Source organism: Podarcis gaigeae (assembly GCF_964106915.1).
Source record: "Podarcis gaigeae genome assembly, chromosome: 3".
NCBI lineage: Eukaryota > Metazoa > Chordata > Lepidosauria > Squamata > Lacertidae > Podarcis > Podarcis gaigeae.
Window position 1 is genome coordinate 92946143 of NC_139680.1, and position 288358 is coordinate 93234500.

Genomic DNA, 288358 nt, shown 5'->3' on the forward strand with positions numbered 1-288358 from the left:
AATTCATGTTACTTCAGAGGAAAACTGAAAATGTAAATTGCACTGAATAAAAAACTTTTAGAGGAAAATTCTCAACCATTTATGGCAAAGTCCTGCTAAGCCACAGGGTGCTCTTAGTTCAGGGATGGGGAACCTCAGGCCTATCTTGACACTCCACAGCCACACTCCTCAGCTGCCCTACTTGGTACCTCAAGTGTTTTTTGCCAGTCTGGAATGCCCTTGAACTCTGGGATGATGTTTATTGTTTGCCTAGATTGATAGAGAGGGGTGCACGAGTGTGTGTAGAACCTGGCCTACAGTAACATTTGTTACTTTGCCCACTATTGCCTCTAGTCTCAACCACCACTGCCATGTGGCCCCCAAATGGTTGCCCAGGAGGGAATGTGGCCCTCAACCTTAAAATGCTTCCCAGTTCCTGCTCTAGACCCTTTGTTGTTGTTGTTTAGTTGTTTAGTCTTGACCGACTCTTCATGACTCCATGGACCAGAGCACGCCAGGCACTCCTGTCTTCCACTGCCTCCCGCAGTTTGGTCAAACTCATGCTGGTAGCTTCGAGAACCCTGTCCAACCACCTCGTCCTCTGTCATCCCCTTCTCCTTGTGCCCTCCATCTTTCCCAACATCAGGGTCTTTTCCAGGGAGCTGTAGACCCTAGCCCAGCCCTATTTCACAACCCTTTGGCGGAAGATGCACATAATAAAAATTCTTTGGCAAGGCTGACATTAAATGGTATGGCTAAACTGCTTGTGAGTGATTAAGATAATTTGTTTAGTGTCTTGTGAATTCATCAATTTTACTTGATTTTTAGATGATTAAAAAGTTTACATTCTTAAGTTTCATACCCTATCCAGGGACTTAGGAATTAGGCATACTAAGGAAAATCTCGACAACAACAAAAAACAGTCCCAAGTTCATATCTGGGATGAATTCACGCAAGGACCTGGGGTCCTCTAAAACTGAACCATGCCCCCTCAAAAAAAAAAGAAGAAAAAAAAGAAACAGGGCCAAGGTTGGGGAGGGTTGGTTTTAAGAAACTATTTGGAAATAAAAGAAACACACAAATCTAAAAGCTTTCATAAACCTGCAAGCACCAACTCAGCACCACCTCCCCTTGCAACCCTTCCTCAATGGAGCCTCAAACCATCCAACCAGCACAGTTAGCGACAAAGAGCAAAAGACAAGGGAGGGTAGTATGAGAACCGTTCAAGTAAGTTTTTAATAGAGTGCACCAGTGAATGTGAATTAGGATGACTTGCATCAAAAAAAATATTATTATTATTTTAAAAAGGAACACCAGATAAAAAGGGGTACAGTTCTTTCTTGCCAAAACACCATCCTTTTTTCTTCTTCTAAGGCAACAATACACGTTCATTTCAGAACAGAACTGTTACAGGAGAGCTACATCACAGTACAGTACAGTACAGCATGTCAAGTCCATCTGTCAGAAATCCATTCTCAAATGGCACATTTAGCTACACTTACAGCCTTCTAACTTCGGGTTACAGAGTTTACCACAGCTTCTTTTTTTCATTTTTGTTTTTTAAATAAAGTGACAATTTTGAATGACTTTTCTAATCTTTACAGGGGTGTGCGGATGGGGCCCGTATGTTGAAATTACAGTAATTACGACATTAAATAACATTGCACAACCAACCGCTATGATTAATTCAGTACAAAATAACAAATATTAAAATGTACCAAGTACTAGTGGTTTTACATAGTTTATATATCACCAATTATGAAGGAGTTTTCTTTACTTCCGTAGGCAAATGCCTACTCACAGCTGCACATTACAGGCATAATGATGTGGAATAAATACAAGAAAGTGGGCAAAATATTAGAAACACAAACAAGATATATGAGAACAAAATTTGTACAATCATGTAAGTAATAATCTATTGTTATAAACTAGGTTTGCTCAGCTGTAAAGTATATGAAACTGCACATACTGGAGCGTGGGGTGGGGTGGGGAATATTCCAAAAACTAGTTAATTCCTGAGGTGTCATTTATTAGCTCTTACAATTGGGCAACATTTCAGAATACCTTGTGCTATGAAACAACGTATTTTCATAAAGTGGGATTTGTGAAGGCAGAGAACAATAGTATTTCACTCCATGATGAATGAATATGAACTGTACTTCTATTCTGTTGCTACATTTGACTATATGTCACAAGAGCAATAGTTCAGTCTTCCTAAAAACTTTTTTTAAAAAAAATGTTATCAAGACATGATTTCTGTTCCCCAACAAATTTCAAGGGGCCAGAGGCCAACATACTCAGAACCCCCTTTTCTTCACTGTAAGTGCCAACACTGTAAACATGGTTGCATTTTTATTTTTTATTCTGCCAAATAAACACTGTTCTATAAAGGAGGCTAAGAGTGAAAGGGAAGCAGGAAAAATCTTGTATACAACAAAAGCCAATCTGTCCTTGACTAATTCAATTTTTATATGCAATTTGTTTTAACGTAACTAAAATTGTTCATGCTACAGTTGTGAAAACATTTTTTTTTTGTGCATTTCTACTATGGATGTAGTTTTTAAAAAACGCATGGTAAGAGGTAAGAATTATAAAAACCACAAAAAATGTAAATAATGACCAGGAAGAACTTCTTAACTCAAAGCAAACACACTTCTGTGCTGATATCTAGACAACTATACAAGATCTGCATTTAAGCCTTCTTTTTTATTATACAACTCTATGAACATAAAATGAACAAAATGCTCTATATACTTACCTGTACATGTGAACATAACTTCTTCAGCTACAGTTTTTTTCCTTTTAATATAGGTCATACTGAATTTAATTTTACAATTCAGAATAACTATGTATAACCTTATTGCAATGGGGCAATTTCTACATGGGGAGTTTCACAAGCCAATCATGTTAGGCATAACCAGTACATTCAGAATGTAAGCTAGACTCTTCCCTGATCCCAGAAACGTTGTTGCTCTTTACAGCTTAAGCTCATTCGCTATTTTGGAAGCAATGTTTTTAAAGGCAATAGAAGTCCCGGATATTCGCTTGAAGCGGACTCCATTGAGTGACAGGCGTGGCAATTTACAAACTTCCATCTCCCACTGGACGAGGCTGTCTTGTCGTGCATCGCCATGGACACAGAAGAGCAGGAACCTCTCTTTTTGTTCATAATCACAATTGTTAGCGTCTAACACTTTTCGAATCTCTCTCATCATATCATTTGGGTCCATGGAGCTTGTGGTCTTCATGCTCCACGTGAACCTCAAAGACCGTGGCTTAGAATCTTTACCATCTTCTTTTTCTCTGTCTTTTGGTTCTCCAGAAGTGCTCCTGAAAAGGGAAACATCATTTATATACCAATGACAAATTAGGGAATTGCACTTAAGCACCAGACAATTAAAAAATGCTCTTGATCAAAATTATCCTCGCTTAGTAGAGCAACGAAAAGAGGTTTCTCAACTATCAACTTGGTTAGGCTCTCTTTAGGTCTCATCTTTAGGGAGATCACCGAAACATTGAAAGGCCACACAAAACAGAAGGCAAGGAATGCTGACAAAAGCAGGGGGAAAAGGAAGCCACCTTTCATTCATTAGTAATTAAAAAATGTTACCTTCCTTTACAATAACAGCTTATTTTGCAAATTTCAAGTTGGAAGTTGAGGAAGTAAGGGAAATAATTTTGGGTGATTTTTGCCTAGAATGCCTCCTCCAAGCAATAATATCTCAACCTACAGAATTAATAATATGAGCATCTCTTAAACAACTGGGTTGGTTGCTTCCTTCTACTGTCCAATTTTATAAATAATTATAACTAGTTTATCTTTAAAAGTTGGCACTCAAGGGACACAAATTCATAAAGAATGTTTCCTCTCCATTCAACCCCAAAGATGCACAATGATAGGATGGCAGTGGCAGAAATGCGCTGTCATATGCAACAAGGCTCTCCGTCATATCTGCCATTACCTTCTGTGCAATACAGAACATTTATGAACTCAAACCAATCATTGACAGGGAATACACTGCTTCCTATTATAAAGTATTTCATAATGTTTTGGCAGCATCTTCTGCAAAATGTTTTGTGATGTAATGGGGAAGAAAACAATTGGGCAGTGCTATCATATGAATGTTTACTAAGTACTAAGGTCAACTGAGTTCAACAGGACTGATTTCCAAATAAGAGTGCACAGAATAATAGCCCTAGCGAAGTATGTTTTTTAAAAAATTATTATTATTATTAGTTATTCTTTCAGCTAAAACTTCATCACACACTGTCTGCCTTCAAGAGTCCCATGCTTGCTGAGAATTATTCAATGTCTGTTTAGACATCATTTAGTATCTTAAAGTCCTATGATCTTTCCAACATCATGTGAGGAAATAAGCTGTGGAGCAAGGAGCAGTGCGGTGGCTTCAGCCTATCAACTGGAATGTGACAGGAGAAATATTTTATCACCGCAAAATGTACTGCTTATGCACAATACATCATGTCTACGTGGTCCATAGTTAGTTACCCTCTGCAGAGCTTCTAAGTCCACTGGCCAGCCTGCATCTGAAAAGTCACTCCCTAACCACTCCCTTTCAGGGAAGGATATTTGGCTAGGAGCTGCCGTAAGAAGAAAAATCAGAAACAAATTCCAATTCTTGTGTGCATTCCAGAAGAATTTCGTAGCCTGCAATGCATGACTAAAGGGCAGCAAACTGATCAACCATTGGAACTTAACTTTAGTTTTCTTTCAAATAGATTTTTCAGCATCTAAGATGTTAGGAACTCTCTTGCCAGTGATAGCGGGTGGTGGTGGTGCACACACATGAGCTGTGTGTGCTCACACACATACGCCCTGGGGACTAGGCAATGCTATTTTAATCTTTAACACTTGCAAAAGTTAAGCAGGATGACACATTCATTTTCATTCAGAGCCCACAATTTCACCAGCAAGTGGAAAACGTGACTGCTAGCGAGCACTAACACCACGAGCAGCACTTTCAACAACGATACATACATGTGCATAATGAAAATGTAATGTGGTCTTCCAGTAACAACATCTTTTAGGGAAGCTTACTACACAAGTTGATAGGATGGAGGGATCAGTTACTAAAAGTATAGGAATGAGGGTTCATGGTCTTTCCAGCATGTAATACTGGGAAGAATATGGACCATGGCATCTCAAAGGAGTGGTCAGCAAAATGAGATTTACGTATTCAATGTATAAAATGCCAATTGAATACTAGGCACAATAGCATTCATGTAGATCATCCCTTCCTGATATGTAAACCACTTTCAAGAGGAACACCCCCCTCCCACCACTAAGTTTGCTCAGATTGTTAAAGAGAAGCTTCACACACAAGCTCTGTGCTGAGGAGCAGGCTTTGGGTTTGCATGCCAGGCAGCACATTGCCCATGGAACAAAAGCCAACACACACAACCATTCCTAGGATACACCCCTTCTTGTGAAGCAGATGAATGGGGGCAACTTATTTATGACTCTGGGTGTGTGTTTGTGTGTAGTGTCCTTGGTTCAAACTAAGCAGCCTGCAAGCAGGATTCGAGTAAGGCACCAGTCCAAGGCTAACTCCCACATCTCCAGAGTGTGTTATAAAGCAATCTTTAAAAATAACATCCATCTGTTTTCGTTTTATATATACCATGAGTGGGCAAGCTTTATCAGCCCAAAGGCTACATTCCCTTCTGAGCAACCTTCCAAGGGCCACACGACAGTCGTGAGCAGGGCCAGAGGCCAAAGTGGGCAGCGATAGGAAAGTAAATTTCACTTTTTGTAAAGTGGGCTATGTTTCTGCCGCTCTATCCTCCATTTAGGGAAGCAAGAGGTGTCATCAGAGTTCAAGGAATTCGAGAACACACTGCAGCCAAGCAAACACACTCAAAAAGAGTGTGAAGCAGGGCCAGGAGGAGGTGTAGCCTGGGAAGAGTTTAGAGGGCCAAATAATTAGTTATTGAGGGCCGCATTCAGTCCCTGGGCCTGAGGTTCTCTGATGCATATACTCTTATTAACCCCAAAGGATTTGCCAGCATATTTTTTTATTTTAGTATTTGTAAAAAGCAGAGGCGTATGGCAGAAGTGAATATTAGGCAGTTGGCAAAGTTCTCAGAATGGCAATGTAGGATTTTACTACGCAATGAAAGATAATGCTTGAATATACATAGTTGTGGTTTTTTTTAAGCTGTGACCTTGCAAACACTTAGAAGGGAGCTGTTTCCCAAAGTGGACTTGCTGAAGTCTAAGAACTTGCAGAATCATAGCTTTTCTTTTCTTTTTTTAAGTTATTTAAACTTAATAGTATTTAAAAGAGAAATGGGGAATTTAACTCATACATAGTATTTTTTAAAAGACAAGTTATTTAGAGACTCCTCTGTTTTACATATTAGTTTAAAGGCTTTCAGAATCATAAAGCTTTGAACACAAAGGGACCTAGCAGCGAAGTATTAATCGTGGCTCCTCACCTTGAGGTGTCAGTTCTGCCACTGGCTTCGCCTTCACTTGGATCCCTCAAAACAAAGTTAAGGTCAATATTTTAATAAATGGTTAAAAAAAATAAGTCAAGAAAACCGGTTATCCAGAACAAAGTTAAAATTACTTTTGAGCAAATAGCACGAAACCATCATTTACTACTATTTTTTTAAAATAGTGTTTTTCCAAAGCTGCAGTTTACTTTCTCCCTATGAAACTTCAGTTTATTTTTACCCTGGCTGGGTAACTTCAGATTGCCCTCCCCCCCCCTTACACCGTGAGCTTAAAATAGCCACGCTCAAAAGCCAGAAGCCATACGGCGACTATGCTCCATTCTTTCCTTTCCCCATCCCACCGTGTATTAATGGCGAGAGACCACCACTGCAGTCAGCAAGGAACTTATCCAGACAGGGGTTCTTACTCACGAAGATGCCTCAAACAGTTTGCTATTAGCATTTAGCCGTGTGCTTTGCCATGCCCTTAAGTCATAACACAGCAGCACATTTGCCAATTGTGTTAGTTATTTGCAAATTAAGGCCTATTGGATACCACCTTAAAAACATACTAAAATTTTCTACCTCCCAACTTTAACAGCTCTTATTTAAGGGCTCAAAGACACCACTTCTTGCAACATCTGCAGAGTGTTGTATAGCCCGTCCCACACAATAGCCCATCATTATATTTTAAATGACATTAAATATATAAGTATATCAGACCTGTGTAGCATGTGACCCACCTAACCAATATGCAGCCCATCTGCTATGTACTAGGCCACCAATAACAGGTGAGCTGTTCACAATGGATCAGCATGCTCATCTCTAAGCCAATTTGAATTTAGACTTTACAAAACCCCATGAGCTTTCACACCATTCTCCTCCCCACTGCAAAGTCAACAGGCCTATTGGAAAACTGCACATCCCACAGGCTATTTGTGCTTGGCTCACTGTACACCAGCTTGCCAGGCTTCCTTCTGCTTGCTGCTGCTGACCACCACAGAAAAACAGCCAGTTTAAGGAAGACAGTTCTTCTCCAGCGCCGCTTAAAATCCAAGCTGGAGAAGAACTAGTATATGTGCATCATAATTCTCACCTTGAATTCGACAGGACCATTCTGAACCAGTAAACCCTGTATTTCTAAGTCAGGAAATAGAAGTCTTGGCACATCATTTTTGACAACTATCATCTTTTGCAATCCCAGGCAGGCACTAAAAAGAGGGTTTTATCATGCTTCTTGTGGGCTGCTTTCAGCTTGGTGGGTCACAAATTGTGCAGGGCTGATCTACACAGAACATTCCATAAACTCACCAGAACACTTTGAGAACAAGCAGCAAATAATTCTTTCTAAGGTATCAATCATATGCTAGATTGCACGTTTATAAAATATGCTTTATTACAGCATTTTTTAAAAAACGGACTTCTGATTCCAGCACATATTTGTACACTACTGAACACTTTAAGTTGTAAGTGAAATGTATTTCTAAATATATTCAATTAAAAAGGGACAATATTAATGCAAGCTGTGAACATAACTTAAAATTAGATGCAGCTGTTAAAGAACACAAAGATGACATGACTTTTCCCAAGTATCTGCACATGTGGCGCCACAATGTGTGAAATCTGATGAGCTGTCAAGTGAGTTCTCTATTTAACAGAATCATGGAAAGAATTTCAGAACTGGAAACTGCCTTATTCTCAAATGCCACTGATAAGGTTCACAGGGCAACAAAGTGACTAGCAAAACTCCTACTGATTTTAGTGAACCTCACTATTACCATACACAATTTTGAAGCAAGTTATGGGGCTCTGGATCCAGAAAATGCCATTTCAAAATGACAATTAAACTTAAGATGCTAGCTAATTGTTTTAAGTTAACATTATGGGCCCCAATGTACCCCCAACAGGTTACACGTTAGGCTGTGTTTTTGGATTATAATATCAATAAATGTTTAACTGTTAAACTAGAGTCCTTTTGAAATCAGTAATATATTTAGTTCTAACAGCAGATGGATACCGTCAAAACAAACGGTGTTGAATGGGTCAAGATGAATGGGGTAATTAGTTTTTTTAAAAAAAAATAAAAATACTTGGGGCTGCTCCAGGCAATATGAATTTCCTACACCCTTTCCCTGTAGGAAATTGTCACATTAAAGAGAGAGTACTTGTGCATTTTGCTACATTTGTGCATAGTGAGAAATCCAGAATTGCAGCATGTTCTCAGAATTCAGTCACAGCATGTCATGAAGGATATTCACCCATTCATTCATGTTCAGGGAAGTTTTTAATGTATGACATATTAGTGTATTTTTGGTCTTTGTGGAAGCCGCCCAGAGTGGCTGGGGAAACCCAGTCAGATGGGCGGGGTACAAATAATAAATTATTATTATTATTATTATTATTATTATTATTATTATTATATTGCAGAGTTGCAAAAGGTTCAGAAAAAGGCAATCAAATTTATGACGAGGCTGTAAAACATCCCAAGAGAAAGGTTGCAACTTTTGCAACTTTCTAGTTTAGAAAAGAAGTTGAGTGAGGCGGGACATGATAGATAGGGAAAGAGGTTTTTTTTCTCTCTCTCTCTTATAATACTGGAACCCAGAGTCAGTCAATGTAGTGGAATGTTGGAAGACCCAGGAGAGACAAAAGAAAGCACGTCCTCACATAGCACATAAGCAAACGTAGGAGTTTGCAAGTTGAAGATGCAGTAAACAGCCATCAACTTGGACAATTTTTAAAGGGAATTAGACAGATTTGTGGAGGGAAAAGCTATCAAGAGCCACTAGTCATGAGAGCATTAGAGGTGGTATGTTTCTAAATACTAGTTGTGAGGGAACCCAAATGGAGAGTGTGCTGTTGACGTTGTGTCCTACTTGTGGGCTGTGAGACTAGGTGGGTCTTTGGTCTGATCAAATAGGGCTCTTCTTATGTTAAAGTGTCCAAATGCCAAAAATGATGCTCACTGCACATGATGGTGCACATACCATTTTTTCCACACAAATGAAAACCCACGTATGAAATTAGTCACATTAGAACCAGCCTTTAAGCGCTAGGATGCTTATCAATGCTTTCAGGAACACTAGCCAAAGAACCAAGTTTTTCATACCTATTGGATTTGAACAGTATAATTTATTCGGGAAGTTTTTGATTTTTTTTTTAAAAATGACATGAATACAGAAAGCTGTCATCATTACTGTATCCTATAATTTGATTTTACACTGGCTTAAATGAGGGGGTTCCAAGCTGTTGCTCATCCAGGCGCTTACAAGGCTTGCTTCTAACAATGTAACGTCCCATTGCACCTTTCATGTTACCTGGAAATGGAAATGACGGAGGGTACTAACCTGCGGACAAATTTGGAAGTTATTTTGCTTATAATGCCGGTTGACGTCCCCCTTCTAGTTTGAGCAAACGTGCCTGTTTCGTGTGACGGTGAGGCAGGTGGTCCATTGTAAGTGGCGTTGCGCCGCTCCCGTAGCTGCTCCCCATGGAAAGTGCTTCGGCTCGAACTCCCTCGAGGAAAACGGGTTCGGTCTGGAGTGCTAGTACTAATACTGTGAGCGGATGGGGAAGCAGCAGGTGCCCTTTGAGTTGCACTGCTGGAAAGCCAGAAGTACGTTTGAAAAGCAAGGAAGATAGAAAGAGCCAAGTCATGAGAAACCTTCAATATGACTAGCACATTCTCAACATGCACTATCTTGGGATAACATGAGCCGTATGTTTTTATGTACAAAAAGTCTCTAAAGAGATGAAGAACAGTAGAATATTTTAATTCAGAATAGTGTGTAGAAAGAGTAAAAGCTTGGGGAAGAGAAAATGCATCCTCTACAACAGATATACCAGGTCTTGCTGCTATTTCAGAGGTTACATGGGATTTTTCATTCCAATGGGAAGAGCCCAAATGGAAGTAGAAGAAAAAGCAAGAAAGAGAAAAGGGTTTAGTGGTATTTGATATTGGTGAGTAAAATTTTTGTCATGATAAAGTGGTGCACTTAAATACAAACACACACACACACACACACACACACACACACACACACACACACAGTGTTGGTTTTATATGCATGAGATGGATAGGATTTGGGGCTAGAACTAGAAAATACAATTCCTACCTCCAAAGTCTTATTTAGTGGTTAGAGCAGGCTTCCCCAAACTTGCCCCTCCATATGTTTTTGGCCTACAACTCCCATGGTCCCTAGCTAGCAGGACCAGTGGTCAGGGATGATGGGAATTGTAGTCTCAAAAAATCTGGAGGGCTGAGTTTGAGGAAGCCTGGGTTAGAGCTTAGACAAAGACTTGGGAGACCCAAGTTCAAGTTCCCACTCAGCCTTTAAGAGGATCTAGGACCGGTCACTATCTCACAGCTTGATCTATCTCAAGGGACCGTTGGAAGGATAAAATGTGGAAAGAACTCAATGTATTGCTGTTGTCCTAAAACTGGGAGTGGGGGACTCCTGAGCTCCTTGCAGAAAGGATGAGACAAAATGCAACAAGCACCTTTCTTTCGCCTACCCATTCCTTAGCTTCTTGTTTCTCAAGGGCTCTTTTGCATCCTTACTTCAGCTGCCTTGCCTCTGACTTCCTGCTTCTTCACTTACCGTATTTTTCGCTCTATAACACGCACCCGACCATAACACGCACATAATTTTTAGAGGAGGAAAACAGGGGAAAAAATATTCTAAACGAAACAGTGGATGTATGATTTTTGTGATTCATGCTGTGGCCATAGACATGTGATCTGACGGTGAGTTTGGGGTAGCCCCAATGCAAAAATCCTGAGGATCCATGTGGATCCATGCTTTGTAACCATGTTTTTGCACCACTGCGGCCCCAGGCAACAGTGGGTGCATGATTTTTTTGGTGCAGGCTGTAGCCATGGACATGCTATGTGATCAGATGGTGAATTTGGGGTGACCCAGTGCAAAAATCCTGAGGATCCATGTGGATCCGTGCTTTGTAACCATGTTTTAAGTGAGGAGGGAAGGAAAAGCACTCAAGGGACAAGGAACACGCATGGGGTGGGTGGAGAAGGGTGCTGTTAATAATGCAGAAGAGGGGTTTAAGGGGAGAAGGAACACGTGTGGGGTGTGTGGAGAAGGATGCTGCTAATAATGCAGGAGAGGGGTATAAGAGGAGAAGGCTCCTTTCCTCTCCCGCTTTGCTCCTTTAAAGGCTCTGCTTCTCTCCCTCCTCCCTGGCTCGCTGAAAAACTTTGCTGCTATTTAGCCAGCTGAGTGGGGAGGAGAGAGGGACAGAGAGCCTGCTTGTAAAAAACTTTGCTGCTATTTAGTGAGCTGTTCTCTCCCTCCTCCCCGGCTCGCTGAAAAAAACAGCTCCGGACTCGTGTAAGTGGCTCCTCTCCTCTCCCGCTTCGCTCCTTTAAAGAAGCAGGCTCTCTGTCCCTCTCTCCTCCCCACTCAGCGGCTCTTCTCCCGCTTTGCTGTTTCAAAACGAGCCACGGAGGAGGGAAGGAAGGGGAACCATGGATCCTCTGCTCACGACTGCAGCAGATCCCCCCGCCATCCGTAGGCATTCGCTCCATAACACGCACAGACATTTCCCCTTACTTTCTAGGAGGAAAAAAGTGAGTGTTATGGTGCAAAAAGTACGGTACCTGCCTCACAGGGCCATTTTTCAGTCTGATTTTAGAAAGTTACTCCTGTCTCTTGGGCAACTATGAACCATCAACCCCAGACAAACTGTCGATTTGCCCTTCGCCCACACCGACAGCCAGATGTTGTAGGCTACAACTCATATCGACCTAAGTCAGGCATGATCATTTGTCAAGGAACATGAGTAGCAGTCCACATGAGGTGGGGAGGGCACAATGCTGGCTTCTGGTGAGCTAGAACGATTTTCGTTCACCAAAGCAGTCAGAATGTTTGTGAATATTCCAACACCATCACGTAAGCTCAACTGATTGATGCTAAAGGCTTCAATATCACAATATACAGTAGATTGGCAGAGCCTAGCACTACTGATGTTGTGCCTAAACACCTATGTTATGCACATTTGTAGAACATCTGACCATGCAAAGTACCACACAAATGCTACATATTGAAAAATACCTTGGTCGATAAGCTTCAGTGCCATCTTTGATAGTTGGGAGTGTAACTTTTATAGGGTGGCCAGAGGCAGACATGGACTTCTGGTGTCGAGGTCGTGCTGATATTGCCGAAGAGACAGTGGAGCCAGTAGAGGAGGTACTGCTTGCAGACATTTCTGTTAGGCTTTCATCATAAAAACGAAAGCAGGAAAAGGAATATCTTGAGATAAAATGGTCTAGTAAAGTAGTTGCGTGTGGAACCTTTGAACTACTGTTGGATACTGATTTAGCCAAGACATGGTCAACAACAGCTTCTACTGAAAAATGTCTTAAGATTGCTTTTCCTTGGCTCCATTCAGGTAACGGACAGACACTTTTAGGATTCCTAACCCAAATTAAAACATATGAAAGGAACTTGCTCACTGGTGCTACCCTTTCTGTACTTGCTGGGAACAAATGCAGAAGAAAATAGAAATTAATAGTATTTATCGATATTCAAGGGAAAATAGGTGGCAGCAAAAGAATTTTGAACTTTTGGCCACTCATCAAAATAGCACAGAATGCCTCAATAAAAAGTAATTAATCTCTCACCAAGTCCTATCAATTTGCATAAATAAAGAAAAGCAACTGCAACTGGCTTTCCTGATCCTCTTTTGTACTCATCTGCATAGCTAGTCTTGATGAATTATCTCTACCATTGTATCCGATTAAAAGGCTACTGGTAGCACTTTAAATGAATCCTCTAGTAATTTCAAAGTGCAGAGAGAAGAACAAGCCACAGCATGTATTTCAATACAAATATAATCAACTTGGGAAGAGCACAGAAAGCAACTATTTAACAAGAGGGACAATACGGTCAAATGGAATTATATAATTTCAGTATTCAATCATTTTTCTCATTGCTGCTTCCCAGCATCTCCTTCATGATACCAATGTAGATTTTTAGGTATGTGCAAAATTAACAAGTCTAAAAACCTCAAAAACAGTTTTGCCTGAGTTCCATGCAATTGCCATAAAACTTAGGGATCAAGCTGTGCCATCATAATGATTAAGGTTTTAAATGATAATTTTAGGTTATATGTTAGTGACTAAGCTTTAATTTATATATTTTTAAACTGTTGCTATATCTGTATTGTCCCTGTTATAAAAGGTAAAGGTAAAGGTACCCCTGCCCGTACGGGCCAGTCTTGCCAGACTCTGGGGTTGTGCGCCCATCTCACTTAAGAGGCCAGGGGCCAGCGCTGTCCGGAGACACTTCCGGGTCACGTGGCCAGCGTGACATCGCTGCTCTGGCGAGCCAGAGCCGCACACGGAAACGCCGTTTACCTTCCCGCTGGTAAGCGGTCCCTATTTATCTACTTGCACCCGGAGGTGCTTTCGAACTGCTAGGTTGGCAGGTGCTGGGACCGAGCAGCGGGAGCGCACCCCGCCGCAGGGATTCGAACCGCCGACCTTTCGATCGGCAAGTCCTAGGCGCTGAGGCTTTAACCCACAGCGCCACCTGCGTCCCCTATTGTCCCTGTTATACCTAATTGCAAATTCAAATGTATCCCTATCGTGCTTTATGACTTCTTTGATATTGTATGTGAGCTGGAACTGGTCTGTGACCGAAATAATAAAATTCATTCAGTTTTGCCTGAGGCAGGAGAAAGGGGCACAATGACAGCTGACACTCAGGGAAGAATGAAACAGGCTACAACTCTACTGAATTTCGCTTGACATCTTATCATTCTGGCCAATCCAGGTCAGGGACCAGAACACAGCAGCCTAAACAAGATAGATGCCTGCACAAGTCTAAACATATCCAACTTTTCTGAAGGCATTTAATAGCAGAAGACTGTTATAGGCTGGTAAGCGATACCCTAAACTCTGGGGGCTTCCTTTTCCCTCTCTAGCTGCAAGGCCTACTTAGGCTGACTTTCTGTTTCAGAGGCTTGCGAAACTATGTTAAACGTGTACATGAAATGTTCCTTTAAGTACCAGAGCAACATGAAATCTTAATTTTCACATAAAACAGGTTCAGTACCTGTTGTCTTTCCCATTCTGAATGGCAGAATAGCGATCTGTAGAGCGTTCACAGACATAAGTATTTCTTCGTGTCATGCCAGTCCCAGAAAACACATTATTCTAGAAAAGACAGGGAAATACAATTATTATTAAAAATACATGACAGAGTAAGAATGCCTAAATATATAGCACATTAGCGTATGTATACATTCTTTGGGTATCCCATGTTATTTAGCCATGCATTTTCTAATTTACGTTGATGGGTAAAAATGTTGCTTTATTTTCTGTTCTAATAGACAGGCTAAGAGACACAATATAAAAACACAGAATATTCTGATGTGCCACAATTTTAGCAAACAATAGGCTAGAGACACAATCCATTTTTCTGAAGAAGAAAACATAGCAGCTGTCACACACAGATGAGCCCTGAAATTGCTATTCTACTGCCCCGTTAATTCAAAAACAGTTTGAAGATTTGTTAAAACAGCATTTTAAATGAAAAGTAGTACTTCCCCCCCCACCTTTAGCAGCTCTCTCGGGGTGGTGGGGGGCAGGTGTGGAGACAAAACAAGAAAGTATAAGCAACCCAGAGCTTCTCCTTTTAAAATGGTCTTGTGCAAAATCCTCAAAGTGTATTTTCAGTTCATGGGAATCTGGAGAGCATCTTGGTGATTTTGAGCTGGTATTGCCTTCTAAAAATAATCAAGGTGCACTTTGAACTGTGACCTTAAGCCACAAAGCACAAACCTGGTGTGTGACCCCTGACCACTGGTCCTGTTAGCTAGGGATCATGGGAGTTGTAGTCCCTGACTTATATAAACAGATGGGCAAGTGTGAAAGAGGAAGCACTTCTACCATGCCTACAATGTAGTGTGCAATGTGACTTTTTGCACAGACAACTTGCACAATTCTCTCCCTCATTTAAAAAAAGGGGATGGGAGGAAGCTGTGCATCATCTATGCATACAACTGTATCACACACAGTGCACTGTAACTGTGGTGGTAGCAAGAACCATTCTTGTTTTCTCACCTCTACTACAAAGAGGCTGCTTAACAGAGTGTATGAACTATGAGATTGTTTCTGTTCTCATCCATCCTATTTCCCTGACCATAGAGAACTATGCACAAGAGCAATATCATCTAGTGATACTGAGTCAAGCATATGTGAGCAAGGCCAAGAGAAGAGATCTCTGATACAGACTCAAATGCTTAGGTATTATTTGAGAAGAACAGGTTTTCAAGTATTGGGAATTTTCAGAGCCGAACTAGCAGCTACAGTGAATATAGTGTCCTGAAGGGAAATGCAAATTTGTATAGCCCCTGGCAAACAGCTTGTAGTATTATTTCCCAATTGCCTTGGATCAACTTTCCTCACAGGGAAGAACACCAATTTCGATAGTCAAACATTCACATATTAAACAGTTAAGCTGCTGTTTCTTTATATAAGTGGGTGGTTTTTAAAAAAAAATAATGAAGAAGCAGGCCTGCAGCGGTGACAATGAGTTCAGAAAGTGAAGCAACCAGGGCAGTGAGAGGCAATGAGCACAGTGAAGGAACAACCCACAGGGCACTCCAGCTGAAAAATGCCAGGATGCAACATTACCTGCAAGTGCCTTCCTTCAGCAACCCAGGAGCCAATTGTCACACTCAAATATTCACCCCCACTCCTGTTTTTTAAAAAAGTATTTAAATGCTGGACTGGATTTCTGAGCCCATTTCTATTAGTGTATGCCAGCATTTAATCCATTTGCAGAAGAGAATCATGTAGTTAATACAATAGCAACAACTGTTATCGTGGTACAGAAAACATTTGACCCTGTCAGTGAGCAAAGATCTTTCTTACACTTGGAATAGTAGTCGCTTTTTTCCTTTCAGGGCCCACCAGTGGACTTGCGGCCATTTCACCTTTGGACCCCACTGTAGTGCTGCTCAGTTTACGTGACACATCTTTGTCCCATTCCTCTTTGTGTTCACTCTCCACACTGTTTGCCTGAGCTCTTTTTGAATACGAGACAGCAGGAGGAATCGATGGGCCAACTGTCAAACAAAGGTAACATCAATGAGATGGTGCTCTCTGTATCACCTTCAATCAGTCTGCGCTGGTACTAAAAATAACATCCAAGGAACTAATTCAAATAAGATGCTGGTGCCACTTTACGAAACTGAGATATTGTGCAAAGAATATGCCTGAACACAAATGAGTCATCAGTGCCTTCATTGCATAATTTCACACACCTTTAAGTTTAATATTTACTATTTGTTCCCCGTTAATTTGCTAATATGCCATCCACACTGAAAACAACACAGAGGCATACTTTAAGGTTACTCAGCTGGCTTCCGTTCAGAAGCCTTCAATGATACAGTGGGCTGCCACCTCATTTGTGGATCCATAATACAATAATTTGTCAATTACAACCAACCAATTTCCCAGCGAAAGTGGAATCATTACCATCAAATACAGTTGCAAAATCAAGGCAGATGGAGGCAGAGTTTTGCATAACCATCTGGCAATGAATGACATCACTTTCTAATCATATCTAACCCATTTTCAGAAATTGCTAAATTATTTGCCACACAGTTTTCCTTGTGGCAAAGAGTTCCATAGCTCAGCCTTTCCTTAAACAAAAGACACACATTTGCACCTTCACTCAGATTGCAAGGTGTTGCTGGTTCTGGCATTGGTGCAAACCAAAGGTTATGACATGGCTGGGAAGTCTTAGCTGCTAAAGCAGAGGATGCCCGGATTCCATTCAAACATATCTCCTTCCACTGGGCAGATGATCGGTGTGTGATACACTTCACTAAGGAATTCCTTTTAGCATCAGTCAGCTATGGTGTCAGTCAGTGAAGAGAGAAGGGGTTTCTGGCTGCTCCCAGTTCACCTGTTCCCAAGTTCACCAGTTTCTGGCTCCCTACATCATTCATGGTTCTCTATACTGGGACACTGTCTCCATCGTTTAAAGCAGTTGAGACTGCAGTACATAAGTCACAACCCAGAATATCAGAAGCAAATAGTCATCTCCATTACCAATAAGCAACGTTCGACAAGCGCAAAGGATTAAGAGATTGTTTGCTTTCCATACAAAAAGCAGGAAAGCCTCAAGTTGCCCACAGGGAACCAGTCTTCTGGGCTGTGGACAACGGTTTGCAATTTTATTCAGGCATATGGCTGTTCTCTCTATGGAAATAAACCCATCCATATCTTCTAATTAACCTTTCTTGAAAAAATTACTGCACTGCAGATATCCAAGCTCACGTTTTAGATTCAAAGCAATGATGACAAATACAGAGCAGTTTCCATTATGCAAACAGTTAAAATAGCTACAGACACCAGAATAAATGCAAATGATAATTAACACATCTGTCAACTAACCCAAACTATATTTACCATGGAAGGGTCACATGATAAAAGCACCATGGGGTGATATGAAGCAGCGCACAACTAATGCACAAAGAGGTGGCACTGCTAAGCCCAGAAAACATGGCACACAGCTTAAAATGGTATTTTGCTACTTTACTTGGTTGAATGCCATCCCCACCATGTTCACTGAAGCGACGTTGCTTCTGATTGGCTGATATGCTCCGCTGGACCTTCAGGTGAGCAGGAGATTGCATAGAACTGTTGTTGAGGTCACTGCTGGGTCGAGATCTTTGACTCAGGTTACTGCTGGACAGGGACTCGCTCCCCTCAAACTACAAGGATAAGTGACAATTTAGAAAGCAAAGCCATTTGCATCTCTATTTTTGAGACAAGAGTTATTTCCAATGTCACAAAACTCAATACAACATTTGCTATCACAGGGATGCAGACTGGGCACTCTCTGCAGTCACTTTGGCACCAATCCTTTTTTTCGTTTTCCTTTTTTACACTGAGAAGCAAACCCAGAGCTTGCCATTAGCAGCAGGAATGCAGTTGGCAGAGAGGAAGAAGACACTTTCCTCATTATGGACAGAAGAATTTTAAGTGGGTAAATGCCAGAGAGGCAGCCTCTCCTTCCACTTTTTATGGTATCCTCCTCTGTTACTTTTTCGTAACAGAAGGAGGGGGAAAAGCATCAAGGGAAAGAAAGATGCAGCTACATTTCCTCAAACTACATGCTAACAGATGTAAGGATACACAATCACTTATCATGATTTTATGTCGTGAACCCCCCTGAAATCTACAGGTAGAGGGTGGTATACAATTATTATTATTATTAAAATAAAAATCCTTATTTATGCATCATACAGATATAACCAGTCCCAGAATTAACTGACATTTGTGAAAGATTCGACCCAGTTGACAATTATTGCTGTAATTCGCAGGTTGTCAATCTATGCCACCGTGGCAGGCCACACCCAAGTGTTTGGTGGAACCTCAAGCTCACTGGCAGAGATGGAGTGTAGGGGTGGGTGGGGAGAAAGCACAGATTGGAACAGGAAGACAAGCGACAAAACCAGCACCGCAGACAAATGCTGTCACTACCATCTTAATCATGCTCCCCACCTCAATTATTATTACTAACGTTTAGTAGGATTTATGAACCACTTAATCAAAGAATTCCAAAGCAAAACAATGATTTGTTTTTGGATGGAATGGCTTTGCTGGTTTATTTGGTTTTATAATTAACTGTTTGTCTCATTTTTATAGGCATACAGAATTGCTGCAAACATATAGATTAACTCAGCAAAATATACAAATGGATATACACAACTTGTTCATGTGTCTGGGTAGGCTTGTCAAAACGGAAATGTATTTAGCTGGCATCTGTAACAGCACAAGGATGATGCCAGCCCAGAGCACAGGGGCTTCCACACTGGCCCTATGTTGGCATGCATACAGTGGGAGAGGCACCAGCATAAGTAACACAGTGGAGTCATGTTTCTCTGTGTGCCCAATGTCTTGGATCAACCTTGCTCTACCCAGTCCCTGCTGACCACTGCCCACAGGCATGGAAGAATCAGTGGTCGGCCCTACCTGGGCCCCCCCCCCCCACTTTTCTTAGTTCAGGTGACTTTCAACATAGGTGGGGATCACGTTCCAGGGACCCCCCACATACGTGAAATGCATGCTTATGAGTCCATGCCAGCAAAAATGATTGATGTATAAACTCCATAGATTCAGCAACCTAAAGAGTACAAAGGCTTGCCAATAAGCATGTCTCAGCATTGTGTTCAATCCCTATAGAAAACAACTTCAAAACTAGCAGATAAATAAATAAATATAAGCAACTATAAATTACCTCAGGTGGTTTTCTGCCTAGGAGCAGATAAGTAGCCATGACTTCATCATATTTTTGGTTTACTAAAGAGTCGTGAATTTCATCTCTTGCAAAACCCATAGTGACCATTATATCTATCAAAAACAAGACAGCTCAATTTTATTATTGACAAGACATATTTAAAATGTGTCATTAGACAACTTCTGATTTTTTTTCATCCACAAAACTTCTACTTAAGTAATCAAAGTAGAATAAAGTAGGAACCTAGAATACTGTTCACAAATTTTCTCTAAAATATAAAAATTCACCTGACAGCCCAGTTTCACAATGCTTGCCATGTTCCATTACCCTCTACTAGTTAGCATTTATGTAATGGCAACAGAGTCTCTACCCTAAACATATACAGTCAAACCTTGGTTCTTGAACTGCTTAGTTGCTGAACAAACCAGCTCCCAAACACCGCAAAGTAAGCGTTCCAGTTTGGCAACGTTTTTTGGAAGCCGAACGTCCAACGCGGCTTCCGCTTGAGTGCAGGAAGCTCCTGCAGGCAATTGGAAGCCACGCCTTGGTTTTCGAACGGTTTCAGGAGTCGAACGGAGTCCTGGAACGGATTAAGTTCGAGAACCAAGGTACCACTATACAGAATTGAGATCTACATAAGATAGGAAATAAAAGATTTAGGGGAGAGGGATTGGATTACATATAACATTCCAATCCTCCAAGAATGGTCCAGATAATTAGGAATGTGATATGGGCTAGCAGATTCAGGTTCAATTCATTTTCCTTTTAGCACCAAACATAGTTTGTCATTACCAATGGATTAAATAACCTACCAAACCATGACTGAAAATTATTATAAAGTGTGTTTTATCCCCAATTCTGGTTAGGAGGGCAAATGCAAACCATTGTTTCCTACTGGAAGTGAGAGGAAGAGGAGGATAAGACTATGAGTTTCCTGGATGTTGTTGATCCTCCATACCACAGCATGTGAACTGGAACTAATGACGTGGCAGTGAAAAAAACAGGTAAACTGAGACTAGGCTAATTCAGGAAGATATATCGGAACTGTTCAACATTCACTATATAAAAAAACCTGGGTACATGGCAAACTAATCCACAGAATTAGCAAAACATTGACAAGCATTTTTCCCTACTGTTAACCATGAATCTGCAGCGCACAGTGAAACAGATGAAGAACTGGACTAGGGAGGATACAATACAGCTATAGATTGGAACAATTGGGGTAACCTATTCTTACCTATTCTTTTGGTGTCATTAAAATCTGGTTCAGGCTCAGTGTATGGCTTTAATTCTTCCTCTTCATGACCAACATTCATCCATCGGTCCTTCATTATTTGCTAGAAAACAGAGCAAAACTGAATCATTGGGTTGTTGTCTTTTTAAATCGCCTCCCAAATCAATAGCCACTTAGTGGGGAAATTGGCATGTTTATTTCTTTAAAATATAAAAACTGCTTTGAAGCATAAGTGAAAAAATGATCAGTGGGGACCAATCAGTGTGCAAAAGACATCTTCAACTGCTGGTTAAATAAAAATGGGTGCTGGACAAATGGACAGGGAGTTACATAAAGGAGGCCCTATTAACAAGAAGGCTCTATACTTTGATGCTTCCCATCTCACCCATCTTACTCTTGAGCAGCAACCCTGCAGAAGATTTTAATAGTTGGACAGGATAATACAGGACCCAGTTACTTGTTGAAGCACATTCTTCCATACCAACCACCCTATCTATACCCTGTGATCAGCTGGTGAGAGGAAGGAACTTCTCACTTCCCTGCTGGTAAGCACAGATGGTGGAAGCTCTGCAGCGTTTTGCTGTCAAGTGAACACTTTCTTATTTTCCCAGGCATTTGGGGTAAATCAGCGATTTCCACTTGTTGAGTTTTTTATTTTCTTGCACTGCTGTATTTTACTGTTCATTTTTTTTAACAATTATTTTTAATGAACATATATTCCCATGGTTGTCTGTATATTTTGTTAACATGTTGGAAACTGCTTTTGGATCAGTATGATGTGATGAAGGGTGATCTTTAAATTTTGCAAATAAAACAAAACATGGGGAAAGTTCTCCTGACCCTAAGTGGTTTAGGATTTTATAGGTTAAAGCACTTGAAAATGTGCCTAGAAATAAAATGGTAGCCGGGTTAAGATCTTGGAATACTGAAAAAACATTTTCCCTACTATCAGTACAAATCTGTCCCTGGGTTCTGAAGTAACAACGTTTCCAAACAGTCTTTAGAAAGGCTCTCTTAAAAACACAATATAGTACTTCAATCTGGATGTTGGGGGAGCACAGATAACCATGGCCAAATCTTGTTTTCCAAGAATAGCCACAGTTGGAGTACCATCCAAATGTGGTTGAAGGCATATGACTTCTACTGCCAAAATTAAATTGGACCCTTCAACCCCAATGCACAAAACAAAGAACAACTCAGGTCAAAGGGTTAGCGTTAGCCATGTATTATGAACAGAAATAAATTTGGGGAAGACCAGTAGTTCAGTGATAGTGTGGATGCTTTGCAAGCAGAAGAACCCCAGTTCATTCTCCAGCATCTTTACACAGAAAGTAGCCAGTTCTAAATGAGATGGACCCAGTTTGACTTGGAACAAAACAGCTTTCTATACTCATGATTAATTCACCACAAAGAAGTCAATAGTACCATTTTTGCAGCCTACAGACTATTTTAGGTTGTCCATTCTCTCAACTGAAAATATATTTTAAAATTATCCATAAAAATATTAACAATATGGAAGACAAACTACCACCTAAAGTACGTTGAACTACTTTATTAGCTTCTATCTGTATCTACAAATGTTGAATTAATAATAAACGTATGTGTCAGGACTGCCGCTAGGTCCCAGCTCACAGAGGACCAACGCCCAGTGGATGTTATATATAAAAGTCTTTATTAAAGTTTAGTTTCCATTTCCAAGCTCTGGGCGCGCAGACCCACGTCTCGACGCTAGACCGGCTAAGTCCCCTCTGACTCACTGCTCCACCCACACCAGTTTAAGATTCTAGCCCGGCTCCACCTCTTGCGCTGTTCTTTCCTTCGCTGGGTCCTTCTGCCCTCTGGGGTTCCCTCCTTCCTGGACTCCTCTGACGCTGAGCCTCCTGAGTCTTGCCCCTCCCTCCGGCGGGCTTTAGGACCTGGCTCCCTTCCCGGGCTCCCCGCTGTGCCCCGCTCCTGTACATTTGAACTTGGCGCGCGCGCCCAGCCTGTGACTTTCCTTCTGACCGTTTCCCCGCTTCCTGATGTGGGCGTTGCCAAACCTGACTCCTCTCCTCCCTCTGGTGGTGAGGACACTGGTCCCGACTCCTGGGACTCCCCCTCCCCACTGCGCTCTGGTGGAGACGCTGGTCCTGATCTCCAACTGCTGCTCAGGGACTCCCCGCTGGCCCCTTCCTCCTGGGGCTTCCCCCCTGGAGCCCCCTTCGCTCTGGCCACCGGCGCTCCCTTCTGTGAGTCCTCCGATTCACTAGAGAGGCTTGTGGAATAACTCTGGCCACTGTCACTGCCTGCGCCCCCCTCGTACTCCTCCTCCTCACTCTCCATTTGCTCCCCCTCCTGTGTCTCTCCTTCTGAACCCCTGACAGTATGTTTTTGGGCTTTCATGCTGAATCCATAAAAGGACCAAACATATATAACAGCTGAATTTTCCTTAAAGGAGAATTGTCCCCTGCAATTTACCTTTCCTTCACATTCAAATGAATGAGCGAAAGCTGCTCATATTTCGGCTACAGGAAAGAAAGACTTATTTTGGGAACTGCTTCACTTCTCAGGAGACAGCTCCTATTTTGAAAGGATTTTTACAACAAGCCATTGTTCTTTCATACCCAAGCAAAAAGCAGAAGTGCTGCGACACCTTACGGATGAGCTGTTCAGAGGTTTTGCAGACTGTGACCTTTGAGTGCACACACCCGCTCCCCCATGACCAATTTCCCTTTGAAGCACTGAAGCACTTTTTGTTCTCCTGCTTTTGGCTAATGTCTATGCTTCAGGATTTTGTTTTAGTGGGTCGCACAGAAGGCATCAGCTTGCAATGCTTGAGTGCTTTAAAACATATGCTTTCCTTGCTCAAGTTTCTGAGGAAGCATTATTGAAAATTCTATGTACGTAAAAGATTCTCTACAACAGCAAAAAAGGGTGCCCTTATCAAACTTCATGTTCAAGATTATGGGTGAAATTCAATGCTTATCTTATTATTTGAATGCTGCTGTTCTACTTCTGGAATGGCTTTTAATCCAGTGGTGGTTAAACAAGACAGCATAAGAACAGCCTGCTGGAACAGGCCAAGGGTACAGCATCCTCTTCTCACAGTGGCAAAATGGGATTCCTCTGAGTAGCCCGCAACCAAGGCCAGAGTGTAAGCACGCTCTTCCCAGCAACCAGTATTCAAAGGCATGCTGCCTCTCAGATTGGAGGGACAAGATAGCCACAAATTTGTCAGATCCTATTTTAAAGCCATCAAAGTTTTTGGCCATCACTACTTCATTTGGGAAGACCCTGACGTTGGGAAAGATGGAGGGCACAAGGAGAAGGGGACGACAGAGGACGAGATGGTTGGATAGTGTTCTCGAAGCTACCAGCATGAGTTTGACCGAACTGCGGGAGGAAGTGGAAGACAGGAGTGCCTGGCCTGCTCTGGTCCATGGGGTCACAAAGAGTCGGACACGCCTAAACAACTAAACAACAACAACTTCATTTGGGAGCGAGTTTCATAGCTTAAGAAAAGGAATTGATCTTTTCCATTTTCCCCTTTCCTCTGTGGTCCCCTGTTCAAGAGGGTTGAGAGACCCTCCAAAACAGCATGGATACTAGTGCAGGAGGAACCAGAGAAACTAACTTCTCCTCTTACATTGGAGTACAAATCAGACAGATCAAAAGGATTTCACCCTTTGCTATTAGTTTTGAGTTTTGAGTTTTGGAACACAAGGAAGCCAGACATATTTTTTGCCTTTTTAAAGAAGAATGACATCTGGACAATTTAAATATAATGAACCCATGTTCTGTCTGACCACATATGTAGCAGTATTCCAAACTCCATCTGAAAAAGTGCACAGCTGAAGAATTCAGACCTAACTGAAAGCAAAGTGTGAAATCTTTTCAAATATTATGCTCTCAAAAATCCCTCAGGAGTATTTTAATTCTCCTCTTAAAATGTATAAAGTAAAATGCATATGAAGTGCATGGTAACTTAATGCTCATTAGGCAACATATGAATTAAGCATACAGTGCTGTCTCTTCAACTTTGGTTTGGCAAAGGTTGCTAGTGAAAGACATACTGCAGAAACTGCATATTGCTACAAAATGGTCCTAAATAGTTTCACTGTGCAAACATCAAAACACGGATAAAGCCTATAACTAAATGTATTAAATTTCATTCGGACACAAAACTTAACATTCTAGTGCTATTCTAGATGAGCAGATGCCAGTCAAAATCACATCTTAAGATGATCAGACAAAGGCTCAGATAGAATCGTTTATCTGACACAATACCCATATATAACACAGCACTTCACACAATTACTGAACAGTGATTCTGCAATGGCCTTTTACCCCCGAGACAATTGCCCTGTGTTTCACAGGAAGACAGAGACAGTCCCTCTCTTCTATAGCATTCATGCACTCTGCTTTGAACACAATGTCCTGGCAAGAACCCATTTTTGAACCAGCAACATAAAATTCTTTTAAGGCTGTTAATAGTGCGACAGTATTAACCCGGGCAGGAGGGACCTAACACAGCATTACTGGACATAACAGGGCCAAGTTCCCAAAACTGTATCTAGGAGGATTATCAGTAGAAAACACTATTTAAACATGAAAATGAACACAACCTATTTATAAATACTGGTGAAAAGTCAGTATAGTGCATTGAGATCTCACCACACACTGGCCACACAATTTAAACCTATAAAAGTAAGAAACTTGTTGAAATCTGAACACCCTTAAATCTGGCATTCTCAGATTCTGTCAAGTTTTGTGCCTGTGCTAGGCTGTTACAAAATACAGCAAAACTACAGAGACCTGAACATTAGTATTACATTTTTAGTCAGCAGTATCCTTTGGACTCAACCATTTTGAAGTTTGTTAAGTGAATATTAACATCCTTGAGCTGACCTCCTGTGATCCTAATTACACCATCCTATATAGACAGGAGCCTAACAATGACTGCTACACATCAGTGAAGCAGAAATTACTCATACCCACATTCCACTGGCAAGCTACCAGACACAGAATTATTCAGTACAGAGTCACAGCTGATCAGGGGTATATCTCCCAGCTTGTGCTCAAGTGATCTATGTCAGAAAGTGATTATATGAGATTAATTTGGTGGAACACCATCTTCAGCTGCAAACGCAAACCTATGAAGATGAAAGAAAGGTCAACCGATGACTAATACACATTGTACTTCTCAAGCCATTTTATCATCTGCTGTACTTTTATTGGGCATTAACAAGCAGTAAATCTTCCATGGATGCAAAGCCCAGAGGCCTAGGTGACTGGCTGCTTCAACTTGCTGGAATTAATACATAACCAAAATATTTTTTTCTCAAATGCAGCTCATCAACTATCATAGCAAATGGGAACCAGGTACTCATATGGAAACCGCTTCTTTTAAAACTCAGCTGTTTTTACTATAAAAACAAGATTACTTATGAATCATTGGTTTTTGAAGAACAATTAACCTTTCTTACACTAAATGCACTAGCTTTATCTGTTAAATTAGTACAACGGACAAGTACACTTTTTTCAAGCAGAAGCACAATTAACTTAGCATTCATTTCATTTTTTGTGGAAAGGAGTGATACAACTACATGGCTACAGAAAAAACACCAGCATTTCATAGTTTGAGACACTAAACAGGATATTGTATCTTTGTATGCATAACAATAAATATCTGAGAATATTTTATAATTCACATTTCAGGCAGTTTAACATGATCTTTGTTATTTGTGCTTTGCTCCAATCCCGAATTTAGCTACTTAATCATATGCTGTTCATTTTGTTGGACCATTATTATGTCACGTTACTGAAATTCTAAGCCTAAGTATATTATGAGAGCTTTCACCGGATCAGAGAAATCTTAGTCAAACAATTACACAAATTTGTAGTTAATCGCAACCTCCCAAATTTGCATGTGTAAAAAGGATTACTACAGAAAACAGCTCTTTTTTAAAGATAATGCACACACTTTCTTGTGTGGAAAATTTTTCACATTTGGGGCTCCTTAGTTTTCAAAAAGGCAGGCAAGAGGGGACATGCCAGAGGTATCTAGGATTGTGAAATAATATACAGAAACAGTGGATAGACAGAAGTTTCTCTCTCTCTCCTACTCTCCGACACATATCACTAGAATCCAGGGTCATCCGATGATGAATTTCATGAACCTCACCTGACAAGTCTACTGCACATGTTATAAAATTCCCACACAGAAGACTGTTAATTGGTAGAACCAACCAACCAACCAACCAACCAACCAACCAACCAACCTGCATTTAGACTGGTACTATTTGCAAAAACTGGCTACTACGTCCCATAAGCTCAGGATGAAACCTTACATGTTTAATCATCACACATGATATACACCAACTTGTATTTATTTCCTCCAGAAAAAAACAGCTTTCAATGGGGAGTTGTTGTTTTTTTAAAATAAAGGCTTTAATTTAACAACGTACTAGGATCCATAAAAAAGCCATTTTACCAAGAAAAAAGATACTAAAAAAACCAAAACAGTGAAGCAGCCTGTGGTAACATATTTGGAGAAATGTAGGGATAGTCTATTCCTTATAGGTTTTGAGTTATTCCAATGAAATATAAAAGAGAGGGGAATGGGGGAAGATCACAATACTTACTTCCAAGCTCCCTCTCTTGATTGGATTCAATACAAGTAGTTTTTTCAGTAGATTTTCACAGTCTGTGGACATATAGAATGGTATCCGGTACTTCCCCCGTAATACCCGTTCTCTCAGTTCCTTTAGAAAAACCAGACAAAGAAGAACATCTACTATTGAGACAGAAAAATTGAAGACTAGACTTAGCCACTTCAAATCTCAACTGTACCTTTAAATTCTGACCATCAAATGGCAATGATCCACTGACTAGAGTGTAAAGAATGACTCCGAGACTCCAGACATCCACTTCTGGCCCATCATATTTCTTTCCTTGGAAAAGTTCAGGGGCAGCATATGGGGGGCTCCCACAAAAAGTGTCCAGTTTGTTGCCTATAGTAAATTCATTGCTAAAACCAAAATCTGCAATTTTAATGTTCATATCTCCATCGAGAAGAAGGTTTTCTGCCTGAAAAAAAAAATGAAAATAGAATTTTAAAGGTAAGTATCAACATAACAGTTCGCCATAACTTCATTATGAGAAGAACTAGTCATTCTACAGAGCTTTGTGTTTTGCTATATGTTACAGCATAACAGGCAATCACCAGTACTGAGAATGCAGAATGTTCTGGAATGACAATTGTTTATAAAATGGGATCTAATATATATCCTTTCGTGCTGAGAAGAGGGCAGGAATTTTTTAAATCTTGTATAGATTTTGTATGATTTAGCCGACAGTACACCTGCTGCCATCAATGGGACATGCGTACACATATCAGACACAGTGCAATCCTAGGCATGTCTGCTCAAAATAAGTTTCATTGAGCTTAATGAGCCTCACTCCCAAATACGTGTGTATAGGATTGTAACCTAAACAGCTACAGAGATAATGTTGCCCTGGATCTTTGGAGAATGGAAAAATCTAAAAGAGAAAATAAAATAATGACTGGACTGTTTAGGAATTAAAAGGCACAGGCAAAACAAATGAAAACTCATATAGTGATTCCTATATGAAACAGAACCAGGTTTTTCTTTTGTCTTTCCCTCTTTCCTGCCCCTTAGCCAGTTGACTCCATAAAATCAATCAGGTCTAATGCCATCTTCTTTAACAACTATACCTTAAGATTGCTGTCGGCTCCAAAAGTTTGCTTCTTTAGTGTTAAAAATGTGCACTCCTCTAGATTCAGATTTTCTCACTTAACACTTTTTCAGTGAATCTCACTGTTCCTTAATCATTAAAAGCATTTGCGCCCAGGGTAACTCACAGTGCCTTCTATCTCTAAAGGATCACATAGATGGGCCTATAGTCAAAGGCAGAGTGATGAGCAGCTTTCAAAGCACTGAGAGCTTGAAGCAGACGCTGAACACGACACAGAGCCTGTGCATAAGGTTCACTTTGAGGGAAGAGAAAAATGAATTTGGCAGTGACTTTCTGGGATAAACTGAAGAAGGGGAGATATAGCAGAACAGAGGGCCAAGAAGCCAGATGCTCTATGATGGTACAATGAGAGATGAAAACAGCCAAGACAGTGGTTTTCGAATTGGAAATAAAGATTGTGGAGAGTTAAAAAGCAGAAGACTCTTCATTGCTGAACTTTTTACAAAGAAACACATACAGATGTGCCTTCACATGCATGCAAGCTTGGTCATCAAGATAGGGCTCTCAATGGAGCTTCTATTTTATAGCTGCAAACCATTATCCACAATCATGAGTAGAATCAGATTTGCTGACATGGTTAGCAAAAATGTGTGCAAATGTAATACTAGTGAAAATTAGCTCTAAAATTTAAAAGGAGGTGGGGACTTATATCCAGAGGGAAGGACTGCATGGTAATTCTAAAGCAGGCATGGCCAAACTTGGCCTTCCATCTGTTTTGGCACTACAACTCCCATCATCCCTAGCTAACAGGACCAGTGGTCAGGGGTGATGGGAATTGTAGTCCCAAAACAGCTGAAGGGCCAAGTTTGGCCAGGCCTGCTCTAAAGGAATTGTTATGGCTTAGAATAAGAGAAGGGAACAGCATAAAGCTGCAAGGCAGCATTCCCAATCTCCTAGGCAGTCAGGAGAAGAGGCAGTATGATGACTGCACTGAATCATAACAGGGTGGGATTAAAGTTTCCCTGGACTAGGGACTAGGAAGATTTGGGCAGTGAGTCCCACTTTTCTTCAGGGGAAGAAAGGACTCATGACTTACATGCCTGACAAAGATGGGGAGAGACTAAGCAGCTATTTATTATATATTTTACAAACTTACAAAGTGGGCAGAAAGAGCACATAAATTGTTCTGCTTCCATGCAGTTTGAGTTCTTAAAGGATGGGAAAAGGGGCATACCTTGAGATCACGATGAACGATGCACTTTTGATGACAGTACTGCACAGCAGACACAATCTGAAATAAGAAATCTGGTTAATAAGCGAACATTTAAGAACGACTCCAAGAAGAATGCTTAACATTTATATAGTGAAGCAGATCAAACCCTACACTTCTATTATCTTCTTGTAACTGCTGCAGGAATCTTATGAGGTTGGTACACTATTGTCTCTTATTGCAAGTGGAACACTGACATGGAGAAAGAATGGCTTGCCTAAAGCCACCAAATGAGTTATATGCAAAGGAAAGATTCCAGCCAGCAAATCCGTGCATCATAGTGGTTCAGCCTCTTCATCGCTACACCACAATAGCCCCTACCAGATCCAGAAAATGTATTGGAAACATGGCATCAGGTCAGAATACATGCAACATTTATTCCTTTGTAAGCCCTTGAGCGCAAGCTTACTTTCCACACAGTGGTAACTACGCAAAAAGTCAAAACCCTGAAAGCCATTATTAGTTAATTTTTTTTTGGGGGGGGGGCAACTGCCTTGTGCTAGAACAGTTCTGCAAGTTCTCCCCTAAATTTTGCAAGCAAGTGGACTGGGGTGAATATGTCAATCAAAATGAAGGAGTCTTTTGTTTACGACAACAAAAGTCCAACTTAATCACATTTTTAAGATTCCTATTTACTGTAAGCGATATTAACAAAATATACTGCGTTGCTGCAGTCTTTGAACTCATTATGTGCTTCTGAATGCTCTCCTTGGTGCTGAACAAGTTTCCCAGGTTCCCCAAGAGTAAATTATGGCACACACACAAGCATTAAAAGGCATTTTGTTTTCAAAGATCTGAAAAAAACTTGCAATACAATCAAACTTGCCTGAAAGTCAAAAGAATGACCTTTGGATCCAACCCACTGAAAATATTCCTAAAGCATGCTCTAATACTTTAAATACTTAGGAACTAAAGCAATGCGCCTTTCCGCACTAGAGCTCTTTAACACCGCTGAAGTGCTGCTGTTGCACAATAAAGTGGACTTTGAAGATTGGTTCCATACAGCACATAAAACAGTATTATTTCCCCATTTAAACCATCCACATGGCAAAGGGAGAACTGTAGAAGGTAGGGAAAAGAGAAGAGACTAATTATTTAAGTATTTAATTTTTATTTTTAAATGCACCCGCATACCCGCATATTTTTAGGTATGCACCCGCACAAAATAATTAAAATGAATAAAACAGATGGAGGCAGGCAGAATAAGGCACCAGTGATAGGTAAAAGGTAAGGTAAAGGGCCCCTGGACAATTAAGTCCAGATGACTATGGGGTGCAGCACTCATCTCGCTTCAGGCAGAGGGAGCTGGCGTTTGTCCACATGACTAAACCACTACTGGCGCACGAATACCAGTGCACACGGAAACGCCATTTACCTTCCCGCCGCAGCGGTACCTATTTATCTACATCTACTTGTACTGGTATGCTTTCAAACTGCTAGGTTGGCGGAAGTTGTGACAGCACAGCAGGAGCTCACCCCGTTGCATGGATTCGAACTGCCAACCTTCTGATTGGCAAGCCCAAGAGGCTTAGTGGTTCAGACCACAGCACCATTCGCACCCTGCACCAGAGATACAGATCTTCCTTGTTCTACTTCTTGGAGGCTCAACTCTTTCCTGCCAGTGGCTGAATATCCTTCCTTGTCATTTTTCTACATTGCAAGTTGTGCTGCTTCTGTTGCTGTCTTTTTCTTCTCTCCTCTCAGGCAAACTGTCCTTCGTTCCAGGAAGAGCAGAGGACTTGGTGCTAGTCAGTCTCTCTTGATCAGGGGTTAGCAAACATTTTCAGCAGGGGGCCGGTCCACTGTCCCTCAGACCTTGTGTGGGGCCGGACTATCGGGGGGGGGGGATGAATGAATTCCTATGCCCCACAAATAACCCAGAGATGCATTTTTAATAAAAGAACACATTCTACTCATGTAAAAACACGCTTATTCCTGGACTGTCTGCAGGCCTGATTTAGAAGGCGATTGGTACGGATCCGGCCCCCGGGCCTTAGTTTGCCTAGCCATGCTCTTGATAATCAGTGGTGTGCTAGTAGAAGTATCTCCATCAGTGACCCGGTCTAATTTTCAGTAGCATTCCCCTTCCTATCCCAATATAGCCTTTACAATATACTGTAACTTTCTCTGTCCCTCATGGTTGGTTATATCTCTAATGGCCAGTGTTGTGACTGACTTGGTCTGCCTCCCTTCTCCTTCAAGACTACTGCATATTTGCTCAGAGTCTTACTCCCACATAACTGTGTGCTGAGGAGGGCGACCAAGTTGATAATGGATCTGTAAAACAAGCCTTATGAGGAACGGTTGAGGGAGTTGGGTCTAGTTGTTAACCAAAAGGTTGGTAGCCAGGGATGGCTGTGGGCAGGATTCCTGCATTAGAAAGGGTTGGACTCCAACTCTATAATTCTATGACTGCAACCTTCCTTAAAGCAATTTCAACTTGTCCTAGCCTTCCTACCATCAAGCTCTTTTTTATGACTTAATGTTTTTGAAGATTTGGTAAAGAAGAATTATGGGGAGAGGAGAGTTCCCTAAGCAAAATTCCACAGAAAAGTACAGAAGTCGGGAGGGTTGATGCAGGACTGCAGCATCCCTGTACATGTCAAAGAGCAGGCCTCTGCAAAAAGATAAAAGAGCTGTACTAAAGAGATCTACATCTGTAGGCACTGTGTTCCTGTTCTGTTCCTTTGTAAAAAAAATAAATGATTTTTTTGATGTCCCCAAATAGATGAAAGAAGCACAGGGAAAATATTAGAGGGCCACTGCTGGATAATAAGATATTATGCCTAGTAAAAATATGAGCGAACCAAGTCAGCCATTTCACACTTAATACCTAGTGTGAACGGGATCTACATTTCCTGCGCTTAGTTCACAAGACTAAAACGTATCTTTTATTGAAGCCAGCATTTCAGGTTCACTTTATAAGACCTTTTTTCTTACCTGTCTAAATTTTGCACGTGCCTCTTTCTCTTTCATTCTTCCATGTGCCACCAAGTAGTCAAACACTTCTCCTAAAGCAGAATGGAACAGAATTATATTGCACAGGTTTCCCTGGTGACAAATCAAAGTGCTTGTCAGTCAACTAACTCGTTCCTTTAGCAGAAGCCAGCACAAGGACTCTGACTAATGAAAGACGGCTTTCCCCCTTCGGCTTCCCCGCACCCTCCCAAGCTGCTTTCTGACTTATACTACCACTGAAACTATAAGTGAAGCTTTAGGCTTCCCAACAACACCAAATTTATGGACATGGATGTGTTTCCTGAGATGTGTTCAAGAAATATCTTAAGCAACTCATAAAAATAGTATTTAGATTATTCCTTGTTGGAAGGAAAGGCCCGGCACATAGGTTCTTATTGATAAGCAGTACAATAACCAAAGCAAATTAAAATGGTCAAATCTTAACACAAACTGGATTTATCTTAATCAAATTCATAGTTTTATTATAAAAGAACATGTAAAAACACAAGCTCTGAAACTTTAACACAATTTGAAAATTTATTAAGCACAATGGATAGAGAGAAAAAGGATTAGTTTCTAAATTGTACTCTATATTGCTTAATGTAACTTACAGCTCTATGGAACCGGTTAAAAAGATATGGGAACTAATAGAAGTTTTTACAACCATATAATCAGGAAATCACTAATGAGAGTATGGGAGAGGTACAAAGACTTATTGGAACAAAAGACCCCATGGTGGATTTCACCACATGAAGCATTATTGCTCAAACCACTTGGAAAGAAAGGAAAATGGCTCACATATGTTGATTTATTAAAGGACCATGATGGAAAATGGAAATTAAGAGATTACGATGAGATCAAAGACCACTTTCAGAGTTGGTTGTATTATCGACAACTTTATGAAACACATAAAGAAGACAGCAAGAAAGGATTCAGTTGTACAAGATCTAGGTTTCAAACGGAAGTGATTGAAGGGAAAGTGAAATTACTGAAGGCCGCATACAGCATACTATTAGAATGGGAGACGAAAGATGAAGAGGTAAAATCAGTTATGATTAAATGGGCACAAGATGTAGGTCACAACATTATGGTGGAAGATTGGAAAAAATTATGGAAAACTGATTTAAAATTTACAGATTGTTCCCTATTGAAGGAGAATTACATGAAGATGATGTACAGATGGTACACAACATCAGTGCAGTTAGGGAAAATGTACAAAACTAGTTCAAATATATATTGGAAGTGTAAGGAAAAGAGGGGACATTTTATCATATGTGGTGGGATTGTAATGTAATTTTAAAAAATTGGGACATGATATACAACGAATTGAAGAAAATGTTCCATTTAACATTTGCTAAAAAGCCTGAAGCATTTTTGTTAGGGATTGTAGGGAAAGATGTGCCAAAAAAGCTGAAAAACACCTTCATGTATGCGACAACAGCCGTGAGAGTTCTAATAGCACAAGGATGGAAGACTGAAGAAAACCCAACTAGAGAATCATGGCAAGAAAAATTGATGGACTATGCAGAACTGGCAAAACTGACATATAAGCTATGGGACAAGGATAACTGTGACTTTAAAGATGAACGGGAACTATTTTAACTAGACTGACCACCCACAAATAAATAAACAAAGTGCTCCTCATCCAAAACTCTGATTATTGGAGAAACACAATCCAAACTGTGTGCAGATTAATAACTCAGTTTCTCATCCAGTGTAGGATATCAGCCTCATCTTTCCTGAGCATGAAGAAGTCATTCTTAGCAGAACTTCTACCACTCGAACTTCAGAATATGGGCTCCTTGGAAGAGTTTCTTTTCTATCAGCACCAAAGTTTGACACAAAACCTATTAAGCTTAACTGCTTTATTTAAACTTTATTTTATTTATAAATAAAAATTATTATTATTATTATTATTATTATTATTATTAAACTGAGCTGGTGTGCTGCTTATGCATGCTGACTTCTCACACAACAGAAAATTAGGCAGTAAACCTGTGTGGACTATACTACTTCACACTGCAGAAAATAAGTCACATGCTGAAATATTCCTCAATGAAAAACTTTCCTATACATAGAAATCCAACATGTCAGGGAGGTTAGGCTAGAACTCTTCTGCATTACATGCTAGGAATACTTTCTGGTTGTTGTTTTTTTTTGGGGGGGGAGGGGTCGTGTAAGTCGCCAGATGCACTCTGAAGTATTTTAGTCCAGTCAAAGACCTACCAACTCATCTGCTGTAGGTGAGAACTAGGCTGTCCTTTTCAAGGACACAGACTATAAAGCAGCCTACATCAACGAAAGAGATAAGTATGTCCTATGGAAACTATGGCTCTTATGCAGCGGAGTGTCATGCAATAGATACCAAAAGTATATCACAGCTCTGAGGTGTTATGCCAGCCCCACTTCCATCTTCAAATTCCTACATTTCAAATCGGCCCATAAAAGTAGAATGGAATGTTTGCTTACCTCCACTGGCATATTCCATAACTAAGTATAATGTTTTCTCTGTTTCAATAACTTCAAATAATTTAACTGCAAGATAAAAGGTGATAACAAATTGCCTTAGCACAAACAGTAAAGAACATTTAAAAACAGGCAAATGTTATTTCTTATCTACGTCACAATTTAATGGAAATCCAAGTCAAAGTTTGGCTCTACAGATGAAATTTGCAGAAGTAAAACCACCCACTTCTCTAGAACCAGTTAGAAATTGGCCATATTTTGTTTTCGCTGAAGACAAGAGGTTAAATGCTAGATGCGAAAGTAGAACAACAAAGAACCAGGACACTGCCTATGAAATATATTAACTAAATTATTGTTGTTCAATAGTTTAAGAATAAGTGAACGAAAGCCAAGCATGTCGGAAAGGCAGCACACTCAGCTGGAAGGAGTAAAAAAGGGCATACCCTGTATGCAGCAATGTGTATACCTTGTATGCAACAAGCCCTCTGGCCGATTCAGCAACAATAACTGTCTCTGGAACAAAACTGTTCTGCCTTCCTCAGCCAGAAGAATTGTCATCACAAAGTGGGGCTCTAAAGGTGGGGAAAACTAAAGCAGAAAGGGAAAGTTACACACTTTGCAAACCTGCTCTTATTCACAGGCCTCAATTTTTCTTATCAAAGTGGTATCGATTTAACAAAGAGCAATGTTAAAAATCCATATTGATAAAAATCAGTGCTCCATTTTCACAAAACACTACAACCAAATTAAGTCAGACCATAGCTTGAAAACACAGGATAAACAATCACTTAAGGGCATCCCTAAGAGCGTGTTAACAGGACTTCATGAAAGGCTAAAGAACTAATCTGATGAGTCACTGGCCCTGCAGAAAGTTATCAGAGAATGATGCAAGCCACAGGCCCTACTTGGTGAGAATTTACATAGTTCCAATAAACTAGCTTATTTCCTAGAAGTAAAACAATGTGAGTCAACAGTGTGATGCAGCAGCAAAAAAAAGGTAATGCTATTCTAGGCTGCATCAACAGAAGTATATTGTCCCAGTTAAGCGAAGCAATAGTCCCACTTGATTCTGCCTTGAGCAGACCACACTGGGAGACGGTGTCCAGTTCTGGGCACCACAATTTAAGGAGGATACTGATAAGCTGGAATGGGTGCAGAGGAGGGTGACCAAGATAATCAAGGGTCTGGAAACCAAGCCTTATGAGAAACCCTTGAGGGAGTTGGATATGTTTAGCCTGGAAAAGAGGAGACTGAGAGGCGATAGGATGAGGGTTTTTTAAGCAGAGGCTGGAAAATTCTATGCAGTTTTGGGACAAGTCCACTAGACTACAGACAATCTGCTTTGTTTTGGAGAATGTCTAAATACCTCTGAAGCAGCCCACTTCATTTCAGTATTGATGTGTATTGAAGTGGGGGCATATAGGGTCCTGAAAGCAAGTGAACCCAATACCTCTGAAGCGACCTGCTTGGTATTTAGGCTTCCTCTAATGTGGATGTCTTTTTAATATGCATTAGGGCCTTGATCACAAATCTAAAAGTCACCTAGTGAGAGTCTTCAAAGTTAGAAGAAAAGGCAAACACAGGAAAAAAATAATATGATTCAGCAAAACAAATGTCAAATCCCTACCAATATTAGGATGGTTCAAAATCTTCATTATTCGTACTTCTCGGAATAACTGTAAAAAATAGAGAACTATTTTACTTAAGGTGTTTTTTACACTTTCTAAGGATAACTGCAGAATGCAAAATTCAAAAATGTTTTAAGATGTAGTTTCACACTTAGATAAGTGTCTATGAAATACCAGTGGTAAGTTGCTTGCATAGAGATACTGGGTTAGAACCGGACTAGGTTAATTGCACTAAGTTCCCATTGAAATAAAGGGGGTCTGCTTCGGGTGATGACTAACGTTTCACTGAAAACTAAGTTCAACTAATTTAGTCAGGATCTAGCCCGTTGTATGTAATCTTTAGACTCTCTCGGCTTTAACTAATTTGAACCTGCCCAAACTTAAAAAAAAAAAAACTACACCCAAAACCTTACTGCAAATTCTACCACTATTTGAAGTCTGGCAGGGAATTGTTCTTAACCAGTTTCTCAAACCAGTGACTGAATGTTCAAAATTGCAGCAAGGAGATCCAGAGAAAGAGATCTGAAGAACTGCTGTATTTCTCAGTAAAGGTTAAAACAAATATACTTCACAAAATGCTTAAACATATAACATACTTTTCTTCAACCTACAGTACACTTTTCTTCAAGAAAGTGACATCACTCCAAATCTACACAAGTATAACTACCAATATTTTAGAGCTCTAGTTCTCAGTGGGACTTAATTCTCCTTTTCAACATACAATACTGCCCAAATCCATTATGAGATCTTGGTTGGCTAAAGAAGTAAGAAATGTAACTTATTTATTTTAGGAATTTCAGTTCACTTATGCACCAGCATCACCTCAGGCAGTTCCTACATGGGACTAGAGGTGAGTGACTTGATTAAACCTGAACCTGGACTAATATGGGAGCTACTTTGGAGGCTACTTAAAATTGTATGTGTTTTATGTCTGCTCCACACAGAAAGCTTTTGGGTGCACCAACTGAACATATGGATCAGCTCCATTGCATAGGACATCAAATATTTCAGAAGGAAGGTCATGTTAGTATGGCCCCCTCCTCACATCTGGAACGGAAGGCATCTCTCTATCTCAATGTAACTGACCAAGGATTCAGGGCATAAAAACTTCAGAGCAATTCAATTGCCCTGTAAAGGCAAGAACATTATCAACATGGAAGAATAAAAATATTTTTATTTTTAAATCACATGGGCCAAAATTATTGAAGTGACAACATATTTAACCTTTTCAAAGAAACATCTTACCTTTTGTAGGCTGGTAGGATTTAGTTGGGTTTTGTCTATTATTTTCACAGCAACCTAGGGATATAAAGAAACCACTATTTTGAAGGTACCAACAGGTGAGCGTTTTTAGGCAGACATTGACTTTATTTGGACACAGCACTACACATTTACTTTCTGTTCCCCTCTTGTGCTGTTTCAAGGAGATGAGAAATTTTAGCTTCTGTTTTTAGCTAACTGCAGCTTAGTGTTACTTCTGAACCAAGACAAACTGTGATTAATCTTAACTATGGTTTACTGAAATAAGCCAATGGCCTGGCTTGCAGGTCATAAGTAGGCAAACTACTGTGACTGCATGAATGCATTGGCTACTACAGAGGAGTCTGCATCCACTTTGATCCTGCCTGGTCCTTAAGCAGGTGGGAACTTAACCCACAAGTTCTGCATTCAAGGAGCACACTAAATTCTAAAAGGACCAAGAAGCATAAGAGTGGCTACAACCTCTTCTCTGAGAGTTCAGCTGTTTTCACTAAGTTATAGTTTGGCTTAGTGTTACGTGCAAACGCAGCAAACCTCAAACTGTGGCTTAGAAAGCTGGCTTGTTTAAAGAAACCAGTTAAATACAATTTAGGGTTCAGATGCTGCTCTAAACTGTGGTTAACTGATCATATGCAACTGTGGATGATTGCAAATGTGGATAATTGCAAAAGCAATTGAAACAGAGGAGGGGTGAGTGTAAGCTTGAATCTTGTTCACATAACTCTAAATCACAGCTTAGCATTACAAACAAATGAAGTCAATGTAGAGGTTTACAGTTTTAAAAGTTTAAAATATAAGCAGTATTTTACATAGAACACTAGCAAATAGTCAGACAAAAACAATGGAATTAAGCTCCTTGAAACACTGACAATTCCAAGAAAATAGTGGGCCCTATGAACATGTTTTCTTGGAATTGTCAGTGTTTCAAGGAGCTTAATTCCAAGAAAATAGTGGGCTCTATGAACATGTTAGGGACGCAGGTGGCGCTGTGGGTTAAAGCCTCAGTGCCTAGGACTTGCCGATCGAAAGGTCGGCGGTTCGAATCCCTGCGGCGGGGTGCGCTCCCGCTGCTCGGTCCCAGCGCCTGCCAACCTAGCAGTTCGAAAGCACCCTCGGGTGCAAGTAGATAAATAGGGACCGCTTACCAGCGGAAAGGTAAACGGCGTTTCCGTGTGCGGCTCTGGCTCGCCAGAGCAGCGATGTCACGCTGGCCACGTGACCCGGAAGTGTCTCTGGACAGCGCTGGCCCCTGGCCTCTTGAGTGAGATGGGCGCACAACCCCAGAGTCTGTCAAGACTGGCCCGTACGGGCAGGGGTACCTTTACCTTTATGAACATGTTTAGGAGGCTTCAGGGTGTCAGGCGATGTTTGGTATTACTGTATTTTTCGCTCCATAAGACATACTTTTTTCTTCCTAAAAAGTAAGGGGAAGTGTCTGTGCATCTTATGGAGCGAATATGTGGTCCCTGGCAGTGGCAGAGCTGGGGACTTTGGTTCCCAGAGCGGCAGGGGCGTGGCACGTTGCCCGTGCAAGTGTCCTAATGGCGGCGCCCGCACGAAGGGGTGGGGAGAGGCGAGGTGGGGGAAGAGAGCTTTAGAACACTCATCCGAGGGGCTCTGTGACTTGAATGAGAGCAGCCAGGAGCCAGCAAGGAGGGGGATCTTTCTCCCTCACACGCTCTGTCTTTTTCTTCTTCTTCTTCTTCTTATGGAGCGAAAAATACAGTATTTGGAAGAAGTCAGCCTGATTATACTGCATACACAGGCCCATCCACATTAAATGTTCTCAGAGCAATTTGTTCTATCCACTCTGTCTAATACAATCTATTTACAGAGGTTTCTTGTGCTGGCAATGTCAGTAATCTACAATCAGTGTTGTATTCCAGCCAGCAGCAGAAGAGTGGGGCAGGGAAGCATCGCTTCCTATGGCCACAGGTGGTGATTTCCCTTTTTCTATTATTAGCATTTGGAAGCAGGGAAACTAAGAGATTTCAGAATATTTTGAATTTCAACTAAACATGTTCATTTCTATAAGTAAAGTTAGAGCTTTCAGAGAAGATCTCCACTCCAAACCCTTGTCCACTCTTGTCTCCACACAAATATGGTTTACTGTAACTTTTGATCAGGGCACAACTAGATGGGATAAGAACAGTATCCAACCCTAGGACCTTCTGATCTCCTATAAAATAGGGGGGTTCAAGGCAGCATGGATGGGGAAGAGAAGTTGTTTTTAAAAAAGCATTTATAAAACTTTTTCCTTTTTGTGTGGTTTACTTCCGATCTTACCATCCCACCACAAGAAAGACAGCTGTTTCGGGGGAATCTTACTCTTCAAATGCTCTTGTTGTATCTTAAAATATCTCAATTCCAAGCCTACCTCTTCAAAGAGATTTAGTAGTACACGTAATTCTGCCCACTCGTCTGCTGCCCTGATGTCTCATTTGGCTCTAAGAAAAGCCTGTTACATATTCAATCACAGAACTAGAGAATAAGCATATTTATTGCAGAAAGACAAGTGTGAATAAGGCAACACAGGCTACTGTTACCAAGCAAAAAAAGACAAACAGCTTACCTCTCTACCAGTAAGAACATGTCTAGCCAGCTTCACTTTAGCAAAATTTCCTTTTCCTATTGTTTTTAGTAAGCGGTAATTCCCAATGTGAGGATGGTCTTCATTTGTAGACGTGATTGAGTTTCTGCAACGGGGTATGTTTTGTCTGCTACTTGATTTTGTGGGCTGGACATGGGGCTCAGTATATCCGTCAACAGATGTGTGCTATAAGAGTAAACAACAGAGCAATGTTAATCTATTTAGGATTAATGAATTATAAAACAAATGTTAAATGGGAATAGGAAGACCCACCTCACAATATAGTTGCGAGTGTGAAGAAACAAGCAAAAATGCTCTATAGATGATTTCAACCACAAAAAAATTAATCTTAAGTGAGTGGTATGCAATGCTAGTTCTACCCTGACTAGACTCACTGAAGTAAGTGGAAATGACTAACATAGGTTAATTAAGTTCAATGGTTCTGTTCTAAGTAGTTCTTAGTTGACTACAACCCTAAGTTTTCTGTCTGCTTTCATACTTGGCCTACATTTGAAATGTACAAAACTGAACAGTGCGATCAATTCAAGTAAATTCTTTCTTTTTAAATAACAATTTATTAATTTTCCAAAGATAACAAAAAATAAAAATAAAAATAACAATACAAAAGCAAAACAAATTGACTTCCCTCTAGTCCCTTCCTTGGTTCCATTATGTATCAATGTACTGCATGTCCATTGATAATTCAAGTAAATAATTTTACTCATTAACTTTTGCTTTATTTAAAATTTGACCTTTGTTCTTTCAATTGCAACTGGGAAGTGAGGCACTTTCTTCATTTCAATGTAATACTCCTTGAACCCTTTTTGCAAACTCAGGGAGTCACAGACTGGCCCAATGACGGGGAAAACAAGCAAGCAAGCAAGCAAGCAAGCAAGCAAGCAAGCAAACAGCAAAACAGCTGAACATTAGCAAGCATTTTTCACAAGCCCCTACCTATAAATATATTAGGGCTTTTAAATATTTTAGCAATCCTTAAAAGTTATAAAATCGGTTGCATTTCCCCCTAATCTTTTCCCCAACTAAATAAACATAAATACAACTATCAGTGGTAACCTGAGGAGCAGCATCAGTTACAACCTATTTTCCAAGGCCATGCTGTGGTTAACAACAGCCTGCCTACAGCCCCAAGTGAGGAAAAGTAGATTTGGTTTTCCTAAAGCTTCATCGCTTAAGAAAAAAAAGTAATGCAACTTTTTTTTTTAGTATAAGAATTTTATATCACTAATCATATTCCCAGAGTGATTTACAAGAAATAATGTAAATACAAAAAAATAAAAATAAAAATGCCACCAACTTAAGAAGATAGGTGGTCTTTTAAGTACTTTGGAACTAGTGGTACTGGACTTCCGGGTTGGCGCCATCGCCGAATGGCGGACTCCCTCCGAGCTCCGGAGGGAGCCTGCTCGGCAGGGGCTGGGTTCTACCGCGTCGGCGTCGCGGGGACCCTCAAAAACCATGGGCGCTGAAACCCATGGGCATGGTGACTCGGCGGGCACCGTTTGCGCCCCCCCCGACCTGCGAAGGAGCCTTTTTAAAGGCTACGGAGCGGGTGCCAGGGGGGTGGTGGTGCTATGAGTCCTCCGCTTCCCCTACTGAGCGAAGCCGCATGCCATTTGGCGGAGAGCGCTGACTTCTTTCATTGAAAATTCGGATTAAAAGAACAACCCGTGAGTAATTGGAAACTGGACTTAAAAAGGGAAAAAAAATTAAATTTTAAATTCGGAGTGAGCGGGAGAGGTGCAAAAAGGAAGTCAGCCTCCCCCCTGTCGTAGAGGATTTAAAGCAAAGGATTTAACAACTAAGATCGAGTGCTACCTAAGCTTGATAAAGTTACTAATTTCACGATGGAAAATTATAAGACTGGGCTGGAGGAGAAAAGTAGAATATAGCTAAAATGCACCCCCCCCCCGGGAACCGGGAGTGATCCGCGAGAGCGCCGGGAGAGGAGAAACAGAGGCTTTGACAGCTGTCAAAGGAGCTGTCAAAGCTGAAGAATAAAAAGAGAACTTTGTTATGAGGACTTTGCCGGTTACATTTGTTACAAATTAGACACAAATTGTTTAAAACAAGGAATAACAAGTTACTTTGACTGTTGGGTGCGATCTGGAAGGAAACTGAGTTACTATAATCCCTCTAGAGGGGCTGTGGGACACTACAAGTATTGCTGGCATGGAATTTGAATTGGACTTTTTATCTCCTGGGAAACTGCAGAAATGGAACACTATTTTGTCTACAGAGGTCTCTACACTAAAGGAGACAATAGACTTATCTATTGAAGAATGGAAGGACTTGACGTAAAGTCTTGTTCCTGAATAACAAAGCCTCTGTAGGGGATTTAGAAGCTTTTGGAATTGGAACATTTTTGCAGGAGAGCAGGAAAAGAAATTAGAGGAAAGTGAGGAGAGAGAATAATAAGAACAAGAATTGGACAAAGTTGGAAGTGGGAACATTTGGGACATCCAGATTTGAAAGGTCTAAAGAAACAAAATTGGAGTTTTTACTCTTAAATACAGAGATCTGGATGGAAAAAATGGACCTTTTTGAGATAGAGTTTTTCTAAGATTGGACGCTCGAAACTAAAGATGACCAAAAAGACGGCAAAGACTATTAAAAAAGACGGCAAAGTGGACTTGTGAAGGATTTCGGCCTAGATGTGGGATCTCCAGGATGACAACAGGCATTGATGGACATTGGGGAACGCAACCGGGAAAGGGGGGAGGGAAATTTGGAATCCAAAGGGTGTTAAATTATACTTTATTCATTTTTCTATTTTCTTTTATTTTAATCTGTTCTGCATATTAAAGAGGGGAACTCGTGGAAGGGAGCGGGGTCGATTTTAGGGGATGGAAAAACATTTTTAACATTGGGTTAATTATAATAAGTTTAAAATTTGGGGTAAGAACTTGCTGAATCTATTTGAAGGGATTGGAATACAAGAGGGGGTGGGGTGGGGAAGTCCTGGAAAGATGCTAATGAAAATAAGGTTATAAAATGGATGTTTTATTTCTTTTCTTTTTTCTGTTATATTTGAAAATGTTTAATAAATATTATTTAAAAAAAATAAAAAAAGGAACTAGTGGTACCAGGACAGGATGATTTGTGAATGTGTGCATCAGCTTTCAAGAGAATCATAGACTGGGAAGATTTCCTAAAGGATGGGAGGGAAATTGTTCTCATTTCCCATTTAGGCAACTCCCCCCCCCCCCCCCCGGGAGAGTTGCCTGGTATCCACCTGGTATCGTTTTGGTGGTAGACAAAGACCTTTTAGTTCTCACAGACTTAACAACGGTGGTAGTCTAATCAGCTGTTTCAATTCTGCAATGTTCTTGTACGTTTTATTTGTTCTGTTTTACTGACACAAACTACCCTGAAAATGTTTATATTGAAAGAAAGCATGAAAAATTGTTAAATAAATGAATAAACAAGTGACAGAATTCTGTACAATTATACACGGTGCATTATTATCCACCACCGCCTTGGCATGGCCAATGTTCCTCCCTCAGTTATATGATGGTCAGAGTGTGATGGCGGTTTCACCTGGGGGTATATTGCGAGTGAAACTGCCACTCCTCCTGAGTCCCTCTGTCACCAGCGCCCAGCTGCAGCTTGTTTCTCCTTCAGTGCGCTGGGCTCTGGTGGTAGAGCAACCCAGGAGCGGTGGTGGTTTTACTCGCGGTAGACCGCCGCCTGGTGAAGCTGCCATTGTGCTTTGGTCCTTGGTGATGCAGCGACACATTGCCCAGGCCTACAGTACAGGATGCTGTTGTAAACCATTGTGAAATAATTTTATGATACAGCGGTATATAAATATTTTTATAAATAAATAAATAAAATAAATAAATATAAGAACTTGAGGGTAGCCAGTTCTCTCTCATAAGGCTTTCTTATATTCTGAGCTGCAGAAATGTGCACTCAGCATCTCAAGTGCTTGTCCACAGAGATAGAAGCAGGAAAGCAGAAGAACTGAAGTAGCTAAACAGACCTCTTTTGCATATTATGGCTTTCTGAAGTCTGGTTCACTTAACATAACTTTCTGGGTTGATTTCCCTCCCACCCATCACTGCCCCCATTTGATTTCCCTCCCACCTCCCAAAATACATGCATCATTGCCTAAACCATACTGGAATGCCATATCCTCTACTTTACCCTAGTAGAGGAAAACAGCTGCTCAAAAGAAAGGGATGGGGAAGAGAGACAAGCTGCTCAAAAGAAAGGGAGAGACAAGCTTTGTTTCAAGTGATGGGATACAAATTTCACAAATGTGGCTTATTTGTCATTATATCTCTAGCTCTCACTGTCATGCCTTCAGGAAATATTTTACAGCTTTTATCTGCAATGCCATTGGCCATATGAAACGGGGGTTCAAATATTTTGTATTTATGGGCAAAGGTAAATAGAGGATGTTATCCATAACCGTTACGTTACCAACTAGATAAATGTATGAGGCATATCCTCCCCCCGCCCCGAATATCTTACAACCCCTTTAGTGGTGTGTGACTGTTCTTTCAGGAAATGAACAGTTTATACTGAGCTTGGCTTTGACAGCAACGAAAATTTAAGTCCAGCATAAAAAGATTAAGGGGTTGCCCTGAGCTCTTGGTCATTTTATTTTATACTTAATCTTTTGGAGGCATTCAAGTATTGTGTTAACTCTAGATAAGATTTAATTTGCTTTAGCCTACAGAAGAGGTGTTGCTGATGTCGTAATTCATTCATCAGTTTTGTGTTCGTGTGTGTGTGTGTGTGTGTGTGTGTGTGTGTGTTAATTCTTGGACTGTGAAAGGCACACAATAATTATCTAAACTTGCATTTGAGCAAGAAATGTTAGATAAAGAAAAGTCAAAGGGGATCAGATTACAATCTCCAATTGTAGCCCTATGGAGAAGTTGTTTTAAAATTAGTAATTTACTGTTATGTATTGAGAAAGATACTCAAATAAGTTTTATAATGTACCAGTAAAAAGAATTATGACTGGTAATGTTTGAGGATGGGAAACCTAATCTTTGCAAGCACTTACATCTCTGGGCTTAATGGACTGATTCACCTTGAGGTTCATCTTGAAGGACAGTAAGAGCTTGAAACATTATAGGGTATCAAATCCATTACTTTGTACCAGTAACTAACAGCCACTTATTTTGTTGGACTTCTGTTGGTCGTCTTTCCTACCCAGGGATGTAAATTCCACATTTATCCTTCACAATCAAAATCTGAGAAAGAAAACTGTACTTACCAACCCAGTCCAATAATTCAGGTTTTCCAAATGGAATACTATGAGGACACGTATATTTTACAAAACATATTTCATGTTTAAAAGCTTGTACTCTGGCCAGAGGTGGATTTAGGGTAATGCAAGGTGCAGAATTTTGGCCTTGCACGGGGCACCACTGAAATTTTAAAGACCAAAGTCTGCCCCTCCTCTGGAATTCTAGCTCACATCTTTCCTGTGTGGATATTGAAACAGAGGACCTGCCATTACATGGATTATGAGAGCATAAATTGCCCATTACAGAAGAACCACCAATTCCTTCAGCACTTTTTTGAGGTTATGTGTTACTATCTTCACATCAGTAACTAAAAAGGTATACTACAATGCTCCAGCATTTCCTTTTTAGCAAGTACTGCATAGTTTTGAGCATTATAAGTTAACCCCCCCCCAAAAAAAAAAAGCTGTAGAAACAAGAAATTGGTTAAGATGGGTATCTGGAAGACCTGCTCAACCACTACTTTGCCCCTAGGGTAGAACCCAAATGTGAGATTAGGAACAAGCTCAGGCTCATTGTCTTTCTCTCCGGGATAATTGAATGATTGACCTGGAAGCTTAAGTGCAGATGAGGTCAGGTGCAATGTTTATCAGCTGCATCTAATAGGCCAGCTGCATCTGGAAATCTAAGACCTTGGCAATGTTTAATAATTCCTTAGAAAGCATGCAGATCAATCACAGTCATTTCTTGTCTGGGTGTTGTCCTTCAAGACTGTCTGGAAGCAACAGCTGCGCAAAATGGTATGGCCAGTGTTACATGTTCTTTAGGCTGCCAGTTTGTTTCTAGGTTCCATTCAACAGGCTCGTTCCATCCTTTAAATCTTTCAAATGGCGTGAACCTAGCATACCCAGCTTGCGAAGACCCTGCTCCCTTGACACTCCCTGGGCTTTGAGATCTTCTGGACCAAGTTTGCTTTAATTAGTTTCTGAATTGCCTTAATTAGTTTCTGAATTGCCTTGGGAGAATTGTTTTGGAAAGGTGGTATAGAAAGTTTAATGCAGAAATATATCTGGCTAATTCACCACCTAAAATAAATTTTTGAAACAGCACAGAAACCTCTATTTGCACAAGAAAGCATGCTCCCTGCCAGACTTATTCAATTGTCTGTTTCTCTTATGCTGCCTTTGTATGCCACAGTCCACTTATTGAGGCTACTTGTTAATGCTTCTCATGGCAGCATTCCATATGGTATTTGCTCTGTGCTTATGCAAATCAACTATTTGCATGGTACTTCCTTCACGCCTTTGGCAGGGCAAGCGCACACATTCTATGCATTTGAGCTTACCATACATCCAAATGTAACATGTTGCACCTTGTCACATGGACAAATATATATTATCAATCTCCTCTTGGAAGAGGCAATCTATGAAGCTTTTGTCAGGTAGAAAGGGCTCGATAGCGACAACTAATCCTACGGAGTACAATATATAGTTTGTGTATATTTCTGCATTAAACTTGATCGTTCACATTAAACTTATCCATTTATTTTAGCAGAGACACTGGAGAAGGGGAGAGAAAAGGTCAAGAGACCTTTTATACTGTCATTTTAATATCTAGTGGAGCTCATTCACGCAAACAGGGAAAGATGCACGGCTAATCAAAGGAGCTGGGGTCTGAGCTTTACTTCTGTGTAGGTGTGGCTTCTAAGCAAACAGCTTTGAATTTACTCAGAACATATGTATCGGCTCCTGGGTCTAACGGAAAAGTATACCTGCTAATGTGGCTGGACTGACAATGTGACAACAGTAAGGAGGTGAAACCTGTACAACCAGGGCTGAGAGTCAGCAGCTCCATTCATATACAGATTTACTATCACGCTGTTTTTCTACCAGGAGACGGGTGGGACCTCATGATGACAGAAATACTTCTGGATAGAAATTGGCTGAGTGCTGCAGAAAACTGATTGGCCAGTTGAAAGAAATGTCTCCCAGAGTCTGTCTAAATTAAAATGGATTTTGGAAGGATTGTAGGACAAGGGAAGAGTATGGCTTTGAGATTTTTAATTGTTTGACACTTCGTAGAATTTAAGTCCAGATTGCCCTAAGGGACCAGACTTCACTGATTTTAATTGGAGAGTAGGGGAAATGAAGACTGGAAACAATGCAACTAACTGAAACACTAGAATTCAACAATAGCAATTCATTATTGGTAGTCATGTTTCAAAGGTATCCTCTCAGGTAACAATGTACACTACTAAATTGGGGGACCCTCAGCAGCACAGTGCGCTAATTCTGCACATTGGCCCTAAATCTGCCTCTGGATAACAATACAACCCTGTAAAAGATTGAAGAGTCTTGAACATAAAGTGTAAATGAATTTCTCATATATTTCAAAATGTATGAATATATATTTCATTCTGTCTTTTTGTTTGACAGAATGATGTCTCTAAGGGTAATCCTGCCAGAAAGTATGGAAACTGAAACAGCTGGCAACTCGGTTATTGCAAAGGTTGATAAATTGTTAGCCAATTTCTCAATCTTTTTTTTGGGGGGGGGGAATAATTGGAGTGTTGCTATAGCCAAGTATAAATTCCTGTTGGCATTACAACTTCACATATGGACTTGGTGCTGATCTGTAATTTGTGAATGCAGAGTAAAGTGCAATATGCACAGGGTCTTGTTTTGGAGGTAGTTATTTGTGAGTGCCTGTTAATGAATTTTCACGTTACGTTGGTCACAATTAATTTGCCAGAAAACCCAGCTTACCCACAGTTTACATAATTTTGACACTCATCTATGAAACATTAGCTGTGTGTGTATATTGCTGCAGACAGAAAAAATATTCATGGTTTCAGAGGATAGAATTGTCTACGTTTCAGATAAATACTTGAGGTTGCAAAACTTTTGTGTGTGTCATGTCTGTTAAAACAATAAAAAGAAAGTTGTTTAAACTCTCAGTGGCATACTTCTTGAATATTTTTGCAGGGAAGATCAACCCAGTTAACAAAAAAAAGGTAAATGGAAATCAAATAATATTCGCTAACAGAAAAATATTATGTAAAAAAGCTTGTAAAGGTTATGTTGGTCACTATGGAATTATCCTACCACCATATAAATTATATGGTTAAAAAAAATAAGAAATGGATCCTCAAATACATGTTTAGGTTAAAGGTGAGCCCTGGATTTTTACTAAGTTGAAGACCACTGATCTAAATTATGTGTTCTAGCATTCCATAACAAAACCAAACACCATCCCCCAATTACTAATGCTATTCATTAGTACAGCTGCTATACTAATGTTTTGGCAACCAAGATCTCAGTAAAATGAAAGAAATACCAGAGTTTTGATTCTGCTGCCAGATTTGTCCTAGTGAACCCCATGTCCTCATTTGCAAGACATTCAAGATTAGATTTGTTTTGGAGAGAGTACATATGCAAAAGCAGTCATGTAGAACCATGCTTTTTGCTTGCTGAGTACAAAGCCAGAGGTTATTCAAGTAACAGTTTCCTGGAAGAATATAAATAAAACTTGTCAAAGTGAAAGCCTTCTGCTTTATGTAAAACACAATAATTAAAAAGACCATGCTTTTTAGTTTTTGACTTCTCAGACAGACAGAATAACACTGACCAAAGAAATATACGCATCATACAATGGTACGTGGGGAATCCTATTTTGAGTGCCCTGGGCTAAAAAAATGAGATTGAGGAAACTCAGCACCAGGTCCTCTGCTACCCATGATTTAAAATCAGACTAAACAAAGCCTGGTTACAAGGTTAACTTTAACCACATATAATTTCATTACAGTCATACCTTTTGGAATGGATTCCGTTCAACTTCCAAAATGTTCGGGCACCAAAGCATGGCTTCTAATTGGCTGCAGGAAACTCCTGCAGCCAATTGGAAGTTGCAGAAGCCCCATCGGATGTTTGGCTTCCAAAAATAGTTCGCAAACCAGAACAGTCACTTCCGGGTTTGTGGCATTCAGGAGCCAAAACGTTCGAGAACTAAACGTTTCTCGAAGACCAAGAGACGACTGTACTGTTGCAATGCTTAAACAGTGGTTAAGATCTATGGGGGGAATTCACATTCAAGAGGGGAGAGGTTGGGGAAAGAGGAGATACCCACCATCTTGAAAGTGGACTTCTGATTGCACAATATTACTTCTTCTTTCTCTGCTCCTCCTGCAGTCCTCAGGGAGGACTGTAAAGAGGAGGAATGGGAGTCCTATTGCATGCACAAGCAGAAGTTTGCTCCATTTGTAGATGGACACAACTGAATACCAACCACTATGTGTGTACTGCCCAGTAAATCAGACAATCTTCATTTATCATTTCCTAAAAGGTGAAAATACTTTGATCACAATGTAAAAGATATTTTGACAATTAATACTCAAAACAAAGTACACTCCATGTCTTCAAAGTCCTGTTTTACTGGCTGTTCTTATCAGTTACAAGTATAAGATTAATAAAAATACTGTATTATATCCAATGTCATACAAGTAGATTTTGCAGGTGAGGATTTCAACCATAATGGGCAACAATCATTACAATTGTGCCCATCTATGTGTGGATAGATTTTGATCATGCAATGAGATTCTCCCTTCCTTGCTCCCATACTGTGGCCCTTTTGCTCACACCCCAAACTGTTTCAGAGGGTTGGGACACATGGAGAAATACAGTTGACTGTTGTCTGTTATGGTCAAAATCACCACCTGCAAAATAGCAGTGGCATCCCATTCTTATGTTACACTTTCATTCACAAAGCTAATGTTAATTTAAACAAGTCAATTTTGCCACTTAAAAGTTCAATTACAAAATAGATTTCTATCCTCTCTGCATCTGGTATGTGAAAACACAGACATTGTGACTACAATCCAATTTCAAGTCTCCTGGTAGTAAGCCCACTGAAATAACTAGACTTACTTTTGAGTAGGATTGTGCTCTAAGGCAACTGCAGCTGAGGTAATTTCATATTCAACCTAAGTCATCAGACAGTTTATAGCACAGAATAAACGACCTAATAAAGTGATGTCTGACAAGTTTCACCCAAGCAAGAAGGGAATTCAGGAAGTTCATCAGATAGAAGGCACTCAGTCAAAATATACTTTTGGTATGATGCAATGGAAAGAGCTTGATATTTTTTTTTTTGAAGACCTGAATAACTCCTGCTAAATTAAAGGTGTCAGACTGGGTGTCATGATTTGGAATGCAACTAGAAGAGAATTAAATTTGGTTTAAAACACCGTGTGTGTGTGTGTGTGTGTGTGTGAGAGAGAGAGAGAGAGAGAGAGAGAGTCTGTTTAATTCCAAAAACAACCCACCCCCCAAAAGGATTGTCTTCCTCTTTAAATAAAGGGGAGAACTATTTTGTCCCTTATTTGTCTGCAAGGATGTGGGAACTGGGAACAGCGATTGCCGCTTATACAGTGAAAGTGTGTGAGTCATGAAATTTCCTAATTTGGAAAAACTTAAGCTTGTTTTATTGTGTAGGAGGACAGGAGAATAAAATGAGGATCTCTTTGGCAGGCTGCTCAACGCCAGTACAGCACAAACTAGAAGTCTCCTTATTCATACCGTTAAAGTTACTCAAAAGGCAAAATAAATGTACTGATATGTAATTCAAATATTCTATGTGAAGACAGGCTTTAAGTAACTGGCAGTAAAATACAGTAACACTGTCATTCTGATATCCTGTTGATATTAAGTATCAAAAGCATGGTCTTTCCCACGGAGAAGTGAGCTTTCACCTCACTGAAAACTTCAGATAATATACCTACTCAAAAACAACTTTTCATAGTTGGATATGGTCACTTAGTTTAGAGGTGCTGCACTGAAGAACCCACCTGAAAACCTCCACGGCTAAAAGCCAGAAAGATCACAAAGTGAAAGCCTTCACAATGAATACCAGTCACATCTGTTCTAGCAGTTATAGATGATAAACTCGTGTTTACTTAATGGTACTGTATCTACAAAAGCCTCCAAATAATTTGTGAATATATTCTAAAAAAGATGAAGTTTGATTTACACAGAAGCAATCCACCAAAACCAGTGTTGGGAACTGCTGGGAGGCTCTGGATAACTTTAGGGAGTTAGGACTAAGGCAAGACATTTCTGTGTAACTTGCTAAATACCGATCATTATGATAGCCATAAAGCAGGCATGTCCAAAGTCTGTGTCAGGGGCCTAATCTGACCCACCAGTCAGTTTAATCCGGCCCCCATGGCAGTTTATTTCCTGGGGTAAAATCCTTAAAAAAAAAAAACCTTCAACAACTTCAAGGTAAAATCATAAAAAAAGCTCAACAACTTCAATACTAAAAATAGGTTAACAACTTTGGTTGGCCCTCATGACCCTTCACTTCATTAAATCTGGCCCTCTTTGAAAAAAGTTTGGACACCACTGCTACAGGTATGCTCCCCACCACACACATCTATAAGCAGGACAACAGTGTCCCCCTGTGCACCACTACAAAGCCCTTCTCAGTGGAACCTGAGCCAGCGAGCAGCAAATAGGGTAAGACAGGCTTCTTCCTCACCACGATATACTATGGTACCCCAAACTACAATGCTTCATTATTCCCAAAGGGCTGAATATCATCAAATCATGTATATGCAAGAAAGTGCCACACATGAGAACACTATTTGAATGCAGCTTCAAGACACTGACAACTGTGGTTGCAACTGTGGTTTCTTCAGCAGGAAGTAGATTCTTCCCTCCAGACTTGTCTATTGGAGTCCATTTATTTTGTATATGTCAATGTATATGTTCACGTATGAAAAAAATGAGGCTGAAACAAAGGACACAGCTGAAAGAACAAAGCTGGACAATGGTGCTGTAACCCCAGTGTATTAGGCCTGTTATGTCCTCCTCAGCTATTTCCCAGAGCACAACACATTTACTTGGCTACATACCCTGCAACCTGATTTCTCAGCTAATATCATGACGATCTGAACTTTCCTTGATATTCACAGCTTCCCCCGCCCCCCACCCAAGTATCAAATTTGCAGGAATTGACTACTAAGGATATAATGAGATGGGGGTGGCGGTTTGCTTTATTTTTAAGGGAGATTGCATAGTCCCATATGTAAAACAGATACAAAAGCAAATGCTACAACACTAAGTAAACAAATATTAAGAAAGAAAAAGCTACAGCAACAGAAATATTGGAATGAAGCCCATTTATAAACAGCAAATCAGGACAGATGGAGTAAAACCAGACTAAGGTAATTACTGCACGCAGAGGGAGAAAAACCATTTACATGAGATCCCCCCACCCAACTTAGTACAGGAATTAGACCCCTTGAATATTCTCTCATGTGGCCTCTAATCACTACCTGCAGGTATTTTCTAGTGCCACTATGGCACTGCATTCAAAGCATGCTGCATATGTCTCTAAAAATGGCAAAAGTTACAATTACTGTACTGAACTTCCCAAAGATGGTGCTCACCCCCCACACAATGCAGCCTTCCCCACCAAAGCTAAACATGTGAAACTACTACCACACTGGTTTTTAATAACCAGATAAGATTATATATACATTTTTAATGAAATTTGTTAGCACATCAATTCTAAGGGTTGGAAAAATTCCAGGAGCCCAATCACTTTAGCTACTAAATTCTGGTGCAAATGCTTTGGAACTGGAAATATGTATGGTTGTGATTCTTTTCTTTATTTGATAATGTGATGGAGGGCAGACAAGAAATATATATTTTAAAAATTGCTCTAGCCTAGGAACAAGTGACCAAATTAAGGTTGTTACAAACAACTATGACAACTGAGGAATTCTCAACTAATGTGAGGACCAATATATATACCAGCAGGACACGTTTGGCCTTTAATGTTCTGTACGAACCTGGAAAAATGCAATTAAATGTAGGTTGTTACATAAACACCACTGCTGTATGCTTTAAAAAGCTAATGATCTAATTACGTATATTATTGTTGTATATGGTAGACCCAGCTGGCTAGCTCCTGCACAGACCCTGACAGAACCAAAGCCAGCAGGATTCCAAAACTCTGGAGGATTTGCTGACTCAATATAATACAGAATCAAGGCATTGTTTACAGCACAGTGGCATAAGTAGATGGTCCTAGACAATTGTCAGGATACTCATTAGGCTCTGGTTGAATTGGCTTCCCTTGCAAAGAGAAGGATGAAGTCGGCTGAACTGGAAACATGCCATCAGCACTCAACCCAAGCCTGACCCGTAGGTTACCAGCAGTTTTATCTCAACTGCTGTTTTACAGCTGCTCACACCCTGCTCAGCTATATTTGAAGGAAATAATTGCATGGAGAAGTAACCATGATGCCAGTACAGTTTTGCTCAAGTGGTCATCTCATTCAAACACGTTCACTTGGGTATCGGAGAATCCACACCACAGTGACTCGCTTGCTTCTCCTGGTACCATGAACATACTGGTGACGGAAACACCTTGCTGAGTAGGGCAAAGCTGGTATGCTAGCTTACTGTCAGTCTCCTTACCATGCCACCCCTCCCTCCTAGTAATCAACATTGATGCACCATCAGGAAAGCTGGCATAGTGGCTCTGCCCTGCCTGGCAGGCAACTTCTGGCTCTTTCATACTCAGCAGCAACAGCAGCCATGAATACTGCTATCTTGTCACTTTCGCTCCTCTACTTTGGAGGAAGGAAAGAAACTTGGAATGCAATGTCATGATTCTTTCATATGACTCTGCTGATAGCATGGAAAGTTAACTAGTCCTTGGAACCCTCTCTCATAACACAAAACCAGGGAAGAAGCGGGAGCTTGTGCACCTGCAACCCAATGAATCAGACTGTGATGCCCTCATCTCATTGTCCTCTCCCACAAGCCATTGGAAAATGATACAATGGACCGGCATGACGATTACTATGTAGAAACATATACAATAGGCTTTCCCATCAGAAGACAGGACAATATCTTCTTCCGGATTTTAATGGACTTAAATAATTGATGAACACTTCTACAATAACTGCAACTACTTCAGAACATTTTAGCTTTATGTGGATCATGTTGCATGTTTTATGGTGCAATTAAAATAGGGGAAACCAGAAAAGCACATGTGCGTTTGAACTTGTGCTATGACAAGATAACCTTGCTGCACAATTAAGATTTATATCACAATACTAAAATCTTGCATTTGAGTTCACATCCTAACTTTGACCCTGGTTTTAATCTGATGCACTTCAGTTTTGTCACAATATAAAGATTTCCATCCTTGTAAACAAATATCAAGAATGCAACTTGTACAACATGTTGTTTCCATATAACATTTTTTAAGGATGCAAGTCAAAACAGACCATGCATGCTTGTTCTTCACAATGAAAGGATAAAAAAGCAGCTGAAATTACACTACCTACTGTAATGGAAGGGGGACCTTTTATTTGTTCCTTCCACAACTGCCAGTCTAGGTAGTTCAACCATGCAAGGGAACCTCAGATGGACTGCCACCATATTCCCTCTACTCCAAATGGAAGTGAGACCAGCAGGTACAAGGCAAACACATTTGAGGGTTAACAGAGGGAGCATTCTGCTTATTTTGACTTCACAGTAGCCAATGATAGCTTGCTTTTCTCGATCAAACCCCACTTAAACTGCAAGTAGAATGGACTAAATGGTCTATGCATGTAGTCATACCCCATATTGTGTTCCGCACTATAACAAATTTTCAACTTACGAACGTGGCAAACCCGGAAGTGTTTACTTCCGGGTTCTACGCCTGTGGTTCTACGCCACTCACATGCGCAGAAGAGGCGATCTAGTTGCAGACTTTTTGGGGTGCAAACAGCTTAAGTCCACAACTAGAGGTACCACTGTAAAGGGAAAATCTCTTTCAGTCTGGCAGAAATGCAAACAAGTCCCAAACAGACAGTTTTATGAAGTTTATTAAGAATAAAAAGCAAGAGGACAAATGGAAGAGGCAGAATGTGTTTCAGTAAAGAGTTCAAGAAAGTAAAGGGTTTAGTTCAAGTCTAACTTATAGCAGCTACTTACAAACAGGCTTTGAGTCATCTCGTGTAGTGGATAAACATCGACAGTCAGCTGGAAGAAGAGGGAAACTGAATAATAGGCAACAGTCAGTTTTCAACCATTGACCCATGTGAGCCTTGATTTATGAGTAGTGCTTAGTTAGGGACAGGGCTTGACACGTTTTGGAAAGCGGAAGATGGGCTATGTGGATTTGTCATCTCTCTGTCACAACTTAACCCATTCTGCAGTTTGTGTATTAAACAGAGGCTGAAGGGAGTCATGACTTGCCCACTTGCAGATGATGGAGGTCTAGATAGAGACTGGGTGATTTTAAAGTGACAGGCTGCCACAAGGAAAGGTCTGTGTTAGACCTACAACTGCAGGTGGTCAGCCTAAGAGCAGGGATCTAGTTATTTACTGATCCTTCCTATAATTTTATGCACCATAAAACAAAGAATCTATTCAACCTGAAGGGTAGAATTTCAATTCAGAACAATGGCACAAGGAAAAAATATGACAACTCAAGCTTACCTGATAAACATAAATCTTTCTAAAAAGGAACAGGAGACTTGAATGTCATAAAGTTAATGATGCAATTCACTCTTAAAAACAAAACCCGTTGTTATTCTCTCTCCTAGACAAAGGAGAGGGTGGCAATGCACCCCATATCAATGTACAAATATGTACTTCATGCAGCGGGGTGATTATGTTTGCCATCAGAGGGTAGTTGCTTCCTCCTGCTCCAGGAGTCTTCATAGGGAAGCTGCTGACAGAGGAACTGTGTCTTTTCAGTCTATATGCAAAAGGGAGGGGGGATTATTAGTTACTACTTACTGCAATTAGTTCTAGGAGCATTTGTAGCTATAAACGAGCCTTTTGGAAGCTTTGTGCATACTTAATTTTATTTGATATATTTTAAACAAATTGTTAATTATTAAACTTTTAGTGTTGTAGTGATATTATAATTTTAATTATATATTATGGATACTGTATCATTGTTAGCTTTTTTTTGCAAATCACTTTTGAGCACAAATCGAGGAAAATGTGGTATGTAAGTAAACTATGACTACACTAAAAACAATTAGGCATGATCAAGAAAATGCTAGTACTAAATAGGCAGTCTTCACATTTGATCATAGAAATCCTATCCTGAAAGATCCATAGCTTACATTTCACTTAATTAGAAACAGTGGGGGATATTTCTTACCAGTAGGACAGAGTATCCTTCTCCCAAACAAATGTGAAAATAGCTGCTAGTACTGTATAACTTAACACTGTCAGTATAAAACATAATTGATTCTATAATACAGCTTTGGCATAATAGTGGAAAGGACCAATATTTACCCCAACCCTTTGTTTGCAAGTACCATGCAATCAACCAGCCCAGAATAGGCCAGCCTATTCAATCCAGGCTATAATGTATCACAAAACCACAAAAAAGTAGTGTAGTACAGAAAGGTGCTTGTATGAGTAACTATTTCCAAATGGCTATATCAAGCAAGATAGTCCGCCACAAGTTACAGGGGAAGGTAAAACTATTTGCTTCTGTAATAAGATCTTTATTAAGGAAATCAGACGCTTATTTGTTTTCAGTTTTGTTTTCAGTCAATTCCACTGAATTAACCAAAGTTTACAAAACAAAACAAAAAACCCAAAGTGTGGTTGGGGGGAATGCTTGTCTAAATGAGTGTGTCTAGAAGGCCAACATTGATGGGGCATCTTGTATTTCAGCAAGGAGGCCATTCCACAGCACTGGTGCCACCAGTGGAAAAAGCCTGACTCCATGGAGATAACCATCAGACCATGGCAAAACTGACTTGGGCTCCATTAGCTGATTATAGTGGCCTTACACAGTTTGTCAAGTAACTGTGGTCTGTAGCCTTATCCAGTTTGTCAAGTGGTCTGTAGCTACTTAGGGCTTTGTATGTAAAGTAGCAGAATGTAAGTGTGGTGATCAGCTGTATCACTACAGTGGTGCCCCGCAAGACGAATGCCTCGCAAGACGGAAAACTCGCTAGACGAAAGAGTTTTCCGTTTTGGAGGTGCTTCGCAAAACGAATTTCCTTTGGAAAATGTCTTGCGAGTTCCTGTGGGTTTTTCCCCTCCCCCCCTTTTTCTAAGTCGCTAAGCCGCTTATCCGATAAGCCGATAAACCGCTAAAAGTGCTAATAGCGCTAATCCGCTAATCCGTCAATGGGCTTGCTTCGCAAGACGAAAAAACCGCTAGACGAAGAGACTCGCAGAACAGATTCTTTTCGTCTTGCAAGGCACCACTGTACTATAATCCTACGTACATGTAGGATTGTGTCAAAGTACGTACCTAGGATTCCATGGCCCCCCAGAAGGCCTTTAAAGAAACATGCAAATTTCTCCACCAGCATCTGTGCCATAGTACAGCTTTGGTAGGTGACCACAGTGTCTTTCATGCCTGGTAAAAACATTTATGTTTAGGGAAGCCTATCCAAGTTTTCATATGTTTTATTCTGTTAAGCTTCCTGTGGATTATAGATTTTTTTAAAAAATGTTTTCGATACTGATTTTTAAAGTGTTTTTGACTGATAATTTCAGAGCTGGTCTTTGACCGTAATAAATTATCTTCTCTATCTTACTGATAATTTCATTGTTTGCTCTTTTTGTAAACCACTTTGAGGTATATAAATATTGTGAAATAAATAAGTAAAAATGACTGCTGATGACACAGCACTAATGACCCAAAATGCTGCATAGGCAGGTACAAGATGGGAAAAGTTATTTTGGCAGTCAAGTGCTTCATCACAGAGTTAACTGATGCTGTAGCAACAACTCAGATTATCATGATGACAATGTCTTTAGAACGGGCATATTTGTGCATGGTTCTCTGCCCAGAAAATACAGCTGTCTACAGTACTTTGTTAGATACATTCCTGTCAATGATAATTAGGGCCAGTCCTACTACCATCAGGAAGAGTCATGAAAATTGCCGGCTATTGTATTTATTAGATCATTTTACTACCACAGAGGAGAAACAGCACTTGTGTGGTTTTCTCTCTCAGGTGCCAAATAAACTTGACTTTGGGTACTATATACCTTGACATCGGTTGAGGAATGTCATTTGCTGCTCCACCCCAAGCAGAGAAACTTATTAGGCCAACTCTGATTATACTGGAAACTGGCAAGTAAAAACCAAAACCAAAAAGAAGCTGAAATATGTCTCAGGCTCTCAATAAGCCAGAGCAACAACAGTTCAGCTTGGGGAAGCCATTCTGAAAATACATATTCAACAGAAACATACATTTTAAAGGGCAAGGGGTTCTACTGTAGTTTTTGGTGAATGTTTGCTTATTAAATTGTAAAGAGTTGAATTAGAGTAGACTAGTGAAGTTGGCTCTTTGCTCCTTCACTGTCAAATCAAGGACACATTCACTTGCATTAACTCCTCTACCTCTTAGGTACAGAACAGATTTTTAAAACGTTCACTCCATAGGTAACTGCCCATATGCATTAATTAGTTGAGTCTGTTGCACTTAATATACCATCAATAGTATCCAGTAGTCTAGAGCTAAGCTCTTATTAATCTATTCACCAGAAATTGCAATCTATACAATACAAAACTTTAAATATATAGTAGAAAATATGTAGAAATTATTTGGTAGAGTATTTGCGGTTCATGTTATGATCTAACTAAAAATGGCCCCAAGATTAACAACAACTTAATAGCACATGACCTAAGAAAAGAAAAAAGTCTTAGATTCAACAACTGTCTACAAGTAATTGGAGCCAGGGCTATTTTTAGTCACTGGCAGACAGACATACAGAGGAAACCAAGAAATAGGTTATCAGCAATATTCTAACTGGTAAATGATACCAATAAGTTAGATAATACAAGCAAACAACTCTGCCAGAAAGATAATAATAATAATAATAATAATAATAATAATAATAATAAATTTGTTAAAGAGTGTGGCAAGTACATAAAGATAGACAGACCAGTTTGGTCAGCTGGGTACCTTTTCAGATTTACCAAATCCCAAGGATACCACTGATTCGTACTGCAAAATAGCAAAAGCCTGTTAGCTCTGGGGTTTTTATTTTCATTTGTTTTATTTCAAGCATTATAAGCTGCCTTTCTAGATATTATCCTCCCAAGAAAGCAAACACTATTACAACACAACATCCAATACAATAGGGGGGGGGGAATAAAACTCCCAAAACTAAAAAAGGTATGGACACAGTACATTAAGTTGTAAAACAGTATAAAACTTGTAGGTGGTCCTGGGTCACGCTACACTTCTTCATAGCCATAAGGTCTAAGAACTTTTTTTTTAATGAAAGATGCGCAGGAAGCAAAAATCCCCACAACTTTACAGGCAAATGAACCTGCCTTTCTTCGCACTGGTCATAGTAGTACTGGTTCTGGGATTTCATGGTTGCCTGGCCTATCACAAGCTTGCATCCAAAATCTCTCTGACGTATCCTCTTTAGATCAATAGAAAGTACATAGTCTTCCTCTACAGAAAGGTACATTTTCATGAGATGGATACTAAATGGGGAAAAAATGGTGGTGCACCAACCACCATCCTTCTTGTCCAAACAAGAAGCTAAAAAGCAGCCAGGAAGTAGCCAGAGTCCTTCTGTTCCCTGCGAGCTGAAAACCTGGGGAGACACAGCAGTCTTTGTTAATCAAGATCCAGCCACACACTTGGATTACACAAGCTTCTTCCCATGAAACAATCAAGTGAAGCTGCTTGTCAAAGGCCTCTACCACTCCCACCATCGCAGGCATCTCTTGCTCGGTTGCCTTAGGATCTCCTTAGATCAATACATTTTCAAAGGGTCTGTTCCTAGCAGATGCCAGGGATCGTTGATGCAATGCCCCATGTGAGGGAAGAAAACGTACCGGTAAGTCAAAGAATCTGCAGAGATCTTAGTGCTAGTTTCTATTACATATTTCCTATGGTGGATACAGCAGGCAGCTCAAATGAGAATAAGAGAAGCAGGGTGTTCATGCTCAGGAGACTTTAAGAGGCAATTTTTCCAGGTCTTTTCTTCTTTCTTTTCCCTCTGGGCCCTTGACTTCCACAACCAGCAAGCCCTCCAAGAGACAATGGATACCACACAACTGGGTGCTAAGTGGATGAGCTTCCTGCATCAGCATTTCTTGGAGAACTTGTAGCCCTCTGGATGTTGTTGGATTACAACTGCCACCATGTCTGACCACTAGCTATTCTGGCTAAGGGTTGATGGGAATCAAGAGTCCAACATCATGCGGACTCCCTCCTCCATAGGTGGGTTTCTGCTGCTCTAATTGTGCTAATGTGCTAACTGGTTTTCCCAGTAGTGATGTGTGGAAGTGAGAGCTGGACCATAAAGAGAGCTGATCGCCGAAGAATTGATGCTTTTGAATTATGGTGCTGGAGGAGACTCTTGAGAGTCCCATGGACTACAAGAAGATCAAACCTCTCCATTCTTAAGGAAATCAGCCCTGAGTGCTCACTGGAAGGACAGATCGTGAAGTTGAGGCTCCAATGCTTTGGCCACCTCGTGAGAAAAGAAGACTCCTTGGAAAAGACCCTGATGTTGGGAAAGGTGGAGGGCACAAGGAGAAGGGGACGACAGAGGACGAGATGGTTGGACAGTGTTCTGGAAGCTACCAGCATGAGTTTGACCAAACTGTGGGAGGCAGTGGAAGACAGGAGTGCCTGGTGTGCTCTGGTCCATGGGGTCACGAAGAGTCGGACACGACTAAACGACTGAACAACAATTGTGCTAATCTCTGTATCGTTCCACTTTCAGTACATGCGCTGCCAGAGCAAGCACTCTTTTGCTCTACTTGTCTTCCCCATGTACTTTTTTCAACTTTATGTCTGAGGGTGGCTGATATGTGGTTTTCCCGGTTTTTGCTGACCAGTTCCTATTAGCAGTTTTGAGCCAACACCAATGCCATGGGTATAGTAGTAGATATCCTTAGCTGCAATCCAGGAGTAAGGGAAGTTTGTAGGTAGGATAGCAACCCTATACTCCAGCCAGAATTCTCTGCAATCTGGTTCACCTCCTCTTTCCAGTCTTTCATAAAGAGACATCAGTCCAGGACTAGTTAAATTTAAGAAAAAGAAAGCCCAATAAATCATAGCATCTGGGTCAAAACAGTTTTATAGAAGCTGCAGAACGATAACACTTGAAAGGAGGGAGGAAAGTTATTTGATTCATTAGCAATGTGAACTTGTTTTACAGTCAGCTACTGCTTCTCTACACCACACATCAAAGGAACAGAGAGACTTTTCTTCATAATAAAAAATAAATTCCAAAGCAATAGTTATCATTGTAGGTTTATGAAGATACATACAGAAAATTCTCACACATTCGATTTTCATATAATTATGCCCAGCCAATACAACTCTCCCATGCCCTTACAAAGCATGTTTGTGAGAATGGCAGGACTGAGAGAAGGGCCTCTCCTGAATCTCAGAACTGGAGCTGGTTTATATGAGGGAATATGGTTTTTCAGATAGCTTGGACCTAAGCCACAGATGAACATGACCAATGTCTGCCTTACAGACTAATTCCAGTTAATAGAGCATCCTTCTGTGGTTCCTGGCCAATCAATAAAATAATTAATAATTAATAATTAATAATTAATATATTATTTCTACCCTGGCTTAGTTTCCCCAGCCACTCTGTTTGGCTTTCAACAGAGCATTAAAAAAAGAATAAAACTTCCCTAAACAGGGTTGCATTCAGATGCCAAGAGAAGAAGTGGGAGAAAATAGCAAACCCAAACTCCCCACTGCGTTGAATATCTGGGAAGCACAGCATAGTGCTCTGGTGGCTGTTAACTGAGAAGGACCACTGCCATCTCAGGCCACATGACAAGTTTCCCAAGTTCCTTCTGCCTTATAGAGCGAGTAATCCTTGCGGCAGAAAAAGTCAGATAAGAAGACAGCCTAGTACAGCAACAACCCAGCTTTCTTCTAGTTAAGGTTGTTTGCAACTCCAGCATTCATCAGCATGCAACTTCAAAGTAGTAGTGGTTGTGTACTCATCATGTACCAAAACTAACAAAACAAAGCAATTTATTTCCTACTCTCTCACTGAGCCTATTTCTAGGCTTATTTTTAAATCCCAATATTCCTAACCAACTTTCTATGCAGATGATAGCAATATAGCCTGCCTCATACCTACAGAATAGTAGCAATCGTTCAAACATATTCTAATGCACAATGCAAAACCATTTTGTTTCACTTCCAACACTTCAATACTGCTTTGTTCATAAACCATGAAAAAAGCCAATTTTATAAAATTATTTCTTAATTTTCCAGCCTTATCAGAAATGACCTTCAGGTAGTTATTGTGCCTGGAAAGATTGTAAATTCTGAAATTACATTCACCCCTCCTACATATAAACAATAAAAAGACATTGCAGGAGGGCAATACGAAGGAAGCAGTCTTATCTCCCAATGGACAAAAAAATGCTGCTCTGCAGCTACACACTCATGTTACAGCAATCTATGCATTTCATTATCAGAAATATCTCACTACAGAAGGCTCTATCTGCTCTTAATGAAGTAGATTTAACACGAGAAAAGGATACTCAAAATATCCTAGTAATATCTGTTGAATTACAGAAGATATAATCCAGCTTCACAATTCAACCATTACCTGGTACTTCCAACCAGAAAAATCAGAAAGCATGAAGATAACAAGAGACAACCCTGTTTCACTGCAGATTTCGGGGTGGGGGTGATTTCAGGAATCTCCTGGTTTGGTGCTTGTACATAAATGTCTTAAAGAGAACGGATTCATGTCTCCCACATAATGTGCAGATGGAAAAAGTGTGAGATGACATCACATTCATGTTTTCCCTGCCCCTACAAGTGGCAGCCAATTAAGCAGACCTGTAAAACACTAACATGATGTCACTGTCATATTTCTACAAACACAAACACACCCCATGCTATACATTGAGAGAAGAGGGATGTCGTTTGGTAGTTCCCATACACCCCCATGGCATGTAGCTCAGGGCTGAGAGTTCTTTACAACGTATTTCTGTAAGACAAGCCAGCAGTAATATTCCTACATATTGCAGATAGGAAGCTGATACAAAAATAATAGACTTGCAAAAAGTCATCTAGCAAGATTTCATCTCAAACTCTTAGACACAAAGTTACATCAATTCTTGATGCAGAGGTAGGTTGCTTAGATGCAGCTAAAAACAAACAGCATACACTAGTTTATTTTATTTAACAAAATGTATAATCAATATTGATACTCCAAGGAATGAAATCAGGAAATCAATATGATTACGCTAAGCATAAGACAAGTATTAAAGTGCTGTCTATCTGTTTTTGTGTGTGTGTGCTGTATAAAGAGTTGCTCTCATGTTGTACCATGGAAATTCAAGACCCAACAAGAAAAAGCACATTCTGAAATGAATTTTTCATTTAATGTTCCATTTGAATTATTTATTCTGAGCTCTTATTTAAAGCTTTTCAGAATTTGAACTCCCCACCCACCAAAGTTTTATAAAAACAAAAGGAGAAATATGAATACATTTGTAGGACCCATACAGCATACAATATGGGCATCCACGCAGAGCACAGAAACTTCACCACTGAATATAGTAGAGGCTGGATGCCCAGAAATATAGCACAACAGAGAAGAGTTCTGTCAGTGCAACACAGATGAGGAAACTGGAAGTGCACAAAAACCAAGGGGAGAAGGCCAGCAATTATAGGCTCTGACTGGACTACTGGATTCTGTATTAACTGATTTAAACAAAACCTTCTGCAAGGCCATAAACAAGAGGGAAGTATAAGTTATAGGCAAAGAACCAACAGCACTATTTCTCCTGGTCCCTCCTTTCCATGGGCCACAGAAAATATTGGCTTTACACAAGCATGTATGTTGAGCGGACAGTTCCATTCTTCTTCTCTTCTACCTTGAGCACTTAGGACCATTTCTGCCACAACCTGGAGTCAAAGGAATGCCTATCACTACCTTTGGCTCATTTACTGAGACCAGCTGCCAAAGTTGTCCTCTGGGTATGCTGCTATCTGAGCTGAGGCATGTGGCAATTTGGGATGGATTTTTGGCTATGACACTCCATTTTTGGAACTAGAAGCTTGCCTGGCACCCATGATACTATCTACCCATTGCCAGGCAAAGACCTTTTTATCCTCCTAAGATTTTATATTTTGTTTTATGATGGTGTTCCTTCCCATTTCTTGTATTTTGTTTCTTTCTAAAATTTTGTAAGTCACTATGAAAGCTATTTTTAAAGGCCAACATGATTTTTTATGATAAATATTTTCCGCAACACAGAAACTCTTTCATATGCCTTTGAGGATATCAGTGTCCAGTATGTCTTGACAGCCTAATTCAGCATCACTCAGATAATGAAATGCATATATGTTTAGATAAATGGTAAGTAGAGTAAGTAGAGAGCTGAAACCATTAGCAGTTTAAATTGTATGTAATTTGTCGGATAAATACAGGATTGGCAAATACCTTCCCAAACCAGAAGACAAATTAAAGAAGGAATGCTTACTTCCAGAAGGTATGTTTATTGCATTTTAAAGCATTTTAATTTATTTCCAGCAAAATAGCAGCTAATCTCATGAGGGGGGAAATGAGTTCAAATAAAAATGAGAAACCTCATTACACACTAATATTTTTAACTTAACATATCCCGAAGTCATCCATCACTGTAGAAGTGTTAACAAAAATGCCACAGTATCTCCCATTCTCAAGTGAACTTTTTCACATCCAAAGGATCCAATGTAGTCACACAAAATATGTGTGAGAATGGGCTACAATGATATGGTTAAAGTTCAGTCTTCAAATGAAACCTCCCCCCCCCCTCATCTGCAACAAACAATATATGTATTTCTCAACATTACTCCAGAAGGGTATGGGAGAATATGATGCTAACATCCAGTATCAAGAAGAAGGTCTACCAGGCTTGCATGCTGAGTACACCATCTGTGGAAGTGAGTTGTGGACAACTTACAACCGCCAGAAGCGACGCCTCAATGCCTTCCACATGTTCTGCCTCAGGAAGACTTTGGGCATCACATGGCAGGACAGAGTCTCAAACAAAGGTGTGCTCTCCCAAGCCCACAGTCTCAGCATGTCTGCACTCCTGTCTCAGCGACATCTATGCTGGCTTGGTCATGGCCACAGAATGAAAGCTGGCAGAATCCCCAAAGATGTGCTTTACAGGGAGCTGGCTTCAGGAACTAAGCCCACTGGCAGACCAACTCTTTGTGTTACAAAGATACCTGCAAATCATGACATGAAGGCTGGCAACGCCAACCCCGCCATGTGGGAATCTCTTGAAGACAATTGTGGTGCCTGGAGACAGCCAGTCAGGTCATGCATCCATAGCAGTGGCCAGAGGAGGAATGACTGCTTGGAGGAGCACAGAGAGAAGAAATGCCATGGTGCATCTGACCCAGCTGCAACTAAGCATGTACAGTGGTACCTTGGGTTACATACGCTTCAGGTTACAGACTCCGCTAACACAGAAATAGTGCTTCAGGTTAAGAACTTTGGTTCAGGATGAGAACAGAAATCATGCTCTGGCAGCGCGGCAGCAGCAGGAGGCCCCATTAGCTAAAGTGGTGCTTCAGGTTAAGAACAGTTTCAGGTTAAGTATGGACCTCCGGAATGAATTAAGTACATAACCCAAGGTACCACTGTATCTCTGTGGTCTCTACAGCCACAGCAGGCATTGTAATCTTCCAACAGTTTGACTTCACCTGCAAAGGCATACTCATCTATTGTCTCCAGAGACAGATGCCAACACCAAATGTTGTATCCATCACAAAGTGACCTCAATACCCAACACAGATGTCCATTTGTGTAGATTGCCACACACAACTGAACTCACTGTCAGATATTTCTTCAAATCTGGAGTTCCCTGAATTAAATGAGGAATAAAAGGTAGCACAGAAATTATATGAGATTACTCTTAGTCTTCACTCAAACTCAAAATTTCAAGACAAAAAATCTTACCAGATGAGGTTTCCCAACAATCATAAGCTTTATTCAGATGAGCTTTTATCACAAGTATTTTATTGTGTAAAAACAAGTTATTCACTGCAGAAAAGAGAAGGATTCCTGGCCCCAAGCCAACTAGCAGTTGTTTCAGAGAAATTTAGTCTGGATCAATTCATTTGGCTATCCAGGAAAAAAACATGCTATCACCCATCACCAAGCCACTCTATATCTATTGGCAAACAGCAATTCTACTTTGAACCTGGAATGCTTAAAAACTAGGCCATATGTTCCTCAAGGCAGTGAAAGAAAATATTTAGCAAGAATTGTCTCCCACAACTTCTCTCTTCATATCTGATCCATTCTTTCTTACAAAGCTAGATATTATTAACTTTATAAGTATAGCCATCTAAACTGTTCCCACGTACATCATGTCTATAGCAGAAAAATTATGAGTTTTTTTAAAGCTACCATGAAATAAAGTTGTTTGTCTCTATACTAGGATATTAAGTTAAACTGAAGATCCAAAGACTTAAGATGCTCTTGCTCTTGCTCAAGTAGCAATATGTCAATGTCCTGGCCCACCCCAGCTAAGGAAAGCATGTGTCCAATTGTCAAGTCTTTAGTTACAAAAGAAGCACTTATAGCAACTCCTGAAGCGCTCCAGGTGCGCGCACACACACACACACACACACACACACACACACACGCCTCTAGCCCAGGCATAGACAAACTCAGCCCTCCAGATGTTTTGGGACTACAACTCCCATCATCCCTGACCACTGGTCTTATTAGCTAGGGATGATGGGAGTTGCAGCGCCAAAATATCTGGAGGACCGAGTTTGCCTATGCCTGCTCTAGCCACTAGGCGACTGCCCCCCGCAGCAAAAGCAAGGCCCCCTCCTCCTGGCCTGGTTATACACCTTCCTCTGATGGGTTGTGCACCAACAGCCTGAGACTTCTCCTGCACAGAAGTTGTAGTTTTTCTTCCTGCTTCAAGTTCCTCTTGGTTTTAGGAGGTAGAGGGGTTTTATGAGACCCATCTGTCATCTGAGCAGCCTCTTTTTCTTCTTCTACCATATCCTGTGTGCCTTCCTGTGTCTTGGACTATCCTGACCCTTCCTCCTCCCCCTGCTCTGGCTCCTGCCTTGCAGGCAGTGTCAAACCCCATAAATCGCTGGTCCCCTCTCCTGAGTCACTCCCCTGGTCCTCTGCCTCTGCCCCATACTCTTCAGAGCCCTGCTAGTCCCTGACAGTTAACCTTGCTTACAGTAAGACTTTAGACCAAAATTTACATGCTATATATAAATTACACATACAGTCTCCTGGCCATGAAACAATTTAACAAAATATGACAAAGGAGTTTCTAGAGAAATAATGTTCTATTCCACATTTTGGAGAAATTCAGAAAAATTGGCATAAAACTGTGTATAACAGGTTTGAAAGGAAAAAAGGGCCCACTTCTGCTTTAATACTTCCCTGCCCATCGTTTATGACATTTCTGATCTTTACAGTTGTCTTGGAACAAACTCCTTTCTGCACCAGTTGGGGCAAAGCAACTCCTTTTGTATAGTGATTCCACTGCCCTAATGTAGCACTCTGGAGAATCACAGAATTGGAAGGGACCACAAGGGTCATCTAGCCCAACCCCCTGCAATGTAGGAATCTTTTTGCCCAACATGGGGATTGAAGCCACGACCCTAAGAGTAAGTCCCATGCTCTACTGACTGAGCTATCCCACTTAAAACAATTCAGTGGTTCGTTCCAATGGGACACAAACTCAGTGCAATGTGACCAGGAATTGTGCCACTGCCTTCCTCCAGCCCTTTCTGAAGCTGCCTTTTTCTGTGTGTCTCTCATGCATGACACATCACAGTGCTTATCCCCCATCATACCTGTACCTCCAATGAGAGAACCCAGAACACATTCAAACCTATTTAGCCCCAACCATGTCATCTGACATAGTTAATTATTTTAATCACTGGCATAAACAGCCACTATTTCTAGTGGTTATTATTCCTTGCCCAAATCTCCAGTTCATTAAACATCTTCAACCACTTTGCCTTGCCAGTACTTGCCACTTTGGTTATCATGGAGTGACAGTTGGGTAAACTAGCACAGTTATCCTGAGTTAATTAGAGAAGAAGAAGAATCAATTAAATCAAGATTGCAAACATCACCAGAGAAGATATTCACCATCAAATGCCACTGTCTGTTCTATAACATATCAGAATGCCAACCTTTGCCCATAAGGGTGCCCTTGATAATAATCCATACATCTATCTGTCTTGGTTGCTCTGAAGCCTGGAAAAAACTTATTTCAAAAAAATCCAGAAGTGTATCTGCTAGGGCTCATTCTAACATTACCAAAACAGTGAGGCAGCTGCTTCCCTGTGGCTCCATCTGTACTGCTCCAGTCATGTCTGTATACAGGAAATTACATGAGATGGATTGCAAAGTGATTGTTCCCTATACCGCTATTGCTTTACCTGGAGGTAGGCAGCACTGCTGCAAGAAACACATTAATAGTTCATCCAATGTGATTTCCTGCCACATAGCTCCAGTAGCTTAAGAGAAGGCCCGGTCTGTGGAAGTAGTTTTATAATAACAGCTGTAGAACATTCATTTGGCACAAAAGCCAGACCTTAGCTTTAGGTCACTAATCAAATACTACTTCAATGCCTACAAATTGCTACTTCTGGTACTGCTGGCACATACAGTGGTGCCCCGCAAGACGAACGCCTCGCAAGACGAAAAACCCGCTAGACGAAAGGGTTTTCCGTTTTGGAGGCGCTTCGCAAAACGAATTTCCCTATGGGGTTGCTTCGCAAGACGAAAAAAATCTTGCATCCCCCCGCGGGTTTTTTTCGCTTTTTTCGCCCTTTTCTTAAGCCGCTAAGCCGCTTATCAGCTGTTCCGCTGATAAGCCGCTTAACAGCTGATCGCTGGAAGCCGCTTGACAGCTGTAGCGCTAATCCGCTAAGCTGTCAATGGGCTTGCTTCGCAAGACGAAAAAACCGCTAGACGAAGAGAATCGCAGAACGAATTCTTTTCGTCTAGCGAGGCACCACTGTATATGTTGTAAGAACTTTTCCCAAATCATATCCTTATTTGTGATCCTCAAATACTATTTTGCTTCCCCAATATTCTTTCCCTAAGGCAACCTAGGATACCAACTACTTTCTCCCTCTTTTCAATATCCTCTCCACAAGGCCTGGTTCTTTATTTATAGTTCCTACAAGATACCATAATGCAGTTAAGTATAACTACTCAAGAAACCCATTTTAAATTGGATATAGGACTCCAAAGAAAGCTCACTTGAAGAAGCCTAAACATCTATGTGCTTTTATTTGCTTTACCAAAACAAACAAACAAAACCTGATGTTACTGTAAAGTACTGTTATGCATGTAAACTATCAGCTCAAACTTTGAAGCAATAAAATTCAATTTATCAAGTACATTATGTCAAAACATGCTGTGTCAGAGCAAAAAACCTATTCCAATTACAGGCTTGATTGAAAATATTATGTTCAGCCTAAATACAAACAGCACCTCTTTAGAACTTATAGAGATTTTTGCCTCTGGAAGGGGTTGCATTTAAGAGCATTGTGGCTAGAGAAACAATGGTCCTTCATTCTTCCTTGCAGAAGAAACTGCAGTGAGTACAGGCATATGGAAATATTCTCTTCCAGCACACAATTTGGTTTGCTCTTATATATCCCAAAACCCATCAGCAAAAAGATCTAGCACAAACGAAAAGTAATACTCAAAAAGAATGCCAAGCTGAAAGAGACAAAAAGTAAAAATGAAGAGAAAATGTACTTTAGGTACAACTGCTTGGCCTATTCAGTAATTCTACCACCTGCTGACTCACTCTGTGAATATAAGAAAAGGTGGGCGCAGTGGGTAAGACAATCACACTCTTTCTCACTATAGACCTATAATCCGCTCTATATCCAATGTGATAAGGGAATCGCATAAATTGAGTGACTCTATGCCTGCATCTACTGTAAAAATGAATAGCCAGAGTAGCAAAATAATAAAGCAAAACAAATTCAACTCACCCAAGGATTGTCAAGTCACAACCAAGTGATTATGCCTGTTTCCTTAACAGATCCGCCTGCTGTGGGGCAATTTCAGACCCATTTGTTCCAAAAGGCATAATGGGAGGGAGGACAATATTTCCTGGTTGCAACTTGGCAACTACAGCACATTTTTACTCCCTTAAAAATTCATCCAAGGCCTAAATCCCAATGCATCATTGCAGAGTTTAGAAAAGAATTTTAAAAGATGGGGGTGGGAGAATATCTTCCCAATGAACTTTCCCCTAAAAACAATCCTACACATTATACATTCCAATAAAGTTTCACTTCACGGGAGTGTTAGGCAAAGAAGTGATAAAAAGATCATTAATTAGAGCGCCTCTTAACACTCTTCAAACAAATTGATAGCATTGCTAAACATTCTGGCGCCATTAAAGAAGATATTTCAAAAAGCTCATTTAAGGTCAAATTTTACTGGGGTGAATGTCTCTCCTGCACCAATAACTTTCCCACACTAATTACAAGGGGGAAATAAAGACATGTTGTTAGCTCTGTATCCTATAAAAATCTCTTAAACATCTCTTCTATAAGAACTTAATAGGGAGAGAATTATTGGGGGGGTGATGTATTTACACTATACTAAAATGTACACTTTTTAGCTTACATTTAAAAACGCCATGAATTGATACGATAATCAGATTTATAATATGTTTCAATGCAGTTTCTTTGGACAGCATTTCTTTGCACAATCCACAGAAGCCACGATTTTCATAATCTGCCCTTTGTCTCCTTCCTCACGTTGTCACACACTTTCACCTTAAATCCAACTCTCCAAACCAGAGTATGTGAATAGTGCCTAGGACACTGACACAGTGTCCCCAGGAAAGGATAAACACTGCTTGCTTAGAAAAGTGAACATTGTCAACAGCGCCAGCGAAGTCAATGGGCCTGTTCACACTGTATCCCATTTCACATTAACATAGTAAAGTCTGCTTCAATTCAGGCCGTTAGATTACTTCACTACAAATATGTCTTTTCCCTCCCACACACAGTTCACTTCCCATTAATCATGCCTACCAGAAATAGCACGTGCAGACATAAAGCCAGATTTTACAGAGTCTAAACCTTCTGTCTCCCTTCGCTACTAACCATATGAAATAGGCATTCCAGACATGTTTTTGCTACCCCAAAGCCCCAACATCTTTCATCCTGGGTTATGCTTGTATTTACAAAATAGAGAGCAATTGAAGGCACTTGCATGCACTGAACCCTGGTCATTACAAAGCTTTCCGTTCTCATTTTCCTGTCCTGTACTGTTCCTATAACAACCTTCCCTTGGAAGAGAATCACCCTGCTTTATAATTTCTCTGGCTGATATCTTAAGCCTCCGTCACCCCACCGGGAGGGAAGTCCACTAGGACAACACCACCAAAAATAAAATAAAAAAGAAGGATCTAAGGGAGAAAGACCAGAGCTTTCCCCAAGAACAAAAGGAGCAAAGTTCAGAAGAAGCTTTCGTGCACAGACATCACCAGCAGCGGCGAGGGGCAGGCGGAAGTGAAGGCAGATCCTGCCCTTGCCCCGAGTGATGGATTGACAGAGCAGCCTGGCTTTTGGAGGTCACCGGCCGGGCCCAGGGAAGGATGCAAGCCTGGCAATAGGCAGGGCAGGAAGAAGAAGAAGAGAGTATAGTCAGGGAGGGGAGGCCGGCCCTATGGAGAGGGAAGCCATGTGGAAAGTTTACCTGAAAGCACAGATAGAGCTCTGTGTGAAAACAAGTGACAGGCTAGCTGCAAACTAGGCATGCAAAGAAGACACTTTGCCTGGGCTGGCTTGCATAAAGGAAGGGGAAAGCGGGAGAAGGAGAAGAAGAAAGCAGCCCCCGGGTGTGGCATGGGGAGGAGAGAGCGCATCCCACCGAGGCGTGGCTGCAGTGCAGGCAAAGGCGCGCAAGGGGCCACCCGGCGGAGGCCTGGCTGGGCAAGGGAGGCGAGAGGAAAGGGGCTGCCCCCAGTCCCGAAAGTGCCCCCAGGAATGCGGGGAAGGAAAAGGAGAGCTCAAGGTGGTCCCTCACCCACGCGAGGCGGGGAAGCCGTGGCCGCCAAGCCCCCTCCCGCTCTCCCTCTCAACCCCCCCCCCAAAAAAAACCCGCCCAGCCGAGGCCAAGAAGGGCGACTCCGGCCTGAGCGAGCCCCGCGCCGGCTGGCAGAGTAGAAGGGCTCTCAAGGCACTGGCGGCTGCGGCGGCACTCACGTTCTCGGTGTCCCGCTCGTTGACGGTGGGCAGCGGCGTGCGGGTGGACATCTTGCGCGGGAGAGGCGCTGCTGCAGAGCCGGCCCGGGCCAAGCTGGGAATGGCCGAGCCCGCCGCTGCTGCTGCTGCCGCCGCCGCCCGCCCTGGACTCGCAGGCCTCTGCGGCGCGGCTCCTCGGAGCGAGGCTGAGGCGGCCCGCCTCTAGGCTCCCGGAGCCCTTGCCATGGCTTCTGGGTCGCCCGCCGCCGCTCCCTGGGCCGGGATTACCGCGGCGGCAGCGGCAGCAGCAGCCTAGCCGGCTCTTCCTCCCGCCGCGGCGCGCTCAGGTGAGTGGCCGGCAGCGCTGCGTAGGGGAGCCGGAGCTCTTTCCTCGCCGCATCCGGCGGCGGCTGCTGCTCCTCCTCCTGCTCCCTGTTTTTCTCCTGCTCCTCCTCCCTGAGCTGGGCCCGGCTCGGTCACAGGCCGGAGAAGAGGAGGGGACGCGGCTCGGATTGCGGAGGGGACGGAGCAGCCGGAGCCGGCCGCTTGCAGCGCCGAGGAAACACTAGGGGCGCCTCATCCCGCCTTGCGGAGACGCTCTCGCCTTCATTCATTGACGCCGACGGTTGCTCCTCCTCCTCACGCATCCAGGGCAGCTTCACACGCTACGAAATTCCTCCGGGGAAAGAGTTTCCGTCTAAGGAAAAGAAAAGAAAAGGATCGGCGCGAGACTCGCGCGCGTGTGTTGAGGGGCGCCCTCCTCCAGTTCCTCACGGGTGGAAATGGGGACGCTCTTGTGCGCTTGTAAGATCCGTATCTGCACCCCAAGAACCCCTGCCTGAGTCCCTTTCCAGTCGCTCTGTTTTGCGTTTGGCCAGGTGATTTACACGAGTGGTGCTCTGATAGATTGCTGTTTACTCTGCACAACCTGCCCAGCATTGATTTGCAAGCAAAGAGAACGTGTCTGGTTTTTGCGTGTTTGTTTTGCTTTTGGCTACTAGCAAAATATGCAAAGTTGAGACTGAAATCTCATCAGCTGCCTACAGCATTTGAAAGGGCACTAATAGCTTAGTGTTTATGTATGTGCATTTAACATGTATGTGCACTCGAGGCAAAATTCTACTACCCAGTCATAATATTTATCTGGGAGTAAATTCCACAGAATTCCCCGTTAATGTCCAAATACTTGGGGCATTCATACAGACAGAATGGCAAATCTAGTAGCAAACATTTTTTTAAAAGACATCCCCTACAGAACAGAATACTTTGAGTGTATGCTGGTGCTGATCAGACACACAAACTCTGGAAATCAAAGTGAATCCCAATGTGAGCAATTGACACTGTCTATGAAGTGTGTTAATTCCCACATGGAAATGTGTTTAAGTGTAAGAATTACAAGCACATTGATAATTAGCTGATACACTTATTGTTTCTGTATAGGAAATTGTGTGCATAAAAATAGAGCCACACCATACCATGTGAGAACATGCTGCCAGCCAGGACTTCCTTTGAAATACAGTATGCAAGAACCTAGATAGGAGAATACATGCGCAATGCACACAATTCTCTGCATAGGAAATTTTCTGTGCATGTGGGATAGAAGGGGTTTCTGTGTAAACTTGGTACCAGAAGGTTTTAAATTTATTATTTGAGTTAGGTCTCATCTATTTGTCCAGCCTTTCACATCTGTGAACCAAGAGTTTCTTTGGCACTGAGATCCACATACTGCATTTTAAGGCAGGGCTCAACTTGCTACAGAGGGAATCCCATCAGTGCCACCACACGGTGAGCACAAGGAAAGGATGAGGGCTGCTGAGCCCAGAGAGGGTAACAAGCAGTTATCACAAATTCACCACCCTATTTTGTATCCCATATGCTTTTCAAGGGGAGAGGGGGCAGGATGAAGCAGGATTGCCTGCTGGTAGAGGTAGGAGTAGAGAAAACAACCACTGTGTCCTTCATCTGGGAACTGTAAGGCACAATTATAGGAAAATAATAAAAGTATCAAACTTTTATTGTTGGTGTTGCCTAAAAGCACTCTAGGTGACCTAAAGTAAGGCAAGTCGTCCTCAGCTGCATTCTTCCTTATCAAGATAATGAGCTACCTTACATTGTTTTCATACTAAGTCGTGGGGCAGCTTGGAAGATCACTTTTACAGTGCTATATAAGCAAGAAGTATTACTATGCCCAGTTCTAATGACGTACCTTTGAAAATCTTGTTAGCATCCTGAGAATCCCATTTCTAGTCCTCAGGACTGTAGAGAGAAACTTGTGAAATTATTGGGAAAGTGCCAAAGGATCAGAAATTGTGAAGCATGTGAAATAAGACTAGATCATTTCAAGAGTTAAGATAGCTCTGTTAGTCTAAGAAAAATTCCAAAGTCCTTTAAAGGTATTGACCTAATAAGGACTTGCTTCTATATTGATTGCTGCCAAATGTGGTATCTAAGACTATTAGTAGGATGATAGCTACCAAGCTGAAGATGCACACCTGGTGCAGGGATCTTAGGTTTCTGTGGCTATTTAAAACCATGCAGACTAGTAGTAACTGGAATGGGGATTTCCTCCATTCGCCAGCTTGTGTTCTGTGGTTGACTGGTGGTCTAATGTAATCTGCATATTACTGTGGTGTAACCAGCCAGACGTAACCAACCTGCTTAAGTGTAATCAATGCATGAAATGGTTAAGACCATAGAGTAAGCTGTCCTGCTAAGCTTAGCTCACCTTGGGAGGGACTAGGCAGTCAGGTCTTTGTTCCCCCTCAGTCTACTTGATGAACTCAGCATGTGAAGAGGCTAAACTGGTTGCTCCATCTTCACCACATGACTCTCACAAGCCACTATTGAGTTTGTATACCAATAATTTAGGAACTTTCATCACAGTAACTAAGCTAAGTGTTACTGCCTGTGCAACATTTTCTGAATGCTGTATGGAAAAGCACATGAATCTGACCTTTGGGGAGTTTGTAAGTAAACCACTTTTAACTTACCATGCTTTACTTTGCTGCATACTTTTTGATTTTATATCTCTGCTGAGATTCTCTCACCAAAGAGTACTTGGATCTTCAGTTCCAGAAATTCTCCTTTTTATACCTATCTTTTCCCCATGAAACAACAATTACATGGCCAGAAAGCATTTTAATGAAGTATTTTCTCTTTAAGGAACAGTTCTCTCTCACTAAGTTAGTTGACCTAATCAACAGCCAATATATAAATTATGGAGCCTGGACTCTTACAGTTCAGAAGAATAGCTGTAGATTTGGGGAGCAGTTTCATAATACTATACTGACTCATGAAAATGGTACATTAAAGAACACATGGGAGTGGTTCAATTCAAGACTCCCAAGGCTTTTAAGAATAAAATCTGCAGGTTTCTAAAAATGTTAAAACTTTGAAGTTAATGGTTCTCGGAGTTTAGACCAGGTTTTCTTTCCCTGCTTTTCAAATTTCAGGTATGCCGATTTTCATTTAAATCCGAACTGCAAAAAGGAGTACTCCTATTATTTTGCATCAGAACACCAACAAAATTGCTTGCAGTTGTTTTCAGTGCTTGCTTGGTATCTAAAAATTTCAGCATTATTCCAGATCAGAATTGCTCAGAGTGAGCCAAATGAATGTTTTTCAGAAATACCAATATTGATTCCTTCCTGGATTTGTGGTTGCAGGAGAAAGCAGCTTAAACTAAAACCCATATAAATGTATTCAGGGTCACCACCGAGTCGGGAAAGACTTGCTGACTTCCTGTAATAGCATTTGAGCATGAGCTGACTAGCAATACTATAGTCCCCCTAGGGTCACGATCATGCATAATGCTACTTTATACCTTTTGCAGCCTAGAGATATTATTTTCCAATACTCTCATTTTTTGTCAATGTTATTGCTTGCTACTTTAGTGCCAGTTGTGTTTTCAGAGTTCAAATACATTCTTCTTCATAACAGATCAGCAGAGAGGGCTGTGTCTGCTGTAACTGATAAAGGTCTAACTAGGATGTGATAACTCAGGAGGAGAAATGACTAAAGTAATAATTTTCCATTTACTGGAGTCCCCCTTTAAGAACAGAAGAGCCTGGCAAGCCAAAGACCCATCTAGTTTGTTCTCACATTGGCCAACCATAGCAAAACCTGAGCACAACAGATTCTCTTTGCATAAATAAAAATGCTTTGTCACAAGGTGTGTTTTTGGCCATCATAGGGGCTGATTTTCAAGAAGTAGCTCAGGACAAACCAACAAAAATCTCATTGTTATGGATTTGCCTGAAACTTTAAGACTGAAATTACCACCAACTGTAAGCAATATTATGTTTGGAGGGTAAAAATTTAAGCTGGAGTTGCTCTTTAATCAGGATTTACCACAACCCTTTCTATAAAAAAACCCCATAAACCTTGTTTTCACTTCGGGAACAATCAGTTTATGCCAACTGGAATTCCAAATATATAGCACAACCAGGAAGCTTTTAACTAGACTGAAATGTTCAGCCTCGTGTAGTTGTGCAGGGCAGTAATAAAATAAAGCAACAGTAGGCAGTTCCATTTCACCAAAGCCTGTTAAAGTACTCCTTCACATTGTGCATGGTTAAACTATGGGGATTGAACCACACAATGTGAAGAAAACCAACTTGGATAGCTGGTTAAATTAAAGGGGGTTAGACAAATTTATGAAGGATAAGGCTATCAATAGCGGCTAATCATAATGCCTATATACTACTTCCTGATCAAAGTCCTCATGCCTTAGAGTAACATTTACTGGGGAACAACAGCAGCAGAGGACTAATGACTGAAGTCTTTGTGGTCTTCCCATGGGCAGCTGATTGGCTGCTGTGCAAACAATGTGAAAGCCAATTTGAAATACAGTGGTACCTCAGAAGTTAAACGGAATCCATTCCAGAAGTCTGTTCGACTTCCAAAAAATTCAGAAACCAAGGCACAGCTTCCGATTGGCTGCAGGAAGCTCCTGCAGCCAATCAGAACCTGCGGAACCCGCGCTGGACATTCGGGTCCCTAAGAATGTTCGCAAACTGGAACACTCACTTCCATGTTGGCTGCGTTCGGAATCCAAAATGTTTGAGTCGCAAGGTGTTTGACTTCCGAGGTACGACTGTACATTGAAATCAGTGGATAAATCCATTGGTTTGAAGGGGTCTATTCTGTTATGACGTTGGTATCACCCCGAATGCTGGACTAGAGGGGCTTTATGTCTGATGCAGCAAAACTTTTCTTATTGCTTCATATATTTTGTTTTGCATACATGCTGTGCTTTCCATGTAGGGAAATATATTGTGTTTGAAATTACCTTAGCGCCCCCCCCCCCCAGCTTCTGTCTCAGAGTCTTTGTTTTATACCTGACTCGTGGTTTCCAAATGCTCGGGGCCAAATTAGAGAATTTGGCAGGTTCAGAACAAGCCATTCTATCTGCTGAATCTCTGCTTGGTGATGTCTACCTGTCTGTCCCTCCCACTTCCCTCCCAGTCATATCTGTTCTCTCACCTCTGTCAAGAGTGAAGATGGAGAATGAGCAGCCACCCAACCGCTGAGGTAAAAACTCTTTGGAACCTAAATCAAGAGACAGAGCAGAAATTGAAATGCCATTTTCATTCAAGTTAGGGCCTTTTGTACTTTTAATCCTAAAGCTCTTATTTGGATTTTGCTTAATGGTTCTGTTCTGTAGTGTAAATAAGACAATTTGCAATGACATTACCTTATCACAGCAGCTCTGGTTAGCATATCATTTGCATACAGTGGCAGCTTTACAGAGATTGTTTATTTTAGAAGCATTCCCCCCACGTATATTTATATCTTGATTAACACATACACCGATGAAATCATAGGGTGCTGGAATTTTTAAAATGCGCCTAAACCAGAACATAAGAAACAGCTGTTTGGAGAGCTATGTTGCAAAATCATTACTGCTTTTCTTTCCAGCAACACTTCTTCCCTTTATTTAAAATATTTCAATCCCACGTTTCAGCGAAAGGTTCCAAGGCTGCTAGCAATAAACATTTACAATTCAACAATTAATATTCAAATTAAAATCGAAAACAGCAGTGTAAGCAGCTGACAAAAGCAAACAGAGCAAGAATCAAAGCAATCATCTGCAAACAGGCAAATTGTCTCCACCTCTTGGTGCCAAAAAACTAGCAAACTAGGCACCAGCTGAGTAGTTTTAGGGAAAGGGTTCCACAGCTGGTATACCATAAGTCATAAGGTCCTTTCCCTAGTTATTTCATATTTGAAGGCAGCAGCTCCTAGAACAAGACTTTTTACAGAACAGTTCTATTCCAACCATCTTCACTTGCTGCATCTGTTGGTCCCTATCTGTGGGGGGAAACAAGTTTCTGTTTCACCATTAGTCAACCCTACATCTTCAGAAGATTTCTGTTTGCTATTCTGTCCTAGTGTAGATGAACCCATTGTGGAGTCTGGAGAAAACAAGCCAGGGCAGGGAGCCAGAGCAAGGGACCAACAACTGGAGATTGTGTAGCAATTTATCAGCTCAAGAACCTGCCTTGATTCTTGAGTCCTCTTGATTGTAGAGGACTACAGTCATACCTCGGGTTGAAGTAGCTTCAGGATGAGTATTTTTGGGTTGCGCTCCATGGCGACCTGGAAGTAACGGAGCACATTACTTCCGGGTTTCGCCGCATGCGCAGACGCTCAAAATGACATCACGCGTGGAAGCGGCGAATCGCGACCCGCACAGACACGCGGACGTGGGTTGTGTTTGCTTCAGGATGCAAACGGGGCTCCGGAACAGATCCTGTTCACATCCAGAGGTACTACTGTATTATGGGAATTTCACATGCCCCTACCTCTTAATGTAGGAACACAGGAATCTACCTTATACCAAGTCAAACCAGAGTCCAGAGTACTGTCAACACTGACTGGTGGTGGTTTTCCAGGCAAGAGTCTTCCCCAAGCCCTACTTGCAGACACCCAGGATTGAACCTAGGATCTTCTGCATACAAATCACATGTGCTGCTACTACCAGTAAGCTATAGTGGTGTGTGTGTGTGTGTGTGTGTGTGTGTGTGTGTGTGTGTGTGTGTGTATAGGCAGGAATAGGTGCAAGGGACACTTAATTTTCTGCCAATGCTTCCCAGTGATTCAGTATTCTTATTTGTGTTACCTGAAATGAGACCTATTGTGATTTAGTGAATTAGGTGTGGGGTTGCACAGCTACCGCAAATAAAACAAAAGTCCAGTGTCTGTATTTTCTTGCATTTTTTGCAGTAATGGCAGCTTCTGCATGAGAACAATTGCTCATGCCCAGAAAACTTAGAATTATTATCATCTTGTTATTTTGCAGATCTGACATTAAATCTCTGGACATAGAAATCATGGAGTGGGGAATGATGGAGAAGTGGTGTTATGTTTGTTTTTAAAGAGTCTGGGCGGCATAGAATTTAGTGCCAGGCCTGGCCTTGGGAGGCCTGCTTCCGAATCCCCACTCATCCATGGATGTGTGATGTTGAGTCAGTGACAATCTCCCAGCATCACCTGCCTCCCAGGGTTGTTACGAGGACAAAATGGGGGGGAGGGAACCATGTATATTTCCCTAAGATCCTTGGAGGGTGACTCAAATAAAATATTTCAGTCTTGAGTAAACGTGTTCCTCCATGCTTTTAAAATATGTGTTTGTGCAGATTTGAGACACGCAGGACCAGTCAGAACTCAAAGATCATACAGTATTTACATTCAAATCTAAAATATGGTGCTTATGAATAATAAATAGCACATAAGCAAAGTCACATGTACATAAGAGATACATGTGCATAATTCATGAATATGCAATGCACAGAAAGATGAACAATCCCCAATCCAGGTACAGTAAGGAGTGTGATATTTAACAAACAGGCTGCTTCAAATTCTGCCGTCCCTTTCAGCAGGGTGGGGGAGAGCTGGACGAATTAATGCTTCTTTATAACAACAAAGCAGTTTATTTTTGTATGTCATACTGTCACAGGAGTAGCATATTTAGGGCTCCTCGATATACCATGAGGTAATGCTCCCCGGCTTTCATGGAGGGAAGACAAAGCCAAGTGTTTCCCAATCCCCACAGGGCATGTGCTATCTCATAGCAACACAGAGACTGCTTTGTGGAGGGATGTTACTCCTTGATCAGGTAGAAGAGCCTTTGATTCTCAGTTGGGAAACATGGTGTGCCAGTTTTAAAGCTCCATCACTGATACTGGTGGGCTGCCACAAAACAGTTTAAGCTGGAAGCCGGATAAGGAGCATCACTCTCTTAAAAGTGGACCCAGGTGATGAGTGCACTGCAGCCATAACAGCACTGCAGCCATAACAGATCACTGAGAAATAAGATGAGAGTATCAGCATGCTCAGGGGAACTCCCAAATTTGCAGAAATGCAAAAAAGAAAAAGAGGGGGGAAAGAGCACTCTCCCCTCCAATGAAAGTTGAGCAGGGTCGATTGCTATGTTGAGTGTCATTTGAAAAAGAAAATCAGAAAACTGGGAGTGACGTCACTTCCTGGCAATCTGTTTATTGAACAATCTCATCCTGTTTTGTTTGCAGGGAGATCAGGCAAGGTTGACTATTCAGTGAGCATTCCTTGTTTGTTTGCAGGGAGGTCAGATGAAATTCCATCAGAGCAAGTGTTATTCCACACTTTTCGGGGCATTTTCTTGTCACTTTCCTTACTGCAAAAAGTTCTGATTTTGGGGGGAAACAGGTGTGCTATGTACAGTCTCCCAATCAACTGTAATTGAACAACCTGATTGCTGGCATGTGGTTGAATTTGAGGGGCTGCTCATCGAATTGGCAGATGACACCAAACTGAGAGGGGTAGCTAATGCCACAGAATGCAGAATTGGGATTCAATATGACCTTAACAGATTAGAGAACTGGCCCCAAGCTTACATTTATCTCTATTGCCATTCATTTTGTAAGGTTCTGCACTTTTCAAGAAAGCCAGCTGTGCAACTATAAGCTGGGGAACACCTGTGAAAAGGATCTAGGAACTTTAGTAGACCACAAGTAATAGTGGCCCCCAGTACGTTTCCGAGCACAATTCAAAGTGTTGGTGCTGACCTTTAAAGCCCTAAACGGCCTCAGTCCAGTATATCAGAAGGAGCGTCTCCTCCCCCATCGTTCTGCCCGGACACTGAGGTCCAGCAGTTCCCTCACTGTGAGAAGTGAGGTTACAGGGAACCAGGCAGAGGGCCTTCTCGGTAGTGGCGCCCGCCCTGTGGAATGCCCTCCCATCAGATGTCAAAGCGATAAACATCTACCTGACATTCAGAAGACATCTGAAGGCAGCCCTGTTCAGGGAAGTTTTTAATATGTGACATATTAGTGTATCTTTCATCTTTGTTGGAAGCCGCCCAGAGTGGCTGGGGAAACCCAGCCAGATGGGCGGGGTACAAATAAATTATTATTATTATTGTCTCACTCTATTCTGCCTTGGGCAGACAACACCTGGAGTACTGTGTCCAGTTCTGGGTGCCACAATTTAAGAAGGATATCGAAAAGCTGGAAAATGTGCAGAGGAGAGCAACCAAGATGATCAAGGGTCTTGCTTGTTTTCTCTTGCTCCAGACAGTAGGACCCAAATCAATGACTTCAAGTTACAAGAAAGGGAATCTGACTTAACATCAGGGAGAACTTTCTGATACTAAGCACTGTTTGACAGTGGAATGGAGGGCCTATGGAGCACTGGCATCTACATGGTAGCTTTATTTTCCAAAGCGCATCTTTTGTGACGCATAGTTTGTGGCTCATCTGCTGAAGGATCATTGTTTCAGCATTAATTTTTTTTAAACTAACTGAACAATGTCAAATGTTCTGCTAGGCTACTTTGCGCTGCTCTTTTACATCTGTCAGTCAAGGACTGTGCTTTTGACAAGGCTCATGGCACTCTCAAAGAGACTCAGCTGTCAGGAGACTGGATTTCAGCCAAAGTGTTCTTCAAATGTTCTCTGTGGGTTGCAGTATCTGGCTGTATAGAATGAGGGGGCTTTGTGTGTTTGCATTCATAAGTTTGGCTGAGAAGCTATGCCAGAAATATTTATAACAAGTAAGTGTGTGTGTGTGTGTGTGTGTGTGTGTGTGTACACGTACTCTGGATTTTGGATAGTCAGCAGTGTTGCTGGGCAAAATACCAAAAAAGTTTTGAGTCTATCCAATAATCTCCAGAGGGAGAGACTCATCTCCTGGGTAGTTTAATGACATAAAAAGTCCTGCTGAATCAGACCAAAAGCCCATCTACATAACCCCCCTGTTCTAATAGTGGCCAACAGATATCTCTGGGTTGCCTGCAAAAAAGGATATGAAAACAACAGCACAAATACTAGCAAGGCATTCCTGTACCTAGCTGTTATTTTAAAGTTTACTGTATGATTGGCCTGTTATACCCAAATTAGAACCTGGCAAACAAACAAACAAAATTGCCTCTTTCAGCAAGCATTTGGAGGAGAAGAGACCTAATCAGACAAATTGATTAATTGCTGTAACTGCTGTTGCTATTAGTAATGGACATTTGGTGGTTTATTTTTATTTTGTGGGTTTTTATGGATTTTATGCATTCTTTTAATGTTATTTCATTTTGTTGTAAACCACCTGTGTCATGTATAAAAGACAGTGTATTTAATTCATTCATAACAATATTTGTATACTGCAATTCCGTTAAAAACATCAAAACAGTTATACACAATAAACAATTATACATAGGGACACATGGAGGGTCTGTCATAACAAATACATTTTAAGCATGCTTACACAGAAGTAAATCTCAATGAGTTGCTTGGACAACTGGTGCCATTGAAATGGGGTTTCGTTGTAAAGTTACTGTAGTTTGCATTTTGATGTTGAATATTGATGCTTCATATATGCTGTGCTTCTGTGCTTATTTGTTTTAGTTTTTGTACATTGTTTTGAGATTTGAATTGCTCCTAAATTTTTCGTAAAATATGGACTAATTAGTATTAAGGTTTGAATGTGGAATTTGCATTGCAATTTTTTATATTGAGTCTTTTTGTTGGGATATGTACACCACTTAGACATTCTAGCTTCTAGAATGTGTGGAGAGTGAAGTGCATCTCCCACTTTTATTCAGAAAGAAAAGTCTTTGGGAAGCCTTTGCAACAGACATTGAGTGTGCAGGAGCAGTGAGCTGCCTAGAGATGTATATACTCCTGAAGAAAATAGAGGGGTGCAGAAGTGAGATACCGGTACTTCCATCTCCAGCTTGAGGAAAAGGTAATCACAGTCCATCATAATCACTGCATTCTTTCATGAGTAACCTTCTGAAAGCTGCTTGTCTGTCGTTGGTGCAACTAGAGCTAAACCTGTGTGGAGGTATGGACATGACTCTTGGTACATTCTAGCCATGCAAAAGTCATAGGTCTCTGCACACATGTCCATCTGTGTGGTCAAGAGGCATGGGACATGGGTGGCGCTGTGGTCTAAACCACTGAGCCTCTTGAGCTTGCTGATCAGAAGGTCAGCAGTTCGAATGCCTACAACGGGGTGAGCTCCCGTTGCTCTGTCCCAGCTCCTGCCAACCTAGCAGTTCGAAAGCATGCCAGTGCAAGTAGATAAATAGGTACTGCTGTGGCAGGAAGGTAAACGGCATTTCTGTGTGCTCTGGTTTCCGTCACGGTGTTCCATTGCACCAGAAGCGGTTTAGTCATGCTGGCCACATGACCTGGAAAGCTGTATGCGGACAAACACCGGCTTCCTTGGCCTGAAAGCGAGATGAGCACTGCATCCCCATAGTTGCCTTTGACTGGACTTAACCTTCCAGGGGTCTTTACCTCTTTACCTTACCTTACCTTACCTTACACGGGTCTAGCTATACAAAAGTGCTTAACAACAGCACAGCACAGATGAAGAATGGGTGAGAAGACTGGGAGGTGGGGAGCAGAAAGTGCAGGAAACACTGAGAGCTGGAGGACCACACTTGGCCCAGGACCTGAAGTCTCCCCCTTCCCGCATCCATTTCCTAGGGCAGGAAAGCTGATAGATGTTGCTTCAGCAATGACACAGTTCAGACTAGTAGTCTATATAGGACCTAGCACCACCCCTTCTTTGCTTTCAGAATACCTGAGCTGAGCAGGTGTTTCTGTGTGCTTCCTCTTCCTGAGTAACCACACATACAGGTTGCAGCTAGCCAGGTACTACTGAAAACCAAACCTCAGTGTGTCTGGGAAAGTGTCTGCGCCTGCAGGTCGTTCTCCCTGTTGCACCCACTCCCTTCTCCCCAGCTTGCTTGTACTTCTGTGAATTCCATCCTCCGTTATTGATCTTCTCATTAAAGAAATTCTGAAATGCTTCCAGAGCCATTGTTCTGCCTTCCTTTCCCCTCCAATTATCACGGAGAGGCAGCAAGGCCGAGGTTGTAACATCTATCAGGCCCAGCTGTGGGCAGCCTGGTGAAAATCTATGCAATAATAACTAGTCATTTGTATGCCCCAGGGTAGATAATTCAATGCAAGCTGAATAAAAGTCTGCCAGCCATGGATGGGGAAGAAAAAAAATCAGCCCCACAATTGATTGTGTGGATCCAATTGGTTAAATTAGTTTCTGTGAAGCTAATCTAATTAGTCCCGCTGCCTTGAATGTCAACAGCCACTTGATCATGGGGTCAACCTGGAAATCCGCTATACACATCTCCTTTATATTAGGAAGCAAGAACAGAGTTGGCGTCTACCAACCACCACCCATTCATCCTCTGGTCATGTCTCCCTCCCTGACATAGTGCATTGGAAGCCAGGTGTCTAGGTCTTGGAAGATGAAATGAGGGTGAAAGAACGAGGGACAAAATAGAATGGGATGGAAGAAGCAATGGCTGAGTCTCTCCCAGCGCGCTGGGAAACTTTGAAGGAAAAGGGTGAATCTTTTGTGTTGTAACATGGCAATCTTAGTTAAGATGGGAAAGTGATGCTGTGTAGTAGCTAAGGGACAGGGCTATGAACCAGAAAGTCCAGAGTTCTGGGTAGTCTTATGCAAGTCATGTTCTCCTAGTTTTGGATGATAATAACACTGCAACAAAAGAATTGCTGAAAGGCAGGGCTGGAGAACCTTTCCTTCTGTTTTGGACAGCACTACCCCAGTGGTAATATGCATGGGATTAGATACCTGAGCCTGAGCTGGAGTGGGGGCCAGGGGCTAGTCAATTTTTTTGCCCCAGGTGACCCCTCCAGAGGGGCGCCATTGAGGCTTCCAGCCTGTGTGTATGTCTACACAAAGGCACATGGTTGGTGCCAAACAGGGTCTGTGAAATAAAGCCTAGTTTCACCCCTACCTAAGCAGGTGGTGGGTGGCACCACAGTCAAAAGTGCACAGGGAATCCCATTTCTCTCTTTCTGTCACCTCTTTTCTTTCTGTAACTTTCCCTAATCCTTCCCCGCTGCCTCCCCACAACCTGCACAAAATTATTTATTTCATAAAATTTATATACCCCTTGATTTCAAAAAATGCATCCAAGCAGTTTACAAAAAGAAACTAAACCAAGGTTTTTCCACACCTGCTATAATGAGGTTACAAGTAGATTATGCACATGAAGCACTGTGAGCACTTGGAAAAAACCCCATACTATTTCTACTAATAATAATATAAAAAATCCACACACACCCCCATGATCAAGGGCCCTTTCATACGTTACAGTATTGCTGCCTCTTCCTGCATGTACAGTACTTACCTAGGTCTTAATATATATTTTTGGAGCTCCTCCTCTGAGTACCCCCACCAAATGGAGTACAGTAGGTGGCTAGCAGAGGGCCTTCTCAGTGGTGGCACCCTAGTTATGAAATATTCCTCACAGAGTGGCTTGCCTGACACCTATTATTTGGCCTTTCAGGTGCCTGATGATCAGGGCCCGATTTAGGTTTGATGAGGCCCTAAGCTACTGAAGGTAATGGGGCCCTTTTTATGTCCAGCTGTCCTTTGTCAACAACAAATTGTCGCTGTTTTTTGTGTTGAATATATATATTGAATATATGCTATATGGTAGTTTATGGACCTAATAGGTATCCACTGTAAAGCCATTTGCACATAACAAAATATGTATTTTCTCAAAGTAATTGTTGAACTGAAATACAATTAAGAAGTACAGTCATACCTCGGGTTGAATGTGCTTCAGGTGGAGCGCTTTTGGGTTGCGCTCCGCGGCAACCCGGAAGTAACGGAGCACATTACTTCTGGGTTTTGTTGCTCGTGCATGCGCAGACACTCAAAATGACGTCACACGCATGCGCGGAAGCAGCAAAACGTGACCCATGGACGTGCCGTCGCATCTTACATTCTATTCAGGATGTGAATGGGGCTCCAGAACGGATCCCGTTCGCATCCTAAGGTACCACTGTATATTAATAGTGAAATACAATATATAGAAATGAGTAAACCAGTGATATTTTAGGGAGCAGGCTAGCAGGTGAGGCCCAATACTTATAGGAGCCTATACAACACGAAACACTCTTGCTGTATGTAGGTTTTATTTTATTTGTTTTTTACCTTATATTTTGGAAATGTACATCCAGGTGTTTTTCCCTTTAATTTTTTGGGGGGCCCCAAAAAGAGTGGGGCCCTAAGCTATAGCTTGTTCAGCTTATACGTAAATCCGGCACTGCTGCTGGTGTTCCCTAATTTCAAAGTCTTCTACTGGTCTATATTTATGGATTTTTAACACCTGTTGGGAGGAATGCTGCTATTAGATTCCTTATGTTTTTGTTTCATCTCCTGCTGCTGTTTTAAGCTTATTTAGGTGTTATCGTTTCCCCTTTTTATGTAACTGTGTTACTTTTGTTATTGGGTGGTATATAGTACGGTAAGTAAATGAATCCATGGCTAAATCCCAACTGTTTCTAAAAGCTCTCCTAGCAACTTCCATTAGGCTCAATAAATTGGTTCCATGATCCCCTGCCCTGGAATGACTTCCAGCTATATTCTAGATGGGTTGGAGGAAAGGTCTTCTTTTTGCAGTCAATAATCTTATTAATTGATGCCCACAGTCCTCACTGAATAGCAGACTCCATTGCGCCAAAGAACAAATGTGATTACTGTCACATTCTGCATAACAGATCAGCATGGTTTGCAACAATCCAGCCCCCACAACGACAAACTCACTTGATATCTCCATCTGTTTCTATTAATCTGCAGTGACACCAGCCTGAAATTAAAATAATAATGCTAAGAGTTTTATTGTACAGTACGCGCGCACACACACACACACACATATTTGTCGAAGAAGATAGATATGTAAACAAAGAAGAAAACAACAACTGTGCATTAACACTTAAGTGTAATTATTTTGTGTGTTCAGACCCAGAGACCTCCCCCCTAAATATTGTCACACTTGACTCAAATTTTAGTTTTGGTTTTTGGCAGAATTTAGGCCACAGCTTTATTGATTACAGTAGGTGAGTGGTTGCATAGGCTCTGGTTCGACTGGCTCCCTGCACCCTTGCAACAGCATAGGTCAGCCAAGGGTGAACACCTGGGTAGGCGAAAAGCTGGGAACAGACTATGTTCACCTCCCAGATGCCCCCCTGGACTCAGGCATGGGCACAGCCCCCTCTCAGGGGTTGACCAAACCGGCTGAGTCCCTGGATTCATTCAATGGAATACCCTTCACATAGGGATGGCGAGACTGTTCTCCCATCCCTATCACCTGAACCAGACCCTATCCGCAACCTTACAAGTTGTGATGATTTGCTATGCGGCAAGCGAAACCCAAATGGCAATAGCCAATCAGCCAAGTGGGGAAATCCCTGCCGTGCCCCTGTCCCTACGACAGACGACACATGACGGCATAGCAAGGTCAATTGCAAAATGCCCTAAAAGTAGGGATAGGTGGGTGGGTGTTCCGAATGCACGAGCCAAAAGAGAAGTTTTGGGTTACATGCATAGGTATGTATAGGTCCTGCAATCTGTTTAGACTGTGCCCCATTGGCCAGATTGAACCCAATATTGAGGAACCTACCAATCGGGTGTTGTGGCTGACCAATCTTACCCACCCACAACCTGGTCAGTCTCCAGGTCTCAGTGCAACATGTGCCCTCTTTTCGGGAAGACACAATTTAATGTATTTTTAATCTCCTGTTGGAAGCCGCCCAGAGTGGCTGGGGAAACCCAGCCAGATGGGCGGGGTATAATAATAATAATAATAATAATAATAATAATAATAATAATAATAAATAATCATAATTTTCAACCTGTAAAGAATGGATTCTGTTATATCAGGACAATTAGTTTTATTAGTTATTATTTTAGGTTATGCTCAAGATTTGCATGTCTCTCTTCTCTTTTTTTTATTATAACTGTTTAAGCACTTTGTTATTATGATTCCATATTACAAACCTTCAGATTTGTTGCAGAAATAATGTAGTCTTGTGGCACCACAAAGACTAACGTGTTTATTGTAACATAAGCTTTTATGGACACTAGAATAACCTCTCTTGAATAGTGGAGAACAAAGCAGCTGCATCTCAATTAATATCAGCTTTTCATTTACGCCTTGCTTTGCGCCTGAATCTATTTTTGTAATAACTTCAGATCTGACTATACAACATAGGCTTTTCACACAATGAGTTGTTCCCAGTGTTAGACTCGTAGGGCTAGCAGCTGACAAATACCGTACCTCGTAGATAGATGTCTGTAGGTGGAGCACCTCTTTTTCTGCTCTGCTTTTCTGACCCGTTTCTGATTGGGTCATGGGATGTGTTTGCTGTTTGGGGCTGAGACCCTGGCCCACAGTTGGAGACAGTTATGCTTCTGACTGCCAGTTGCTGGAAACCAAAGGAGAGGGGAATGCTATTGAGCTTGCATTTTGTTTATGGGCTTCCCACAGGCATCTTGTCAGCCACTGTAAGAACAGGATGCTGGACTAGATGGACCAAAGGCCTGATCCAGTCTGTGCTCTTGGATGCTCTTTACTGATGGTTGTAATCTGACTACATGTTTTAGTTGCTGCTGTTTTAGTTAATGTATTGGTGTTGGTCATTGTAAATACAAAACAATATTTATTAAATACATAAATATTAAACCACATTCTGTGACAAATTCTGTAGCATCGAAACACCCTAATCTACAGATGCATTGTAAAGTAGGGTAGGCCTTTTTTAAAAAAGACTGGTACAGTGGTACCTCTTGTTACAGACGCTTCAGGTTAGACGCATCAGGTTACAGACTCCGCTAACCCAGAAATAGTATCTCTGAAGGAGGTGAGGACAGGCGACCCCACCTAGGCCCAAAGTCACACACCCCAACCAGGCCTCAAAACTGTCCAAAATTCCTTTTCTCTCTTCTAAAAATCCACAGCTAAAGTTTTCCTCTGCTTTTCTCACAAGATGCCGTGCATAGGCAAACCGTTACTTTTATCAGTACGAGAAGGCTTCAAAAAGCTAATCAATAGGCTGTCAGAGCAAGCCTGAGAACTGACTTTTATCTCATTCAGTTGCAACATCTTGGACATGCTGAACCACAAAGCTCCTCGACCCCCTTGGCTTCTCACCCTCTTTCCTGGGAAGAGTCCAAAAGAGTCCCAAGACAGGAGCTTTCTGTTCATGCTCAGGAAACACATCATGGGGCAGGACTCTTGAAGAGGAGGAGAAAGGGGAGGGAACTGGAAGGGAATATATGCTCTGTGCAAATGGCTGTGAACTCGTGCTTGTTTTGTCAATCTATCGCACTTGCTCCTTCTACCAGTTCATGGATGGTAGAAATAAAGCTTTTTCTCTGAACTATTCCTTGAGTGTCTGCTTGTCTCCCACTCCCTCTCCCTCTCCCGGGTGCAATACTTTTTCCCACCCGAGGGCAAAGCCTCATAAGGCTACACCTTGAGTTAAGAACTTTGCTTCAGCATGAGAACAGATATCGTGCTCCGGTGGCACGGTGGCAGCAGGAAGCCCCATTAGCTAAAGTGGTACCTCAGGTTAAGAACAGTTTCAGGTTAAGAACGGACCTCCAGAACAAATTAAGTTCTTAACCCGAGGTACTACTGTATTTCATTCAGGCAAGATTGTCACTTGCTAGTAAAGTTTACTGTGCAGCTACAGGAGCTGTTGAATTGTGCCTTTCAGTAAGTCAGCCAGAGATTCCAGTTTCTAATAAAAAGGGCACCAATGAGAGAGGCAATATGCAGACAGAGATATACCGGTATGTATCTCAATATAATTTTATGACTCCAAAACTGATCTTTATTGCAACTAACCATCCTCCAAAGCTTAATGGTGCCAGGAAAAACCTTTACATTGTAAATATCATCAACAGATGCCTGATTTTGATGAGAAGGCTTATAAGCTAAAAAACAGATTTGTCCCATACACACCAGTGAACTACATGTAATTCGACGAGTTTGATGCAAGCAACAAACTAGCTTAAAATTGAACTCTTTCCCCTTTAGAATGTGTTCTAAACCAATAAGGGACATGCTTCCTCCAGTCCATTCCTCCCTTCTCTCATACTTGTTTTCCAGAAGCTTTTTCATACGTCATTCTCTGACTGGCTTCTGTCTCAGAGCAGGAAAGACGCATAGGACAGAAAGCAGTCCCAGCACAAGTTGTGGAAAGACCAGGGTTACTTAGCTGAGGACCAAACGACAGGTTACACCTCAGCAAAGCATTTCAAGCAGAGAAGAGGAAACGAAATGCTTAACTCTTTTCTTGCAAACATACCACAGTGCTGTCAAATAGATTCCTTCCTCATGGTGTGTGTTGCCTGAAAAACTAGACTGAACTCAGTCTTTTAAAGTTTGTTTTTTTAATTAAAATAAAATGTGAAACTAGTATTTCAGCCTTCTCCTCTGTTTAGCTTTCATAATGTCTTTGTGGGCTGGCGTTTTTAATAACTGAAGTGATACTTCAAATACTTCATGCTTAGTAATTGATGTTACTAAGTTTATAGATTCAATAGGTCTTCTCTGAATACAGCTTAGGTTGGCTATAACTCTTGGGATCTATAACAACAACAACAATTTATTTATTCCCTGCCCATCTGCCTGGGTTTCCCCAGCAACTCTTGGCGGCTCCCAACAGAACATTAAAAACACGATAAAAGATCAAACATTGAAAACTTCCCTAAACAGGGCTGCTTTCACATGTCTTCTAAAAGTCAGATAGTTGTTTATTTCCTTGACATCTGATGGGAGGGCATTCTACAGGGTAGGCGCCACCACCGAGAAGGCCCTCCCCCTGGTTCCCTGTAACCTCACTTCTCACAGTGAGGGAACCACCAGAAGGCCCTCGGAGCTGGACACTAGGACAGGTGTGGGGAAGCTCCAGCCCATGAATCAAGTATAACCCACCAATGTCACATTGGCTGCTCCCTTGCCCTCTGCCTCTGCCTCTGCACTCCACCCACCACTGATATGCATCCCAAGATGGAGGGTGGGCATTTCCTGCAAGGGAATGCAATCCTTGTGCAGAAAAGGTCCCCTTGCAACAAGTTTATGGTGTGCTCTTCCCTGGTATCAGTACACTTAAATAATAAGTGTAAACACTTAAATAATATACAAGAGCACAAATATATCACTGCTGAGTTGCACCCACTGTTTTGATCCCTGAGAATATGATGGTGCATCCTTAGCTGTTGCTGTTGGCTATAGACTACCCCGATGTAGCAAAAGCAGATGGCATATGAGTGGCTATAGAGGTCCTTGTCCTTTTCCCCTACAGAACACAGTGGCTGGGACAGTCAGCTGGGATAGTCAGCACTGGCCAGTTGTCTTCTATTTGGAGGAGGCGAAATGGCAGGTGGACAGAGATCATCTGGCTGTGGGATAATAAGGCAGATTCATTTGCTGAGCAGGATCATGGCTTGAAAGTGTCTGAGCTCCATGGTCTAGTCTAGTGAATGTTAGTGGGTGGAAGCTGTTGGTTCACATTTGCAAGTTAGAGGATGCCTCAAGACTGAAGCAAGCTGATGTTTGTGGATGCAAGCTGGTTGAAATTCCCCTTCTGAAGCCAGTGGACAGAAACCAGCGGACATTTGTGGGTTGACGCCAAGGCACAAAAGTGAACGAAGGCAGAGTAACTTGTAATCTGAAAACAAATCCTTGACAGAATATCCAACACATTCTCAGGAATAAAGACTTTACCCACTCGCAGATTGTTTGCAAGCAGGAAAGTAGGCCAGGTTAATTATGTATGAGGAATGCTCCAACCTATTTTACTGTGCAGTAAATTTGCCTGTATCTGTGGTGGAGGGCTAAGTTCCCTGGTCCTTCTACCAGGCTTCTTAGCACAAATTCCCCCCTGAACTCATTGTCAAAGATGGTGAGATTTGCTTTCCTGACATCCAGCTTTTCGCTCATTAAAGGCCACAAGCTCTGTAGGTGTCATCTCCCGCCACCCACCCTGCTTTTCCACCCCCTGATCATATCCCTGCTGTTTCTTTCAGATCTGGGACATCAAAGTCTTACTCTAATGAATACAGGCACTGAAAAGCTGCACTTCAAATACAGCAAATGAATATTTTTGTTTGGGTGACAGTTTCTTAACAAGGTAGTAACGGTACAGTTATATGGATATGTCAGCCTTGCTTTGAATGATGACATAAAAGCACAGAAGGCCGTAAACTTTTAAGCACTTCTCATCATGGGAATTCTGAGGCGTGCATGCTGAAAGCCCATAGATGAGATAAATTTTTAATCCCTGGAGAGAGATTGTTTCCCGTACGTCTCAAAATAATACCCACCAGAATTGCAGTGACTGACAATCTCTAGTGGGGCAGCCCTACCACTAGGCAGAGTGTGGAATAATTCTGTTAATTCTCACCAGAATTTTATGAACGGTCTGTCTCTAGAGGGACAAACCTACCACTAGGCACGGGGCAAGGAGTAATTATTTGTAATGAAGAACTTATTATGATAGATCTTTGCCGCAAAGATCTTTCAACAACTAGCTGGAGCGGAAACAGTACAAGAGGAGGAGGAGGAGGCAAAAGTGGTTGCTCTCTCAGCAGAGCTGATGGAGCCGTCCTGCTTCCATTCTCATTCTCTCTCTCTGCTACATCCTGATGGAATGATTGAGTTTATTTTATTTATTTATTTAAAAAATACTTATATACCCCTATTTCATAGAAAAATATCAAAGCAGTGTGCAATACTACATAAGACCATACAGAAAAAACCATTAAAAATGAAAACTAGACACTAATAATTATAATTATTATATATTTATTTATTCATACCATGCCTTTTTCCCTGATTGGACATCAGTTAGCTAATGCGGAAAGATGTATTTTTAATGGCCAGCATCAGCATATCTTTCAGTAGGCATTTAAAAGCATACCCTCCAACATCTCAGGAGGGCAAATTGGGACACCCCCCGAAAAAAGTACTCGCTCCGACAGCACATATACTAAAATTGAAACGATGTCGAGAAGATTACCCCTCACCGTGTTGCCATCGTTGTCCCCTCCCTGCTGCCTTACCTTTGCTGGCTTGTGCCATGGCAACCTGAGGCCACCTTAGAGCAGACAGCTAGGCAAGGACATCCTGGGCAGATATGCAAGCCCAGCAGCGGGCCTCTCTCAATCTCTCTCCCAGGGGCAGATGGGAGTTGTAGTAGTGAAAGACACCATGCTGGTGAGGAAGGGTAGAAGTAGGTATCAATTTGACTGTCTGATTCAGACACCCAAAGGTCATAGGACCATCTCTGGGCCCAACGACACATGACACTAAATGACCCATTAGAAACTACACCAGTGTTTTGAAAGTGTGTGTGTGTGTATTTTCACAGCGACTGCTGTACATAGGGAGAAGGAGGTTTTGTAATTCCCTACTCAGCTGTGATCCCAACTAAAATTGCTCCTACTACCATTAGCTACTATTAGCTTTGGTGGTATGGGGGAGGAGTAGGTCACCCTGATGCCATTGGAAGCCCTTGTCCCACCGCAAATAGAAGCAAAGGGCATTATTCTGATTTGGAGTGTGTTGGGGAACACATTGCCCATCTGCACCCCCTTCAAGGTTTTGGTTAAAGAAAAAAACTGCAAACAAGGTAGGAAGTGGCTTGGGTAGTTGCTGGGGAAAAGGGCAAAAGTCCCCTCCCCCTTCTCTTTTATTAATGGATGCATCCACTGGATCTAAAGTCAGTTGAGGCACCAACTGGATTCTACACATAACCACAATAAAACCAGCCATTTATAAAAAAATTACAATAAATTAATTTTTCGGCCATGTTGTCCATCTCCCCTCGCCACCCCACTGAGAGTTTTGTTCCAAGAGCTTAGTTAGGATGCTCTTGTAAAGCTTAGAATTTTGTGGGAGGGGAGATTTCCCACCTTGTATTAGACCATTTAAAATTAATTGCACTTGATGATTGATCTGTTCAGTTCAACTCTAACTTTAAATGAATAGGAATCCTCTAGGTTTTCCCATGAATTCCGATGCTTGTGGTATCTCTTAGAAAGGGAAAGAGTGATAGCCCTAACAGCTGCTGATGTAAATTACTTTGTGTTCCTAAAATGAAACATTTATCTTCCAAAAATGTTGCATTTTACTTTTTCTCTCTTTTTTTGAAAGTGAAGTTTTCAGAGCACTTTAAAAACTGGCTAAATTTCAATTAGCTTTAGTGAATTTCCCATTTTAGAAATGTTGGGCTCTTGGTTGCTTAGCAACAGCAGGTCTCTGTACAGCCAGGCAAGCATGTAAATCTGGCCTTGAAAGGTGAGGGGGGGGGGGGGGAAAGATGGATCAACTCCCTTTAGGCCTTAAAATTGCATAAGCCCCTTGTGAAAGTCATGAATGTTTTAAAAAGACAGGGCAGCCTTTCTGAAACACATCTTGGACCATTTTATTGTTTATCACATTATCATTCAGTTAAAAAAATAAAGCTTTGAACAAGTAATCCTGGCGTTTGCCTCAGAAATAACCTTGGAGTTTTGGATAAAACTAACACACATTGATAACACACATTTGAGTCAAATGTAAATGCAAATCTTAGCCTGGCATTATGGGCACAAACCTCTGGCTATGACCTCCCTTCTCCCCTCTCCAACAGGGTCGTGAGGAAGAGATTGGAAGCTTTAGCCTCTATTTTAAATTAACTATGCTTTATTGTTACACCCAAACGCCAAACCGTGGTTAGTCTTAACTATGGTTGGGAACCTTCTTTCTAAGTGCTTAGTTAAATCTGTATTTTGTACAAGCCAGGTCCATCATGCCTGCCCAAAGTCATTCATACTTTCTCATCTGGTGGACCTAAGATGTTTTTTTCTAGATTGGTTCCCTGGAGTGTATCTTAAACCAGATATCAAGACCTGTTGGAAATTTCAATTATCAAGATGTTAGGTAACATGTGCTGAAGTTCAGCTCTGCAGAGAAGGAGTAATTCATTTACTGAATTATTTATTTCCTTGTTTAATGCATTACTTAATATCTCAGTGCTTTGGTAAGTTCTGCATGCATAACAGAATCCAAATGTGTGTATCTGAAGAAGTGTGCATGCACACGAAAGCTCATACCAAGAACTGACTTAGTTGGTCTTTAAGGTGCTACTGGAAGAATTTTTTTTTGTTTTGACTATGGCAGACCAACACGGCTACCTATCTGTAACTAGAATCCAAATGGGACATTACAGAATTTAACAGTGCTCATTACAATCTTTTCTCTATGAGATGAAGGCACAGACAAGTGTCACTAAAAAGGGCAGCTATTGGCAGCCCTCCAGAGCCCTGTTGCTTATGCATAAATCTTAGATAAGTGAAACAGACCAAGATAATGGAACAAAGGATATTGAATGATGCTCCATTGATTTGTATGGCATGAGGGGAAAGGAGATGCAATCAGGAAAACGGAAGGGGCTTCTGTTGACAGTCTGAAGTTGAAGTTCAATACCCACTTATCTAGGAGAAAGCCACACTCAACTCTATTAATCTTACATCTGAATGGCTATTATAGCACTGCACTCACTGTCAGACTGCAGTCCTTTGAACACTTTCTTGGGTGTGAGCCAGCTGAACACAATGGGACTTACTTCCTCGTAATATTATTTAATTTATTTATTTCATAAAATTTAGCGCTTGAGTGTAAAAAGCCTTGAAGTGGTTTAGAAAAAACATTTGAACAATAAAATCAAGAAAAATCCACATTAAAACATATACAAGTTAAAATACTAAATCAGATTAAAATTACCTCAACTTTCTATGCATCTGGGCTTGTTTCAACAATGATATTTTCAGCAAGGGCTGAAATATGCATAGGAATGTGCACATTGGGGGGGGGGGGAGTTTTCCTTTGCTGCAGCCTTGCTGAAGATCTTCTTCAGCAAGGCTTGTTCTTCTTTATGTTTAATCATTTGAGGTTGATGCTTTCCACAAACATGCCCAAAGTAGATATTAAGTTCACTGATCTGTATTTTTCTGGTTTTGTCTTTATAAGCTGGTGTTACACTGGCTACTTTCAAAAGCTCTGACAAAGATGCACATTTTAGTGAAAAATTGCATATTTGTGTTAGAAAACAAAACAATTCAGGATGTGTTCTTATTTTTAAAAAACTATTTTAGGTGTACCAGCTAGACCTGGGGAGCTTTTGCATTTTTAATTTGTCAATCTTACCGCACATAAGCCCACCCCAAAGCAGGTACAGTAGTGGTGCTGATCCTTTATAGAGAAATCCCATACGAACAGTATAGCCAGGGGCAGTGCTGTGGCATGGAGTGGGGCTGCTGGGACAATCGCCACGGGCGCATTTTTCTGGGGGCTGTGCGGCTCCCGACACCCTCCCCTAGCCAGCCCTGCACCGCTTTGTGAGGCCGCTCGGGGAGGGCGGCGCGGTGGCCATGCGCCCTTCAATCCCAGCCTCACCAGCAAATGGGAGGATGGGATCAAGGGATGCATTAATGTTGTGTGTTTGTGCCACCCTCCTCAGGGCCCAGATTTGCGAGGCAGCAACGATGTTTGGGTCACCACCGTTATCTTCTTCAATGGGGTTGTTCCGCCACATTGAACACCATTTTTAATAAAAAAATAAAGATCCGTATAGTTAAAGCTATGGTTTTCCCAGTAGTGATGTATGGAAGTGAGAGCTGGACCATAAAGAAGGCTGATCGCCAAAGAATTGATGCTTTTGAATTATGGTGCTGGAGGAGACTCTTGAGAGTCCCATGGACTGCAAGAAGGTCCAATCTACCCATTCTGAAGGAAATCAGCCCTGAGTGCTCACTGGAAGGACAGGTCCTGAAGCTGAGGCTCCAATACTTTGGCCACCTCGTGAGAAGAGAAGACTCCTTGGAAAAGACCCTGATGTTGGGAAAGATGGAGGGCACAAGGAGAAGGGGACGACAGAGGACGAGATGGTTGGACAGTGTTCTCGAAGTTACCAGCATGAGTTTGACCAAACTGCGGGAGGCAGTGGAAGACAGGAGTGCCTGGCGTGCTCTGGTCCACGGGGTCACGAAAAGTCGGACACGACTAAACGACTAAACAACAACAAACCATCACATTTCAGGTTTTGCTGTACTGGATTATCTCCCATGTCAAAGCGGGATACAAAAATTCACCACGTGTGAATACAAATTTCCTATGCCTTCTAGTTTTTAAACTTTAAGCTTCCATAGTAAATCCGCGCCTGGTCTCACTACATCTTTTTTTGAGGCTGAGTCGTCCTGAGTTCCAGAGCCTCGCTCCCGCCTAACCCGCTCTATTAAAGGACTCCGCTTGCCCTCCACCTGCTTCTTTCTCCCACGTGACTAGCGAAGCTTCGCCTGACGTGGGCCGGGATTCTCCGCCCCGTCGCCTCCTCCTCCTCTGAGAGCCACGTGACCCCAGAGCCGTCATTCAAGGTTCAGCTCTCCTCCCTTTCCTTGACTTCCCTCGTGCGCGTGCGCGGAACTGCAGGCTGAGGCGCCGACGGCTTCCGGGTTGTGTTGGCTGCCGAGCTCGCGAGCCAGCTCAGGCCGGGCGCAGGGGGGCGGGGGCGGCTGTCGCTTTTAGAGAAAAGGGTGGTCGTGGGCAGAGGGGAGGGGGGAAGGGGAGAGCCCGCTTGGCGCCAACATGGCCTGCGCGCTCGTGCCTTTCTGCAGCTTCCAGGACCTGGAGTCGGCGCGGGATTTCCTGTGTTCGCACCTTCGCCAGGGCGGTGGCGGTGGTGAAGCGGGGGGCGCCAAGGAAAGCGGCGGAGGTGAGTGAGGGGACCGAGAGGGTGCTGGAAAGAATGCACTTCAGCAGCTCTACCGGTGCTGCAGCTGCCTGTTGTCCTCCTGTCAGTCATCGCTCAACTTTTCCATTATTGGACGATGGGACACCAAAAGGCAGAGGATGGAGGGGCGAGGGGTCGTCGCCCCATGCCCAAGGCACCTTTCACCACTTTGGTTTTTGGGGTTTTTTTTCTTCCTCACGTGGGCAAGGCCCAGGGACCCAGATCCTTCTGTGACGTTTACTTAGAAGTAGATCCCTCTAAGTAGAGCTCCTTCCGATGCTAATTGAAAGCCTTCTGCTTGCAGATCCTGGTAACAGCTTCATGTTTCTCTGCTCTGTGTGTGTCCGTGAGAAGGGAATGACAGATGGGCTGTTTATGACAGCCTTGCATTTACACACTAGCCTAGTAGCGGAGGCGAGTGGAGTAGTTCAGGGAAGCAGTGATGACATGCTCTTGTCTCTCCACTGTTCCTAGCATAGAAATACAGCAGGCTGCTGTAGGAGAGGAGTTATTTCTCTTCTTGTGCCAGCCGCTTGGACACAAGTAATATTACTTTGCAGGCAAGTAACTTTTTTTTTTAAACCAACTTACAAGGCTGACTTGTGGCACCTGTGAGTGCTGTAAGTAACGTGTGTGTGTGTGTTACCTGTACTCTATTTCTACAGAGGGGACTAGGTGGGATCCTTTGCTCTGTGGTCTTACTGACTTGAAGTCCATGGGCTGTGGACTGACGATTCACTAGTTGGATTGACTTTTTGGGTGTGGGGGTGGTGGGTCATCACTCTGAACCAAAGTAAAAGTTATGGCAGAGTTGTTTCTCCATGTAACTTCTGGATGATTTGGGGATTCCTGCTGGATTCTGCTAACAATGTCATAAGTCAAGTTTTGTGAATAAACTAGCCCAGTAGTAACTTGCCTTCATTTGTGATTGTCAAAGATGATGTCTACTTATCCTGTGAAGGCCAAATGCTAAACGGATATGTTATGTGTTCTTGCATTATATTCCACATACCTAACTTGGACCTTATGTTTTAATATCCCTTCCATGAGGTTTTTTTTTTGTTTTTTTAAAGTGCAGAATATTAGTGCAGCAAAGCAGTTATATTGGTACAAATAGCAGAAAATCTAGCAAAATGTGTCTGTTTGGGATTCAGAGGGCTCACAGGACACAATCTTACTCTTTGCAATAACAAAACAAAATGGTACAATCCCTGCATGCTTACTTGGAAGAAAGTCCTGCTGAATTCAGTGAGGCTGTTTCTTGCATATGTGTGTTTTAGGATTGTAGCTTTACTGTACATAGAAAACTAGATGTTGGGGGAAGGGTGCTCCTCCTAGCTTCTTTTTGACATACCAGTATTATTTCTCTGAATGCTGGGGATTTTTGTGGGATGAGCATTTAATCATGTGCACCCATTTACAATCTGAAGTTAACTGTAAATGTCTGTTGCCTGTATAAAAACATACCATAGTAAGGTAATTGTTCTTTTCTTAAAAGAAGGGGTGAAGTTTTAGCAAAGATCTGATGTAATTCTGTTTGTTTAACAAAATTAATACACTGTACTGCTTGTTTGTAAATAGAATCTTTAAGTGATTTACTAAGCATATTGTTAACCCTTGTTGTGGCAATTGACTTTTCTTGAAAAACACTTTGCCTTTCATCATGGCTTGTAAAAAAGATAAATTGTTTAACAACAAAAACTCAAAATTACTGAGTCTGTCAATGAAGTTTGGGCTCAGTGGCGTTTACTATCCAAACAGTCCCTTTCTCCTCTTGTCACTTGTATGTGCTATCAGTGTAATAGCCTTCTGATTGAATTGATTCAGCTATGTGCTTTATGGAATAAAAATATCTGTCCTATAGGCATGAGGATTTTCATGGACATACAGAGTAGGCAAAATATATTCTTATTGCTGCTGTCCACCCCCCCTCACGATATTGAGAACTCAGCAGACCCACTCTGTCCTTATTTCTTGTGGCTTTCAGAGAAGACCTGGAAGTGCCATTCTTTAAGGTAGCTCCTGAGCAAAAATGACCTTACATAGCATCTCCTGAGTGTACACAACTTGGAAAAGTTTTCACTAAACAGTATGCCATCTGTGTTAGAAATGTAGCCAGAAAATTATATTCTCACCTGTCACACCTTTTTGGAATAAGACAACAGGCGTCACAGTATTTTCTTGTGCTCCATTAACTGCGTTGCATAAACTATTTTGTCTTATTAAAGTGAGCCATAGATGTAATTTACAGGGTATGTTTTGAATTCGGTACCTTGTGCAATAGAAATACAGTAATGCTTCTCTTTAATGAGGAACAGCTTTGGCCCAGAGAAATCATTGTGAATAACAGAACCACAATTAACTTTTCATATTATTTGTATGTCATAGAATCATAGAACCATTGAATTGTAGAGTTGGAAGAGAGCACGAGGGTCATCTAGTCCAACCCCCTGCTATGCAGGAAATCAAAGCCCTGGAAGAGTTTTCATTAGCTTTTAAAGTGTGGCTTCCTTGTGCCAGAAGAGTTCTGCAAGAATGTCCCTAAATTTTGGGGTGTTGGCAAGACAGGATAATTAAGATTTCCTGACAATGTTGTGCTTAATCTACATTATCCTTCATAATTTGTTAACATTGTACATTTAAAATTTAGGATGCCTGTGAAATGTTATAAAGAGCTTATAAATAAGAAGAGCTTTGGAAGCTGATCTGTGATTACTCCAGATTATTTACTCCGCATTTATCTTGTGAACCTCCCTGAGATCTTTTGATGAAGGGTAGTGTTTAAATCTAATCAATAATAATAATAATTTTTAAAATATTATTATTTAGGGTTATTGCTGATCTTTTGTGGGCTTTGACAGAGGGAAGCGTATACATGCCCTTTAAAAATGTGTTGTGGGGGTTATTGGGTTGGTTTTGTTTCTATTTGGATTATGTATTTAGTGTTTTTATACTGCGATTTTATCCTGTGAACCGCCCTGAAGCCTGTGGTATATAAATTGAATAACTACCCCGCCCCCACCAATGCATTCTGAACTATTAAAAATGAAATTTATGTACCTTGAGCTATAGATAATTGCTAATATGACTGACAATGCAATCCCAAACAAATCTCACCTGGGAGTGTGACTTTCATGCTTAGGATAGCACAGATAATCTTCAGTGCTAAACACGACCATAGTTCCATGCATAGGATTCTCCTGCTTTTTGATGTGACTATTCTGTCTGAGTAGTGTCTTGTACCCAGGGATTGAACCTGAACTATTTTTTTTTTTGCATTTTCTTGCATTTGCAACAAGCATGAGCCTTGATTTGAAAAGCTCTAATAAACCTGCATATTGGTGTAAGTCACCTATAGCCTAGAAGGAAAATAGAACAAGAAGTGTTTTGAAGGCTTTCCTACCTGGTCAAGTAAAGATAATTGTTTCTTGCCATGGACAAGTAGGTAACTATTTCCAAGTGAGGAGTTATGGTGGACTTAACTGGCAGAGGAAGTTCAGATGTGCAGAGATTAGAATGGTTTGGGGAAGGTTTTTACTGAGGAAGAGAGTTGTCAGGAATAGCTTACGATGTCAGCATGTGCTTAAAATTTTCAGTTTGACCTGTCATAAGATTTAGAGCTGTAATAAAGAGACACCAACATAATAAAAGCAAACAAGCTATTAAATTAACTGTTTAATATTTCTCATTGTGCAGCAGACTCCATGCTAATTTTAATAAAAACTTGGCTGTATCGCTAAGAGGCTATTAGTGTCATGATGCCACAGAAAATCACCCCAGTTAAGATTATACCCGGGATAATTTGTGTAACTGGATTTTTCCAAATACGTACTGCATTTTAAAAAAGCAGTGCTTAAGAATAAGGGCTTGTTTAAATTTAACTTCCGTTGCTATTCTCTTCATTTTGGTGGAGATTAGGTGACCCAATTGGCTACCACAATGAGTTAATTAATGGTGGATTTATTGAATTTGCATTGATTTAAAATAAAATCATAGGGTGGAATCCAGTTGGTGCCTTGCATTTATGGAAAGTATTTCTGATTCTGAAGACACTTCTGTTAAGAAGACACTTCTCCCAGTATGTTTCCGAGCACAATTCAGTGTTGGTGTTGACCTTTAAAGCCCTAAACGGCCTCAGTCCTGTATACCTGAAGGAGCGTCTCCACCCTCATTGTTCAGCCCAGACACTGAGATCCAGCGCCGAGGGCCTTCTGGCGGTTCTCTCATTGTGAGAAGTGAGGTTACAGGGAACCAGACAGAGGGCCTTCTCGGTAGTGGTGCCCACATCCTTCAGATGTGAAGGAAATAAGAAGCTAACTTATCTTTAAAAGACATCTGAAGACAGCCCTGTTTAGGGAAGTTTTTAATATTTAATGCTGTATTGTTTTTAACACTTGATTGGGAGCTGCCCAGAGTGGCTGGGAAGACTCAGCCAGATGGACTGGGTATAAATAATAAATTATTATTATTATTATTATTATTATTATTAAGATAAGAGGAGGAAAGAGTTTGTTCTTGTTCACCCTTCTCCATGCAGCCCTGTCCCCTTGACACCTGCTCTGTTTCAGAGGGTTCCTCAACTCTCTGGAGCCACTCTTTGTTGCTGGAGCAGGAAGAAAAGGGGAATTGGCAGACATACCCTCCCCTCTTCCATCTGTGGAAGCATCCACTGGATTAAAAGACCTTCCCTGAGCTGAGCGCAAGGGCACCAAAGGGATTTACCCATAAAGATAATTTAGTACATTGGTCTTCAACTGGTAGATTGTTACCCTCTACTGCAGGGGTCAGAAAACTTTTCCGCCAGCTGCATCCCGGAAATCAGTATCCGCGCAGGAACTGACCGTGTGGGCGGCAAGGGCCGGGGGCCAGTTTAATGACCCCCTCGGGCCGTATCTAGCCCGCGGGCTGTAGTTTGCTGACCCCTGCTCTATTAGGTCATATCGCAGTGACAGAACTTCCACTATACAGATATAGGATCAAAACTAAGAAAGGAGTTCCCAAGTGCATGTTTGGGTTAAATGTGGGTTTGGCAGGCTTGAACACTGATCTATTTTATTTATTCATCTGAAGGTCTCGGGGTGGTTCACAGCATAAAAATATAAGTTAAAAACACAAAATACATAATAAAAACAAGAACAAAACAAACCAACCCCCCCCCCAGTGGATCGCTTGTGGCTTTTGGGTGATTGCTTCTTTTTAATAGCAATACTCTATTAATGTATTTTTGTACTTCCCTCTCACAAAACATTAGGGCAGGGTGCAGCAATATATAAAACCCTTTAGGAACATTACAAAATTAACAGCATTTTCGTTTTCATTTTCCAGATGTAATGGTGAACATGCCTCTTCTAGAAGGCTTCAGAATGTATAGAACAGAGTATTTCACAGTTGCTTTCTAACAGTTACTGGCTTAACTTTGCATAGGATGAGCCCCTTATGATGCCCTTCTGTGCTTTTCATTCAGTTTCTCCCTATGACAAAGTGAAATATGTCTGCCATAGGGATTTCTAGCTTTGCTTTATTAACTGCACAAACTCGAATATTTCTAAATTTGAGTCGGAGGTGGAAATGATTTATTCTGGTTGTTATGCACAAAGGTCGAGTGACTCACTTCTTCAGACTATGTGGAGACCTTTTCAGTTCAATAAATTGCTTTTCCGTGGGAGTTTTTATAAATAGCTGTGTGTGGGTAATGGCTTTAGCAGCAGTGGTTACTTCCAAAATGGTGTACATCAGTGCTGGCAGTAATAAACTTCTAATTAAAAGCAGCCCTGCTTAGACATTTTGGCTTTGGTATTCTAATGCCATCTTTCCCTGAGTGGAATTAATTCAATATGAATCTATGTACCTGATCATAATACTTAGAAATGGGGCAGAATAGTTTTGCTGTAGTCTAGCTGGCTTGATTTTGATGCTCTTTGTAGCCCTAGCAGCTATGCTGAACAAAATTGGCAGAAAGAAAAATATGCAATGATCTCAGCAAATATTGAAAGCTGAGTGTTTTGTTCTAGTATTGCCTAGTCAATTGGTGGCCAAAAGCAGTAGATTCTATGGCTTTATAGTCCCTTTTGACATACTGTGTTAATTGCCTAAAGAGGAAAAAAGGGAAACTGAGAAAGCCAATTGCTTTTCAGTTTAAGTTGTGAAACACCCAGCTTCTTCAGTATGTGACAGAAACTACAAAGGAACCTCTATTTCTTCTGTGTCGTTTCATTTTCATGGTGGATGTGAGGGACCACAGCAAAGTGCTCCTGTTCCTAGACAGGTGTATCAAAATACAGGACCTGTTTTAGTGAGCTATGCTAGACCAAAGATCTTACACTGCTTCTGTAAGATGATCAACATGCTTATAGAAAGAGGAAATATGTAGGTTGTGACATATAGTGCTTATAGCAGAGCTTATACAGAAGGCAGCATGGATTCTGGAGCGGACTTGCAAAACCCGGGAACGAGCAAGTTGAAGGCATCTCACCAGACATGTTTGATGAAGACGGGGTTTGATTGATATCCTGTTTTTGTTGCCTGCCTGTTTCTACAAAACAGTTGATTGACCAATACTAGTCAAGCTACATTTGATTTGATGTGAGGCAAGTTGTGCAGGTCTGCGTGCCCAGTGATTGCTGGCTCAGACTTCTCTCCCTGGTCAGGTATTTAGACTCTGCACCATCTGCCTCTGAGTTGTCTGCAGAAGTGGCTTTGCATGCAATCTTTTTTCCTTCAAAGGCTGTTATGGGTATTGCTTTATAAACCCCCTTACGATTATTTCTATATTTAAAATTAATAGTTAATCAAATGCTTTTCTAGGCACCAAAAAGCGATATATGGACCATGGTTATGATTTTGAAACTAAGCTAGAATTTTTCAATATTAGGTAAACCAGCAAACTGGGAAGAAGATGGTTGGGGAGCGTGGGATGAACCAGAAACACAAGGACCTGTAAGCCTCTCTGTTTGCTTTCATTACTAATTATGCCTTCTGTAGCTGTGCACTCTTTGTTCCTTGGAATAATATGAATAATCCATTGACTAACTCTGTTAACTGTTTTCAGTAATTAAACTTTTAAGGTTCAATTCACCCATCCAACTTACAGGTTGATGATCATACAGTGTTTCTTCCTGTTATGAGTACATCCTACCTTATTTTATTCAAATATTTGTAACATGCCTTTGCACAAATGACACCTTAAAGTTGCTAAGAAATTTAACTACAATCAGCAAAATGAAAATAGCTTTTACTTTGAGAGCCACCGCACAGTGAAAAAATCAAGTGCTTTCACTGTCCTACGAAATTTGCAATTACATGGGAATAGGCTTATTTACGTTTTCCCTAAATGCTGCTATCTTTTGTGTGAGTGAGTGTGGACATACATGTTTCTTTAAAACAGTATATATGTTTCCCAGAAAATCAATAGCTTTAAAAATCACTGTACACAGGAGGAGGAGGAAGAATCAACTTCTAAGACTCAGGCAAATTCCTGGCTTCAGGACTGTGTCTTATCCTTGTCGCCAACAAATGATCTCATGGCAATAGCTCGTGAGCAGAAAGCTGTGTTTTTTGTGCGTAAGTATATCACAGACTTTTAATTTGTTCCCATTTCCGCTGGAGTTCTGTTTGTTTATTTAAAGTGTATTTACCCCACTCTTCAGCTAAAAAAGGCTCCGGCAGCAGCTTGCAAAGATCAGTAATATGGCAGCCCCTGTCCCCAGGCTTGCAATCTACAAGACATGGCATTAAAGGAAAACGGGTTTGGGAGGGACGAGGTAGAAAGGAAGCTTGTTTTTCATTACAAAGTGCAGCAGATAATAAAGCAGAATCATGGGGCTTGATCTAAGCACAATGGATGGTAGTCACCGGATTTTCCTTGATCAACAAGAAAGCTATAGGAGCAAGATACTGTTCTACAATTGCTGTGGTCCTGTCACTAAGGGGGTGGCTACAGGACAGTTGCAGCAAATAACATTGCTTCTGCAAAAGCACATATTAGCAATTCTTCACGTTCTCCCCCACCTTTTATTGATACAGTTTGATAAACCTGAATGTTGGGTGGAACTTCACTCAAGGGATACTCTGATTGCATGAAGGAGAAGAGGCAATTTTATCTTATTCTTGCGTCTCCTTGTAGGTTCCTGAGCCACCAAAAAAGGAGGATTGAGGGAACTAACTGGATTGGTGGGGGAGGTGGTATGTAGGGCACAGGGAGAATTAGCCTCCCACCCCTTCTTCCAATGAAACTCACCCCTGGTTTTGAGTTCCTTGTATGAACGGAACAACCTCTTGCATTTGCTATACAGTGGTACCTCGGTTTACGAACTTAATCTGTTCTGGAAGTCCGTTCTTAAACCGAAGCCATTCTTAAACCAAAGTGCACTTAAACCAAAGTGCACTAGTTCATAAACAGGGCTGTTCTTAAACCGAGGTAGCAGTGTAGTTTCTAACAAAGCTATGATCTGACTTTAGATTCAATAAGAATCAGGTGGTTGCTAAAGACTGTATCTTCCCATTTCGGCTTATGCATTAAAATAAGCATTAGAGTGTTATTGCTGTTCTCAAGTAAGTGCATATAGACTTATTATGGAAGGAAGTCCAGGGAAATAGATTTTACAAGGCAAAATCTTTGTAGTGCAGAAGAAAAGAAAAATAGTTAAATGCCTGGAAGCTGAAACCTTTATTTTTATGAGTGGTACACAAGAAAAACATCACCTTTTAATTTAACAGTGTTACCTTAAAGTATAACACTTTATCCACTTTTCTCTCCTCTGCTTCCCAGCAAAATGGAAGCACAGTGAAAAAGGGAAAGAAGAAATGCAGTTTGCTGTTGGCTGGAGTGGCTCTTTGAATGTTGAAGAAGGGTAGGCATGGGATCTAGACTATGTTGTGAATGAGAACGTCACTGATTATTTTTCTGCTCTGTCAAAACTTATATGTAAGAGGTGATCCAAAGGAATGTACATACAAGTCTCCCTTGTGTTGAGTCAGATCATTGGTCCATGTAGTTCATTACGTCTAAGCCAGTCTCCCCAGCCTGGTGCCCTTCAGGTGATTTGACCTCGAACTCTCATCATGCCTGCTCATTGCTGAAGCTGGCCAGTTGGGAGTTACTCAAAACACCTGGAGGGCACCAGGTTGGGGAAGGCTGGCCTGCACTACCTGGCAGCAAATCTCCAGGGTTTCAGACAGGATTCTATCCCAGCCCTACCCAGGGTTGAACCCAGGACTGTTTGCATGCAAGGCAGGAAGGGGACTCTACCACTGAGATCCAGCCCTCTCCAAGAAGCATCCACACACGTCTTGTTCTCATTCTCTCCAGTGGAGAAAATTCCTTCTATTCATGTATGAGAATGAGAAAGTGTGTGGAGGAAGAGAGCTACTGGTTGAGCACAATGGTTCCTTATAGCAAATAAGATACCTAGAAGAAGAAAACAACTGTTAAAATTGCTATACATCATAAACTGCCAAAATCTTTAAAGGGCAGCACCTTTGCTTTTTAGACAGGCACAAGGATGTTATTAAATCACCATTAATTAGAATAGCATACCTTAATCAGTTAATTGATGTGCTGCAGATAAGTGATTAAAACATTCTTTTGAATGTTTGATTTAATTGCTTGCAATATTTTGGGGAGTTCTTAGACTGTAGGCTTTGTCTCCTCTTCACTGTTTTAGGTGTAGCTTCTCTAGATGAATCTGTGAAGCTCTCTATTCCAGTTAGACACTGAGTGGAGGTAGGAAAAGGAGGGGGTAGTGGTGATGCTACAGATTTAGACATGTGGCATCCCCGTGATGATGTGCAGTGGTTCACGTTCTCTTATTCTGGGCTAATTAACATGAAATGTCCATGGCCTTGTTAGGCACGAGCAGGAAAAAGCCTAAACAAATCTTGACTGCGTAGTTGGAGGAAAACACGAGCACAGAATATGCAAACAAATGGCTTGTGCCATAAATCCATCTTTACTAGGTGTGCAGTTATGTGGTGTATACTGGTTTGTGTGGAGGAGGGCCTGTATCGAACATTCCCTCTGCTCTGCTGACCAATTGCAGCGGACGTATGGGGAGGAAGCTCTGTTGCTCAGGGCTTCTGTTGACAGGGTTTGTTAAATGAATCCCACTCTGTTTTGTAATGTTATTGATGCTGACAGTTCTCTTCGTGGCAGAGTGCTTAATACTGCTGTGTTTTTCCTCTAGTGAATGTGTGAGCAGTGTATTGTGCATCCCACTGGCAAGTCAAAAGAGGTAAGAAAATGCTTTTAAAAACACACACACAGCTAGACCTCCTTTACAAAGCCTGGTGCTGCCTTTAGAGACACCCATGGTAATTTCATCAATTCAGAGTAAGACTTGACAGAATGCCTTTCATTTTCTTTGAGACAGGAGCTCAACAGGACGACCTGACTGGACCTGTATTGTTGTGGGCTTCACCTCTGGCTATGTTCGCTTCTACACAGAGGTTTGTCACTTGTCACCATGGTTTGCCTGCCTGCTGAGGGCTGTTTCATGTACCATGGTTTTCTTGTGTAGAATTAACAATGCTGAAGTACGGCACGTATGATATTTTTGATATGAATGCCCCAAGAAGACAGCCGTTACTTAGCTGCTTGCTTATTCAAGTGTATTTATGACAAACCCCCAACATAACTGGCACTGTGCTTCAAAACTATATTAAGATTCCTATACAGTGGTACTTCCGGTTGCGGACGGGATCTGTTCTGGAGCTCCGGTCGGATCCTGAGGTTTCTGCAACCAGAGGGACCTCTTCTGCGCATGTGTGCGCTGCAAAAACCTGGAGATATACTTCCGGGTTTGCTGCTTACGTATCCCGAAGTTTACATAAGCGGAGGGATATGTAAGCGGAGGTACGACTGTAGTGCTGGAAAAACATGTAATGTGTGAGGTGACCTTTGAGGTTTTGTGACTTGTAGCCCCATCTCGCCAGTAATAGAGTGAATACACTTTCAGCTTCGTTGTTCTCACTTTTTAGAATGGAGTACTTCTGCTGGCACAGCTTTTGAACGAAGATCCTGTCATGCAACTTAAATGCCGAACTTACGAGATTCCACGACACCCTGGAGTTACAGAGCAGGTATGATGGCAGATATATAAGACAGTGAAATAATTACAGAGCATGATACGGTTTTCAACTCTTAATCTTTTAGAGCGGAAGCTTTTTTTTGAATGAGTCACGGGAATTAAATTTATTGGGGCTATGTAGGTAACAATCCAGGGACGCGGGTGGCACTGTGGGTTAAAGCCTCAGCGCCTAGGGCTTGCCGATCGAAAGGTCGGTGGTTCGAATCCCCGCGGCGGGGTGCGCTCCCGTTGCTCGGTCCCAGCGCCTGCCAACCTAGCAGTTCGAAAGCACCCCCAGGTGCAAGTAGATAAATAGGGACCGCTTACTGGCGGGAAGGTAAACGGCGTTTCCGTGTGCTGCGCTGGCTCACCAGATGCAGCTTTTCACGCTGGCCACGTGACCCAGAAGTGTCTCCGGACAGCGCTGGCCCCCAGCCTCTTAAGTGAGATGGGCGCACAACCCCAGAGTCTGTCAAGACTGGCCCTTACGGGCAGGGGTACCTTTACCTTTACCTTAGGTAATAATCCATAACTGGTTAAAGGATTTGAATTGGGCTTGCTGGTTTGAGTGGGTCCTTGCTGCTGCCCCTTTCTTATTGTGTAGATTTGCCTTCCCTACTTTGCCTTGTCATGGCTCACCATTGCGTTTTTCACTATTAATCATGGTTTAGGACAGGGTTGATGAAACTGTAGCCCTTGGACCGTGCCCCAAAATTTATCATTAAAAACAAAAAACTGTTCCTTTGGTTTTCTGTAACGCCATGATGTCAAAAGGATCTTGTGCCCACCACATGCCATTTTTTAAAAATAAAACATTTTCACCCACTTTTTTGAGCAGCCACTGGAGCTCTGACATGTGGGTCAATGGAGCCCTCAAAAAAGTTAACCATCCCTAGTTTAGGCTAACCATGATGTGCTTTCAACCCAGGGTTTGAGATCATGTTTTGAATCTGGTTACAAATGCTAGGTTATGAGTTTTTCCTGCAGGTGTTGATCTTATACTGTTGCACTTGTTGTAGAGGTGTCAAGGCTGGTGACATGGAGCTGTGCCAAACTGCACTAAGTGACAACCTAGGTAAAGGTAAAGGGACCCCTGACCATTAGGTCCAGTCATGGCTGACTCTGGGGTTGTTGCGCTCATCTCACTTTATTGGCCGAGGGAGCCGGCGTACAACTTCTGGGTCATGTGGCCAGCGTGACTAAGCTGCTTCTGGCGAACCAGAGCAGTGCACAGAAATACCGTTTACCTTCCCGCCAGAGCGGTACCTATTTATCTACTTGCACTTTGACGTGTTTTCGAACTGCTAGGTTGGCAGGAGCTGGGACCGAGCAACAGGAGCTCACCCTGTTGCGGGGATTCGAACCACCAACCTTCTGATCGGCAAGCCCTAGGCTCTGTGCTTTAACCCACAGCGCCACCCGCATCCCTAAGTGACAACCTAGACTTCCCCATTTGTCTTTATAAAGTGCTGAGCAATGAGCCTGCAGCAGTTGAGTTTTCTTTTCTGCACTTCTTTTCTGCTCCACCGCTGGGTTCACATCCTGGTGCTGTACTTTGAATGAACACTGGTGCTTGCTTAAAAGTGAAATAAGCCAAACAGGATAGCACATTAATTCATTTTGCTACAACAAGGCAATGGTCTTCTTTTTCTTCAGAACGAGGAACTGAGCATCCTGTATCCTGCAGCAGTTGTGACAATTGATGGTTTCAGCCTGTTTCAGTCCCTCCGTGCTTGTCGAAACCAAGTAGCAAGAGGTAGGTCCAGGCATGTGGGAGAATTTGACCCATTTTGGCGTGCCTTCCCGTGGCAAATGTGTTTTAAACTTTTTATTATTTGGCAATACATACAGGGATGTTACAAAGCATTGGGCAATATCCAACATTAGCCATGCTTGGAATAGACATCTGAAATCAGTGAACTCAATTTATTTCTGTGGCTCTGTTCTGCATATGACTAACAATGGATATTATAATGGTTCTAGGGGTTGCTCGTGCGTAAGCTGGTGCTTATATCCCTGGCTGGGTGCAAACACCTGGCTGGGTTGCCTAAGTGAACCTTTTCTGTCCGGACAGCCACTTACCCGTGGCTGACTCAATCGCTGGCAGAATCCATCAGTGGGCGTTTCTTAAACTTCTTCCAGCAAAGAAGCTCTTTGACGCCTAGTCTCCTCCTACTCTCTCTGCGCGAAAGCCTTCTGCGCAAGGAGGGCGTGGGCAGCGGAGGACCCCTACTCTCCCCGCTGGTCCCCGGCAAGGAGTCATGGGACCGCCTCGCCGATTCCCCCATCTGCCCCCCTTCTCCACTGGTGCTACGCTGATTCTCTTCCCCAGAAGATGGGCTGCTCCTCCCGATCCCTGGACGCTCTCTGGAATCCCTCTGGCTTTTGCTCTCTCCCTCCGGCACTGATGGCAGTTCCCTGACAGATATCACCCATTGAATTTTGGAAATATATTTATAATTTTTCCTTTCTGGAAATCTGACAGCACCCAGGCTCCAGAGCAGTCCCACTTTAGTAAAAGGTTACATACCTTCATGATTTTATTGTCCTGCTGGCTACTTGTAACTTTGAGTACTCTCTGAATTTTGGATCTCTAATGACTGCTATAGTTTGTATCAAATGGGAGCCTGTTATTGCTGGCAACACATATTCTTGTTTCACTGAGAACTTTGTATAGGTTTGGTGGTACATTTACTTTTACCTCATGTGCCAAAGTGAACTGCTTGCCTTTTGAATGTTGTATTGTGTAAAAAGGAAGAAGCTTTAATCACTCTAATTCCAAGGACTTGGTATACGTTCTTGCAAAAAAACTGTGGCTTGCTAAATGCTTCCTACAGAGTTTACTGGTTGATTAGTGAATTGAATATAAATCACTAACTTCCAAATGTCCTGTACTACACTGGCTATAAGTAATAACTTACGACACAATCCCATGCATATCTAAGCCGAAATAAGCATGACTTACACTCATGTAAGTGCATATAAAATTGCAGTTTTGATATCAGTCTTTCAATTAAACTTAGACTTGGCAATATGATGCACAATACAATTTCTACATTAAGTTTTGCTTTACATTAAATAAAGGAATAATTAAATGTGACTGAGCCTTTTAAACTGTCAGTTCAGTTCAGCAGCACATACATTTATCATTACTTTGTGCTGGTCAATGTACCATAACTTTATTCTAGCCAATAGTTTTCTGCTCTCTCTCTTTCTCTCTGTCTGATAAAAAATGGACAGCTGCAGCTTCAGGCAATGAGAACGTTCAGCCACCACCTTTGGCCTATAAGAAATGGGGTCTGCAGGATGTGGATACTATAGTTGATCATGTTAGTGTTGGTAAGTATTACATTGGCTTACTCTGTTAAATGAATAGACCTGTCACTGAATAATGAATATTGCAGCTTATACAATTAATAATAAAAAGCATGTATATAGGAACACTGTAGAGGATTTAAAAACACCTCATGTAAGCTGCCTTGGTAACCCTTACCATTTTTCTAGTTCTCTTTGGTTTCTTAGTTAATACACTACGTGAAAATCAGTGCCATGTAATACACATTCCGCATTTGTAAGAACTCAGGTCTTCTGGTGTGGCAGCAGCTACCCTGTGGAACTCCCTGCCTATTGACGCCAGGCAGCTGCCTTCACTGTACCCTTTTCCATCACCTACTGAAAAAAATCTTGTTCAGACAAGCCTACCTGGACGTTTGGAAAACTGAGTTTGATTTTTTTTGTGTGTAAACTGCTTAGAGGGTCCTTTTTTACATTATCAAGCAGTGCATAAATTATATGAAATAAATGGGTCTATTTTATTTCCGCTTCTCTTTGGTTTCTTAGTTCATACACTACACAAATAGGACAGTATCATTTCTGGTTGTCTAGTTTACTATATCAGTAGCCCAAGTTTTTGGATCCCAGCGTCAGCAGAAGGACGCAGAAGGACGCAGCTGCTACTTTCTTCCTGTCCCAACCCCATCTCGGGAGGCAGCCACTGTCATTGTATTCTCCCTGCCTATACTTGTCACTCAAGGGTCTTAAAGGGTAAGGTAACTGACAAGTCTTCACACTCAACCATGAATGGTTATTCCTGCAGTCCCAGAGCTCATGAAATATTCATGAATAATGAAAATATTCAAGATCATTAGATTTCTTTTTGTGCGCCGTATTAAGTTTATTGCCAATAAAACCTTTGCCTCAGTATGGAGCACTCAAAATGCCTCAGGCCCGCATATTTTTAATAGAGCGTAAGCGTCTGTTGTTAAATCTTCTTGGAGCTTTCAGGAAACGACAGACTTGTTATTCTAAACTTATGATAATATCTGGGCCCAAGTTCATGTAGGGCTTTTAGAAATTTGGAGACATGCATTTCTAAAATTCGTTTCCTTTTTTTTAAAAAAAAAACAACAAAATAGGTATCATGACTCTTTCGCCTTTTGACCAAATGAAGACTGCCTCCAATATTGGTGGATTTAATGCAGCCATAAAGAATAACCCTCCTGCTATGTCTCAGTACATCACTGTAGGGTCAAATCCTTTCACGGGTTTCTTTTATGCGCTTGAGGTAAGTGTATTATGAATCAGTCATTGTGTAGTGCAGTGAGCTGCCTGGGAGATGGGACATTCCTGTTCCCTGCTATGCATATTTTCATTGTCTGCTTTTGCTGATATTCTTGGGGGGGTCGGATGGGGGGAAAGGCTCATGTGGGGAGCAAAACTGGAGATCAGAATGCTTTCAAACTTGAGCTGAAATGTCTTGTCTCTGCACCTGATGAGAGGTTGAAGGGGAAGAGCCCTGAAATCCCTAACAGAATCTTGTCAGTCTTCAGCCTGTGTGCTTCAAATGGAGACAGGGCCACCATCTGCGTGAGGGAGATGTTGTGACCAGCTGGGCCAGTGCTCCAGTTGCATTCCTTGCTTCCTCCAACCACCAAACTGTGGTTTATAACAAACAGTGGTCAATATCAAAGGAAGCCAACTTCAAGCAATAAAGGTAAAAGTAAAGGGACCCCTGACCATTAGGTCCAGCCGTGGCCGACTTTCGGGTTGCGGCACTCATCTCGCTTTATTGGCCGAGGGAGCCGGCGTGCAGCTTCCAGGTCATGTGGCCAGCATGACTAAGCCGCTTCTGGAGAACCAGAGCAGAGCACAGAAACGCTGTTTACCTTCCCGCCAGAGCGGTACCTATTTATCTACTTGGCACTTTGACGTGCTTTCGAACTGCTAGGTTGGCAGGAGCAGGGACTGGACAACGGGAGCTCATCCCGTCGCGGGGATTCGAACCGTTGACCTTCTGATCGGCAAGCCCTAGGCTCTGCGGTTTAACCCACAGGGCCACCCACGTCCCTACTGGCTTGCTAATAAGCAGAGCTGGATGCTGCAAAGATCCTGCCAGCTATGTGGGAGCAAAAATGGGAAGGGTATGAGCCACATGTTCCTTCCTCACTGTGTGTATAATCAAACCATGGTTTAGTGTTACAGTTTGTAGCTACCAACTGCAGTGATGCTGTGAGTGATTGGTTCTGTTTTCCAAGAAAATGGCCAGAAAATGGCCTCAGTCCCTAGAAGCTCCTTTTGTCAGCTGTGACAGGTACAACAACTTTTGGCTGTTCTGGACTGGAAGAACTTGGTCACAATAAACACAGGTCCCACTTTCTGAAGATCCAAGGAAATCATTCATTAGGCAAGCATTTGCATAGCAAGCCCGTGATTTCCATTATTTTCTACAGGGGCACTTCTAATGCCTGCTCTTTTTCCTGCCTCTCTCTATATTTTTCCTCCCTGAAATGGCTTTAGCCAATCAGCAAAAGAGAGACAAAGTAAAAAACTGATTTGTCCAACCTCTCCTTCTCCCTGATTTGTCTGTTCTGGCTCCCCCATTCCCCTCTCCATGAGCTCTGCCTGGAAATTGTTGCCACTGACCAGCACAAAAAAACCCCACAAGGAAGTAAGGAAGCTGGATGCTTGGACAAGTGACTTTGCAGAGTATAGTGAGGTTGGGCATAATTCTTTGAGTGCGGATAAGTGAATTTTTGTATAGTGAGTGTGCAGATAGAGGGACCTGTATGTAGTTCAGACATGTCAAGGTTTGATTCCTGCAGTGCACTCTTATATGGAGATTCCCTTCTATTTTATCTGGAAGCTGCAGTTAGTGCAGAATGCTGCAGCATGGCTGCTGGCAGGAGTGACACGACGCTTGTCAGCATACTGCACCTCTGCTCAGAGATGTGCAATGGTTCCTAATTTCCTGCATGGCCAAATTCAAGGTGCTGCTGTTGGCATACTGTATGCTAATGTACTTAACAGCTTGGGACCAGTTTACTTGCAGGATCACTGCGCCCTGTGTATGTCCACTTGACTGCTTTGATCTGTGCAACTGGCACCGTTAACAGTTGCCAGTAAATACTTGATCCGCAGTTGTAAGAAATCAACTTTCAACTGCCAATTTTCATCTGGCAGCCTTTTCACTTTGGAACTCCCTGCCTGTTGACATCTTTGCTGGGCTGCTTAAAACATTTTTTGTAGACAGGCCCATGGAGAAGTTACATGTGCTTTAATCTGTTTTGGGCTTATTTTTCATATTTAACCCCCCTCCCACCAATAATAATTTATAGCAGACATTTCAAGATGATACATGTTCATTAAGATCTGTTTTCTGTCTGTAAATATGATATCCTGAAAAGGAAAGTTTCTAAGGAGTAATGGACTCTTATATAAAATATGTCTTACCTTTCCTCTAGGGTAGTTCACAGCCGCTGTTGTCTCACGTTGCTTTAGCAGTTGCGAGTAAGCTGACATCTGCATTATTTAATGCTGCCAGGTAATGAAAGTCAAAACTACAATGAACACTAGATTGAAAATTGTGTCTTTGGCATGTGTTTTCTCTAAATTGAGATAATTTTTATATTTATTCCCCCCCCCCCCCTGATTTCAAGTGGTTGGCTTGGGTGGAAACATAAGCAGGAAGAAGAGCCTGCGCAGAAGCAGAAACCCAAGGTTGAGCCTGCAACTCCTTTAGCTGTAAGGCAAGTGTTTATAGAACCGAGTTGTTGTTTTTAAAAAAGAGAAAATGCATAACCTTTGTCCATGTATGTGCAAAATTCAAGCAAGGCCCAAACATCCAATCCCAGTACACTTTAATACACCCTTGTCCAAACTAGTGCTTTCCAGGTGTTTTGAAATTCAATTCCCATCAGCCGCAGCTGGCATGGCCAATTTCCAGGGTTGCAGTTCAAAACGTCTTGAGTGTACCAGGTTGGGAAGGCTGCCTTAGTGTATAAACAAAGCTGCCTCTCCTTTTCTCCTGCCACAACTGCCTAACATGTTGTGCATCCCTCTCACCTGACTCTTGCCTAGTTCATACTTGGTACTGGCCTCTATGAGAGTGTGCAGGACTTCTGGCAGGCTCGTGCCCCGGTTGAAGTCACACAGGCATGCAGGGGTGGTTCAGAAATCATGCCAAAGCATAGTGGAGCATTACGTGCGTGAGTGGGGAAGACTTCCTCACTCTGCTCCTTTCAGGTGGTTCACTTCCCTCATTGTGATCCAGGTAAGAGCAAACATTTTGTCTGAACCTGCAAACCTTGTGCTTGCCGCTCAGTTTTGATCCTGGTTTGCCCAGCAAGTTTGCTGGACTGGGCAATCTTATACTTAATACTGTGACGATTTTGCTACAATAAACTAACATGGCTTGACCCTCTGGATGCCTGTAAGATTGTATTCATGAAGTTGCTGTACCTTGAGAGGATCTTCCAAAAATCAAAGTATTCATTGTATTTTGTTGAATTGATTTGGTTTACTGTTACCTAATATTAAGAAATTAAGGCAATTTTAAGGCATGGGGATAACTGCATTCACATGTCATGATAAGCCATAAACGATGGCTTTCTCTGAATGAGCAGTGTAATAGTACAATGCTGCTGAATCACTCCTGTTTGCTCTGCCCTTTCTTGAGCTGGGAGCAGCAAACAATGACCCAATCATGGCATACACTTTTAGTTAGTTTCTCTTCCTGGCTTACTAGTGATTTCTTTGGGAGAAACGGACCACGAGTTCTGATTTTCCTGTCACAGTAAACCAAGGTTTGTTCTCAGCTCAAGGAAAGTGGTGTGAAATGGGAGCAATTCAGGCGCGTTCATCAGCATGTTCTCATAGTTCATGGTTAGCCACGGCTTATAAGCTTACCATGATGTGTGACCTGGACCATTATTTACTAGCTTTGAATATACTGTTGTATCAAGGGTGCCATATTTTGTGACTTTTACATGCTTTGTTTTATTTGGTTTTAGGTTTGGAATTCCAGATTCTCGTCGCCATGGAGAAAGGATATGTCTGTCTCCTTGTAACTCTTTGGCAGCAATAACTGATGATTTTGGAAGGGTTCTTCTTTTGGATGTCGCAAGAGGGCTTGCTGTTCGTATGTGGAAAGGTACAACATACGGACATATCTTTTTGGGCGATAGAGTAGCTTTTGCATTGCTTCTCTGTGTATCTCTTAAAAGTCTCGAGTGTGAACTCCTTGACATACATCTTCCAATCAGAGCTTCCCTGAAGATACTCACACGCATTATTACATAGATGTGTGAATGTCTGTCTTAACATGCATGCACAATAGCAACTACTATTGGCTGGAAATAGGGAAAGCAGCAGCACTAGGGATAGGAGCAGAAAGAGGGACAGGTGGCAGCTGTCATAAAAGGGTGTCAATGAGACAGGGATAACAGGAGGAAGAATTTTTAGAGTAAATCAAGCATCACATGCACCAAAGTTGTTGGCAAGGCTGGTATTTTATCATACGAAGTTTAGCTTAGCAGATCCAACTGAGTGCAGTGTTGCTGTTTCAGGTGTCAACAGGGAGAACCTGTAGGTGCAACCTATTTAATAATGACTTCTTTCACTTTTGCTTGCAGGCTACCGTGACGCACAGATTGGGTGGATTCAGATTGTGGAAGACCTGCACGAAAGAGAAGCTGAAAAGGTGGATTTTTCTCCCTTTGGCACGCCTCAAGGGCCAAGCAGAGTTGCTCAGTTCCTTGTGATTTATGCTCCCAGGAGAGGCATTTTGGAAGTGTGGAGCACACAACAAGGTCCACGGGTTGGAGCCTTCAATGTAGGAAAACACTGCAGGTAAGAAATGAAAGCACTTACGATGATGGGTGTCATTCAGTTGTGTCTGTCATGAAATGAAATTTACTTCTGTTCCTGCAACAGGACTTCCCCTCTCCCCCACCCCAAGCACTTCCGAAACTGTTCTAGAGGATTGAGAAACTTTCCAGAGCAAATTTGAGGAGGGGGGGGGACACTGCTGGGGAGGGAAGAGGAAGGAGAAGTCCCATTGCACAAGTGGAAGTCTACACACCTGTAACACATATCCCAAATGTTTTTTATTCACCTGCTTTTCCCCAAAGCCTTCCACAAACAGGAAGCAGGATTGAGCATGCTCAGATGGCTCAAGAAAGTGCCTTAGTTCTTTCTCTTAATTGATTGTATTTGCCTTGAATATATGTGTGTGAATTCTGCTGAAGAATGATCATCATGTTGTTTTCTTGGACTCCGTGGAAATTGCTCTTAATAGGAAACAGAATATTGGTCTATCCATCCCTATCTGCCACAAAATTTGAGTGTTCAAAATGTGGTGTGTGTGTGTTTTCCAATTTATTGTACTTAAACCTTCCAGATATTACTTCTCCCCTATGCAAAAAGTGTATGTTGATGGTTCTGCTTTTTTCTGTATTTGTCAAACGCCTGTTTAGGTTGCTGTATCCTGGTTATAAAATAATGGGCCTGAACAATGTAACAAGTCAGGGTTGGCAGCCTCAGACTTACCAGATCTGTCTTGTTGATCCAATGTCAGGAACAGTAAAAACTGTTCATGTCCCTTTTCATTTAGCTCTGAGGTAAGTCTTGATGAGCTTCACGCTGATTGTGTTCACATGTTGCAGCAAGCCAGAGTCCATGGCTTACCATGAATGCACAGATTGTTCCCACTTTTCTGCTTCCTTCTAGCAAGTGGGAGCAGTAAAGCATGTTACTAGGTGTAGTGCTATGAATGAACCAGGGATTGGGGTTTGCTTTGCTCATGATTAGTCGGCCAAAAACAAACCTTGGCTTGCTTGGGGGGGGGGAATGATCCCCAGTTCAGATGCAACCCTCAGCCAAAGAATTGTGGTTTGTTGCTCCCACTTGTGTGAGATGTGAAATAGGAGTGAACTGTGCATTCATGGTAAATCACTAACACTGTTGTGCTCTTGGATAACCCAGCATGCTCTGCTTCTGTTTCAGAGAAATAGTAGGCATCTTTCTAGGCGACTGTGACTCAGTTTGCATGTCACCTTGGCTTAGCATGAATGCAAAAAGTGTGCAGGCTCCTGAAGAGGAGAATGCAGCCACTTTGCTCCTTCTCTGGTCCCGCTGCTGCACTGCTATGAGCTAAGCTATGCTTTAGCTAAGCATATTGTCCAAACCCATGCTCAAGGGTTGTCTCCTTCAGACAAATGGTAAGCTTTGAACCAAGAACCCATGTTTCTGCACTAAGCTAATATTTGGCTTAGCCTTGTGTATGAACCAGACCTCCGTGTTTGTGTATGCTACCAACACGTCATTATTTTTCACTTCTTTTGGGGAACCCAGACAACTTTTCTTGAAACAGTGCTGCTCTTGCAGAGATACTGCATTTTTGCATTGCTGTAATGGTGATATTTCATTGTGGAAAAATTCAGTTCTACCATCCCCAGCTAGTGCAGCCACTGCTGCTCTCAATAGTTTTTGGAATGCAGCTGTCAGGTAGTGTACCTGACATGACCCGTGGAAAGCGACACAATTTTTGCCCCCAGTGGTGGTGTGTGTGCTTGGTAAATATTTAATACATGACTTTGTAACGGTGGAGGCTGAACACTCCCCTGTTGGAAGTGTTCATGTAGTTCTTCGAATGTTTATCATCAGTGAACATTAGTGTCTTGATCCTGAGACGCATCAAACCTCCAAGTCATGCTGAGGACAGACATGAAAGGAACTGTACGACTTCCACCCCTTGTGAACTCGCAGAGGCATCTGCCTTGCTATGGTTGAAAAACAGAACCATTTATCCCCTCCCCTCCCAATTGCTTTAATATCATGGACCTTTACTTCTTCATTAGTTGTTTGGAGGCTGTGTGCTACCATCTCTTACATTAATTGGTATGTACTGTTGAGATTCAATCAATTTCATGTGTTTACCCTTACAAATACCTTCTAGCGATAAGAAGAGCGAGCGAGCAAAGGATATGCATCTAGTGAAGAAGTTGACTGCCTTGCTGAAAGCTAAAACATTAAATCTGGGTAGGTTCTTTTTTTATGGGGTCATAGTATGATGTGATATGATAAGAGGCAGTACTGTATGCTTCTGAAGACCAGTCAGTGGAAGCTGCAGGAGGGCAGAAGGTTGTTTTGCTTGGGTCGTGCATGAGGGTTTCCCAAGGCATCTGGTTGGCCACTGTGAGAACAGGATTCTCACAGCAGGCTCTCCTTAGCATTCTTGGGTACCTTTTGAGGTTCACTTACATCACAGAGGGATAGGCTTTCTGTTACCTTTAAGCGATTAGTTGGAAGTAGGTAATTTGTTAGTATCACTAATATTCTGCACTACATATACATATGTATATATATATATATACATGTATACGTATAATATCTGATTGAAACATTGTGCCACCTGTGTAGAAGCTGCCAAAGTGCAAACTCTCCATGCAGTTGGTCCAAACAAGATGAAATGCAAACATTTTTTTAGTAGTCTCCCAATCCCTTTGTATTTTTTTTTTCTGTGAACAGTCTTTTGAAATTTATGGGAATTGGCAATATTGCGTAACTGCTGTTGAGTTCATAAACGTGGTTTATGAAGATGTAGTTTGGAAAGGTGTGACACCCATTCTTAATTTGATTGTGACTTATTCCTACTTCAGATCATCTAACCTCTGTGCAGAGCTTCCATGGTCTAAGGAAATGAGCACTTGAATTGTCATGGAGAAGTACTTGGCTTATTTGCTTGGATAATAAATTTGGGAAGCCTACTTGTTAGAATAGTTGAATTGTCTTAAGAGATGCCTCTCTCTTCTCTCATGATTTGGGGGCATTTCATAAAGAGCTCTAATTTAATTGTTAAATTACCTTCCCTAAAAATGTATACAGTGGATTTAGATTCCTAAAGAGAGACCGTGAATTATGTAAGAAAAAAGAGTATCAACTCTTCATGCTGCCAGTAGCCAGTAGCCATGCATTTTTTGTACTCATGGGGGTAATATTACGTTAAACTACACTTAGTTTAATATCGTGTTACATTAAATATATAATAATTAAATGTGATACAGTCATAGGGCAGGTTTAAATATTTTATAACTTCCTAGCACAACAGCATTGCACTTCACATTCTGCAGAAGTAGCTTGATGATGATGGTGATGATGATTATTATTATTATATAAAGCGGCATAAAGGCTTAACTAGAGACTTCGCATTTCTAGTGGAAGTGCCTTTCACCTTGTAGACTATCAACTTCGTTTCAGTGCTTTTCCATGTTATTTTTAACCAAGTGAATTTGAGCTGTCAGGTTAAACCCCAAGTAGAGGTCACACCATGAGCATAATACACGCTGACATCCCCTAAAAAAACCAAAACAAAACAGAGCAAACAGTTCAGGCTGCCAGCCTGTGCGGAATGTATAGATCTGGCAAGGAGCAGAGAGAGATACATCTCTTCCACTCCACCCTTGAAAGCCCCAGGGACTGTTCACATCCCAGGATGCAGGCCTGACACCCCTTTCCTTTGACTTTGCTTCACATCTCTAGCTTTCCTTTCGACTTAGTCCTCTCTGCTATTCATTTATGACCTGAGAGATGCTGCTTTTTGTTGTAAGTAAACAAGTTGTGCAACAGCAGAGACAAATTGAATTCCCAATGACAGGTTTAAAAAACTAGGGCCTAGCTGCTTGATGCCTGGTGCAAATGATGCCACAGTTGGCTCTGCAGATGCACTGCTCCTGGAAAAGTGAACAGTCTGCTGACTTAATTTTGCCATTAGCTTCAGCAGTTGAAAAATGGTGGGGGCTTTTTGTGTGTGTGTGTTTTTAAAAGCCCTATGATTCTCCTTAATTTGCAAATCTTAGTACAGACTGCTACTGTAGTGGGGCAGAAAGGGGTCAAGGGATGTGTTTGGGGAGGATAACCATGTAACAGAGATAAGCAGGAAGGGTGGAAAACATGTTGTGGCCTTAATTAGATTTTTTTGGGGGGTAAGGAATTTGGGTTGGATTGCGTGGAGGCAAATGCGTTTCCCACACGTCTCAGCATTCTGCTAAAGGCACTATTGCATAGCTGTGGTTTGTGTAGTTCCTTCTGCTGTTTGAAACATCCTAGTATCGCACCCAGCAGCTATTAATGAAGCTCTGCCTAAAGAGTCTTCCATTTGCTCCACTTTGCAGTGTTAGACTTTGAGCTACTTGTGACAATAGTTGAGAAGACCCCAGGGCTGCAGGAAAACAAACATCCCACAACTGAAACAAGAGGGTGGCATGATAGGCAGTTTTACTTTTAGACTGTACTCCACTTTTAGGCTTTAATTTGATAATTAGAGTGAAGCTTGTCTTGCATTGGCTCCTGTCCAAAGATGCTGAATTCTCCCTGATGTGCTGTGTCACTGCAACAGAGCCAGATCATTCTGGTTAGAAATGGCTGGCTGTAGTGCACTGCCCCTAAGTGGTATGATGCAGGCATTCTGCGCCTTCTCATTTGTTGCTCTCTTGACTGCAGGAGCCCCCAATAGCTAAAGTGGGCACCCTTTAGTTTTCTTAAACCTCTTTTGTAATGTGCATTTATTTTTTATTCTTCTTATTTTCTTTCTTTCCAGACGTGGTTGAGGCTGAAGTGAAGGGATTAATTCTTGATATTAAATATCCCGCTACTAAAAAACAGGTAATTAGTTAGGAAGAGCTTCATTTTGCATTCATTATTGCCTTTTGATCCAAATTAGGCAAACGGTTTGATATTGTTTTATGCATTCCTAACAACTCTTGTTTCTATGTGCAGACATTTTAGTTCTTTAAATGGGGAGGCGAACTGTAAGAGTGAAGGGTTGCTGCATTTTCCACCAACATGTAGAGATTATAGCCCCCTGCTTGGTGGTGGCTCCCTCTCCCTTTCTCTCTTTCCTGGGCCAATCAGTGCATTCATATTGTGGGGTAGTGTTGGTTGTGCTTGCTGGTTCCTGGCAACAGCCTATGTTTCTCTAAGTAGTCCACCCTGACACTTTGAACAATGTTGCTTTAGATAACTTACAAATCGGATTTATCTACAGAACTGGTTTGGGAGATCAGACTATAAACGCAGGACTAATTTCGTAGGCATTTCCCCCCCTTGACAGCCCTTGTCCCTCAGCACATGCACCATAGGCCCAGCAAAGCATTCCAGCCCAAGAGAGGTTATTTGGAATTGTTCTAATGGCTGCTTATAGGAAGCACCTGCATGGCTTTTGTTTTAACAGCGTGAAATGATGGAGAAAAATTGACTTGTGTGTGGTTTACTTTACTGACAGGCACTGGAAAGCATTCTTGCAAACGAGCGATTGCCACTGTCTTCTTTGACAAGTATAGCGCAAACGTTAATGGATACCTTAAAAAGTCAGGGTGAGTGAAAATGTCTTCTGTAACCATGTAAAAACATAGGTAGAGGCCTGATGGATTGAACCAAAGGCCCATAGAGACAGTAAAAATGGAGACAGAATACTTTGACTATTGAAACTTTCACAGTCATCAATTGTTCTATTTATATATTTCATGAAATTTATATACTGCTGGACTGCAAGAAAAAACCTCAAAGTTTGGCAAAATATCTTTTCGGCTGTGATCAAAATGGTGACTGAATTTCATATGACAGAAGCAAGTGGGGACCCTGAGGGAGGTCTGATTTTTAGATTCTTTCTTCTCCCTACGGCTGATCAATTACAGGGAGAAGTGCATGCTTGCAGAATCTAGCCCCTGCCATTCCCACAGTCACTTTTGGTTGAACTTCATTCCTGATGCAGTTGTTGGAGAAAGAGAATTGGGCTGTTCCCTGAGCTCAGTTCCCCCGCTACTGCTTTGGTGACGAAGGGATCCTGTCCCTTTTTGGGTCCCCCTAAGTTGAACCCTGTGATCGCTTTCTTTCCCAAAGGGGTGAGGGCGCATGCTTCTGCTTTAAGAGATACCAGGAAGTTTGAGGGAAGCACACATATACACCCCTTGTCGACAGTGCTGTGGGGTGGGGTTTGTCTCACCCCCCCTGCTCTCTTTCTGCAAGGATAGGGAATCTCAACCTCAACAGAGATCCTTCCTTACATTTGGCATTCTTGGAGCCTGCCTGCATGCGGACAGTTAACTTCTAAATTGATTATTTGGTGGGTGATCCCTTAGTTGCAAGGTGAGTCTCCGAATAGGGAAAAACTTTAGGGTAGCTTTTTAATATGAGACAAATTAATTAGTACACAGTGTAAATCTGAACTTACGAGAAGCAGATTTGCTATTGCAGCATTTTTCTGTTCCTTTGTATGTGACATAAGGCAGATTTTTCCCCACACCCCAACTACCTGCACTCGGATCAGTGTAAAATCAAATGTTATGGCCCGTCTCGTTTGCTTCACTTGCATATTGAGACAGCCCCATTCTTCTTGTTAATGAAGCCTTGAGCTGCTTCAGTAGGCAGAGGTCACAGTGTAGATATTTAAACCTTCCATAAGTAAAAAAACAGCAACCTGGGTGACTTCAAAACTAAATGGTTTGCGCCCCGTATGTAAGTGACGTGTGACAAATGTCAAAATGTGTGTGATGAAATGTTAGCCAGTGTAGGGAATTCATTTTCTGCCTGCCTGCTGTGAAGAGACGTTCTTTGTGTGTTGAGACTTTTGATTTTCATGTTGTTTAAGCGTCCTGCTCTAGATTCTGCTTTCAAAGAGAAGCTGACACTTCCTTTGCCTGTAGGCAAAACTCACCCAGACTTTAACCTGATAAAACAGAATTCTCATGCAAGCAGCTGCACTCTGGAAATATTGCTTAACGGGGAGTTTAATGAAGCTGCAGAGCGATCTTACAGCTCCATTGCACATTCATTAAGACTAATATGTGTGTGTGTTTCTCTCCCCCCCCCCCCCCCCGGCAGAGATGGAGTGTATCGATGAAGGGCTGTTACAGTTCTGTGCAAACAAACTGAAACTAATGCGCCTTCATGAGTCAGTCAGCAAGCTAAATTCTCTGACTGTGCCGTGTGAGATTGTGCCGTCTAATAACGTGAGTAGTGTGAACATTTTTTTGCCAGGGGAGGGGGTTGGTTTTGAGAAAGACAGAAATTTAAGAATCCTTGGAGTGCGCACTCTGTGTGTTGTGATCGAAAGAAAAATATACGGATGAAAACATTGCTTTCTAATAAAGTAATAATCCTTCTTAAAATAAAATGTTTTAAAGGCCGTTGCTCTCAGCAGCTCACCATAACTTTGTAGGCAGTATCAGCCCCTGGTATCTCCTTTTAGGGCTTGGAAAGACCTCCTTCCTAAAACCCTGGAATGCTGCTTCCAGTCAGTGTAGGGGATACTGAGTTAGACAGACCCAGTGATCTGACCTGGTACAAGCCAGCTTTCTGTGACCCTACCTGCTTTTTCCTACGCAGAGATTAAAATGGTGCATGAAGGAATTTATTTGTTTACCATCCTATATGATCCTGTAACTTAAACATAGTTTAACTAGTGCCTTTCTTGGTACTTAGCTGTTTGATCAAGGTGCTTGTGCCTAGAGCTTTAAAAGAGCTTGCTTCATGCAGTATATGCAGGAAATGGGCATTACAAGAGAAAAAAAAAGTATTTTAAAGGTGGCTTCTCAATAATCTTCACTTTTTAAGTAATTGTCACTTGCATGTTAAAAATCAGAGCTACTCCCAGCTGCTTGTGCAATATAGGTCATCATTTTTTAGAAGCATTAATAAAACAGTATCTGCTCGGAGAGAATGGCAATGTGAGAACTGTGTTTCCTCCTTCTCCTACAACTGCTATTAATATTTCCAGAATGGATTTGATCTTCACGGTTGCATTTTTGGGGGTAAATTTATTATTATTATTTCATTTTATAATGTATATGACATAGAACAATTGTAACAACAGACAAAAATTCAAAGTGCTGGTTTTGACCTATAAAGCCTTAAACGGCTCAGGACCGCAACACCTCAAGGACCGCCTCTTTCCGTATGAACCTACCTGGATCCTGAGATCATCTTCTGAGGCCCTCCTTCGTGTGCCTCTTCCTCGAGAGGTCTGGAGGGTGGTAACACGAGAACGGGCCTTCTCTGCAGTGGCTCCCCATCTGTGGAATGCTCTCGCCAGGGAAGTTCGTCTGGCGCCTTTGTTATACACCTTTAGGCGCCAGGCAAAAACATTCCTTTTTAACCAGGCCTTTGGTTGATCTGATTTACATCCTATGCCCTTTTAAAATGTGGGGGGTTTGGCGGGGGGGAACTATTGGATTGTTGTTTTCATTTTTATTATGTATTTTGTGGTTTTATATCTTGATTTTATTCTATGAACTGCCCTGAGACCCCCAGCGATAGGGTGATACATAAATGTAATAAATAATAATAATAATAAAATTAAAATATGAAAATCCAAACCGTAAAATTGGCGCATAGAATGAATAGTTGCACATGAGTTAAAATAACACAATCTAAGTAAAGACTATCATCTTTATCTGATCATCAACTATAGTTCTAAATTTGCCAGACATGGATATGATGGTTCTGCTGTATATGTAATAAAGGAATGCCAAATCATATAAAATGTGTCTGGCAGTTCTAGTCCTTGTCAAAATAATCCAATTTTGTGGGTTTCTTTCCATTATAGCTATATTCCAGTGATTGATACTAAGCATCCAGTGTAAGATTTTGGGCTGCTTTCCATTGAGTTGCAATCGTTATTCATACTGCCAAGATTACATATAAAACACACTGTTGCATATTTGATTTACTGTTTTTAAGGACTTGGCTAAATTACTCCGATTAGATGAACAAGAGTTTGCTAGGCTGCAGATGTTACTGGAGAACTACAAGCAGCAGAACACTCAACCTTCGGTTCATTTTGCGGACGACAAAGATGGCGTGTTGCCCGTGAAAACCTTCTTGGAGTATATGGATTATGAAAAGGATGTGATTAATGTGAAGAAGCTGGATGAGAGAGAATATGTGGCTTTAGGTATGAACATTTTGCAGTAAACTCCCCTCTGGTGTCTCCAATATACACGTTAAGCTCCTCTGTTTCTGAGGGCTTCCCCCATTTGTGTCTGGCTAGAGCTGTCTCGTATGGGACGCAGGTTGCACTGTGGGTTAAACCACAGAGCCTAGGACTTGCTGATCAGAAGGTCGGTGGTTCGAATCCCCGCTATGGGGTGAGCTCCCATTGCTTGGTCCCTGCTCCTGCCAACCTAGCAGTTCCAAAGCACGTAAACGGCATTTCCATGCGCTGCTCTGGTTCGCCAGCAGTGGCTTAGTCATGCTGGCCACATGACCTGGAAGCTGTACGCCGGCTCCCTCGGCCAGTAAAGCGAGATGAGCGCCGCAACCCCAGAGTCAGCCACGACTGGACCTAATGGTCAGGGGTCCCTTTACCTTTAGAGCTGTCTCATCTACTGAAATAATGAATTGGGGAAAGAGCTCCAGGAGAAGAACATTGAGATTGAACGGAGGGCTCTGGGTCAAGGGAGTCCTGCGATAGCAGGCTGAAAGACCTGCAGTTCCCACTAGTCTTATTTACTGCTGATGTGAATTGGCCAAATCTGCATGCACTACTGTCTGAAAGGTTGCTTTGTTTGCAAGCAGAAAGTATCCATTCAGTGGGCGAAGCTTTCATTTTTAATTGATTGGGGAAACCATGTGTGGTGTGTTTTGTGTGTGTGTGCAGGAAGCTTTTTTTTCTGGAAGTGTTTACATGGAGAAAGTTCCACAGAAGAAATGTGCCAGACACTAGAGGCTGCAGGATTTAGCCCGCAGCTATTATTGGTGAGTCCTATTATTAGCTTTCCCGTTTTGTTCTTTATAGTCATTGTCAGGCCTCCACTCTAGCTGCTCTCTGCCAAAGAGCTCTTCTTACTTTTGAGAGAAAAGTTACCAGGTCCTTGATCTCAGGAACCAACATTAAAAAGTTGGTTATTATATCTGAAGACATCTCTGGATGCATAGCGAAGAAACAACTTTCCAAACCGCCTACTGCAATCTCAAGGCAGCATGCAGATTAAAACAATAAAGCAGTAAAATAGTGAAATCACAATGCGGTAAATAAACTGCTGCCGATTAACCCAATGAACACCAATAATTAAATCTGAAATGACTTAATGGTAATTTTAAATCCTCTTTAGAACTAAGAGTTTTAGCCCATCACTGGCTTTTTGTAATCACCTGTATCTATTTTTATTTAAGAGAAATATCCTAAATCTTTTTCTCCTCTCTCACCTTCCCCAGTCCCTGCTTCTCAGTGTGTGGCTTTCTAAGGAAAAGGATATTCTTCATAGGACGCAATCAATTTGCTGCCTTCATGCTGCACTCTCCCTCCTGAGCAAAATGACAGGTGAGATGAGTTCGCAGAATGGAAATGGGCAAATGCTCACTTCTTGAAAAACGGGCCCTTTACCTGACTCTGCAAGCAATGATTAGAACTGTGAATAAAGCCAAACCTAATGTTGCATGTGAATGTATTTCAGAATAAATGAACCGATGAATAATTGAGAAGTTTGTTTAAGGGCCATCTGTGGCTGCACCAATGTTCTCATTATGGTGCCTAGGAGACCTGAACTTTTGCACGCTCAGGTGCAACAGACCTTTCAAAATATCTCCTCGTCCGGTTGTACTGACTGGAAATTTCCTGTTCTCAGCCTGTTCCTGTACTCAAAAGTGGGCAAAGAAATCTGAGGTTCTATCTCTCTTGCACATTAAGGGTCACTACTATATTGTCACCACTTTATGTACTTCACATAGTGTTTTTGGTTTGCTCAGGGTCTTCCCAGCTTTTTTGCTTTGCATCATCCCAGTGAAGCAGAGCCCCATTTTACAAAAGGAAAACGGTCAGTCATACAAGCCCACAGTGATGGCTTTCGTTGACTTTCTTGCTGGCCTTTTCTGGGGCCTTTTCTTGGGCTAATAACCCCTCTGGAAATATTTTCTGCTCCCTTGTTAAGAAACAGGGACATAGCGAGGACTCCTGCAGTACAGTAGGCCTGAAACGTATGCGCAGGTTATGTTCCGGAAGTCTGTGCGCAAATGCAAAATCACATAAAGTCAGGAAGACCTTCAACCACTGCCACTCGATGAGTGGCCATCCCTTCCTATCCAAAGGGCTGAGTCTCTCAGGAGCCTTGCAGGGCCTTCCAGAGCCCTAGTTCAACTTTTCTAATGGTCAGGTTTAAACTTGCATGTGCCAAATGGAGCAGAGTTTATGGCAGAAGTCTCCTTTGCATGGGACCCATGAAACCCTTGTGACAGTACCAGCACCAGGCTGTGCATTATCAGCAAATGACAGGTGCTTTATAAAAAGACACAGCCCTCCTTTCCCTTTCTAAAAAATGGCTCCAGCAGGTGTTGGAGATGACCAATAGCGTGTGCATATCTTGTAGCACACACCGTTTTTGAAAAGCTTCCCACCAGTAGGAGCTGCTACTGGATTGGGATCTCTTCCACGAACAGAAGTACAGTAGCTGTTGCATTCATGGAAGAAGGTTGCATCAGTGGCATAGCGTGGGGGGTGCAGGGGGGGGCCGGCCGCACCGGGCGCAACATCTCGGGGTTAGGGTTAGGGGGCCCAAATCCACGGGTTAGGGGGTGCAAATTACTTGCCTTGCCCTGGGTGCTGACAACCCACGCTACGCCACTGGGTTGCATTCATGGAAGAAGTTCTGATCCTTACAGATCGATGCTGTATTTATAGAGCTGACTTTGTTAAAAGTGTGGTTTCCTCTCCTGCTTTATTTCTTGTTCTGCCGATTTTAGCTGACCTAGTTGCACACTGGAGTTTCCCACTTTCTGTTTCAGTCGCTATAGATGAGACTTGGGATTCCCAGTCCGTTTCCCCCTGGTGGCAGCAGATGCGCACGGCGTGTATTCAGTCTGAGAACAACGGAGCTGCTTTGCTATCTGCTCATGTTGGGCATTGTGTAACAGCACAGATAACAGATAGCATAGCGGAGAAAAAAGTAAGTAACTTAGCTGTATTCCTCTCCACCAAATAGCAGCTGCTGCTTTCCTGAAAGAAAGATATAAAGCCCCTCTGTGATCTGCTGATTTTAATCTCACTACCATTTGGAAAAGGTATGGTGAAAGTTGTTGTTCTAGGCACATGAGATATCTAGGTGTCAGGACCGTGGTTTGTTAAGGTGGATTGTGCTAACAGCTTAGTAAACTTAGAAGGATAAACTGGAGTGCCACCTTTTACTTAATGCATTGTGTGCATCCTGGGCTGTTTGTAGTTGTGTTCCTTCTCACCAGCTGAGCGTTAACAGTTAAATGTGTTTTGTTTTTGCTCTTGCTGAGCTCTTACAGTCCTAGGAAGATCAGCTTTTGTACAACAAATTTCCAGTTTTTAGTGTGCAGATGATGGCTATGTATTCATTCACATTTTTTATTGTGCCCCTCCATCAGTGGTTGGAGAGTTGGCTGCACAAAGTGTGTTTTATCTTCATAACCCTATGAAATAGGTCAGTAGAAGTAGTGATGGTTACATCTTTTGTTTTCCACTGTGTTTACTGAGATTTGCTTTCTCTCTTCTTCCTATGTTTTCTTCTCCAAGGGCTACATCTCACATGCACACTTTTATCGCATAGTTACACTCATCAGGCAGCTGTGGTTTTGCTTTAGCTTTCTAAACTGGGTTTTGCGTTGTGTCAGGTGCGAAATATTGCTAACTTCATTCTTACTTTGCCTTCTTGGACAAAACCATCTTTTCTGTTAGTTTTCCCATATCACAGTAGGTGCCGATACGGACCCTTGGGAAGCACTCTCCCTCGATACCGAATACTGGAAACTTCTGCTAAAACAGTTAGAGGATTGCCTGATTCTCCAGACACTCCTTCACAGTAAAGTGAACAGGAAGACAAGCCAAGTCTCAGCTCTGCAGACCGAGCCTCTTGGCAGACTCTCTGTGAAGAAGCTGCTGGAAGGAGGAAAAGGTGAATGTGCTGAAAAACATTGGCTTGGATCCAAAGACCCATGAGTGGGGGGGTTTCATTTGCAGAAGTGGGGAGGTGGGCAGTTTTTGCCCATTACCCTGCAGCCCCCGTGCCCCCTGAAAATCTGTTCCAGAGTGTTTGCGATCCCTGGGAAGGTGACACAAGAGGTTGCAGGGGAACTCAAAGGTCTTCCCCATCTTCTGTGAGCAAGTGCCTCTACTGGATTTCTGCTTCCCTGCCTAGCAGTCACCATGGCTATCAGAAGCCTCTAGCTTGCTGTCCCTTTTTTGCTTACTAAGGAACAATGGGGAGTGCACTTCAAGACTCCCAGTGGTTTCTTGATAGCCACGTACCTCTTTCTCCGCCCCACACCTGATATCAGGTGTGGGGCAGGTGGCTCCTCACCAGGCCTAATTGGGCCTGCGGTCCAGAATTCCCCTACTGATCTGTGGCTTCATGCTGAAGAACTTGCCCCAGCAGGGGTGGGTTAGAGTCAGCAAGGTGCTGCAGTTGTTGTACTATCTGAACTGTGTGTGTGCGTGAGAGAGAGATAAAACAAATCCCAGTGGTGTGGAAGAAGCCTGAAGGAAGATGTGCAGTTATGAATATAAAAAACAGCATTTTATAGCAAAGGATCAGGCATTCTGTTAGTCTTTACAGGACAATTTCAGGTTCAGTGTGGTAGAATCTGATAATGGGATTAGTGTCAGTAGTAGCTTATGTGGCCTGCGCCAGTGCTCATGTCCCAGCAGAGAAAAGGGCTGATGAAACAAAGGATTGACTGTGTGCATGTTGACATTGACCTCAAGCGAGACATTAAGATGGTAAGCTATCTTAATAAAAAATGGTTTTTAAAACTGCGTAGGGGGAAGCTTAAGCAATTGCTTTGATTTAAGCAATGATAGTTACATCTGAGTTTATAGCTTTGAATGTTGTCTTCTCCCATGACAAAGGTTCTTCTGTGGATTTGGTTCCCCCTAGTGATTGAAGGCAGAAAAAGGTAAACTTAAGAGGAAGTATCAGGATGTGTCTCTTATAAGGGCTTCAGTTTGCTTCCTGCCTTTGCTCAGATCAGTCCTTTTTTTTAAAGCTCTCCGCAGTTATCTTTTTCTCCATGCTTAGACTAATTTAGATCATAGGCCAGGATTGCATATAGATGACATATGCCCCTTCCTCTTTGCATTATGACAACTGCAAGCAAAGTTACCCCTGGGTGAGAGAGCTCAGTCTGAAGTAGGAAGATTATATGTTATATATTAAATGTGTGTGTGTGTGTAAACATTTCTATCGTGCTCCTCTACTGCCCATTACCACTTGGGGCATCTTAAAACAGTTTAAAATCTCAAGCCAATAAAATACCTTAAAATGCAACATACAACAGTAAAAATACATAAGATACACAGCATTAAATAATCGGTATAAAAGTTCCAGCAGGTTTGAGTTTTCTGAGCATTCTGGAGAATCCAATAGAAAAAAATTAGGAACAATTACAGGGTTGAAATACATGGGAGCCATGCAGTCTCTCTCTCTAGATGCTTGATGAATTCGGCCTTTCTAAATTTATTGAAGAAATTTCATATTGGATATGAAACATTGGGCCTGCCCATACATTCAACAGAATCAACATTTATCTTGTGGGTGGGGAACTCCCTGTTTGCTTTTCCTTTCTCCCTATCCCCCAGTACCTGTTTCTGCAAAAACATAGAATGCAGTGGGGGAGGGGGGGCAAACCTGGAAGTTTCTTAGAAAGGCAATGATGGTGCAATCTGGGATGGCTGTTAATTTTGGTGGGATGTGTAAGAGAGAGAATAGATGGTGTGTGAGCGAGAGAGGAGGGGAGGGAGGCAGGATGGGTGAAAATGGCAGGGTGGGGTGGCTTTGTGCTGGTGTACAGACCCCAAAAGAAGACCCCCCCCAAGGGAATGTGGCCTTCCCACCCATGCATTACACAAATTCTGCCTGCTTTGCTAGCACAGTGCACACACATTGTTCCACATTTGAATGTTGAAAACTAGCATTCTGAGGTAAAAGGCTCTGTCTAACCCAGGCATGGCCAAACTTGGCCCTCCAGGTGTTTTGGGACTACAATTCCCACCATCCCTGACCACTGGTCCTGTTCGCTAGGGATGATGGGAGTTGTAGTCCCTGAGTTTGGCCATGCCTGGTCTAACTCTTCTCACTGATGTGCTTTTTTCTCTATATGGGGAAGAGTTTTTCCATGTAAGAGCATCCCAGCGTGATTTTGCAATTATTGTACTCGTCCTGCCTATGGACATTTCCGCAAACATTTTTGTTAGTCACTGTGAGAACATGATGCTACAATAGATGGGCCTTTGGACGGACCCAGCAGGACGCTTGCATTCTTAGCTGTATGCAACATGAAACGTTACTGTCCGGGGCGGGGATGGACCTCCAAACTTCCAATCAGCATGGGCAGTGGTTAGGGGTGATAGGAATTGAAATCCAACTATCTGGAAGATACCACACTGGTATCCCCTGAGGAAGATGGTACTCTTTGATTGGGGGCGGGGTGTTATGTGTGAACTGGGCCTAGGCTTGTTTTCAAAGAGAAACGTAAAACTGAATCTTTTACTTTGTCTTAGGAGGCATTGCTGACAGCGTAGCAAAATGGGTTTTCAAGCAGGACCTCAGTCTGCCATTACTTAGGCTGGGGAGGCAGAGAGAAGAAGCAGACAGCAAAGAGGAAATGCCACAACCAGACAGCAGTTTTCTAGAGGAGGCCGTAGAAGACCAGAAAGGCTTGGAAAACATATTAGGTAAAAATGCAAAGCCAATCTTTGAATGAAAAGTTACTTCAGGAGCAAACAGAAATGACTGAATTGTTTCTGACTGGCAAACAGCAAATTACTTAAGAACAATCTCCTGTAACTTTTATTTCTAGAATTACTGCATCTAGCATATCAGGAGTTTCCTTGTAGCCTGGAGGCGGATGTGCTGCATGCACATTGCTGTTGGGAGTATGTTGTGCAGTGGAACAAGGACCCAGAGGTAATGGGGCATTTCACTGCCTATTTCCTATCTTACAGGTGCTGTTGCTGTGTGATGTAAATAATGTAAACTAGCATTATATACACACACATATATATACATGTGTGTGTGTGTGTAAGACTGACTCATTGAAGAAAGAAAAAGCTGCTTAGGCCAGTTTCAAGTCAGAAAGCGACTTTACCACTTCTTTTGCAAGGAGGACAAAATTTGCACTCTGTTTGTAATGCTCAGCTCAGCTGCCATAATTTGTTAGCTGTTTTCACATTATCAGCTTCTACAATGCTAGACTGAACTATGTTTCTGTGTGTTTTGCAGACAAAAGCAAATTAGGGTCCATAGCAATACAGAGCTAGGTTCTTGGAAGATAAGGCTGTTGCATTAGATCAGGGGTTGGTAAACCTCAGACGTTTTTCATCTATTTTGGTAGATCTTGGGAGTGCTAGTAAAAGAAACAATCAGAGCCAGATGCAGAATTAAAGAACAGGGTGTCTCTCAGCACACCCTGAGTTTTAGGGATTTGTTTTGAGTACCAGAACTGAAATGAACGCTCTGCCCTTTCAGACAAAACTCCTCTCCTTAACTTCACCAGCCTAATGTAGCTGCCTGCTTTTGTTACTATTGTTGAAGAATTGGGAATCAAAGTTTTGCCTTGTCTACTGTAAATCACTCAGAGATCATCTGGTGGATTCTTCTTGACTCTCTCTCCCACACCAGGCTGAATTCAGCCAGTCAGAGGAGTTTTCCCAATGTAGGATGATTGACAAAAAGAAGCAGCACCCCAGATACTCTTGTGCATGAGGGCACATTCAGATTTCCTTTTGTGCCACGTTTCTGGGCACAGGTGTGGGCTTCAGTGCTGTGCGTCAGAGTGTTGTTGTTTGTCTCTGCACTTTCCCGGGGAAAACCCACATTTTATCGCTGAATTGGAGCAAACAGCAATTCAGCAAACAGCAAGTTTTCCGCAGACTGCTGTTTGCTCTGATTCAGGAGTAAAATGCAGATTTTCCCCAGGGAAAGCACCAGGAAAATACACGTGCGTGCGTGCGCACGCACACACACACAAACACACAAATACATACACTCAGACCTGTGACTAGAAAGCACAGTGCAAAAGGAAGTCTGAATGAGCCCAAAGAGGGAAGTTCACTGTTACTGTGGTTCACAATATTTTTTAAAAAGTTATTTTCAGTCTTCTTATCTCTTTCCCACATTCCACCATCTATTTTTAAAGCTAGAAATACTTATGCACAGCATCAGCTGCTTTAATGTTGTTACAACTGCTCTCTTAAACCCTGCAGTGACTGCCAGTTAGCTATTGTTATTTCTATCTGAATAATCTTTCCAGAACAAAGCTTTTTTTTGGGGGGGGGGGACCTACTCTCAGCTTTCTCGTTTGAAAGAAAAAGTGAAATGCTCCTCTGTGTGTGTACTTGAGTTTCAGCCTGCAAAGCTAATGTCATTGACAAAACAAGGTTGAAATGTTAGGTCAAGGCTACACATTTTGCAACAAGTAGCTTAAGAGGCACCAACTTCCAGCTTATTTACCTCATTTCATTGACCAATTTTAACGCTCTGTTTCTCTCTCTTTAATACAAGGAAGCACGTTTTCTCATCAGGTCTATAGAACATCTCAGATGCATCAATAATGCTCATGTTCAGTATGGTAAGCATGAAATAACTATTTAATACTTGAATAGCACAAGATTCTGCATGCTGTCAATACTTATCGTTCAATCAAACTGATCTATGAAGGTTTCTCCTTGCAAACTTTGAGAGATGCTGTTGTTAAAAACTAGTATATTCTATCTAGACCAACAAATCTTGAGAGAAGTGTGCTGGTCTGGTTTAAGAGGTCAGGAATTCGGCAAAAGAAAGAAAACGTTCAGGCAGTGTCACAGTCCCCCCAAATCCTTCTTAGAGTTTGCTTACTGAATCAGTACAGCATTTAATGACTTTCCCACTTGAACACCACTGGAAAAATCTTTCCACCTTCAAAGCAGTATAAATAGAGGAAGCTCTTTTCCACCAAAGCAATCTTCTTTGTTTCACATCAACACTTTTCAAAGATGTTGCATCCTGTGCAATGATATCTAGTTGTGGTGATATGTGATTAGAATGGACTTTGCTTGTACAACAGGACTTTCTCGTCGTTTCCTCCTTTTAGCTTAGTGCTTCGTGAGAACCCCTCAAATATGTTTCAGAGGATTGTGCTTGTGTGGGGCACTGGGGAACAACAACAAGAAGAAGTCTGCTCATGCAATGTTGGATTTCACCCTATGAATCTTGCCTGACAAAAAATGTTTTTGACATAGCCTTCTACTGTAACTGTTTTAGGAATTGCTCTGATGATGTGGAACACATTCATCGTGAAAAGACTTTCTGCTGCTACCTATTTAATGGACAAGGTAAAGATTGAATTCTACTTTCCCCTTTTCTTTTTCTATGAAGTGGGGGCAACATTACGGAAATCAGTTTTAAACTAGGGCACTCAGTTAAAGACATCATAGTCAGCTAATGATATGGGTTTGGTGGGCTAATTTAATGTTCACATAAAAACATATGTAGATTTAAACAGTTCTGAAGAACGTCCCCCCTTCTGGGTTGGTTTTTAGATTGTGCTTGTTGCTGTCTTAGAAGGGACATTCTCACTTTTCACTCTCCCATAAGCTGAGAGAAGATTACTTTTTCAGAAGGCGTATGCTATCTGTAATTTTGCAAGTACTTACGGTACCTTAAAAAAAACCTGTTTTTCCAATAAGTAGGTGCACCTTTTAAATCAAAAAGTTTTATGAGACTAACTGGATAAATGTTGCAGCTGCATTTTAAATACATTTCTTGCTTAAAAAAAAAGTTAACCAATTTTGCTTTGCTTGGTTTTATGATAAAATTTGCCAGGGATTTAGTATTTCAGGTGTCAGTTGCTTTTGTTGTGTACCTACTGATTTTCCTGCTGGCCCAACTCTGGGATTTTGGGTAGGGCCAGGTGCACAGCAGTTCACAAAACAGAATTTGTCCCAGATGGAAGGGAACCATTTTTGTGTGTCTTGCTCAGCCAGAAAGGAAGCTTAATTTTTTTTTAACTCCTGGGCTATCTCCTCTCCTTTGCCTGTAGGGAATAATGGGAGGGAGAGGATCTCAACACTAACTGATGCGAGCAAAGCCAATGTATTGAGTTTTTTGCTTTTACTAAATGGATTCTGACACTTAACAAGAAACCATTTCTTTAATAGGTTGGAAAAGCACCAAAAGACAGATTATGCAGACGGGCAAGTAATTTTGTTGTTGTCGTTACCGTTTCTAATTGAAGGCATGTGTAAAAATGGCATATCTGAGAGCATTTGTGTTCACCTGAATGTGGGTTTCCTTATGGTTCAGACTTTTAGTTGTGGCCTCTATCAGGTGATGTTAGTGGTTTTACCTTGCCTAAGCGTGTGGTTTAATCTTAACTGGACTGGACAAGGTGGATTTGTAGTTGCTTGACACTAACGGTTCCTCATCATCCTGGAAAAAGTGGGGTGCTATAGGGTTCTGTCCTGGGCCTGCTGTTGCTCTTGAGGCTGGGACCCAAACCAATAAGATTCTTTTTTTAAAAAAATAATTTTTTATTAGTTTTCCAACACAAATAAAAGACAAAACAATACACACACAAAAACAGACCCAAAACATATAAACATGTATAATTTCAAAAAACTTATTTTCATAACCTTACTTCTCGGACTTCCCCTTACCTCCCCTTTTCTGCATCTCTGTTTTAAAAATTTTTCAGCAACTCTTCACACCAATTAATTAATTACTTATTTTCTCTTTAAATTTCTTCTAACCCTTAACGGTTACAGCTGTAATTCTATATTTTCCTTTCCCTTGACATTTTAGCATTCATCAATTTTACAACAGTTTTTCAGATATACTTTAAATTTCATCCAATCTTCTTCCACCGTCTCTTTTTTTTGGTCACGGATTCTGCCGGTCATCTCCGCTAGTCCCATATAGTCAATCACCTTTGTCTGCCATTCTTCCAGCGTGGGTAGTTCTTGTGTCTTCAAGTTACAAGAAAGGAGCTTCTGACTAAACATCAGAAAGAACTTTCTCGCTGCAAGAGCTGTTTGGCAGTGGAAGGGTCTGCCTTTGGAGGTTGTATACTTTCCTGTGGAGGTTTTTAAGCAGAGGTTGGGTTTCATGTATGATCTAGTTGAGAATTCTGGATTGCAGGAGATTCAACTAGATGACCCTCAGGGTCTCTTTCAACTCTGATTCTATGAAATGTAAGGTTTTTTTTGAAACCGAGGTAACATTGAACAGTTTTGCACTTCCATATTCATGATGTTTCTGCAGAACAAGGGCTCTGCTTTTACCAGTGTTAGGCAGCAGTGATACTATGTTCTGAATATTTTTCTCCATAACAATGTCTTTATCTCCTTATAATTTTAGTGCAGTCTGTTTTCAACATAGTCAGTATCCATTTGAGCGATCTTTTAATTCAAATTTTAGCCTATCCAGGGACAAATCCACTGAAAGTGATTCGGTTCAGATTAATATTGAGTACTTTTATTTGAATTTAACCTTGATTTTAGCAGCAATGTAAACAAAAGTATTGATGAAAAATAAGGGGAATTATATTCTAAGGCACTTGTTGGTCTTTATCATTGTTTTACATAAAAATCTTCAATGGGAAGAGCTATTTTAAATATTAGTTATTACTTGAGTGGGAAATGTCATGAACATTTTGAATTTTTTTAAAAAAGTGTTTTATTATTGCTGGTTTCTCTTTTCCTTCAGCGTCTTGTTTAGCACAAGAGTTAAGATTTTATTGTTGCTATAACTCAGTCTCCTCTGTACCAGAAAAGGAGAACTGTTTTTAAATGTGTGCAGGAAAAAGCACCTCACAGGCTAATGTTGTTTTATCAAATAGGATGTGGGGATGAGCGACATGGCAATGACGTCTTTTCTTGGGTCTTGCTCTGATCTTCTTCAAACACTAATGGAGGTAACACCCACCCCCAAACCTGAGACTCGCGTTGTTTGTAATAGATTAATAAAGCGGCATGTTGCAACTCTGTTTCTGTGAATAGAGAGGAATGAAAGCTTCTGTACGACAAAGAGTCCGTGGGTGGGATTCACCTAGTCCTTTAGGAGAATGTGACCCCATTCAGGTCAAGCAACCTGTTCCCAGACCTGGGAACCATTGACCCACAAACCCTCTGGGCAGGACTGAACTAATGAGTCTCGTCAGCAGAAGCTCTGTGCAAGGGCTACCCGCCCCCCCGAAATTGGCTTGGGAAAGTTGAGAGAACCCCCCTGGCTTTACTGGTTTTATATTTTTATATCTATCATCTATCTATCTATCTATCTATCTATCTATATCTATCTATATCTATTTATCTATCTATATCATCTATCTATCTATCTATATCTATCTATCTATCTATCTATCTATCTATCTATCATCTATCTATCTATCATCTATCTATCTATCTATCTATCTATCATCTATCATCTATCTATCTCTATCATCTCTATCTATCTATCTATCTATCTATCTATCTATCTATATCTATCTATATCTATCTATCTATCATCTATCTATCTATCTATCTTATCTATCTATCAGCATCTATCTATCTATATCTATCTATCTATCTATCATCTATCTATCTATCTATCTATCATCTATCTATCTATCTATCTATCTATCTATCTATCTATCTATCTATCATCTATCTATCATCTATCTATCTTAACTATCAGCATCTATCTATCTATCTATCTATCTATCTATCTATCTATCTATCTATCTATCTATCATCTATCTATCTATCATCTATCTATCTATCATCTATCTATCTATCTATCTATCTATCTATCTATCTATCTAATCTATCTATCATCTATCTATCTATCTATCTATCTATCTATCTATCTATCTATCATCTATCTATCATCTATCTATCAAGGGACGTGGGTGGCGCTGTGGGTTAAACCACAGAGCCTAGGACCTGCCAATCAGAAGGTCAGCGGTTTGAATCCCCGCAACGGGGTGAGCTCCCGTTGCTTGGTCTCTGCTCCTGCCAACCTAGCAGTTTGAAAGCACCTCAAAGTGCAAGTAGATAAATAGGTACTGCTCCGGTGGGAAGGTAAACGGCATTTCCGTGCGCTCCTCTGGTTCGCCAGAAGTGGCTTAGTCATGCTGGCCACATGACCCAGAAGCTGTACGCCAGCTCCCTTGGCCAATAAAGCGAGATGAGCTCTGCAACCCCAGAGTTGGCCATGACTGGACCTAATGGCCAGGGGTCCCTTTACCTTTATCTATCAATTTATCTAACTTCTATCTATCTATCTATCTATCTATCTATCTATCTATCTATCTATCATCTATCTATCATCTATCTATCGGTTTGTTTGTTTGTGTGTGTGTGTTTAGTTTTCATTCTATCAATGTTTCATCATCATCATCATCATCATCATCATCATCATCATAGCAGCCCATGGAGGGAGGAGGGGGGGTCATTCCATCCAGAAAACTGCTATGCTTGTGCAGATGGAATGACTGGATGACCGAGACGTTGAATCCCACCCCATGTTATCTTTTTGTAGGAAATGTTAATGAGCAAGTCCTTAAAGACTTTGGTATCCATGTAACACAACAGATTTCAAGCCAGAAAGTACAGTAGCTTTGAGTGAATGTGTACTCATTTTGATATTATCCCTTTGCAACACTGGTTTTGCTGCGCAGATTTCTTCTTTTTGCACCTTCAGCCGCGACCCCCTCCGCACCTACTAGTGTTGAAAACATCTTATTCAGAATGAAATTACAGTGACATTTCAAGTGCCAATGCTTTCCCCTGCTTTTCTGCAGGCTGATATAGGGAGTGATGAAATGCAGCTTCCTGTGCTGGACACGGAAGACGCCTGGGTGTCAGTCGAAGGGCAGACCTCCCTTGTGGAACTAGCCCTTGAGCAGAAGCACATCCATTACCCCCTCGTGGAGCACCAGTCTGTGCTCTGTAGTATCTTGTATGCAATCATGAAGTTTTCGCTGAAGAGTGTGAAGCCCCTCTCCCTGTTTGACAGCAAGGTATGTACATTATAAAAGAGCTGCCAATGAGTCAAAATCAGACAAGTTGCTGAAAAATGTATATATATTTTACATACTTAGGGCAGGAGTGAGCAGTTTGGAAGACTAGAGTTCAAATCCAGACGGCAGCCGCTCATTCCCCCCTGAAAAGTTGCTCCTGATCCAGTATCTTCAGTGGCATTTAATTGGATCAAAGAGGAAAGGAAAATCCGAAACCGTCCTTTAGATTTTTGGAACCATGGCACACATGGGGTTGTATCCAGTGAAGTCATTGAGCTCATGCAAGGATGTCTGCTTTCACAATGGAACTTCTTCTCCCCCCCCCCCCCCGAACATTTTTTTTTTGGGGGGGGGGGGAGTCTGTTCCACAAGTGGAAGTGCTTGCGCAAATGGGATGATTTCGTTTTATGCAACCCATTGGCTTCTTTCAGTCCTGTCTCCTGTATTTTGTACCAACAACCAACACTGCATTCAGGGCCACATCACATTGGAAAATTTCAAATAGAAATTAATACACAACCTCATTTAATCCAAATAGAAATTAATACTCATTTGAAATGGTCAAATGAGTGGGTTTCCCCCCCACACCCCTTAACGTACATGTGTTAGGAAGCTGCAGATGGCTAAATCATTGTGCAACTTTACTATAAGTCGCAAATGTTTTCCCTCTTGATGTCAGTTCCTTGGACTTTGAATGCCATCTTTCTCTGAGAAAAGAACCAGTGTGGTGGAGTGGTAGACTTGTAATCTGGTGAACCGGGTTCGCGTCTCCGCTCCTCCACATGCAGCTGCTGGGTGACCTTGGGCTAGTCACACTTCTCTGAAGTCTCTCAGCCCCACTCACCTCACAGAGTGTTTGTTGTGGGGGAGGAAAGGAAAGGAGAATGTTAGCCACTTCGAGACTCCTTCGGGCAGTGATAAAGCAGGATATCATATCCAAACTCTTCTTCTTCTATAATTTGTTATTAACTGATTCTTTTCTTTCCAAATTCCTCCATGATTTTAAAAGAATATTATTTGGTTTTTTCTCTGTGCAGGGTAAAAATGCCTTTTTCAAAGACCTTACTTCAATCCAGTTGTTGCCCAGTGGCGATGTGGATCCAGCTCTGCTGTCTATACGTCATCAAGTTAGTTAAAACCTTGGGGGAAATTGGTGGCGGTTGTGTGTTTTGTCAAACTGAACTGCTGCTGATGTGGCGGTCTTGTTTCCTTTGCAGTTCTTAACCAAACTGGTGAGTGCCGTGGCGCAAGCCCAGTCTTCATCTCAGAAAACAAAAGAGAGCCCCGAAGAGCTAGTCGCCGTGTCTGTGAAGGACAGAGATTGGCCAGCCTTGGCTTTGGATTTGGCTCAGCACCTTCAGGTCGCAGAGGATATAATTAGGCGGCACTATGTCTGTGAGCTGTACAACTATGGCCTTGATCACCTTGGAGAAGAGGTAAAAAATGAAGTTAATGTGTAGCATGTGTCAGAGGGCAACTGTTCCTCACAAGTACCGTATTTTTCCGTGTTTAAGACTCGTTTCCCCCCAAAAAAATAATGTCAAAAATTTGGGGGCATGATACACAGATAGATCTTCCCTCATTTTCTTAAATCAGAGTCCCCCCAAATGTCTTATACATGGGGGCATATTATAGATGGGAAAATACGGTACTTCGCTAGGTCTCCTGACTGATCCTCATGCTGTGGCTATGGGTTAAGCCTATGACATAATGTTATTTCCTTCTGTTGAATTGGCATTTGGGAAGCAAGTCTTTAAAAGTGTTGTTCCTCCCTCTTAGGCAGCCTTTATCCACCCTACATCCCACCTTGGTCTAATATGCCATCAGGGGAGAAGGGTCCTTTGGACTTACCTGAAGGGTGTTTCTACACGCGCCCAGGACCACATCCTATGTGGATGATTTTGGCTGTCCGCCTTAAGATCTCAAATTTAATGGGTAGTCTGTTTTTGAAAGTCCTAGGACCTGTTGTTGTCTGCATTGCAGGTGTGTTTCATTTTTTGTTTGTGCATCCTGCATTTGCTTACACCTCAGCTTGGCAAAACTTGGGTGGTTGAAAGTTTCCTGAAAGGCAACTAGGTTACTGCCTTTGAGCAATAGGTGGAGCTAAGCCCACCTGGGTCCAGTATGCCATCACACAGAAACACCCTTCAGGCAAGTCCAACAGAGGCTGGATAGCATGAGACTCTTAATCCCAGGGTTGAGGGTTCAAGCTCCATGTTGGGTGAAAGATTCTTGCACTGCTTTGTTCAAATGACTAGCTGATACTTGTGGCCCCTTTCAACTCCACAATTCTGTAATCAAACCCTTCTAAATTGGTTTAATCCAGTGGTGTCCAAACTTTTTTCAAAGAGGGCCAGATTTGATGAAGTGAATGGACGTGAGGGCCGACCAAAGTTGTTAACTTTTTTTTAGGGTTGAAGTTGTTGAGGTTTTTTAAGGAAATAAACTGCCACAGGAGCAGGATTATACTGACCAGCAGGCCTGATTAGGCCCAGAAACGGACTTAGGACATGCCTGGACTTTAATCATTGCCAATCTTGTTTTGAGGTCAATCGTTTCCTTTGTGCCTAGGTAGAACACTGAAGTTCTGCTCTTAATATACCAGTGCTTTTCTTCTTTTTATATGATTGTGTTAACATGTCCTGTAATATTCAGGCTATTCTTCAAGTACACGACAAAGAAGTCCTTGCATCTCAGCTGTTGGTGCTGACCGGACAGAGGCTTGCCTACGCCTTACTGCACACCCAGACCAAGGAAGGCATGGAGCTACTGGCCAGGCTGCCTCCAACACTCTGCACATGGCTTAAAGCTATGGTAATGTCCTTTGACTAAAAGCATCTTTTTACATCAAATAGCACAAGAAGGAAGAGTGTTTAAGATTTCACCAAGTCCATAAGTTTATTAAGTGCTTCATACTATGTTGTTGGCATCTGTCTGTCTCGAGGGACAATGGAGTGCACCTAAGGGGGTGAGGTCAAACCGTGTTAGCAGCACCGAAGTGATCTAACTGGAGCACAAGCCTGGGCAGTGTGTATGGAGGTCTTTGGCTGCTCAGATGACAAGACGCCCCTTGGCCTCAGTGATGTGGTCCAAAGGAAAGCAGAGCAATACATTTGGCCACAGCCTGGCAGCAAGAGGTGCTGGAAGGAGGCATATAAGGCACCATCCAACTATCTTGGGGACTCCATTCTAGATTTACTCCTTAGCCTTTTCTTCTCTTGAAGATACCCTGCAAGGCAGTGGTTTACGATCAGAGTTTTCCTTCTTTTAGATGGGCTATCTTTCCCAGGTTGACAAGCCCCATTTGGCCCTTAGTGCTTCATACACTTGGTATAAAAATGTATAAATGTCTAGAGAAGCATTTCACATCTGAAAGTTTCCAAAGTGAGGCTGTCTTTGCTCTAAGCAGTGCCCACTCTGAGTGGGTTAATATGCATGAATAATTTCTGACTAAGAGTCGTACTTGAGGTGACTCCTGTGTCTTATATGACTGTTAATCTTTAGCCAGAGTGTGCCATGTGGCATGGAATCTGGACTCTACTGCAGATCTGGCTACAAAGACATGCCTGGCATCGTACCTCATGTAGTGGGGATCAGATGACTCCAGGAAGTTTTCGCTGTCACTGCCCCCCTCCCCTTCTTAAAAAAAAAAACCACAGTAAATTTTAACTTGGAAGTTAATGCCTGCCTGGTTCAGCAGGGCTCCTTATAATTGCAGTCTAAATAACAGAATTTGCTCACAAAGCATAGTAAGTAGGACCAACCCTGGGCATAAGGTGCTTGTATCTCTCTAGGATTAGCAGCCATTTGAACAAACAAGAATGGCCTTAGAGCAGGAGCACACTACCTTATCTGTATTTCGGTATACAGATGTACTACAACAGGGCTTTTGTATGCCACTCTCTTGACTCTGCTGTGCAGGTAGGAACGAAACCTCTGCTTCTCAGCCAGAGCAGTCAGGCCAGGTATCAAAAGCTGTTGAAAGATCAAGGAAGAATAACAGGGCTACGCTCCCTCTGTCCCTTCTTGGATATAGGTGGACCTAACTTACTTGTGTTCATTAATTTTTATGGATCTACTCCAAGTACCTCTTACTTGAATGCTACCCAATAACCACCACTTGCCCTGGGTATGCAAGGTAAAGGTAAAGGTACCCCTGCCCGTACGGGCCAGTCGTGTCCGACTCTGGGGTTGCGCGCTCATCTCACTTAAGAGGCCGGGAGCCAGCGCTGTCCGAAGACACTTCCGGGTCACGTGGCCAGCGTGACAAAGCTGCATCTGGTGAGCCAGCGCAGCACACAGAAACGCCGTTTAACTTCCTGCTAGTAAGCGGTCCCTATTTATCTACTTGCGCCCAAGGGTGCTTTCGAACTGCTAGGTTGGCAGGCGCTGGGACTGAGCAACGGGAGCGCACCCCGCCGCGGGGATTCGAACCGCCAACCTGGCGATCGCCAAGTCCTAGGCGCTGAGGTTTTACCCACAGCGCCACCCGCATCCCTGGTGCACTTAATCCTATTTGTGGCTAAACCAAGTACATACATTACTATTACTTTCATTAATTATAAAATTTATATAGAGTCCTTCATCCGAAGATCACAATATAAAAACACAAAAATGCACGCCATAACAACAAAAGAAAACAATCCTGTCCCTGGTCAAAATCTCAGAAATATTCCAGAAAGGGCGGGGGGAAGAGGGTGCCCTTCTCCAGCTTCTAAGTGATGACCTCTTTGTGGCCCACCAGAACAACCAGACAGCTCTGCTCTTCTGGTTGTAGCGGTTGCAGATCAGCCAGCTGGCTGCTCAATGCCAGATGTTAACAAGTCAGCCGTGAATGAAAGTTGCTGCTGAAGCCATGGCCTCCGGTAGTCTCATTGATATTCTTAGCTAATGGTGGATTAAAGCAACAGGTTTACCGGTGGGTAAGAGAGGCACTGGAGGCAGAGGTTCAGAGCTCTGTTCCCTATATGTATTTTCTTTCTCACTGGCAGCCACAGACATCATCAGCACTGTCCACCACCTGACCATAAGAGGGTCATGGTTTCCCCTCTGCCACAGAATAGTCTGTGTTACAGTGATCTTCAGAAACACTGAGGTTTCCTTACGGCAGCTAAGTATGGAATTGTAGCTGCACCCCTTGCATCCAGACACCAGTGTTGCTTTTGTGGAGTATGCAAATAGGCAAGGACCAGGCTCATTGCTTTAGAATACAATGATGTGTTTCTGGAGAAAATAACCCACAAAATTGGAAGGTGCCTCATAAGCATTTAAGTGAAAATCCTGCATTTCCGTTGCCTAGTGCTGTAGCTTGAAAATTGCTTTTATAGGCGAATGCCTGACGACTTGTGTTTCCCCTCCTCTTTCCCTGCAGGACCCACAGGATCTTCAAAATGTAGATGTGCCAATCACCACAACCGCAAAGCTAGTAGACAAAGTGATAGAACACTTACCGGAAAACCATGGGCAGTACAGTGTTGCCTTGAATCTAATTGAGGCAGTGGAAGCAATGTCATGATGGCAAGGTCACAATTTCTGCTGCTAGTTTTGAACCGTTCTTACGTACAAGTCCAGTGCATGGCTCTTGTACGTAGAGATGAAGAACCACCTAGTGGGAAATGGTTTCAAGTGACTTTTGTAAACTAACCCTTTTAAGGCTTTAAGGAGATGCTACCCATGTGAAGTTCTACCTTACTGTGGTGGGGTAATACCAGCAACCTATCACCTTTGTATATTTGTCTATATAACCTTAAATATTTATTTCTAACTTGAAGCACTTGCGCAGTAGTTCAGGTTTAAGAACAGCTTTGTCGTCCAGATTAACATATTAGAGTTTTTCATGTGCTAGACGATAGACTGTTGCATTTTAAATGTTAAATTGAGAGGAATTTAATTAGAAGCTGAGAAAGCAGGAGCTCCTATGTGTATGTTGCTTCTGGTTTTCAGAGTAGTCTCTTGGCTGCTTTTAGCAAGGAGCAAGCTGGATGGAGGCTTACAGCATTAAATAATTACTTCATACAATCATCATGCTTGGACAACTGGGCAAGGGGCAGCTCATTCTTAAAAAGATTGTTCCATTGGGAGGGCAGAGTGCACAAGTTAATTTCAAAATCTTGAAACAGAAACTGCCTCTTGGATGTTCTGATAAAAGTCTCAGAAATAAAATTAGGAATCTAATTTAAGCCAATCAGGTTCTGTAGAAGCATTAGTCTTTTTGTAACATTGATTGTTGTACAGTTTATTGTAAAAATATTGTAAATTGTCCAGCCCCTAGGTTCCCTCTGTTGAAATTTCAGCTTTCTGTACACAGCTGTCCAGTATATGAAGTATTAAAAATAAACTAGTCATTCTTCTGTGGTGTGCACGGGTCTTATGAAGTACAACACATATCTGGGTCTTTGAAGCACAGATTTCCAGTGGATGCAATAGGAATAGTTTGGATCTTGTAGGGCAGAAGGCAGAAATTAACCTGTAAAGGAGGGACTGTAGTTGCTATTCAATTTGCAGCAGGGTTTGTGGGCAACAGTCTATAGATAACATGATCACTTCTTAACTATAATTGAAAAATGAGTGCAAGTTGAGATTACCCAGTTACCTTGCTGGCATGTATGTTTGTCTGCTGTTAATGGTGGGTTGACAGCTGGTTAGCATGAAATCCTTGACCAGTAAGAAAGGGGGACCAGCTTGTTACTAAGAAATCTTATACCCTTAAGAACACCAAAGCCCACCTGGCATCTCTCACAAGCAGTTTATTAATGTACAAGCTTACGTATATACACCAAACCAGTTTTCAAATAAACATTCCAACATCTCTTCCCCCAGTAGTAGTGTGTTTTCTCATTACACACATTTCTTAGAAATAAGTCAGCAAAATATCAGGTTACTTTTGAGAGAGCATGGAGATGTGGTTGCTATTTCCCACCAAGTGTTTCCCTGCAGCGTGCACAGGGTGTGTCTGCTGAATCCGCAGTGTATTTTCGACAGCGCAGGCATTTTGTTTTGGCAGCCGGTAGAACTATGACTTTATAGGCAGACTCTTCCCGGATATCACCACCTGTTGAAAGAAACAGACTCAACGTTTAGGTAGACCTCTCCGTCTCTTGCTCACCCACCCTAAGAAACAAGGGAAGGTACAACTAGTCCCATTTCCTTCTGCACTTACCTTCTAAGTTGATCAGAAATGTCCCTTTAATCATATCATCTGTGCTTATGTCTCTGGGGACTTCACTAAGTAGCGTCGTTTGTGATGCCATCATTATTTCGTTTAGCTGGGATGTACTGGAACACTCCTCGTGTTGCAGCACCTGGACGTGAATGATTGCATTTAGAGAAGGCTGCGGCTGAAGTTAAGCAGGTTCAGCTATAAAGCCTGCCAGCCCTACTGATCCCTTTAAAACAGTGGTTCTCAAACAGTGTGGCAGGAGAGGATGTCAAGTGTGGCAAAAAGATTCAAGGATAATCAGAGAAGCATTTAAATATTTCAGTGCAGTACAGTATCAAAATATCTTTTTTAATTTGCAGAATATGGATAGATATCTTTACAAAAAGACAGCAAAAGCATCAAGCAATACTGTGGACAATCCTAATTGTGATCCAGAATAGAACAGAGTGCTGGAGAATAGCACTATTTTCCCCTGCCCCAGCTGTTTATTTTAATCTTTTTACATACCAACTTCAGCTGGTGTGTACACATTTATACAATGAGTATATTAGAACCATTATTCAGAGTAAAGTTAATTTAAGATACCTGTGTAAAAAAACAAAACAAAAATGGATGTGGAGTGGAAAAGACTGAAACAGGCAAGCCTCTTTAGGAAAATCATTCAAAAGGCCTCTTCCATTGTGGCTGAAGGATTTACGTCTGATAGACAAGGCAACAAGAGAACAGCCAGCAGAAAAGCTTCAAGACATGGTTAGGCTGGCATAGGAAGAAGCGCTCCTCTGTATTTTGGTCCCAAGCTGCATTGGGCTTTAAAGGTAAACACTAGGGCTGTGTGATATATCATCCAAAACCAGTTTGAAGTCCATATCATCATACCGGTTTCATAATTTTTGACCTAGCAATATATTGTGTGCGCTATGCAAAAATCACAATGTGGGGAAAACCATGAAGCCAGCCAATGCCTCTACACGGCTCCAGCCTTGTTTCAGACAATATGATATATCAGTATATTGCGGTGATATATCACAAAGTTGAAAACACAGTGCTAGTAAACACCAGCACCTTGCTTAAGGCCCGGAAGTGAACATCTAATCAATGAGATTCTTTTAAAATTGCTGCAAAAATGAGTGAACTTTGTTGCACTTGTCAGAATTCTGGAAGCCAAGCTCTGTACTAATTGAAGTTTGAACAAATGGTATTGATTTTCCCGCTTACCTCCATTAATTCAAAGAGCAGTCCAGGCTCAATCACAAGTACCACCTGATATTCCAAAGCATTTTTGCCAGGGATCGAACCCAGGAAAGCATCTCTCATTGCACATGCTCCCTCCACTGCTTCTTCAAGGCCGGGTTTCTTCCATACGGGACTTGTGTTCATCCAGCCAGAACGAAACACGCTATCTGACTCTTTGAAAGAAAGAAAAAGGTTAATACCCAAAGCAGCTGTTCATATAGTCAACCCTGGAACACTCCTGTTGTGAAGCTAAGGCTGTCAGTTAAAATTTCACTTATTGGTGCACTCTTAATATTTTAGCTCCAGATCATCAATATTACAAGATTTTAAAGACTCCCATCTTTTTCTAAAATGATTAGTTTAACTCTCTTGGGGGCCTGCAGGCAGTTCCACCGTGCCAGCCAATGCACAGACAGTTCTTCAAATGTTTAGATAAAGGAATTCCCAGGGATTCTCAAACACACTGCTAAGGCTGTAACATACAAGAGCCCTGCGTGAAGAAGCACCTGACAGCTCCAGCTGTCTTACCTTTCTGATACGGAAGGTACTGGAATACCTCTTCAGCCAAATGAGGAAGGATTGGTGCAAAAGAACGAACCACTGTGTCGAAAATTGCAGCTAAGGCTGTTTGGCATGAGCGGCGCTTGGGATCTTTTTCTTCTTCACAATAAAGTCTGAAATGGGGGGGGGGGGATTGAACTTTTAGATATTGATAGAACTTAAAAGCTGGAATGATGCCATTTTAAACTGGGAATGTCCAAGTATTTGCCCTTCTGTATTTCAAACAACTAATATACTTTCGCATTGGCAAATTAATACGTGTGTGTGTGTGTGTGTGTGTGTGTGTGTATCAACACACAAATAGCATTGAACCCAGTGGTTTTGGTACTGATGGCTAGATTTTCCCCACACTGTTTTATTTAGGGGGGGGGGGGTGAAGCACATAAAAAATTAAAAATTAAATAAATTTCAGGTTTAAGATTCCACCCGCACATATGATGGAGGCTTTTGCAAGCTAGTAACAACAAAGGCCTGGTTCATGTATTGCTTGTGCACCTCTCCGTGTGCATTGAGGTTTCCTAAAGACAAGCTTTCTTAGGTGGGAACCAAGGTGTAGCGAATAGGGAGATTCACATTAGTTAGGGTACACTATTAAACATACCTGTCCTTGATTATGCTAAAGTAAAAACTAGATAGCTCTCTAGTATGGAAGGCTTGCAGTAATCGTATGACTTTGCCATAGTCATATTCCTTATATGCTGTTGTAACCTGAAAAAATAAAAAACAAAAACAGCTAAATTAAGAAGCAAGTACTGAAGATTCAGAAACCACAGTAAGAGAAAGAGCCTTTCTCCATTCACACCTCCATGCCCAGTACAGTGGTACCTTGGGTTACAGATGCTGCAGGTTACAGACACTGCTAACCCAGAAATAGTACCTTGGGTTAAGAACTTTGCTTCAGGATGAGAACAGAAATTGCGCAGCAGCGGCATGGTGGCAGCGGCAGTCCCCATTAGCTAAAGTGGTGCCTCAGGTTAAGAACAGTTTCAGGTTAAGAATGGACCTCCAGAACGAATTAAGTTCTTAACCCGAGGTACCACTGTATTTACATAAGAGAGCCTGTTGGATCAGGCCAATGACCCATCTGCTCCAGCATTTTGTTCTCAAAGTGGCCAATCAGATGCCTCCAGGATTTAAAGATAAGAGTACTATTGGAGGGGGGGGGGAAAATGCCCCAAAAGTCCTGATTTGCTTATATGTACATAGGTTTTTAGCATTGCGGCTCCAGCCCTCTGGAATCAGTTACCTGCTGTAATTAGGCAGGCACTTAGAATCCTGACGTGTAGGTGCCCACTGAATAGGTTTTTGCTAAAGGTTTTCTGGGAGTCATTTATGAAACCCTGGTTATGCATCTGTAGAGGTAGCTTTATTGTTTATTCAGAGTTTGTAGGAATGGTTTTAATGGTTTTTTGAATTTGCATTTTATCTTAAATTTGTCCCATTGTACACTGCTTGGATTTGTGAAGCGGTTAACAAATGTGCTAAATAAAAAACAAAAAATGCCTTGGCTGAATTATGAACACTAGGGGTCCCCCCAATTCATATTTAAAATTCTCTATGCTTTGAGTACAAAATGCTATTTAATAATAATAATAATAATTTTATTATTTACAGTCTGCCCATCTGGCTAGGTTTCCCCAGCCACTCTGGGCGGATTCCAGCGAAACATATAAAAACATAGTGAAATGTCAGTCATTAAAAACATCTGCAAGCCTGTTGTAATCATAAGTAGGATCTCTCTTATGCTCCAGATTGGCATTCATGACAAAACACTGTCTAACTACTAGGACCTTAGCTTAAATATGATTCAATCCAACCTCTCTTCTAAGTGATTCACACAGCTGACTGCTCAAAGGCTCACATCCTTCTGCTGTAAGCAGTTATAACTCCTAGTCGTCCCCCCTTCCCTGCTTACCTTGTTTGCATAGCCCTGCAGCAGGTGGAGCATATACTGGTCTATTACATACATCTCTGATGTGGGGACTGTGTCTGTCTCTGGGGTGAAGCCGGCCAGGTTGCCGAGCAAGAAACGGAGCGTGTTCCGAAGCTATCAACAAACCAGTCAGCAACATGCATTAATCAGGATAACTCCACAAAATCCAGAATGGTACAGCGGTAATAATTTAAAACAGTTTTTGCTACCAATAGTGCCATTAACATTTCAGAGGCTTTTCTAATTCCTTGAGAATGCTGGAGACTCCTATCTGGTCACTTTTCCAATACAATCTTTGTTTCACAATTTGGGGTGGAAAGAAAGGAGACTGTTTATAGTTGCCTGGAAATCGCCCCAAGGATCCTAAAGGAGTTTGAACCCTGATCCTAAAGGAGTTTGAAATCATGTCAAGAAGTCACATGATCTCGAAATGCTTTCAGCTCTTCCCTTCCTCTCCTTTCCAAAGCTCTATGTTGCTTGCAATATACAATGGAGGAATACCAGATCAGAGGACTGCCAAATTGTTATCAGTGCCAAGGCCCTAGGGCTGGAAAGAAAAGTTATGGCAAACACAAGGTAGCTGGACTATACTGCCTAGGCACACGCGTCACATGATGCAACATCAGTTTCCCAAAATTCCAGCGGAATGGCCTGTCACGTGGGAAGAGTAGGAGACACGGGGCGCAGACAACAGCCTTGAGTTGGCTGCAACACTGTCAGTTTGCATCCCTTAGAGCAGAAAGTATTGATCTGATGTGTAGAGATCTTTCATATTCTAATTAATTCAAGAGGTTTCTGGAAGCTTCTCTGTGTGAAAGAAACAAGCAGAAGGTTTATGATGTTTGGGTTATTCCTTCAGAGAAGCTGAGTACAGCTGGCTTAAACTGGTTCTGTTATCTCTTCTGTCAAGGTCATGCTGACTATAATAATAGGCAAGAAGGAGCCTGGGTTTCACTTTCTCTTTCTATCTCTTTTCCTTTTAGTGTGTTCTGCACATAGTATGCTTAGCATTAAAGTTTAGTCTTATTATAAGTTATTGTAAGTTAAAGTCTGCTGCAACTGGATTTCTTATGGACAGTGCCAATCCTGAATATATTGGATTTGTGACCATTATGCTCATTTGTCTTCAGTAGCTCTGCTGGATGAAATACAATTGCCTCTGGTCTATTTTTTGGGAATCCTGCAACGTGTTTTAAGTTTGTACTCTGCTAACTATACATTGGAGTTATGCTCTGGATCAGTACTGAGAATTCCATGACAAACACATCTAGTTCCATAAGAATAGGAAGCAAACCAACAGCTGAATGCAATCATGCTGCAAGTGATTTTGTTGCCCTTTCCTGTCAAGTTATCTAAGGCTGGGCTGCAGCAAGTGTTAGCTGAAACAGAAACTAAAGAGAAGATCTCAAACATTATTTCCTGGTTATGCATTCTACAAAACAAACTGACAGTTTTAAATCTGAAATGGCTCCTACTAAAGAAGAGACACTCTAGAGGTTTTTCTTCTTACTGTTGTTATTATTCTCTTGGCTTCCTACCTTGTTGATGTCATCTTGTGCAGAGTTAAGCACAGCTGGCCCAATAAGAACTTCCGCAAAGACATTCGACTCTGCCACCCACCAGCGTAGAATATCGGCGCCATATGGAGGGTCTGTACTGTGGTCCTGTGAGTATAAAGATTGGGTGGGTAGGTGGAGAGATTAAAAGAGAGAGACTAGCTCTGCAAACGTGCTGAATGGAGCCAACAGCTCCATTCTGCTACTGGAAGCCAGTCCAACGACTCCTGATAGGGCAACAGGACTTTCCTCTTTTCTCCTCTCCCAAATCTGCTCAGGTCAGGTGAACCCCCAGAACTGGGGTGGGGAGGGGAGGAGGACTTCTATCAGGCAAGCAGAAACAGAACAAACCCTTAGCATTATGTTGGAAGTCTACCTAGCATCTTACGTTGACAACACACATTTCCCTGGAGCACATAATGCACCAACTGCTTACGGATTTCTGGCAACACAGCAATGAAATCTTGACATGCAGCTGCCCCACAATTCAACTGGACCAGAGATTCTCAAATGAAGATTAGCTGCATAGCTGCTGTTCCTTATCGCTCTGCAGATACACACACCCCTGTACCATGCTACCTAGTGCAAAGCTTGGGGGGGGGGGGGAGGGAAGGGAGAGAAAAGTCAAACCACACTTGCTGTCAACTTGGAGCCATCAAGGATTGTGGCAGGACAAGCTACATCAAAGGATCAGCATTACTTTTTACTTGAAAAGCTTTCAAGTCACAGACATGGGGCAGGGAGTGCAGGGAAGCTCCCTGATGCTGTAAAAACTACTACACAGCAACTACTGCTGATGTTCTTGCCTAGAGAGAAAGGGGAAGTATCATAGTTTAGGGGCAGTAGGCTCCAGGTTCAATCATTGAGAAGGACTCCTGGTCTGAAAACCTGGAGAGTTGCCATTGACCTAGGTGGACCACTGGTCTGGCTCAGTGTAAGGCAGGAGATGGTCTGCTCCCCATTTCTTCTCCTGGCACAGAAATGTAGTAGAATGCTGTGGACAGATAGAACTCTATGCCACTCCTCTGCCAGCCTCAAGCATGCTAACAATTCTCCTAGCCCCAGCCATTAAATTTTTAAAGCCTGGTTTAGCAAAAGCTGCAGCCAATTTCTCTCCTCCCGTTTAGAATTGTGCTTGTTTACTTTGGAAGGTCTGCTCCAAAAGATGAATCCCCCCTACTGAACAGGGATTGGGGCAGCCCTAGCAGAATAATTAAGCAACTCAGTTACAAGTATGTAGTGAAACAACCTATACAACTCTCGTCTCTCTTTCTCTCTCTCTTCCCACCCCAACTACTCACCTACCCTCCTTTTTCTATTTTGCTCTAACTCATTACTGTCATCTGCTGTCTGAACTGCACTATAATAAGTAGGAAAAAAGAAAAACTAAGCATGGTCAAGAGGAAGAGTACTGGAGTAACAATTGTAGCATGCACCGAACTTCAGGAAAATACATCCCCAAACCAACCTGCACGCTAAATATTTCCTTCATACACATTAAAATCAGAACAAATATCAGGATTATCTTCAAATCCTGATATCAGAACTTCTAAATTTCAATTGATATGGTGGCACAGAACAACTCAGCCAACATGTGAAGCATACATTAGAACAGACCTGTTTGAGAAAGGTCAAAGAACCACACCCAAAATGTTCCCATATAAGACAAGAGGGTTGCTTGGGTAGAGGGTCTAGCGACTGATTCCCATTTAAAGATGTTTATTGTCCTGGTCTCCATTGGCACACGGTATGGCATCAAGTAGCTGAACCCTTATTAATTCACTGGGGATTGCTCCACATTCCCAGAACCAAGAGCTCTGGCAAAGTAGAAATTCAGGGTCTATCAAATCTAGCCAGAGCAGCCAAAGGACCAGCTAGGAGCTGGGCAGTGAACATCAATACACAAGCTAAACAGTTGATCAAAACGTTAAGTCAAGCACAAGTTGAGCTTAAAGCCACCAGGCATGAAAACCATTCCCACCCCCACAGAACAGGCACTGATAAGCAAGGTAAAGAAGCAATAAAACTGGTCTGTTTTTATGATGATTGATATATGCAAGCGAGGCTGCCAAGGGCTGTGTTTCAACGACTGTTTCAGGATACACAAGGAAGCTCAGCTTCAGAAAGACACTTTAGGAAGCTTTTCCATCAGCAGCAATAAAAATCTGCTCTTTTCAACAATTGGAGCGAAGTGTTACCTTCGTGCCATATTTCCCCTTCCCTCTAAAGCCATCAGAAGCAGACTGAGGTTTTAATGGAGTTTCAGTATAACCGGACTAGGCACAGAACAACTTCCGAGTACTGTTCTACAGAACTTGCTGAACAGGAAATTCTAGAATAAAAGCAACATGCATGATCTTGAAAATACCTAATCCTAAGAGACTGCAGTGCACCAAAATTCTATATAAAAGGCAAGAGGGATGCTTGGGTACTCGAACGTATCTTGCTGACGCAGTTGAAACATAACAAAACCATGTCCTTGAGACCACTTTACGTTAATATGGCACAAGTAAATCATGTGAAAGATGAGCTTAGAAGCCAACATTTGAGGGACATATAGACCTGGCAATTGAACCATGGTTTATTGTGACATGCACAAACCTAGGACTTGTCCTCCTCCACACCTCCCCTCCTCTAGCGAAATATGAGGTTGGAGGCTTTCACTTCAGATTTCAATTAAATCAGTTTAATGCTGCATCCAAATCCTATACTAGTTAATTCTAACTATAGTTGGTGGGAAAACCAGCTTTGTAATTCACGTTTCAAGCAACCACAGTTAACCTAAGTGCAATTTTATCACTTTGAACATAACCCTTAAACTGTGGTTAATCTGAAGTGGAAGTGACAGCTTCCAACTTCCTCTTCGCAGTCACACCAGAGGAGGGGAGATGGGAGCACCTAAGGCTTGTTCTCATAATGATAAGTCAGTGTTTATTATGCCCATGAGCTCTTTCACCAATGCATCTGCCTTTACCTCCCTTCCAGCCTGATCCTGGTTAACCTACCCACTCAGCCTGCATGCTATGCTCTCAACTAAACCTTTCAACTCCAGAACATAGAAAGCTACCTATTGATTCCTCTAGCCCAGTGGCTCTCCAAAGTCTCAAGCAGTGGACTTGCCCATCATTTGCTACTTTATCCTTCCACACAATGGGTACTCTGCTGCTGTGATACCCTATGTCTTACATGTCTTACTCGCTACCTTCTTAGTAATTCTTCTCTCACTGCTGAGCTGGGGATGGATTTAACGCAAAGCAAATTATTTCAGGCAGTAAATAATCGGACCTAGCTGAACTATTGGGTGCCTACCATTGCTACTCTGAGAAACTAATAGACTGGTTTTTGTGATTTGGGAATGTAACGATGCAATTACTCACGTTGCCGCCATTGATGACTACATCCGGATCGACAACGTTGCCAATCGATTTAGACATCTTTTCTCCTTTTTCGCCAAGAGTGAATCCATGAACCATAACAGCCCTAGAAGAAAGACCCTGACGCTGTCATTTCCATCCAGAGGTTCAACAGATAGTTACGATGTACTGTGTTTACTGCTTCCCATGGTATCTGGTTCCAGAAGCATCAACTTACTTAAACGGTGCCTTTTTTCGTGTTGCTACGCTGGTCAAGAGAGAAGACTGAAACCAGCCTCCCAGCTGGTCTTTCCCTTCCAAGTATAGATCAGCCCTTTCACCTGCATCTGAAGAAAGTCAAGAAAAAAGTGGCCTTTTAAAGCAGGAATTTAGCTGCTGTCGAGCTTTTGCTTTAATACCGTGTTATACTAATGTAACCCGTAACACAGCTTTACAGCAAAGTTTACACAAAGCCCTTTAAACACACACAACACCATCACACAATCTGAACATGCCTCATAAATAAAATACTAAATCTAACCATTTTTAAAGACACTTAAAAGACTTCAGAGTGCAGGTACTGTTAAGCTTCTTACTTCCAAATAAAAGTGTGAATCCAGTTGTTTGATTCAATAAGAGACACACCTGCTGTGACCTGAATAGGAGTGGGAAAGGTAGAATTTTGGCCAATGCATCTTCTCACATCCCTGAAGTCTAATGTAAGAAGACACCTCATTCACTTGCATTTCCTCCCCTAGCATAAGTCCTCTGTCCCATATTAAATCTATGAAATCGAGGGAGCATATTTTTGAAAAAAATCTAATTTGCCTTGCAATGGGAACTTCGAACATTTCATTTCTTTCCCTCCACATCAGTATTCAGTTACTCCTTTCACAGATTCCTTTGTCACACCATTTTTATAGCCTTCTGCTGTTTGTTTAAGGAATTTTGATATTTAAATTCTGCTGTAACAAGCACAACGTGACAAAGGTCACAGAGAAGTGATTTACTATGTAACACACCTATACACTAAAGTCATGCCTTAAGTGTGGCAGCAACTGTACTTTGGAACTCCCTGCCTATTGACATTAGGCAGGCACCTGCCAAAAGCTTTTCTTCTTTCAGCGGGCCTTGTGACACACTCCTTCAGTGAAGATGGGAGCAAAGTCTGGAGTGATTTGACCTTGGTCACTCCCCTCCTCAAACAACAAAGAATTCAGTGGTACCACTATGTGGTAGTACATCATATAAACCTGAAACAGGAACTCTTGATATCGGGTATCAATTAAAGCTGAGGCATGATGAAAACAAAAATTCTATTTTTCTTGACTAAGCCTGAAAGGAGGATAAAGCTTGGCAGTTTCAATATTAAAAGACACAATACAGTGGTACCTCGGGTTACATACGCTTCAGGTTACAGACTCCGCTAACCCAGAAATAGTACCTCGGGTTAAGAACTTTGCTTCAGGATGAGAACAGAAATCGTGCTCCGGTGGCGCGACAGTAGCAGGAGGCCCCATTAGTTAAAGTGGCACCTCAGATTAAGAACAGTTTCAGGTTAAAAACGGACCTCCGGACGAATTAAGTACTTAACCTGAGGTATCACTGTACTTATTTTCTGTCAGAAACACTGTTTCACATTTGAACAAGAACTTTACTTATAATTCTCCGCAACAGAAGAGTTTTAAATCCCCCGTTACTTTTGTTATCCCCATTTTCTCAAAGTATTCGCCCAGGACGACATCCACTTTTATCTCCCCACCCCCATTTTATGTTGTTATTTCTATGTATATTATGCTATGGCCACATGGCTAATGCAATAAAATAGTCTCAGAATCATCTCCTAGAATGGCTATCCACTTTTACTCTTCACATAAAAGCACCTCTAGCCCCTTCCTAAATCCTTTTCAGCCACCTAAGGAAATTAAACAGGTTAGTTAGGTCCTGCCTTACTAGCTATTTCTTTAACATCCTCACTCTCTCCTAATTGGCCAATTCTCCTCCCTGGTATGATTGGCTAAGGGTCCCCAAGATGATGACCCAATGGTCTGTCTGAGGCCCATCCAGACACATGATTTGGTTACATATGTTCTTATATTTGTTTTAGACGTTTTATTGTTTTTAGATGTTATGTTCTGATTTTATTTTTCATTTCATTTTTTCAAGTCACAACAGGGTAACCTGCCTTGGGCTCCTTTGGGAGGAAGGAAAGGATACAAATTTAATAAACACACACACACACACACACACACACACACACAGGCACACACAACATAATCCAGTGAAATGCAATGCACACAAGGCTCCCAACATGTGTATGGTTTAATGGCAGGATGTTATTGCTCTGATTGCACACCCACTGCAAACAAGGCACTGCTCTGGAACAGGAAACTTCCTGCAGTGATTTTATTTGGAGATGGTTAAGATGAAAACCTCAAGCTTTCAATTTAAAAAATGGAGGGGAAAGACTTCAGCTCGGCAAGGCTGCATTCCTGTAAAAAATCACTTGGATTACTCCCCCACTGAAAGAAGTGGGATGCCTGCAAAACAAATGCCAGCATGGTGTAGTGGTTAAGAGCGGTGGACTCGTAATCTGGTGAACCGGGTTCACTTCCCCGCTCCTCCACATGCAGCTGCTGGGTGACCTTGGGCCAGTCACACTTCTCTGAAGTCTCTCAGCCCCACTCACCTCACAGAGTGTTTGTTGTGGGGGAGGAAGGGAAAGGAGATTGAGACTCCTTAAGGGGAGTGAAAGGCGGAATATCAAGTCCAAATGCATAGCACTGCACTGTAAAAGTGTATCATGCAAGTATGTGTGTTGTGGGGGATTTTTGTTGCCAAAGAACTATATTCTGTGGGCCTCTACAAAGCACTGTAAAGTCCCTTATGGAGAAAAAAGCGGAAGGAAAGAAAGAAAGAAAGAAAGAAAGGGGAAAACATATTCACAAAATGTGAAAAGCAGACAACACCTTAGCAGTAAGGGCAAACGTAATCTTGTTATGTGTGCTCCTAAGAGAAACCTTCCATTCAAACATATTCAGTGTCAACTGTCTATCAATATGTGTGTGTTCTTGTTATTAATGCACACGCTGACATAGTGTTTTATAACTGCTCTGCCCAAAATTAAACCGTGTTTTGTATTATGGATGTTATGTTGGACTTTTTAAATGTTAGCTGCCTTGAATGAGTTGTATTCAGAAAAAAGTGGCCTGTAAATAGTTCAAAGGTAAATAAAGAAGAAAAATATATGTTTTCAAACACACTTCTGACTTGAGACTGAAATAAAATTAGGGCATTGGCCCAAGTTTGTGCAAAAATAATTCATTCTTAACTGCTCACATATCTCTATGTAGATATCTGCCTCCTCCCCCCTTACAGTTTACAACATAAAAAAAAGGAATAGAAGGCTTTAATTAGGGTTATTCTTTACAGTTAGGGAACATAGGTTCTTAATAATCCTTTTTTTTGCTGGAATATAGTATTCTGTATCTTTGATTATAGGAGACTTTAACCCATAGATTAAGTACAATTACCCAGACCTTTCCCTTAAACTACCACTGTCAGCACAAAAGCTCTAACCAGATAGTCTTGTTATAAAACAATCCCATTCGTTTAGTTAAACATTGGTGTGGTGAGAGCTAGCACAAAGACGACAGACGGATTTCAGTGCTGTTTTTATCTGATGCTCCATCTCTCTGGCATCTTTAAACTTGGCTTAAGCAAGCAGATCCTTCTGCAAGAGGAACACAACCTAACAGCATTCAGTGTTTCTAGATACAGAACACTCGAACCAGAACTGAAATGCAGCAGTGGCGTAGCGTGGGGGGTGCAGGGGGGGCCGGCCCCACCGGGCGCAACATCTGGGGGGGCGCGCTCACACTCGCAGCTCTCTGCCCCTACCTGGCTCACTCACTCTCTCACACTGCAGTGCTGGCTGTGCGAATCCGATCCGAGCCGTCGGGTCGCCGCCCACTGTGTGTGGGGGGGTGCCAGGCGTGCGGTGCGGGTTAGGGGGCGCAAATTACTTGCCTTGCCTGGGGTGCTGACAACCCACGCTACGCCACTGAAATGCAGTATTGCATGTGTGTGTTTCAATGAATGCTCTGCAAGTAGTTAAGAGTCGTGCTGCAGGGATATCTAGGGCTATGTTCTCCCAAATACTAGAGTACATTTCAACCATGACATTAAGGTGTGTCCACAACTAAACAATGTATTGCAGTAAGAGGAATACAGCAAGCTTCTCCTCTCCAGTTCCTGCTATGTCCATTTTTAAATGAACCAGGACAACTTCCTCCTTGCAGTTTTGTAGGCATGCACTGGGTGAAAAGGAATGGTTTTAACTCAAGGTGTTGTATTGTCTGTTATGGCTTTCTCTGCAGCTTTTGAAAAGTTACAAGTAGTTTAGTTCCAAAGATTCCTTATTTTAAGAATTGATAAACTGCTTGACTTAAAATACTAGTATTTTACTGATTTATAAACTGTTTCAGAACCAGAAGCTACTGGGGCAGTGTACAGTAAGATAAAAGATACCGACTATAAAAACAATAAAACTGTGTCTTAAATTTGTACAATTAATACAGAATTTCCTAAGTGTCTGGGTCATACTTCAGGGAAAGCCTTCTTAAATAAAAATGTATTCAGTAGCTGTAATTATAATATTAAGTCGTCAAGTCATAAACAAGATCCTGAATGCTTAATGGCAATTTGAGCTAGTGTCCCAGCCAGCTGGTTCATTGTCTTCAATTCCAACACAGCCCAGCAGACCACTGTACAGTTGATAGACACCTTATCTCAAGAGGTTGTAGGTATCATTGAGCAGAGCTTCCAAGCAGCTATAAACTTGGCTTCTGGCCATCAGAATTCACCTGCCCAAAATATGCACAAGAAAGGGAGAATGTACTGCTAATGCACAATGTAATGTGTTGACCCTGGTTATAAAACCATCTTCGTCCATCTCTTTCAGTTTCTTGGAGAATACTGTCAGGATTCTGCAACTGTAAGGGAGCTGTACAAAATTCACTATTATCTAACTGAATGGTTTCAAGACAAGGGGCAAAGAGCCCTTCAATAAACGCACTGTTTGCTGATGGTTCTATTGCTTCCCTGGGTTGCTGGGAAATTAAAAACACCACCACCACAACCCTGGGCCAACATGTTTTACAGTTCAACAAGATAGTTATCAGACATTTGTGTACTCCGGGTGTAAAGTTCAAAAGCAGTGATGCCCTGTACCAGATTCCGACTCAAAGCAGCATCCCATGCTGCACCTTTCTGCCATTATACTGGGGAGCATATAAAGGTGAAGACATAGGTTTTCCCTGCCCCCCCCCCTTCTGTTGTATATATGTCACTTCTGCAAATATTCAGAGGACTGGCTACTGACACATCCAAAAGCACCCTGAAAAGCCACTATTTGAAAATGACTGACATGTTCTTAAAAAACAGAATAAGAAAACAAGCCAGCTTTGTTGCCTGAAGCAAGATTAACATACCGCAGCACACAAAACCTGGCTCTTACACTTAGGAAATGAAATGCAATGACATCCATACACACTTACACCTTCAACAGGTTTTCAACATTGTGTTACATGAAAAAAAAAGCAGACCTACACTTTGCAACTGCTTAAACTAGGGTTGGGGAACCTGCAGACTTTCAGACATTGTCCTGCAAGTTCATCATAATCAACACCGTCTTTTATTACCTGCCCTTCACTCTAAGCTCCCAGGGCAGGTTACAACAATGAAACCACATCATTGAAAACAGTTTAAAACAACAATTTACAGCCACAAAAAATAAGGCAAGTCCTAAAAATACACGTCTCAGGTGTCAAAAGCCAGCAAAAACGTGTGTATATTTTGCCAACATGGTCAACTGTCAGAGATGGTGGGAGCTATAACCCAACAATATCTGGGGGGGGGGGGCACAGTTTCCCCATCTCCCCGTGAATGTCTATTGCCCAACTGCACAATTCTTGATAGTAACTGAATTTAAAACCACCCCTTACCTTCCAAAACATGAGCCCAAGATGTTCCACTATCAAACCAGATGTCTAGGACATCCTGACCTTGTACGTAATCCTGGACATTGCCAGCCTGTTCCAGAAATAAAGAACAAATTAAGGATTCCACAACCCTCAGACAGATCAGTTTTTTCCCCATTTCTACCCCCTTGAATTCTATATTGCAAAAATTCATAAAGGACCAGCCACAGTATAACCTTTTATTATATCCTCATTGAAAGAGGTGACACATGTCAGCGTCAACTGAAGAGAAAACTCTTCATGCATCTGGGGCAGCAGAAGCTAGTCCAATAAAACATTATGCTATGATAAAATCTGTTGGCATTTTAAGGTTTAAGATATAGTTTTCTTTTTGTGTATATATATTGTGGGTGTATTCATACAACCTATTAACAGTTCTAGTTACTGTCTTGACTCAGCTCCAGGATATTCTTTGGAACATGGGACATTACTGGGAAGTGCTCGGCCTTTGCTGCTTGCTCCCTTTATCCCAGTCTACCACGGTATATGGGATCAGAGTTAACCCCTGGCCTGCCAGACCACCAGCCTCCTGGTTCCTACTCCTTGGCTTCAGCCATTACCTACACGGACCAGGCCTTCAGAGAGAACTTCCACTGACAATGACTTACCTGTGCCAAAGCTTCACTGGGAAGAAGCTGCTCAATAGGAAGGGTCCACCAGGCATCACTGCCATGCTGCTCCACTATCTTAATAACATTCTCAATGCTTTTTCTGTAGGGAGGGAGGGGAAAGCAAAGCAGAGACAACGGATCAGGAGACTACTGCTAATATATTCTTCAAAATAGCACAAGACATTGAAGCAAACTGAGAACCAGCAGAACAGAGGTTACCAATCTGGCGCCTGGGAAGGCCTTCGTTAGCACCCCCAGGAAGGAGCTCCAAACTCTGAGCATTGCCTTCAAAAAAAAGTAAGTCTCCAGCCTTCCTAGACAAAAAGTTATGTAGCAAACTGTGCAGGTACTCTCTAGGCTTCATATTGCTTTATACTGCAGAACAGCTCCCAAAGCTGGAAGTTCCCACTTGCTTTCACTCAAATTGGTTGGGCAGCCACTTCCTCCCTCCTTTGGGGGACAGGTAAGCGGCAGGTATGCATTCCTGCTCGCCTCATGGTTTGCCTTCCCACTTTTTCTAGTACATTATCATAAAGCATGTTTATTTTGGAAAAGGAGAGGTGATGAGGGGCTCTCTCCCCTGTTTTCTTGTTCCAGAGGGCATTTTGCCTTAGAGGGGAGGGGATAAGAGATGATGGGGCAGCCCTTCTTGTTTCTTGAATTTTAATTTTGAGTGGCGGGCAGAGTGGAAAGGGGGTTTCTTCCCCACTAGCCTTTAAGCTTGTCTCATTACTTTTTCTTGCCCTGAAGGATGAGGTTTTTTATTTTTATTACAATAATATCCTCTAGGCAACTCAAGCTGGCAAGCATAGTTTCGCCTCTTTCCATTATATCCTCGCAACCATAGTGTGAGGTACCTTAGGCTGAGAGAAAGTGACTGGCCCCAAATCACCCAGTGAACTTCATGACTGAGTAGGGAATTTGAAACCTGGTTTCCCAGGTCAACCAATCAGTTGCTGCTTTATTATTATGCAGAAATACCAGTAGTCCCAGTTTTGTGTCGAGCCATACCCACTTGACAGCCATTTTGTGTCAAGCAATGCCCCCTTGTGACGGCCATTTTGTGACTGGTGCCTACAACATTCCCTCAGAATTCCAAATGTGTCCCTGGGCCCCAAAAGGTTGGTGACCATTGCATTGGAACTTCCAGTTCTGAGACATGAGCTGTATAAAAAAGTAAAACTTTTAAAGAGGCAAGCTTTATTTCAAAACACTGTGATATAAGAGTCTGCTGGATCATGCCAGTAGTTCATCTAGCCCATCATCCTGTTCTCACAGTGGCCTGAGGGAAGCACAAGAGCACTCTGCCCACCTGTAACATGGACATTATGGCGTGTGGCTAGCAGCTTTGAATGGCCTTCTCCTCTCCATGAATCTGTCTAATTCTCTTTTAAAGCCATCTAAATTGGCGACCATCACTGCCTCCAGTGGGAGCAAGTTCCATAGTTTAACTACAACGAATTTAGAATGATCCATTTGTTTGAAGCCTCAGGCTTCTTACTATGGAGAGTAGCCATTTCTGTTGTCATATTTTGCCTTCAATGATTGTGAACCTATCTAACTTTTTATAAGATAATATCTTGATTCAACTGCCTAGAGTGGGAGCAAGTTCCATAGTTTAACTACAACGAATTTAGAATGATCCATTTGTTTGAAGCCTCAGGCTTCTTACCATGGAGAGTAGCCATTTCTGTTGTCATATTTTGCTTTCAATGATCGTGAACCTATCTAACTTTTTATAAGATAATATCTTGATTCAACACATACTGGACTTTAGCAAAGCATATAAAAAGTGATAACAAAGCCATGTTACATTCCCTGAGAAACTCAAAGGCCAATAGCAATTGAACACACTTTGATGAGATTAGATTACTGCAAGTGAGACCTGCAACAAAATGATGCAGTGTGCAGCATTTCTATCAGGGTTCCAGCTATACCTACTTTCAAGATAGTCCACTGCATTCCCCCCAGCTTGCAGATGACCACCCTCTTAAATGTGGCTGGTACCATTTTGGCTACAAAACGACAGGCACTCACAAAATTAGCTGGTTATATGAGGTACTTCACTCTGCAACCTGACAAGCAGTTGATAGTGAAGATGCTATGGTTAGATATAATTAATAATTGCATGTAACAGGCTTGAAAATAGCCACTTGTCTGGGGGAAATTAGAATTGCCTCCAGGCAACAAGGCACGAAACCTTCACAAGGGATAAATAAATGATATAAATGATATAGACATGACAAATGATAAACATGTGTAGGTGGGCAGGTGTCATTTGTGAAAACAGAACCATTCTTCAGAATCTCAGGCTCTCTCTCCATTTCCTTCAAGCCCTTAAGCAGTTTTGCAAACAAATTTTCAGAGTTTGCTGTAGAACAGACTAGAACCTAGCGTTAAAAGCAGTAACATTCATGGAAGAATTTATACTCTATATAGTCAATGAGTGTTACCTGCTAATCTAAAACAGAACATAAAATTATGGCACAAAAACGTCAGAAAACTCATTTTCTTAAGAAGTTAAAAACAAAATATGATCCTACAGATTTCTAATTAACCAGAATGATCAGCAACTTACTGTTCTCACAATTTTTTTTTTAAAAAAGAACTACTAGCTATAGTTTTTCAGAATCTCATTGGCCTCCAAAAACACTGTACAGTGGTACTTTGGGTTAAATACGCTTCAGGTTACAGATTCTGCTAACCCAGCGATAGTACCTCGGGTTAAGAACTTTGCTTCAGGATGAGATCAGAAATCGTGCTCCGGCAGCGCAGCAGCAGCAGGAGGCCCCGTTAGCTAAAGTGGTGCTTCAGGTTAAGAACAGTTTCAGGTTAAGAACGGACCTCCGGAACGAATTAAGTACTTATCCCAAGGTACCACAGTATTTGATAGCCGTAAAACCTTTCCAAATCCTGGAATACATCTCCACTCTTGTGGGTTGTCCCCCCCCCCCCCCAACAAGCGTATGTTTCCTGTTCTCATCTGTACAGAACATACCTTGAAAAAAAAACCAAGGCAAAAGTTCTCTCTGCAGTGTACATTAAACACCTTCCTCAAATATCTACTTATCACTCTACGAAGGGCAAGTTTCAGTTTGAGAACCATAATTCACAATGTAAGCAAAAGAAGCTTGGCTGTAAAACTTTGCCCTGGATTTATACGCCGTATTGGGCAGAAGTTGCATTACGTGTCACTCTTTAGGTTTCTAGCATGAAAATCCACAGGGCAATTCACACTACCATGACGCCAACCAATCATTTTGAAGTCTGATATTGATTACACCAAATGCTTATTTAGTGGGAAATTAAGCAGCACTGAGACGTTTTTGGGGCGAGGAAACAAACAGGCGCTGGTGGTTGCTGCTCCAACCTTTTTGTACAACAGCAAGGAGTGCCAGGTAAGCTCTCTTGCACTTACCTTTTAAGCTACTTAAGTAGGACCTTATAAATTTACAGAAAGTAATGCAGATTTTGGATCAGAAATTAAGATTTAAGAGCTACGATGTGGAAGGATTAGCTCAACCAGGTGATTTAGTAATTTTCTTAATTAAATGAGGATAACCACATCCAGCTACTAGTGAAATTTAGGTGACGGGACATTTAGCTCTCACATGGACAGATATTCAAGTAATTAAACTTGAGTACTTGGAAAGCAGCTGATTTAGCAAGGTAATTCATTTATTTTAAATCTAAGTCATTCCAGCTAATCTGGATTGTCAATGAGGAAGCTTTCCCCTTATTTGAATAAAGTATCTAGTGTACAACAAGCTGCAAACGCTTTCACAAATTTGTAACTAACTCTTTCCATTTCTGCTCAGTGTTCTCACACTGCATAGTTCAGGATTTTGTAAGTTTTAAATTGAATTAAGTTCCAGGGGCCACTGTTTCTTCTGTAAGTGGGAAAACATTTAGCTTCAGTCCTTCCACTTCATAGAGAGAAGGCTGTTAATCTGTTTCTTAGTTTAAGAAACAGTTTTGCCTAGTTTTACACACAAGTCCTTACCTAGTAATTCAATTTCAAAGCTATCTTGATCAATAACTTTCATTTATCTGTTGTGGGAAATTGAAAGCTGGTTGCATTTCTTTTAACATAAATTCATGTGCCTCTAATCTCAACATTTCTCAAAGCAGAGAAATGCTTCTCCAGAAAGGATTTTATCTGCATTCAAATACCATTTTTAAACTTTTCTTCTTCTTCTTCTTTAAAGATTCTTTGATGGATCGTGGTACCTGCTGCAGCATAATCCGGTTCTGTACTATACCTGTGGGGCACCAGGGATGTACCCGATTCCCCACATGGCATTGGATATAAATGGGGGCCTGGGTGGGGCAACTCTTGATTTTTCACATGTAGCAGGTATGTCAGAAATGGAGATTTTAAAAAATTACTCTAGTAAATGTTCTATGGGCTACACAAAACATTTGTTTTGCTTATCTTGAGGTTCAGGGGAACATTTCACAGACACCTATTTTAAACGAGATGCAATAAGAACATTTACAGACCCAACGATGGACAGAAAAGAAATGCTTCAAGCAGGGCTGTCAAGTGTAACAGCAACTCCATGTGGACTAGCCATATTTCCAGTGGAGGTGCTGTTACTTTTGAAGGCCACTGACCTTCAATGGATATTCCCTGAAGAACAACTGCACAACAGAACAACTAACTACCTGTTATTTACAGTGCATCAGCTCTACTGAAAACACCGTGTTTCTTTCCCAAATTTTATTTCTGTATGATAATGTTGGCATGATGTCTAGCTACACACATAAAAGTACCGTGTGTTCAGCAGGAAATGTTCTGACAAAGTTTCTGTTCGAAATTGAGGTTCAGGGTAATGACCTATGATTTGACAGACAGTGCTTTCTAAGTCTGCCTGTCATTTCTGTAGGCCAATATTCTGAATACTTTCACTACTCCGCAAGGAATGCACAAGATCTGTATGTCAAGTAAACGAACACATAAAAGTATAAAATAAACATACTTTTATCTAACTATGCAGTCCTCATCTGCACAGGAGCTTAGTTTGCAGTCATATATTACTAACTACTGTATTTAACCAAAGGGAAGATTTGCTTCACATGATTGCTCTGTAAACTGCCCTTAGTTTACACCTGCAAATGATAATGTATAATCTGGGCTTTAAAAAAACTGTTGGAGTTGACCGATTTGCCCCAATTGTTCAGTTTAACTACTCAGCAATATTAGGGGCATATATATCAATTGCATGTTTCAAAAGAGTACGCTTTTGCTGCTGTTTGTTAGACAACTGCCTAGATGTCCACTTTAAAACTACAATAAGGAGAATCTTTGCTTCCAATAAAATGCTTTATTCAACTATTTTCAAAATGTCGTCCCATGTATGGCCAAGAGTGCTAAGAGTGTTTAATTTACTTTCATCCCTGATCATACAAAAGAAGAGATTTTATGATCAAGGGTGCTTTTTTATTAAATGAACCGAATTCATAAACAGTAACTTCCAGCAGTACAGGAGGGCAAAGTACATGATTGCAAGTAGTGTGCCATAAAGAGGAAGCAAATAATGTGTAGGATTATTTAGAACATGCGGGTTTCTGCGTTCATGCCTAGAGCTTGGAACATGTTCTCTTGTTCTTATCCGTCCTACTGCCATTTATTAACCAAAGATGTTACCTACTGAATCTGAAATGTTGTACATATGAAGGGTATGTAGTTGGGCACCGAGCTCTCATCTCCCTCTATCTGGCGCTACAAGTGAACAGTGCTAAGTTAGCAGGTTCAGTCACTTCAGGAACACTGCTGGATTCGCCTTAACCAGAGTAAACACACACAGTGTCAAATCCAAGTAGAAGCAGCACACGAGTATACGCAATCCCATAGCCCACTCCAGAAATCCTATTCCTAGTTACAGAGTTGAAGCCAAACATGGCCCATCCACAAATCCTTTGTGACAAGAGACTATCAGGATCTCATGAACATCAATTTCAGAACTTCTAAAGCAGAGACTTCAGTCTTGCATGGTCAATTTCTTGTTTTGTTACTATAATCACCAATGTGCTTTAAAAGCTTACAGAGTAAGAGAGCATGCACATCATTTTGATTTACATGATCACAAGCACAAACTCTTGCATAAGAATGAAGGCACCTTGTTGCTTAGGCCAAGGTCTGCATAATCCAGCATTCTTAGGAAGAACCCCAGCAACCAGCAGATACTAAGCCATTCACCGGAAATTAGCCTACCAGAATACTTGGGTCAACCTTCTTACCGACCCCTGCTCTGAGAAACACACTTATCCATCTCTATCTGCTGCAGAATGTTTGCAGAGGGAGTAGCGCAGAGGACAAAGAGTAAGGTGTGGTTAAAACAGGAACACAGACAGTTTACAACAGCAAATTGGCAAGACAAAGCCATTTTTACATTTCAAGAATGAGCTGCTTTGATACCTAAGCACCAAAGAGCAGAGGTACTAGTTCTGTAGTTGAGCCACAATATTTTACAAACACTGTGAAATCTGAGGTCAGGCAGATTTAGGCCCAGCATTATTACTTCCAGGAATTAACCATTAGTTGTGTCCTTTTTCCTTTCCACCCAATCAGATCTCTTAATCATGACGAGGTGGGAAAAACCTCTTCCCCCTGGTGCAAACTAGCTTCCCTGCCCAGCTTGCTTCTGGAGAAACTAAGCAGGACAGGACAGGATTGGGTTGCACAAGAAGAGTTCTCCTTTATTAATGAAAAATAGCAACCAGGCCTTGCAAATCAGGAATCAGAGAGGAGAAATAATAAAGGCAGACATATAGGACAAGAGGGTGACATGGTACTTCACCTGGTCACAAACAAACATCTAGGGGAAAGAAGATGGGCTTTTGCAAATCACAACTGACATAAAAGACAGTTTCTCTGTGACACAGAGGGATTATTGTTTGATGATGCAGTCTTTTCTCCTGTGAAAGCCAGAATGGAGTGCAGTACGGCAGATAGGCAACAATACCTGTGCTCAGTGATGTATTTCCTCTAGCTCCTGAGAGGTCTCCCGATACCCAAGATACTGGGATATTGGGACAGACTTTACTCTTTAGCCACTGCAACCCCAGGCTGCATCTGCCCCCGCTGTAAGAACTACAGCTGGGCATCCTCACCAGGCCTCTGCACGGGGCAAGCGCTGCCATGAACATGTCTGGTTTTCTGCAGACAGACTCAGCACTGTTTTACTCTTACCCGACAGCAGCAGTCTGGTGAACTTATGGACCTCATGCCTTTTCCTCACCTTCAGCAACCACAAAGAAACACCAGCTGCTGCTGCTGCATGGCCAGCCAAAGCAAACCACCACAACAGGTTCTCCTGTTGTAGATGCCACTTCCCAAGGGCCAGCACAAATGCAAAAATAACCACCAAATGGAGTGATTCAAGACTCAGGCAGCGGGCTTGTTTCTTAGGGTCTGGGGCTGCCAGGTTGAGACCCACCCAGAGGCACACCCTCTTACTGTTTCCCAAATAAGTGAATGCAGGCTCATTTGTCATTCATGGAGGGGGAAACCCAGGGCTGCACTTGGCTCTCAGATGAGCAGGGTTCCCAGCACCACCCCTTCATTCCTTGATGCTAGACAGCAGAGCCTATGCTCCTTGATCTTGCAGTGCAATGTGCACTGCAAATAAGACAGGCTTCATCCTCTGTACATGCGTCTTGCTCCCAGCAGGTAAATGCCTGTGGTCTGCCTATTTAGCACACTGTGATGGTTTGACGTAGAATCATAGAATTGTAGGTTTGGAAGGGACACTGGAATCTCAGCTTGCATAGATGCGTCCCATTCTGTGGCTGCTTTCATAGGGATGTGCTGCAATCTGCATGCAAACCCTTGCGGAAGACATTGCCCCATTTAGTCTAGAGGGCTGCTCTGTACTCTTATCCCATCCCATGCAGATCCCGACATCAAAGCCAACAGCTGCAGTGCTCGTTTACGCCAAGCAACCATCAAACTTCCTGAGAGATTTTAATTTGGGAACAAACATGCTAATATATCGCAGGATTGGATTTCCGTGCAAAATGTCCTGTTTCGACAAATCATCCACCACAGGAACCGAAACAGCAAACGCCAGAATACGGCGTGTATCATAACGCTAATGATTGTTCTACACACACAAAAAATATTTCTGACCTTTTTGAAATAAAACAGAAGACTGTAAAGTACTCACCTGTTTATTAATGATTCTCCCGTTTCCTTATGGTAAAAAACTGGAATAGGAACACCCCAACGCCGCTGCCTCGATATACACCAGTATGTTCTTTTGTCCAGCATCTCTAGCATTCTGTTCACCCCCGAGGCTGGGACAAATTTTACTTTCTTTAGTGCGTCCTGTAAAATAGCCAGAAAGCATTTGGCAAAGTTGAGACTTAAAGGAAGACGGAGGCACTATTTAGACCATGGATGGTGAGACTGGGGTGCCCAACTCCCATCAGCTCCAGCTAGCAAAGCCAATGGTCTTTCTTGCTACACATCACTCATCAGAAAGCCGCCTAGAGGCATGCAGTAAGACTGATACCTTTGGTAATTGAAATATCAGCTATGCAAAGTATGCCCCCCCCCCACATACAAGTGAGCATCCATACACCTTAGAAGTCTGCCTCGTACCTGGGCAGCAGCCTTGAGATTTGCCGTATTAATGAACCACTGCTTGCTGGCACGAATGATCACTGGTTTCTTAGTCCTCCAGTCATAGGGGTAGCTGTGTATGCATTTCTCTTCTTTTAATAAGCTCTTTGTTCCTTGAAGCATCCGAATGACTGAGGAAAGTGAACAAAATTATTACTTGGCTGAAAATTACGTGCAAATTCCAAATGCTAATGCACTTCTCTTGGCACAACAGGGCATTCATTATATTTGATAAACTCCACTTTATTTCTGAATACAATACAAAATATACATACCGGCTTCATTTCCTTCTTCGAGGACAGCTTTCTTTTGAAGCTCAGACCCTGCAGCCTCCGTGAAACGTCCATCTTCACCCACCAGGCAGTCCTAAGGGGGAGGTGGGAACTTTTGAGGTTATGTCGAAAAAGTTGAGAAAGTTTTGTCTGATTACAGGAGGGTGAGCTCACTACTAGAAGGAGGAAGGTGATATCATTCTTATCCAGAGTGAGGTATAAGATGCTAAACTTTCCCACCAGAAGCAAATACATTTAGCCATGAGAGAAAAGCAGACTTCCAAGATTTTAGTGAGGCGCATTAACTCTTTTCGCTCAAAATGGCAACTACCTATCCATTCTAAGAGGAATAAAACCTCTTACTGCTCATACATAAAACATTTTAAAAACTAAGATTAATATTTCAAATGCAAGCTTATGGCCCCCCCATCTCTCATGTAATTTATATTTTATACACATACAATTATATATGTTAGAGTATTACACAACTTCATGAATTCTAATAATAATAATAATAATAATAATAATAAATTTGATTTATATCCCGCCCTCCCCAGCCGAAGCCGGTCTCAGGGCAGCTAACAACAATCAAATAATCAAACAGTCAAATAATCACACATTCTAAAAATATTCATTATAAAAATTAATTAAAATCAAATTGATGGCAACCGATTAAGCAAAATTCTGTGCAGGTTGCCAGGAGGGAGTCAGGCTGCACCCTGACCAAAGGCCTGGTGGAACAACTCTGTCTTGCAGGCCCTGCGGAAAGATGTCAGGTCCCGCAGGGCCCTAGTCTCTTGTGACAGAGCGTTCCACCAGATTGGAGCCGCAGCCGAGAAGGCCCTGGCTCTAGTTGAGGCCAGCCTAACCTCTCTGAGGCCTGGGACCTTGAGGATGTTATTATTTGCAGACCGTAGGTTTCTCTGTGGGGCATACCAGGAGAGGCGGTCCCGTAGGTACGAGGGTCCTAGGCCGTATAGGGCTTTAAAGGTTAAAACCAGCACCTTAAACCTGAACCTGTACTCCACCGGGAGCCAGTGCAGCTGGTATAGTACCGGCTGAATGTGATCTCGCAGCGAAGACCCCATAAGGAGTCTCGCCGCTTCCATCTAAGGGGATGGAATCTATCTGGAAGATACTCTCAGTTCTGGATTTTGCAGAATAACCAAAGCGAAGGAACTATAGAGCTGGAAAGAGCAGTGGAGAATAGCAAGGGCAGCTAAAGGGCTGTTTTTAAACATGAAGAGGGTGTTATCAAAGGAGTTGCCTACAATCAACTTGAGATTGCAAAAGGAGACTTCCACAAGGTACTCTCTAAGGAACACAAGTGCTCTAGATGAGCCAGGCACTTGGAACACCCTTCCCAGTATGTGCCGACTCAGGCTCTGAGATGGGCAGGGGAGGACTGCCTAGTGGTATCACCAACAGGTATTGCCTCTTGTGTGATGACACATGGCAGGGACTTCTCTGCAGTGGCACCACAACAATGCAACTCTCCCCCTGTTGGAAATATGGCTGGCTCCTTCAGTATTGTCCTTCTAGCACCTTTAGAGGATGCATTTAGTCATTCAGGTATTTTGGAAGAACTGAGACAGTAAGGCTGTATATGATACTTTTAGTATCCAATTGTTTGTCCCCAATGTTTAAAATGTCTTCTGTTCTAGGGTATGGTTTTTTTAATGCTTTTATTTGCACACTCTGGATGCTAGGCAATCTAGATGATATAAAAAGGAATTATCAATAAAATAGAGGATTTATATACATCTTGTAAATCCATCACTATGTTTATGGCAACTGGTTGCTTTTCAGGACCAAAACAAGAGCATTCTGTTCCTTTTTTGCACAACTACATGCAACCTATACCTGGATGAATACAACTATTGCTCTAACCCAATACACAAACACATTTTGTTCCACCTCCGACAGTATACTTAAACAGATAAATTTTCTTGCATACAGTGGCTCGTCCCTTCCCTCTATTCACCCCAGCAGCTTCCCCCACCCAATTTATTTTGGTGGGCTCCCCAGTTCTCTGGAACAGATTTGGGCAGGTGTGGGGGGAAAGGCAGAGGGGAGAAGAGGATGGGAAACCCTGTTGCACCAGCAAAGATTTGTATTGTTTGAGAATGGACGTATCACCTAAGTCAGCCTTCCAAACACAGGGGCCCCTCTCCACAATGTTTTAGACTACAAGTCCCCGTCCCTGCGCCTCCCCCAGTGTGACAGCTGGTAGTCTTGTGTACCTTGGTTGCACCAGAGTGGCTACAGAATGCTATCAAGTGATTTTATAACACTTATTGTGTTTGATAAATAATATTTTTGGTGCAAGAAGGGGGAAAAAACCCACATGTTAAAGACAAAGCAAGCAAAACCACAGTACCATGGGTAGCTGGTGATGAGAAGCTACACTGTAATCTTCCATACCATGAGCTGGGGCTGTATGAACTAATCCTGTTCCTTTTGACATGGTCACATGGTTTGCAGGCAAAAGGGGAGACTGCTTTTCAGGAATGGTGGGGTGTGAGCACACACCACTTTCCAAATCTGTACCTGAAGGAGAACACAGCAGAAGTAAAAACAACAACTGACCAGTAGAAAAAACTGCACACATGTATATATCTATAGGGTGTTGGGGGATGGAGAGAGAGAAGAGGTCTGCAGCGTTTTGTTGACGAAAAAGATGGCCAGAGAAATCAGGCAGCATCTTTTCCAAAGAAATATGTACTGATAATTCGGGTACTTAAAGAAACTGCCAATAACAAGCACCATCTTAAAAAGAAGCATTACCCTCTACTCTCATGTAGGAGAGTGTGCTACCTCTACGCCCTGCCCCACCCACTCCAGTCATTCCCATTGTTCTCAACTCATGAGCCACTTCCTGAAGTTTCCTGTATTTGTGAAGGCTCTCCAAACATCTTAGAACCCTGAAGCGAAGGGAACATATTGTTTCACGATGAGGCAGTGCTATTGAGTGCCCTTGTGTTTTTTTGTTATCCTGTACTCAGGGTTAATGAGGGGTCTGCATACAGATGAAGGTGATGGGTGGTTGCGTGAGAGGCAGGGAAGGGGAGATCTCCCAGGGCAGGAGGCTAAACAAGTTAGTCAACATGTAGAGTGTTTAACACCCCATCTCCCTGACCACTCAATTTAAAGTCTCCCCATTCTTTCTATGGGGAACTGTTGAATTATATAGCCTAGTTCAGTCATTCCTTTTGCTTGCCAGTGAGCAACTGGATTACCAGATTCACCTCCTAAAAAGCAACATGTGAACAGCCTGTTGAAGGAGGCACCAAGGGCTACCTCAAGAGTAACTACAATAATTTAATAAATAGGTTTATTGTTTCAGATTAGCTATTATTCTACAAATTATTCTAACTCAACTACAGGTAAGCTACAGGTAAATTATTCTAATTTACACGAAAGTAAGTCAGCAACCAATTCTCTACTATTCAGTATTAGAAATATATCCATTTCTTTATTCAAATATTAAAAAGGGGGTTACCTTTACATGTTGAAATCACGTCAAACTGCATATCCAAAGCAGCTGCTATAGATTGTACTCTTTCTGCCGCTACAATGAAATGTTCCCCCGTGTCTGCACACTTCACAATGGAATACCTATAATTTTATGACATTTTTTAATTTAGCACCATTCAAATCGTAAAAAAAATACATGCAAGTATTGCAGAGCTCTCCCCAAAATTAGCAGAGCAGATCCTCCCCATTTTGTGACAATCTGTATATCCCAACGGTGCCGCTTAAACAATTTCTGTCATGGAAATGTTAATGCCATAACAAGGCATTTTCACAGGACTCATTGTGATCAGGAAGAGAAAAATCAGTTCAATGTTTCTAGAAATCTGCACTGAATTAAATTACATTAGTTTCCTTATAAAGGTTGCCTATCTTTGAATCAGAAAACAATTGGATACAATAACACAAGGCATCCTCCAATTTTATCTCTTTTTTATTTATGCTGCATCCTTCCATGACTACACAACTCCTAGTCTCTAATAGTTTTAGCTAGGATTTTCCAAATATTTTTATTTAAATCCTCCTACAGGCTGTTTTTGCTTTGTTGTGGCCATTAGGCCATTAGGAACATTTCGTACAAAGATTTCCATAATAAAGGACAAAAGTGGAAAGGACCTAACAGAAGCAGAAGACATCAAGAAGAGGTGGCAAGAATACACTGAGGAATTATACCAGAAAGATATGGATGTCCCATACACCCCAGGTAGTGTGGTTGCTGACCTTGAGCCAGACATCCTGGAGAGTGAAGTCAAATGGGCCTTAGAAAGCACTGCAAATAACAAGGCCAGTGGAAGTGATGGTATTCCAGCTGAACTATTTAAAATTTTAAAAAATGATGCTGTTAAGGTGCTACACTCAATATGCCAGCAAGTTTGGAAAACTCAGGACAGTGGCCAGAAGATTGGAGAAGATCAGTCTACATCCCAATCCCAAAGAAGGGCAGTGCCAAAGAATGCTCCAACTACCGCACAATTGCACTCATTTCACACGCTAGCAAGGTTATGCTTAAAATTCTACAAGGAAGGCTCAAGCAGTATGTGGACCGAGAACTCCCAGAAGTGCAAGCTGGATTTAGAAGAGGCAGAGGAACCAGAGACCAAACTGCAAACATACGCTGGATTATGGAGAAAGCTAGAGAGTTCCAGAAAGACATCTACTTCTGCTTCATTGACTATGCAAAAGCCTTTGACTGTGTCGACCACAGCAAACTATGGCAAGTCCTTAAAGAAATGGGAGTGCCTGATCACCTCATCTGTCTCCTGAGAAATCTCTATGCGGGACAAGAAGCTACAGTTAGAACTGGATATGGAACAACTGATTGGTTCAAAATTGGGAAAGGAGTACGACAAGGCTGTATATTGTCTCCCTGCTTATTCAACTTATATGCAGAATTCATCATGCGAAAGGCTGGGCTGGATGAATCTGAAGCCGGAATTAAGATTGCCGGAAGAAATATCAACAACCTCAGATATGCAGATGACACAACCTTGATGGCAGAAAGTGAGGAGGAATTAAAGAACCTTTTAATGAGGGTGAAAGAGGAGAGCGCAAAATATGGTCTGAAGCTCAACATCAAAAAAACGAAGATCATGGCCACTGGTCCCATCACCTCCTGGCAAATAGAAGGGGAAGAAATGGAGGTAGTGAGAGATTTTACTTTCTTGGGCTCCATGATCACTGCAGATGGTGACAGCAGCCACAAAATTAAAAGACGCCTGCTTCTTGGGAGAAGGGCAATGACAGGCCTAGATAGCATCTTGAGAAGTAGAGACATCACCTTGCCAACAAAGGTTCGTATAGTTAAAGCTATGGTTTTCCCAGTAGTGATGTATGGAAGTGAGAGCTGGACCATAAAGAAGGCTGATCGCCGAAGAATTGATGCTTTTGAATTATGGTGCTGGAGGAGACTCTTGAGAGTCCCATGGACTGCAAGAAGATCAAACCTCTCCATTCTGAAGGAAATCAGCCCTGAGTGCTCACTGGAAGGACAGATTGTGAAGCTGAGGCTCCAATACTTTGGCCACCTCATGAGAAGAGAAGACTCCCTGGAGAAGACCCTGATGTTGGGAAAGATGGAGGGCACAAGGAGAAGGGGGCGACAGAGGACGAGATGGTTGGATAGTGTTTTCGAGGTTACCAGCATGAGTTTGAACAAACTGCGGGAGGCAGTGGAGGACAGAGGTGCCTGGCGTTCTCTGGTCCATGGGGTCACGAAGAGTCGGACACGACTAAACGACTAAACAACAACAACACAACATGCAAGAACACAAATCTAAGGCTTTTCCTCTTTAGCAGCTCTTTGTGCGAAACTACAAACTGCTTTAAGGCTCAAAATGCTTGTTTTGTGAATGGAGTGGTGGAAGAGACTATTGGAAACCATGAACCCATGTCACATCTGATGCATTCACAACTATGATAACCTCCAAGGTGGCCCTTTGTTCATAGAAGAGATCTGATGTAGCTAAAGCTTAAGCTTAAGTGAATGGAAAACAGGAATACAGAGTTTTGCCAATTCCCTTCTCTTCTGTATTCCCTGAAAATCTGCTCCAGGAGGATTTGGAGACTGACTCTTCAGAACATTGTGGGATGTGGTTCAGGGGGCACGAGACAGGAGGGGACATCAAAATAATCCCTGATAGATCAAAAGCCCTTCAGCAAGCTGCAACGCTGTATGTTTCCAAGCTTTACAACAAGCACCTCTTTTTAAAAAAATTGTAAAGCAGTGAGCAAAAATGTTCAACAGAATAAAGGTAGGCAATAAGTGGTCTTACTGCATCACTACATTAAATGGCTAGAATACAAGAAGAGACATACATATTGGCAATAAAATGCATACAAAACACCTTTTTTTCGATCCAAAGGAGTCTGTGATATACCAGTACAGTTATCAATCAAAATTAATGCTGCAAAATTACTCCTATTAAAGTAGAAAATCATACATATGTACCTGAAATAAGCTCTATTGAACTAACTTCTGAGTACATGTGCATATGATCATCCTACCTCTGTGATAAGAACAACAACAACCCTAATCCCTACTGTTAGCAACAACAGACTTTAAGCATGTGCCAGAGAAATTAATAGCAAATGAGTACATACTCTGAATTTGGCATATAACAGACAGCTTCATTTGATGGAATAGTCCAAGGTTGTGTAGTCCAGATTATCAAATTCACAGCAGGTAATCCGTCTACAAGGAAAAGTCTATTTAATAAGCATTATTTCAAGTACATTAAAAGAACACTAACAAAAATTGTATTAAGAGTATACATAACATAGAACATACACAACATACCTAACACAGAAGCTAGCTTGGGTGGTGGTTTCAATAAGGGAAATCTGACATAAACAGAACGACTAACATGCTGCTGGTTGTATTCAAGTTCAGCTTCAGCCAAGGCTGTACTGCATGAAAAGAAAGTGAATTAAATGAGGATAAAGGCCTTCCACTCTCTCACTGACTATATTTCAAGAATGAGTACGGTTACCACTTACTTTGTTGAAGGAGACCAAAACACTGGCTTATAGTCCTGATAAATATAACCCTAGAAGGAAAAGAACATGGTTTAAGTACAGCGGACGCTCGGGTTGCGAATGTGATCCATGCGGGATGCACGTTCGCAACCCGTGTCGGCGCATGCACGGGTTGCGATTCAGCACCTCTGCGCATGCACAAAGCGCGATTTAGCGCTTCTGCGCATGTGCGGCCATGAAACCCGGAAGTAACCCGGTCTGAAACCTGAAAAAATGCAACCTGAAGTGTCTGTAGCCTGAGGCATGACTGTAATCAAAACTGAATGGCAATCTTGACAGCGTAAGTCTTACTTACCAAATAAATGTTAACTCACCTTATCAAACATTTGGTGGAAAATGCCCAGTTGTTTTGCTTCGTACTTTCTATCAAACGTATGGTAGCAGTTCTCCCAATCTGCCATTATGCCCCAGCGGATAAAGGCCTCTTTCTGTTTTTCAATTACCTTTTCTGCAAATTCTTTAGCTGAAATGTGGAGGAAAAAAACCCATTGTGAATTTGAATCTCACAGACTACCTTTTCAGCTCTCAAAATTCCTCCACAATGGCCTAGAACCAGAAAACAGTTCTATCTAGTGAACAACTTGCCTTCAAACAACTCCCATCATCTCTGGCAACTGGCCACGCTTGCTGGGGCTAAATGAGAGTTGGAGACCGAAAGCATCAACAGGGCTACAGGTTCCCCAATCCTGCTTTAAATCATGTACCTATAATCTAAGAAGGTATCTCTCAAACATATGAGATCACACCGATTCTGCAATCCTCACAAACAAGTATACATAACACAGAACATACACAACATATCTATCATAGACCAACAATGACAGAAATTGCTCACCCACATCACAAACCTCTCTCAGAAAGTTTGCAAGAGGCAATATACCTTTCTGTCTGATTTCCATTGGAGAAAGATGTTCAGTTTCCTCAAGTTCTGACAATGCTCTCAACTCTATAGGTAATCCATGGCAATCCCATCCAGGCACATAGTGTACCTTATAGCCTCTCATCACGTGAAACCGATTTGTGATGTCTTTCAAAATCTAAAGGGAAATCAAAGAAAAAGAAAAGCACACATATTTCTATCTCACTCTACAAATTCTCAGGGTTCCTTCAGCATGTATTTAGATTCTACCTGCTCCAATGTTTAACAAGCCTATGAACTCAGAGACTAGATACACTGGCAAACATTGACTGACTTCAAATTGACACAATTCAACATTAATATGCCACGGAAGATCACATCAACTACTCTTTTCCATTTAATATCATTCTTGGAGCCTCAATGGAAAGGTAATTTCTATTATCGTTCCATACATTTAAGTACACATAAGATCTATACTGAAAGATACAAAACTTTTATTGACCTGCTCATGAACTGAACGTTAAGTATTTATAGAGGCAAAGCAGATTTATTTAGGAAGATAACACTCACTTTATTCAATGCATGACCAACATGGGGATCTCCATTGGCATACGGTGGTCCATCATGAAGACAAAATTCTTGCTTTGTTTTCCTTTGTCTTTGCCATGAATACAGTTCTGAGAAGCCACATTTCTATAAAACCACATAATTAGAAATAGTATTACATACATTAGAAATAGTATTACATTCTAAACACAAAATGTGTGTTATTTTACAGCAGGGTCTGTAAACTTCCTTCCAATGGTCTATGGCAGGCATGGCCAAACTTGGCCCTCCAGCTGTTTTGGGACTACAGCTCCCATCATCCCTAACAGGACCAGTGGTCAGGGATGATGGGAATTGTAGTCCCAAAACAGCTGGAGGGCCAAATTTGGCCAAGCCTGGTCTATGGTGTATCTGTGGATTTGTGGTCAATTTTTAATTGTGATTAATTGCTTTTGCTTCTTATATTGTATTTTACTGCATTACAATGCAAATTCTGTGGAGCTTAGCAATCACAACTCCCCCAAGGAACTGTAATTTGGTAAGGGTGTTTTGAATTCTGTTAGAGATTGCCAGCCACTTTTGGCAAACTTAGCTTTCTTTACAGGTTTTCTGGAACAAGGGGGTTGCAATTAAACTAGTTTAATCTGTCAACTACATATGAAGTTGGCATATTGGGAGAAGTGTTCAAACTGCATTATATGTAATGCGGTGCAATCATTTGCATTATGCGTATAAATTTCTGGGATGCCGACTGGAAAAGCTGGTGGGTTGGCATCCATCTTTCTTGGGAGACAACCGAGTGTCCCTTAGGGGGTGAAGTCTAATAGTTGGACTTACAGCTCCTGCTGTGGCAGTAGAGGATTGAAAAGCAGATTCTTGGTATTAGTTGGACCTGACCTTCTGGTACGTCCCAATAAAATCAAACTAGCAGAGAAATCATTTGAAAACAATTAACATGCACATTTCTGTTATTCATATAACAGCAGAGTCTCAGCACTTTGGTGCATGGGTAGGAAACTCTCTCCCTGAACAAACCGGCTTCCTGAAGCTACTATATTTTTGAACCTCAAGTTACTTCTTGCTATGAAAACTTCATTGGCAGCTTCAAAGTGGGGGGAAAGCAGGGCTGGATTTAGGTTTGATGAGGCCCTAAGCTACTGAAGGTAACGGTGCCCTTTATATGTCCAGCTGTCCTTTGTCAACAACAAATTGTAACTGTTTTTTGTGCTGAATATATGCCCATTACTTACATCATAGGAGCCTACACAACACACTGTTGCTGTATTAGGCTTTTATTTTACTTTATTTGTTTTTTATGTTATATTTTGGAAATGTACATCCAGTTTTTCCCCCTTTGATTTTTTGGGAGCCCCCAAGAGAATGGAGCCCTAAGCTATAGCTTGTTTAACTTATAAGTAAATCCGGCATTGAAGGAAAGTGTCAGATTTCTCCTTCACCAAGACCCCGAGGATGCTCAGGTTTCCCTAGTGCCCGTAGTGACATGACATGTCCTAACAAAAACGTGCGCATCGATTGCACTACTACGCAATTTGGTTCGCAACTGGGGGGCGGGAGGGCGTAATTTTTCAAAAAAGCGCCCCCCTCTCTCCGCCCAGCCGCCCCCGTTTCCTTCTTCTACCTGCTGAATCTCCAACTCCGTTTCGGGCTGCAGCCGGCCGGGCAAGTGGACGGGGAAATCGCTTCGGGGCAGCAACACCGTCTCGCGGTATTTCGAGTTCGGGCTCGCTTTCTGGGCCCTCCCGGGCCCCGCAGACACCGCCCTGCATGCCCAGCCCCAGGCACGCTGAGAGGACTGGAGCAGCGGCGGCGCCCGCAGTGCCCACATCTTCCTAACTTTGCCCTATGGGCACTTCCGGGCCTGCTATGGCGAGCAGCGAGGGTATAACGGGGCCCGGAAAGGGACATCTCAAACGGGTTCTTGTTTCCTTTTCGCGTTCTTTCGCGTGCTGCCGGGCCGGATGGGGTTTGAATTGCCCAGCGCCCTCTAGAGGTCGGTCCTCCCGCTTGCTGCTTGCGGGTGTGTAATAACAGCTGAAAAAGGCAAATAAGGACTGATATATTGCCGCCGGTGTTTATTTTGGGAGGGGGAAAACAAACCTTATATCAAGGCTATTTGTCATAAGAAATTCAAAGGGGCTACCCATTTAAAGGAAAACTTATAAAATAGAAAACAATCCACAATTAAAAGGAATCGCACATGCTTTTCAACGTAAAACCCCGATCCTATGCACATTTATTTGCAAGCCTCAGTGGAATTCTCTAAGTTTGCCATCCACCATCCACGACTCACTTATTACTTGTACTGAACTGAGTGGGGCGTCGTTTTGATGGGCAAAACATCCATATATCTTTTAAGTCTGGACGCTCCGCATTGACTTTAAGAAAGCTGCTTTTTACTAAAGCGTTATTATGCAGAAGCAATATAATATACTCTCTAAAATGTCGAACAGTTCAGAGGTTTGCCTTTAAATACAAACCACATACATAGTCGACGTTGCCCGTTTAAGGAGTTTCTGCAATCTGACCTCAATTTGCTACAGTGAGTAAATAGATAACCCAGAAGCTTCCTCTCACACACCCCAGATTACAACCCTATTCTTATTTATTTGAGAGTAAGCCCCATCGAACTCAATGGAATGTACACCAGTATATAGGATTGGGTTATAAACTAGCTAAGTAAGTTTGATTGTTTATCTACGCACTACTATTCTGTAGTTAGGATGGTAAGTTTATTTAATATTATTTATGTGTTGCTCTTCCTCCTTAAGGACATGGTAGCAATACAGGGCTGGCCCTACCGTTAGGTACGGTAGATTGAGACAGTTGCCTAGGCTGGCCAGAAATGGCATGTCTTAAAAACATTATTATTTGTTCATCAGAAACCACAGAAATCACCGTGAAATTTCTACTATTTCAATGCCTGTTTTTCACCGTCATGCGAATCCTACGTGAATTCTATTTTGCTGTCCGCCCAGCAAAGAAACGTGTACGGGAAATGGATAGAATGGGCTTTAGGACCCAGCTGATGCTGGTAGGCGAGGCGGAGAAAGAACGGGCGGCTTAGAGGGAGGAAGTCACGGGAGGGTTTAGCATTCGGGCTGGGAGGTTGTGTTGCAGGTGTGCTTGGAGAGCTGCTGTTGCAAAGGCAGGTAGGCATGCACTTTTCATATTTCCCTCACCTTCTTTAATGCGTATCACAGATAGTCATGTTTGTGCCAGTATTTATTTAGCAGCTGCAGGGATCGTATGGGGCGGCGGAGAACCAACGGGAGGGATATTGGCACCCGCTAGGCATTTCCACGATTGCGAAAGAGAGAGAAGCACATTGAACTTCCAGGGAAAAACGAGGCGCAATTCGCTGGGCTTTTAGAATGGGCAGGGCTTTCCCTAACATTAAATTAATGTAATGAGCTGACGTGGAATTGCTGTTGATCCTTGCCGCTCTCTAGTAATAATAATAATAATAATAATAAATCTTTTATTTGTATCGCGCCCGCCCCGGCCGAAACCGGGCTCAGGGCGGCTAACATCAAATATATAACATTAGTATATGTTGCCTAGGCTGGCCCAGAATGGCATGTTTTAAAAACATTATTATTTGTTCATAAGAAACCACAGAAATCAATGTGAAATTTCTACTATTTTCACTGTCAAGCAAATCCTACATGTGAATTCTAGATCAATTAATGTAGGATAAAAGTGTAGCTTTGTGTAGTGGTCAGAATAATACTATCAGTCACATAAGTTATATATCTGCCAAGCACTTTGTGATATATCCACAATAGGGCTTTTGTCATGCTTAATATCATTTCAGGTTTGCCTCTCACCGCCCCAGCAGAAGATTGCAGCCCTGTGCACCCTTATCTGGGAGTAAACCTCATTGAACATAATAGGACTGCGTTTAAAGTAAACAGGTAGAGTTTCAGACTGTGTGTTTTGCATTTGCAGTGGGTGAAAGATCTGTTGGGTATGCACAAGCACTTTTAACCTCAGGCCCAGGCAGGTGGGGTTAGGATTATGTGGGGATGTGACCCTCCTGTACCTTTCTGTCTGGCCCTTAAACCTCTGCCCAGCCACACTTTATTTTTTCAAGTCACACCTCTCACCAGCCCTGCGTCTCCACCCTCCTTGAGTGCTTGTCTTGGCTAGAGTATGTCATTGAATAATCCATCTTGATTTCCTGCATGGAGGACAGAGGTGTGCATGTGTAAACTACAAAGGTAAAATTTACAGGTGTTGTTCCACTCAAGGTTTGCCCCTGGCCCTGCCCGCTACTGGCATGTGGCCATTGGAAGGTTGTCCAGAAGGATTTGTGGCTCTCAGTCTGAAAAAGGTTCCTCACCTCTGTCTTGAAGGATCATGGGATTGTGGCCTATCACTTCCAGAAAGGCCCCTTTTAGCTAAACTCTGCAGCTTTTTACCTTCCAATGCAAATGTTGAAGGACACACTGGCATTTGTGGGGGGGGGGGTTTTCTTTTAAAAGAGGAGAGAAGACAATATATATCTATATTTTTGAGCAGGTTTAGCAAATCTACAATAAATGTAAAAAAGTTAGATTGTAACCTGAGTTGGGTAAGGAATTTCCAAAGGTAGAAAAGCAGTTAGTTGCATAACTGGATCAAAGGTAATGAATACCTCTGAGAATAAGCGAGGAAAGCAAACAAAGGGAGTCCGTGGAGACTTATCTTTATGTAATAATAAAACTAGTTTAAAGCTTGCACATTCTTGCCTTTTCTAATCACAATAAAATGTTCTGTGGAGTTTACATTTAGCCTTTCCTTTTCACAGCCATGACACTACTTCACAGTGCTATGAAGGCATTACTAAATCATTTATTTACCTGATTATTGATTTCAGGGATGGCGAACCTTTCAGCCTCAGTGCTGCATTTGCCTCTCAGCAAGCTTTCAGGAGCCACATGGTAGTGGTGGGCAGGGCCAGAGGCAAAAGTGGGCAGAGCGATAAATGTGAATTTCATCTTCTCACCCATTCATTCTTCTTTAGTCAACATCAAGGCAACAGTGGCAGAAACAGAAAAGAATTCTGAGGGGGCACAGAAGGAGCAAAGACTATTTCTAGGTGGGCGAGTTGTGCCTCACAATATCTCTGAAAGAAAAATACAGCATATGTTGCCCACTGCTAATGCAATATTCATTTTCCCCACTGAATATTTTTGTACTAAGCTTGTAACGTGTTTGTTTGGGGAGATGACGGTGGCACTCACAAGATTTTTATCCCTTCTTCTGTGCAGTAAGCATGTCTTCCAGTCCAACTGTATTGATGCGTCTTGTGGCCTCGGCATATTCTGTCGCTAATAAGGCAGGAACAATTGTGAGAAAAGTCATGGCTGGAGGAGATCTGGGCGTAGTTGAGAAGGTAACTGTCAGCACACTCCTATGCATGCCTCCTCAGAAATAAGTTCCAATTTAGTCCAGTGGGACTTACTCCTAGGTAAGTGTGCATTGCCTTAATGATCAACCCCAGTAGAACATGTAGCAGAATTCTATGTGTGTTTAACTCAGAAACAAGCCTCTCAGTGTTCAGTGGGGGCCTATTCTGAATTGCTATTTTCAGATAGGCCATGCCAACTGCAATTGATGGGGTCCTGGGAAATGCATTAGTCGCCTGAATTGTAATCAGAAATCATGGCCCACGTTACTGTGAATCCACCTGCCAACTTTCTTTTTCTGAATCATTTATCTGGCTCTCCCTATAGATTCTAGTACAGTATAGAGCAGGCATAGGCAAACTCGTCCCTCCAGATGTTTTGGGACTACAACTCCTACCATCCCTAGCTAACAGGACCAGTGGTCAGGGATGATGGGAATTGTAGTATCAAAAACATCTGTAGGGACGAGTTTGCCTATGCCTGGTATAGAGACTCTGCAGATGCCTGCTTTCTTAGGCTTCTGGGACATTTTAAAATTCTAGGCTTTGAAAAATGCTTGACTTTGTAGGATTCCATAGGCAATAATCTAGGATACAAGAGCTGATAAAACCCAAGTATTGACCCTTTCTTGTCAATTCCATCAAAGTGATTAAAAGAGATTCTTCGCTGTGGTTTGTGATTTTTTTGCACACGTTTTCTCTCTGCAGAACAGCCATAGCTCACTAGTAGAGCATTATGTTGTTCATGCAGAAGGTCCCAGGTTTAACCCCACTATCTTCTGGTAGGGCTGGGAGACATCCTTGTATGAAGCCATGGAGACCCACTGCCAGTCAATCTTGATAATATTGAGCTGGATGGCCCTCTGTAGAAGTCTTCTTTATGTGCTGGACATTGTGACTGGTGTCTTATTTATCATCATGTATATCCTGTCTTTCCTTCAAGGAGCTCAAGGTGGCATAACTAGTTCTTTCCCCACTTTATCTTCACAACTCTGTGAGGTCAGTTAAGTAGAAATATAGTTACTGGCTCACACAGTGATGCAGTGAACTTAATGGCTGAGTGGGGATTGGAACCTGGGTCTCCCCAGCCTAGTCCAACACTCCAACCACCGCACTATGGTGGTGCTTATGAATGCTTAAGTTTATGCATCTTGTTTCAAGGCCAGGAGTCTAACTCTGATCTACCTTTTATTGCACCTTAACAAAAACATCTTTACATAAAATCCAATTTTTACATTTTAAAAATAAAAATAGTAAAGGTAAAGGGACCCCTGACCATTAGGTCCAGTTGTGGCCGACTCTGGGGTTGTGGCGCTCATCTCGCTTTACTGGCTGATGGAGCCAGCGTATAGCTTCCGGGTCATGTGGCCAGCATGACTAAGCCACTTCTGGCGAACCAGAGCAGCACACGGAAACGCCATTTACCTTCCCTATTTATCTACTTGCACTTTGATGTGCTTTTGAACTGCTAGGTTGGCAGGAGCTGGGACCGAGCAACGGGAGCTCACCCTGTCGTGGGGATTTGAACCGCCAATCTTCTGATTGGCAAGAACTAGAAAACATATTCAGTATTAATTGGTGGTTAAAGGGAACATCTGTTTCAGGAATATAAAAATGAGTACCTTATTTGGTACATATATTTATACATATATTTTATAGTGCTTTGAAACATTCACTAGATGACTGCAAGTTAGATATGCAAACATGCAAACTTATCTAAGTCTAAAGCATTCCACGAAGAAAGGCACCTTCCTAATGTTGGAACATGTAAAGATTTGCTGGGCCATAAAACCCCACAGGTTCACAAGATTACCATGGCCTCTTGTCATAGTTAACAAGCTGAGAAATGTATTTGCATGGCTGTTAGTATATTTTCACTGGGGAAAGGAAGGAAGTTCGTATTCTGTTTGGGCCACATCATAGCTTGACTGTCAACCTATTCTATCTATTCTATTCTATCTGAACAGTCAGGAGCTAATGACCTGCAGACCAAGGCTGACCGGCTGGTGCAGATGAGCATTTGTTCCTCTTTGGCACGGAAGTTTCCTAAGCTCACGATCATCGGTGAAGAGGTGAGGACACTAAAATCCAGCATGTGCTGTTCAGGCTTGTCTGGTTTGATACTTTGTAGGGCACAACTGTGGTGTACAAAAATGTATAAAAATGCAATAGAACAGCAATAGAAGTAAAACCACAATCCACTCAAAAACGAGCAGCAGCAGCAATACACCAACAGCAATTGATAAAAGCAGCAATTGATTGAGACAATTAGTAAAAAGCAAATAAAATGTCCTCAGTTTTTTTTTCTTATTGCTGCCTCTTAATAGCTCATAACTTTTTTAAACCCCAAAGAGAGAGTTGTGTTTATCCACACGCACACCACCACTATTTCTTTCTCATGTTACCCAATATTACGTAGGTTTATGCATGGTGAACCGGCAAATACTTATGTACCCGTCTCAGTATTATTAACCTTAACTGTGCATCTCTCTCTTCTTCTTACATCAGGATCTTCCCTCTGAAGATGTAGATGAAGAGTTACTTGAGAATGGCCAGTGCGAGGAGATATTGAAGAAAGCCTGTCCACAGCAATATACTAACATTAAAGAAGAAGAGGTACTAATAACTAAAGGTTCATCCAATTATTGAATTAGATGTCATACCAGTTATGGAACACTCTTCCCAAGGGAAGTTTGTCTGGTCTCAATTTTGTTATCCTTCCTGGGCCAGGCGATTGCATTTTTATTCTTACAGGCATTTGGATAGCACTAGGAGTCTGGCTTTTGGTGGCTGTTTTTTGGTGTGTTCTTACACAGGTGGGATGGTTTGTTTTATATTGTTAGATGACCTTTCTGGGCGAGCCGTTCTATTGTATTTGTACTGTTGTAAAATATCTTTTATTGTACAATATATTTAATATGCCATTGGTTTTGTAAATTGGTTTGGGATTTCTGACTGTGTGAAGAAAGACATACATTTGGATAAACTAAAACTAACATTAATCCTTAACCATAAAAAGATTTCTTATTCAGCAGTGATGAGGCAATTTGTAGTTGCTCCAAGTGAAGATGCACTTCACAATTTCTACTTTCTTGCTAGTAATGCTTTTCATATCAGGTCTGTATCTCTGCTTGAATCTCTCCTTTGTTTTGTTTCCTTTCAAAGCTTGTTGTATGGGTAGACCCTCTGGATGGAACCAAAGAATACACAGAAGGTTTGCTTTTTATTTTTTAAAAAAGCATTTGCACTGAGTATGTGCTTTTGTTTTAATAAGCACAATAATAAGCCAGTGTGGTGTAGTGGTTAAGAGCAGTAGTCTCGTAATCTGGGGAACCGGGTTCGCGTCTCCACTCCTCCACATGCAGCTGCTGGGTGACCTTGGGCCAGTCACACTTCCTTGAAGTCTCTCAGCCCCACTCACCTCACAGAGTGCTTGTTGTGGGGGAGGAAGGGAAAGGAGAATGTTAGCCGCTTTGAGACTCCTTAAAGGGAGTGAAAGGCGGGATATCAAATCCAAACTCTTCTTCTTCTTCTTCAAAGTCATATTGAGTTAATGTGTGACATTTACCAGCGATAACTGGACAGGTCTAGAGGTCACCATTACCTGAAAAAGCTGTAGAAGACTGGGTTTGATAATAGAAATTGGACTGTGAAACCAAATCAGCTGGGTGATTTGTTCATTCTTTGTTAATTGACTAAGTTAGTCCCACTGAACTCAATGTGACTTACTTCTGAGTAGACATGTATAGGATTGTACTGTCAATTGCTAGCTATATTCAGGGAAGCCCTATTTCTGCCAAGCTATGTTGTGAGAATTTGAGCCTCTTAGCTCTTCCTTTTTAAAATGAATCTTGATTTTTAGTGAATCATTATTTTAATGAGTGATAGCTAACACCTCTTGCTTGTCCAGAGTTGGCAGCCTTTGAGTGTAAAACAAGAAAATACCAGTATATAAGAAATAAAGAGACAAGGTGCAGGAAACTTGCTCAAGATAAGCAGGTGCAGCAGTGTCTGGATAGGAGAGAGTGTGTCTGAGAACAATACGTTCACCATCTTGAATTTCATCATGGGTGAAAGGTGGGATAGAAATGTAATATAATAAATATACATGCAGCAAGTTTCTATTATATTTTCATGTTATAAATATTCTGAAACTGTAAATCTAACTTGGGGGGGTAGCCCAAATTGTGCCTTCAGGGTTTTGCTTGACTCCCACTCCCAAGGGCCCCCTATAACTTGGGTGATGGGAGTTTTCCCCCTCAACACCTGGGGACCACCACCCTGGTTATGGCTGGTCTAACCCTATGCTGAGAAAAACACTTGCTATGATCTGAGATGACACGGATGACAAAAGTTAGAAGACGTTTCAAGCTACAACTCTTTATTCCCTCTTTCAGGACTTCTTGATCATGTGACAGTTCTTATCGGAATTGCTTATGGAGGAAAAGCAATAGCAGGAGTCATTAACCAGCCCTATTATAACTACGAGGTAGGAGATGCCTTGATTTGCTGAAAAGTATCAAACAAATTGCCTGATTCCCCTAGCTGCTGCTGGATAATGGTGTGTATATAGCAGTGGCGTATGTATAGATAAAAGAAAGTGCACAAAACCAGGCAAAGAATTATTTCTAAGGGAAGGATCAACTCTTTCTTACTAAATCCCACTAGGCAAATGCTATGCCCACAGTCAGGGCTTATCTGCAATCCTGTTGTAGAGTCAGGGGAAACTTTTCATATATAGCATCAGGAATTCTTGAGTTGTTTTGTTATAAAGTAACACACCATATGTTGTGGTCTGCTGAGATTAGGCTTGAAGGTTGGAAATATGGGGGTAGAGCTGCTGTACTTAACAGTCTGGGTAAAATCTGGAGCTTTGTCTCATTTATATGGCGGAAAAAGCACTAAAATATAAAGTTAATTGAGTAAGTGAGCTTGATGGTACAATGACTGGAGTCAAAGATAAAATATTTGGGAAAGCAAATAAAGATTGTATATCAGAAAGAGAAACAGTTGACTTGGTACCATTAGTGGGATTCTATTTCCCCTTTAGGGAGTTTTGGAGGAAGTAATATTATCTTACGAAGTGTTCTGAGACGTTATATGTTATTATAGGACAAAAGTAGACCTCATACTGCTGTAACTTGGAAGAAGAATCACAAAGTCCTGACTCTACTTCTTCACTAAACATAAAAATACAATCCCTACCAGGGATGGAACTTGCATGTTAATGGAAAAAAGAGGCAAAAGAAGAGTAATGCTATTAAATGAGTTTTGTTTTCTTTCCACAGCATAAGTGCAGTACTTCCAGCGATCATCTGCATTACTTTCTTTTTAAAACTGTAGTTTATGACAAAAGGCATCATTGCAGTGTCTGAACTTTTTGTACCTTTTTCGCAGGCAGGTGCAAATGCAGTCCTGGGCAGGACAATCTGGGGAGTCCTAGGTTTGGGTGCCTTTGGATTTCAGCTGAAGGAGGCTCCAGCTGGGAAACATATTATCACCACCACACGGTCACACAGCAGCAAGCTGGTCAATGATTGCATTAGTGCCATGAACCCTGATCATGTGGTGAGAGTTGGCGGTGCAGGAAATAAGGTGTGGAGATAATTTTGTTTAAATTTTTAGAAAGAATGTTTTTTTAAAAAAAAGATTAGGACCAAAAAATACGATTGCTCTTCGTGAGCTGTACTGCAGAACATCCTTTCCATGAGAATGAGTACATGGATTAAGCCGTCAGCTGTAGTGGTAGCAATTTCTTCATGCTGCTGGCAGTGCTGCTGCTTCCCACGACAGGGATGGGCAAGGTGAGGTTGCAGTGAGGTTGAGGGATCTCCACTTGCCACTGGCAGGCTTGCAGGTATGTATACACCTGCAGGTCTGCCACCAACCTAGAGCTCACCTGACCTTGTTGCCACTTGACTCCATCTCTCTCCTGGCAAGGTGCTGCTGTTGCTTCCCTTTCACTGCTAAACTAAACCTCTTCTCGCATTATAGGGCGGGATATGCAAGTGTTAGGAAGAAATGTGAATTGTTTTAGCTTCTGATGGGACTTTGAGACATACTAATCCTTGATAGGACGGAGATAATTTAGGAAGTGGCCTTCAAAATGATTTGCCTCCTTCTAGTGCTTTTAGGGGGTTTGCACATTAAAAAACCGAAAACACCTTATGACTAAGTCATAGGTTTGTTGTTGTTTTCAAGCAATGGAGTTTGGGCTTTCATGGGCAAATGAAGCAACTTCAACCGACCCATCAACCATTCCCTGTGGAGGAGGGTCATTTCTCCTGAATTTCAGATAAATTGTTCACTATGTAAAAATGACCATTGAAATATTGGGATAGCTTCACTGAATCAAAAATGTATAGAACTCTGCCTCCACAGAAGCTGGTTGCTACAGATGCATAGTGTACATAGTTAATCACCACTAACTGAAAACTGTGCCGCCCTACTCATTGTAAAGATGTTTAGGGTGTTGTGATGAAGCATTTTTCCACATGCAGAACATCTTCCCTTAACTATAGTAACTGTTCTATGCTAACCAGGAATGATGTTTAACAGCTTCAGAAGAAGCCGTAATTTTGAAATGATTTCATAGTTTGGTTTAACGTGTTGCCTTATTTCAAAAGTGTTAGTAGTAATAGATACTCACTTTGAATGAAATAAGAAGCTACATTTAATGGAAGACTTCTTTGTTGGTTGGTTCACACAAAGGGAGGAGTGAAGGGACTGTGTTAATGGGCCAAAGCCTTGGTCCATCTTGCCTTATTAAGTTGAAATTTGATCATCCAAACACATACAGGGAGAGTTTGCCTGTAAATGCAATTGCCTACATGGTGACTGTAACTTTGTTCATGACAGATCATTCAACTTGTGGAAGGCAAGGCATCTGCTTATGTATTTGCCAGCCCTGGTTGCAAGAAGTGGGACACATGTGCACCAGAAGCTATTTTGCACGCAGTAGGAGGTGAGTCAATAGATACACTGGAATAAATGAAACAAAAAGGTTTTCAGATGCTGCTCTACATTTTGTAATGTTGTCTATGTATGATAACACAGTATGTGTGTCTGTGTACACATATATATTAGATAATAACCTAAAACTGCCTTTCTATTTTGGGTTGTTTTACCATGCAATTTTTATATGAGGTAGTATTAAAATTATGATTTCATTTACACTCACATTTGTTGGCATATCTTCTCAAGTGCAAATAAATAAGCAAGCAAGGATACAAAACCACTTGAACTCACTATTGCAGTCATTCCAGTTCTTTCAATCGTTAGTTGAAACATTTGATGAAACTAGTTGCACGTACAGGAAGACCTATGTGCTAAATTCTTCTCTGTGGCTACTGAGTTTCCTTGACATAGCAACTATATTGCTGAGTTATAGGCCAGTTATATTTTGTGGTTAGGTTTTTTCTGGCTTTTGTTACTGGCATAATCATGCATATGAATATTTCAATGTTTTCAGTATCTATAATATTTAGAGTATATGCTTGTGAGCTACTTTGTCACGATTTCTCTTAAAGAGTTGATTATAAATCAATTAAATAAATGAATTATCCATTATGCTAAAATGGGATTATGTAATGGAGGGAAATAAATTTAGATAACCAAGGTATGGAAAAGGAGAGTTCAGTTCCTTTACCAAATAACCTTGGAAGAGCCATACTTCAGTGGTAGAAGATCTGCTTTGTATGCAGAACATCCAAAGTTAAATCCCTGGCACTTCCAGGTATGGCTGGGAGAGACTTCTGTCTAAAACCATGGAGAGCTGCTTCCAGTCAGAGTAGACAATACTGAGTTAAATTGACTAATGGTGTGAACTGGTATACTATGTTTCTACAATCCCCTTCCTTTGTAGAAATAGAGCTGTTGTGTTTAAAGGCTAACCTCTTCTTTTTCTTTCAGGCAAGCTCACTGATATTCATGGCAATTTCTTTTGTTATAACAAAGACGTCAAGCATATGAATTCAGGAGGTGTCCTTGCTGCTTTGAAAAACCATGACTATTATGCCAGTCGAGTTCCTGAGACGGTTAAACAAGCTCTTGTGCCTTAAAATTCAAAGCATGGTGCATTCCACTTGATTGGGAAGGAGCTTCAGCTATTCTTCTTCTTAGCTGGAATTGGTAATGGCTTATGGAACTGGATCAAAGTTTCATTCTGCCACAGTGTTTAGTAATTTCCTCTCCCTGCCACCCATAGGTTACAACAGGCATTAAATTTGGTTTTTCATTTGGAACAGTAGGTTACTTCACTTAGCATAGTTCTAAAATGTTATATTGCCCCATTACTGTGTTTATTGTTATTAATCTATACACATTCCTGTTGAATAATCAAATCTTTACACAATCACATTTCCTTGATAACTTGAGATAACTTGATAACTCTGTTTATAAACCCTGTTCACAAGTGAATCACTCAAGGGGGGGGGGTCTCATGTGATGACTGGGGAGCAAGGCTACACCACTTGCCTACTGTTTATGCTAGGCTTCTTGAGTTCAAACATCCATACAATGCTTGACCAGCAATATGATGCCCCCTTTGTTCAATTCACGTATGAAGAGGCTATAGACAAATGTATTTCAGCTTTTATACACTGAAAGCACAATGTGTCTTGAGTGGATTAAAATGACTGTGAAAATTAAATGATATTTACCATTTCTTAAATGTGTCTTATGGTCTGTTTGGAATTAACACTGGACTCGGAAATGGGACATGATGCCTCCTTGATGCTCCCTCTTCTTCTATCCCCATTCCTCATTGCACACACAGCTTGACTCTGATCAGTTTTTCATTATGTCTGAATCTGGAAACTGGTTTGTCTTCTTATTTTGTAGGAAGCCCTTACTCATCGTTTTCTGGTTTGCATATCGTGGAATATAGGTTTAACAAACCAGGAAGTATTTTTATTTCATTAGAAGCAGCCTAGGGGAGATTGGGAAACAATTTGGATCAAGACTGCAGTACAGGAAGAGAGGGAGTTTAATTCACCAAAATTTCCCTTCTCATGTAAAATAAGTATCCCCTCTGTACAAAGGAGTCTGGATCACAATTGATGTGTTTAGCTTGTGTTACAGCTCCAGGCAGAATTCTCACTGCAACACCTCAAAAGTTGGAAATCACACCTTTTGTACAAATTATCCCAGATTTCCCACTTTCTAGTTTCAGTGTCATTGCTTAAATCATATGGAAGGTTAATAAGCAAAGTAAGCCCCAGTTAAGTAGGCATATAGGAAGAAGTCACTTAAATCCTAATATTTTTAGTGTTCTAATTGTATTTTATTTAGCAGTATTATGACAGGTTCTTGTTCATTAGGGAAACGTTCAATAATCTAAGAGAGTGATGCTGAAGAATGTCCACCTAGGCCTAGCCTAGGAGGTTAATGGGAAAGTGAGGAGTATCTGCTATGAACCCTTACTATTGGTTAGAATAATTCCTTCCAGTAGCACCTTAAAGACCAACTAAGTTAGTTCTTGGTATGAGCTTTCGTGTGCATGCACACTTCTTCAGATACTTCTTCAGATTCTGTGTATCTGAAGAAGTGTGCATGCACACGAAAGCTCATACCAAGAACTAACTTAGTTGGTCTTTAAGGTGCTACTGGAAGGAATTTTTGTTTGTTTGTTTTGACTATGGCAGACCAACACGGCTACCTATCTGTTATTGGTTAGAATTGCAACCTAAAATAAAATAACAATAGTCATAGCCCATCAGTGACAATGACGCAGCATTGCCCATGCCCCATCTTCTTTACAGAAGACCAAGGTTTGAAATGAAAGTCGTAGATTTTGCCCTTTCAGGCAACAGCTTCTGAAGAAGCTGCCCATATCCCAGCTGCCTCGGAGCTACTTGACAGCTCCCAAACCCGCCACGTGTGTCCTCGACAAGGATACTGTACGCGGCTGCGTGACGAGCAGCCACACGCGCTTCCAAACCCGCGCCTGCCACGTAACGTATGAAGAGCAATCGCGTGAAGCGCCTGCGGCCGCCCCTCGTTCTTTTCTGAGGGGAGGAGCCGCGGCTGACGAGGCGAGAAGGGATTTACGGTTTAGGAGAAACGCGCTTCGAGAGTTACGGGCTTGTGGGCGGGGAAGAGCCTCTCGGCCTCCTCCGGGGAGGAAGACGCGCAGGCGTCAGGCCTTGTGACCAGCCGGGAGCCGAGGCAGGAGGCGGCGCTGCTGCTTCTACTCGAGAGGCGGGAGCAGAGCCGGGAAAGGGGAGGGCCGCGTCTTCAGCCTCGCTGCCAGTCACCGCGCTCCTGCCCGGTCCTTTCTGCCTGCTGCTGCCGCCGCCGGAATGGCGCTGAGCTTGACGGTGAACCCCTCGGACGTCCCTCTCGGTAAGGGCTGCCCCTCTTTTCCTACACGGGATTTGGACGCGGGAGGAGGCCAGCGGGCAGCCCCTCCGGTGGGGCTGGTGGAGCGGGGCGTGTGGCTGCCATGTTGCGTCAGGCGGCGGCGGCGGCGGCGTCTCGCCTGTCCATTCATCCTCCCGCTCGCCCGCCTGGCAGCGGGGACGTTTCCAAAGCCAAGGGCAGAGCGAGACGCGCCTCGCCGCATTTCCCCCCCCCCCCTTCTCTGGGCCGAGGGAGAGAGGGTCGAGGCGGGCGAAAGGGGACGGAGGGCAGAGGGGGGCGGGCGAGAAAGGGCTTGAGATGGTGGGAAGAGGCCGGCAAGGGCAGGCAGATGTGAAACTGGGAGCTCGAGAGCCAAATACCCAATCTGGAGTAACAACCCCTCATGTGGAGACTGAACATACCCATAATCCACCTGCCAAAAGTGAATTTGTAGTTGCCAGCTGCATTATTTTAAATGGGAGCCTCCCTTCCCTTCAGTGTATGCATAAGCAGGGAAAGGGAGAAAAGGGGGTGGGCTGGTGGGTGGGCCGAGCTCGACTGAAAGGGGCTGACACGTGGCGCCGAGCTGGACAGCTGGAGGCTCTTCTAATCTAGAGTATATATAGGCCACAAGCATCGGAACCTGGCATGCCTGGGACTCCGGATTAGTGATTCCTTCACGCCCTTCACAGCCACCCTGTTCAATAACAATCGGGGTCATCGAGAATAATACATGGCCACTTTGAGTGGCACCGGACTTAGCATCAGAAAAGGCACCTCACTCCTTCACTGTAGATCTTTACAGTCTATACGATGTGTAGATGCCATCAAGCAGCACCAAACCCAGGGAGTTGGTCCACGTAGTGCAAGAGAGAGAGAAAAAGTAAATTCTGAGCATCTCTCTCTCTAGATATGAAATTCTATAAATGCCATTTCGTTAGTGAATTGGCGCTGCTTTTAGACATAGTGGGGTGTAGCTCAGGAGGATTTTATGCTCAGTCATGGGATTTCTGAATTGTAATTATAGCTTCTCATCCTGCCTCCTGAAATAACTCGTGTAGTCTTAAATAATGTGCACTTGCCTGCAATAACACTCCTTAATAATACTGCAGATTCAGCATATTAAATATTGTACCATAAATATTGTTCTACTTAATATAAGTAAAGTTAAAACATTCGTATTTTGTTGTGCAACTTAATCCTAAGAATGCTTACTGAGAAGTAAGCTCCACTGAAGCAAGTGTGCTTATACTATGGACACAATGCAGGAAGATGTTCACCCAGAAATAATGCTTGTGTGTTCCTCTCTCTCTGTCCCTCTTTTTTAAAAAACCAAAACCAAAACCTTGACCTGAAATAATATGAATGCATGGATGCTGAGTTGGACTGAGTTAGGCTGCAAGTCTTTGAGTCTAATGTAGAAAAACACTGAGTATTTTAACAGTGTGGTCCTATGCAAGTTTGTTCAGGCATTCCTTCTAATTTTACAGGACTTAACACCAAATAATTTTGCCTAAGACTATTTAGAATTTGAACTTTAATCTAATGCACACTTATTTGGTATATTGAAGCTAGTGGTACTTATAGAAGTGTCAAAGCTGCACAGTAACAAAATGATAAACGTAACTTAAGTGAACTTGAGGATCTTTTGTTTAGATTCACTAAGACTGTAACCAGGACTTATTGCCAAATAGACATGCATTGGGTTTTTTATGTTTTTAAAAATTAAGACAAATCTTGTAAATAAGCCACAAACAGTTACTAGCCTGAAATACTTGTTTTACTATCTTGCTGTGGGCTAGTAGAGGACTGACTGAGTGCATTGCCTCCTGCAGCAACCCTCTGCATTTCTAGCTGATTGTGAAGGAGGGGCTTCCCTCTGGTTGCTTGGTTGGGAGGAGCAATAAACTTCATCCCTCTTGCACCAGCCTACTCACCTGCAAGCAGTTCTTGTCACCTATAGCTACCAGGGGAGTGCTTAAAATCCAAGTATCCAAAATTTTTAGACAGATGTGACCTTAACAGCAGTCCTTGGAAGTTTAGAACTGTTAGTTCAAACAGAATAGCTGCTTTAAGTTTAGGTTTAACCTGCTCCCATTGAAATCTGCAGGGCTTAAAGATAAAGATTTCTTTGGATCATGCATTTAGTATAGTGTTGTGGTGCAGCACTATGAATTTTGAGATAGTGCTGGTAAGTGAATTTACAGCCATTCCCTACTGAGGTCATTACTGTAAAATAGTCAAGGCTTTCCCCCTTCTCTTCAACCCTAATTACTGCCCGAAAATATCACCAGCAGGAATAAACTGATTTCTTTCCTGAGTGTATCAGTCTTCAAGTGATGAGGGAAGTATTGAGTTTAATCTCAATCCCTTCAAAAAATATGATTATGAAATATTTCCTCTTTTAATCAACAAATACTGTATTTTAGGAGCCTTGCTTACTGCAGAACATGTGAAGGATCATGTTAAAATTTCAGTTGAAGAAGGCCAAGAGAACATTCTACGGGTATCTGAGTAAGTGCCTTGTATCTTTGCCATTAGTGCTTTTAAAAGTCAATTTATGTATTTATGCTGTTGAGTGGAGGGCAGAAGAAAGAGTAATATGATTTAATGGTTGCTTGTGGGATGAATATTTAGCCATCTCACTTCTTTGCTCCTGTTTGACCTCTATCTTCTGTATTATAAAGCTATTATATGTGTTTGTATATATTCACATACTGCTCTTTTTTTTTGCTACTTTTTATGTAAAAAACCCTTCAGTTCTTCGTTGAACTGAGTTTGGAGTGGTATTCTTAATAAAATTAATTTAGGAATTCTCCTGTTTGTCATTATTTTGTTTTTGCTATCTTTATTAGCTTAGAATCCATTTTTATCTGTTTTAGCACCCAACAACTAAAATTCTAATATTCTTACTGTAAACTAATTGATTTAAATCAGTTGCGCAATTTGTATTTCACTTCCCGTCTTCTCCCCTCCTCCCCCAAACAATATTTCATTGTAAATGGTTACCTCAGTTTAGTTTGATAAACATACTGGCTGTTTCACCTCTCTTTGTCCCTTCTTCATATTCAAAGTAAAGGGGCTGAGACTGGTTCACTCATTTCTATGAGCTAGTTGTGAATAAGGTAGATACAGGGGACCTTCCCCATCAAGAAGCATGGACCAGAGATGAGCAGCATCTGCCTCTCTTCATTCCAAGTAGAAAAATGCTAGTTTTTAAGTTCAGAATAATAAAAAGGAAGATTGCCCTGAGCATATCTATATCTATATCTCTCCTGATATATATATATTTTTTAAAAACATTTTCATGTTGCCACCTTTCTTGCTTGATAGTTAATTGAACATCATCAAACTTCTGATGGTTTTTCTCCTCAAGTAACAAGATTTAGAGTAGCGCAGCATATTGTAAAGGTCTAAAAAGGGGCAGGCACTTAACTGATTTTTTTATTATTTGGTAGAATGCCCATTAGTTCATTTAAAAAAAGCTTACTATGCTGCTTTTATGATCCATTCTAATGCAATTGTATTTCAGTCTGGAGAAGCTCATGTATTTTTCTTTCTCTCCCCCCCCTTTAAATAGTCAAGTTACATTTACAGATGTGAATTCCATAGCTCGCTATCTGGCTAGAATTGCCACGTCTGCTGGATTATATGGATCTAATTTGCTGGAACACACTGAGGTATGATTCAATTGCTTATATTTGAGATTGCCTATTTAATTATTCTCCCTGCTATTTGATTATTACCTTAAATGTTGCAGAGTGTTATTAATTGATGTGTAGGCTGTGTATTTCTTTTAATATTCCCTAATGGCAATGGGTGGTAATCAACTAAGTTTTAGTTCAAAGTAGTCCTACTTAAATTAGCGAACTGCAATTCATGCTATGTGCGGTTGCCCTTGAAAATGGTGCAAAATGTGGAGTCTTGACTCCTCCCTGGAACAGGATATCGCCAACATGTTACTCCACCGTTGAAAGAATTTCACTGGTTGTTAATTAAGGTAAAGGACCTCTGACAGTTAAGAATGACTCTGGGGTTGCGGCGCTCATTTCGCTTTACTGGCCGAGGGAGCCGACGTTTGTCCGCAGACAGTTTTTCTGTGTCATGTGGCCAGCATGACTCAGCCGCTTCTGGCGAAACCAGAGCAGCACACGGAAATGCTGTTTACCTTCCCGCCGCAGCGGTTCCTACTTATCTACTTGCACTTTGATGTGCTTTCGAACTGCTAGGTGGGCAGGAGCAGGGACCGAGCAATGGGAGCTCACCCCGTCGCGGGGATTAGAACTGCCGACCTTCTGATCGGCAAGCCCTAGGCTCTGTGGTTTAGACCACAGCACCACCCACATTAATTACCTACTAAGAAAAGCTCATTGTGCTGGTTTTAGTGTGGGAAGCATAGTACCTCTACAGGGGACTCGTCATGCTTCTTCTGGGGTAGTTTCTCCACCCTTGGACCCTACCCTGCACTCAGTTCTCCCCTATGGCTCCTAGAAGTTGTCAGGATGTGACAGCAGCCTGCAGCAGTGGCTTCAACTGGCTGGCTAAACCAGATGAGAATAGCCAATGGGTCTCAAACCCTCAGTGCGTTAGGGACCTCCCCTGCATGCGAAGATAGGCTCCAGCAGACTGAGTGGCTGAGACCAATAGTTGGTTTTCAGGAGATCTATACTGAGTAAAACTTAGGTTAATAGCACCCAGTGTATGATTTTTGGTGTTGGCTATAAATAACACTTTTATATACGTAACTTGTTACATAATATTTGAGCAAAAACAACTCCCTTCTTTTCCAAAGGTTGACCATTGGATGGAGTTCAGCACTACAAAGTTGTCTTCTTCCACCAGTTTAGCTTCAGCAGTTCAAGAGCTCAATAACTGCCTTTCTCTGAGAACTTATTTGGTTGGGAACTCTTTGAGTCTGGCAGATTTCAGTGTCTGGGCAACACTAAAAGGTAAATAATATAGAAAATGTGTTACAATTGCAGGACCTTGATAAGTACTCATTTATGTATTACATTCACCGAAGTGTTACTATCTTTTGAAATTAAAATCCAAAGAATTATTTTCTTATTTTTACATACTAGTAAATTTAGTGAGACCAGCCGTTTTTCTTCTTTTTGCTGTGGGAGATGTTCTGTAATTTTATTGTTTTAATGTAATGGCCGTTTTAAATAGATTGTTTTAATTAATAGTTGCTCTGGAAGCACTTTTAGGATTGAAGAGTTAGATATAAATGTCAGATTAAATAACATAATGTTTTGCATGAATTAAATTCTGCAGCATAATAGGTTGCATACCTCATTTTTGTTATATGAATGAAAGTAACTCTATTCATTGAAGGCTACAACCCATGAAATCTACAGATCTGTTACATTATTGTTTAAACAGCTTTTCTAACTGTTTTTACCATTTTCACCAGTGAATTATTTTGTAATGTGCATATAACTTTTTTCCAAAATTGCATATGTTTGAGGAGACTTGTACACCTGAACAGCTCAGTGAATGCATCTATTCTGTGCCCTCCCTAAAATTAAAGCGTAGAATTTGATTTTTTTCTAGTGGTGTGTTCTCATAGCTGAATTTCTAATATTGATCTGTGCTGATGTTTCGTGTGAATCATGTCAGTAAGAAATCTTGCCAAACTGTCTGCTTCCTAATGTTTAATAAAACATAGCTTTCCCCCCAATAGGCAACAGTGCAGGGCAAGAGCTGTTACTTCATGGTAAAGCTCCAGTTCATGTAAAACGCTGGTACAACTTTCTTGAAACACAGCATGTTTTCCAGTCAGTAGGTTCCAGGTGGACTGTGGGAGCTGCTATTCCAAAGACTAAAATGGTAAGCTTTTTGCTGATTAGGCATTTCTGGCTCATATTCTACCAGAGTTCTGTCATCTAAGGGTGGATGTAAATGATTTTATCTGCAAAGTGCTGAGCAGAAAAGGTCACAATGGGCTGCTGCACATCTGAGACCCAAAAGATCTGAATCAGCAGTGTTGTTAGCATAGTTTTCAAAAGAAGAATGGGAGGAAATTAAAAGCTTGCTCATTACTTTGTGACTTTTCAGTTGGTTCTTATAAAAGGTATCGCACCACTGTTGCTTTTAGATTTTTTTCTAGTAGACCAGCACAGCCAGCAGCAGTTTTTGTCTTTCTGTGCAATGTAGCCTATACAGGGGTACCTCGGGTTACAGACTCTTCAGGTTACAAACTCCGCTAACCCAGAAATAGTACCTTGGGTTAAGAACTTTGCTTCAGGATGAGAACAGAAATCGTGCTCCGGCGGCATGGTGGCAGCGGGAAGGCCCATTAGTTAAAGTGATATCTCAGGTTAAGAACAGTTTCAGGTTAAGAACGGACCTCAAGAACGAATTAAGTTCTTAACCCGAGGTACCACTGTATTGGATGTAGTACTCAAAGTACAATAAAAAGCATGTTAAAGAAACAAGCATATTCAGTTTAGAATTGAACTGTTAAGATGCAATCTTTAACTGATATAGTTGGGCCATTCTAACAACCTTGTCATGTTTCAGCTTAGGGATTTGCTCACAGTAGCAATCAGGACAGGGAAAGGGCAGGGACACTTATCTGACCTCCTGTCACTGACTTCACTGTGCTTGCTGGGATGGGTAGGGAGGTCAGCATGGTGCAAACTCACCAGCAGGAGCTCTGGATTGACTCCTTTGCTGCATTTGCACTGCGCCAGCCTTTCTGCTGCCTCACCCCTCTCCCTCCAGGTAAGCTCAGTGTTGTAACAGGAGGTCAGATAAGCACCACCACTTCTCCCCAATGACCACTGCTGTCTGTTCAGTAACAGAAAGATAATACTGGAAGGTCCCCATTCTAGATGCTGGGGGCACAAAGGTGGGGGGGGGGTAGAACTGCCAGGGGAATGAGGTGGCAGAAAAATCCTCTTCTGCCAGCCGCCTTTTTTCTGCCAGCCCATTGAACTTGTGCTGCTGTTCATAGAGCCCATCTCAGATAATTATTTACTCGCTCAGTTGTTACTGCTAACTTAGTTTTCATAATAAGAGTCTGTGTGTTTCTGTGCTCAGTTTGTGATTTAGTAATTTCATTCATTGTTTTAATTTTAAGGCAGCAGAAAAGAAGCAAGATGTTGGGAAATTCGTTGAACTCCCTGGAGCAGAGATGGGAAAAGTCATTGTTAGATTTCCTCCTGAGGCAAGTGGGTAAGTTGACATTTGTAGGTTGGTGTGTGTAAGGACTTTTAAACCCACACTCTTTTTGCAGTGTGAAAGATAGAAAATGGATGTTCTCTTGTAATTTTCATAAGGAAAGGAGAATTTAAAAACCATGTTACTTTTAAATTACTTTTTAAAGCATGTTCTTTTGTATGAAACTGCTTATCTTTAGATGCCCTTCTCATGTAATTGAAAAACGTATGTGCCAAACATGAAGGAAAATAGAATATATTTTGAGAGTTTGATTTCCATCTCATTCTGTCCTGGGAAACCTCAGTGTTCTGCAAGATTGCTGTAGCTCACATTTCTTTTAATTAGAAAATGTAAAGATTCACAATATTTGTGTTTTATCAGTGAATTTTTTTAGCTTACATAGGCCTGTATCCAAAGAACTGTGAGTGAAGCTTCACTTAGGAGATAGGGCTTCCCTTTCCCTGCTCGCTTCCTTCTGGAGCCTCTTGCACTTTTTTGAGCTTTTTTTGATGATGATGAGGCTATAGAATGGTTTTTGCCATATCAATTATTGAGTATTGTGGTAGGCATTTGTCTTGAAAGTGATATAAAGTGTACCTTAAACAAATGAATGGTGATGTGTGCATGTGCAATTCCTAAGCCACTGACTTCAAACATTAACTTGGACTGAGTCCAAAAACAATTGGATTCTCTTCTCAAGAAGCTATGAAGTTATGACTGAAAGAAAAAGTTTTAAGTTTTTTTTATGTTAAACAAAACATACTTTACAGTGACAGTTAAAGAAGGGAAATACTAATATTTTGCCTCTTCCTTTGGCTTGCTCTATTTTTTTACTTTACTTTCCCTTTGTATCCAACATTCTTTTCTTCTTGACATTCTTTTCTGCCTAGATATTTGCATATTGGACATGCAAAAGCTGCTCTGTTGAATCAGCACTACCAGGTCAACTTCAAGGGTAAACTGATCATGAGGTTTGATGATACAAATCCAGAAAAAGAAAAAGAAGATTTTGAAAAGGTATCTTTTCATAACGATATCTCATTCTAGGTCTCCGATTGTTTTGATTTCTATACAGTTCTGTTTGTTAACTATGGAGTGGGTGGGGACACCTCACATAACACAAAGGATATCATTCACACAGGTGCTTTAGGAATAGCCTGGGGCTGAGCCTAAGTCCTTTCCACCCAAATGTTGTCCTTGCTTTTCATCAGACAGTTGGCTGTTTGGCCCCACCAATGTGCTTCTAGGCTTTCAAAAGTTACCTTGGGTGATGTGGGATGAAACAACAGAGAAGAAAAGCTCATTGCACTGGAATAAAATATGAACAGAGCTAGAGAAGATCTCTCTCTTATGGATTTATTTGATTTACAATGCAAACTATGAAATAAACAGTACAGAGCATGATTCATTGTGAAGCTGGGCTTCTAAAAAGTGTTTTTTAAAAGACCACATTGATAGCAAATGAACCTCTCCTTGACGCTCTCACCCCAATGCATATGCGTTAATAGTGCTAAGAAGCCAAGTGGGCTTGCTATAATTGCACTGAGTATCTTGTTCTTCACTTTGATGCTTCTGATTCCCACCTAAGATGACCTATTCAGAAGGAAAGAGTGGCTAATGGTATCAGAAGGTACCAAGAGGTTGAAATTGCCGGTGAGATCTAGGATATCCTCATGCACAATACAGAAATGCAAAAATTGTTTTCTCTGGATAAATTAAGCATTTAGAAGAAACTAAATTGACAGTAAGATTTCAAAGTTCTTTTGTAGAGGTCTTTAAGCAACCGCAACCCCCAAAGACCTACTGGAACAGGTGAAAATACGGATCATGTGAAAAAGGCATAATCTGTCAGTGAGAGGACTTAATACTAGGATTTTTGTATATCAAGTTAATCTTTTCAACATTTATATCTTCAGGTTATCTTGGAAGATGTTGCAATGCTGCACATCAAACCAGACCAGTTCACATACACTTCGGATCATTTTGAAACAATAATGAAATATGCTGAGAAGCTCATTCACGAGGGGAAGGCTTATGTAGATGATACGCCAGCAGAACAAATGAAAATGGAACGAGAGCAAAGAACAGAGTCCAAGCACAGAAATAACTGTAAGATGCTTTGTCTGGCTTCCATCTCTATTTGCTTTGTTAATTAGTTGCTTAGTTTTTGTTGTTACTATTGTTGTTATTATCATCATTTATTAAATCTGAATACCACCCTTCATCCAAAGATCACAGGATGGTTCACAACATAAAAATACAAAATGAGAACCCAAAATACATAACAGTAACAAAAACAAATCAAGAACCCCCTTCCCACCAACACATTTAGAAGAACATAGAATGCTAATCAGCCCAAGGCCTGTTTGAAGAGGAATATTTTTGTCTAGTGCGTAAAGACATGTAATGAAGGCACCAGGTGAGTCTCCCTGGGGAGAGCATCCACAAATGGGGAGCCACTGCAGAAAAGGCCCATTATTGTATTGCCACCCTCTGGACCTCTCATGGAGGAGGCACACAAAAATGGGCCTCAGATGATGATCTCACTAATTTTTTGCATATCTAGTTAAAAGATCATCATGTTGTAGATCTGGGAAAGACCTCTATCTTGCGATCCTGGAGAGATGCTGCCAGTCAGAAGAGACAATAGTAGCTAAATAAATCAATGGAATTTCAGATGAAAAAACGTTAAACCCTTTAGTTAAAGTCATTGCCAAAATACCTGCTAGGCTAGAGTTGCTGTCAGTTTTAGCTCCATTCTTGTTGGATATGTCTCACTTTTGGTAAATAATATTTCATAGTACCAGAGCTGGGTTATTAAATCTGAACTAAATCTTTGCCGTTTTATAGCTGTTGAGAAGAACTTCAAAATGTGGGAGGAAATGAAAAAGGGAACGGAATATGGGCAGACCTGCTGTCTACGAGCAAAAATCGACATGAGTAGTAACAATGGATGCATGAGGGACCCAACTCTTTATCGTTGCAAAAACCAGCCACATCCACGAACAGGAAATAAGTACAAGTATGTGTTAGGAAATGGAAATTGCAATTCACTTAGTGATAGGGCCATTTACAGTGAGATAAGTAGTGGGCCTCAGGCTACTGTGCTCTCAGTTGCAGAATGAGAGACTCTCCCAGTCCTTCTTTCAGTGCACTGGGAGGGAAGCAAACCAGATGCTGGTTTGTCATTACCTGCAAACCAGCACTCATGGTTTGTTTCTCTATGAACAAACCACAAGAGCTGTTTCACATGTCATGCCCAGCCAACTTCTGGTTTGTTGCTTCCTCGGCATGCTGAAGGAAAGATCAGGGGAGGATTGACTCGTGAATTTTTGCAGTGTTGCCCAGCACACTGTACATTCTTGCTAAACCATACTTAAAATTTAGCGATGGTTTCTCATTAAGTGTGGATGGGGCCACTGAATTGGTGTCTTTATTTTTGGCCCTTTATCAAATTAAGTTGAGTTTTGCTTTGCCTGATGAAATCCCAACAGTGTTATGGAAAACCTCTTCTTTTCACAGCAGCTTCTGGCCTTGCCAGCATAGCTTTGTCTGATTAAAACACTGGGCAGAGATAACATTTTGAGGGGATCCCATCCTAATACTACTGTGGACTGGGGATGCACTTTCCAGGGAGAATTAGAGAGCGGTTTCTTAACCCTTCCTTCCTCCTTTTAATCTCTTTCTACTCCCTCCCAAATCTGAAATGGGAAATGAATTGGGAAAAAGCACACACTGTGTGTGAGAGAGGGGGGGGGGGTTTTGCTGGGATTGGAAGCCATGGAAGATGTTAAGTATTCTTCCTTGCAGGTGGCCCCCTGCTCCCCCCACATTCTTACTATCTCAGTAAAAAGGGATTTGGGGTAATAACGGAGTTTCACCCTATTAATTTTTTGCTCCAAAGAAGCTTGCTTTATGAACAGTTACAGCTGGGCTCAATCCTCTACTATCAGTGAGCTCAAAAGAAAAACCTTCCTATTTTCTCTTTCACTTTTTCATTCTGGAAAAGCAGTTCCTGGAACTAGCTCATTTCCTATAATTACTGTGGAACTACCTCACTCACTAGTTCCTGGAACTAGCTCACTCACTATAACTACTGTGTTTGTGCTGTAACGTTAAAGTTTTGCTTCTGTTATATATTTAACAGAAGCAAAACCTGAACATTACAGCACAAGCACTTTGTTTGAGAACAAAGGTACAACTGTACAGTATAGTGTTTGAAGATAGTAGAAAGTTCTTTTTTCCTCTTTCATTAACAGTAGTCATCACAACAGGCTAAATCTTTCCGTTGCTTTAGAGATTGCTTATTAAATTTATTAATAGTGTGTGCAGTGCTCAACACTTTCAATGTGCACATGAAGCTTACTTGCATTTTTTCTTATGTTTCAGTATTTATCCCACGTATGATTTTGCCTGTCCCATAGTTGACAGTATTGAAGGTGTCACTCATGCATTAAGAACAACAGAATATCATGACAGAGATGAACAGTTCTACTGGATTATTGAAGCCTTGGAAATAAGAAAACCATATATCTGGGAGTACAGCCGCTTAAACCTCAACAACACTGTATTGTCTAAAAGGAAGCTCACTTGGTTTGTCAACGAAGGGCTAGTGGATGGCTGGTATGTTAAAGAAGTTAAACTTGGTAGGAATTACATGTGCACATTTGTTTTGCAATGTAATCAGTGTATAGATAATTTTTCATAAGCAGTATCTTACACTAAAAATAAGTTGATGTGGCTTTATTTTTTTAATTTACAAAATTATTCCAAAGAATGAAGAAATTAACAGGTTTACAACTTGCTAGATATTGTGTTAGTCAATATATTTTAAATACCCTTGCTCAGTCTTTTTATCAAACAACTTTTCTTAACTGTCAGTGTTAGACTTTCATACTCAGATAATAATTGTTCAGAATTATTGACAATAATAAATAAATAAATAAATAAATAAATAAATAAATAAATAAATAAATAATTATTTATACCCCGCCCATCTGGCTGGGTTTTCCCAGCCACTCTGGGCGACTTCCAACAAAATATTAAAATACAATAGTCCGCCATACATTAAAAGCTTCCCTAAACAGGGTTGCCTTCAGATGTCTTCTAAAAGTCTGGTAGTTGTTTTTCTCTTTGACATCTGATGGGAGAGTGTTCCACAGGGCGGGTGCCACTACAGAGAAGGCCCTCTGCATGGTTCCCTGTAACTTGGCTTCTTGCAGCGAGGGAACCGCCAGAAGGCCCTCAGCACTGGACCTCAGTGTCCGGGCAGAATGATGGGGGTGGAGTTTTGTGCTCAGTTTTGTGATGAGCAATGTTTGAATATGTAGGTTCAAAGTAGGAAAAGTGTGTGGGTCTCCCTGCACTCTTCTTTTAATGTAATCTTTCCTTTTCAACTGAGGTTTCAAACATGGGGAACAGAATGTGGCAGAAATCTACCTAATAGTAACAAAAACCATGCAAAAGGAATGGTGGATTAATTTACTTTTCCATGGTCACCTGCACAATTATTAGTACTACATTAACCAGGTTAACCAGATGGAATTTTTCTTCACGTCACTTGTATACCCAAAAAATATAATTGGAAAGATGCTCGTTCTTCTCAAGTGTCATTGTTGACAACTTTTTACTACATATAAATTAAGCAAAATGAGTAGAAATCTCCAAAAATAAGAGAGTTAAAGTCTCAGAAAGTTTGGTATGAATGTTAATAACATTCCTTGAGTAACTATGTAATTATTTAAGAAATCAATGGTACAGTGCATGCATGTTTGTTGAAAAATTACTGTTACTTTCTGATATAGTGTTTTAGATATACATTGTATCAATTTCAGCAAAACCATTTCCAGCAAACACTCTTCTGGTCCTTGGATTGATCTGTGCTTATGGGATGCCTGCTGTTCTTGGGAAAATACCCAAGAATTAAGCAGGTTGCTATGAATTCATCAAAGTCAGTATCGCAGCTTTTGCAGGATAAAAGAAAGATGTGCAGGCTGTTGGGAGAGCCAAAATAAAAAGAGAATTTTAAGAATCCTCTCTTCCAAGTTTATTCAACATAGGCTTCTTGATATTGTCACAGTTTTGCATTGTTAAATTAAGCAGAAATTCCTTTCTATTAGGGATGACCCAAGATTCCCAACTGTGCGTGGTGTCCTAAGAAGAGGCATGACAGTTGAAGGACTGAAACAGTTTATTGCTGCACAGGTAGGTGGTTGCATGTCCACTCTCCCTTCAGCTGGAGTGTCTTTGTAGATCTAGTTACAGGTAGGTAGCCGTGTTGGTCTGCCGTAGTCGAAACAAAAGAAAAGAAATTCCTTCCAGTAGCACCATAGAGACCAACTAAGTTTGTTATTGGTATGAGCTTTCGTGTGCATCTGAAGAAGTGTGCATGCCTCTAAGGTGCTACTGGAAGGATTTTTTTTTTTATTTTGTAGATCTAGTCATTTTATAGACGAGTCCTTCTTTCAACAACATCAGGAAAGTCTTCCTCTTGTGACTTTGATTGTTCAGTTGTCCAATCCATGGGTAGCCTTTTACATGTTTTTGGGCTATATTTCCCATAGTACTACCAACCTTACTGTGAAACATAGACCACTCATTCTCTGAGATATTCTACCAGGGACCATAGGATTATGATTTAAAGAAGTTGATACATCATATTAACATTTGGAAAATAACAATACATCCAATAACTATAGCATGTTCAATATCTAACTGGACATCTTTAATTTACCCTCAGACTTATACCTGAAACTTTTAAGAAAGCATAGTGTGTTAAAGAAGATCGTCTCTATTTTGCAACAAAGAATGATTACTTATTGATGGATTCCTCCCACCCTCACCCCCAGCAAGACACATATTTCTAGTCCTGAGGAAGGATGTTTATTTTTGTAAAGAAGTAAGGTTGTGGAAGAGGAATGGTTAAAGTAAATAAGATGTAATTCAAAATGCAACAACAAATAACACCATCAAGATTTATGGCCTTTCTTTCTCCTATCCCCCTCTTCCCATTATATTTTACAGGGCTCCTCTCGATCAGTTGTAAACATGGAGTGGGATAAAATTTGGTCATTTAACAAAAAGGTACATGCTCCTCCATTTTGATCTGATGACATTTCTGATTGACACCTGCTCTCTTGTTGCTGGTTGTGAACCAACCCAGCGTTCTTTGGAATGCTCTTCAAAGACTAGCTAATGCAGTATGTTGCATCACCTTGCTCCTCATCTTCAGGAAAATGGAATGTCCCCTCTTGCTAACCAGGGCTAACACTAATCTTGCTGACTTCTGCCAGTCTGATACTGAATTGTTGTTCTTGAATTGTGTGGGAGATAATGATATTTTGCTAATGTAAACTCTGATGAAAATTCTGCATTTCATTTTTCTGCTTTCAAGCTGCGAGCTATCTGTAAGAAGGTATTACTTAACGCTTTTTCTGCCTTAGCATATAGCTTACAGTATTGTAAGCATACATAGCATAAGCCATCACTGTGCAACTTCTCATAGCACAACCACGTTTGCTTACATAACAAGAGCTGTGTATTTCCATCTTAAAATGCATTATTCCTGTTCTAAAGGGGAAATAATGATCTGAGTCTGAATTTCTCAACGGAGAAGAAGGTGTCACTTTTAATTTACAATGCTGGACATGCTGCCTTTCTGCAGTGTACTGAAGGCCTTAACATTTTCTCTCTCAGACAGCAAGTAAAGCTCTTCTGATGTGTCTTAATTTAGCATCAAATAAGGAATACTGCATCTTGACATGGTTAGTTGCTTCTTTGGCAGCAGATGCTTGGACACTATAATAAGGCGAACTGTTTGTGTCTGTCTGCACAACTCTGTGGCTGTTCTTATTCTTTTAACTTGAGTCTGGATTTTTGCTTGTTTTCAAGGAGGCTTGCCCCAGAACTAAGTATTTGCTTGCTTGGCATGTGTCTTGTATTCCCCTAAAGCCCTTGTCATTTGTCCTCTTTATTTTATATGAGGGATTATCAATTGGTTCTTTTTGTTGCTGCATAGATGGACACTAGTGCGCCGAACAAATTTATAAACACCATTGGCCTTAAATTTATGTTGTTGTTCACTTCTTGGCACTGTATGCTGCCTTATGCATTCACCCTGGGGCAAGAGTGAAAGCGAAGGCATTGAATTGGTTTGTAGGACCAAGTATTGAGCTACTGAGAAAGCAAAAATAATGAGTCAGTAGCACTAGAGAAAAGCAAACTCTTAACAGTTAGATTAATTCAAGTATACCCAAATAACCTCTGTTTGTTAGTACAGTCAACAAACTGCGCTGGTTAGTTGTAGGGCAGTTAAAGTTTTGCTTTTTTGTGAATACTGATAAGAAAATTATACCTCTTCACACCTATTAAAAAGTAACACAAGTGTTGCTGATACCTGGATCTAATCCAAAGTCACATTATTGAATTTAGACTCTTGGGGTGCCCAGATCCAGGGTGTCAACAATTTCCTTGTGTTTCTTATTGATAGGTGGAAATATGAGTAATGTGTGTTTCAAGTACTTCAACTAGTTAGCATCCATATCAGTAGTAGTGTGTATGTTGTTTCACTTCAGGTATGAAACCTGTTTTAGTTAATTTTCTCCTGCAACACTATTGTACTCATGACACTAGAATTTGGGAAAGCAGAATATAGGGTATTTCCTTAGAAGCAGCTGTTTTCACATGTAACCTAAAAATAAATACATAAATACTGCCCTCAGATTCCTCTCCCAGATGAGCTAGTTTTGTATGTGTGTACATCATTTCTCCATTCCTTTACTAGCCTTAATACCTCCAGCTAGTACAAAGTAGCAAGGCCTTGTAAGAGAGACTGAAAAGCCTAAACCGATAAAGAAGCGAGTGCAGTAAAAGCAGAAGCAAAAATACCTGGAGGCTGTTCTGTTTGAGTTGTGAATAGAGTAGAAGACTATTTTGTCAGTAATGCAAGAGAGGAGAAGCTATTCTTGAGTTCATTGCTGTGATGTTGCCTTATTATAGTGATCTAACACTGTTGTTAGGGGCAGTTGGTGGGGTGTGGGAGCATGGAGCCACCTTCCCAACAGGTGTTGCCGCAGCTTGATGCGGAAGTGTGACAATGAGGCCAGGGTTGCTCAGGAGCACCGGTGGGAGTACCAGATTGACTCTGTCGGCACACCCACACTGTCCCTACCTTACCACAGTCATGCCACCCACTTTCCCCTGCACCATCCTAGTAAGCAGTAGTGATACTGCTCTTGGGAGAGCGACTCCATGCCCCCTGCTCTGCCATGTGGCTGCTCCTGGCTTTTGTTGAATAACGGTGATGCCGGAAAACATACTTCACGGAAGAAATTCACAGGGAAAAAAGTGAAATTATGGAATTGTGTCCTGTGTTGATAATAACTAAGGGTGAAATCTATTGTTCTTTTAAAAACTTATCCCGTGAGTTCAGCATAATTGCACACTAAGGCTTCACTCTTACACATGTTTACTTAGAAATAAGCTGCATTGAAACTCAAGTAGGGTTTGCTTTCTAGCATGCATACATTGGCTTATCCTGTAAGACTTAAGCCAACATTCAGAGTTACCTGTAATCTACGCAGGTACGAGATTACTAGGATTTTTACTTGCTTTGTGCCCAGAACTATAACATTTATTGCCTTCTACTATATATGTAAAGTTTTAGATGAGTTCTAAACCAGAGGTATCCGTTTTTTGTGTGGAAGACCAGGAGAGTGTATAACTCTTGTGGATTTTGAGTTACTCTTTTATTGACCAAAGATGCAGTAACACAAAGAATACCAGTTAATATTCCTAAATGATGCATACACTTTTTAGTTGACATAATTCTGATTTTTTTTAAAAAAAATAATCTGTTCTGGGCGTACTGAATAGATGTGATTATTTTTGGTTATTCTTGGTATGTAGGTTATAGATCCTGTGGCACCTCGCTACACTGCTTTGCTGAAGAATGAAGTAGTCACAGTAAACGTTCCTGAGGCTCAAGAAGAGATGAAAGAAGTCGCCAAGCATCCAAAGGTTTGCTAGTTAGTTGTTTTGTTTTAAGAGACACTGTAATGCAGATAGTTAAAACAGAGAACTTGTGTAGTATTCCACAAGTTTGCTTGAAACTCCCAAAATGTAACAAAGGAAAAGTAAGATTAGTTAGCTCATGGATGGCAGAGCTGATGAAAGAGTAAAATGGGAGTGCAAGGTGACATAATATGCTCTTTAGCACTCTGGGAAAGATCTTGAGAGAAAACAGTTTTTATTTTAGAGTTGGGATGTATGTGCTGAGGCAGGTTGAGGGAGCCCCTGGAGTTTAACTTTCTAATACACCCTGGCACATCCCCAAACCAGGGAGAACACTGTGCCAGCTCTGAAGCTGGGGGACCTATCAGCAGAGGTGGGAAATAGGAAGGGGCACCCCCTTCACGTTTCCGTGCTTTGCTCTGGTTCGCCAGAAGCAGCTTAGTCATGCTGGCCACATGACCCGGAAGCTGTACGCAGGCTCCCTTGGCCAATACAGCGAGATGAGCGCTGCAACCCCAGAGTCGTCCGCGACTGGACCAAATGGTCAGGGTGTCCCTTTACCTTTACCCCCTTCACATCTTTTGCCTTTCTGGCTTGAGCATAGCAGTTCTCCCTCCCCAGGCACGTAGGATGGACCAGCTCATAGTTTAAACCATCTCATTTCAATCCAAAGAAGAATTCACATTAATAGCAAACTCTCCTGCAAAGTTCAGCATTTGTGTATTCTAGGATGGATTGGTGTGTTATAATCTAAAGCAAAAACCTGCAGTGCAACCCTAACCATGTCTACTCAGAAGTAAGTTCTATGAGTAAGTGGAGCTTATTGTTGGGCATGTGTTAGGATTGCAGCCTTAACCAAGCATCTGGGTAAGTTCTTTTCTTTCTCATTAACATGCAGAATGCTGAGGTTGGCTTGAAGCCTGTATGGTACAGTCCCAAAGTGCTGATTGAAGGCGCAGATGCAGAGACGTTGACAGAAGGAGAGATGGTTACATTTATTAACTGGGGCAACATAATCGTCACCAAAATACACAAGTAAGTTTCTGGATCTTGGAACAAGCTGGGATGTTGAATTCCATCGTCGAGAATTTTATTGGGAACAAGAGGTCTGGCTTTTTAAACATTGAAGAAAAGTATGTAATGGATGGGACTGTTAACACTGCAAGCACAGTTCCGTTATCTGTATCCCCCACCCAATTGCAACCTTCTGCACCTCCAGAAGCTGTTCTTGGGGGTACAAGGGTTTGTTAGGACATGCTGCAAGGGAGCTGCAACTGTGGGGCAGCAAGCAGAAATTGCATAAGTTGAAGTGACATCTCACAATAGATCCAGCTGAGTGTAGCTTGACTGTTGAATGTGATGGTAGAGGTCCAGCGCCGAGGGCTTCTGGCGGTTCCCTCACTGCGAGAAGCAAAGCTACAGGGAACCAGGCAGAGGGCCTTTTCGGTAGTGGCGCCCGCCCTGTGGAATGCCCTCCCTTCAGATGTCAAAGAGAAAAACAACTGCCTGACGTTTAGAAGACATCTGAAGGCAGCCCTGTTCAGGGAAGTTTTTAATGTGTGACATTTTAATGTATTTTTAATCTTTGTTGGAAGCCACCCAGAGTGGCTGGGGAAGCCCAGCCAGGTGGGCAGGGTACAAATAATAAATTATTTTATTTATTTATTTATTTATTTATTTAAACTTCTCTATGAAAATCAAGTTAACTGCATGCCACTGATGTAACCTAGATACTATACCAGTCATTTATCTGCACTATTTAATTACAGTGTGTTCTGCTTCTGTGTAGGAACGCCACTGGGAAAATCACATCCATTGATGCTAAACTAAATTTGGAGAATAAGGACTACAAAAAAACTGCTAAGATCACCTGGTTGGCAGAAACTCCTCGTGCTCCTCCCATCCCTACTGTCTGTGTCAACTATGAACACTTGATCACCAAACCTGTCCTGGGCAAAGAGGAAGATTTCAAGCAGTATGTCAACAGAAATAGCAAGGTAGCTTGCAACATGTCACCTATTTATATTATTATTACATTTTTAAAATTTCTCTCATACTTCAAGGAGCTCAAATATGGTCTCCCCACTCCACTCCCCTGGACTTTTTTCTACCACAGTAAACCTGCAATTTAGCTTAGGCTGGGTGATTGTGAATAGCCCTCAAAATCACACAGTAAGCTTTGTGGTAGGGACAATATTTGAGCTGAAGTCTTCCTAATCAAAATCCGACACTCTAGCCACTATACCATATTGGTTGTATGCCTGCTTTTCTTCCTTTTAGATATTGGCTCTCCAAATGAGTTGCCATATTGTAAATTGGGGTTTTCAGTATTCAGCAAGATGTGTCTTTCCTCCTGGGCTGGCCTCACCCTTGCAATCGTATCTGAAGAAGTGTGCATGCACACGAAAGCTCATACCAAGAACTGACTTAGTTGGTCTTTAAGGTGCTACTGGAAGGAATTTTTTTTGCCTTGCAATGCCACTACACTAATTCTTAGCACATGTACTATGTTGTTCATGGGACGTAATGCTGACTTGATTTTTAACCTGTTTACAGCAAGAAGAATTGATGTTAGGTGATCCTTGCCTTAAAGATCTGAAAAAAGGAGATATAATACAGATTCAGAGAAGAGGCTTTTATATTTGTGATCAGCCATATGAGCCTATTAGGTGAGCAACTGGAAACTCATTCCTTTCGTTTATCCATTTGGTATGCTCTGCCGTAGAATTAGATAAGTGTGTTATGGCCATTGCAGAGTTTCACAGCCCAAATTCCCATATTTATACTCATATTCCAAACGCTCCTGTTTTGCCAGGAGTCCACGTAGATAAAAAATTAGAGGCTTGTGGAATGCATTTCACAAAAGTAAATAGAGGAGTGCCTTTGGAACAGAATGATTAGAAAAGAGTGTGTGTGTAGCTCTTGTGTGTCCTCTTGAACAAACTGAACAGCAGGCAGCCTGTTCTCTGTAATATCAGGCTATATATCCCCCCCCCATTTGTTGAACCATGCAGATAACAACATGTAAAGGTTTTATCTATTCATTTTTATTATACTCCTAACTCCATTTTAGCATAATTCTATTGCTTCACTGAATTTTCATGAGGCTTGACATTTCACCACAAATAGTTGGGTTTTTTTGGTGTTTGCCTTCTATCCTTCTGCACATTTCACCACACACATACCAGTTGACAGCCATCAAACCCCTGATATGTCGGCGCTTCATGGAAAAAACGAGGAAATGCATCCTGCTATCCTCAGGCAACTAGGCCATTACTCTCTGGCATATCATATTGTGCTGAAAGTCACCACTCTTCAGCCTGATCCAGCACTCGGCACTCATCGCTATGCCTGACTGGATGGAGATGCATGCTTTGGATATGCATCTGGGGGTGCATCCCACTGAAAATAGGGCAGTGCGGAGTGACAGCTGTGACTTGGAATGCAGAGGTTGGCCATCTGCACTGCATTTGTTTCAATAGGATTCACATCTCATCCACATTGTGCCCCATCTGCTCAACTAAGCATAATTGGGTTGGGGCACAGGAGCATCATTCTGGTTTCCTTGGCATTGGACACATATTTTCTCTTCTTATACTGGCTTCCCATGGCACTTGGCCCTTTGTGAAATGGCAGATACCTGAAAAAATGCTGTAAATAAGAAACCTGTTTTATCAGAGGTTCAAAAGCTTTGGGGACGCCTCAGATTAGTTACTATTTTGCTAGACTGATACCATTAGGAGAGCAGCAAGACTACAAACAGTAAGCAGATATTGATGCTGAAATAAATTACAAGTTTGTCCAGCTGGGAGTATTACTATTTTTACAATTTTCATATGTGCATTTATTTCTATACAAATACATGTTCTTTTGATATGTATAAAATTACAATCAGTGTGAAAAGAACTACATAGATCTAACCGATGCAGTGTAGCACACCTTTATCTGGGAGTAAGTCCCATTGAACCATGGGAGATTTGCCTGGTAAATATGCATAGGACTAAGTTACATATCCCATTAACATAGCAGGGAAATTGAGCCCACGCTTAACCCTCTCTCACGTTGGAATTTAGATGCTTGTACAGTGGTGCCCCGCAAGACGAAGGCCTCGCAAGACGAAAAACCCGCTAGACGAAAGGGTTTTCCGTTTTGGAGGCGCTTCGCAAAACGAATTTCCCTATGGGCTTGCTTCGCAAGAAGAAAGCCCATAGGGAAATCTCCGGGGACCTCTTTTAAATGCTAGCGGTGGGGAGCAAAGCCTTTCCCCCCCCTCCGGCCTTCAGAAGAGGTCCAGGAAGGCCGGCGGGGGCTGAAAGGCTTTGCTCCCCACCGCCAGCATTTTAAAAGCAGTCCGGATAGCAGGGAAGCGCTTCCCGCTATCCCGGATGGCTTTTGAAGGCGGGGGGGGGAGCAAAGACTTTCGCCCCCCACCGGCCATCAGAAGAGGTCCTGGACCTCTTCTGAAGGCGGGCGGGGGGCAAAAGTCTTTGCTCCCCCCTGCCTGCCTTCCGGGAGAGCGGAGAAACGCAGCGCTGCGTTTCTCCGCTCTCCCGGGAAGGCAGGCAGGGGGGACAAAGACTTTTGCCCCCCGCCCGCCTTCAGAAGAGGTCCAGGACCTCTTCTGAAGGCCGGTGGGGGGCGAAAGTCTTTGTCCCCCCTGCCTGCCTTTCCGGAGGCTTTTAAATTGCCCCGGGACAGCGGATAATTCCTCCACTGTCCCGGGGCGATTTTAAAATGCTGGCGGGCAGCAGCGCTGCCGCCCGCCAGCATTTTAAGATCACCCCAGACAGCGGAGAAGTCCTCCGCTGTCCCGGGGTTTTTAAAATGCTGGTGGGCGGCAGCGAAGGCTTCGCGGGCAGCAGCGCTGCCGCCCGCCAGCATTTTAAGATCACCCCAGACAGCGGAGACTTCTCCGCTGTCTGGGGTGATCTTAAAATGCTGGCGGGCGGCAGCGCTGCTGCCCGCCAGCATTTTAAAATCGCCCCGGGAAGTCTCCACTGTCCCAGGGGCTTTTAAAATGCTGGGGGACGGCAGCGAAGGCTTCGCTGCCACCCGCCAGCATTTTAAGGCCGCCCCGGACAGCGGAGAAGTCTCCGCTGTCCCGGGAAGGTAGGCGGGGGGGGGGGGAGCAAAGACTTTCGCCCCCCACCGGCCTTCAGAAGAGGTCGGGGGACAGACTGTCCCCGGACCTGGTCTGAAGGCGGTTTCCATAGGAACGCATTAATTGATTTTTAATGCATTCCTATGGGAAACCGTGCTTCGCAAGACGAAAAACTCGCAAGACGAAAAGACTTGCGGAACGAATTAATTTCGTCTTGCGAGGCACCACTGTATTTTAGAAGTGTTGTATTCACATTTTCTATATTATGCCAATCAATGGGAGATAATAATGAAAAAACCAATTGATGTAATCTTTGTAGCCCATACAGCTGTAAAGAAGCCCCATGCATTTTGATTTATATCCCTGATGGGCATACAAAAGAAATGCCAACATCTGGATCTAAGGAGAAAACCAAGGCAGAAACAGCAAAGAAAGAGGTAAGGAAACCTAGTGTATTTTGATTGTTAGTCAGAAGGATGTTTGAGATGCCTGGTGTTACTGTAGAACAGGTGTAGAATGAAGGAAACATGGCTTGACAGCAGCACATATAAAAAGAAATCCAGGATTATAGTCTTGTCATATAAGTCATCATCATCAGAAACTGAACATGAGTCAGCAATCTTACCTGACTGCAAAAAGACTGATGCAGTTTTATGCTGCTTTAATAGAACCATGGTTTCCAAGTCACGAGAAGTAACACTTCCATTTTATTCTGTGCTGGTCTCACCTCATCTGGAGTACTGTGTCCAGTGCTGACCCCTGCCTTTGAAGAAGGATATAGACAAATTGGGATGGGTTCAGATGAGGACCGTGAAGATGGTCAGGTGTTTGGCAAACTACACTGCTGTAAAAGTGTTCCAGGTTTTAAACAGCACAGAACTAGTAATCAGACTTGGGAAACACCTGTGCTAACCAAAGTTGATTTATTTTAGTTTATTTTCAGTTCTTCTCCTCCTTTGCAAACATTGGATGCTATCCTGTTCTGGGTGGGTGGAGGATAAAAGAGACATTTGTAGTAGGTCTTTGCATATTGAAGTGCCCTGATCAACTTTGCTGCGGTTCTACTTGAAACGGCAAGTTTTTCACCAGTAGTGTTTTAATTCTCTTTCATCCAGTTTGATTCATTGTAAAGACATGTATTTGTTCTTTTTTTCCAAGGCTGGTACTGCGCCGAAAGGACGATCTGCTCCACTTGTGGCTGACGCTTCTCATGCTGCAGCCCCTGCTTCAGTCGAAGACCACTTGGCTCTTTACAGCAAGGTGTCTGCCCAAGGAGATGCAGTTCGTGAATTGAAATCAAAGAAAGCAGCAAAGGAAGAAGTTGATGCTGCCGTGAAACAGCTGCTAGCCTTGAAAGCAGAGTACAAAGAGAAGACGGGTCAAGACTACAAGCCTGGGAATCCTCCGGTCGCTGCAGTTCAGGCCCAGGCTTCCAAGTGTGAGGCTGCCAGTGCCACCCATCTAGACAGCAAGTCTCTTTATGATAAAGTCGCTGAGCAAGGGGAAGTGGTTCGAAAGCTAAAAGCAGAAAAAGTGCCCAAGGTTAGTGTTTGAAGAATAAGCCTGGATAAGAAGGAATTGAGAAGTGATCGTTGCAACCTTTTATCAGGTGGATGATAGATCTGTCTTTTCTGTTATTTATAAAAGTAGATAGACAATAACTCCTTGGGCAGGACTACCACTAACCTTAAGAGAACAGGAGAAGTTGGGGATGATAAACATAGGTCTGGCAGGAGAGAAAAGGGATTTTTTAAAAAACCATCTATGGTAGAAGTGTCAAAAGATAAAATATTAATTAAAAGTGGTGGTGATTACTTCTGCCCCCCCCCATTAATGTCCCCAAAATAATGGCCCTCTGGTATCTTTGCTGAACTATGTGAAAGTGGATATTGCACCAGTTTTCTGGACGGGGTGGAGATCAGTGTTGCACTATGACGAACATTCCGTCTGCACAAGCATTGCAGCTTGCCAGAAAAGAACGATCCCCCTTCTGCTCTGGTGTATTCACCTTGCGACTTCCCTCTCTGCCGCACTAATGTGATCCAAAGGAAAGCAGAGCAATACATTTGGCACCAGATCAGCTGCAGGAGTTGCTGAAAGGAGACATACAAGGTGCCATCCATCTGTCTTAGGGACTCCATTCTGGATTTGTGTAGGGTTTACTCCTTAGCCTTTTCTTCTCCCAGATATACCCTGCAAGGCAGCAGAGGTTTAGGATCAGAGTCTCCCTTCTCCTAGCTGGGCTACCTTCCCAGGTTAACGAACCCCATCTTATTACATACCTGAATCCATCCCATAGAATACAAATAAAACTTCAGTTAAGGAGCACTCTGTGCAAAGCAAAACCTTAGTTGTTGGTTACATTCAAATAGCTTCATTAAGTGAAGAGCATATGATGATTTATGGGTTCTAATAAGCCTCTTACTGATTTTTTCTTTTTGTCAACTTGATCTTGTGCATCCTAACTATCGTATCTACTTTGCTACATGCTTTTCTGTCTTTTCCTCTCTTTTTAACTGTTCTTTCGCTTCCTGTTGTAGGATCAGATAGATGCTGCTGTGAAAGTGCTTTTAGCTCTGAAAGCAGAATATAAGCAAAAGACAGGCCAGGAATACAAACCTGGAAACCCAGCAAAGAGTTTGCTTCCTAGTTCAGCTCCTTCTGCTCTTCCTTCTTCCATGCCCCTCTGTCCAGTAGTCTGCAAAGCTCTTTACAGCAAAGTGGCAGAACAAGGCGAAGTGGTTCGTAGACTTAAGTCAGAGAAAGCAGCAAAGGTATAATGGCCATGACGGCAGAAAGAGTGCTGAACATTATGTTTTTAAGATGCATGATTAGGTCCTTGAGCAATTCACAAAATTTAAAAAATTGTATTCTATTTTTTTCAGTCTTTTTATTTTTACTTTTGCAAAGTATTACGCAGTATTTGGTTTCTCTCCATTTTCACTTATTGCATGCAAGACAGATGATTCTTTTGTCCAAGCAGAACAAAACTTTGATATCAATGCTAACAGTTAAATTTATTTGTAGATTGATCATTTTATCATTTGCACTAGCCCACTTAATCTTCAGTTTCATATTGGAAAATTTTGCATTAAACTTTTCCATTCTTAACCGATACGTTTCTTGTATTATCTCTCTGCTTCAGGATCAGATAGATGCTGCTGTGAAAGTGCTTCTTGCTCTAAAAGCAGAATATAAGCAAAAGACAGGCCAAGATTATAAACTTGGACATCCACCTGCAGTTCCTCTTTCCTCCTCCTGCTCCTCCTCTTCTTCCTCCTCCCTGTCCTCTTGTGCTTCTGATCCTGCTCCTCTGTCCTGCAATGGTTTGACATCTTCTAGCCCAGTAGACAGAAACGTTCTGTACAATAAAGTAGTTGAACAAGGCGAGCTGGTACGGAGACTCAAAGCCGAAAAGGTGTCCAAGGTAGAATAGTGGTTTTATTATGCATGTGGTTTCAAATCTGTGTTTTTTCTCTGTTCATCAGCTGTGCATAATTCTGATTTTGGCAGAAGTTTTTTTTCAAGGGACCAGGAAGTCAAGGTTGTATATTGTGCTGTTGTTTCACTCCTGCAACACACTTCTGCTTGTGCAACAGTACAGCCCCTGCACACCCTCAAAATCAGTTCCAGAGGATTGGAAGATCCTCCGCAGCAGATTTTGGGGGCAAATGGGAGTAGGAGAGGAAGGTGAAAATTTTGTTGGCCAGTATTGGATGCAACTCTCAGTAACTGCTAATACTTTTCTCCATATATCTGGATCCCATTGTGGGGGAAACAAGGCCATTTTGAGGGAGCAAAGGAGCAGAAAGGACTCTGCCAATATAAAATCTATTGCAAATCTATGTAGTGTTGTTAACATACCCTTGGATATGCAGGCAGGAAACTAGAGGTGTATGCATGCATAACTCTTGGACTTGTGACATGAATGCCCTCCCAATAATACTTCCCATAGGATAAAGTGGATGAAGCTGTAAAACTCCTCCTTTCCCTAAAAGCGGAATATAAAGAAAAGACTGGTCAGGATTATAAGCCAGGACAGTTACCAGCACCTCAGGCACATGCCTTAAACCAGCCGGCAAGCACAGAAACCAGTGGCCCTGACTCTGCAGAAGCAAAAGCTCTCTTTAACAAGGTTGCTCTCCAAGGAGAAGAGGTCCGGAAATTGAAAGCGGAGAAGGCAGAAAAGGTAATACTGTTAATTAACAGTTTAACGTGTTTGAGTGGATCCTGGGGTACTCATCACATTTCCTTTAACTTAACATTTATGCTAATATCCTGACCTGCAGTTGCAAGATGGTCTCTTTTCAGTGTCAAGTATTCTGCAGGTATGCATCTGGAGAAATTTGGAATTTCGCAGCATTTGTAAAATGTAAAAGCATCCTCTCTTAATTCAGCCTATTCTCCTTTCACTCGGAAGTGTATCATGAGCATTTATCGCCACCTTCTGGCCAAAGGCAGAAAAAGGAGTTTGAGGGAAGTAGCCGCTCCAGCTTTTTTTCTCCTGCCTTTCATTTACTTCAGCTCCTGACAACATTTGTCCTGTATTTTTCTATTTTCAGACCCCTGGTGATCTTTCAATGCAATCCACAAATATCCTAGACATACATACATACATACATACACACACACACACACACACACACACATATATATATATATTGTTGCAAGATGAGGCAAACTGTGTATGTTGACATAATTGTTGTTTTGCACAATGCTGAAGACCTTATGCCTCTTAATATCAGTTGCTGGATTCCTAATTGAGGAAGGAGCCTGCTTCGCAGGCCTGTCTGATTGGCCACTGTGAGAACAGAATGATAGACTACATAGGCCTTTCTTAGGTTTTAGTTTCAGTCTTACTTCATCATTATATTACTGTTTGCATAGTAAATGTCCACAGCATTGGCCCAGGTTCACTCAGAGAGCTTCATGGCTAAGCATGGATTTGGACCCTGGTCTCCCAGAGTTCAGCACTAACCATTATGCCTGGCTGTCTGGCTGTGCCCTCCCTTTCTGGTTGCCTAATATGAAATCAGACCAGTGATCCGGTATTGTCTGCTCAAGCTGTCAGCAGCTCTCAAAAATGCTGGGCAAACCTTTACCAGTGATCCTGTTTCCTGATGATGTTGTGCACCGAGTGTGAACTTTCTGTGAATTATATTCCATACTACCGAGTTACATGTCCTAACAAGGAATAGTACACATATTTTGGCTACAGAATGTGAGGATTCCACTTTCGGGACTCTTCGGGGGTTGCTTTTATGTTGATTATAGCCTCTCGCCAGATGTCTCAAAGCATTTGGGTAGTTTTAGTTCTAGCACCAAACAATGGTGCTTTTACCTCTCTCATGAAATCTCCTTGGTTAGTAATTGACTGTGGTTTTTCCCCAAACTCCACTTTGCTGTGACGCCAAAAGAAGAAAAGCATAGTTGGTTCAAGCTTTGCAAACCAGGATTGAAAACTTGCTTTCCAATCTTACTTTGCTGGCTTGGATATGACAGCTTATCACGGCTTGCAGAAGTTTCACTGATTTTCTCCCTTTCAGCGTGCATTCTGTGGTTTCCCCAGTATGTAATGTACCTTACCTATTCTATGCAGCTAACTATTATTTCATTTCTTTTTGGTTACCTGTTTTTCCATGGGAATGGTGTCCTCCCCAAGGATAAGATTGATGCTGCAGTGCAAGAGCTGCTTCAATTGAAGGCGCAGTACAAGACACTGGCGGGAATAGACTATAAACCAGTCTCTGCAACCGGAGCAGAAGACAAAGACAAGAGGAAGAAAGAGAAAGAGAACAAATCCGAGAAGCAAAATAAGCAACAGAAGCAGAATGAGGGCCAAAAGAAAGAATCACAGAAAGACCCAAGTGGTGGCAGCAACTTATCCTCAAATGGACCAGGAGATGGTCAGGGACCTAAGAAACAAACCAGGTGAAATTTCTACTTAAAATATAGTCTGGGCAGCAGGGTAAAGGAAATAATGTAGTGTTAAAATTGGTATTGTGCTATAAGGGAGATAATGAAGGCAACAAACAACAACACCCCAACCCTGCTGGGTTGTTTTTACGTTAAAACGTTATAAATCTGTTCTTTTGTTGGGCTTGGATCCCTTCTAACTATTGCAACATCACTATCAACTTGTTTGCTAGTGTCAGGGTTTCAGGGACAGAGAGCGAGGGGGAGGGGTCCCAGGGTGACGAGGAAGAGGACGACGATGACCCGAGGTTGTCAGTGAGTCCGTCAAGTGAATCCGAGGATTCCCAAAAGGGAGCCCCCCTGGTCAGGCCAAGGGGCAGTAGAGAGGGAAGCAGTCAGAAGCAGGGGAACGAAGAGGGAATCCCCAGTGGGGGTTGGAGATCGGGACCGGCCTCTCCGTCGGAACGGAGTGAAGGGGGTGGAGTTACCAGTGTGTCAGAAGGAGCAGAACAGGGAGCAGAGAGGGGAAGGAGTTCGGAGCAGAACGTTCTGCCGGAAGGGGAGGAGTGTAGTACCGAGAGTAGCGTAACGGTCGAAAGGAAGGTCAGAGGCAACGTACGCGCGCCAAGTTCAAATGTGGAGGCGCGCGGAAATGAGGAGAGCCCTGAGGAGGAGCCTGGTCCCAAAGCACGAAGGAGGGGGGAGCAGGCGTCAGAAGACTCAGCCTCGGGGGAGTCCCGAAGGGAGGGAGCACAGGGGGGCAGGAAGACCCTGCAGAAAAGGAAGGAGAGGAAAAGGTGGAGCAGTACAAGCCTCTTAAGCTGGTGCAGGGGCGGGACTGACTCAGAGGGGACTTCAAACATCTAAGGGTAAAAGATGCTGAGCCACGGAGCTTGGATGTAACGACAACAATGTTCTTCAATAAAACCTTTTGTATATAACTTGGACTGGATTTTGGTCTCTTGTGAGCTGGGACCTCGGGTGGCTCTGACAGCTAGGTTTTGGGTCGAATACACAAAATAGACAGTCCTTGTCCAGACTGCCTACAACAAAAGCCAAAGAAAAGGAGCTAATATGGACATAATTAAGTTGGTAGCAGAAGTATCTTGGGGGTTGTGGTAGTCCATGGGAGAGTCTTTGAGTAAAATTGTGGCTTATAGGAATCGTACATAGGAAGCTGGCCTGGCAAAAGCATGGAGATGTTTCAGGTGAAAGAAATAGCAAATGTGAAAGGGGGAAGGGATTTTTCTTTTCATAAGTATGTATTTTTCCTGACACCATGAGAGCAAAAAGAGAACTACCCAGTTGCGGAGAATGAGGTAGGGCACCACTCCTGCCCTGTCCTCCTGGCTGCTTGCTGGGATCAAGTGAGGACAAGGTAGCACTAGATTGGCACCATCAGTTCAGTGCTCCTGTGCCCCATCCGGGTCCCACTGAGCAGCAGCGACACAGTTCAGAGGGTGGCATAGTGGTGCTCCAGTCCTCCTCACCATGACTGGAGCTACCAGAACCCCCCTTCGCATTTAATATGCTTTTCCCCCACTAATTGTATTGCTATTTGAGGGAGCTTGCCAGCTTGAAGACTCTTGCCGTTATATAATAAATTTGCCTGTTTAAATTCATTGAAATGTTTAAACATTTTAATTCATGTCTGGATAGTTTTAACAGTTTTTTTTGAAATAAAACAAAATATTTAAAGTGGGCTGTTGCTTTATTAATTATGGCGGTTGTTTTTGAGGCTAAGATTATGCTTCTATCTTTCTGATATGCGACAGGTTGGGGCTAGAGGCTAAGAAGGAAGAGAATCTATCTGACTGGTATTCTCAGGCAAGTATATCTTGAGTTTTACCTGGGAGTGCTCTTTCACAGTCTTCAAAATAATGTACTCTTAAGAACAGTTTTTGCAGCTAAACTGCAATCAAGAACGAACCTTGGTTGCAGCTCCTGGCTTGTCTAAAGTGGTTGCTTGGCATCAGATTTAATGCTAAACCAAACCGTGGCTCAGCCCCAGCCTGTGCAGCAGCCACAGGAAAAGGGTACAGTGGTTGAGATCCATATGTTTGCTTACTCGCTCTAAGCAATGTCTTGCCTTAGTGTTACATGCAAACCGGTCTCTACATAGGTGCATTTGGATATTTATGGTTCTAATAAAAGATAAACACCTTTCGTACATGAATGTTCAGTGCTCGTTTCCATTGAAAGTCATGCGTTCAATTTTATTTCTATTTGATACTTTTAAAACTTGCTGCCGACAACACGATTTTCGTGACACTGAAACATTGATATTTCCTTTAAAAGGTGATCACAAAATCAGAGATGATTGAATACTACGATGTGAGTGGCTGTTACATTCTCCGTCCCTGGGCTTTTTCCATCTGGGAAAGCATCAAAGAGTTTTTTGATGGTGAAATCAAGAAACTTGGTGTGGAAAACTGCTACTTTCCAATGTTCGTATCCCAGGCTGCGTTGGAAAAGGAGAAGACACACATTGCTGATTTTGCCCCGGAGGTAATCTTATATCACATTATTAATAATAATGTATGGAATTTAAGTTTACAATTATGAGCTTCAATTGATAACCAGAATTCACATGTGTCACAATTTTTTTTAAAAAAACAAAATTGTACCCACCATATTATTAAGAATGACATGAAATATATTTATAAAAAGGAGTATTTTCTAAACTTTTACATTCATTGATTTCAGGTTGCCTGGGTTACAAGATCTGGCAAAACAGAGCTGGCTGAACCAATAGCTGTACGTCCTACTAGTGAAACAGGTACAGTCTTACAGATAAAATACTACAGCTAAATAGTCCCTCTTTCCTATCAATTAGTGATGTTGGCTTTTGTAATAACCGAAGTTCATCTACTCATGAAGTTCATCTACTCTACGCAGGTAGAGTAGGGGAGAAATCAAGTATTTTGTTATCAAGAAGTGTGGTGTAGTGGTTAGAGTTGTAGCTGTGAAGCTCACTGAGCGACCTTGGGCCATGTCACTCACTCTTAGCCTAACCTACCTCACAGGGTTGTAGTGAAGATTTCTGTGCACGTCACCTTGAGCTCCTTCAAGGAAAGCTGGGATATAAATGCAATGAATAAAATGCAATAAATAAAATAAGGAAGAAACAAGATCAACAACATGTTCTCATGTATTTAAATTTTAAATATAAAGGATTAGCCTAACACTTAGGGTAATATCCAGCAACATGCCAGCAGATAGGATGGGATTTCCCTTTCCTCTCCTTTCTCCCCAATTTGCAAACTGGGGGGTTCTAGGGGGAGGGTAGGAAGGACAAGCCACATTGCACCAGTGGAAGCGCAAATAGGCTGACATCACTGGAGGTCACCCTTAGTTCACACAGGTATTATTATGCATAGGAATAAAAACTCTTACAAATCAGGTTTTCAAAAACAATAGTTAGCATAGTAGCTACGTGCTTTCTGAAAATATTCTCCTTTTTTTGCAGTAATGTATCCTGCCTATGCCAAGTGGGTTCAATCACACAGGGATCTCCCCATCAAACTTAATCAGTGGTGCAATGTTGTGGTAAGTGAAAGATATATCGGATATTTGCTGTGCTTTACCCAATATGCTCATTCTCAATCAATCAATCAATCAATCAGCAATCACCAAAACCCGCTTTTTAAATTAAGTTGTGGGTTGTTAGAATGTATAGTCTTTGTGGGGAGAAATTGCCATATTTTTTCACCTGGCACTTCTTGTGTTGAAGGATTTGATTCATATCTTATGCTCTGAATATTTCTTCATTGCTGCTTTCCACATCCTAACAAACACCATGTTGAATGAAAAAAATGTGGTATGTAGTGCACACATTTTGGGAATCTCTACAGGCCTGAACTGTGACAGCCGTTGCGATATACAGTGGTACCTCGGGTTACATATACTTCAGGTTACAGACGCTTCAGGTTACAGACTCTGCTAATCTAGAAATAAGTATCTCAGGTTAAGAACTTGGCTTCAGGATGAGAACAGAAATTGCACGGCAGCAGCAGCAGCAGCAGCAGCAGCAGCAGCAGCAGGAGGCCCCATTAGCTAAAGTGGTACCTCAGGTTAAGAAGAGTTTCAGGTTAAGAACGGACCTCCAGAACGAATTAAGTTCTTAACCCGAGGTACCACCGTATCTGCATATGTGATCATGCAAATTATCCTTGTCTACTGGTATTTACAATCTTCATAGAAATAATAGAAATCAGCATATGAGAATATAGCATTTTTATATTGAAAACAAATGGCAGTTAAAATAGTCTCTGGTTCCTTTTGTGTGAATAGTAGGTTTTTTAACAATATGTAAAATCTAGGTAGCACTAGCAGAAGCCAGCACAAGAACTATCTCTAGGTTCATTGGGACCCCACCCTGGCACAAACTCCATGTCGTCCCCAAATCTAATCTGGAGGGTTTGGGAAACTCCAGAACAAATTTAGGGGGAGCAGAGGGGTTGAAAGTTTATTGTACTGATGGAGCCTTAGCCTTTGGATTTCGTTAATTACAACTCACTATGCCTTTGAATTCATATAGTATAATGCATCATTGAAAAATAGAACTTTGAACAATGCTAAATAATACATTTAAAACAAGCTCATTAATGACGACAACAACTTTAACTTTTCATGACACTCTGTTTTTTGTTTGTTTGTTTTGTATTGCAGCGCTGGGAGTTCAAACATCCACAGCCTTTCTTGCGTACTCGTGAATTCCTGTGGCAGGAGGGACACACAGCGTTTGCAACTTACGAAGAGGCAGCAGAAGAGGTACAGTGCACAGATTAAGTTAAACGAACTTCATTCTTCAACATCCACCATTCAAGGAAAATTTGGAATTGTTGTATCAGTGAGTGGAGGGAGTCCACTTCGTATTTCAGCATAATTGAGGGAAAACAGTGAAGCTTCTTTTCTTCAGTATGTTCGAAAAGGCTAATAACACAGAGAGATTATATGAAAAGTAGATGCAGTGTTAAATTGTGTTGGACATTGTTTTCTCATGGTGTGATATACAAGAATTAATTTGAATCTCATTGGCTTGTTGTTGTCACTCAAATAATCTACATGTTTCAAAATTGGGTGTCATTAACTATGTGAACCCCCAGACAAGAAATGAAATAACACAACTAGTGAACTATCATAGTTACAAATGACAGATAATTTCATGTCTGAGAACCACTATCTGTTGTCGGATAGGATTCAGTGGTTATTGCTAGAGCTTTAAACCGTAAATGCTAAATTTTTATTTGATAGCCGCCATAAATTATTAGGATTTGAGAAGGCCATTCATATGTATCCTTGGTTTTCCTATGATTCTACCAAATGGTTAAGTAATACTTTTGGCATATAGCTTAGTCTAAACTTCTACAAACTGTTTTTTATTATTTGTCTCAGGTATTACAGATCCTTGATCTGTATGCTCGTGTGTATGAAGAGCTTCTGGCAATTCCTGTTGTGAAAGGAAGAAAGACAGAAAAGGAGAAGTTTGCAGGCGGAGATTATACAACTACCATTGAGGCATTTATATCCGCCAGTGGGCGAGGCATCCAGGTATGTTCTGTTAAAAACATTTTATATACTTCATCAATATGTAGGAAGACGTTATCTGAATTTTGTTTATTGTTGCCTTTTTTTAGGGAGCAACTTCTCATCACTTGGGACAGAATTTTTCAAAGATGTTTGAGATTGTCTTTGAAGATCCCAGGATACCAGGAGAGAAGCAATTTGCTTATCAGAACTCTTGGGGTATCACAACGCGGACCATTGGCGTAATGACCATGATTCATGGAGATAACATGGGTCTAGTACTACCTCCCAGGGTCGCTTCTGTTCAGGTGAGCAAAATCACATTGATACAAACCTTTTGCTAGTGCCAATTCATCTCTCTTTTCCCTCCTATTTTCTAGAATGGTGGTGGTGGTGGGGTGTTGAATCCAGACTAAGATAGTTACACTTAGATTCCATTAAATTAGTTTAATGGAAACTTAAGTGTAAGTCACGACTAAATTGCCCCATAGATTTGCGTAAGAAATAAGCACAACTAACTTAGTCTGGCTCCAAGTCACTGAGTTGACTGGCAAATAATCTTAATGGTTGTGCAGCTGCTGATGTCCTCTGACTGTATCTTTAAGATGTGGAGGGAAATAGAGAAAGGATGGGGAAATCTTGCGGCAGCCTGCTTCTGTCCACTGGGTGGCAAGCAGAAAGAGGGCATTCTTACTGCATTATGAAACAGCCTCCTGAGAGATCTGGCAGACACCTTTACTTAGGTGTTTTCACCCTCAATCGACAACACCTTTTTGCTCCAACACACATTTACTGGCCCTTAATTCTGAAGGTCTGAGCCATATGAAGCTGCCTGGGTTCTGAAATCTTCAGGGGAGGCCTCCCTCACAGGGACATTCGGTGGGCATTTTGGAGAGGACCTTCTCAGTGGCTGCTCCCAGGCTTTGGAACTCTCTTTCTGGAGGCTGTGTTTGCTCTCTCCTTGTCCTTCTAGCAGCATCTGAAAACTTTCTTTGGGAACTAACTGCTTTTAAGGAAAGGTATCCTAATGGTATGCTGTACTGTTTTCCCCATCTGCGTTTTAATAGATGTGTTTTAATTCCATAGGTAGTTTAATTGCTTTTTATTTATTTTTTAATTTAAATTTTTTATTGGAATTTTATTTACAACATAACACGACCCCCCCAATACACATTAAACGTGAGCATAACATACAACAATACAAACAACCAAATAAAAGGCTTCCTTTATCCTGTATCTGGCCTCCTTATTCTTATAAACTGTGTCCTTTATGAATAATTATTAAGATTTTTCTAATTATAAGTTAAATATCCACAAAGTCTCCTGCAGACATTAATCAAAACAAGTCCAGGTATGTATTTTAGGGCACTGTTTTGTGAAGTATTCTCTGCATTTTCCCCATGCTTTTTGAAACTCCTGTTTAATGTGATCTCGAATTGCCTCTGTTAATCTAGTCAGTTCAATATACTCTTAGCAGTTTCTCTTGCTATTCCTTTTCTGTTGGCACAGTTTCTTTTTTCCAGTTTAATTACTTTTTAAACAGCAACCTTTTATATGTTTTAAGCTGTGTGTGTTTTATCTGTGTTTATTTTGATTTTTGTGAGCGCCTTGAGTCCTAGTTCTGGGAAACAATAAAATAAATCAATACAATAAATACATGTATAAATAATTCTACTCAGTGAGTGCTTGGTCACTGTTTCAATGTATATTTATAACATTTTAATGCAGTTGATTTTATTGCAGCACTGCTTCAATAGTCCTTTTGCTTCAAAACTGATGGTTTTAAGAGCAGTCTACAAGTTTAGGGCCTACATATTGTAATTCTTGCAAACAGCATTTTTGTTAATGCTCCTAACTCAATCATTGCATCACCACTCAGGTTGTGATTATTCCCTGTGGAATCACCAATTCGCTTTCGGAAGAAGACAAGGAGGCCCTGATGGCAAAGTGTACTGAATACCGTAAGCAGCTATTCAGTGCCAATATCCGTGCGCGTGTTGACTTGAGAGAGAACTATTCACCTGGATGGAAATTCAATCACTGGGAGCTTAAGGTAAATGTTGTTCAGTTCTGTTCTCCTTTGATGCATTCCTCATTGTCAGCCTTTCCTTGGATGCATCATTCAGTAGTATATGCAGAAGGAAAATGGGAGTTACCAATTAGCGACAATAGACCCTCCTTCTTATGAACTTTCCCCTAAGTACATGTCATCTGTTCTTTATTTTCCAGTTCTGATGAGTTCATCTACTTCAAGAGTGCCTGTGTAATAAAGTATCCAACCTCTTAGTATTGACTCACTCACACTGTCTTACTTCTAGGCTGGGAAAGAGTAATAGCTAGAGTTTTTGCAGTGTAAACTAAACTTTCAGGATGTCATCTTATTGGAGACATGCTATCAATACTTGTCTGGTTTGCATGTCACTTTAAACCATACTTGCACTAAACTGTGCTGCTGGGAACTGAAACTTGGTTTGGTTTAGCTTTGCATCCAAGCCCAGAGTCAGAGTTTGTTTTCCTTGAAGCAAAGCATGATCTGTCTGGAAGGTTTCTCTTGGCTTTCTACTTGTAGTTTGGGGGAAACAAACAACACGAACCTGGATGTAAAGCTAAGCTGCAACGTGGCTTGGCTGTTAGCAGTGCAACAGGAGCAGAAGAGGAATAAAGCACCTGTGATACCTGCAGTGGGTGCCTTCACCTTTAAACCATAGTTTAAAGATTTGGTTTAAAGTGACACATTTGTTTTTTATTATTCTGGAGTGTGGAATAATTTGCATTTTTGCCAGGTGTAAGTTTCTTGACTGTAACCTGGGGTAGCTCCTTCCCTGAAATAGTTTTGTGTTCCACTTAAGCAAGGTAGACAGATGTAAAGAAGTGTATAAAACACTCTGTTCATGGCCTCTGCTTTTTTTTTTTTTTAGGGTGTTCCAATCAGGCTTGAAGTGGGTCCACGAGATATGAAAAATCATCAGTTTGTAGCTGTTAGACGAGACACAGGAGAGAAGCTGACTTTTGCTGAAAATGAAGCAGTGGACCAGCTGAGACGTGTTCTGGACAAAATCCAGACTAATCTTTTTGACAGGTTGAGTTTGGGGGAGGCTGTTTTCAAACTGACACATTTGCTTCTTTATACTGTGTGTTTCATTCATCTGTCTGTTGTTTCATGGGTTTCCAAAGGAATGAGGAAATGAGCTGAGGATCAGGGCACAACTAGATTTAACATTCACTTACCCACCCTGCCTGGATTGCACTGAATGCATGGCAAACTGATCTGTCTGAATCACCCTCCCCAATGATCTCAAAGTTTCCCAGTAGCTTGAGCTGGTGGGGTGGGGAATGGTCGAGTAAATCCCCCAAACGGGAGCAATGAAGAGACTTAAAAAAAAAAAAAAAGACTAGAAAGGGGGAGGGGGCAAAATGCAGCTCCTCCCTTCTGTGACTCTAGAACTGATTATTTGTCTATCTTCAATTCAACCCCCCCCCCAATTCTCTTAGATTGCTTTGCCTGACCAGCTAGGCAAAAAAGGTCATCAGTATAGAAGTTACAGTCCTTTCTATTGGCTAATGCTGACTTTTCTCACAAAAAAACTCATGCCATCTAAACTGAATACTAGCCCTTGTACTTTCAGTTTGCTCTTCCACCAGTTTTTATGGCCTGACACCCAGAGAAGGCATACTCTATATTAATGGAATCAAGCTTCTCTTGGAAGTGGATTCTAGTCCCAGATGCTTGTCCTGCACTAAGATATCACAGGACTTAAATTTGTATCCCAAGAGCTACTTTAGGTCTGCATAAGGACTTCAGTGTGCCTTGTGAATATAACACAGTCACAAATTCCCTTCATTTTCAAAAGAGGTGTGGTGTGCATTGAAGGTTTGAAGCACAGAAGCCCAAAGTCACCTTGGGCACACAGAATGAGTTGCACTGTACTTTGGGCTATTGCACTTTTATATCCCACCTTTGCTAAGCATGTTCCTAACCATCGTTTGGACTGCTGTGTGGACAAAAACTGGAATGTAATTAGTGGGATGCAATTCAGATGCATTCTTAAGATTTGGCTCTGTGGTTAAAGAGTTCCTTTTTACAATAAGTAAAAGCTTACGTTGACTGAATATCTACTCTTTCTCAGAGCTTCTAATGACCTAAAGAATCATATGGTGGTGGCCAATACAATGGAAGAGTTTCAGACTGCCCTTGATTCGGGAAAGGTAAGAAATCTGCAGCATGATCAAGACTGGAATCCAATGTATATTTACAGCCTTCATGAACACGGTGTGGCTGTCTTTCAAGGAAGCATTCATAAGAATAGGCTACAAGTTTTGTTTTTGCAAGTGAAGGCACAATTGAGCAACACAAATTTAGTCAGGGATTGCAGAATTAGCAGTTTGTACTGACCTAAAACACGAGAGTTTCTTAGGAGTCTCAGAATAATTGTAACCTCAAAAAACGCCAAATGTTAAATCAATATCACATTCCTTGGGAATAATGCTTGCAGTTTTAAGACATGTAGTGGAGCCTGTAGTTCTTTAAAAACTTTAACCTCTTGGCTCATTTAATTGCGGCTTTCACTGCAGAATCTTTTCCTTTGTGGTCAGCTCTCATAACCTATTCATCCTCCATCAAGGCTATGGGACATCTATGTACGTCCATTGCAGTATGTGAAAAGGATGCCTCTGCACGTCTTTAAAAACATTAGTAAAGGTGGAAGGCTGCCTTCCCTGTGACACTTATTCAGCTGTGCTGCTTTTTCAGCAGAAAATAGCCATGCCATCTCTAAGAAATAGTATCAAGTTGAATTCTAGATCAGATACTGTAATCAATTCATTACAAGTAATCGTAAAATAATTAGCAGACAATATAACTAGTCTTGTCAGTTCAAAGAACGCATTGCTTGCGTCAAAGAACTCTTTCTATCTGATTTAAATAGAGGTCAACAAGTACATGCAGAAAAGCTGGATGACAAGAGGTTATTGGAATTGATACGAAGGTGCAATGAAGCACCTTTAATTGCAGCAAAGTATTTTAGATTGCCGCTGGAGTGTTTTGTGCTCTGGCTACTGGTTTTACGTTAGAGTTTGATTTGTGTGAATTATTCTCAAATAGCTTTGACCTATTTTTAATAACATTTGTAAAAGATAAGTCATTTTCCAACATGCCTCCTTCAAAACAAGCAGCTGGCTTACGTTGTGGAATTTATTTAAACAGATACAACTTACGCATCCTGCTGCTGTTTGTCATAAACTAAATTAGGTTTTAGGACCTAGCATTTTCCATCCTGTTTTTTTTCCTTCCATGGGTCAGGAGTGTCATTGAGTCCAGTGCCATTGAGTCCAAGTTGAAGGCCTTTATGTGATCTGGTGGTGCTGCTGTTCGAATTGTAGCACTCTTGAGAGGAACAATATCCTGCAAACTATACACATTTCATATTCATGTTTCCTAGAAGAATAGCAGGCTCCCTTAATGTGTGCTTCAAGTTTGAATCAATTTCTTTCTTTCCTAAAAGTTGGAGTCAGAATGAAGTATAATCACTCAAACAATGCTGAATTATGAGAAATTATTAACTTTCCTATGTGCTGTATGTGCTATCTCCTGAAGCTGAGCTTAGTTTATGTTAAATTTCAAATGTAGCAAATGCCTGTAAAGCCTTTATGGCTTGGAAAACAAACAATACAGAAGACATCTTTATTGAAAAGTGAACACGTCACTTGAAGTTCAAGAACTCATAATGGTTATTCTTCTGGTTCTGCAGACCAGGGCATGTCATTCAGTTTAACATGCCAGTCCAATAATCTTTTGGGCCTGTGAGCTCCCTACACACGCACCTCTCTTCCTTTGTGATGAGCACTTCTGTGTGCATTATTGCAAAATATGTTTGCTTCTGGATCTAGGAGAGTGTTTCTGAAATTGTGGCAAAATACATGAAAGCTAAAATATTCAATTAATCAATGATTTTTGGAGAGAAAACATGGCATTCAAATTTTCACTTTAAGGAAATACGTTAGGGACTGTTTTTTCTATGAATCTTTTGCAGAATAAGTTCTAATGACATTGTCCTTCCTTATATCGTCTGGCTTTAAGTGGTGTTTTACTGAGTTGCACCACTAAGGGGCGACTTTCTATCTTAATTTGAAGATGTTTTCAAAAGTCCAGTCACCTTCAAGAAGCTCTCTGCTGGGACCACTGTGTTGAATGTACACACAAATCTTAGGCCAGAGGGGCAGGGGAGTGAAATTTTATTTGTAGTGAAATATAAAGCTCATAAGGCTTTTGAATCCTATCATCAGACTTGACTTCTCTCAAGGCAGCTAAAACAGATAAACATTACACTACTTTCTGTTAGACTCATTTCAGTTATTTTCCCTTGCAGATTGGAACAGACAAGTTTTATTCAATATATAAGACATTAATTAAGATTAATTATATAACCTCAACAATGTGTATTTTCCTTTCTGACTTCAGATAGTGCAGATTCCTTTCTGTGGTGAAATAGATTGTGAGGACTGGATCAAAAAGACAACTGCCAGGTAAATAAATGTTTGTGTATAGACATAACTATACAAATACATAAGTACCAATTGAGATGCACACTTGTTCTGAGTTCTTTCAAATTTGAACGTTAAGACAAAAATAGGAATTGGTCTTTGTAATAGATGTTATGGGGCCCATGCTAAAGAATCAGCTAACAAGAAGTATAATTTTTCTAAAAGGAAAAGCACCTTTGTTCTAGACTTGTTGGAGGAACAGTTTACTTTGGAAGACCATGATCTGTATTAAGGTGCCAAGACACCCTTTGGCTCATGGTTCACTGGAAGCCCTGTGATATCCCTACTAATTATGGGACAATAGACTGTCCCTCATTTTTGTCAGTCCTCCGTCTTTTGTCTTTGTAAAGCTCTCTTGCAAATCTATATCGCTACCTTAACTTTACTCTTTGCGCAGCATTAATTCTTTGGTTCAAGAATGTTTTGATTTCTGCAAATCAGGCTCACATTAGGTCATATGTGATACCTTTGGTTAGTGCACAATTGTGGGGCATTGCCATTTAGCTCAGTTTGGGGCATTAAAGGAAATCTGCTTTCCATTTCAGAGATCAAGACCTTGAGCCTGGCGCTCCATCCATGGGAGCAAAAAGTCTCTGCATCCCCTTCAAGCCGCTGTGTAAGCTGGGGAACGGAGCAAAATGTGTCTGTGGCAAGAACCTTGCCAAGTTCTACACCCTCTTTGGCCGTAGTTACTAAACTGCTAGTTTGAAACACCATTTTCTTTATATTTCAAGCCCTCAACTTTTTGAAATAAAGACTGAAATCTTCCCAGATCCTATCACGTTTTTGTTACTTTTTAAAACAGCTGCAAATAAAGCCATACAGAGTCAAAGAGCCCCTCCACTCAGACTAGCAGTGATGCACAGACTTTTCTGTATACAACATCTCTAATAATAAATACATATTGTCAGCTACCACTTGGCTTCTTTTTTGCTTGTGGGATAAAATGGTTTGTGTGGTAAATAATGCCGTATGCAAAGGTTGGATGAATTCACATTAATACTGTAGTGTTCAACATTCTTGAATGAGCTGCAGATTCAGAACAACTCGATTTAAATAATGCCCACACTATGTCATTTGCTTGAGTTTGTGTCTCTTGATCACAATTACTTTGATTTTTTTTTTTTTAAGGTTTCGAAAGGAACATTAATTCAATGAGCTGGTGTTAGTGTTTAAAGCCCTAAACGACTCCAAATATTTGAAAGAGCATTTCATTCCCTACAGACCCTCTCAGGAGACTGGCCCTCTGTAGTTTGCACCCTCAGAAGTTCCTTTGCCCTGGCCTTGAAACCAAAACATAATTGGAAAAAGCACTGAATGACCCAGCCAAAGCTAAGTACCGTGAGGCTCCTGTAATTTATATACAAGTGACTTAATGAGACATTACAATATGTAACTTTGGGTTGGATCATGGATACCACAGCTGATATTCCATGTTGCACAAGTGGACGTCTGTTTATGGGATGGGACTTCTTCTTACAGCCTCCTGTGCATGCCTTAAATCAGCTCTGGAGAGTAAGGGATAATAAATTAATGAGTAAACTCATTGCCACCTGACTGCCTCATGGGTGGTTGTTGTTCACATCCATCTATCTTGGGAGATAATGGAGTGCGCCTTCAGGAGTCTGTGTGCCCCAGTCTGTCTGGGGAGGCAATGGAGTGTGTCTCCAGGGGTGAAGTCAAAATGCTGCATTAGCACAAAAATGACCTTGCTGGGGCGCAAACCTGAGCAGTGTGTATGGAGGTCCTGAGCTGCCCATACAACAAGATCCACCTCTTGGCCTTGTTGAGGTGATCCAAAGGAAAGCGGAGCAATACATTTGGCACCAGCTTGGCTGCAGGAGTTGCTGGAAGGAGGTGTGCTCCTTAGGGGCTCTCCTCCAGATGTGTATAGGGTTCAATCCTTAGCCTTTTCTTCTCCCAAAGATAACCCACAAGGCAGCAGAGGTTTAGGATCAGAGCTTTCCTTCTCTGAGGGTTTGAGATCCATTGGCTACCCATGGTTTAGCTGGCCAGTTGAGAAAGCAAGCTTTATTGAGTAACGTGTATTATATATAGCTAGTATTGATAACAATTTTATTTCCCTGCTATCCTTGGCTCTTGATATTGCCTGGAAATTAATTGTGAAAGAAATGCTGTTCATCCAACATAGTTAAAGTCTGCTCAAAGTACAGGCATACCTCAGAGAAGTTGTGGGTTTGGTTCCAGATCACCACAATAAAGTGAATATTGCAATTAAGTGAGTCATACAATTTTTGTTTTGTTTCCCAGTACATATAAAAGTTATGTTTACACTATACTAGCCTATTAAGCCACACATGGCCCAGCTGCAGGGGCAGGAGGGGGAAAACCCATGGCCAGAAAAGGGGTGGTCGTGGTGGGGTAGGATGGGGACTGGTCTGCCTGCAGCTGCACCTGTGAACTCAGGAGCAATATCTGTGAAGCGCAATAAAACGTGTGTTGCATAATAATAATAATAATAATTTATTATTTGTACCCCGCCCATCTGGCTGGTTCTCCCCAGCCACTCTGGGCGGCTTCCAACAAAGATGAAAGATACACTAAAATGTCACATATTAAAAACTTCCCTGAACAGGGCTGCCTTCAGATGTCTTCTGAATGTCAGGTAGATGTTTATCGCTTTGACATCTGATGGGAGGGCGTTCCACAGGGTGGGCGCCACTACCGAGAAGGCCCTCTGCCTGGTTCCCTGTAACTTGGTCTCTCGCAGTGAGGGAACCACCAGAAGGCCCTCAGAGCTGGACCTCAGTGTCCGGGCAGAACGATGGGGGAGGAGACGCTCCTTCAGATATACTGGACCGAGGCCGTTTAGGGCTTTAAAGGTCAGCACCAACACTTTGAATTGTGCTCGGAAACATACTGGGAGCCAATGTAGGTCTTTCAAGACCGGTGTTATATGGTCTCGGCAGCCGCTCCCAGTCACCAGTCTAGCTGCCGCATTCTGGATTAGTTGTAGTTTCCGGGTCACCTTCAAAGGTAGCCCCACGTAGAGCGCATTGCAGTAGTCCAAGCGGGAGATAACCAGAGCATGTACCACTCTGGCGAGACAGTCTGCAGGCAGATAGGGTCTCAGCCTACGTACCAGATGGAGCTGGTAAACAGCTGCCCTGGATACAGATTTGACCTGTGCCTCCATGGACAGCTGTGAGTCCAAAATGATTCCCAGGCTGCGCACCTGGTCCTTCAGGGGCACAGTTACCCCATTCAGGACCAGGGAATCCTCCACACCTGCCCGCCTCCTGTCCCCCAAAAACAGTACTTCTGTCTTGTCAGGATTCAACCTCAATCTGTTAGCCGCCATCCATCCTCCAACCGCTTCCAGACACTCACACAGGACCTTCACCGCCTTCACTGGTTCTGATTTAAAAGAGAGGTAGAGCTGGGTATCATCTGCATACTGATGAACACCCAGCCCAAACCTCCTGATGATCTCTCACAAAGAAGTGTGAGCCATTAAAATATGTGTGCATGAAAAAATGGTCTAACTTGCACTGAAAGGTACATACTCCCAAACTGATAACCAGGATGGAGGATGGTGAACATCTGTTTGAAGAGGAGATGGGCTATCATCATCATCATGATGACGAAACTGAAAATGAACAAGCTAGACCTTCTATTTAACATGTGAAACTGTGACGCTGCTGTAGTTGCTACAGGAAAGTAACAGGCTGGACTCAACTCTAGGGCACGTCGTAGGGGATGTTCACCTGGTGGTGTCATTTGGGATGGTCCAGTGCTTTATTTTAGAGTGCACAGCTCCCATTCCCTTATTTATTACTGTACATTAATGCATTTTTGCCCCAGAGAATGATGTTGCACCTTGAGGGGGGAGTCTTCCAGTGATAAAGATGTATGCTATGGGGTATTATCATTCTTATTTTGTGGTGTAGCATCAAATAAAGTCTTATTCACACAACTCTTGGTTGAATAAGGATCTGGGAAACAATTTCAGCATCATAAACGTGTAAGGCAGTGATAATTGCAAGGTCACCACCTATTTTAACAATGGAAATAAACACAATTATGAAAGTGGGCAGGGGACATTCATTGCAAATCCCAATTAGCTCTGAATTATTGGGATCTATTGTCATTTCCTAGGTGATTAGTTCCATAAGAAGCTAGCAATTTCCACGACAATTAGCAACTGTACCAGCAATCAGCAGTTCCTTGGGGTTTTATATTGTTCCAATGAGAAGCTGATTGTGTGAATAGCTGTCAGCCATGATCTGATCGTGCAGATCACCAAGTTCTTCTGTCAACTGGGCCAAGAAACGTACTTCTGGGAATGAAGGGGCATGCAGTTTAAGATATACGGATTGGTATTACAAACATTCTTTTCTATAGTAAAAAGGTAATGGTTTCAACTTAATGATTACCGTAAATTACCAGAAGGCTTAGTGAAATAATTATGTTTCTAACTTTGGACCCATTTAGGCAGTCACTTGGTTTAAAAAAAGCATCAGGAATATGGAATTCCGGGCAATCGATGAAAAGACTGTCTGGTTTTTACAACTTTAGGCTTGTTTGCAGGAGAGTTTGCAGAATGACAGGCTACGTCCGTGACAGTGCCCTTAAATGACCAACTGGTCTTAAGCATATTTGAATGTGGACTTGCAAAGAAGAAACCCTCTCAAACCACAAACACACACACACACACACACACACACACACACACACACACACACAGCAACTGGTTGCATGGACAAGGACTCTAATTCAGAAAACCATTCCTCCATTCTTTGCCCAGGCTTATTTTTCTAGTTCCACTAATACTTGCATTCTGTCCACACGTCTGTGGTGTCCACTGTCCTTCAAAGAACGTAAGGAGAACCTGCTGGATCCAGACAGTAGCCCATCTAGTTCAACATCCTGTTCCCATAGGGGCCAACCAGTTGCCTGTGGGGAACCCACAAGCAGGATTTGAGCACCAGAGCCCTCTCCCCTCCAGTGGTTTCCAGCAGCTAGTATTCAGAAACATTGCTGTCTCCAACTGTGGAGGCAGAGCACAACCACCATGCCCAGTAGCCACCAATAGACTTCTCCTCCATGAATCTGTCCAATCCTCTTTTAAAGCCATCTGGGTAGGTCCTGTGGGGGAGAGCTCCATAGTTTTACTATGCACTGTGTGAAGAGGTACTTTCTTTATCCTGAATCTTCCAGTGGGGGAGGGGGATGCATAGCCTTGTCCCATTTTATCCCACAACAACCCCATGGTGTTGATTAGGCAGAGAGAGAGAGAAAATAACTGGCCCATAACTTAGTGGGAATCTGAACTTGCGTCTCCTCATCCTAATCCAATGCTGGATCTTACTTATGTAAGACCAATTCCGACTGCTTCATCCTCCCAATATAAAGGGTGTATAAAAATTAAATCAGGGATCAGCAAACTTTTTCAGCAGGGGGTCGCTCCACTTTCCCTCAGACCTTGTGGGGGGTTGGACTATATTTTGAAGAGAGAGAAAAAAAGAATGAATTCCTATGGCCCACAAATAACCCAGAGATGCATTTTAAATAAAAGGACACATTCTACTCATGTAAAAACATGCTGATTCCTGGACTGTCTGCAGGCTGGATTTAGAAGGTGATTGGGCCAGATCTGGTCCCCGGGCCTTACTTTGCCTACCCATTAATTAAATTGTACTTGTAATTTTGATTCAGAAAAAGGGTGTTGCAGCTCCCAGAAGTTTGGGAAAAGTTGACCTAGGCCAGAGGAGATGCCTTCAAGATATTGCTGAACTACATCTCCCATCATGTTGCCTGGGGCAGATGGGAGTTTGAACCCATCAATACCTGGCATCATGTTTTCTACCTCTGGCCTAGGCCAAGGTCCTGCTCAAGGCCTCACTCCTCCCCTCCAGCACCCAATGAACCTCTGTGAACAATAAGGCGGGCGCCCCAGCTGTGAATAATTGTTGCTGCAGCCTCAAACATTAGAACCCCGGGCAATGAGACAAACAAACAGCTTGTTTCATTTGATATCTTAGTTTCCTTTACGCACTTATTGAGTGGCGGCCTCCACGCGATAACCCCCTGGCTTAATTGCCCTTTAAACTGGTTTTATTGCTTTAGTGCATCTTATAAAAATTAGCTTCTAAACACAAGCAGCAGCAGACAATAAAAAGGGGAGACCTGCCAATCGTTGCTTGCTAATCCTGCCAAGACCCTTCTCGCAAGCGCAGAGAACGCTTCTCCGCCATGGGTCGCTACACAGGACGGAGCAGCCGGCTTTTCTTCATGTGCATTGTGACTTTTATGCTTTTTGTGGGCGAAATGGTGGTGGGCTACATAGGTAACTCCCTCTCTCTCACGTCGGACGCTTTTGCTGTCCTGTCTCACCTGATCTCTATGATCGTCGGCTTGCTGGGCGTAAGAGTCAGCCGCATTCGGTGGCACAAGAATGGCACCTTCGGCTTCCCACGGGCCGATGTGGTGGGTGCATTTGGCAACTCTGTCTTTGCCACGGCCCTCATGTTCAGCATCCTGATCGAAGCCCTGAAGAGGTTCCTCAACCCACAGAAGACGGAAAATGCGCTGTTTGTCCTAATTGCTGGACTTGTAGGGCTGTTCTTCAACGCGGTCAATTATGTCGTCTTTCTGGACTGTTGTTACTGCCGTGACTCTGTTGACCAAGACATGGAAACAGGTAAGGAATTTTTAAAAATCACTACCTTGTCCATAACTAATACTTCTAGACATAGGTTGACACGTTATTAAGGGGTGATTTTTTTGGGGGGGGGTTGCTCCTTGATGCAGACACTAAACTTTTAAATAGTTCGATATGTGGCATGATCAAAAGCAATCATGTGTTGGCCTTTTTTTAAATAACAAAAAATTATTACAATGCATCACAAGCCACAAGCTTTTGGCAAGTTACTGAGAACTTACCAGTGTGGCATTTCCCCTTATCAAAACACAACTCAGTTACATTTGGAAGCAACCCTAACTACTTCTATTGGAAATATAACTTTGAGGCTATGGATATTTTCCATTAGCTTTGATGAAATCATGGCTATTCAGCTGAGTCTATACTCTTAGAGGTAGAATGACTGGTAATTTAAAACTAGACGAATTCTATTGCTTTTTGGTTAGTCTGAGCCTTTCCCAGAATATTAAATCAGTATGCTTTCCATTAATATTTTTCTTAGGCTACTCAATTAGAGAAGGTCCAGTGATAACACCCTTTCCTGATTTAGGTGAGTCTTGAAAATGCCTTATTCCATATGTACAGAAGTAGGTACAACATATACTATTCTATATGTATGCATTGGCACTAAGAATGTGTGTGAGAGTGACTGTGCGATCAGGGCTACATTGCTGATTTGTTGTTGCTGCTACTGCCTATTTGCGTTATGAGAAAGAGAAGCGTCATCTCACTGTTCCTTGAAATTAAGTAATCTACACTGCTGGCTGAATTCTGTCAAGAGAATAGTAGAAGTCTGGGGAAAGGCCAAACGGTAGAAATGGAAATATGAACCCCCTAAGCGTCTTTAAAAACAAATAAATCAGCATCTGCTTAAATCATCAGGAGCTTTATGGCACATTACGTAAGTAAGTTCTGGGTCCAGAATTAAGAAGCTGCACTATAATAGGCAACATTGCACTGCACTGCCAATAGGGGTCACATTTGTTCTTGCTTTAAAAAGCTACACACATTTCATTGGATATAACTAGTTTGTACCAATATATTATGTCAAAGGTATATGATTTCTGATTTTAATTATTGTTATGAGCCACCTCTTCTGACGGCTGGGCAAGTTGCAAATGTGTTACACAATTAAAATAAAATAAAAGGTTGAAAGTTGTGTGTCGACTCTTTTTTCTCATTAGGATCTTGGGGAGAACACATAATCACTCCACTGTTATTTTCTTGGTCAACCAAGTTTGATATTATTTATGTATTAAATGTATGCCCCACCCTTCCTCCCAAAGGCAAACATTTCGGCAATAACAAATACAATTAAAAATGAGATAAAGCAAATTTAAGAGCAAATTCTGTGTCTGGATAGGCTTGCTGAAACAGAAAAGTTTTCATCAGGTGTCTAAAGGAGCACAGTGACTGGGCCTGCTAAATCTCTTTCTCTCTCTCTCTTTTGATGGAAATTGTGTGAGTCACCAATGCCCTAATACTAAAGCAGAGCATTTGAAAAGTCAGTTGTCATGTCATGCTCTACCAGGACATGGGTGACCGGCTTGATGTTCTCCAGATCCTGTTGGCCAACAGCTCTTATCCCTGCTGACCAGTGGTCCTGCTGGCTGCAGCTGATGGGAGTTGGAGACCAACAACACCTGGGATGGCTATCCCTGGACTAGGCTAACATTTAGGTGTCAGAGATAAATGTTTGTCTAAACATGAACATCTGTAGTCACTATTCTGGCCAAATAAACTTGTAGAATTGGGAGGTGTGGGAAGCAGTGGTGGCAGATCCAGTAAATTCCCTGCCCTTTCAGCTTGAGTGGTTTCTGGAGCGTATTCATGGACCTATAGTATCTTCCCACAGTGCAGGAGCAATGGAAACCGAATGTAGAGGACACATTCCAAGCTATGCAATCCACATCTCATCACACTCTGCCCTTAGTGATAACTGTGCAGCCTGTTGACGTCAATGGACAAGCCAATTATTGCTTTCTAGCAATTAATAATCTGGTTGTTGTATAAATGACTATTAGCCAGCTTTGCACTTTGGCCACAATTATTAAGAATCCTTCAGAGGTAACCTAGAAACAACATGCCATCTTACACAGTTACTCCTTTTGAACAGACTTGGAGCCAAATCACACATTCTTTTAGGTGGATATTTTTTTTAAATGTGCCCCTCAAAATGCCAAGTGGGAATCTGGCAAACAGGTGTTCAAATGCATATCTCATACAGGTACGCTTCGCAGGATTGGCTATAGCTCCTTCTTGAATATGCAAAGTTATTGTTCCCTGAGATCGTACAGGGAGCACAATTAACAGTGCTGGTGCTCACCTTCAAAGTCCTTCAGGGATGGAATCCAGATACCTGCAGGAACACCTTCTCTCATATCAACCTGCTTATAAAGTGAGGCAATCTTTTGAGGATATCATCCAGATGCCCTACCTGAGGTAAGGCAGGTAGGACTAGAATGGAGATCTCCTTAGTATAGCAGTGGCACCGCTTGTCAAATTCCGTCAACAAGGAAGTTTGCCTGGTGTTCACAGTATTATCCTTTCAGTGTTGAGTGAAGATGCTTCCCCTCCCTGCACTATTATAACTTTTATTATTATTACTTTGGATTTGGATCACATCCACACCATGCATTTAAATCTCTCATTCCACAATGGCTCCTTCCAAATATCCTGGGAACTCTGGTTTGTTACGTGTGCTAACCTCAAAGACCTACAATTTTCAGCACCCCAAGCAAACTATAGTTGCCAGGATTCTCCATGACTGTTAAAGTGCTGTAGGAGTGCCTTAAATGTAGGGTGTGCATGTGACCTCTCTGTTCTTATTCTACCTAATTTTGCAGTTATCCTTTGAAATTCGCACTTCTCTGAATTTTGCAGTGCAATTCTCCGACTGAGAATATGCACACCAAAAAGTGTGCATTAGGTAAAAGTGCACACAAAAATGTGTCTGTAAGAAAATAATGTAAAAAGGGCATTCTGTGAGGAGAAACTGCTGGAAAAAAAATATGTACGTTAGATAAAACTGCATGCAAAAATGTCTATATTAGGAGAAGCATACATGAAAGGCTATAGCTCAGTGATGAAGTATCTGTTTTGGATGTAGAAGTTTCCCTGGTCCAATCCCCAGAGTCTCCACGTAGGACTGAAATCTGTCTGAAATCCTTGTGAGCCAGCACTATTCAGTGTAGATTATGCAGAGCTAGCTGGATCAATGGTCTGGATTCATTATATAGCAGCTTCTTAAGTTCCTATGAAAATGTATATGAATTTTTGTCAGGAATGAATGAATGAATTTATTACGGTCATAGACCAGAAAAAACAACAACGATAGTTTACAAGGGGAGTAATGGTGTCAATTAAAAATTGTAAAATTATACATAAAAGCAATACACATATGCGCACACACACACACACACACGCACAGGATCTTTAGAAACTTCACAAACTGATGTGGACATAGTCAATCTGAACATAAGACAGGAAAAACACGGAGAAACCAAAATAGACCAATATGTCCATAAATCCTAAATACAATCCTGGGAGGCAGGATAGTTATATTAGACAGAGACTCATCCAAGGCGACACAATCTTTATGTCACAACCAAATTCCAGCCACTGTCTCGTGCTACCTTTATTTTCGTCAGTGGCTTTCTCCACAAGGAGTCTGAAACTCAACTGGTTCATTGAGGATGGAGAAGTCCCTGTGCTAGGTTTGTAATTCTTGACATCGGCTTCCCCATAACCAATCAGGTGCAGGCAGTTATGGCCTGACATCATTAAGAGGGTTGAGATCTAGAAAATTCAGTAGTTACGAACCCACTGAATGGCTAAGCATGAGAACAAAAAGACAGCTATGGTCTGCCACAAACTGGTCTGCAGAACATAAGAAAACAGGAAGTGTCCTGTTGGATCAAACCAAAGGACTATTTAGCAGTTTGTTCTCACAGTAACCCACAAGCAGGACCTGGGTGCAATATGATCCTAAGCAACTGGGATGCACAGAGGTAAGATATAGCCATCATGGCTAGTAGTCGTGTTGCCCCAGTTTAATCCTTGCACACATAATTAATAATGTGACTGGAGGTTTAAGCAACAGTAAAGAGGGTAAACGATGCTAAAACTATGCTACTCACAGAACGAGGTTTTTTTTTAACCTTAATGTTAGTGTCACAATTTCAGTTAGATCTGCTTGATATTTCAACTGTTATTTGAATAAATGGGAACTGCAAATGCTATTCAGATAAAATATTATTCTTTCCTCGACAGAACTTGGCAAGCCAATTTGGGATATTAAACACAACCGCAATCATATTCTTGTCTGCTGCAATTTGATAAGGCAGTGTCATTTACAGCATCCACTTACAACTTGGCAGTAAAACACTATTGCCACTATCCAATCTGGCAGCATTGGCGGGCATCAATTCAGTTGGGGAACAGAAAAGAAAGAATCCCACCTTCTGATGGTAAGAGCTGTTCCACAGTGGAACAGACTCTCTTGGAACATGGTGGGTTCTTCTTCAATAGAGGAATTTAAGCAGAGGTGGCCATCGGCCATGGATGCTTTGGTTGAGATTCCTGCATTGCAGGGGGTTGGACTAGATGACCCTCATGGTCCCTTGCAACTCTATAATTCTATGACACATGCAGGATATAGTGAAGATATAGCATATCTTCTTCACCAACAAGCAGCAGTGCCATTTTTCTTCTCTCAGGAGAAAATGATACTTCTTTTGTGCATGGTGGTGGGGAACAGATGCTGTTTCATTGGTTTTTGAGGATGAGAATATCATATAATGGATGAATTTTGTAACAGGCAAATAAGTGCTTAAGGTGTATGACTTGGACAATACAGAAAATGCTGCATCTTTTTGTTGTTGATTTGTAAGCTTTTAGTGAAAAGAGCTATACCGTTGCTTGTGATTTCAATTAGTTCCAGATTTTTTTCATGTTGTCTAATCTTATGCCCATTGGACCATAATATTCCTTGACGCTGGGTTTCCTCCCATCCTGGAATGTTTAATATTGGTGATTCACTGAATTTCAAAAGAGGTTATTCAATGGCAACATTAATTCCAATAATTCCAAATTAATTTAAGCTGATAACATTTCAAAACATGTCATCCGCTTAAATTAATTTGGAATTATTGATGACGATCCATTTGCAGATTTGCACCATGCATTTAAAGTATATTAGTTTCTCCCAAAGAATCCTGAAAACTGTAGCTTCTCCTTCACAGAGCTACAATTCCCAGTGCTCTTAACAAACTACAGTTCCCAGGATTCTTTGGGGGAAGCCAGGTCTTTAAATGTGCACTGATTGTAGCAGCATTGGATTCATGTAATAATAATGATGTTGTTGATGATGATGATAATAAATTTTATTTATACCCTGTCCTCCTCGGCCAGGACTGGGCTCAGGGCAGCTAACACCAAATATATGATACATTAAAAACACAATCAAACAATGAATTAAAATACAGCTTAAAATTAAAATCAGGATGAAATTAAATGGCAGCCCACGAATGATAAGATAATCTTATCTAAAATACAGACTAGTCTTCAGATTTGATTCCAGCTTGTATAAGAGACAGTGAAACTGAAAAGGGCATATTGGTAATATTGTAAGTATCTGCTTTTTAAAAGGATCTTGAGCTTGAAGGAAGCAGAACATAAAAAATCCTGGGGCTTAAATGTATTCTGGAGATGCTTATATGGGTTTTAATGAGAATATACATAAGACAACACAATTATGTTGAAAAACAAGCTTTTGGGCTGGGCGAACCTGCGCTTAAACTTCTTATCCTCCATTGCTCTTTCCAAGATTATTTTATGGCCATTTTGGCTCTGGGCTCAAACGGGGCAGGGGACTCCATAAATATTGGTCAATAATTTAAGATATGATGAGCATTTGCAAATAACAGGGAGATTATAGGATCGTCAGCTCTTTATGATAAAGACGAGTTCGCACCCATAGCTGCAAAACATGGTCGTGAACGGGGAAAACCGATACACCCTAACGTGTGTGTGGCAGCGTCCTAAATGATCCCCAGGAGCGGCAGGTGAAACCTACACCTGTCCAACATCTTCCCTGTTTAAAGGTAAAGGAGGCAGAGATGCTGAGATGGCTCTTGTACCTTGGCCGGGTGCACGGCAAGCGCGTGGGCGGGGCGGCGAGTTGGCAACCGGCGCTTTTCCCCCTTTATCCTTTAGCGCTGATGGATAAGAAATTGCGGACGGCGGCAAATCTCGCCGGGCGCTGTCGGTGCAGAAGGGCGTCGGTGCCGCCCCTGCCGCGCCTCTATAAAAGCAAAGTGCAGAGTCACCAGCCGCGGCAGGGCGCGCAAAGCACTTGTTGCCAGGCGGCGGAGAGGGCCAGCAGCGCCGCGCCTTCGCCTATCTGCCCGCCGGTCCAAAGGCTCAGCCAGCCCGACGGAGGGGGCGACGGCGAAGCAGCAAGCCAGCCCGGAGGCTCGCTCGGGGGCTGGAACCCAGGAAGCCCCTCGAGGGCTTCAGGAGTAGGGGCGCCCACCCGGCAGCGCCCTCCTCTCCAAGCGCGCCGCTTCCCGCTTCGCCATGGGGCGCTACACGGGCCAGACGTGCCGCCTGATCTTCATGCTGGTGTTGACGGCGGGCTTCTTCGTGGCCGAGATGGTGTCGGGCTACGTGGGCAACTCCATCGCGCTGGTGTCCGACTCCTTCAACATGCTCTCCGACCTGATCGCGCTCTGCGTGGGCCTCTCCACCGGGCGCATCTCCCGCCGCCGCCGGCGCCGCAGCCCCGACGCCTCCTTCGGCTACGGCCGCGCCGAGGTGGTGGGCGCCCTCTGCAACGCCGTCTTCCTGGCCGCGCTCTCCTTCACCATCCTCGTGGAGGCCCTGCAGCGCCTGGCCAGCCCCCAGGCCATCCGCGACGCCGAGCTCATCCTCATCGTGGGCGCGCTCGGCCTCGCCGTCAACCTCGTGGGGCTCCTCGTCTTCCAGGACTGGGCCTCCTGCTGGCCCGCCTGCCTCCGACGCGGCCCGTCGGCCAAGGCCACGCCAGAGCCCAGCTTCGACGGAGACCCCGAGCACGGCGCCGCCGCGGCCCCCGAGGGCGCCCTGCCAGCGGCCCTCGACCTTGACCTGGAGTCTTGCAGTGTGGACGGAGCAGGTGCCTCTCGGTTTCCTCCTTCACTGATCCCTCGCCTCCTTTCCTCTCTTCACCACTTTCTCTTTCTTTCTTTCTTTCTTTCTTTCTTTCTTTCTTTCTTTCTTTCTTTCTCGCTTTGTTCCTATTTCCCCCATATTCTCTTCTTTGGGGGCAGATTTTTTCCATCAGTTTTCTTTGCATCAGTATAATTCGTTTCCCACCCACCTCCTTTCCTTAACTTGTACATTTCCCCACACTTATAATTATAATTCTTCTATTTATATTATGATGAATAAATATATTTATCCAGCTCTATATGCTTTCTTCCCTCTTGTTTTTCACTGCCATCCCATCACATCCCCCACTCTTGTATTAGTACTTTTTTGCTTTATTTATATTACATTTATACCTCACCTTTTCTCTGGGGAGTGGTATGCACTTCTCCTCGTCTCCATTTTGTCCTCACAACAACCCTGTGGGGTAGGTTAGGCTAAGAGACAGGGAACCAAGATCCTCCAGTGAGCTTTTTGGCCGAGTGGGCGTTTCAAAGCCCATCATGCCAACCACCACACTGGCTCTCTTTCGTTTTAAATCCTCCCTAAAATTATCTAATCCTCAGCTTTCCCTATTCTTACTTTTCTCTTTCCAACCTCTCTTTCCTTCACCTCCATCTAGTCTCTAGGTGATATGAACACAGGCCAAATACAAAAAAATATGTGCAGATTTTACTGCCAGTTAAAAGTGGGTATAGTTAAATAACTTCTAATGTTATACTGACTTTTAGGTAGATTAGATGAGGCAGATTTTCCATGCCATCATCAGCTTTCTGGTTTGTTATTTTTCTCTCCACACTTTTCTCTCTCCTTTTTTTTACACCTTCCCCCTTCTTTTCTATTCCTTCCTGTTCCCTTATTGCATGTTTATTTGCCCTCCTTTCATTTTTTGTATCCTTCCCTGGCAATATTTTCTCTCTGTGTTAGTTTCTTTTTCTTCAACTACTTTTTTGGGGGGTTGGGGTATTTGGTTTTTGCACTTTGTCCTTTTGCTCATAAAATAATTCCCCCCCCCCCTTTTGCTGACCAAAAAAAATGTGTGGGAGTTTGCAGAGCTTTTAAACACAAATAAATAACCGAAATTTATATGTATTGGAGTTTGTTTACTTTCCGTGTTTCCATGAAATTATTCCAGTTATGATTGCACGTGTGTTGTCTGCATGCAGGCGTGGGAGGGTCATTGCTAAAACGTCTGGTACCGTTTAAGATTTAAGTTGGTTTTGAAAAGATTGGTGTTTTTTCTGTTTGTAGAACTTATACACAACACAGCGTTTCTTCTTTGAATGCAGGTGACACCATAAATACCCAGAATAAGCCTGAAGATGAAGTGATACAGAAAAAAGAGAAAAAATCCGAAGCTTTGAATATCAGAGGTAATACAAGATTAAACTTATCCAGTTTTGGGGGATCCTCTTTATTGGTGACCTGTTCTGGTTTATTCCCACCGTTTCTAAATACATTTATAGCACAAGATCAGTGGCATAGGAAGGAGGGACGGAGGGGGCGGTCCACTCCAGGTGCCACTCTGGGAGGGGTGACAAGATGGCCCCTGCATCTCCCCAGCTGTAGAGCGGCCGAGGGTGCCCACAGTCCGTATGGGTGCTGCCACTCTCGTGTGCCGTCTGTACGGGCATCCGTATGGGCTGGCCTCTCTCGCGTGCGGCGGTCATACAGGCTGCCTCTCGCACGGCGACCGTATGGGCTGTACAGTCTGTACTGGCTGCGCCACTGTACAAGATATCAATAAATCATATTGAATCCAACAAGTTATTAAATTACAGACCAAATAAAAAGAATACAGATAAGACTATAGCTGCTCAGATGCAGCCAAGTTGACTCCTGGAAGGCCAAGTTTAGAATGCTTTACACATGATGATGTCCATGTATCTGACGCATTAACAATATCAAATGATCCAGCTTTCGGCTTGTGGTCGAAGAGCTTAGGGACGCTCCACATTTTATTTTTTACTTACACAGGCATAGGAGAACATAAGTGTGTGAAGATCATGTGCCCATGTGCTTTACTGCATGTCTTCTTCTTTGGCGATAACCCATAGCCAAGTAAAATTGTCTTTGCCATGAATATGGTCTTAACAGTGTGTCCATAAGTGACTGTGGAGGCCAATTCTGGGTCAATGGGAAGCCACAATAGATGGTGGTTTCTCACTATGTGTACATGTGGCAAAATGGAATCATTGCAGTCTTCACACTTTTTCACTTGCATCGCTGAGGACCCATCTAAGTAAAATTTCACTTGTAATGTCCTCTATAGTTTGCTCTTCCATTATTAAAGTTAATGCTTTGAATCTAATACCAGTGCTCACGTGAATGTAGTCATTCTGTGACAACATTAGGAATTATGGGTCTAGGTCACATGTGAAAGCGGAACCTTGATTTTAATATTGTCCTATTTATTAAAAGTTAGTTCAAAAGCAAGTTTTGACCGAGCTCTGGTTGACATCTACTGCCTTTGAACCACCCAAAATCTGATCATGAAAGCAAATGTTTCTCCTGTCCTTTATTTCAGGTGTTCTTTTGCATGTGATGGGGGATGCTCTTGGCTCAGTTATCGTTGTAGTGGCTGCTTCCATATTCTATGCACTTCCTCTGGACGAGAACACCCCATGCAACTGGGAGTGCTACATTGATCCAAGCCTGACCATAATTATGGTGATCATCATACTCTCGTCAGCCTTCCCGCTTATCAAGGAGACGGCAACGATCTTACTGCAGATGGTTCCCAAGAGTGTTAATATGCAGTTGCTGAGTAAGTTGCACTTTACTGCCGAAGCACTTAAAAAGCCAGTGTTATTCCTGGAATTACATTTCTGGATTATGCTCTACATTCTCAGGAGCTTTGAGAAACTGACTCACATGGTGGTTTCTTAGCAACATGACTCAAATCTTGGTGGATTAGTGAAAGCATGCATTTCGAGAACACAGTACTCATGCAAATCAGCAGGCGTTGAGCTGCTGTTCCCTGAAATCACTGCATACATCTATAGATGTAAGAAGGTAGAAGGATAACGGTTAAGTGCCCAGAGGGCATTGTTAGTTGGGCAGTATAAAAATAAATCTTTTGTCTTATGCACACACTCAGACCATGTGAAGGTTTGGGGGCTTTTTTTGCTTTTGAATTTAAACTTGTGCAGAAACTTTCCAAGTCTCCAAGACATATCCCCCCCCCCCGAGTTATGCCATCCCATGGGGATAGCTTTCCAGCCTGGGGGGTGGGGGTGGGAACCTGATGTTGCCATTTGTATGTTTTAAACCTCATGCAAGGCATAAATACCCAGCGCTGGGTTCCCTAAAATTATGCTGGTACCTAATCCATACAGATACTTGCCATTTAGCAGGGTCTGTTTTTAGTACCTCACATTTGATTCAATCAGCTAATGTTTCCAGAACTTGTGCTCCACTTCACTGTTTTCCTATCGTGTGTGGTGCTGTGCTGATGCCCCTGCAGCCCAGGAAGACTCTAGGCATAGTTTAGCATGGTCCAGTTGTTCTGCTTCTTCCAGGAATGTTTTGGATCTGGCCATGAACCCTCCCGTAAAATGTATTTGTCCTGGAAGGTTCTCTGCTTTTGCAGTGTGCTGCTGAACAGTGTTTCTGATCAAATCACTGCTGCCAGTAGACCCTTCATGAAATCTCATTGAGTTTATTTTCTGCTTGCTTTTATTGTCCTCCCTCCCCACCAAACAGCAAACAAGCTTCTTGAAGTGCCAGGCATTACAAGCATTCATGAGGTGCACGTCTGGGAGATGGTCAGTGGGAAGAACATTGCCACCCTCCACGTCAAATGCCACACCAGTTCCGATTACCAAGACGCTTCGCAGAAGATGAGGGAGTTGTTCCACGAAGCGGGGGTCCACTCAGTCACCATCCAGCCAGAGTACACCGACCAGAAGAACCCCGAAGTCCTGTGCAGCACTCCGTGCATCTCCAGAGCTTGCGACCCGCAGCTGTGCTGCAGCCAGCAGGAAGCGGCCCTGGCTGAGGTCAACGGCTACAACGAGAAGAAGAGCAGCCTGTCTCCCTCGCTGCACAAAGTCTTCCACAGGAAAGACGTGGTGGAGATTCCCAATGAACCCACGTGGGCCGAGGAGCCCGTCAAAAAGCACAGCTGCTCAAAGGACAGTTACAAAGAAGCAGGCGATGACAAGCCCTATATAAGCAGCACACAATTCTAGGCAGCTTGGGCTCGCGCTTGGTGACTGCTGTTCATCTAGGGCAAAGTTATCCGTGGCAATGCCCCCTTGGCTAAAAAGCTGCTGGCAAGCACTTGCCACAGGCCTGGGGAGTGGCGTTTGACAGCTGGGTGTCCAATGCGTAGCATAAGAGGGCATCTAGAGCAGGTGTTCTTGGCTTGTATCTAAAGGTCTAGCTGTGCAGGTAGAAGGCCCTTCTATCCATGCAGCCACTGGTACCTTCAGCCCTGCAATGCTGAAATGAGGGACATCCCAGGAAACAGAAGTGCCTTTTAGCCATCCCTTGTCTTCAAGGAGTGTTTCTGGCATTTGCCAAATATGCCCAGTGCCATTTTGACACTTAATTCCTTTTCCTCCAGGGGTAAATACCTTACGGCTGAGCACACTGGTTTTTTAACTCTGCCTTTACCGAAATGTGGTGCTCGTTGCAGGTCTTCTTAGTTCCCTTTGATTGGGCTGCCCCAGAGCACCATTATGAAGGAATGAGAGTAGGTGGTAGTTTCATTAGTCTTGTTTTCAAATGCCTCTTGTTTACTTGAAATTAGAAGTGGGATTTCTGGAAAAGTGGGGTGGAGGGCACCAAGTGGGGGAAAGGCTGGCCTAAGGGATTGTTAGGCAGGTTTACCTGAACGCTGGCAATGAACTATGGTTATAATTCACCAAAGTATTGCTGCTCTGTATTATCAGTTGAAAGCACCGTTGAAACAAATGATTATCTCTCCTGCCTGTGTATTTTCCTGCCATTTCAGTGAATGAATGTATGGATTTTTGTAGCATGAGTTGAGACTGTTGTGTTTTAGTATGTGTCCATCTGTAATATTGATTTGATTTTTTTGTATACAGGTTATATATTTATATTCCCCCCAATCATATCTTAAATAGCATAACTTCTTAACTGTACTCTGCATATTTCCAAAATAACAAACATATTTTGTTTGAGGGGTGATGGTCAGTGTCGTTCCTATTTCCAAAATGTCCGCCGCAAATAAACATGTAATATATCTTACTTGGAAATATAGATCATGTTCCTATTCATTTTTTCCCCTTTAAGAAATGGGCACCTCTTGCAAATGTGTCTGTGTGCAAGTGAGAGGTTTCACCAGCTTCAAATATCCATGTCAGTGAGTTAACACCAGGGAATATAGAAATCGTCAGGATACATGTTTGCCAAAGAATGTCTGTGGCAGCTTGATACAATCCATCCAAGACAACTCTCAGGAGAAGCAAGGGTTTTGACTATTATACTGCTCTAACTTTTGCAGATCAGGAAGAGTTGTCGAGATTCCCCCCTTGCCAAAAAAAATCTAATTTGTTGTACCTTCCTATAGTTTCTATAAACATGCAATTGCATGTGCTGCTTTGCTCCTAGAGCGGCTCCTAGCACTTGACCTGTTGTTGTTTTCACCCATGGGTTTTTGTTCTGCAAAACCATTGTCCAAGTCTTATTTTTCAAAACACGATATACTGGTCAGCCCTGGGCCTGTCCTCAGGTTCAGTTCCTGGCATCTCCAAGTAGGACTTGGGAAAGCTTCTTGTCTCTAACCTTAGAGAGCCTTACCAGTCAATACTGAGGTGGATAGACCAATGGTCTGTTTGGAATAAGGCAGTTTCCTGTGTTCCACTTCCTACTCATCGTCTCAAAATTTTCTTCAGCTTTGAAAGAAGTGGGTGGATTGTCCATCCTCATTTATAGATTGTTTTGATCCATGACCTCTTATTTTTTGCTTTAAGCACATTCCTGCCTATGTAAGGATTTCATTCTGACGTGATGGAAGCCATCCCGCAATGAAGAAAGCCACAGGGTCATTGCTATACATTTACAAATGTGTACTATAAATTATAATAGAACATTGTCCCCCCCCCAGGGGGGATTCTAAGTGAACTGGCCAGCTTCCTGGTATGATAAAAATTCGCAATAAAGCCCTCTAAACTCTAAATTTTGCCACATCCTGAAATTTTCACACAAATATTGGGTAGCACATTCCAGTAAGATTTAGTTCTCTTTGCGGGCTTTGGTATGGCCATGATACCTTATGATTATGATGAGGTGACTGAGTCCTTGATTCTTAATGTTGAGATGCATGGATTGAAAGCTGCATGAATCTTAACCAAAGTATTCTAAAGATTTCTATAGTTTGTGCCAAATATGGCCTCAATCCAAGCACTTCATTTGGGGATGGTTGCTGACATTAAAAAAAAACGATATTCACAGGTAATGAACTGCCAAAAAAAGTGGTTGTGTATCATCTTTTGAATGTGCTCTCTTCACTGTATGAAGGTTTATGTTATAACTTCTTGTGAAGTTACCTCCTGCCTGTATAATAAGTGGACTCTCTGGAATATAATTCTGTTTGGAATAATAATGTTTTACCTGACACATCTAATTCTGCATCTAATTAAAAACCTTGGCTTGTATATATGCTTTTGTGAACAAAACACTGGTGCAAACTTTCTCCACATGACTTGTGAATTTTATATGTTGAAGAAGAAAAAGTTGGATGCTGTAAATAAAGTGTTTTTTTTAAGTAAACACCTTGTGTCTACGAAAAATAAAATCTTTCAAGGCCTTATTCTCGCTAGATATTTTGTGCTTGGGTACATATATGGAAGTACAAATACAATGTCAGGTAAAATTTAGTGTCTGTGCCAAAGGGATTCTGCCCTTACCTAGTATTTTAAGGGAATATGCCGCAATTTTCATGTGTATCAACATTATAAGAGGCATGCATATTTTGGACTATTTGGCAAATGGTGTCTTAGTGCTGTCGTAAGTTTGGAAGGGCGAGATAACAATTGCCTGGTGTTTGAAGCTGAGCACAGCCACAGTTCATACACACCCTGTGATCTCCTGAGAAATGCTGCTGTATGGTGCATTTCCTGCAAACATGTTTCTATCCAATTTGAAAATTTAAGCAATAACCGCTTGCCATGGCACTGGGAATGTGATGTGTGGAGGATATGGGGAGGGGGCTAAGCTGGGTGGGAATGGGTTTGGAGCATTACTAGTTCTAATTGGTTTTATAGAATCACAGAACCACAAAGTTCGAATGGACTTTGGGAGATAACATATGCAACAGACAGCTGTTTCTTTTACAGAGGACCTCCAGCATACATGACTCCCTACTCTCAAACCACAAGCCATGTGCTCTTCAAAAGTTGTATACCAGATTCTTGTTTTCAAAGTTTCTTACTCTTCCAGATGGAGGGTGTAACACTGCTAGTTCCTGCTCTGATCTCATAGCCCAATGCCTCCTCCGTTATCTTGCATTTCCAGTCTGTACTGTGCAGGCTTGTCCAAACCCTCTTTTATTTTCCTACTTGGGGCCAGTCTTGTTATCATCCAGCTAAGACTGAAGCTTTAGTGTGGGCTCTTCCTTTTGCAAATACCACAAAAGCACAATAGTCAGAATCAGGTGGCATGCACATCAGTCAACCCGTTTTGAGTGAGAAGATACAAAGAAGGCTTCATAGGTGCCTTCGGCTGATAAGGCCCTGGGTGCACCAGGAAGTCTTGTGTTATTGTCAGGGACTGGGCAGAGGAGGAATGGTGGAGACCGCCTCCCCATCCTGACCCTTCCAGGGAGAAGGAAGAGGAAGACAGTACAGTGGTACCTCTGGATGCGAACGGGATCCGCTCCAGAGCCCCGTTTGCATCCTGAAGCGACCGTAATACATGACTGCGCATCTGTGCGTGCGCTGGTCGAGTTCCGACACTTCCGCGCATTATGTCATTTTGAGTGTCTGCGCATGCGCGAGTGGTGAAACCCAGAAGTAACGGGCTCCATTACTTTCGGGTTGCCACGGAGCGCAACCCGAAAATAAGTTGAAGCGTATTCATCCTGAGGTATGACTGTATAGATATACAACAGGGGTTTGAGGAAGGTAGCAGCTCAGAAGAAGATAAGGGGGAAATTAGGAAAATCATGGGAGAGCCAGAGTATGACACATTGTTATTAGAAAGCATTCCAGACCCTCCATCTCCCAGAACCTGGTGGGTCTTAAAAGTAGGAGAGCAAAGAGCTCAAAGACAGAGGGCACTTAGCACTTGTAGAGGAGGTGCTAATGATGATGATGAATGAAGAAGTGGGAGAGATGGGGGGGTGGAGATTCACTCGGGACAATGCCATTATACAAGAGACTGGGTTCTATAGCCTTTCTCTGTAAGGCTTGAAATAAAAAAGGACTGTAAGAAACTTTTCCTTGTCTTTATACTTGTTGGGAATCTGAATACGTGCAGCTACTCACACAAAGTCAATTAGGGTTTGGCAGACAGCCAAGGCAATGTGAAGGAGTAATCTGCCTGGTGATACAGAGGCATGGAGACAGCTCCATGATTGGTCAAGCTCTCTCACAGGAATAATGATTAATGGCCTACTAATTGGAATGTGTGTTAGTACGAGTGTAGGAGTTGAGAGTTGTGAGACGTGTATGAGAGAGCTAGCTAAAGATCCGTGTTCTGTTCTGTTCCTGTAAATAGTCCACTGTATATAATAAACACCTAACTACAAGTTCCTGGTTCCTGCTTCGTCCATCCTGTCTGAAGCCAAGTTGCCAATTGTTTTCGTGAACTCTGTGTTTAGTTTACTCTGCTAGGTCTGGCTAAGGTCCTGCAACTAGTCAGAAAGTTGCGAAACACCAACAGGTTATGCCAATAATACTTTCCTGGGCAACTGTTGACAGCATCCTGACAGTTATCAGGATTCTGATTGTGATGCACTTTCTATGCATGGCCTGGTTGGGGCAGGAGCAGGTGAGTCCAGCAGACTCATGGGGTGGGGCAGAGCTAGCATGCAGGGCCCCACAATCTCTACTTGCATTATTGTAACCTGTTCAAGTATAACGCCTAAACAGGGCTTCTTGGGCATTGAATTGCACACGGAACCACCATTCTTGGACCCCTTTCTTCCAGTTATTGTGGCAAGCAGTTTCCTGCAGTTCCTTAACTAGTTTTGCAACTCATTTGCACACAATGCAACTGTCACCATCTTTGCCAGGGCCGACTCAAGACTTTTTGTGGCCTGAGGCAAAGAACCAGATTGCACTCCTATCTCAAACATGGCAAGGGGACAACATCCTTCACCACACCATTAGGCAACAGGTAGTTGACTCAGGAGGTGAAGAATAGGCTAGCTTAGGAAGGACAGGAGGGCAGTTGTGAGACTGGTGTTGCCCACCAACATCTGCCACCAGAGGCAGATACATCACTCTGCCTAATGGTAGGGCCAGTCCTGCTCTTTTCCTCAAGTTATGCAAACTTTCCTGACCTCTCCTTTCCCCCACTCACCTTTCAGATGGACCTGCTTTGCATCTGTTATATAATCATAATCTATCTCTTCCCACACCCTCTCCTCTCTTTCCTTCCCCTCCCCCTTCCTCTCACACACATAATGGACAAATCAGTCAATTTCATTTTCTCTCAGTTTCTCATTTTCCAATCTTTTTTCAGCTCACATTTTCACACATTTGCATTTTTAAAAAGTCCTTGTGAAAATTCATTTTAGTGTGAATGTATTCTTATGCCCATTTGTATGCAATTCTTCCCCTTTTCGCAAAACCATTTCCTTAATATCATGCATCCCCCCCCCCCCAATATGTGCATTTTAACACATACTTTACCCAAGTATATAAATTTTTGGGCACATTAATTGGCTAAAGAACTGCACTGCCACTGCAAAATTCAGAGAAATGCAAATTATGAAGAATGGTTGTGTGTTGCTTCATGTATTCTTTCAGAAAATGTGAATTAGTAATTTAAATGAGCTCTGAATCAAATTCACCTCCCCAATTCCTCTCACCGCTTTATCCCATTCTTTTTGTTTTTATTACAGAGTCATATAGCAGCACCACTTTTTAAATTATGGTACATGCCTATCAAACACCTGCGATCAGTTCATAAATCTGGTTGTGCCACATAATGTACTCTCTTGGTTTCAGAACCAGTTTGCTGGGCGTTCTGAGGCTGTGATATATTTCACTGCTGGTGATGGCGAGAGTGACAGAAAGCAAGTTGTCCTGGATTGTGTATTGTGCGGGATCCAGACTTAGTCATGCTTAAAGTAGACCCATTGAAACCAATTTAGTCATGGGATAACTCAAGTGCCATTGATTTCAATGGGTTCACAGTGAGAGCTGGATCTAACCCTCTGTGTTTAAAAAGAGAAAAGAAAAACACTTGCAGGGAAATTCTTAAGAAAATGTTGATGTTTGCAATTTGTAGAAACTAAGGATAGGCAGAAAGGTAGACCAATGGTCCATAGACCAATTTCTCATAGGCTGCCTTGTTGCTGGGATTGTTGCCAAGGATGCTAGCTAGGGATGATGGGAGTTGTAGTCCAAAAACAGCTGGAGACCCAAGTTTGGGAAACCATGGGTTAGAGAAAGGGTGGTAACAGGACAGAGGTACCGTATTTTTCGCCCTATAGGACGCACTTTCCCCCCTCCAAAAATGAAGGGGAAATGTGTGTGCGTCCTATGGGGCGAATGCAGGCTTTCGGTGAAGCCTGGAGAGCGAGAGGGGTCAGTGCACACAGACCCCTCTCGCTCTCCAGGCTTCAGGAAGCTCTCCGCAAGCATTGGGAGCCCGCGGGAGTCCCTGTCGGGCTCCCTAGGCTTGCGGATAGCAGCCTGCATCTTAAAGCCTGGGGCGCGCTGCACAGCGCGCCCCAGGTTTCGGTTCCCCGACCTGCTCGGGGGACAGCGGGGAGGTGCAGCGCCACCATCCCGCTGTTCCCCGACCTGGTTTGGGCTTCAGGCAGATATCCGCAAGGCGTGGGAGCCTGGCGGGAAGTCGCGCCGGTCTCCCAAGGCTTGCAGAGAGCTGCCTGTTCTGGGGGCTGGGGTCGGGGGAAGCTCTGGCTTCCCCCGCCCCAGCCCCGCGCCTGGGGGGGAAAATAAATTTTTTTCTTTATTCCCCCCCCCAAAAAAAACCTAGGTGCGTTCTATGGGCCAGTGCGCCCTATGGGGCGAAAAATACGGTATATAAAATCATGCATGGTGTAGAGAAAGTGGATAGGGAAGATTCTCTGCCCCTTCTTTCATAATTCTAGAACTTGGGGGACATGCAAGGAAGCTGAATGTGGGAAGATTCAGGGCAGACTAAATAAAGTGCTTCATTCCACAATTAAACTATGAAATATGGTCCTACATGATGCAGTGATGGCCACCAGCTTGGATGGCTTTGAAAGAGGATTGGAGGAGAAGGCAATCAACGTCTACTAGCAGTTGTCAGAGCCAGGAAGCCTCTTGACACTTTTGCTGGAAGCTGCAGGAGGTGATCAGTTCCTGTATGCAGGCATCCCATAGGCATCTGGCTAGCCACTGTGAGAACAGGATGCTGGACTAGATGGACCACTGGCCTGAAGCAACTGGATTTTTCTTATGCTCTTAGATCTAAAGATCTAAAGACCTACGGGACCGCCTCTCCCGGTATGCCCCACGGAAAGCCAGCCTCAAGGTCCATAAATAGCAACACCCTAGAAGTTAGATTAGCTTCAACCAGAGCCAGGGCCTTTTCAACTCTGGCTCCGGCCTGGTGGAACGCTCTGCCTCATGAGACCAGGGCCCTGCAGGATCTGATTTCTTTCCACAGGGCCTGTAAGACAGAGTTGTTCCGCCTGGCCTTTGGCATGGAGCCAGTTTGATTCCCTCCCTCTCTTTCTTTTTTTCTTTTTCCTTTCTCCTCCTGTGATGAGGCTGCATTTAATCTTTTAATGTTTCAATATTTTAATGTTGTATTTTAATCTTGTTTTTAAGTTTTATTCATTCAACTTGTTTTTATTATTGCTTGTTAGCCGCCCTGAGCCTGGCCTTGGCTGGGGAGGGCGGGGTATAAATAAAAATTATTATTATTATTATTATTATTATTATTATTATTATTATTATAGCATTATTCTTCCATTTGGATTAGTGTGCATGAGGAATTGGGCAGGGGCTGAGCCTGTGACAAACATCAAATTAATACACAGCCAACTATGCTTCTTCTGTTGCCCTGGCCAAGAGAGCCAGAGGTTTTTGAGTTCCAGTACAGTAGTTCTTGGATAGAAACTCTTAGCCAGTCAATTCACCTCTCCTGATCGCTTTGAAATCATGGCAGCAGTGATAACAACTGACGTTATGCCCGTAATACCGCTTCATGTAGTAAAAGATTTCTAGGTTATACAGCTTTGAACTCATTATCCCACAATATATAATATCACTGTCGCATGTTTGTTTGCCAAAGTGATTATGAGGGCATGTGTCAAGTTAGGCTCCCCCCCCCCCTTATGGACGGTTACAAAACATTGACTAATTCCAATCACTACTGCATTGCTGAAGAAAAATGATTTTAATATCCCGGTTACTCTGTTTACCAGCCTGTCAAATGGAAAAAAAGGGTGGTGTTAGTTGGTTTTTCCATGGTGAGACGACAAGGTTTGCATTACTTAAGGAGTTGGCTTTTATCCTACTCACCTTGCCAGGGGAACCCCAAGGCATGTTGGTGCAGGTGGGCGAAGGGTTTCACACTTCAGGCCCAGATTTTTTTTGGGGGGGCGGGCGGTCCTAGTCAAGCTGCACTTGGTTCCTCCCCATCACCACCTGCTTCCTAGCTGGCAGGCAGGCAGGCAGGCTGCAGTGTCAAACAGAGCACCCAGCAGCCACCACCATTTTAACAAAACTGGCTCCAACGTGCAGAGGCAAGACCAGGGGTGGACTTTAGCCTATCAAATGTAAGTGGTGCCTTGTGTGAGGCCAAAATTCAGCACCCCCCTCCACCTCTCATCTTCTGTTCTGCTCATGCACTACATCATAGTTGCAACACCCTGTGGCGCTCTCCTCAGCTCAGGGCCCAGTGTGGGGAAACCAATCATGCTGCCCTAAATCCATCTCTGCTGTGCTGGTCTCCAGACTCAGTAGAAGACAGTTTCCTATGTTACTGTGCTACTTGTTCAGCCAGAGAACATCCCCTCCTCCAGCATTTCCCCACACAAAGAATTAAAAAATGAACCTGAGACACATTTGCAGCAGGTTGAAGAGCGAGACCCATGTCAAGTGCCTTTCTCTGTTTGCTCCTCTTGTTTCCTACTAGTGTGTAAACTCACCCCAAATGCCTAAGCTCAAAGTATGCATGATGAGCAGTTGTGTGATTCCTTTTCATGCTTTTTAAACATCAAAAGTCTTGCAGACACTGTATTTTTTTAAAAAAACTGAAAAATAAAGAAGTTAAAGAAAGAATGGGAAGAGAGGCAAGGAAACTGTTTAATCCCGTCTTCTCTCTCTCTGTGTGTAAAAAAATCCCTCCCTCCACACATATGGAAAAGCAGTTGAAGGGTATTTTGATTGAAAAAATAACATAGGAACAAAATAAGCTGTCTTCTACTCAGTCAGGCCACTGGCCCATCTAGCAGAGTATTGTTGTCTACACTGGCTGGTGGCAGGTTTCCAGGTTTTTAGAAAGGGAATATCCCACACTTCACCTGGAGATGCTGGGACCTTGTGCCCTCCCACTGAATCATGGTCCTTCTCCTAACAGAAAGGTCAAGGGTTTAATAATTCGATCTGTCTGTCTCATACACAGAGAGTTCATTCTGCCCTTGAATGAAGCCCCTGACGTCGCTAAGCATCAAAAAACAACATGCAAAGGGAGTAGTGTTAAGGAGATTGTCATACAGCTGATCGTCATGTGGAATTTGTGTCTCAGATAGATGCTGGAAATGGTATTTTCTTTGCATCTGGCCACCCTAAATGGAACCAATTTTTAATTGTTGCACCATCTGACTCCCTGCCCATCTTTGAATTGCTGCACAGTTTGAGCTGCACTGCAAAGGTGGTGTATTATTATTATTTTGTCCTATTCTCCTGAATTTAGCAAATCACCAGGTTATTCCTCTTCCGCTCTTAAAAAATAAATAAATCAGGTTAATATGCAATTTGCACATTGTTCCTTTAATTTTGGTGAGGGAGGTGGAGGGAAGCTGATATGATGACTCAGTGAAATTGATTATCGACACTGTCAACTGCAGGGCTGACTCCAAAAAGCCTTTTCCCACTAAGATAGGACAGTGAAGCAACAGCTGCCAGAGTGTGACTGCTTCTAAGTGACTTATTTTTGTGACAGATAAGGGACAGAGGTTCCCTCTGGAGTGAATTTGCATGGAGAACTGCATGGAGATCCCTCACCACGTGCAAAAACAAATTCCCATTCCCATACTCACAACTTTGTGACAATGCATTAATCTTAACATTAACATTTTTTGATATTTAGAATATAGGCATTAAAGCACAGTATTTGAAAAATTGGAGTCTATGTTAATGTCTGAATTTTGTTTTGTTTGCTATTAAGCACCTCCTGCTTATCAGGAAGCATCTGAAGCTAAACAACAAACAGAAACACATTCCTGAGTCCACCGCTAGCATGTGGAACAAGGGCATTTCAGTATCTTAAAAACTGTTGTCGTACTAGGAATGATGAAGGAATTCCATTCAACACTCATTTAAAGGGGAACCTACCCAATTCACACTTTCTGAAACCACAGGCAAACCGAAATATAAGTATCCTCCGAAATTTGCACCTCTCCACATTTTGCAATGCAGTTCTCTAGTCAAAAGCAATGTGTAAAATAAAATGGATATGCTAGGGCAAAGTGCAAATAAAAATACACATATTAGTAAAAAATAACATTCAAAAATGCATTGTGTTTGGGGAGAGGGCTATATTCAGATAAATCTGTAGAAAAAATTGATGATTTTTTAATGAGAACATTTGTTTTGGGGGAAAAATTGTAAAGTGATGTGGAAATTCAGAGAACTGAGCTTAAGACTGGAAAAATGAGATATTGAGAGAAACTGAAATTGACAGATCCACCCATTCCTACTTCCTAGTGTTCCATGTCCAATTCCTAACAAAAAAGCTGTAGTTTCCTCCTCACAGAGCTACAATTCCCTTCACCCTTAATAATCTATGGTTGCCAGAATTCTTCAGGGGAAGTCATGTGCTTTAAATGCGTGTTAGCTATGCTTTAAATGCATGATGTTGATCTGCCCTTGATATGTCTAGGTAGAAGACACAGAGATAAAAGGGAAGAGCAGTGTGCAGTGAGATGAGAGAGAGAGGGGTGCTTCTCAACTAGAAACTTTAAAGGTTTAAAGGTTATGAGAAAGGGGACATAAGAGGGAGGTTTTCCCCACCCTCCCACTTTATTATAGTCACCAGGCCAGTCACCAGATGCATTTGAAAAAAACACCTTTGCAGCACAAAACTCAGTAATCGCAGGGTGGTATGTGACTGCAGAGCAAGCAAAGAAACGATCAACAAACCTCATGACCCTGAGGCAGGATGAAAGATGTCACCAGGAAAAGCAAGGAGGAACACACCTAGCAGGAAAATGGAACGTCCAATGCACATAATAAAACACACAATTTACCGCCCCAAAGCATCCTGGGAGCTGTAGTTTCACCCTCACAGAGCTACAGCACCCTTAACAAACTGCAGTCCCCAAGATTCTTTGTGGGAAGTTATACGCTTCAAACATTTGGCCTAGATCTGCCCTAACTGGCGCTTTGGGAAGGTTAAATAGTACACAAAGTGTTAAAAATGACCCAAGAGCACCCAAGGCACAATCCACCCTGTGGTAAAGGTTAGAGGTAAAAGACCCCTGGATGGTTAAGTCCAGTCACAGGCGACTATGGGGTTGTGGCGCTTATCTTGCTTTCAGGCCAAGAGAGCCGGAGTTTGTTCACAGACGGCTTTCTGGGTCATGTGGCCAGCATGACTAAACTGCTTCTGGTGCAACAGACACCATGACAGAAACCAGAGCACATGGAAATGCCATTTACCTTCCCGCCGCAGCGGTACCTATTTATCTACTTGCACTGACATGCTTTCACACTGCTAGGTTGGCAGGAGCTGGGACAGAGCAACGGGAGCTCACCCCATCGCACAGATTCAAACTGCTTACCTTCTGATTGGCAAGCCCAAGAGGCTCAGTGGTTTAGACCACAGCGCTGGTGGATCCTGTTGAATGGAGCCTCTTTCGCTTCCATTCTTTTTCCTCAGCCTTGGATGAGCACACACATGTAGCAAGGCAATGATCCACAACCCGTTATGGCAGGCTCCCATGTTTCAATTCAGCTGGCTGTTCATCACCTGTACGGGTTTGTGATGTCAGCCCTGGTTGAGGCACAAGCAAGCTGTGCATTTAAGGGAGGATGAATTGGGTCTTCTAGATCAGGCGCAGGTAAGCTGTGGCCCTCTAGATGTTGCTGGACTACAAGCTGCAGTTCATTCATTGGGAGCCAGCCCGTTTGCACGGACTCATGGTAAGCCATGTTCTGACTGACTGTGACATCCAAACCAGCTCATTCTCTGTTCTGAAAACAAACACCCCAGAATGCATCACTGGTATAAACAGGAAACACCGAAACAGATTTAGGAGGTATAAAATGGAAAGCACTCGTGCGAGGATGAAGGCACACAAATGCATATATGGAAAAAGGGCCCCACAAATGCATCAACACCAAGCTTTTGTAATTAGGATTGTGGTCACAGAAAGGCTCCCCCCCCCCCCGCGCTTAAGGTTATTCCAGTCACCATTTTTACAGTATGAATTATCATAATATGGAAGGGGATGGTCCTTTAAGTAGACAGTATCGAGAAGGCCTAACAGAAAACTCTGGCCACAGTTAATAAATCCTTCACTTTGAGGAATGAATAGGACAGAGCGTTATGAGAAAACAAATGATCTTTAAATTCCTTTTAGTTTATCTCACAGTCCTATACATTCTAAAGCAAATTCTGTTCTGTCTGCTGAATAAACTAGTTCAGTGGTAGCGTCCTTGATTCCATGTTTTGGAAAAAAAGTTCTTAGTCTGTCACAGCTTTAATGATTATTACCTATTAATTAGGATAAGCTCAAAGGTAGCAGAGTTTGCTGTGACAGAAGCATTTACATACATTTTGATGTCAGAAGTGCGTCAGAGCTGAGATACGGGGGAAAAAAATCAAAGACCAAGTAATTAGAGGTGATACTTGATAAACTCTCAACCAAAAGTCAGGTAAGATGTTTTTCTATCATCGGCTGCCCATGGAATAAGCACCCTGGATTCTTCAGAACTTACGGAGGAATAGTTGAGGTCTTGCCTGCCCTTTGGACAGACTAATGAGAATATTTGCATGGAATGCCAGTCTGGAAGAGATTGTTGAGATTGTCGATCCAGGCATCCTCACCACTATCAATATCTGGCCAATAATTGTTTTCAGGCCACAATCACAGGGCCTTTTATTTCATTTCCCTTGTGTTTTCCTAACTGTTAATTTCTGCGTTATTTTTTTAGCTTTCACAAGATGGAATATAGCACATGTTTTGCACTTATTTGATTCCATAAAAGAATGCATTTGCAGCCCCCTTCATGTGGGTGGGATACTAACATACAGTTGTCTCCTGCTGTTTTCTCAGGGGAAGCATGTCAAGAATTTTGCCCAATGATGTTTGTTCCTGTGTCATACCACAGCCACTGGCCTGAATGAAATTAGCCATGGCATGCAGTTAATTTGGTGTAGTGGTCAGAGTATTGGACTGAAACCCAGGATACCAGCGTTCAGCTCTCCACTCGTTCACAAAGCACATGGAGTGACCACCATCTCTCAGTCTAGCCAACCTTGCAGCCTTGTTGAAAGGCCAAGATGTGAAATGGGAGAACCATGCATGTGTCCTGGCAGGCATTCCATGCTGAGGACTGTGGGCCCCAGATATGTTCTCAGCTTCAATACCAGGGCCAGTGGCTCTTGTGCAGTGGCTAGCTATAATGTAGTTTCCTGCCCCTGATGGTTCCTAGGTGTCAGCAACAATGGTTCTTCCGGAGTGCTTTCTGCCTTTGCCATCCGTCACCATCTGGTGACACAGCAGCTCCCTCCACTGTTCAGACCCTCAATTGTCATTTCCTCTCTTGGTCTAGGATGTCCCCTTCCTGTGCGTCTCTCGCGTTGAGCATGCATGCACCCTAGAAAGTTGTAGTGACTCCGAGTGCTTGCTATCTCTCCACTTCTGCCCTCAGTTGATGGGCTGAGACTCACCACTTGGGTCTTGGCTTCATTAGTTCCAACTGCTGGCTTGACTCTTAACTGTCTTCAGGTGGCGGCGAGTCATGTACTTTCCATCTGGTGCTCCTTCCTACCAGCCATCCCAGCTGTTCTGCCCTCCTAATCCCCCGCCTGGCTCTTGGAGACAGGAGGGACAGGAAACTGGTTTCCTCCAGGCTCTGAACCCCCTCTGTGCTAGATCTCTTCTTCCCAGTGTTCTAGGCAGGCAACACAGGGAACTCTAGAAAAAGAGGTCCCATGAACATCTCCCTTGTTCTCTTATAATTGGCTCCCAGTACATTTCTGAGCACAATTCAAAGTGTTGGTGCTGACCTTTAAAGCCCTAAAGTGCCTCAGTCCAGTATACCTGAAGGAGCGTCTCCACCCCCATCGTTCTGCCCGGACACTGAGGTCCAGCGCCGAGGGCCTTCTGGCGGTTCCCTCATTGCGAGAAGTGAGGCTACAGGGAACCAGACAGAGGGCCTTCTCGGTAGTGGCGCCCGCCCTGTGGAACGCCCTCCCACCAGATGTCAAAGAGATAAACAACTACCTGACATTCAGAAAACATCTTTCTGGGAAGTTTTTAATGTGTGACATTTTAGTGTATTTTTTGTCTTTCTCGGAAGCCGCCCAAAGTGGCTGGGGAAACCCAGCCAGATGGGCAGGGTACAAATAATAAATAATTACTATCATCATCATCATGACAATGGCACCAACCTGAGGGGTGCTAGAACTGAGTTGCAACTGGAAAAAAAGCCCTGGTTCCAGGTATTCCATGCTGTCTTCTTGCTCTCTCACTGGCCCCTCTTCCCTCAGCCCTTCTGACAGCTCTTCATTTTCCACAGGGTGCTGAAGTCTTCTGACCCGAGTCCTGAGGACCCCCAGTAGCTGCAGGTTCCCTCCTCCAGGTCGTCTTTGTCCTGCCAGCCATGCTGCCCTGTCACACCACAACAGTGTGCTGCCTTGAGCTCCTTGGAGTAAAGCTGAATATAAATGGAGCAAGCAAGTAAACAGACTGGCCTGTGACAACTCTGTATCAAAGTGGCATACCTGTTCCCCGACATACATGCAAACAAAGAATCCCTCAGGACCTGCTAACATCTGAAACAGAATTGGCCAAACAATAAGATGCAAAAAGGAAGGAATGCCAGCACCATTTGCACCAAATCCGATTAGCTGGAGCAGGTCATGTGACTGCAACCTAGCCAGAGGAACAACTCACATGACATCAGTCAGGTGCAGGTGTGGGAAATTTGTGGTAGAGCGAGCAGAGCTGGGACCAGATGCCCCTACTGGAGTCACCTTTGGGTCTTGCCGACAGTCATGTGCAGCCTTGCCAAAGAGGGCATGATTCTGAAAGCACTCGGAAATAGAATGGAAGCACCATGGACACTGCGGCTTGTCATGATTGCATTCACCGTACTTTCACTTGCGTACATTCAGTAAAGCTTCAGTTTGCTAGTAAAAGGGGAAAAGCAATAATAACAAGCAAGCATCAGCTGAAACACACAAGGTATGCAAAGATCTGATAGATCTCATTTGCAGAACATAAGGAATTGAATTAGGAGAGCCTCAAAACAACACAAACAAATCCTTTTGCTGTGGAAGGCTTCAAATGTGGTGAAACAGATCCCTCTAGAGGGGAAAAGCTGAAATTTGAAAGCAATTGCAGCATGCATGGCATTTAATTCTTCCCTAGGGGGAGCTGCTCCATTTCCAGGTTTTCCTTATAGTTGCCTTCTTGCCAACTATCACAGTCTCTCTCTCTCTCTCTCTGAATTTTAGGGTGATTCCAGATGGTTGCTATCCTTTTTTGGGGGTGGGGTGGGGAAAGCAGATCCATTCACAGAACTGTTTCCCTCCACTTTCCCTGGAATTTTCGTGATAAGGAAAGTGGTGTGGGAGAAGGCACTAGATGCGTTGGTGGGAATGCCCACATGTTTCTCTATTCTGGAATAAAATTTATCAGGAGATATAAGAGAAAAAAATCCGCCTTTATCCTTACGGTATAAATATTTTTGGAATTTAGTTATTTTTAGTTATTACAAAAATATCACATAAGCTACAGGTCCCAAAGCAACAGGAAGGCTCTGGTCATTTCTACTCAGTATGGTAGGATTTTATTTCATAGAGTTTGGTTTCAGATTTAAAGGCATCTCTCTCCATAAGGTCTAGTGAAATGTATCATGAATCACATATCACTTGATTATTTAACATGTTTAGGTTTTGTATGCCTTGTACTTAATATTATGGATTTTTTAATTGTTTGTCTTTGTGGTTCTAAAATAATTTGAAAACTAATAAAAATAAAAAGATAAAAAATTGTAAAAGTGTGGGATAGCAATAATTGCCTCCTGTGGAATCAAGTTCCAAAGTTTCACTATGTGCTATATGAAGAAATCCTTTCTTTTATCTGTACTGATGCATTGTTCTAACTGAATTTTGTATGTAAGCTTTCTTGGAGACCATTGATGGAAAACCGAAGTTTAATTCTTTTAAATTAATAATAACTAATCTTCTTTTTATTTATTTGGATTTATTTTATTCAAGCAATATTTATTTATTTTTATTTTATTTTTTAAATTTTAAGAAGAGAAGAAGAGTTTGGATTTGATATCCCGTTTTATCACTACCCGAAGGAGTCTCAAAGCGGCTAACAGTCTCCTTTCCCTTCCTCCCCCACAACAAACACTCTGTGAGGTGAGTGGGGCTGAGAGACTTCAGAGAAGTGTGACTGGCCCAAGGTCACCCAGCAGCTGCATGTGGAGGAGTGGGGAATCGAACCTGGTTCACCAGATTACGAGTCCACCGCTCTTAACCACTACACCACACTGGCTCTCATTCAAACGATATTTAGATGGCATGGCCTATTCTGTCAAGTAGTGCCCTGGGTACTTTGAGGAAAGGTGGTCAGCAACTGCTATAGACAAACAAAAAAAAAGGCCTCACCATCTTTTATAGTTTTTAATTGTAACATATATTGTTAGGTTTTCTCTGCGGAGTGAGAAGTTCTAAAGGTGCAGCACTTACTTGGGCTTAGTTTTACTTGGAAGGAGGTCACTGAAGACGTATGGCGTGTCTTCCATATTTGAGCTTAATTACAAACATAGGTGGAGGCAAACAGCTTACATGCTGCAAAAGCAAATTCCACTGCCCCACATACAATCTCAGAGAGGAAGCCCAGTACCTCCAAAATGCTCCTATGCCTCAAAGAGCCCAAAAATCTGTGAAGCCCTCTCTCTGTGTCTCCTTGACTAGCTCAAAAACTACAGCCTGTCACCTTTCACAAAGACACAGACGTATATAATCATTAGATGATGGGCTGTTGGGATGAAAATATTTCTCCTTTCAGTAGAGCTATGTCTGAAAAGCTTCTCAAAAGCCTTCACCATATGGGCAGAGGAATGGACCAGATTCTCCAGGGGTGGAGAGATGTTCTACAACAGTTTTTTTGTGTATGTGTGTGTGGTGGGGTCCACACTAGGAACAAATGTGTTCCCTCCTCCTCAGGTTTCGTTTCGTTTTGCGGGTACTGCGAGTGGCAGCAGCAGCAACTGTGTTGGCAGCCTAGGCACCATTTTGCATTTTTCACAGTGCCTCAGAAGTGGCAACATTCCACAGCAGTTGGAGAATATTTGGAGAAAATTATGCAAAGTGGTTTTCTTTTTCTAAGGGGGTGAGAAAAAGAAATACTTCAGAGATTTTCCTCAGGAAAAAATGTTTTCTGCTCTATCTTCCAGGTAATTTCTCTTGCAAAGGAAGATATAGACAGACCTGGCCTGCAAGTTTGACCGACTTTAAGACATATTTCTGGACCCACCAAGCCTCTTTTATCCACGACCTTTCCTCATAATAATATTACTGAGCACAAGGGCATTTTACAGCCCCAACAGCAAACCTAGTTTTGATTTTAATGGGTGTGGTTCACCTTACGATAATTTTCTGTTTGCCTAGAAAAAAATACTATTTTTTAAGTGCATACTGGGTTCGGCATAAACTGAACCAATGCAGTATAATAGCAGCAATGGCCCAAATGAAGCTCACATCAACTGGTGTAAAAGAAATAAAATAAAATGGAAGTTAATTTCAACTTCCTGTGAAAATGTGTGTTCTGTTTTTGTGAGGCTCTCACCATCCATCTCCAAAGTAAGACAAAGAAGCCCTTTCCCTACATAAATGTCAGAATGTAGCACAAACAGTCAGCTTACGTCAAAGTGCAGGGAGAGTTGGTTTGCTAAAATATATATATTAAAATGTTTGCCCTGGGTATCACTTCCCCATGAAGCACACCTTACAGCCATATGTTCTCACATCTGCATTCCATTCCAAACAGTTGCCAGTTGTTAAAACATCTTCTTTGTATTTCTGCGAGGAAGCTTCAAAGGCACGTGCATCTATATGCAACTATCTAAAAAAGCACTACCACAAATGCGAGTTTGTTGAAACTGCCACATTCCCTGGCTGAGGAGTGCTGCAAAAATGCATGACAGTCATTTTATAACATGGAACAGAATACGTTTGGTTTCACAAAGCAGCTCTCTTCTTCAGTCACTTTGTGCATTTAGAGCCTTGTCCATGAAATGAGTAAAACCTGGGGCATTCCAAAATTTGACACAGGGGTCAGTTTACGCCTATGGTTTTAAAAGGGGAAATATTGCCTGGAGGTGAAAAATGCCTGCAGTCCTACCATGGTTACTGGTTCTTATAAACATGCCCCACAGGAAGAAATAGTAGATATACGGCTGCACAAAATTCAAAGGGAAAAATTCGCACTATGGTTGTCTCACATTCGCCCTTGAATGGCTGATGCTATAGGAATGCAAAATACAGAAGAATGGATTGACTTATTTTAGGTTAAAAGATGTAAAGGCCTGCAATTTGGAACGCGTGTGTCAGGGGTTCAGAAGGAGAGACACAGGAGGGGGAGCAAATGGAGAGTGAGGAGGAGGAGTACGAGGGGGGCGCAGGCAGTGACAGTGGCCAGAGTTATTCCACAAGCCTCTCTAGCGAATCGGAGGACTCACAGAAGGGAGCGCCGGTGGCCAGAGCGAAGGGGGCTCCAGGGGGGAAGCCCCAGGAGGAAGGGGCCAGCGGGGAGTCCCTGAGCAGCAGTTGGAGATCAGGACCAGCGTCTCCACCAGAGCGCAGTGGGGAGGGGGAGTCCCAGGAGTCGGGACCAGTGTCCTTACCACCAGAGGGAGGAGAGGAGTCAGGTTTGGCAACGCCCACATCAGGAAGCGGGGAAACAGTCAGAAGGAAAGTCACCGGCTGGGCGCGCGCGCCAAGTTCAAATGTACAGGAGCGCGGCACAGCAGGGAGCCCGGGAAGGGAGCCAGGTCCTAAAGCCCGCCGGAGGGAGGGGCAAGACTCAGGAGGCTCAGCGTCAGAGGAGTCCAGGAAGGAGGGAACCCCAGAGGGCAGAAGGACCCAGCGAAGGAAAGAACAGCGCAAGAGGTGGAGCCGGGCTAGAATCTTAAACTGGTGTGGGTGGAGCAGTGAGTCAGAGGGGACTTAGCCGGTCTAGCGTCAAGACGTGGGTCTGCGCGCCCAGAGCTTGGAAATGGAAACTAAACTTTAATAAAGACTTTTATATATAACATCCACTGGGCGTTGGTCCTCTGTGAGCTGGGACCTAGCGGCAGTCCTGACAGCGTGACACTTTTTGAATGATATTTATGTTTGAAGATGGAGTTTTGGGCCTCTTGGAAGAACCTGTATCAGGGCAGAAATAAATAAACTGATCGATCTATAGTAGCATTACATCGCTCATCCTCTAGTATACTAATTGCAGACAACTGTCAATCATATCTTCCCCTCCTCTCTCTTTTCCCAGTTTGACCCTGGACTACAACTCCCATTATCCTTGACCATTGGCGATGCTGGCTACTGTTACTGGGAACACACACCCTGTCAGGAACGTGCCCCCCCCCGAGCACACTGGGAGAGTCAACCTCAGAAATTGAGCTGGGTGAGGAAGAGGCTGACTGTAGATGAGAGCTATCTGTCTGATTTTAGATGAACAGCCCATGGCCCCTTCTTTCCAAAGAAGAAGCGGTTAGTTCCCAAAGGAAGGAAGAGTTGGATGTTGGCCAAGGCATTGCCAGGCAACCAGCAGATAAGACACTGTTGGAGGCTATTCTGAGGAAGAGGTAGCTCAGCCCTGCAGTCTTAAACGAGGTGATTAGAGAGATTCCAAGAGCAATGGAAGGAAAAGAGACGAAAGGCGGGATTTGGGCGTTCTTCCTGTTGGGGGAGGAACGATGAGTCAGACTGAGTAGCTAGATTAATGGGAGCAGGCAGATTGCCATGCTCTGAAGGTGCTTTTCTTTTAAACAAACTTGTATAAAACTGACGTAGAGTCTTTGCTGATTTAGCAGGCTGCTCGCCTGCCAGAAATCATTATATACCCCAACAAAGGGCTTCATCCTAGCCTGGGAAAAACCTGACCCATCCCCAAATCAATTTTTGTGTGTGCGCATGTGCACTAATGTTTAATTGTGGTTTATTTGGTCCTTCATCTTGATTCAGCATGGCATCTGGTGCCCAAATGTTGACAAGGACTGCCTCCTCCATCTTCATTCAAAATGGCGGATGGCATACCGACACTGACAAAAACCACCCCCCTCCCACCTTGGGAATGCTGACTTTGGCAATGATCTCTTGAGAGGTGTCTGAATGCATAGAGAACAAACCGACAAACCATTTCCCAGACAATGAATGTCACCAAACTAGTCCACACAAAGTCAACAAACACAAACATGTGCTACTTTAATTGCACGACTCAATCCTTGAATAAATCCATTGACAATGCCCTGCCACCGCATCCCTTCAACATTTCTCTTACGTATCCTGAATGGGAGCTGAAAGCAATTTAGGCAATCATGTAAATGGTTTGCACAATTGGTCCTGACAGGCAGGAGTAGCTTTGGTGTGAACTCTCTGAAATACCTCTAGCATGTTGTGAAGGAGGGGCTTGACCTTACCAGCCTGGGGACCTCAATAACCCCCTGGAAATGTTTTACCCAGAAGGGCTCTACGCTGCTGTGAAATATGTAACCAACAACAAAAAAGTTATAGCTTAGATAGCTTAACATAAGCAGCTCATTCAGGACGGGTCTGACATCACTGGCAGCCAATTGGAAGGTTGCATTGCTGTTCACTATTCCAAAAGCTGGGTCATAACTCTTCACTTTGCTTCTGAATTTATAATAAATAATACATATGCTGCTCTCATTTTATTTTTGAAACCTTCTCTTTTCTTCTTAACGTCCCCTCTGGATAATGCATTTTCTCTCTCAGTTCTCTCAACAGACGTTCTGGTGATGATCCAACGTGGCTCTCCTTATCTGTGACACACATTTTGATGCAAGGTCATTGATGTTCTAAAAGATTAGGAACATTGGGAGCTGCCTCAGATTAAGTCTGGCCAGTGGTCCACCTAGGTTAGTATTGTCCAACATCTTTATCAACGACTTGGATGATGGACTCAAGGGCATCCTGATCAAATTTGCAGATGACACCAAACTGGGAGGGGTGGCTAACACCCCAGAGGACAGGATCACACTTCAAAACGACCTTGACAGATTAGAGAACTGGGCCAAAACAAACAAGATGAATTTTAACAGGGAGAAATGTAAAGTATTGCACTTGGGCAAAAAAATAAAAAAAAATAAAAAAAATGAGAGGCACAAATACAAGATGGGTGACACCTGGCTTGAGAGCAGTACATGTGAAAAGGATCTAGGAGTCTTGGTTGACCACAAACTTGACATGAGCCAACAGTGTGATGCGGCAGCTAAAAAAGCCAATGCAATTCTGGGCTGCATCAATAGGAGTATAGCATCTAGATCAAGGGAAGTAATAGTGCCACTGTATTCTGCTCTGGTCAGACCTCACCTGGAGTACTGTGTCCAGTTCTGGGCACCACAGTTCAAGAAGGACACTGACAAACTGGAACGTGTCCAGAGGAGGGCAACCAAAATGGTCAAAGGCCTGGAAACGATGCCTTATGAGGAACGGCTAAGGGAGTTGGGCATGTTTAGCCTGGAGAAGAGGAGGTTAAGGGGTGATAGCCATGTTCAAATATATAAAAGGATGTCACATAGAGGAGGGAGAAAGGTTGTTTTCTGCTGCTCCAGAGAAGCGGACACGGAGCAGTGGATCCAAACTACAAGAAAGAAAATTCCACCTAAACATTTGGAAGAACTTCCTGACAGTAAGAGCTGTTTGACAGTGGAATTTGCTGCCAAGGAGTGTGGTGGAGTCTCCTTCTTTGGAGGTCTTTAAGCAGAGGCTTGACAACCATATGTCAGGAGTGCTCTGATGGTGTTTCCTGCTTGGCAGGGGGTTGGACTCGATGGCCCTTGTGGTCTCTTCCAACTCTATGATTCTATGATTCTATGACTGAGAGCAGCTCTGCAAGGTTCCAGGCAGGGAGTCACTCCCAGCCCTTCCTGGAGATGCCAGGAATCGAACCTGGGAACTTCTGAATGCAAGGCAGATGCTCTGCTGCTGAGCTTTAGCTATAGGAATGCAGTTTAACCAAAAATAAAATAAAATAGACCTAGAAAGCATCTTATTATAAACCTAGACAGCATCATAAAAAGCAGAGACATCACCTTGCCAACAAAGGTCTGTATAATTAAAGCCATGGTTTCCCCAGTAGTGATGTATGGAAGTGAGAGCGGGTCAATAAAGAAGGCTGATCGCAAGAATTGATGCTTTTGAATTCTGGTGCTGGAGGAGACTCTTGAGAGTCCCATGGACTGCAAGAAGATCAAACGCATCCATTATTAAGGAAATCAGGCCTGAGTGCTCACTGGAAGGACAGATCCTGAAGCTGAGGCTCCAGTACTTTGGCCACCTCATGAGAAGAGAAGACTCCCTGGAAAAGACCCTGATGTTGGGAAAGATGGAGGGCACAAGGAGAAGGGAACGACAGAGGATGAGATGTTTGGATAGTGTTCTCGAAGCTACCAGCATGAGTTTGACCAAACTGTGGGAGGCAGTGGAAGACAGGAGTGCCTGGTGTGCTCTGGTTCATGGGGTCACGAAGAGTCGGACACGACTAAACGACTAAACAACAAAATAAAATAATAATAACGGACAGCTAGTCCTTCCTCTCCACCTCCAGGGCCAGCCCTGCCATACAGCTGAGTGAAGCAGCCTGCTTTACGCAGAACCATTGGCAGGTTGAATACACATGCCTGAATGGTTCAGCGAGGCTTCTTAACGTATTGTCCATAGCTGGTGGGGAGGGACATGCACAAGGTCTCTGCTTCAGGCAACAAAATGCCTTGGACTGGCCCTGCTCCCTTGACTTGGAGAAGCTTTTTTCAGACACTCATAAAACAGGAAGGTAGACCTGGACTGGGAAAGGGTGAGACGACCACATACTTGATCTGGGATCAGCCCTGTCTCTCCTGGAGAACATATTTGCTCTGGTCAAACCACCAGTTCCCATAGATACTGCATGTGTAAACAAAGCAGACTTACCAGCTCTTTTATATTAGCCTGCTTCCGTAAATCCTGCCCCAGAACAAATTTTTCAAACTTTCTTTCTTTCTTTTTCTTTTTTGGCAGGAAATGTCAGCCAAATAGCTAGACTTAAAAAATAAAATCAAGAGCTGTGCCTATTTTCTAGGAATGCTTATGAAGGGCCTGATCCAAAACCACACTAGAATCAGTACAGAGAGCTGCTAATAACAACTTGAACAGGACCACAGATGCAGACGAAACTTCACAAGATTAAATGAAGCAGCCTCCTGGTTCAAACTTTCAATTTAAAGGGACAGGAAGGAAGGAAGGAAGGAAGGAAGGAAGATAAACTTCAGGTGGGATACAATCCTATACTGGCAAATTCAGTTTGTACAATTAAGGTTGATTTGGTGCTGTTGTTCAGCAATCCCGCCCAAAAACAGACCTTTTGCAAAAAGGAAAGTTATGGGGCAATGCCCTGGAAAGTGTGAGATAATATTTGCTTGATGCAACACCATATAACAAACCAGGAGGGATGCTAAATAAACAGCTGATGCTGCCCAGCCTCTCCACAAACAGCTTTTGTGCAAACAAATCAGAATGAATGCTCAAGAAACAGGTCATCTGGAAGTGACCCAGGAATCAAAACTCTTCCAATGTGTGATTCCATCTGGAGGAATCTTTGCTATAGGTTTACACACTTGCCTAGAGAAGAGTCCAACATGGGACTTTATGTGGACCTTTCCAAGGAAAAGAACAGGTATGATTTGCCAGCCTCCGAAGGCAGGACCGGTAGTTCACAGCGAGGAGTCTGAACTCCCTCTTGCATAGATCCACTGACTGTGTGAAGCTGATGCACAGATTTGAGATCATTTATATGCACCACAAAACACATAGCTCCAAGTCAGCCCTTCACCCTTTTAAATCACTTAAACCAGCTGTTTGCCAACACGATGCCCTCCAGGTGTTTAGCTGCTCAGAGTGGCTGGGGCAACCCAGCCAGATAGGTGGGGTATAAGATGAATGTTATTAGGACTACAACTCCCATCAGCTCCAGGTGGTGCACCATGCTGGCAGGGGCTCATGGGGGTTGTAGTCCAAGATGTCTGGAGGGCACCAGTGGCAGGGCTCCTTTGAAATCTGCTCTCCCTCAAAGCCATTACCCATGGAGCTCTCCCAGGTGCTGCAGCTCATGCTGCTGGCCATGGTACCCAGGACCCTGACATCCAACTGCATCACTGTCAGCTCCTTTGCTGTTTCCTGTCAGCTGCTACCTCCATTGGCTTCTAATTGGCTGAACTGCTTTGGACCTATATAAAACTTTGCCTTTCCTTAATCTGGGCCAAAAAAACATCCCAGGCTGGTAGCTAGAGTACAGTTAACTTGAACCAATTTATGCAGTTGCAGTGCTTGGCAGACTGGTGTTTTTATGTACAGTGGTACCTCGGGTTACATACACTTCAGGTTACATATGCTTCAGGTTACAGACTCCGCTAACCCAGAAATAGGGCTTCAGGTTAAGAAATTTGCTTCAGGATGAGAACAGAAATTGTGCTCCGGCAGCGCAGTGGCAGCAGGAGGCCCCATTAGCTAAAGTGGTGCTTCAGGTTAAGAACAGTTTCAGGTTAAGAACGGGCCTCCGGAACGAATTAAGTACTTAACCCAAGTTAGCCACTGTACTGGCTAATTTTAAGATTTTGGGGGGGGGGAGTTTAAATTGGCTTTTTCGGAGGAGAGGGTATCTCCTCAAAAAGATATTGTATCATTGTTTCTAATAAAATAGAAACTCAAAATCTTTGGCATCTTTACATCCTGAATTTTCACAAAGAAACCCATAGATTCAAGAAATGCACACAGAGGCCATTAGCATAGCTGTAAACTGTTCCCTTTTTTAAAGGGAAATTCCCTTATTCCAAATAGGATTCCTCACAAGAAAAGGGAAAAGTTGACAGCTATGGCCATTAGAGAAGTCTACTAAAAGAGGGTCAGGCATTAACATTGGGTGTCCAAAGGAACAAACATATCCCACGGTCACAGTGACCGCATGGAGTCGACCAAGTGCTCTCCACTCCTGCCCCCATCCCATAATTGCTTGTAGTGTGTCCATCCAGATTAGAATGTAAAATCCTTGGGGTAGGAGCCTGTCGAAATGATGTATTGCCATGCACACCTATGACATTGGGTAAATAATTAACAACAGCAACAGTAATTAATGCGCCTGGGCAGCCTCATCGCTTGACATTGCTGCTAGCTAAGCGGCTGCCATTCAGCGTTGTGTTCGAACGGGATCTCATCAACTCTGTAGAAAACCAAACTGTAAGGATGAATATGTATATGAAGGGATGGTTCTGACTTTAAAAAATGGGCGCTGATTAAAATGGAAATGCTGTTGTGGATTGACATATTCATTTTTAGCTTTATCGGAGTAGGGTGGCAAACCAGACCTAACCCTAACCCCAAATCTAGAAAAGACAACTACATTCATGCTGAATCATAATGGAGCTCAAAATGGATGCTTATTAATAGTAAGGGTGCTTAGCTTTCCCCCACAAGTGTGGAGTCTCCCTTTCTCGGCATGAGCTTAGGGAATCAGGGTGTTGGAAATGACGCCCAAACCTTCCATTACACGATGCTTGTGGGTGTCCAGCTCAACTCCCCCCCCTTCATCTTTATTCGTTTCTTTTGACAAATATTCATGAAATCACATTGTAACTTCTCAATTCTCCTGTAACTAAACATGTGATTCTAAGACATAATAAAGAAAACAAAATATTTATTTATTTGTTTGATCCATTTGTACTCCATTTACACTTGACTTCCCTCCCCTTCTTACTTGGGTCCTCTATTTTACTTAGTTGAATGCCCCTCATAACACATCTATATTTTTGGTAACTTATTATTCCACTATATTTTAATATTTCCTTACAAGAGTTATTCTAAACCAGTCAAAATTTTTAATTCTCCATAATGGTCTTTTATTTATTGTTTAAATATATTCCAGTCATTTATGAATTTTTGTTTTGTTTGATCTCTTATCTGCCCTGTCAGCTTATCCATCTCAGCATACTCCATCAATTTAGTCAGCCAATCTTTCTTCGTCGGTAAGATCTCATTTTCCCCAATTCTGAGCCAAGTGGGCCACAAGAGTACTTTGACATGGAACCCGAGGGCCACATACTGCTGTGTTGCATGCAGAGGGTGGTGGGAGTGAGGCCAAAATATGGCACCTCCTTCAGCCCTTGCATTGCCTTTCCAAAGCCAGCTAAGTGAGGTGCTGGGCTATGGGAAGGAGGCACAAGGGCTCTGGCAGGGTCCTAGAGCTCTCCCACCTCCTTCCCAAAGCTGGGGAAGTGTTTGGGAATGAGGAAGGAGGACTCTAGTACCTTATCAGAGACTTCATGCCTTCTTCACCTCGCTTACTTGGCTTTGGGAAGGCAGTGAGAGGGCTGCGGCTGGGCATCAAATGTTCTTAGGGCTTCCAAAAAAGGCCTTGAGTCTTTGGTCCATATGTTGGACCATCCTGGATTAGCCCTTTCTGAGGGAAAGAATCAAACCCTAAGTCTAGTCATCTCTATCTGGCCCTTAGAATTCTCCTCAGGCCACACCCCCATCTGGACCTATGTCATCCCCCAAGCATTTCTGCCAGGCTGGAACATGTCCTTGAACACTGATCATGACTCTTGCTTGCCTGGCTGGAGGATAGAAGTGAAGGTAAAATTTACATTTGTTGTTCCACCCACTTTTGGCTCTGGACCTGCTTGCCAATAGTATGTGGTCCCTGGAAGGAAATGTGGCCCTCAGGCCAAAAAAAGGTTTCCTGCCCCTAGCCCAAAGCTAGATTGAAATGCGTCAAGATAATCAGCTGACATTTTATGTCCACAAACTTCTCAAGGCCTTGCCCAAGAAGGGAATGTTGGCATTAAAAGTCTCATGGTCCAGGATGGGCCTCTGAAGGATGGAAGCACCTCTTTCAAGGCAGCTGTATTGCAGATATTAGTATTGTGGAATTTGAAGTGATTGGATGCATAAGAACAGACGCCTTTTGGAAATCATTGTCCAGAGTCCAGACCCAGAAAAATATTTTCAAACTTTTACTTGTAGAACTCTTTAAAAAGCAGAATATAAGACATCAAATATACATCCAAAACTTCCAAAAAATCAAAAAGGTTCTTAAGGCTATGCAGCTTCTCGGAGAGCCATTATCACATGCTTTTGTAATAAGACTAATAGCCACCACCCTTTCAAGAGGGTGAATTTGCAACCCTATACCTTTGTCACCTGATTTAAGGTTACAACACTCACATGTTAACTAGCAGAAAACAACAATTACTTAATCATCAACTCAGCAAGTGCTCCGAGCCCACTAGAAATCTATTACGAAAACCCCCCACATTTAGTTTTTTGCCATTTTAAACCTTCATTAATACACATGGGCTTTCCATTTCTGTGTCAATTAAACCAGTTATATTTAACAAGCCAGAAGTATTATCTCCTGCAAGAAGGCATGATAAAAGCATAAGTCTGGCCCCCTGAACCATGGAACAAAACCCAGCCTGCTGCAATACAAAAATGAGATTGAAGGTGTCAGGCTGAGACAGTCCTATGATTGTCATGGAGAACATCAGCTCCGGAGGCTTGGCGTGAATGTTGGAGTCACTCCTAAAATTTGTGAGTGCTGTTTCAGCTCCTTTCATTCCTGCAATCCAAATACAAAAAGGATTTAGGCCTATACTATGCAGCTCCTTTCTATTTTTAAGAATTCCTTCTCTCAGGAGGGTGAGTACTGACAGATAGTCAAGCAAGGAAGCGATGTGCAATGGTTTCAGTTGCATGTGTTTTGGCTAAGTTACAGAGTGAGTCACAGTAGGGCAAGGGAACTAGGGGTTCACTTTGCAGATAAGTCTGGTTTAGGCAGTCACCACAAGCTGTCTTTCCATATAATTCTGGAATATTCATTATCCACAAGATGGCAGCATTTCATAGCAATTTGTATTTGCTTATACCTCACAGGACAAAATGTGGTTTGTGAATAGGTGTCAAGAAGGAAATCAGCTCAGTGGCAACTCCAGGCCTGTTATGGTGCTGTTAGTGTTTTTTAGCAGCAATCTGTATCAGTGATAAAAGACCATTGCCTCCAAAACCTCATGTGCAATAAACCTGTTACTCTAGTTGTTTAGCAGAGCTTCTGTGAAACCACGATTGAGCATATATATTTTATCTTACAGGATGCTACGAAGCACATGGGTAATTCCTGACATATTATATATACCACTGAAATCCAAAAGGCAAGTATATCTATATCTATATCTATATATCTATATCTATATCTATATCTATATCTATATCTACATCTATATCTATATCTACATCTATATCTATAGAATTCATTGCATAGCTAAAATAATATTCAATGCAAATCAGCATAAAGCCACTTACGATGCTGCAGTCTGAATCCTAGAACAGTAGTTGCAACTCTAGCTGTAATTACAAGGGGCTGGATCCAAGCTAAGATAGTTGGACTTATTCCCCCTGCAATCAATGGCTTAATGAAGTCCCATTGTTTTCAGTTTAAGCTTACCCTTGATTCAACCCAATGTCTAAAGGGATAGCTGTGCCAAGTTTATAGCAGCAAAGGCAACACATATTGTGGCATCTGAATAAGTTAAAAATTAACTTATTTATTGTGGTAAAATCTCCTATAGGCTAAAGCCCACTTCATCAAATGGGGGCAGAGTGCTACCCAGGGCTCCTTTGGAAGGGAGGGATATAAATTCTATATCATCTATCTATATCTATCTATCTATCTATATCTATCTATCTATCTATCTATCTATCTATCTATCATCTATCTATCTATCTATATCTATCTATCTATATCTATCATCTATCTATCTATCTATCTATCTATCTATCTATCTATCTATCATCTATCTATCATCTATCTATCTATCTATCTATCTATCTATCTATCTATCTATCATCTATCTATCATCTATCTATCTATCATCTATCTATCTATCTATCTATCTATCTATCTATCTATCTATCTATCTACCTATCTATCTATCTATCATCTATCTATCTAATCTATCTATCTCTATCATCATCTATCTATCATCTATCACAAATGGCATTTTTTGTGATTTCTTCTTCTTCTTCTTCTTCTTAATTTATACAACAAGAAAAAAACACACACAAAAGCACAAATACCAAATTACACACAAATTACAAAAATAACCATAGACACATAATTTTCTTGGCAAACAATAAAACATCTATTGGACCAAAAGGCACAAATGGCATTTCAAATGTTGGTAGCCAGAGTGAATGCTCAAGGAAGAATAATTATAATGAGTGGAGGCATAGGTGGGAAAAGGCATGTGTATTTTTATTTTAAAATGGGAAATAAAATCAACGTGAGATATCTGGAAAGGAATTGCGTTATATTCAAGATTTGCTTTACGGGATGTTAGGGGGTTAAGATCCAGAAGTTCTTCTTCTCTTCTAATCTCATATCCTTAATCAAGAAGATAACATTTCAGATTAATTCTAGCCTTTTGATTTTTCTTTATAGCCCTTCTATCCTAAAATAAAAACATGGCAGTGCATATATATTCCTAGAAATTTGACACCCCCTGCCCAAGGTCTTAAATGCAGGGGGTAAAATGGTACGTGTTCCAAGCAGTCATCTGTTCTGTTTCCATGCACTAGGTGGCACAAATGCCTCAGAAAGACCCCTGCCTAGATGTATTTTGCTCCGGCCTCTTTCGGCTATTGTTGTAAGTGTGCCAAAGGTTAACTTCTAATGCATTTCAGTTATGTTCAAGGCTCTATTTCCAGGGAGGAAAAGCCCAACCTGCCTGTGATATACATATTCATTTGAAGACAAACCACTGCCCTAAGGTTCCTTTGCTCATATTTTATAAACTGTATGTGATTTGTAGATGACAGGGAAATTTATTTGCAATGCATGAGAAAGTATCTGCAGCTGATCTCACCGCATGATGCTGGCTCAGCTACTGAACTGATGGATATTTGTCCCAGGAGGCATTTGGCAGCCAGCTGCGGGGCGTCCTTTGCTGCTAATACCTCTGCAGCCCTGAGGACCCAATTTAAAGTGCCACGGTTGTTGTTGTTTGTTTATTTATTCATTCATTCTAAAAAACGATAATACCTGCCACGGGGAGGCACCCAGTTTTCTGGGCAGTCAGCACAGTACAGTGGTACCTCGAGTTAAGTACTTAATTCGTTCCGGAGGTCCGTTCTTAACCTGAAACTGTTCTTAACCTGAAGCACCACTTTAGCTAATGGGGCCTCCTGCTGCTGCTGCGCCGCCGGAGCCCAAATTCTGTTCTTATCCTGAAGCAAAGTTCTTAACCCGAGGTAATATTTCTGGGTTAGCGGAGTCTGTAACCTGAAGCGTATGTAACCTGAAGTGTATGTAACCCGAGGTACCACTGTACGTGGGAAAGGAGAGTTAACTCACAGGAGTTCATTGTCCAGAGCAAACAGCTGTTGTTATCTGGTCACCATCCTCTCTCCAACACCACCATGTGCTGCGTTGCTGTGAGTATCGCATCCAGCAACCAATGGGAGACAAATTCTCCTCTCCTGATGGTCACTGGTATTCAAAATTCCCACCCAATTCGGGAGCCGAAATGGAACATCCTGGGACACAATCTTAAGTTGGGTTCTGTAATTCCAGGATGTTGTGCTCAAAGTGTGAGAGTTGACTGGTGTGCATTCTTAGTCTAGGGATCACAGAAGTACAGAATCTGGATAGAGTATTCAAAGTCAGGTCCAGTCCTAAATGAAGTGGAATGAAGCTACTGCCTTAATTTTTATTTAATTTTCTGTTTTACAATTTAAAACACTCATTTAAACATCCATAAAATATCAGTGACGTCCGTTCTTCTCTTTACATGGTTCATTTTGCATAGAATGAATCTCTGCATATTTTTACAAAAACTAAACCATTCATTATTCCATTATTAGATCCATCAAAACTTATTTACACTGTTGAATTTATCTTAATACTGCCAACGTTTTCAAGTGTACACAACCCCCCCATGTATTCAATAAACGCTTTTCAATCTTCTCTAAACGTATGTTCTTCTTGTTCTCTTATTCTATACGTTAAGTCTGCAAGCTGCGCATATTCTGTCAGCTTAAGTTGCCCTTCTTTTTTAGTTGGGACCTTGATCATTTTCCATTTTTTGGGCTAACAAAATACAGGTCGCAATAGTGG

General features: G+C 42.1%; 6 protein-coding genes and 1 long non-coding RNA gene across 18 annotated transcripts; 5 read left to right on the forward strand and 2 right to left on the reverse strand.

Annotated features, from left to right (window-relative positions):
* Positions 1-1187: 1187 nt before the first annotated feature.
* On the reverse strand, positions 1188-73413 carry MARK1 (microtubule affinity regulating kinase 1). 6 transcript variants are annotated; one of them, XR_014562746.1, is made up of 19 exons: positions 73280-73412; positions 40799-41002; positions 38212-38265; positions 36966-37014; positions 35805-35926; positions 35342-35407; positions 32855-32925; positions 29879-29935; positions 27778-28014; positions 27570-27689; positions 20950-21049; positions 19713-19825; positions 18030-18183; positions 16334-16527; positions 14511-14611; positions 12507-12668; positions 9783-10037; positions 6436-6480; positions 1188-3309 (listed from the first exon to the last, which is right to left on the reverse strand). XR_014562746.1 is itself a non-coding variant. In XM_083733288.1 (18 exons), the coding sequence occupies exons 1-18, from the start codon at positions 73328-73330 to the stop codon at positions 2955-2957; spliced, it is 2388 nt and encodes a 795-aa protein (XP_083589414.1). In that variant the 5' UTR covers positions 73331-73412; the 3' UTR covers positions 1188-2954. The 6 variants fall into 6 exon arrangements, 4 of the variants coding, with proteins under 4 accessions (XP_083589414.1, XP_083589415.1, XP_083589416.1 ...); XR_014562745.1 differs by lacking the exon at positions 6436-6480 and having other exon boundaries at positions 73280-73413; XM_083733288.1 differs by lacking the exon at positions 35805-35926.
* Positions 73414-98987: 25574 nt separating this feature from the next.
* Positions 98988-149031, forward strand: RAB3GAP2 (RAB3 GTPase activating non-catalytic protein subunit 2). 2 transcript variants are annotated; one of them, XM_083733066.1, is made up of 35 exons: positions 98988-99335; positions 106225-106289; positions 106787-106913; positions 108121-108202; positions 109535-109582; positions 109721-109796; positions 110328-110429; positions 112073-112172; positions 113657-113755; positions 114832-114980; positions 117157-117236; positions 117352-117441; positions 118705-118844; positions 119326-119542; positions 120169-120312; positions 121650-121732; positions 124290-124354; positions 124974-125064; positions 126572-126699; positions 128429-128642; positions 129348-129445; positions 129905-130010; positions 131468-131628; positions 132384-132600; positions 135204-135377; positions 135503-135609; positions 137206-137272; positions 137944-138014; positions 138840-138875; positions 140519-140593; positions 142463-142681; positions 143719-143808; positions 143899-144117; positions 145337-145495; positions 148053-149031. In XM_083733066.1, the coding sequence occupies exons 1-35, from the start codon at positions 99209-99211 to the stop codon at positions 148194-148196; spliced, it is 4170 nt and encodes a 1389-aa protein (XP_083589192.1). In that variant the 5' UTR covers positions 98988-99208; the 3' UTR covers positions 148197-149031. The 2 variants fall into 2 exon arrangements, with proteins under 2 accessions (XP_083589192.1, XP_083589193.1); XM_083733067.1 differs by having other exon boundaries at positions 99056-99335; positions 110328-110558; positions 110935-112172.
* A 381-nt stretch (positions 149032-149412) lies between these two features.
* Positions 149413-184464, reverse strand: IARS2 (isoleucyl-tRNA synthetase 2, mitochondrial). Its single transcript, XM_083733184.1, has 23 exons — positions 184142-184464; positions 182527-182649; positions 181978-182134; positions 181412-181560; positions 181059-181108; positions 180859-180968; positions 180663-180753; positions 177532-177647; positions 176410-176579; positions 174033-174123; positions 173737-173888; positions 173300-173460; positions 165126-165228; positions 164482-164569; positions 158715-158823; positions 158501-158603; positions 155106-155231; positions 153550-153681; positions 152236-152342; positions 151602-151747; positions 151056-151246; positions 149841-149982; positions 149413-149732 (listed from the first exon to the last, which is right to left on the reverse strand). Exons 1-23 carry the CDS (start codon positions 184346-184348, stop codon positions 149590-149592), a joined length of 2967 nt encoding a protein of 988 aa, XP_083589310.1. The 5' UTR covers positions 184349-184464; the 3' UTR covers positions 149413-149589.
* LOC310842172 lies at positions 165258-171275 on the forward strand. Its single transcript, XR_014562962.1, has 3 exons — positions 165258-166249; positions 168331-168526; positions 169337-171275. It is a non-coding gene; the product is annotated as an uncharacterized lncRNA (long non-coding RNA).
* A 1092-nt stretch (positions 184465-185556) lies between the features above and the next one.
* Positions 185557-196583, forward strand: BPNT1 (3'(2'), 5'-bisphosphate nucleotidase 1). Of its 2 annotated transcripts, none has more exons than XM_083733742.1 (10): positions 185557-185672; positions 186338-186437; positions 187776-187900; positions 189880-189984; positions 190421-190528; positions 191078-191126; positions 192310-192401; positions 193310-193507; positions 194771-194876; positions 195824-196583. In XM_083733742.1, exons 3-10 carry the CDS (start codon positions 187781-187783, stop codon positions 195970-195972), a joined length of 927 nt encoding a protein of 308 aa, XP_083589868.1. In that variant the 5' UTR covers positions 185557-185672; positions 186338-186437; positions 187776-187780; the 3' UTR covers positions 195973-196583. The 2 variants fall into 2 exon arrangements, with proteins under 2 accessions (XP_083589868.1, XP_083589869.1); XM_083733743.1 differs by having other exon boundaries at positions 185574-185668.
* Positions 196584-197802: 1219 nt separating this feature from the next.
* On the forward strand, positions 197803-239431 carry EPRS1 (glutamyl-prolyl-tRNA synthetase 1). 4 transcript variants are annotated; one of them, XM_083733003.1, is made up of 35 exons: positions 197906-198256; positions 200683-200767; positions 201834-201933; positions 203046-203202; positions 203940-204085; positions 205341-205435; positions 206311-206437; positions 207337-207529; positions 208271-208442; positions 209810-210043; positions 211540-211624; positions 212444-212503; positions 212814-212834; positions 215327-215437; positions 216330-216466; positions 217221-217428; positions 217988-218100; positions 220852-220969; positions 221691-222074; positions 223073-223306; positions 223678-223959; positions 224488-224721; positions 226195-226463; positions 228224-228275; positions 228747-228956; positions 229155-229227; positions 229918-229997; positions 231120-231221; positions 231846-232001; positions 232088-232285; positions 233857-234030; positions 234896-235056; positions 236105-236183; positions 238435-238499; positions 239063-239431. In XM_083733003.1, exons 1-35 carry the CDS (start codon positions 198214-198216, stop codon positions 239211-239213), a joined length of 5109 nt encoding a protein of 1702 aa, XP_083589129.1. In that variant the 5' UTR covers positions 197906-198213; the 3' UTR covers positions 239214-239431. The 4 variants fall into 4 exon arrangements, with proteins under 4 accessions (XP_083589132.1, XP_083589130.1, XP_083589129.1 ...); XM_083733004.1 differs by lacking the exon at positions 212814-212834 and having other exon boundaries at positions 197805-198256; XM_083733005.1 differs by lacking the exons at positions 223073-223306; positions 223678-223959.
* Positions 239432-244646: 5215 nt separating this feature from the next.
* SLC30A10 (solute carrier family 30 member 10) lies at positions 244647-259110 on the forward strand. Of its 2 annotated transcripts, XM_083733630.1 has the most exons (5): positions 244647-245181; positions 245684-245731; positions 253659-253742; positions 254897-255136; positions 256075-259110. In XM_083733630.1, exons 1-5 carry the CDS (start codon positions 244734-244736, stop codon positions 256560-256562), a joined length of 1308 nt encoding a protein of 435 aa, XP_083589756.1. In that variant the 5' UTR covers positions 244647-244733; the 3' UTR covers positions 256563-259110. The 2 variants fall into 2 exon arrangements, with proteins under 2 accessions (XP_083589756.1, XP_083589757.1); XM_083733631.1 differs by lacking the exons at positions 244647-245181; positions 245684-245731 and adding an exon at positions 251277-252337.
* The last annotated feature ends 29248 nt before the right edge of the window (positions 259111-288358 follow it).

What these genes read in the sequence shown, in the direction of transcription:
- MARK1 (XM_083733288.1), bottom strand. Translation starts at nt 73,330, where the DNA reads ATGTCCACCCGCACGCCGCTGCCCACCGTCAACGAGCGGGACACCGAG. An exon ending in ATGTTCTTACTGGTAGAGAG is followed by an intron (nt 38,266 to 40,798) that starts GTAAGCTGTTTG and finishes TTATATCCCTAG; the next exon opens with GTTGCTGTGAAAATAATAGA. An exon ending in ACTTCCAAATTTGTCCGCAG is followed by an intron (nt 6,481 to 9,782) that starts GTTAGTACCCTC and finishes CTTTGTTTTGAG; the next exon opens with GGATCCAAGTGAAGGCGAAG.
- RAB3GAP2 (XM_083733066.1), top strand. Translation starts at nt 99,209, where the DNA reads ATGGCCTGCGCGCTCGTGCCTTTCTGCAGCTTCCAGGACCTGGAGTCG. An exon ending in AAGACAGATTATGCAGACGG is followed by an intron (nt 138,876 to 140,518) that starts GCAAGTAATTTT and finishes TTTATCAAATAG; the next exon opens with GATGTGGGGATGAGCGACAT. An exon ending in TTGATCACCTTGGAGAAGAG is followed by an intron (nt 144,118 to 145,336) that starts GTAAAAAATGAA and finishes TGTAATATTCAG; the next exon opens with GCTATTCTTCAAGTACACGA.
- IARS2 (XM_083733184.1), bottom strand. Translation starts at nt 184,348, where the DNA reads ATGTGGGCACTGCGGGCGCCGCCGCTGCTCCAGTCCTCTCAGCGTGCC. An exon ending in CGAAGAAGGAAATGAAGCCG is followed by an intron (nt 173,889 to 174,032) that starts GTATGTATATTT and finishes CACTTTCCTCAG; the next exon opens with TCATTCGGATGCTTCAAGGA. An exon ending in TTGGGCTCATGTTTTGGAAG is followed by an intron (nt 158,824 to 164,481) that starts GTAAGGGGTGGT and finishes GACTTTCTTCAG; the next exon opens with ATGCAGGTGAAAGGGCTGAT.
- BPNT1 (XM_083733742.1), top strand. Translation starts at nt 187,781, where the DNA reads ATGTCTTCCAGTCCAACTGTATTGATGCGTCTTGTGGCCTCGGCATAT. An exon ending in AACCAAAGAATACACAGAAG is followed by an intron (nt 191,127 to 192,309) that starts GTTTGCTTTTTA and finishes TCCCTCTTTCAG; the next exon opens with GACTTCTTGATCATGTGACA. An exon ending in TATTTTGCACGCAGTAGGAG is followed by an intron (nt 194,877 to 195,823) that starts GTGAGTCAATAG and finishes TTTTTCTTTCAG; the next exon opens with GCAAGCTCACTGATATTCAT.
- EPRS1 (XM_083733003.1), top strand. Translation starts at nt 198,214, where the DNA reads ATGGCGCTGAGCTTGACGGTGAACCCCTCGGACGTCCCTCTCG. An exon ending in AACATTCTACGGGTATCTGA is followed by an intron (nt 200,768 to 201,833) that starts GTAAGTGCCTTG and finishes CCCTTTAAATAG; the next exon opens with TCAAGTTACATTTACAGATG. An exon ending in CGAACAGGAAATAAGTACAA is followed by an intron (nt 208,443 to 209,809) that starts GTATGTGTTAGG and finishes CTTATGTTTCAG; the next exon opens with TATTTATCCCACGTATGATT.
- SLC30A10 (XM_083733631.1), top strand. Translation starts at nt 251,761, where the DNA reads ATGGGGCGCTACACGGGCCAGACGTGCCGCCTGATCTTCATGCTGGTG. An exon ending in TTGCAGTGTGGACGGAGCAG is followed by an intron (nt 252,338 to 253,658) that starts GTGCCTCTCGGT and finishes CTTTGAATGCAG; the next exon opens with GTGACACCATAAATACCCAG. An exon ending in TGTTAATATGCAGTTGCTGA is followed by an intron (nt 255,137 to 256,074) that starts GTAAGTTGCACT and finishes CCCACCAAACAG; the next exon opens with CAAACAAGCTTCTTGAAGTG.